Here is a 279,187-nt window from a genome sequence, read left to right as displayed (position 1 = left end):
AAATGGGGACAGCAATGTCTTAGTCCGTTTGAGCTGCTATAACAAAATAACACACATTGGGAAGCTTATAAACAACAGAAATTTATTTCTCAAAGTTCTGGAGGCTGGAAGTCTGAGATCAGGTGCCAGCATGGCCGGGCGAGGGCCCTCTTCCAGGTCACAGGCCTCGTTGTATCCTCACATGGCAGGAGGCACCTTTATAAGTGCACTCATCTGGCCTGGGAGCACGAATCCCGCTTCTAAGGGCTCCACCCTCGCGACCTAATCACTTCCCAAAGGCCCCACCCCGTGATACCATCACCTTCGGGGGGTTAGGATTTCAGCATGCGAATTTGGGGAGGGCACAGACACTCAGAGCAGAGCGGTCATAGTACCTGTTTCACAGGGCCGTGTGAAGAACAGCTGGCGGGTATAGGTAAAGCTCTTGATCAGGATCTGGCACGTGGTCTGCTCTGTCTGAGGGGTAACCTTTATCATCTGCCCTCTATGTGGGGTAAGCTCCTTTCACTGCAAAAAAAATGAATGAACCCAGACATATGTATTCCTTTTTTCCCCACGTCTTCGCTGTCTCCTTCCTCATTACCCTATCTCCATCACCACCCCAAGAAACATATCTTTACTTAGCAGAACCACTTTCCTCACTCCCAAGGGAAAGAAGGGAATTTTTTTGCTATTCCTGGAAAGAACCCACATTTGACACTGGATTTCTGCCCAGATTTTCTAAGTACACCTCTGGTTACATTGCCGGAGGGTGTCGGAGTGAACCGTCAAGCCCAGCTCTGTCTGACGGCTGGTTACCTGGATGAGAAATCCTAGAGGCCTGTTCTGCAGTGAGCTTCGTGGGCATGTCGGGTCCCTGCAGTATCTTCTTTGTGCTCCAGGTGGCAGGTGCCACACCTGAAAGGCAGGTAAGGCAGCTGCGGCACTGGTTCTGCTGCTGGCCACAGAATCACCTGGGAGATTTCTAACAGCACAGATGCCCAGGCCCTGCCCTGAGATCCTGACGGCCTGGGTTTGGTGTGGGGCCCAGGCATCCGCGTTTTTAACAAGCTCTTCAGGTAATTATGGTTCAGCTTGTTGCAGGGGCCTGCATTTGGAAACCACTCTTTTAGAGTATTCCAGAGAACAGCAGGTGCACACAAGCACGCAGTGTGTAACTGTGCGGCACAGATCCCCTCCCTGGGCTCCTGGAACTCAGAAAGGGAGAGATTTCACAGCACGTCATAGTCAACAGTGACCTTCCGGCTCACTGATGAAGCACTCGCATAAGGAGACGGAGGCCAGGAGGACTAGGCCGCGGTCAGAGCCTTGCCCTGCGCAGCTCCCCGTGGTCACAATGCCGTCACTTCCCCACCAGCCCACGGCTCTGAGAATACTTTCCTGGAAGCCACAGGAAGGACCCTCCTCCCTGAGTCAGTGCCTTTAGCTGCTGTTGGAATAACTCCAAGGCCCAAATAATCCAAAACTGTGTGGAACATGTTTTTGCCTGAATCAGGATTCACACCCTGGCAGCCTGGCTCCAGAGACCATGTCCTTAACTGCACTGCGATGCTGCCCCCGTGCCACCGCCCAGTCTCCTGTGCCTTCCCGCTCCGTGCCACCCTCTGCTCCTGCTCTTGGCTTCTCACTGCCCTCTGGCAAATCAAAACTTCTCTGGGCCTCAGTTTCCTCCTCTGGGAGACAGGGATCATGATTGCGTGAGAAAATGTAGACACTGCTGTGTGTAATTGTAGAAAAGGATTGGAGCTTATCTTTCCTCTCTACCCTCTCTGACTTTCAACACTTTTAAGCTGGACTCCATTTCCACAGAGGCCGAGGACTCGGAAAATCTGTAGCCTAAACCCCTGACAACCGGGCCTGGAAGCCGAGTTACTGTGAGAGGGGGCTTGGGTCTCGGTGTCCTCGCTTCCACAGCCCTGTCCTTTCCCCCAGATCACAAGCACTTGGCCCTGCAGCCCTCCACAGAGGCTCTTACTGTTATTACTTTAAATATTCCTGACCACCCGCTGGTCACCCCGACCCCTCTCCCTGTTTTCCTTCCATTCACATTTAGCGGGTACCTGTTTTATTTGGGGCCCTGTGTTAGGGTGCTGTCAGAGAACCTTATCCATAAATAAGTGTTTGATGGGGGTTTACTTATTTACATCTAATCACATATTTAGCCATAAGCACTTGCTTTGTGCAAAATTCTTTTCAGGGAAGCTGTGAGAGATCCAAGAGAAGCAGGCAAGGCTGTGATCCCCAGTGCCCTCGGGCAGGTGGCAGAGTTTTGGAGGGAGAGAGTGCACACACACGTGGACACAGACACATACAGACACTCGCAGATACACTCCCCACCCCCCTCCTCCCCCAAGGATGCTAAGCACCAGCAGAAGGCGGAGGGCTGTGAGCACTGCTGAGCGCAGGACGGTGGCAGGAGAACAGTTGGGTTTGGGGTTGGAGGCTGAGAAATCAGACCTTGGCTTCTGTTCCCCTCTCCACCCACCCTGAGGTGCTGCTCTCTCAGCCTGACCCCTGACTCTCTTTCTCTTTTAACCCCTCATGTGCCAAGTTCCTCAGGCCTCCATCTCGGACCCTCTCCTCTCCTCACTCTGCGTGGGCCTCATGAGGTATCATCTGTTTCCCTACTTTGATGGCTTCTAACTGCATCTCCAGAGGGAAGTGCCTCTACGAATTTTAGACCCTCGCATCCAGCTGCCTCCTGAGCATCTCTAACCAGATGGCTCGAATGCCACTTGCCCCAGACCACTCATTTCCCTGCCTCCTGGCTTTCCCTCTTTGAACTCAGTTGCTCGGTCAGAACCCTGGAAGTCGCTCTCGACTCCTCCGTCTCCCTTGCTCCTGCAACATCCCAGTAATCACAACATTCTTCGAATCAGAGAATCTTAGAGCTCCAACTGTCCCTGTCACAGATTCTTTTCTCTCCAACCCATCATTTTTGCTTCGGGGATGATCCAGACTTGCCTGGATTGTTATAACACCTTTTACCCAACTGGTCTGCCAATCTTTGGTCCTGCCCACTGTGCATTCCTCCACACTAGATCCAGAGGAAACTCCTTAAACAAAACAACCAAATAAAACCCCTCCATCACTCACAGCCCCGAATGCCCCCTCTGACCACAGGGTAAGCTTCGTGCTCCTGACAGTGGCCTCTGTCACCTGTGTCATGAGTTCAGTTGTGGCCCCTGAAGAGCTGTTTTGAGATCCTGACCCCTGGTGCCTCAGAATGCCAGCTTACTTTGGAACGGGCTTGTTAGAATGTAATTAGATAAGTTAAGATGAGGTCATCCTGGAGGAGGACGGGCTCTTAATCCAACGTGACAGGTGTCCTTATAAAAAGGAGAAATTTGGACACAGACAAGACATGGAGGGCGGACAGCCGTGTGAAGACCGAGGCAGAGATGGGCGTTATGCTGCCATGGGCCAAGGGACACCTGGGCCTGATGCCAGACGCTGGAGAAGCCCAGGAAGGACCCTCCCCTGGAGGCTTTGGAGGGAGCCTGGCCCCGCCCACACCTCGATTTTGGATTTCCAGCCTCCAGATTTGTAAGACCACCAATTGCTCTTGTCTTAATCACCCAGCCTGTGGTACTTTGTTATGGCGGCTCTAGCAGACTAGTACTAGCTCCATGATCCGAATACCGTCTACCAGACATCAACTCTCTAGCCACATCTGCGGTCACGCGCCTCCATCCACCTGACTACCCCAGCCACACTGGATTGTTGACAGCTCTCTAAACGCACCAGCCCCGTGCACATCTTCGCTCATGCTGGTCCTTCTGCATGAAGGCTCTTCCTCTTCCCCAGCCAGCCACCGCTTCTCCTCCATGGCCCTTCCCTCTGCTCCTGCAGCACCTCACAACCACTCTCGGGTTCTCATTTGGTCCCAGGCTCCCTGGGAGCAGGGACTCAGATTCTCCCTTTTCTTTCTCCCCAGTGCCTCGCACTGCGTCTGCCGCAGCCTAAGGCTACAAGAATTTGTTTGAGTATGGTCACATGTTCTCCCAGAGTTTATGAGGTTGGTGGGCAGCGGGATTCAAAACACTCCTTCCTCGCTCCTCGCTGGGCTGCCAGAGCGCGTGCTGCCCTGATTTCACCCGCCCCTAAGAGCTACTCAACCACAGGGCATGAATTCCAAGAAGCCTCCTGGAAACTTCTGCAGCCTGCTCCCCACACTGTCACCGGGGCTCTCCAGCAGGCCTGAGGGAGGGGGCCCCATGGTCCTTTGAGGCCAACACCTAATCGCTGTCCCTCTTCAAATGAAAAATGGGGAAAACACCAGCTAACTGTTGTTTAGTGACCCCAACCCCCACCTCTTTAAAATAAACACTCTTTTCAATTAGGAAGATTTGTCACTGGGGACAGTAATTCCGTGTCCTACCAAAACAAACACAGTTGTAATTAGTTTTATCCAGGAAGAAAATTAACTCTGTTTATCTTAGCATAATTAATCATTGACCCTTTCTGTCCGGGCAGCTTGGGGGAGGGTGCGGGAGTACGGGTTATGATCTACAGCAAAGGGGCATCCCGGGACCCATCTATCTCTCCTCTCGGTTACACAGCTGTCCGCATGAGTTATTTGAAATAATATTCCCGGCCAAGAGTTATGGAGCTGCCTCCAAGCTAGACTTGGAGGAACACTAAATAAGGCTATGATTTTATGGTTTCAGTCTGCTGAGAAGTTTAGACGAGTACGTATCAGATGGGCATGAAGGCACGCCGTGGACCCCAGGGTTCGCTTGGCTTCTGTTGTGCCTTTCACCGTGACCCCATGGGCTCTGGGGCTGGGCAAGGAGCTGCGGGCAAAGGAGCTCGTTCTTGATCACGAAGCAGAGGCTGTCGCTGCAGGGAGAAGGGCATACGCTTTGGGGTTAGACGGATATGCTTTCTGGTCCTGACTCTGACATCCTCTAGCTGCATGACCTTGGGCAAAACACCTTATCTTTTCGAACTGCAGTCACCTTCTAAGTAAAAAAAAAAAAAAAGAGTATGGGGGGATCAGAGTTAGTCATTGGTATGCTCAGGGATTTCGTGAGGTTTAGAAGTAAGGTCTGCCAAGCCCCCAGCACAGTGCCTGGTACCAAGGAGTCATTCAATAAACACTGGTACGTTTTTCTATTTTTGCATGAGCTGACCAAGGGCCCAGAGATGGAGGAACACACTGAAGGTCTTTTTTCGCTGTTTTAATAGTTCCTACAACTCACGGAGACCCTACTGTGTGCTGGGCTCTGCATTATGCCCTGGAAATAGACAGAAGGCTCAGTCATGACCCCTGTCCTCGAGGAGCTCCCAGCCCACTGGGGAGAGAGAGAGACATACCCAGGCTTTCTCAATGTGTCACAGCAAATGCTAAGCCAGAGACAATGAGTGAGGTCCCCGTGGTAGAGGTGCAAACAGAGACTGGAGGGAATCTGAGTTCACACGCTCTGGACCATCCCGCTGGTGTATCATACCTCACTTAATCTTCATGATAACTCTAAAAATAGGCACAAAGATGAAGGGAACCAGGGACGGGGTAATTGAGGCTCACAGATGTTGAGTCATTAGACCCCAAACTGCAAAGCCAGAAAGTGGTGCAGCTGGGCTGTGAGCCGGGCTTGTCTGACGTGGAAGCCTGCGCTTTGTCAGTTTCACCTCGGGGCTCCTGGCTGCGTTTTAATGGCTGGTGTCCTGCCCCAAGACTTCCAGTCTGGGGCATTAAAGCAGTGTGTTCCTCAGGGCTGGCATTAGGAGGCCCCACAGCTAAAATTGCAGCTTCTTGGGCCCTACCTCAGTCTCTTCCAAATCAAAATCTCTTGCCAGGGGATCATTGTAAACAATTATCTAAGGTGGTTCTTACGCTCTCACCATCTGTCAGAGTCATAAACATCTACTTTCTGCTCATGATGTTGAGATGGCTTCTCCAAGACAAGTGCTTGGGGTGGGGAAGCTTGTCCTCTAGATGAGGGGACAAGAGACTGCGACACCAAGGAGCTCCCTGTCCTGAGATGAGAGAGACGGAGAGAGAAGGTGAGAAGAGCCAAGAGCCCTTGAGAGGGGCTCAGTGAGCTCACACTGGGATGAGGGTCTCCAGCTGCCAGAGGCCGAGAGATGGATGGGCACCTGCTTTAAGCACGAGGCTTCTCCCTCACACAGGACTGTAATGGGGCTCCCAGAGCAGTGAAGAGCTGTAGGAGTCATTTCTTTCCTTCCTTTCTTTCTTTCTTTCTTTTTTTTTTTTTTGCTGAGGAAGATTAGCTCTGAGCTAACATTTGTGTCAATCTTCCTCTATTTTTTTTGTATGTGGGATGCCGCCAGAGCACAGCTTGATGAGTGGTGCACAGGTCTGTGCCTGGGATCCGAACCCACAAACCCTGGGCCACCAAAGCAGAGTGCACAAACCCAACAACCAAACTACGAGGCCAGCCCCTGCAGGAGTCATTTCTTGAGGCAGGAGAGAGCTCCAGGCTGGGAGGCGGCACCTTCTGCCCCTCGCAGACAGGACCAAGGCAGCCTTTATTGATCCACGTGTTGGGGAGGCTTCTGACTTCCCCAAAACTAGCAGGGAGCTGGAACATGGAAGAGTCCCTTTTCGGTGCTGCAAAGGACTCCAGGGAAGAGAGCAACCACAGGTTCTGAGGGCACTGAGGCAGGCTTTTCGGGGCCCTGTAAGGATGGACACCCAGGCAGCAGGGGACCTCACGCATCGCCACAAATAGCATAGGCTGACCAGGCAAACAGAATTGTATGCTGCGTCCCACTCTGCCAGTGACAAGCCTTGCAAACTTGGAAAACTTCCTCCCCTTCCCAGTGCCTCAGTTTCCCCATCTGTAGAATGAGGATGACAATAGCTATTTCGTCAGACTTTTGTCAGCATTAAATGACTACATTATACGCATTATCTTGTTTAATCTTCGTAACAACCTTTGATTGTAATCATTCTCAAATTTACACCTGAGTGAGAGTTGGGGGGTCCAAGTGACTTGCCTGAGGTTACACAGGCTTTTAGTGGCACAGTCAAGATTTAAACCCAGTTCTGTCTGATTCTAGAACCTTTGCTCTTGCCATGTTCCATAATGCCTCTTTTCTAAGAGTGAATGAATGAATGAATGAATGAGTTCCCTTACCTGTAGTCATCCAGCCTCTGAGGTTTTCTGACAGTCCTAATTGTCTCCTCTTGAAGCCAGGTCTAACTCCTCTCCTGACTTCCTACTGTAGCACACAAACCTGCTGGCCCGGGTGGCAGACGCCGCTTCCGTCCTCGGGACCTCCAGCTGCTGACAGTGCTGGAGGCGGCGTGGCACCATGGTTTCGAGCACAGACCCTGGGCTCAGGCTCTCCCAGGTGACAACTCTGTTGAGGAAACCCTTGGACCGAAGGACTCTCAGTGAGGCAGACGCCAGGACCCCAGGCTTCTTGGGGCACAGGTGGGCCAAGAAGCAGCTTGCAGCCTCCTGGAGAACTGCCTTATGCTGTCCCCAAGAGGCTGCAGCCAAGAGATAAGGGGCCACATCCCTGGAGCCCGGGATGGAGTCTGAGTTTTGTGGGAAAGGAAGGGAGGATGTCTCACAGAAATGTTTTCACTGTTTAAAATCTTCCAGTTAGAACTTTATACGCAGGATTTAATCAGCGGGAAATCCAGAAGGGACTCATTTTCTCGTTGCTGCTCTAAGGCGCTGCTTGGACTGGCTCCCCAAGGCTCTTTGCAGCACAGCAAATGTGAACGTACTGGGTACCAGGCACTGTGCTGGGGATACAGGGATGAAAAAGGGACAGTCCCCATGCTTAAGAGATTTTCAGCTCTCCGCAGCTAGGTGGTAAGGCAGTGTGTGTGTGTGTGTGCGTGCGTGCGTGTGCTTATGTGCATGTGTGTGGGTGTGCATGCATGTGTGCGTGTGTGTGTGTGTTGGGAGGGACGGGGGAAGAAGAGGAAAGACTGGTGCATCCACACGAACAGTGCGTTCTCATTTACAGCCCTGGGGGAACTGGTCCCTTCACCACTGGTCAGGACCAACTCTTAGTGCCGGCCTGAGAGGGCCCGGGGAGTCTTCATCTGGGAATTGGTTGATATTTGCCCAGAAAAGAATCTAAGAGTTGAAGTCATTCGATAAGCGGCTTTTGAGATTGAGACAGCTGAGCCCTGTGGGTGCTGGTGGACAGATAGACACCAGTCTTTGCGCTGGGGAGAGGGCTGGGGAAGAGGTGGAGGGGAAGGGACAGGGAGGAAGGGGCTCTGGGACCAGTCTGGCTTCATGTCCAAGTCCCCGACTATAGACTTTAGCCTTCGGGAGTGCAGTCTCTGCAGCATTCATCTGAGAACAGCCTGAGAACCGGAGGCAGCTGCAGGTGAACAGAGAGGAGAAGGCTGGCCAGCTGCCCCCAGGTTTTTGCAGGCTCAGCCGGCAGTGACAAGGCCACAGGATTGAAGGCACCTGAGAGTCCCTTTGCCCTCAGCCCTGGTCAGAACACACTGAGCCAGCCATCTTCAGGTGCGGGGAGCACAAATTGGGGGAGATTTTACGAGGATGGGGAGGGATTTGTTGGTTAAAGTCTGAAGGAGAGAAGACTCTGGGGGCCGTGTCCTTGACTGCGAGTCTCTGACGGGCCCACGGCAGCAGCACCGGTGGAGAGCCAAGCTTTAACCTAAACCAGGGACGGCTGTCCCGACAATGGGCTGCCGGGTGAGGCAGGGAGTCCCAACCCTGGGAGTGTGCAGTGGAGTCTGGAGGCCGAGGACTGTGTGCCAATGGGGCCGGACAGTTGGCGGGGAGGAGGGAGGCAGAGCAGTGAGGCCACAGGTCCCCGACTGAGGAGCTCTCCAATGGAAGGATGGGTGACAGTCGGGGCCATCGAGGCGTTGTTCATCCCATGATTGGAGAAAGTAAAGTTTACAGCTTAGTTTATAGGACAGTCCTTCAGGGGAGGCTACGAAACGAGTTCCTACTCACAGGGAGGTGTGGACACTCCGGCTCAGGCTTTCCCTGCATGGTCTGGCTTTTCGGTAAAAAGGAGAAGGATGGTGTCTTAGTCCATTCGGGCTGCTATAACAAAATAATGCAGAGTAGGTAGCATGTAAACCACAGACGTTTATTTCTCACATTTCCAGAGCTGGCTGTCCAAGATCAAGGCCCCAGCAGATTCGGTGTCTGGTGATGAGTTGCCTCCTGGTTCATCAATAGGCTTTCTCGCTGTGTCTTCACATGGTGGACAGGGGCCAGCTCTCTGGCATCTCTTTCATAAGGGCACTAATGCCATTCCTAAGGGCACCGCCCTCATGACCTCATTGCCTCCCAAAGGCCCTCTCTCCTGACATCATCACATTGGAGGCTCAGATCTCAGCATATGAATTATGGGGGGACAGGAACATTCAGTCTAAAGCAGATGAGGATGAAAGAAAGAGGGGAGAGAGGCGGGGAAGGGACGTCAGAAGATGGCATCTGCTACTTGTCAGGCACTTCCTCTGTCCCAGGCTCATTCACATGTGTGGTCACATTCAGTCCTCACAGAACCGTCAGCGGTGGTTACAGATGATGGTCTGAGCTGCGTGATCCTCCTGGGAGGCCCCAGGCGCTCCTGGCTGTAAAGCCTGCTCTCTTCTGGGCAGCCCGCTGCCTTCTTCAGGGTGGGTGGCACAGCACCTCACGCCAGAAAGGTCATCAGAGGTGGTTTCTTGAAGCCGTCACCCCCTCCCCAGAGGGCCTGCCTCCTGCCATCTGCTGGATTAGGCCAACCCGTGGGTCTAGACAAACAAGACTGGGGGCCTTGGCTCCCTCTCGTGGTTGGATTAGTCAGGAGATGCTGGCACAGGAGGCAATGCCTTTTCGGTCGCTAGGAAGCTCACTGTAACGGAAAAGGTTTGGCCACCCTAAAGGGGTAGGAGCGTATCCCAGCAACGGAGCTCTCCAGGTCACAGGAGGTGCTCTGTACAAATCTGATGAACCGTTGAATGCAACAGAGACCTGGAGGCAGAGGTGGGCCATCGGGGGAGGAGGGAGCGCAGAGGTGCTGGGGCGTGGCAGCCGGACGGGAAGACTGCCAACTGAGGCAGAGCACGGGCTCCCAGCCACCCCCAGGGGTCCTGCACAGGTCACCCTCCACTGCCGGGCGGCAGAGCCTCTGCCCGCGTCATCATAGGCCTGATTTACATCAGTGGTGTTCATTCTAGGCTGCGCTTATTAATCACCTGGGAAGTTTTAAAATATCCTGATAAGTGGGCCCCATCCCTTGAGATTATGACTTAATAGGTGTGAGGTGGGGCCTGTGCAGGGCTGTTTTTACGTCTCCCCAGGTGATTGCACTAGGCCGCCAAGGCTGGGAAGGGCTGAGCTATTCTCTGAACCCCTCAAGCTCCCATTGCCTGTGATTCCGGGCTTGTTTTTGCGGAATTTCACTAAATTTAATTTGTATCCTGTGGTAGTAGATGATGTTACTTCACCATTAGGACAATGGGCTGATATTTGTCACCAATAAACCTAAAGATAGATCTGGATGTTTGCATCCATAAGGTAATCCCAACAGCAGGCAATGGAATATGATTTATTCCCCATGTCTCTAATGTAATTAAGTGTGCATTATAAAGAAAGCTGCACTATTGAGACGCAAATTAGTAATGACAGTTTACCTTCAAATTGCCATTTTGTGGAGGTTACCATTGTGTGGTTCCAAGCACTTAAAAGTGCATTATTCATGCAGCAAACACAGGAAGTCCACCGGGAGGGAAAGTGCAACGCACTCAAGAGATGATTCGAGGCCTCTGGACTTTGTCACATGCACAAGAACTATGACTTCATTCCCTCCCCTGTGCGCTCTCCCCATATTCTGCACTGAACTGTGCGAAGAATATCACACTGGCGAAAAGGAAAAGGAAAATGCTCTGCGGCGTGGGCAGCCACTCTTTAGATGCGCCCCTCGGAGCAAGCTGCTCTCGTCAGAAACGTCCAAAGGGCAAGCATTATTTTGAGGCATTTCTCGAAAGTCTCCCTGTTGGGGAAGACCACATCCCCAAAGGGAGGAGGGGGGAAGAATATCTGAGAATTCTGAGTGTGTCTGTGTCTGGTGGCCTGGCCCCTCTGAGCTGCTGTGTCTCCCTCCATCCTGACAGGGCTGTGGCCTTGCCTGAGAGCGAGCATTCACAGGGAGGTCGCTCACGGGGCCCAGATGAGGCTCCTGCCAGATGACACACGGCCTCTGGCTTGGATTAGCAAGAAACCACGTGGAACAATCGTATCAGTAATAAGAACCACCATTGATTGAGTGCTACCGTATTCCAGATGCAATGCTTGAATGACCCCCTGCACCAGTCTGAGGCGTGAAAAACGGTTACAAGCTTTTACTTCTCATTGAATTGTTCAAGGCCTACCTGCCTATAGCATCTGCCTTTCTGGACTTCCAAGAACATGGTACAGTACGCAGGGTGTGGGGATGCTTCCGTGTGTGCTCGGTCTAGCAAAGAGCTTCTCAGACGGAGAGAACTGGCTTCCATCCCTCTTCTTCCTGGAGATTCCTCAACTGGGTGCAAATTTAGCCCCTTCTCCTAAGTAGTCAGATTTGGGGAGGTTTTGCACAGGACAATCTCTGTAAGCCTCACAGAATCCTGTCACACCTGTTCCACATCTGAGTACGTACTTTGTGGTCTTCGGTGTGCAACAACTAAGAGGAGCAACTAAAATGTTCAGGGAAAAATCAGAGATCCACTTCAAGGTGATAAAACTTACAATGTTTGTCAGAGAGAAGCCACTAGCCACGTGGCTTGATGAAAAAAGTGTTAAGCTCTGTCTCACTTGGCAGTCTATCATACGTGCGCGTAATTTAATCCTCACAACAGTTTTCCAAGGAAGGTGAGTTAATCTCGTAGTTAGAATTTTTATTATTATCAGAATGATAGTAAAAGCTAATATTGTCTTAGCACTTCTTGGTTTCAGGAATTGTGCTATGATGTCTATAAATAGTAAATGATTGCTAGTCCTCACCATAAGACCATGAGGTAGGTATTATCATTTCATTTAACAAACTAGGAAATCAAGTCTCTGAGAAGTCATTTGCCCACGGTTCAGTAGTTTGCACGTTCTGTAAGTCACAGAGCTAGGATTCAAGCTGTAGATATACAAGAGTATATCTCGCTGACTCCCAAACCCGTGATTTGACCTGCCTGCAGATGTTCACCCGCCCTGGAGATAGTGGGATGCATTCTTCCAGAGGATCCTGTCCTAAGGAGGACAGGGAACATGGTTCAGAGATGTTGCACACAGTGCTCCCGCCGGGTGAGGGGCAAAGGGGGCTGCACAATGTCCCTTCCAGCCCGGGGGCTGACTTGTTTTGAATCAGCAGACAGTCCCATTGCCAAACACAGCCTTGTGCAAAGAATATGTTAAAAAATCTTGGTTGAAGATAGAAAGTGCCCTGACTTGAGACTGACTGAATGATAAAGACAATCTACTAGGCACTGTCAGGGAAGGGGAGCTTACTGTGGTCTGCAGTGGTCAGGGAAAGTGGAGGCAGATTTTGACCCAAGATGTGAAAAACCTTGCTTAGCCTCCTCATTGACGATCATAACAGCCATCAGGCTGTGATGACTAGGGGTCTCTGGGAGCAAATTTCTGTGACCCCTTTTGTATAGGCAGCCTTTAAAAAGTCTGAAGTAGTAATTTTACCCCTAGATGGCACTCACGTACTTTTATACTTTTACAGCTTAGCTTTCAAATGAACTCAGACAATGGTTCTGTCCAAAGTCTGTCCAACTCTGTGTCCAGCAGTGTGTTTCTCTAGGCCAGGGTGTCCACTTATGGTTAATAAAGTACCAGAAGATAAACACGTTTTCATCTTATTCATTCTTAATTCATTCATGTATACTTCCTCTCAGCCCAAGAAGCATTTGAGGCTGCACAGTCTGGCTCCTGTATTATACAGATGCCCTTGCGACAGTCCTTCTGATGCCAGAGCGACTCCCATCCTCTCTGGATCCTCAGAGAGTCAGGCCTCAGACTACAAGTCTATGAAGGGACAAGATCCTGGCATCGCTCTGCCCTGGGGTAAAGTACCTGTTTTGTCTCAAGTGACAGGCAGAGGAAATTTGTCTTCTTCAATTCCACATTTATAACTCTTAGTTTTTTCTCACCTGTTCTGCTCTTCTGAAACACAGATAGATAGACAGGATGAAGGTCAGGCAGGATCAAGATCACAATAATAAGCATTGTGTTTGGAGAGGCCACAAGAAAGAGTGAATCTGAAATGTACCAAAGAGATGCAACAAACAATAAGCTAGGAATATAGGAAGCGGAGGTGAGGCGAGGGCTAGTGAAAGAGATCCTGTCAGCCTCAATTTTCTAGCCATGGAGAAGCTGTGGGAACGGGGCTCAGCCTGGGTTTGTTGCATTTTGCGCTGGAGCTGAAGCATCTCTCCTGCACCCACCCTGCCCAGTATCTCATGACTATGCCTTTACTCAATAAATATCTGAGCACCTCTCATGTTACAAGACTTGGTAGAGGCACTGAGGATATAGCTACAAACAAGACACAAAATTCTTGCCCTTGAGCTTACATTTTAGTAGGGGAAATAGATAATAAACAATGGTGAGATCAGATGATGGTAAATGCTATGAGGAGGAAAAAATAGGGAGCCCTGACAGAGAGTGATTAGAGGTGGGGTCTGTTTAGATAAGGTGGTCAGAGTAGACTTTTCTGGGGTGACGCTGGAGCTGAAACCTGAACATTGAGAAGGAACCAGCTCTGTATTGGTGTTCCTAATTCCATGGAAGCTGCAGCTAAATGCAGTATACCTCCCTCGTAAAATCCTAGACAGGCTTGAGACCCCACGCACAATGAAGAACGGGAAAGAAAAGTTATACCTCTTAGTAATTGCAAACAAAAGACCATAAAGCACAGGCTGAGATGTGGAATAGGTGTGACGGGATTCTTTGAGGCTTTACTAAGATCGTCCTGTACAAAACCTCCCGAAATCTCGCTACTTAGAAAAAGGGCCTAAATTTGCACAGTTGAGGAATCTCCAGGAAGAAAAGGAATTAAAGCCAGTCTCTTCCCTTCTGAGAATCAACAAGATTAGAATCTGTGACAATTTCTCAGGCTTTCCTTACACTGAAAGTTTTGAGACATCCTGGTGAGATAGTTTGTAAAATGTCTCTCAGTTGTGATTTGTCTAATGTTTTTCTCATCACTACATTGGGGTTGTGGGTTTTGGGAGGAAGACTATAGGGGTAAAGTGTCATTCTCATAGCATCATATCAAGGGTACATATTAACGATAATAGCTCATCGTTGTTGATGTTGACCTTGATCTGTATGACCTTATGAACTCATGGATATTTACTTTATACTTTTGGGTTATGGTGCAACATGATTTTATTTCTTTTTTCTTTTGTTGCTCAAATTGATTCAGCATGAAATGCTATAAATTTCCTTCTAGGCACTGTTTTTACTGCATCCCACAAGTTTTGATAAGTTGGATTTTCATTTTTATTTAGTTAAAACTAGTTTTAAATTTCTCTTGAGGCTTTTTCTTTGCCCACGTAATTTAGTAGTGACTCATTTAATCTCTCCATATACTGGAGTTTTCAGCTATATTTCTTCTATTGACTTGTAGTTTATTTTCCCTGTAGTCTGAAAACATATGTTGATCTCTAGTCTTTTAAACTTTTTCAAGTGTGTTTTATGGAGCAGAATATGTTCGATCGTTGTGAAGTTTCCACGTGAGCTTTTGAACAATGTGAAGTCTGCTGATGTTAGATAAAGTATCTAGAAATGTCAATTAGATCAAATTGTTGGTGCTGTTCAGGTCAGTTATAGCTTACTGATTTTCTGCTTGCATAATCTGTCAGTTACCAAATGATGAGTGTTGAAGTTTCCAACTGCTATAGTGGATTTGTCTATTTCTCCTTGCAATTCTATCAGTTTTTGTCTCACATATTTTGATATGCTGTTGTTAGGTTTGTATGCATTAAGGATTGTTAGTCTTCTTGCAGTATTGGTCCCTTTATCATTATGTAAGGCCCCTATTTATCCCTGATAATCCTCCTTGTTTTGCATTCTGTAATTAATATTACTATCTCAACTTTCTTTTGATTAGTGTTTGCATGGTATAGCTCCATATACTATTATTTCCCAATGCAATGTTACTATTAATATTTGGAACAATTAACCATTAAATCAATTAAGAGTAAGAAAAAGAAAATATTTATTTTATCTTCATTTATTATTTCTCCACACTCCTCTTTGTGTAGATCTAAGTTTCTGACCAATTTCATTTTCTTTCTCCCTGAAGAAATTCTTTTAACATTTTTTTTGCAAGGCAGATCTACCGTCTGTCTGCTCGAATTTGTAACATATGTACAGGTAAATGTATAACAACAACAGCACGAAGGCTGATATGGGGAAAGGACAATTTACTGCTTCAAGTTTCTTAAACTATCCATGAAATGGCATAATACCACTTGAAGTAGACTGCGATATATATATGTATACTATAAATGTTAAAGCAACTCCTAAAATAATAGTTATAGCTAATAAGCCAACTGAGTAGACAGAATAAAATAACAAAAACATCCAACGGATCAAAAGAAGACAGAAAACAAAGGATAATGGGAAAAGAACAAATGGTCTAAAAAAAGGCTTACTCAGAGAAAGAGAGTAGAGCGGTGGTTACCAGGGTTGGTGGGGGTGGGGAGACACTGGTCGAAGGGTACAAACTTCCAGTTACAAGATTAACAAGTTTGGGATCTAATGTACAACATGGTGATAATAGCTAATAATACTGTATCATATTCTGGAATGTTGCTAAGAAAGTAGATCTTAAATGTTCTCCTGACAAAAAAGAAATTGTAACTATGTGATCAGATGGAGGTGGTAGCTAACGCTATGGTGGTAATTGTTTTGTATTTAAAAGTGTATCAGATTAACACCTTGTCCGCTGTAAACTTACACAATGTTATGTGTCAACTATGTCTCAATAAAGCTGGAAAAAATCCTCAAGAAAAACAAAATGTATTTGAGGGATTGATGAAATAGTAATAGCAGAAAGTTAATCATTATTGAAGATTGGTTATAGTAACACAGGAGTTTATTTTATTATTCCATTTCTGTGTGTATTTGTAAGTTTTCATAATAAAAGAATTATACACTTAAAAAGAAAAGAAAAAGAACAAATAGGATGAGTAAAAACAAATAGCAAGATAGTAGATTTAGACTCAATCACATCAATAATCACATTAAATGTACATAGTCTATGCACCTCAGTTAAAAGGCAGAGATTGTCAGGTTGTATAAAAAAGCAATTATATGCTGCCTACAAGAAACCAACTTTAAATAAAAAGACACAATTAGATCAAAGTAATAGGATGGGGAAAGATACACCATGTGATTGCTAATCAGTGGAAAGCTAGAATGGCTATATTAATATCAGACAAAATAGATTTCAGAACAAAGAGTATTACCTGGGATAAATGGAGTCATTTCATAATTGTACAAGGAACATTCAGCTAGGAGACATAAGAATTTTAAATATGTATGTACCTGATAACAGAGTTTTAAAATACATGAAGCACATACTGATATAACTAAAAGGAGAAATAGGCAAATTCATATATCTAGAGATTCCAAAACTCTCTCTGTCAATAATTGATTGATAAGTAGTCAGAAAATCAGTAGAAGACTTCAACAACGCTCTGAATCAACCTGACCTGGTTCACATTTATAGAAAACTCCACCCAATAACAGTAGCAGCCATGTGGATGAGTTCCAGTCGTGTCTACAGATCTCAATCTTTTCACTAGCAGCCACTTCTGAGAAACTCCAGCCTGCCCGTGTCCTCTGGCAACGGCAGTCCACTTCCACTGAGCAGTTCTGGTGCATCCACCCTCCTGCAACCCTAGGAAACTTCTACAGAGCACCTCCAGCCTTCCCACATCCTTGTCAGAACGGGGCCACTTCTACAGACCGGAACTGGCACACCTCCTCTGTCGAGTTTGTGTGTCACTGACAGAGTGCATGTCTCGTGGTAGCCACGCCCTCATCACAGAGGTGTGGATCTCCATCCCAGGGCAGGACACTCTCTTCTCTTCAGTTGCTTTATCTTACATTCTTCCTTAGCCTAGAACTTAGGTGCTGCACTTTTGTACCTACTACTTCGGACCCCCATAAAATTAATTGAGCAATTAGCCATATGCTACTGTTCTAGGCAACAATAGTTTGTGTGAAAATTTCCCCGTTGAACACCTGGGGTGGTTTCAGCCTCCTGACTTGGCCTTGACTGATATGCCCTACAATGTTAGGGGTGGCAGTGTACTCAGCTAAAATACTGCAGTCTACAGCATCCCCTGCAGAAAAGGGGCGATTGATGAGATGTTGGGTGCGCCCGGAGGGAAGCTCTTTGAAGAAGCCTGGCTGTCAAGTGCCCTTTAACCTTCCCTTTACCTCATTCTTTGTGCTGGGAAAGAGAGCACAATGGCTTGAGCTCTAGAAGTCATCATGTGACCATGAGGTTCCCTTGAGGATGAAAGCCAAATGCTTCCCAGATGACAAAGCCGAAAGAATAGAAGGTCTTCAACCCTGATGGTTTAATGGAGTCACCACGTGACCTGTCTCTCTCTCAACTTCACGTCATGTAAGAAAAAATAAAGGCCTTATATCTGAGAAATACTTGGATTCTGGGAATATATTATGGGAGAGTCTAGTTTCTAAAACTTTACCATTATAAAGATTATAGTTAACATCCCACCACATAACATTTTTTTTCTTTTTAAATTAATACATTTTATTTCTTAGAGTTGTTTTAGGTCAACAGAAAAATTGCACAGAAAGTATAAAGAGCTCCCATGTAAACCCCTGCTCCCATGGAGTTTCCCCTATTATTAACATCTTACATTAGCCACAGCATAACTTTTTGTCCTCAAACCTGATTCATATTCTAAGGAAATTAGGGGGCATAGAGTTTAGACATCTGAAGGATCGGATGTACATTCTTCTGTGAATTGTCGATGTACTTTTTTTTGCTATTCGTTTTTTTTTCTATTCAGACGTGCACTTTTGTTATTGATTTGTAAGGGCTCTTACATATTTCAGTATTAATTAACTTTCGCTGCATAGCAAATTACCACAGTCTTAGCAGCTTAAAATACTAGACATACATTTATTATTTTACAGGTTCTGTGGATTAGGAATCTGGCCATGGCTTATGTGGGTCCTCGGTTTCAGTCTCTCACGAGGCTGTAATCAAGGTGTCAGTCAAGGTGGGGACTCACCTGAAGTTTCACTGGGGAAGAATCTGCTTCCAAACTCACTTACATGAGTGTTGGGAGGATTCAGCTCCTTTTGGGCTGTTGGACTGTTGGCCACTCTTGGAGAACTAAAAATGGAACACCCTCAGCAGCTCAGAGTGTTCTTTATCCATCAGTGGCGGTGGTCTGCTCTGCTGGTGACAGAACTGTTGTGGACCTTTTCAGTGGATTGTGGGGCTTTAAGGCCACCATCAGTCCCCACTCTGTGTTGCCCACCATCTAAGGGCCTCATATCAGCTTCTGGCAAGAGGAGACCAGCCCAGGAGGTCCAGCCCCTTTACCTGGCCTGCCACTACGAAAGCTAAGGCACAAACATCACTGGGACCACCCAAAACCTGTCCACTGCACACCAGTTGGGAAGCTCTGCCATAAAGACTGTCACCCCATGAACAGAGCTCTCCAAAGTCTACACTCTCGTCGCCCATTGGGGAAAGTGGAGTTCCTCTGATGTATAAACCTGATTTGAAGGGCTCTATTTTTGAGATATTGTATTGTACTTTTTATTGGGTTTCCTGATTTCATGAGGATAATAAAAATTTCCAGCTTATTGCAAAGTAGCTCTGTACATATTTTTATCTCCAGAAAGGCAAATTAACTTAAAAGTTACAAAGATTGGCAGATGACTTCTTAACAGAAACTACAGAATCCATAAGGCAATGCATTGCTCTCTATAAAAGGCTGAACAACACACACACACACACACACGTGTACCAACCTAGAATTCTATGCCCAATAAAAGTATTCTTCAGGGGCCAGCCCAGTGGCGCAGCGGTTAAGTTCGCATGTTCCGCTTCTCGGCGGCCAGGGGTTCGCTGGTTTGGATCCCAGGTGTGGACACGGCACCGCTTGGCACGCCATGCTGTGGTAGGCGTCCCATGTATAAAGTAGAGGAAGATGGGTACAGATGTTAGCTCAGGGCCAGCCTTCCTCAGCAAAAAAGAGGAGGACGGGCAGTAGTTAGCTCAGGGCTAATCTTCCTCAAAAAAAAAAAAAAATCTTCAGCAAATAAGATGAAATAAAACACATTTAGAAAAGAAAAGCTGAGGAAATTTGTAGTCAGCAGATCTGCATGAGGAACAACACTGAAGGGATTTCTTGAGGGATTTCTTCAGGCAGAAGGAGAATGATCCCAGTTGGAGACAGGACAAGGCAGGAAAAAATGAAGAACACAAAACAGGGTAAATAGATGGGTAAATGATATTCACTACTCAACAACTGAAATGTATTATGGAGGAGAATATATGTGTATAGCTAATATGGATGAAAACAAAAATGCAAAGGTGGGAAGAGGTAAAGGTTCATTAAAGGTTCTAAAGCAGTACTGGGAAATGGTAAAAGCACGATTTTGTATTAAATTGTAATAAATCAAGGATGAATGATATAGTCTCTAGCATAACATCAAATAGCAATAGAAAGTAAAACTAAGAATTTAATAGCAGGAAAGTAAAATTAAAACGTTTATTTAATCCAAAAGAAGTCAGGAAAGAAGAAAAAAGGAACATTAACGAATTAACAAAAGAACTGCAAGTAAAATAATAAAAAGATGATTAATTAAAATGAAGGTAAAAGTCCATAAAACAGATGGACCAAATAGAAAATAAAGAGTAAGATGATGCATAACAACTCAACTATATTAATAACTATGTTAAAAAAAAAATAAGTGGGCTAAATACTCCAAATAATAGAATAATATCGTCAGACAAGTTGAAAATGCTGCTGACAGGAGGCACATTTTCAACTTAAGAATACAAGACGTCAGAGGTGACATCAGCATCATGGTGGAGTGAGCTCTTCCCTTAGACTCTCCCCACTAAAACACGATGAAAAGGACACTCATAAACCAACAGAGGACACTCACACAACACAATAGACATCTGAGAGACCCACGCAGCCATACGTCTGAAGGTGGGGGCGCTGGACCCCCAGGAGGAAGTAGAAGGAGGTAAGGAGATCTCCTCTCCCTCCCTCAATGGCAGAAACCCTAGGGTGCGGGGCTGCACACAGCTCTGTGAGGACAAGAGAGAGGGGCAGCTCTCCACTGAACCACTATGCCACTGGGCTGAAGCCTATGGAGATTTCTTAAAAAATTAAAAATAGAAATACCATACAACCCAGCTATCCCACTACTGGGTATTTATCCAAGGAACTTGAATTCAAAGAGATTTATGCACCGCTATGTTCATTGCAGCATTACTCACAATAGCTAAGATGTGGAAGCAACCCAAGTGCCCCTCAAGGATGAATGGATAAAGAAGGTGTGGTATATACAGACAATGGAATACTATGGCCATAAAAAAAGACAAAATCATCCCATTTTCAACAACATGGATGGACCTTGAGGTATTCTGTTAAACAAAATAAGCCAGACAGAGAAAGACAAACACTGCATGATTTTGCTCATATGTGGAAGATAAACTAACATATGGACAAAGAGAACCGATTAGTGGTTACCAGAGGGGAAGGGGGCTGGAGGGTGGGCATAAGGAATAATGGTGACTGGCAAACGATAACGCACAACTGAAATTTTACAATGTTATAAAGTATTTTGACCTCAATAATAATAATAAAAAATACAAAATGGGTTGAAAGTAATAGAATGGATAAAGATAGCCTGTGCGAAAGGTAACCAAAAGAAAGCTAATGTAGCTGTTCTAGTATCAGACAAAATAGATCCTAAGGGAAAAGGCATTAGCAGAGATAAAGAGAAACATTTCATAATGATATGTAATGATAAAGGTGTCTGTCTAGCACAAAGATATCAAATTCATAATACATATAGGCATATACACTAATCTTGTACCCCTCGCTCCTATTTCACCATCCTTGTATGTATCAAGGGTGTAAAACAAGGTCCAACGATATGTGCTTCTGTCTGAGTGCCTGCAGTGGACTCAATGTTTGTGTCCCTCCCTAAATGCACCTGTCAAAGTCTTTCCCCTCAGTGTGATGGTATTAGGAAGTGGGACCTTTGGGAGGTAATTAGGTCATGAGAGTGGAGCCCTCACAAATGGGATGAGTGCCCTTTCAAAGGGACACCAGAGAGCTCTCTCACCCTCTTTCCATCATGTGAAGATACAATGAGAAGATGGCCGTCTGCAGCCTGGAAGAGAGCTCTCACCAGAACCCAAGCATGCTGGCACCCTCATCTCAGACATTCAGCCTCCAGAACTGTGAGAAATAAATTCCTATTGTCTAGAAGCCACCCACTCTCTGGTACTTTGCATTGACTAAGAGAGTGCGTACCCTTATTCTCTCTATAACCCTTATTCTTCTAGCATGAGGCCTTTGTCAAGTTTTCATAATTTCTTTTGGGGTCCATGGTTTAGCATCTGCATCCCTACCCTTGTTTCTGGGCCCTCTGGAGCCTGACTTTCTTTCTGATTTTATCTATGTCCTAAGAAGGCTCTTAGGCTTATCTGTCACTGTGACCTAAGCCATGGTGTGAACATATACCTCATAGACTTTTTGGACAGGAGGTTGGCCTGATATTCAGTCCTCTCTTTCCAGAAACGTCCCATGACCAGCACTGCATATTTTGGAGAATAGGCTCTGCCTAGCTGAGCTTGCATGATTCGCCTTGTCTGTGCCCATGTTGCTGCCTTGCCCAGGGATTGGTCCTCGTTATGAATTTCTAGTTTTCTTGCATATGACCTAGCCAAACTCAGATCAAGTTTTTGCCTAAGTTGTAAATATCATTTTCAGGAACGAATAATTAAGTAGAAAATATTTTTCTCTTTCGCTGGTGGTAAGAGATTTTACCATCTCATCTTAGAGTGCATACTACTTTTATCGGAAACTATGCCTTGCTAAACTATCTTGAAGTAGTCAAAGACTGACAAGCTGGGGCTTCAGCTAGTGCAAAGACTTCTGACAAATGTTAGAAAATGGTGTATAATAGACAATGTGAAAGTGTTTTCCCCCGTGTGGGACACAGTCAGAAGTGAAAAGGGGAAGAAGAGAAGGGAGTCTATTTATAATAGTATAACATTGTATCTTAAATGTGTAACACGTCCATGAACTTCAAGTCATTGGTAAAGCAAAGAACATTACAAATTCTTGGGATATTCCATTTCTTGTGGAAATTATTACAGCCACTGAGGTCTGCTTTTGGGTTGATGTGGAAGCTAAAGGGGACAGAATTCTTAGATAGAGGGGCTAGAGACACAGATGACATGGATATTTTGATTCTATGGAAGTTTGAAGAGGTTTTTGGACTTCCCCCAAATTTTGAACTAGTTAGGGTTCGAGGACACTTTACTTTAAGACACTGGAGAAGAGGAGACACCCAAATGAGAGCTGGACCACACATCCATTCAGTCAATTCATGTCCCACTGCATCATGTCCAGCTCTTATTTCTGAAGCTGCTGGATATATGCTCCCAGATACCAGCTGGTGACCTCCCAGGAGCCCCCAAGCTGGTAGGAGTCCCCAGTCTCGGGTTAGAGGGGGAGACTCCCACTCATAGCCTCATTTTGTCCTCACCAACAAACAAAGCCCCCATGACTACTGCCGCTCAACCTTCTGGTTCATGGTTGGGATTTAATTTCAAAGGCCATGCTCTTTCTCCCCACCTGCTGTCTCTTGAGGCAGGGCCTCCATCGGTAGCCTTATCCCTGTGGGAAACCATCAAGACCTGAGGGGGGATGGCAGACACTTGCTAATGCTTCAGAGGGGTTGCAGTCTGTTCGCCCTGCTGCTTCGCCTGGGGTGACCTACAATCGTAGAAGTTCCACACATTCAGAGATGACTTGTGAAGCCTTACTGTGTCCCCTCACATATCATTGCTCTTCTCTGGGACTTAGTTTCCCCAAATTTAGAATGAATAGAGGGGTTTGTTGATTGGTTCTACGATGCTGGGAACAAGATCAAGTCATTACAAGGAAAGATTGACAATGCCATCTACCTTTCACAGTATCTCTGTTCTATTTTTAAAATTCTCTGCTTGGTATCTTGAGTTCTAGTCCTTGCCGTGGCCCTGCCTGGAACCCTCTTTCCTTTGGAATGGGGTCTCTGCCTGGCTCTCATTGATGCTGGTGGAGACAGCACTTCTGATCCAGGACAATCGCCTCTGTCAGTTGTCTTAGAGGTCGGCCTCTGGCTGCTTACACTGCACATTATCAGCTCCCAGATTTCCAAGTCTCTGTGACCTAAGACCTGGTGGCCTTTAGGAGACTTGCTCCTGGGTTCTGCCCTCTTGACACCAAAACTACTGCCCATGATCTGCTACCATGTCTTCTGGGGACCAAGCAGGTCCAAGTGGCCTGTCTGAGCTCTCTGTCTAGAAGTCCTCCCTTTGTTCTATGCTTTCTCTATTCAAGGACAGGGCTTTCCATCAAATTATGGCTTCTCCTGTTTCCATTGGGATTCCTCTGTTCTTTTCCTATGAATTCAGGCTTCAATGGATGTCCTTCACTTTGTAAAAAAAGTATGACAGAATCTTGCAGATAGAACCTGGCTTGCTGCTGATTACTAGACCACAGACATTTTGGTTGATTCTGGGAAGAAAAGACGAATCTCTGCAATGGAGGGGCTCCCTGGAATTTTATATTGTATAAAGGATTATCGTTGTCTGTTTAGTGACTTACTATGTCTCCATTGCCTTTCTGTTTCAAAGCCCTTTCACATAGCCTGTTTTGAGGATCATCTGATTGTAAGATAGGCTGGTGAGCAATTTTATTTTTAAAAATATTAATAAGTAAATGAGGGTTTAGAAAATGTAAGAAACTTTCTTAAAATGATGCAAAACTATATCTGCTTGAGAGAAGTAAAATTGTTTAATCTGGATGAGAAGTGCTACGAAGGCAGACTTCCTTCCATTTTGGCCATCCCCCATCCCTCCTGCCCTCCGTTGCCTATCGGGACCAACTAGAGCCACACAGCAGCCCCATCCAAAGAAAACAAGATTCCAGGCAGGGCCAGGGCAGGGATGTGAACTGAAGGAATCAAGCAAGCAGCGTATCTAAAGAATGGAGAGGCAGTACAAGGAAAGGTAGATGCTGTTGTCAACCGTTCCTTTTATTTTCCATTTGGTCACCAGCATATAACCCAGGAATGACCTGGATTCTCTCCTAGGCTCTCCATTTCTATCCTCTCTTCAGCCCAAGCTCCTACCCGGCACTGGAGTTTCTGCCATGCTCCTAAAAACTCTCTACCTGCAACCCCATTTTATATGATATTTCAGCTAGAAAAGGTTTACTTAAGGTAGCACACAATCCCACATAAACTATATCTGCATTATATGGCTTGTGGAGACTGGGACTCTTGCTCTTCCTCATTATTAGTTGTCTGCAGTATCGTTGGTTTCCAAGAGGGAAGGAAATGTGTGGGGGAGCGCGTGAGAAGTAATGAGTCTCTCACTCTTTCCTCCCTTCTCTCCTTGAGTATTTGGAAATGTTTCCTTTTCTGGCTCTCAGAGGAACAGGAATTCCATTGGGGTAATGGAGTGGGCAAAGGAGAAACGGGACTGAAAGTTCTATTTCTCCAGCATGCCCTAGATCCAGCTGTTTTGACATATATTTAATATCTTATAAGATATAATTACAAGAGGAAGAGCTTGCCATTTTAAGAAACCTTTTGAAAAGTGAATGATCTGTCCCTCCATGTTTGTGAAGAATTACCATGTTTGACTGTTATAAAGACTGTGATAATCGAGTTCTTCTGGCTGATTGGTGAACGGGACCACCGTCCTTAAGTTTCCCTTGTCCCAGATAAATGCAAGGGGGATGTCAAAGTCATATTCATAGTCCTTCATATTCACTCTTAACTAACTCAGCACTGACTTTGTCCAGCCACATGGTAGTTTGGTTTCACAAACATGAGCCCTAGTTCCATTTAATACGTACAATAACACTTTGAGAACAGAATGAATGTTCTCTTTTATAAAACCTTGCTGCGGGGCATGCAGCCCAGTTAGCAAACAGCAGCCTGGAGTGTAACCTGGGTCAGCGTGGCTCAGTCTGTTACTCCACGTTAACTTCTCGAGGTGCTCAGGGCGGTTGTCCCACGGACCGTGAGGGCATCAGAACTTGGAGTTCCCTCTAATAGGGGGTCCTGGGAGTCACTAAGAGAAGAATCCAGGATGTGGTTCAGATAGGCAAGTCGAGCAGGCAGTTACCGTAATGGAGCAGGCCGGCAGGGTTCAGGATCCAGAAGCTCAGGGAATCAGCTATAATAGCCCCAAAGAGCAGCTTGGGCAGGCGGGTTTTGTTATTGCTCCTTTTTGTTTTCTTTGGTTTGTATGAGCTTCTGCACCTAACACTATTGTCAGCAGTCCTCGCAGGAAGGGCTTAGAAATGCGCTTCATCGTGATGCTGCAGGAAGCGCTCTTGGGTGCAAAGCTGGGGTGGGTCAAGGCAAGGGGCAGTGCTGGAGAGTCATTCCTCAGGAATGGAAAGGAGGGACCATGACAGAAGCAGCAGCCACACACGGGATACAGGAAGGTACACAGACGACACGCAGACCAAATTCCAGCCGGAGATAGCCCCAATAAACCAGTTCCAGGCAAGGCTTGTGGAGCCAGCTGAGTTCTGACCTGGGAGGGTGGACTGGGTGAGCCTCAGAGGCCTAAAGTAGGGAGGTAGGGAGGTCTGATAGGTTTGACACGCCCACTCGGGTATCTGAAAGGCATCTCAAATTTAATAATACAGATATCAGCAGTGCGGGCTGGCGGATTGAGAAAAGGAGAGGATAGCTGGTAGATTTCACTCTAGCAGCACAGAGAGACTCGAATCTTCCTCATGTCCACTTACAGAGCTGGGGGCTTCCTGACCATGGGGAAGGACTGACACTGGCGAGTCGGGGAGGGGATGGATCGCTCCCTGCTCCTAAGTGAGGGAAAACCTTCACCAAGAGATCAGAACGGTGCCCAACAACACTCCATTTCAGCAGAGAGAGAGTCTCGGGCTGCTAACCTGCTCAGACCTCTGACAGCGCCGAGAGCTCCCCTGCTCGGGCCTGCCCTTCGAGAACTCTCAGTCCCACCACGCTTCTTGTCTTTGTCATTATAGGCCACTTTAAAATTCAAACTCTTACAATCTCCTCTGCTCTTGGATCTTTTCATGCCTTTCTTTCCCTCTTCTTTCTATCTGTTGATGCGGGACACTAATTCTATCCCAGATCTTCCCCTTTTTTATATAATTCTCTTCTTTCTTCCTCCCTCTGATGGTTAATTTTATATGTCAACTTGGGTAGGTCACAGTTCCCAGTTTTTGGTCAAACACCAATCTACATGTTGCTGGAAAGATATTTTTTAGATTTGATTAAGCTTTAAATCTGTACACTTTGAGTAAAGCAGATTACCCTCCGTAACGTGGGTGGGCCTCATCTAATCAGTGAAGGCCTGAAGAGAAAAGACTAAAGTTCCCCGAGGAAGAAGGAATTCTGCTTTTGGACTCGTGACTGCAACATTAACTCCTCCCTAGGTCTCCATACTCCTCGTCTGTCCTACAAACCTCACACTTGCCACCCCCCACAAACACATGAGGTAAAATCAATCTCTCTCTCTATATATACACATCCTATTGGTCTTGTTTCTCTGGAGAACATGGACTAACACACTCTTTTAAAGAAAACTTGACTCAGCTCCATGGAAACCACTTTCCATCGCATGGGTGTCACCAATTGCTACTGCTTTCTCTCTCCCACAGTAGACCACAGAGCCAGGAGGCAGTGTCAGCATTTTGCAAGCTCCCATATACTTCTTCAGAATCATATTCTTTTCTTATTTGATAAAAACCAATCCTTCTTTGTAATTGATGCTGTCCAACCAAGATAGTACCATTTATGTTTTCTACTTTTGTCACCCGCCAACCTTCATATCACTTCCACTCATTCATTCAAGATAACAATGTTTGGCTCCAGCCTATGCATTTGAGACAGCAGTATCTATCTTGAAGGATAGTGGTTGGAACTGGAGACAATGTATGTAAAATACTTAACACTGTGAGACCCATAGTAGGCTTCAGTACAGGTCCTTGTGTGACCCCAGGAGGCTTCAATGACCATCAAACCAGCCATCCAACACCCTGGTTTCAAGGTTCTTTGACCCTCACTCTAAGAACTTTCCCCTGAACTCCTCTTGGACTACTCCTGCCACAGCAAGGTCCTGTACCTTGTTAGTTTAAGAGAGAAGTATATTCCTTAAAACTCCGCACCCACTTACCACAAACTTGTTTTACACATTACAGCAAGAAAAAGGACTTACCGGGCCAGCCCAGTGGCGTAGTGGTTAGGTTCACACGTTCCACTCCGGTGACCTGGGGTTTGCCAGTTCGGATCCCAGGTGCGGACATGGCACCACTTGGCAAGCCAGGCTGTGGTAGACGTCCCACACATAAAGTAGAGGAAGATGGGCACAGATGTTAACTCAGCTCAGGGCCAGTCTTCCTCAGCAAAAAGAGGAGGATTGGCTGCAGATATTAGCTCAGGGCTAATCTTCCTCAAAAAAAAAAAAAAAAAAGGAAAAAGACTTACCTAAGAAAACCATTCCTGTGATTTTCATGAGAAGAAAATTTCCCTGAACTCTGCTGGCCTCTTGCCTACCACCTTGCTTCTCCCAGCAAAAGGGGAGAAGGTGTTATGGTTGGTTGGTGACAGCATTAGTCCACATCTTTCTCAATTTGCTTGGAGATAATTTATCAAAAGTCAATTATAGCAAGGATTCAATCTCTTTCCTAAACTCAGACCTGCATAAAACCCTAGACAGTACACTTTTTTTTAAAAAACAGTTTCCATTCAGGTGGTCCCAGGGTGATATGGCTGGGGGAGGATGGGCGGGCATGGAGTACTAACAGGCCCATTTGGTCCGTACCAATTTTATCGGTGATAAAAAGTTGTCATTTGCTAGCCTTCTTAGACCAGAAACTGCCCTACCTATCTAAAATCTTAAAGTACAAAATATCAATTTCTGACATCCCTTTACACCCTCAGGCTTCCTCACATGTTTTCCCACTATAACCGCCCTTTTATGCCATGAAGACCTAACCCGATACTCTTTCTTTGCTTTGTCATGGTGACAACCAACGCTGAGCTGCTCTCAGGCCCAGGGCTCTGGCTAAGAGGAGCGGGGCCTGCCCGTGGCTGTTGTCAGAGCCTGATGGGCTTCACGCATTAGAAACCCCTAACAGGTCACTGTGGAGAGACTGGGAGGTCCCTAATGGACACAAGCAAGACATTGGTCCAAGCTCCAAAAGGAGAGATGTGCGTTTGGGTGTGACCATGTTACAAACTGAGAGGCTCCGAAGCGTGATCACCGGAGTCCCTGCTGGGCGAGCAGAGAGCCCACCGTCCGCTGTTGAGAAGTGGCAGCCTCGCTGTGGAGGCTGTGACACCTGCTCTCTGCTGACCCCTTGGCCATAACTGCCAGAGGCCAGATTGAAGTCCTTTCTCTGAGGAACTCCTTCTCTTTACCCAAACTGTGAGGGTTGTTTTAATTTCTTAAGGATTTCATGAAACAATCATAACGGATGAAACAAACTTCCAATTCCAGAAGAAAGAGAGTCATCACAGATAAACAAAGTAAAATGCCAAACTGAATTTTGTAAGACGATATTTGAGAGGAGAGTTCCTTCAATGAGGAGGCTGGCTGATACTCTGGCATACTGCTGCTGCCATTTCTGTTGCTGGTGGCAACATGCCTTGGCCTGACTTGAGTCTGCTCATTTGAATCACCCACTGGAGGGAGCTGCCTGACGGCGCACGTCTGCCTGCTCTGGTCTCACCACAGAGCAGCAACAGTTACCAGCGTGGTGTTTCTGGGAACACGAAGGCAGCAAGGACTTGCTAAAATTTTGGATGGATGCAGTCATATACAGGGGAGTAGTTAATCCTCCTCTGCCATCAAGCAGTGGCCATTCTCAGGTTCCATTCTGCAATTTTTTTTTTAACAAAATCTCTTTTTCCTGACTGTATTGGCTCCTGCTCTGCTCCACAAAGGGAAGTTTGCTACTGGCCCATTTTGGGAAAGCTTGCAAAGATAAACCCTTTGAATTCCACCATGAGTTCAGAGGCAAATAGAGGCTCAGAAAAGAGGATGCAGAAAATAAGGTTGCCTCATCTTCTGTCAGGCTGGTGATAGACACCAATAGAAGCAGGGGACGCAGGGGAAGGGGGTCCGGGTTCAGGGCAAGAACAAGGGATGCTCATTCCTCTTCAGACAGTGACTCGTTCGATTTGTCTGGTGTTCACTGTCATTTAAACTGGTCTCCCTCAGACCTAAGGTGCTGCCATCTTTAAAAGCCCAGGTGTCAGCATACCTCAGCGTGATGATTTAGAGGCAGGCCATTACAGATAGGATGCCTATCCTTTTTCTGATTCGTTGATTTCTGGTCTTGTCTTTATTATTTCATTTCCTCTGCTTTCTTAGAGTTTGATTTGCTTCTATTTTTCTAGCTTCTTAAGATGGAAGCTTGGTCATCAATTTAACTCTTTTATTGTTGTTTCACGTAGGCATTTAAAGCTACAATTTTCTCTCTAAACTCTGCTTCAGCTGCACCCCACATATTTTGATGCGCTATGTTTTTAAATTTTCATTCAGTTAATAATATTTTCTAATCTTCTTCTGAATTCTTCTTTGACGCATGGGCTATTTGGTAATGTGTTGTTTAAATTTCAATCATTTGTCTACTTTCTAGATTAAAACTACTGATTTCTATTTTAATTCCCTTGTGGCAAGAGAATGAATTCTCCAGGGTTTCAGTTCTTTGGACCTGCTTGTGGCTCGTTTTATGGTCTGGTGTATGATCTGTCTTGGTGAGTGTTCCGAGTGTACTTGAAAATAATGTGTATTTTCAGTCTCTAAGTATAAGCTTTTATAAATACAGTGTTACATTTTTAATAGGATTTTAAAAATCTTCTTTATCCTTACTGATAAAGCTCACTCTTTATTTATTTAATTGGAAGAGTCAGGTTACTCCTCCAACCAGTTGCTGTAAGTGAAACATTAAAATGTGCAATTCCAGTTGTGGATTTATCTATTTCCCTTTTTAGTTTGGTCAGTTTTTGCTTCATATCTTTTGAATCTCTTTAGTTAGGAGCATACACATTTACGATTGCTATCTCTCTCTCTCTCTCTTTTTTTTTTGCTGTGGAAGATTTGCCCTGACCTAACATCCATTGCCGATCTTCCTCTCTTCTTTTTTTTCTGTGTGAACTACTGCCACAGCATGGTCACTGACAGATAAGTGGTGTAGGTCCACACCCAGGAACAAAACCTGGGCTGCCAAAGCAGAGCGTGCTGAACTTAACCACTAGGCTACTAGGGCTGGCCTTATAATTGCTATCTTTCCTTCCTGAGTTGCATTTTCATCACTATGAAATGTTCCTCTTTATCTCCGCTAATATTGTTTGATCTGAAATCTATATTGTTTGATATTAATATAGAAGGATATTAATATGCTTGCTGTTCACATGGCATATCTTTCTTCAAGCTTTTCTTTTATCCTTTCCGTGTCTTCATATGTAATGTATCTCATTTCTATCCAGTTTGACAATTTCTGTCTTTCGTATCTTCCTGTCATACCTTGTTTTATGCTAGATGAGTATCCTTTAGCAGTCTACTATTTTCTTATTAGCTGTGTATTTACTTTTAATGGTTGCCTTCGGTTTAAAATATGCATCTTTAACTTGTCAGAGTCTGCTTTAAAATAATATTACACCATGTATACTGTATTATGTAAGAAACCTCTATGCTTCCGTTCTCTTCTCACCCTATTCTTTGCACCGCTGTTGCTATTTCTTTCCATCAGTATGTTCTCAGCTGTACGCAGTCTCATCTTTCATTAAACAGTCAATTTCATTGTAAGAAAGAAAATTAAGAGAGAAGAAAAATATCTTTTAAATTTACCCACATATTTCCTATTTCTAGAACTTTTCTCCTTTGGTAGATTGGGATTTACACCTAATATAATAGTCCTTCATCCTGAGAACTTCACTTTACATTTCTGATGCTGTAGAAATGCAAAGAATTCTCTCTGCTTTTATTTTTCTGAAGACATCTGCATTTCTCCTTGATTTTTGACTTACGTTTTTTACTTGATATAGATTTTAAGGCTGGATTTTTTCTCTTGCAGCCTGTTAAAGACATCATCCCGTGTTCTTCTGTCTTGTCTTTCCACTGAGAAGTCAGTAGTCATTCTTATTTTTTGTCCCCTGTGTATAACATGTCTCATTTCTCTGGCTACTTTTATCAGTAGTTTTTAGCAATTTAATCATGATATGCCTCAGAGTGGTTTCCTTTGGTTTCCTCCTGCTTCCGGAGCTGTCGACTATCTTATTTTTCATTGTTGAAATGACTGTTACCTGGATTGCCCGCAGCCTTCTCACAAATGAACTGTGAGAAACGTTCTCTTACATGTCTCTGTGGGCACCTGTGAAATAGTTTCTTTGAGGTATATTTCCAAATATGTCCTTAATATGTCACAAATATGTGAATCCTTAATTTAATACCAAATTAAGAGATTCCAGAATAGATGGGCTTATTTTCACTCCTTCCTCGGTGGATGTTAGCTCCCACCGTCCCAACCCTCGTCAGCACTCGATACTATCCAACTTCTTCATGTTGCTCATCTGATGAGTGAGAAATCGCCTTTCCTTTTTCTTATATTTGTGTTTATCTGACTATTAACAGGAGTATGAATTTTTTCACACAGGTTTAGATATTCAGTCTACCCTTTGATGGATTTCTTAAGTACACAATTTCACAACTTATTTGTTAGGTTTTCTGTCTTTTTCCTCCTTGATTTATAGGCATTTTCTATGGCTCTAGGTATTAATCCTTTAGTATCATTAGGCTTTGAAAATATCTTCCAAGCATATCAGATATCTACCAACTTTGTCTGTAATGCTCCAGTTTAGCATAGATATTGAATTTAAAGTTGTCAAATTAATTTTTTCTATACAGTTTGTACTTTTGGGCTTTATTAAGAAATCATTTTCATCTCAATGTCACAAAGACATTATACTGAGTTTTTATTTATATATTTTTTTCCATGGAGTGAACCAAATTTCCTCAGGAACCCATCCTGTGCCATCAGAGATATGATTTCACCTGTTTTAGATGCAGGTGTGGCAGGGAAGAAAAGGCAGATTCAGAAGAAATTCTGAAGATAATTGAAGGAAGAAAATGTTTATTCAAGAGTGACTGGAATTAAGTGAACAGCCAAGATCCTCAAGATCTGGTTACTGTGGGAAGTTGTCACTCCTCAGCATTAATAAGGAAGGTTAAAAGAGTGCTGCCAGAGCCGGGGAGATCCACAGCAGTGGGTGATGAGCCATGAGTAGGCGCTGTAGTTGTAGGGGGATGAGCCCATTGACAGAAGTGTGGCCCAAAGCAGGAAGGGAGCAAGGAAAGAGACACTTTGAACTCTTTCTCTTCCCATCCTTCAGTCTCCCACTTGTGCCTCCCACAGGCCAGAAGGAAGGGACGTCAAGTGACTGACGTGGTGGAGGTCGCTCTGCAAGCTACAGAATACGGAAAAGAAGGATGAGAATGGATCTGAGAGGAGACATGGCAAAAGACCTACTTATACCACATATATCAAATACCACACTTATTTTTTTGACTCTCTATACTGTTCCATTTGGATTTGTCTTTTCTCGCACCAATACCACTCTATGTTTTTTCCTTTTACTATGGCTTAGTTATGTTAATATCTTACATAGTGAATTTAAAAACTTTTCTCTCTGTTGTTTTATAATTATCTTAGCTATTAGTAAACATTAATTCTTTCATATAATTTTGAAATTAAACTACTCTATTGCTCCTAATATTCTGTTAGCGTTGTTTTAGAATTTTATTGAATCTCTAAGTTAATATGAAGATAATTTATATCTTTAGAATATTTACCTTTTCTCCTCCATGAACATGATATAGTTATTGGTATAGTTATTCAGGTATATAAAATTATTTTTTAAACTCAGAAGAGATCTCATGCTTTATTTATCTTAAGCTGGTGAAAAGAAGCACTATTTTTAAAAATTTATTTGTGTTTGTCATTTTCTTATGGCTTTCTATGTAAACTATCATATCATCCACAGGTATTCATTTTTCTCCTTCCTTTCTAATACTTATGCCACACTGACACTTTTATTTTCTTATTATATTGGATAAAACCTTTAACTATTTAGACTTAAAGAGAAAGATTCCAAAGATTTTTATGTTTATGAAGATTTCTAGAGATGGCCTTGATCAAGATAAGAAAGATCCTTGCTATCTCCATTTTCAAAGATTATAATCAGATTGTTATATTATATATATTATAACCATAATATTCCCTGATATAATATTCTTAAAACACTTTATTGTAATTTCTCCATCATAAAAAATTTAAATCATCCAAATCATGTCATACCTAATAAACAACATTGTTTCAGGCTTTATTTTCAAGGAGAGGCAAGTCAAGTTGAAACTTGTCCTTGCTTGAGAATTGTTGTGGAATCCTGATGATAAAAATGAGTTTGAACAAACAGTCCTACACACCGGGTGTGGTTGCCACCTTTGGATTTCTCTAGTGAGGAGATGTACACTGCAGGCTGAAAAACTAAGCTGTTGCATGCAGGCATTCATTGGGGGTCTTACAGAAAGTCCTGCTGGTTGCTACATGACTATAGCACATCTGATACTGGTTTCTGTGATGGCAGGAAGCCAGCCGACCATGCCCAGACCTACAAGACATCCTTATGATGCTCCTTCCGAAGAGCCTGCTGTCCTTCCTAGACCCATCCTCTATTTTCTGGGATCAAGTCAATGGGAAATTTAAGATTCTTTTATCTGGTCCATCTCTTTCATTGCTCGTTTGCTTGGCCACATGCTCTGCATAGAGTGCTATCCATTGTTCTTGACCTTAGGTTCTTTTTATTCTGTCTCTGTTTTGTTGCTTAACTTTTTGGGTTTTGCTCCTTTTTCACTTCTTTCCTTGCACAGCAGTTAGCTGTAGAGGTTAGGAAAAGTAATATGTACTGTGGGTCTCTATTACTTCAAAGGGTAGACTTCTTTCAACTTTCATTAGAAGGGAACTAATAAATGGAAATAATTATGTATCCACCGTGTACCAGCAAATACGTGCCACTCATTACTTTGAATACATGATAATAATAAAGAACATTGCCTCTGTTCCAGGTATCCCAAAAACACAGAGTAAGCTAATTGTTGCATTTCTAATTAGAGTAGAAGCCAAGACTGCATCCTAAGTAACTAAAATATTTCTCTGAGAATTTCAACAAAACTTTAATGAGTTGATTCTTATATATATATATATATATATATATATATAACAAGTTTCATGACTTTATAAATCATGGTTATAAATCTCCCACATATATAAGATATGCTTTCAGTGTTCTAAACACATGTATGTGTATTTGGGGGGAATATATCAGAAATATCTGGAAGGAACCTAGATCACTAACAATTTGGAGAAGCGGAAGTACCAGCCTTGAAAGGCATGCTTTCTGTCTTCTTTCATCTTGTTTAAGGAAAGTTTAAAGCTAAAGATAAATGTTGAGTAGAAATAAATATTACTTACATTTACATTATAAAAGATGGCAATAAAATGAACAACTATGTAACTCCAACCCATTTAGGAAAAAAAGACATATGATTTTCATCATTAAACAAGATGAAAGAAGACCCAAGTTCGGTTTCCAGGCCTGGACGGGCTGCTTCATGGAGCTAAGGACCAGGCGCCTTCTCCTTCACTTGCTTCAGCCTGTGGCTTCCACTTCAGGGTCCACGGTGTATCTGAGGAATAGCATCGGGATGCCACGCAGGCGGGCTGTTAGGAGGCAGAGAAGAGGGTGTGTTTCCTGCTTTTAGGGATTCAAGAAGGCTATTTCCTTCCCACTGACCAGAAACCAGTCTTACAGCTCGCCTGGCTGCAAGAATCGGAAAAGTGTGGTGTTTGTTTGGGTTGTCCAACTTCCTCCAAAAACACTGGATGTTCTTTATACAGGAAGAAAGACAGAATTATCTCTGCTAAGAGATAATTAGCAACCCATATAATGAGTAATTCAAGTATTTTAGATGTAGATATGTCGTGAGTTCTAGGTGTTGCAAATGTCTTCCTTCATATCGAACTTGTCATTTTACTTTCTTCATAATGTCATTAGGTAAACACACTATTAAATCTATTAGAGGTGAATTTAACATTTTCCATTGCCATTTTATTTTATTCATAGTTTAAGAAATTTGCCCATATCCCAATTCCATAAAAATTATATTAGTATAAAATAATCTCACGTTTTTATAGCTTTGCCTTTCAGATTCATGTCTTTGCTCCGTATGGGACACATTTGTCAATGGTGAGAAGTCGAGAGTCTAAGTCTCTGCTTTTCCTCTGCAGTTGCCTCAGCACCATTCATATTCACGGAAGAGTAATTCTTTTCTTAATTGACTTGTAATGTTAGTTCTGTGTGGGTCAGGCTTCCATATGTGTTTGGGTCTATTATTGGGAACTCCGCTTTGTTGATTTATCTATTTGTCTATGTCTACGCTAATACCACAACTTTTTAAACTACAATCGTTTCATAACAGGTCTCGATATCATTTAATTCAGGTTTTCTCACATTTTGTTCTTTCAGAAGGATCTTGGCTTTTTGCCCCATCACTGTTCTATGTATGATTTAGAGTCATCCTTTTAAGGTTCATAGTACAAAACTAAACAAAACAAAAACAGAAGAATTCAGAATTCTGACTAAAAGTGCCTTGAATCTACAGAATATTTTAGATAGATTTGATGTCTTTATGATATTGAGTTCTCTAATCCATAAACACTCATCTCTCTGGGATCTAAAATAATGATGTAATATCTTCCAATAGTGTGATAATTTTTTACTTTTATTTATTTATTTTGGTGAGGAAGATTCACCCTGAGCTAACTAACATCCATTGCCAACCTTCCACTTTTTGCTTGAGGAAGGTTAGCCCTGAGCTAAGATCCATGCCAATCCTCCTCTATTTTGTATGTGGGATGCCTCCACAGCATGGCTGATGAGTGGAGTAGATCTGCACCCGGGATCCGAACCCGTGAACCTGGGCTGCCAAAGCAGAGTACACGGAACTTTAACCACTTGGCCGTGGGACTGGCCCCTGAGTGCCATAATTTTTTAAACAAAAATTTTGCATTTTTGTTACTTTTATTCCTGAGGACTTTATATGTTTGTTGCTATTATTAATAAATATATATGCTATATCTCTGTTGCTGGCAGAAATGCAAGTGACTTTTTAATAAGGGAAGAAACAAAATAAGTATTATTCAGAAAAATATAATTTTCTATGTAAAAAACTCAAAGGAACATACAGCTAAATTATAAATGACAAGAGATTTTAACAAATTGATTAATAAAACATCAATTAGTAACATTATGTTTGTGAAATTGTTGGATGTTGACATTATTTTGGGTTATATGTGTGAGCTTATTGTTAAGGATGTTTGTATTGTTCCCAGTTTACTTATTACCAATAATGTCATCATGAAGTTTATTGTACAGGTCTCTTGTGCAATGTGCATCTATTTCTGTTGATCATATACCCAGAAGTAGGATTACTAGATCATGGCTGTGTTTATTTTCACCTCTAGTAGAAGATGATAAAGTGCTTTCAAATATCATCCTACCTGTTGCATCTTCAGCAGCCGTCAACGTGAAGAATGCCCTGTATACCACATTACACCGCACCCTCGTCAAAACTTGGTACTGTCAGCCTTTTTCATGGTACCCATGGTAGGGGTGGTGATATTGCATTGTGGTTTCAGTATGCATTTTCTCGATTCTTACTGAGGGTCTGCAACTTATCTTTACTGCTATTTGGGCATTTTCTATGCTGTGGCTGTTCATGTCCCTGGCCTATTTTTGTTTTTGCTTATCTGCCTTAAAAATAATTTGTATAATTAAAATTTAAAAGCATGGGGCAGGCTCAATGGCCTAGTGGTTAAGTTCAGTGCACTCTGCTTCAGCGGCCCAGGTTTAGCTTCCGGGTGCGGGCCTATACCATGGTCGTGCTGTGGTGTCGACCCCCATGCAGAATAGAGGAAGATTGGCACAGATGCTAGCTCAGGGAGAACCTTCCACAAACAAACAAACAAACAAAAATTTTGTGTATATTCAGGATATAAGTCCTTCATCAGTTGAACTTTTGCAAATATCTATCCCCGCTCTGAGGTATTGCTTTAATCTATCACATTCTTTCCAATCCCACTTCCTTTTTATTTATTTATTTTTTAATTTGTTTAATTTGTTTATTGAGGTAACATTGGTTTATAATACTGCATCGGTTTCAAGTGTACAACATTATAATTCGACATCTGTTTATACTACAGCATGCTCACCCAGAAAAGCATACTTTCTATCTGTCACTGTATAATTGATCCCCTTAACCTTTCACCCTCCCCCTACCCACTCCCCCTCTGGTAACCACCCATCTGTTGTCTGCTTCTATGAGTTGGTTTTTGTTTTTTGTTTGTTTGTTTTGTTTTCTTTTGTTATCTTCCACATATGAGTAAAATCACACAATTTTTGTCTTTCCATTTGACTTATTTCACTTAGCATAATACAGTCAAGGTCCATCCATGTTGTCACAAATGGCAAGACTTCATTTTTTATGGCTGAGTAGTATTCCATTGTGTATATATATATGTACGTATATATATGTATTCCTTTGTGTGTGTATACACATACACATATATATATGTATATCTTTATCCATTCACCTGTTGATGAGCACTTAGATTGTTTTCATATCTTGGCTATTGTAAATAATGTTGCAGTGAACATACAGGTGCATATATCTTTTTGAATTAGTGTTTCCATATTCTTCAGATAAATACCAAGAAGTGGAATAGCTGGATCATATGGTAGTTCTATTCTTAATTTTTTGAGGAATCTCCATACTGTTTTCCATAGTAGCCGCACAAATTTACATTCCCACCAATGCACTTTCTTTTAAATGGGTTGATTACACCACTGCAAGAAACATGTAACCTGCAGCTTTTCTCTCCTTGAGTACATTATTTTCTATTCCTGTATCATAACACACAAATCTCACCATAGAATCATAGAATCACAGAATCACATTATCTCTATTTTGCATGTAAGCACTCCATTTTCTAGTAAGTAAAATCTAACTTTTAATTTATTGACACATTTGAGGTCCTTTGTGAACTAAACTTTGCTTAGCTGTTGAGTATATGAAACCAATCACATATCCCTCCACCCCGCACGCTGACACACCTCCATATCTCAGCAGTGTCTTTTTCTCTGTCTACGATCCCTAGAGAAACAGCCTATGCCCAAACTTATTAAAAACAGTGTATCAGAGGAGGGAGTTGCAATTATAGGCAGCAAAACTGAGGGGGAAATTAAAAATGAAGCAAGAAGGGAGAGCCATTTATCCGCCTGCTTCTTCCTATTTCCTGTATCTGATTGATCTAAGTTTATCCTACAGGCATTTAAAACCCCTCTACATGTGAAATATTTTACCCAGGCTCTTGGGCAGCTCCCGGGGAGTCTAGCCCCCACTTCCATAATGTGGCATTTCTTTTGAATGTGGAGGTTGTGGGTGGAGCCAGAAGTTCCATGGATCCAGGAGACAGACCCTGCCCATAACACTGGGGTTATGAATGTTTTCTGAAAGCTGGACCATCCCCTACAGAAGGCCCACAGGTGTTCCCATCAGGAAATGAGGCAGTGTCAGAGGCGGCAGCCAGGCCTCTCCACTGGGTGAGTGGCCTAGGCCAAGGGACAGAGGGGGCCAAGTGAGTGTGGATGTGCATAGCTGGGTTCTGTACACCTTTTACGCCCTTGTCTACCACAGCTGCCCTTCAGAAGAGAAGTCTGATGAAGGCAATGAGCCACAGCAAAAGCACAGGAAGGAAAGAGAAGAGACCATCTCAGTGCCTCTGAGACCCGTGGTTTGATGAAGTTGTTTGGTTGCACATCAAAGGGAATTCTCTCAAAAGGCAGGATTTCAAAATTCTCTATTTTTTTTCTGTGTTACCATGATTCTTGCTGCCTGATCCCACAATTGTTATTTCATTTTCCAGATGTGCAGGACCCTGCATCTTCCTGTGTATCTGGATACTCTGTGGCCAATCTTCTCCCATAGATGGTGGTACTCACCTCAGGAGGGCTACCTATTTCTTTTTCATAGTGCGTCATGTCTATAAAGAAAGACAATGGAGGTAAATGATGCTGAAAGAAATGAGGCCGCTTTCTCACTGCTGTTCTTCAGATTCCACCCTTTCTGTTCCAGTTTTGACAATAGAAATGAGTGTTAAAGCAAGTTGTGATTAAGAAATGTTATTTCAGTTACTGCATCTTTCTCAGTCCCAGCTCTATGCCGTGGTGCCGCAAGGATGTGCCAGGGAGAAAAGACAGATGAACATCTAACATCTCCCCTTGGGGAGCTCAAATTCCCCCTGGAAAGTCATAATGAATATATCCCTTATACTTAAGAACAAACTATGATCATTTGTGCATTGATATGAATTATAAGTTTAGTAGGACCTCAGATAAAGGAGAAGTTGATCTGAGCTGGGGCTGTCCACAAATTTTTCTTAGAGTAGTTGGCCCTAAGTCTGATAACTCAGATTCCTTATGATGAGAAAGATATACATTGTCGGCAGAGACAGGAATGAATCTGGCCTAGTTCAAGGGAGTAAAAACTAATGGTATGTGTGATAGTTACCTCTAGCTTCATAATAAATTATCCCCACAATGAGTGATTTAAAACAATCATTTTATTATAGCTCACAGCATTGTGGTTCAGGAATTATGGGCAGTGCTCAGCTGGGTGATTCTTCTGCTCCATGTGACATAGACCATGTCACTTGTCACCTGGTATATTCAGCTGGTGGGTGAATGTGATGGTGCCAAGGGCCCAGGGAGGCTTCACACACATGACTGGCACTTTGGTGGAGCAGGCTGGGATCAGTTTGGATTGCCAAAAGGCATGTCAACATGTGGCTTTCTGCCATGGTGGTCTCAGGTAGTCAGACTTTGTATGTGATAGCTTGGGGCTTCCAGAAAGATGGGTACAAAAAAAAGGGAAAAGAGAATGAGAGCTCCTCACTTCTTACAGCAGGCCCAGAATCAATTGCAACTTGTCTTCTGCCATATTTTACTGAGCAAAGCAATCTCAGAACACACAGTTTCAAGAGGAGGGAACATAGACCCTTTCTCTTCATGGAAGGAGCATCAAAAAATTTGCGGTCATCTTATAAGCACATGAAAAGATGTTCAAGATTGCTAATCATCAGGGAAATGCAAATCAAAACTATACTAAGATACCACCTTACATCTTTTAAAATGGCTATAATCACTATGACTGAAAATAACAAATGTTGGAGGGGTTGTGGAGAGAAGGGAACCCTCATACACTGCTGGTGGGAATGCAAATTGGTGCAGCCACTATGGAAAACAGTATGGAGATTCCTCAAAAAACTAAAAATAGAACTACCCTATGACCCAGCTATCCCACTATTGGGTATCTACCAAAACAACTTGAAATCAACAATCCGAAGTGACATATGTACCCCTGTGTTCGTTGCAGCACTATTCGCAATAGCCAAGGCATGGAAACAATCCAAGTGCCCATAGACTGAGGATTGGATAAAGACGATGTGGCATATATATATACACAACGGAATACTACTCAACCGTAAAAAGACAAAATCATCCCATTTGCAACAACATGGATAGACCTGGAGGGTATTATGCTAAGCAAAATAGGCCAGGCTGAGAAAGACAAACACCATATCATTTCACTCATATGTGGAATACAAATAAACACATGGACAAAGAAAATGGTTCAATGGTTACCAGGGGAAGGGGAGTGGAGGGTGGGCACAGGGGGTAAAGGGGAGCAATTATATGGTGACGGACAGGAAATAATGTACAACTGAAATTTTCCAATGGTGTAAACTATTACGAACTCAATAAAAAAATAAATAATTAAAAAAAAAATTTGTGGCCATCTTTAACCCACCAAAACCAGATACAGAAGAAGGCAGCTGGGGTATATGACAAGTAAAGGCTGTTGATAGCAATAGTGACCCACATCCCACCTCTCGCCGATGAGACCATCCTCCATTCCTTTGTTAAACATTGTGGCGGTGACTACTAGGTTCAGGCAGTGTTTTATGCACTGGGAATAATAAAGAGAGTTTTAAAAAGAGAATAGCACAGAGACTCTGTTGTTGTCTGCCTTACATACTTGTGGGCCATGAGAGAAAATAATGACAGGATTTAAAAATAGCAGATAGTGATATGTGCTATGAAAATATGTTTAGATATGGTTGGGGGAAACGTCGAATGGGTGGGCTAGAAAAGATTTCTCTCAGGGGTTGGCATTTCAGCCAGGACGTGAGCGATAAGAAGGAGGCCATGCTGGGAGGGCCTGAGGGAAGAACCTGTGGTCGGAGTGAAGATGTCTCTGAGAGCAAAGTTCAAAGTCAGAAAGGACTCAGCATCAGAGTCCAGAAAGGAGGCCGACATGTCCGGAGCGGAGGATCCTGATGAAGCATTCTTCTGTGGCCTTCAGACTAGACCCTTGGTGTCCCACTTCTTCCGCAGAGCAATTCACTGAGAGCAGCTCCAGGAGCCACGGGGTGATCCCAGTAGGTGGCCAGGCTGGCTCAGCTGCCAGCTCTCCCCACCATGGAGTGCAGAGCACGTGGAGGTGGGCTGGTTTCAGGATAACTACTCTCAACTGGTTTACCTGTATGAGGATAGGCCAGAACTCTCCGGAAAAAGCACTCGCAACTCCGTATGAATCGCAGTGTCCCTGAAGGAAGTCCTGGGAGAGGGCAAAATGACCCTCGGAATCCACAGGATCAATGTTTTTGATGGTGGGCAGTACCACAGTTTCTTTAAAGATGGTGACACCTACAAACAGGCCGTCACGGATCTGAGAGTGGCAGTAAGGACAGAGGAGAGTGATCTGGAGGTTTCCTTAGTTATGCTACTGTGGAGCCACAACCCTGAGTTCATGAATGCTGGGCCATGAGGAAGAGATCTCAGGGCATTTTAAAAAATGTGTTAACTTTTAAATATAATGAATTTTAATATAATTTATAGAAAAATACAGAGAATAATATAATAGCCCAGATACTGGGTTAACAGTTTGTCATATTTTCTTCAGATCAAGTTAAAATCACCTTTGTGCTTCTCAGTACTGCCTTTCAATTTCCTCGTTTCCAAGATTTAACCATTAAACTCATATTATGTCTCTTCTGGTTTACATACAGGCATTCATAAAAACAGAAAGTATTTTTTGTGTGTTTTAAAATTTAACATAATAGTGTCATGATACATAGCCTTTTGACCTGATTATACTCTGAGTATTTTATTTTTTGATATCAATCCATGTATTCAAATAGATACAGTTCCTTCTTTTTAACTGCAGTATAGTATTCCACCACATAAATACGTGACTACTGAGTCTTGCATTCCCATATCAGTGGGCATATTAAGGTGGCAGACAAGTTTCTGATCTTGTGTTAAACTTAATTTTTAACACAGGAAAAATTTTGTGCGTGTTACTTGTATTTATTGACTATTCCCAGTGACTGTAAGGTGTTTCTGCCATCTACCCAGCCCCTATCTCTGAATGGGTCTTTTTACAAGTTTTTAATTTGATTTTCTTGTGTGTCACCATGTTCTAATTATCTATGTAATAAATATTATCTATAATATATATACACTATATCTATATACTGTAATATACCTATGCCTAAGATGATACTGCCTTATTTAAGCTACTACAGCCACGTGCCTTGATAAGTGAAAGGGCATATCTTCCAATCTGGCTATCCTTCTTCAAGACTGCCTTGGCCCTTTTCTGTAGGAATTGTAATTACAAAATTAAACCCTCTTTGGAATTAGGATTGAAATTGAATTGAATTTATAGACTAGAGAGATTTTTCACATTTCTTTATTGAATCATTATATCAATGAACATTTACTCATGGATTTATTTTATTTCAATTTTTTTTCAGTTAAATTTGATATGTTTACCCATAAAGATCTTGCCCATCTTTTGGTGAATTTCATTAGTCAATTTTTTGGATTACGAATGAGATGTTATTGTTACAAATTTTAATAATTATGACTGTGATGTGAGAATGTTACTGATTTATTTTTTGGGATTTACTTTTTGTTTTCTTTAAATGTTATTTACTTTTTGAGTAAAAACCCCCTGAAGATTCAAAATTTAATAATTTAAAGGCTTCACGATGAAAAGTCTCCCTTACACTCCCATCCCATGGCCACGAAATTCGCTTCTCACAGGCGCTAACGTGACTGGTTTCTTCTGGATCACTTCCCGAGATATTTTACATCTTTATACATAAACATATATGTATATGAATATGCAAACATACAATTATGCAAGTATATATCTTTATATTAATATTTGTATATATCCATATCTTCTTTTTAAATAAATGCTAATATACTATATAGCAGCCCTGGTGGGCCAGTGGTTAAGATTCGGCGCTCTCACAGCCATGGCCCGGGTTTGTTTCCCGACGAGGTTACCATGTCACCTGCCTGCCGTACTGTGGCAGCTTACGTTGCTGTGATGCTGAAAGCTATGCCACCAGTATTTCAAATACCAGTAGGGTCATCCATGGTGGACAGGTTTCACTGGAGCTTCGAGATTAAGACAGACTAGGAAGAAGGACCTGGCCACCCACTGCTACAAAGAATCGGCCATGAAAACCCTGTGAAGAGCAGAGGAGCGTTGCCTGATACAGCGCCGGAAGGTGAGAAGACGGTCAGGGTTCCGCTCCGCTGCACACAGTGTCACTAGGAGTTGGAATCGACTGGATGGCATTAACAACAAAAACACTATATGTGTTGTTTTGCAACTTGCTTTTTCTTACTTAATAACATGAACTAAAGGAAATTTCATATCAGTATATGAATTCTTTTTCTATTTCTTCTATGGTTGTAAAGTTTTCCATTGTGTGGATGACCCAGAAATTATTTTACCTCTATCCTGTTAAAGAATATGTAGTTTGCTTTCAAGTTTTTGGTGTGCAAATAATGCTCCAATTAATAATTTAAGTAAATTACTACATGTATAATTTCACACGAGCAAGTATGCATCTATGTATGAAAATCTTAGCATCAGTTTGTCAGATCACACACACACACACACACACATTCATATCCTTTGGGCTTTTAATTAGACTTCGTTGAATTCATAAGACAATTTGTAGAGAACTGACGTCTCTTTCTGCACCTGGTGCAGGTTATCCTCTGGGACCCTAATCCACAGCATCAGTTTCTATGGTGAGGTTTCTGCCTTGGCAGCTGCTGAACCCCTTTAATTAAGAGCTCCCTTCACCTCTACAAGCCTCTGAGCTGCTCATTATTTTCGAATCATCCCTAGGAAACCAGCTAAGTCTCCAGGGAGAAAGGTCGAGAACTGGCTTATACCCACCTGGGTGTGGGGTGAGGTTAATGCAGCAGGATCTTCACCCGTTTGAGCCTCTGGGTTCCAAGGCTTTCTCTTTTACTCCCAGAAGTTCTCTAAAAGAAACAGGGTCATTAGCAGCCCTCCCTGGCAAGCGAACGCCCAGGGACAGAAATCGCTAACCTCTCCCTGAATTCCAGTCCTTTCCCCATCCAGGTCCTGTCATTGCTCTTTATCTTGTCAGACCTTTGAGCCTTTTGTGTTTCATCCACCTTTGGATTGTCTTCAGCAGGAAGATTGGTTCAAATCACCTTGTCATCATTACTGGCTGCCCAAACTCTAAACACATCATTTCTATTTTTAAAAATTGTATGTATTTATTATTTTTACACTTACCTACTCCCCAAAAGAACTTGATTCAGTTTGTATGCTCAAAAAGTGATGATGCCAATTTCAAAATAGCCAGTGTAGAGACGGGGATACCCAGTGGACAGGAATTATTTTTGTTTCATTTCTCAAGAAGCATCATTACTACAAAAAAAAAGAAGAGGACATTCCCTGAGGGACAGCGTCAGTGTCCACCAGAGGGTCTTTGGTGTGGTCTCAGATCAATGTTAGCCCTACTGTTGGAGTGCAGAGGAAGGTAACTGTTTAACCAGACCCAGTTCACGAAGGCTTAGAGTCAGGGGATTACAAAATAGCCTTTCTCCTCACAGTCATGGAAGAATAATTAGGAGGCTGATATAATGAATCCCGGAAAAACCCCACCTTAGGTGCTTAGGTCCTTTCGCGGTCCAAAGGTGACTCCTTAGTCAACTCACAGTTTGAGTCCTCTGTGTCACCTCGTGGGAGTCTTACTCCTGGTCTCCCTTTCAAGCCTACATTTCTATTCTGAGGCATTCGGGTCTCCTGGACCGGCCAACCGAGTCAGTGTTGTTGAAGCTAAAGTGTCATTGTAGAACCTTGGATCCCATGCCCTCTTCTTGTTGATTTTTTATTTGAATTGAAGCCTTCCATAAAATGAAAAAGCAAACTCAGTCTCAGGGATAGCCAAGAAGGGGAGATGCCTTGACAATGGAGCTGCTATTTTTATGTGTTTTTTGTTGATGTTCCCGGAATCCATGTGTACCTTAAGTTCCAATGGTTTGGTGCTAATCTACTGGGTTGGTCTGCTAGACTGCAAGCCTTTTTTAATTTAATTGTATTAACATATTTATTTTGTGCTCTGCATCTGAAAAGTACAATGTATGGAGGTATTGCCTGTATGAGTCTGTGGTTTGTTTTTTTCTTTGTCTGTCTGTCTGTCTCCAAGCTTACCTTCTTCATTCCCTGGGAACCAATGTTTGCCTCTTTGCACAATATCTCATACACCCCACTCTCCAGGTCACCAGTGACTGGTAGTAACGACAGGACAAAGGCTGGCATTGCACTGTCCCAATTTTCTGAACTGTGAGGAGTTCCATGCTTTATCGTCACTCAGAAATTCATTACTTTTTAAAAGAAGATATTTTGATCAGGATATTAGATGTTCTCTCCTGGGAGAATTTTTTCTGTCATATTAGTCCCAACCTATAAGGAACTTAAACAATGAATGTCAGAAGACTTTCTCAGTTTTATTTCTGGAATTTCAGAGCACTTGCCTTTTCTTTAAACTTCCTAAAATTTCACCAGGGGCACTTCTGATCCAGGCCCACAGCCATTGGCTTCCCCAAGTCCCACATATATTGTGGTGCCTGGGGCCCTGTGCTGTAATTTCCTTCATCTCACAGATTTGTCCCCCAGAATGTAAGCAAAGAAGTAGAAAGTTATTCCTCCATCTGATCCTGTTGTATCTTTGGCCCAGTGACTCCCTATTTCCACCAAGATAGCCCTATCCTTTCAGAGCCATCATTCCTTATTTCCCATCACTTGGGCCATTTTCTGGAATTTCAGTAATAATAATTCTGTCCTTTTCTACAGGCAGCCATGGATCTTTAGACTTCTCACTTAAATTGTTCAAAATATTTTACCTTGATAACAAGAAAAAAATATACGAACCGATAAACAAATTCTTGGTGCTCCTGAATCTCCTTTCAACTCTCCTTTTGCTCTTCCTATGAAATGAACCTGAACACACACTCCTTCTGCCCCATTAGAGGTAGGAAGTGGGGCCTTAATTCCAGGGAACTGAAAACAGAAGGCAGAGAAGGTACCAGGTAGTTTTGAGAATGACTTAAATACTTGACAGGAACTTCAGCCCATGCAAGATCAGTGACAGAAGTGACAGGTTATGACATTAGATACTTTAGATTTCCTAAGAGAAAGGAGTTGTCATACATTCCAGGCTGTTCTGACGGAGGAAGAGACAGACTGGGGGACTTTGGGAGATTATTGACTCTATAGATACATATACACAATTCACAAGACAAGCTGTCTTTGGCAAGCTATCATGAAAGTGAGACTTATCTATGATTCAGGAAGCTTAGGGCTGAAAAAGAACACAGAATTCAACTTGCCCAGCCTTCTCCCCGGTTCAGGAAGATGTCTATAACTTTGAATGAGTAGATATCATGTACCAGCAGATGTGATAAACAATTTATAGTAAGCATCTTACTAACTTATCCAAACAATCCTCTGAGGTAGGTTCTATTTATTATCATCATTATTTATTTATTTTATAAGATTTATTGTTATTATTTTATTGAGGTCATAATGGTTTATAACATTGTGAAGCTTCAGGTGTACATTACTATTTATCAGTATTCTTTATAGACTGAATCGTGCTCACCATCAATAGTCTAATTTTTATCCATCAGCATAGATATGTGTCCCTTTACCCCTTTCACCCACCCCTGGCCCCCAACCCCCTTCCCCTGTTCTCTTTGTCCATGTGTTTGTTTATATTCCACATATGAGTGAAATCATGTGGTGTTTGTCTTTCTCTGTCTGGTTTATTTTGCTTAAACTAATACCTTAAAAGTCCATCCATGTTGTTGCGAATGGGACAATTTTGTCTTTTTTATGGCTGAGTAGTGTTCCATTGTGTATATACCACATCTTCTTTATCTAGTCATCAGTTAGTGGGCACTTGGGTTGCTTCACATCTTGGAAATTGTGAATAATGCTACAATGAACATAAAGGTGTGTAAGTCTCTTTGAAATGTTGGTTTCAAGTTCTTTGAATAAATACCCAGTAGTGGGAAAGCTGGATCATATGGTATTTCTATTTTCAATTTTTTGAGAAATTTCCATACTGTTTTCCACAGTGGCTGCACCAGTTTGCGTTCCCACCAGCAGTGTATGAGGGTTCCCTTTTCTCCACAACCTCTCCAACATTTGTTGTTTATTGTCTTGGTAATTATAGCCATTCTAACAGGTGTAAGGTGATACCTCACTGCAGTTTTGATTTGCATTTCCCTAATGATTACTGATATTGAACATCTTTTCATGTGCCTGTTGGCCATCTGTATATCTTCTTTGGAAAAATGTTCATATCCTGCCCATTTTTTGGTCAGGTGGTTTGTTTTTTGGTTGTTGAGTTGTATGAGTTCTTTATATATTGTCAGATATATGATTTGCAAGTATTTTCTCCCAATTGGTGGGTTCTTTTCATTTTGTTCCTGGTTTCCAATGCCTTGCAGAAGTTCTTTAGTCTATTGGAGTCCCACTTGTTTATTTTTTCTTTTGTTTCCCATGCCTGAGTAGACATGGTACTAGAAAAGATACTGCTAAACCCAATAATGTAAGAGAGTGCACTGCCCATATTTTCTTCTAGGGTTTTGATGATTTCAGATCTTACATTCAAGTCGTTAATCCATTTTGAGTTAAGTGTATGGTGCAAGATAATGGTCTACTTTCATTCTTTTGCATGCGGCTGTCCAGTTTTCCTAACACCATTTATTGAAGAGACTTTCCTTTCTCCATTGTATGTTCTTGGCTCCTTTGTCAAAGATCAACGGTCCAGAGATGTGTGGTTTTATTTCTAGGCTTCCAATTCTGTTCCATTGATCTGTGTGTCTGTTGTTGTGCCAGTACCATGCTGTCTTGGTCACTATAGCTTTGTAGGATACTTTCAAGTTAGGGAGTGTGATGCCTCCAGCTTTGTTCTTTTTTCTCAGGCTTGTCTTCACTATTCCAGGTCTTTTGTTGTTCCATATAAATTTTAGGATTCGTTGTTCTATTTCCATGAAGAATGTCATTGGGATTCTGATTGGGATTGCGTTGAATCTGTAGATAGCTTTAGGTGGTATGAACATTTTAACTATGTTTATTCTTCTAATCCATGTGCATAGAATATCATTCCATTTCCTTAGGCCATCATTGTTTTCTTTCAATAATGTTTTATAGTTTTCATTGTATCAGTCTTTCACCTCCTTGGTTAAATTTATTCCCAGATATTTTAATCTTTTTGTTGCAATTGTAAATGAGATTGTATTCTTGAGTTCTGTTTCTGCTAGTTGGCTATTAGAATACAGAAATGTAACTGGTTTTTGTAATTTGATTTTATACTCTACAACTTTGCTGTAGTTGTTGATTATTTCTAATAGTTTTCTGACGAATTCTTTAGGGTTTTCTACATATAGAATCATGTTGGGGGCGACTCCGTGGCTGAGTGGTTAAGTTCACGTGCTCCACTTCGGCGGCCCAGGGTTTTGCAGGTTCAGATCTTGGGCATGGACAGCACCTCTCATTAGGCCATGTTGAGGCAGCGTCCCACATACCACAACTAGAAGGACCCACAACATATACAACTATATACTGGGGGCATTTGGGGATAAAAAGTAGAGGAAAAAAAGAGGATTGGCAACGGTTGTTAGCTCAGGTGCCAGTCTTAAAAAAAAAAAAAAAAAGAATCATGTCATCTGAAAAGAGAGAAAGTTCTACTTCTCCTTTCCAATTTGGATCCCTTTTGTTTCTTTTTCCTGCCTAATTGCTCTGGCCAAAACCTCCAGTACTGTGTTCAATAAGAGTGGTGAGACTGGGCACCCTTGTCTTCTTCCTGTTCTCAGAGGGGCAGCTGTCAGTTTTCTCCAATTTGAGTATGATGTTGGCTGTGGGTTTGTCATATATGGCCTTTATTATGTTGAGGTACTTTCCTTCTCTACTCATTTTATTGAGAATTTTTATCATAAATTGATGTTAGATCTTGTAAAAATCTTTCTCTGCATCTATTGAGATGATGTAATTTTTATTTCTCATTTTGTTAATGTGGTATATCACATTAATTAATTTGCGGATGTTGAACCATCCTGCATCCCTGGTATAAATCCCACTTGATCATGGTGTATGATTCCTTTAGTGTATTGCTGTATACCGTTGCCAATATTTTGTTGAGGATTTTTGCACCTATGTTTATCAGTGACATTGGCCTTTAATTTTCCTTCTTTGTGTTGTCTTTGCATGGCTTTGGGATTGGGGTGATGTTGGTCTCACAGTGTAAGTTAGGAAGTGATCCATCATCTTAAATTTTTGGGAAAAGTTTGAGAAGAATAGGTTTTAAATCTTCTTTGAACGTGTGGTAGAATTCTCCAGAGAAGCCATCTGGTCCTGAACTTTTGTGTTTTGGGAGTTTTTTGATTACTGTTTCAATCTCTTTTCTTGTGATTGGTCTATTCAGATGCTCTGTTTCTTCTTGATTCAGTTTTGAGAGGTTGTATGAGTCTAAGAATTTATCCATTTCTTCTAGGTTATCCAATTTGTTGGCATATAGTTTTTCATGGCATTCTCTTATAGTCCTTTGTATTTCTGTGGTATCCATTGTAATTTCTCCTTTTTCATTTCTAATTTTATTTATTTGAGCCTTCTCTCTTTTTTTCTTAGTGAGTCTAGCTAAGGGTTTGTCAATTTTGTTTATCTGCTCAAAGAACCAGCTCTTAGTTTCATTGAGTCTCTCTACTGTTTCTTGGGTTTCTATTTCATGTATTTCTGCTCTAATTTTTATTATTTTCCACCTTCTGTTGACTTTGGGCTTTGTTCTTTATTTTTCTAGTTCTATTAGGTGTAATATAAGATTACTTATTTGAGATTTTTCTTGTTTTCTGAGGTAGGCCTGTATGGCTATGGACTTCCCTCTTCGAACAGCTTTTGTTGCATCCCATAAGATTTGGTATAATGTATTTTCATTTTCATTTGTCTCCAGATTTTTTTGATTTCTTCATTGATCCAATGGTTGTTCAGTAGCTTGTTGTTTAGTCTCCACATATTTGTGACTTTCCCAACTTTTTTCTTATAGTTGATTTCTAGTTTCACAGCATTACGGTTGGAAAAGATACTTGATATGATTTCAGTCTTCTTAAATTCACTGAGGCTTGCCTTGTTTCCCAACATATGGTCTATCTTTCAGAATGTTCCATGCACACTTGAGAAGAGTGTGTATTCTGCTGTTTTGGGATGGAATGGTCTATATATACATATTAAGTCCATCTGGTCTAGTTTTTCATTTAATTCCACCATTTCTTTGTTGACTTTCTGTCTGGATGATCTATCCATTGATGTAAGTGGCGTGTTGAGGTCTGCTACTATACTGTGTTGCTGTTAACCTCTCACTTTAGGTCTGTTATTAGTTGCTTTATGTACTTTGGTGCTCATGTGTTAGGTACACATATATTCATAAATGTTATGTTCTCTTGGTGGAATGTCCTTTTTATCATTATATACTGCCCCTCTTTGTCTTTTTTATCTTGAAGTCTGCTTTGTCTGATATAAGAATGGCAACACCTGCTTTCTTTTGTTTTCCGTTTGCTTGGGGTATTCTCTTCCATCCCTTCACTCTGAGCCTGGATAGAGTATTCTTGGCTGAAAGTTTTTGTCTTTCAGTATTTTGAATATATCATTCCATTCTCTCCTAGCCTGTAAACTTTCTGCTGAGAAGTCCACCAAAAGCCTGATAGGAGTTCCTTTGTAGATTATTCTCTTCTGCCTTGCTGTCCTTAATATTTTTTCTTTGTCGTTTACTTTTGCCAGTTTTACTAATATATGCCTTGGAGAAGGTTTTTTTGCATTGATGTAGTTAGGAGTTATACTAACTTCATTTACTTGTAATTTCAGTTTCTTCCCCAGGTTTGAGAAGTTGTCAGCTATTATTTCTTTGGACCAGCTGTCTGCTCCTTTCTCCCTCTCTTCTCTCTCTGCAATACCTATAATCCTTATGTTGCTTTTCCTAATTGAGTCAGATATTTCTCAGAGAATTTCTTCATTTTTTTTTTAGTCTTAGTTCTCTCTCCTACTCCACCAGAACATTTCTAAATTTCTGTCCTCTAAATTACAAATTTTGTCCTCCATAACGTAAGCTCTGTTTTTTAAGTATTCTAGATTGCTTTTTATCTCATTCATTGTGTTCTTCATATCCAGAATTTGTTTGTTTGTTTTTTTTTAGAGTTTCAGTCTCTTTTTTGAAGAACTTTTGCTCATTAATTTTATTCCTGAGTTCATTGAACTATCTTTCTGGGTTTTCTTATAACTCATTGAGTTTCTTTATGATAACTGTTTTGAATTCTCTGTGACTTAGATTGTAAATTTCTGTAACTTCAGCATTGGTTTCTGTCTTGCCATTTCCTTTTGGATCAGGAGTGTCAATATATTTCTTCATGGTTTTTGATGAAGTGGATCTTTGCTGGTGCATAGGGGTAGTATCTTGTCCCAGATTCCACTTACCATCACTGGGGGTGGCCAGGAGCTGTGTTATCTGAACTCGCTGTATCCACTGGAAGTTGTGCCCATCTGCTGGAAGCCATACTGACAGAGCTCATCTGTGACTGCCACTGCTGCCTGATGGATCATACAGACAGGCAAAGGTGCTCATCTGTTGCCCTGGCCGACCAGCCAAGCCAGTGTGCCAGGCAGGAGAGGAGGGGATGGGTGCTCTCCTTTGTACACACAAACCTGCTCTACACTCACTGATGCCCCGCCTGGGCTGCTGGGATTGGTGGGGGCGCCTACATGGTGGCTGAGCCAACTTGCTGTGGAGCATTCCTGTGGGATGGTATACAACCCCAAAAGTGAAAGCATTCTTGTGGAGATCTGCCTGTTCCTCCACATCCTCCCAGAGTCACACGCCAGCTGCTGCATGAAGTCTCGTGCCCTAGACTATTGCAAGCAGCAAGGGAGAGGAGAGGCACTCACCTCCTTCCACAGCTTCCTGGGGATCCACCTTAAGATGTATGGCTGTGTGGATCTCTCAGACATCCTATTGTGCTGTGTGGGCATCCTCTGTTGGCTAAAGAAAGTCCTTTTGGTTGTATCTTAGTTGGGGAGAGACCAAGGGAACTGCTCACTACTCCATGATGCTGACATCACTCCCTATTATCATCGTTCTTTAGATGAAGATATTAAGGATCAGAGTTTTTAGGTGAATTGTTCAAGCTTGAACAACTTAACAAATGTAAAGCCAAGATTGGAACCTAGATGTTTCAAATGCCACTTTGCTCCAACCATCATGCCCTTCTTCATGTTGTGTGGCATCAACACCATGCTTGCATATGTAGGGGAGAAAGATAATTCCTATACACTCTAGGTCCTTCTCGCTGGTCTAAGAATTAAATTGACATGAGACAGAATAACAGGAGAAAATCAAACAAAGTTTAATAACATGTATACATGGGAGAAATCCAGGAAAACTGAGTAACTTGCCAGAATGGCTGAAGCCAACACCATAAATACCACCTTCATCTAAAGACAAAGGAGGATGTTCAGGGTAGTGGTTTGGGACTTCAAAGGGCAGGAAGTAAATTTACATGGAGGTGGAAATATGAAAGTTTGAGAAACAAGTGTTTGCTGGGCTATCTTTAGACAATATGACCTGAGAGACAGAACTTTGATAAAAACGAGCTTGCTGGTGCCTTTCTGTCTATCACACCTACTTTACATTATAATATAGTTATTTTATGCTATTAGCTCCTTTCTGGGGCAGGCCTTCTGTCTTAAATTCTTTTAGGCAGTTGGGGGAAGATCAAAGTTTCTTTCAGAGTCTTTGTTCTTAAAAATAATCAAGCCAGGACATCAGCAACATGGTGGAGTGAGCAGTTTTCTTTGTCTCTCCCTCTTCTAACTACAACTAGTTGGACATTCATTGATCAATGGAGGATACTCACACAGCACCTCAGGACACCTGAGAGACCCACACTGCTATATATCAGAAGGTGGATGGACTACCCCTGGGGAGGAGGTGGAGATAAGTGAGAACTCTATGACCTCCAGACAGCCTAGTACCTGCAAGCGACTCTCTCCTGGCTGACACACTCATAGCATCATCACGGCACCAAAGATGGGCATGCACATTGGTGGCACAACTGTGGAAACAGGTGACTACAGCCCTAAACCCCTGTGATTGCTCGTTGGTCCAGTGGGAAAATCCATGGTCCCACAGTGGCCACAGGGAGAGTCTCTGGTCGGCACTAGTGGAGAGGCCCCAACCACCAAACACTAAGGCTGGATGACCTTTGAGCAGAAGTGGCACAGCTGGGTGAGCTAACAACTTGCTGCATAGATGCCCATAGTTCTGCTGTAGCCCAGAGTGGACAAGTGAGATCCTGCAGGACCAGATAGTGGCAGAGCTGCAAGTCTAGGTGAACCAGCTTCTGGCTGCTATGAAAGCTCATAACACCACTGCAGACCCTAAGGAGGGAGCATGTCTAGGTGGGTCTGTGAGAGCAGGCACCAGGAACCTGAAGCCCCTTTGTGATTGTTCCCACAGCTGACAGGACACCCCACAGGGCCACTGTGAACCCGAGGAGGGGCCTAGTCTAGGTCAGGAACAGCTGACAGGGATGCTGGTCAGTGAAGATTACATAGCTGCTGCTCCCTTCCCACCAGTAGAAACAAGTGGAAGTAGTAACTGAACTCTATCTCTAAGCAGAAGCACAAATCCATGCCATCAAGCAGTATGAAAAAATATATTAAATCTCCAGAACAGAAGGAAAATGACACATACCCAGCAAACAATCTATAATCTAAATGACAACGAATTCAAAATAGCTATCATTTAAAAACTCAATGAGTTAAAAGAGAATACAGATAGACAACTCAATAAATTCAGGAGCTACGTCACAAAAGAGCTTGATACTATAAAGAAGGACCAATCAGAAATGTTGGAGATGAAAAACACAATGGAGGAGATTAAGAAAATTCTGGACTCTGAACAGTAGGGCTGATAATATGGAGGACAGAATTAGCAATTTAGAGGATAGGAATATAGCCTCAGATAGAGGAGGAGAGAGAACTAAGACTAAAAAGAAATGAAGAAACTCTCCAAGAAATATCCAATTCAATTAGGAAATGCAACATAAGGATTATAGGTATTCCAGAAGGAAAAGAGAAGGAGAAGAGGGCAGAAAGCCTGTTCAAAGAAGTAATGGCTTAGAACTTCCCAAACCTGGGAAGACAGATGGAACTCCATGTGACAGAAGCTAATAGATCTCCAAACTTTATCAATGTAAAAAGACCAACCCCAAGGCGTATAGTAGTGAAGCTTGCTGACAAATGACAAAGACAATGACAAAGAGAAAATACTAAGGGCAGCAAGGCAGAAGAAAATAAGCTACAAAGGAACCCTTATCAGGCTGTCAGCAGATTTCTCAGCAGATACCTGACAGGCTAGAAGAGAGTGGAATGATGTATTCAAAGCCCTGAAGGACAAAAACTTGCAGCCAAGAATACTCTATCCAGCGAAAATATCCTTCAAATATGATGGAGAAATAAAAACTTTCCCGGATAAACAAAAGTTAAAGGAGTTTATCACCACAAGACTCCCCTTACAAGAAATGCTCAGGGGGACCCTCATGCCTGAAAAAAAGAAGGAAAGGGGTTACAAAAGCCTGAGCAAAAGAGTTAAGTAGAAAGACAAAATCAGAAAATTGCAGCTCTCCATCAGAACAGGTTAGCAAATGCTTAAGTATAACATTAAAGACAAAAGGAAGGGAAGCACCAAGAATAAATATAATCTTTTCCAATATAAATCCCTTTAATTCTTTTTCTTTTGCCTGATTGCTCTGGCTAGGACTTCCAATACTATGTTAAATAAGAGGAGTGACAGTGGGCATCCTAGTCTGGTTCCTGTTCTTAGAGGAATAGCTTTCAGTTTTTCTCCATTGAGAATGGTATTTGCTGGGGAGTTTTTCATACATGGCCTTTATTATGTTGAGATATTTTCCTTCTATACACATTTTATTTAGAGTTTTTATCATAAATGGATGCTGTATCTTGTCAAATGCTTTCTCTGTATCTATTTAGATGATCGTGTGATTTTTATTCTTCAGTTTGTTAATGTTGTTTATCACCTTGCTCAAACTAAATAGCTTCTGCACAGCAAAGGAAACCATCAACAAAATGAAAAGACAACCTAACAATTGGGAGAAGATATTTGCAAACCATATATCAGATAAAGGGTTAATATCCAAAATATACAAAGAACTCATACAGCTCAACAACAAAAAACCAACAACCCAATTAAAAAATGGGCAAAAGATATGAACAGAGATTTCTCCAAAGAAGATATATGGATGGCCAACAGGCATATGAAAAGATGCTCAACATCATTAGCTATCAGGGAAATGCAAATCAAAATTACAATGAGGTATCACCTCGCTCCAGTCAGAATGGCTATAATTAACAAGACAGGAAACAACAAATGTTGGAGAGGATGTGGAGAGAAGGGAACCCTCGTACACTGCTGGTGGGAATGCAAACTGGCACAACCACTGTGGAAAGCAGTATGGAGTATCCTCAGAAAATTAAGAATAGATCTGCCATATGAGCCAGCTACCCCACTGCTGGCTATTTATCCAAAGAACTTGAAAATGCAAAAGCATAAAGATACATACACTCCTATGTTCATTGCAGCATTATACACAATAGCCAAGACTTGGAAGCAAGCTAGGTCCCCATCAAGGGATGAATAGATAAAGAAGATGTGATATATATACACAATGCAATACTACTCAGCCATAACAAATGATGAAATCCGGCCATTTATGACAACATGGATGGTCCTTGAGGGTATTATGCTGAATGAAATAAGTCAGAGGGAGAAAGTAAAATACCACATGATCTCACTCATAAGTAGAAGATAAAAAGAACAACAAACAAACACATAGCAATGGAGATTGGATTGGTGGTTATCACGGGGGGAGGGAGGAGGGCAAAAGGGTGATTAGGCTCACACGTGAGGTGATGGACTATAATTAGTTTTTGGGTGGTGACCATGATGTAATCTATACAGAATTCGAAATATATTATGATGTGCATCTGAAAGCTATATATTGTTATAATCCAATATTACTGCAATTAAAAAAGTTTGTAAAAAAATAAAAAGAAGAAAGCCAATATAGAAAACTACCTACCTGAATTGGTAGTCCAAAATTCAGAGGATGAGAAACAAAGGAAATGCAGGAGAACTGGAAAACGAATGATAAAATGGCAGCATTAGACCCCTACATTTCAATAATCACTCTAAAGGTAAACGGATTGAACTCTCCCATCAAAAGACACAGAGTGGCAGGACGGATTAAAGAACAAGACCCAACAATATGCTGCCTACAGGAAACACACCTCAGCCACAAAGACTAACACAGACTCACAGTGAAGGGATGGAAGACAATACTCCAACTAATAGTGAACATAAGAAAGCAGATGTCACCATACTTACCTCAGACAAAGTAGACTTCAAGGCAAAACAGGTAAAGAGAGACAAAGAGGGGCAGTTTATAATGATAAAAGAGACACTCCACCAAGACATAACACTTATAAATATATATGCACCCAACACAAGAGCACCAAAGTATGTAAAGCAACTATTAACAAAACTAAATGGAGATATCAACAATAATACAATAATAGTAGGCAATCTTAACACCCCACTAACAACAATGGATAGATCGTCTAGACAGAAAGCCAACAAGGAAATTTTAGAATTAAATGAAAAAGTAGACCAGGTGAACTTAATAGATATATATAGAACACTCCATCCAAAATAGCAAGTTACACATTCTTCTCAAGTGTGCATGGAACATTCTCAAGAATAAACTATATGTTGGGAAACAGAGCAAGCCTCAACAAATTCAAGAGGGTTGAAAAAATATCAAGCATCTATTCTGATCATAATGCTATGAAGCTAGAAATCAACTACAAGAAAAAAGGTGGGAATGGGGCAAAAATGTGGAGATTAAACAACATGCTACTGAACAAACAATGGATCATTGAAGAAATTAAAGGAGAAATCAAATATTATCTGGAGACAAATGAAAATGAAAACACACCATACCAACTCATTTGGGATGCAGCAAAAGTGGTCCTAAGAGGGAAATTCATCACAATACAGGCTCACCTCAACAAACAAGAAAAATCGCAGATAGGCAGTCTCAAACTACACCTAACAGAATTAGAAAAAGAAGAACAAACAAAGCTCAAAGTCAGTAGAAGGAGGTAAATAATAAAAATTAGAGCAGAAATAAATGAAATTGAAACAAAAGAGACAGTAGAAAGGATCAATGAAACAAAGAGCTGGTTCTTTGAGAAAATAAACAAAATGGACAAACCCTTATCCAGGCTCACTAAGAAAAAAAGAGAGAAGACTCAATTAAATAAAATTAGAAATGAAAGAGGAGAAATCACAATGGATACCACAGAAATACAAAAGATTATAAGAGAATACCATGAAAAACTATATGCCAACAAATTGGACAACCTAGAAGAAATAGATAAATTCTTAGACTCTTACAACCTCCCAAAATTGAATCAGGAAGAAATAGAGAATCTGAATAGACCAATCACAAGTAAAGAAATTGAAACAGTAACCAAAAACCTCCCCCAAAATAAAAGTCCAACACCAGACGGCTTCTCTGAAGAATTCTACCAAACATTCAAAGAAGATTTAATACCTATCCTTCTCAAACTATTCCAGAAAACTGAGGAAGATGGAGTACTCCCTAACACATTCTATGACGCCAACATCACCCTGATCCCCAAACCAGACAAGCACAACACAAAGAAGGAAAACTACAGGCCAATATCACTGATGAACATAGATGCAAAAATCCTCAACAAAATTCTGGCAAACTGAATACAGCAATACATTAAAAAGATCATACACCATGATCAAGTGGGATTTATGCCAGGGACACAGGGATGGTTCAACATCTGCAAGTCAATCAACTTGATACACAACATTAACAAAATGAAAAGAAAACTATATGATCATCTCAATAGATGCAGAGAAAGCATTTGACAAGATCCAACATCCATTTATGATAAAAAAACTCTCAATAAAATGGGTATAGAAGGAGAGTACCTCAACATAATAAAGGCCATATATGACAAACCCACAGCCAACACCACACTCAATGGGCAAAAATTGAAAGCCATCCCTCTGAGAACAAGACCAAGATAAGGGGCTCCACTCTCACCACTCGTATTCAACATATTACTGGAGGTTTTGGCCAGAGCAATTAGGCAGGAAAAAGAAATAAAAGGAATCCAAATAGGCAATGAAGAAGTGAAACTCTCACTGTTTGCAGACAACATGATCTTATATATAGAAACCCCCAAAGAATCCATTAGAAACTACTAGAAATAATCAACAACTATAGCAAAGTTGCAGGGTATAAAATCAACTTACATAAATCAGTAGCATTTCTATATTCTAATAACAGACTAACAGAAAGAGAACTCAAGAACACAATCCTATTCACAATTCCAACAAAAAGAATAAAACATCTTGTGGTAAATTTAACAAGGAAGTGAAAGACCTATACAATCAAAACTACAAGACTTTCCTGAAAGAAATTGATGACCACATAAAGAGATGGAAAGACATTCCATGCACTTGGATTGGAAGAATAAACATAGTTAAAATGTCCATAGTACCTAAAGCAATCTACAGATTCAATGCAATCCCAGTCAGAATCCCAATGACATTCTTCACGGAAATAGAACAAAGAATCCTAAAATTCATATGGGGCAACAAAAGACCCCAAATCGTTAAAGCAATCCTGAGAAACAAGAACAAAGCTGGAGCCATCACAATCCCTGACTTCAAAATATACTACAAAGCTACAGTAATCAAAACAGCCTCGTTCTGGTACAAAAACAGGCACACAGATCAATGGAACAGAATTGAAAGCCCAGAAATAAAACCACACATCTATGGACAGCTAATCTTCAACAAAGGAGCTGAGAACATACAATGGAGAAAAGAAAGTCTGTTCAACAAATAGTTTTGGGAAGACTGGACAGCAAATGCAAAAGAATGAAAGTAGACCATTCTCTCATGTCATTCACAAAAATAAACTCAAAATGGATCAAAAACCTAAAGGTAAGACCTGAAACTATAAGGCTTCTAGAAGAAAATGTAGGCAGTAGACTCTGACATCAGTCTTAAAAGGATCTTTTCGGACACCATATCTTCTCAGATAAGGGAAACAATAGAAAGAATAAACAAATGGGACATCATCAGGCTAAAGAGCTTCTTCAAGGCAAGGGAAAACAGGATTGAAACAAAAAAAACAACCCACCAACTAGGAAAAAATATTTGCAAATCATATATCCAACAAAGGGTTAATCTCCATAATATATAAAGAACACACACATCTCAACAACAAAAAAATCAAACAACCCAATCAAAGAATAGGCAGGAGACATGAACAGACATTTCTCCAAAGAAGATATATGGATGGCCAATAGGCACATGAAAAGGTGCTCATCATCACTGATCATCAGGGAAATGCAAATCAAAGCTACACTAAGATATCACCTTATACCTGTTAGAATGGCTAAAATAACCAAAATGAAAAGTGACAAATTTTGGAGAGGTTGTGGAGAAAAAGGAACCCTCATACACTGCTGGTGGGAATGCAAACTGGTGCAGCCACTATGGAAAACGGTATGGAGATTCCTCAAAAAATTAAAAAGAGAAATACCATATGACCCAGCCATCCCACTACTGGGTATCTATCCAAAGAACTTGAAATCAGCAATTCCAAAACAACCTTGCACCCCAATGTTCATTGCAGCATTATTTACAATAGCCAAGACATGGAAGCAACCTAAGTGCCCAACAACAGATGAATGGATAAAGAAGATGTGGTATATATATACAATGGAATACTACTCAGCTGTAAAAATGGATAAAATCGTCCCATTCACAACAACATGGATGGTCCTGGAGGGTATTATGTTAAGTGAAATGAGCCCGATAGAGAAAGACAATCTCTGTATGACTCCACTCATCTGTGGAAGTTAAATATGTAGACAAACAGAACAGGTTAGTGGTTACCAGGGGAAGGGGGGGTCGGGGGTGGGCACAAAGGGTGAAGTGGTGCATCTACAACACAAATGACAGACAATAATGTACAACTGAAATTTCACAAGGTTGTAAACTATCATAATCTCAATAAAAAGTTTTAAAAAATAATAATCAAGCCAAAGGGACACATTTTAGGGTGGCCAGATCAGATCACCCACACGTACGTACAGTGATGAGGAGGTCACTAACTCATTAGACAGCTTGAATGATTTATTTATTTATTCAACAAATATATATTGAGCATCTCCTAGATACTAGGTATGTCCTGCATATTGACAATAAACGAAGGAGGAAGAACCCTCTTTGCCCTTGCGGAGCTCACTTCTAGTGTAGAGTGAGAAAATTCTTCCTTTTGGAACTTTGCTGTTCTGAAGTTTTGCTGGTATTTGTGATTTAACAAACAAACACACAAACAAGAACCAAAAAAAACTAAAATTAAAAAAAGCCCATAATTCTTTCAGGATCTTCTCGACCCTAAGCCAGGTATTCCTAGTCATTCGTTCCTGGCATGATATGTCTCAGGATTACCCCACAATCTCATCATTTTCCTCTAGAAATGTTATGAATCAGTAAGTGAATCTTTTTTATTTGACTTGATATGGGAAGTCATGGTTTAATAAGAAGAGTTGTCCAGTCTTTAACGATCTTTCTCACACTGTGCTGAGCTCCCGCGAACATAAGTGTGCAAGAAAGACTGAAGGGCTGGAAAGCAGGGATGCTTTAGAGAAGAGCCTTATGCCTTAAGGGCCTCACATCTGTGAAGTTCTTGACTTCCAAGGCATTTTTGTCCTCCTAGCTAACTCAGTTTCCCAAAACTACCCCTTTGTTGGTCCTATAACCTTTAGACCTTTGCAAAGCATTCACAAGGTTATGATGACCAGAGCTCTATTATTCCTAGATCTTATTTCCAGGCTGACTGGTTACATGCTGCACAGCGTGGAGAGAAGTAGAAGAAATCGTTCTTCTTAACGCTGCTCTATCCTCAGCCTAAACGACCGTCAGCCCTAGCCTCAGTCTTGACTTGGCTCTGTCTTCATCCACGACCTTGCCTTTCATGCCTGAGCCCTGACACAGGTTGAACAGATCTGAATAGACATGGCAATGGGAGCTTAAAAGAGTTTCCTGTATCCTGCATGTTTGTTGTTATTTCAGTGTATCCCCAAAGCCCTGCCTTCCTAATTCTCTTTCCCTTTGACTCTTCTTCAGCTCCACAGAATAGAGGGCACGTTCTCTCTGAAATTGTGTGTGTGTTTGCATTCCTTGATGCATGCTGGCGTCTTTCCTGTCTACTCGAAATTCAGGAATGAAGGTAAACGGGGCTAGAAAATGGGGTCTCAGGTCATCCTTTCTCTACCTGGTGCCCTCTTTACTAGGAGGTATTTAGATAAGCTGGGTGACCTCTGTAGCAGCAACAGAAGGAGTCAGGGTTTGGGTGCCATCTCAGGGGCTTCAGATTGCGTTCCCTGAACTGTTTCAGGCCCAGAGCGCTAGGCTGTACTGATGGCTGTGTTTCTCCCACCACTCATGGCCATAGTTACTTGTGCACCAAGGAAAAAGAGATATTCCTTCAGGTCTCACAGCCATTTCATCCCAAATTACCAAGTCCGACGCTCATTTACAAAACACAATGAATGATGTCCCCTATAGGTTAGCTCCAAGCCACGATTCATAAACATTTTGGGGATACAGATCTTCTTTGAAAAATTAATGAAAAAATCCAAATGCAAAATTTTACTGATTTCATTTCTTATTCAGTTTCAAGACTACTGAAAGCTGTCATTTAACCCTCTTGACTATGCATTTAGAAGTGCAATGATACTGTATCATATACCATATTATGATAGTGTCCGAGAACTGAGCAATACATTTCACTAGCTGGCAGTCACTGGGAAGAATTTACATAGGACAATGACTATGAACGTTGGCAAAAGGATCACTTTGTTATTTACTAGGACTTTTTCAAGTCTATTATATATTTCTGAATTGCCTCCAACCAAAGCCCATTACATCTATTTGCACCTCAAATCTTAACAAACAAATGAGCCCAAAGGACAGAGCCATCAGGGTCAACTAGAAAGTAGCAAGAATGTGTAAGAAAGTGTAAGATAGAATCCTGTTTCCCACAGTATGGGAGGGCTGAATACCCTCAACCACTCTCTGACTACAATACACGTGCTGCAATATCTATCTGTCTATCTGTCTATCTATCCATCTATCATCTATCTGTCTATATATCATCTATTATCTGTCTATATATATGCTATCTATCTATCTATCTATCAATCATCTACCTGTCTATATATCATCTATTATCTGTCTGTTATCTGTCTATCTATCTGTCCATCTATATCTATCTGCCAACCATTATTTTCAAGTTATTTTTGAGCTATTGAGAAGCATTGCTAAAGAAAATTCTTCAGATAGAAGGGAAATAACAACAGAAGGAAAGGTAGACATTAGAAATTAAGGAGGAGTAAGAGAAATGGTAAATATCTGGGTAAAATCTATTAGAATATTCTTTTTCTCTTGAGTTCTTTAAAAACTCCAGTTGACTATCTCTCCATGTGGCCTCACCACTTGGCCCAGGACACAGGTACGGTCACAGGAAGTATAGAGCAAAGTGGATGTCTTTGGCTATCCAGGCTGCTATTACAAAGTGCCACAGATTGGATAGCTTATAAACAACAGAAATTTATTTCTCACAGTTTGGAGGCTAGAAAGTCCAAGATCAAAGTACCAAGACAGTTGCATGCTGGCGAAGGCTCTCTTCCTGGTTCCTAGCTGGTGGCTTCCTGCTGTGTCCTCACGTGGTGGAGAGAGCCAGAGAGCTTTGCGTGATCTCCTTTACAAAAGAACTGATCCCACGTATGAGGGCTCCAACCTCACGGCCTCATCACTTCCCAAAGGCTGCACTTCCTGACACCATCGAGTCAGGCGTTAGGATTCCAACACATGGATTTGGGAGGGACACATTCAGACCACAGCAGTGAGGGTAAGTGAAAAAGCTTTAAAATATGTTGGATGGTGGAAAGCCAAAATCATAGTATTGCCTAATCAGATTTTTAATGTATGTAGATGTAATATACAAGACAATTACGACATAAATAGGGACAGTAAAGGGCCTAGTGCAGTGGTGAAATAGCGAATCTAAACAGATCGTAGAAAGTTGGGTATGTATATTTTAATCCCCAGTGCAATCACTAAAGCCAACCAAACAAAAGCTATACAAAAATGACAGAGTAAAACACAAAAGATAAGTTAAAATGTAATAATAAAAAGTTGCAAAGAACTCCAAAAATGCAGGAAAGGAGAAACAGAAGAATAAGAAATAGGGAAATTATAGAAAATAAATAATAAAATGGTTGACAAATCCAAACACATCAATAATTACATTAAATGTAAATGATCTAGTTTTGTCAATTTTTCCTTTACATGTTGGAGGCGATGTTAAAGTACATACACAGTTAAAATTGATAAGCCTCACTGATGAAGGAAACCGTCATGACAGGGTAGCTGGTATTTGTTCAACAATAGTGTAGCTGCACCAGTAATCTACAAGATTGGTGTTTGCATTGCGTATCTTTTTCTAACCTTTCATTTAATCTTATAAAATCTTTCATATTTAAACTTTTCTGCATGCTTATGCTTTTATGTTCCTCTTGCAAAAAGCATATAATTGGATTGTAGTTTTTTAATCTATTCTGTCTGATAATAATTGTTATTTAAATGGATCATATATCCCTTTTACTTATTGATGTTTCAAATCTCTAACACTATTTTGTGCTTATTTGACCTTTCCCATTCTGTTGACATATTTCCATTCTTGCCTTCATTTTCCTTTTATTATATATTTTTAATAATTCCATTCTTATAATTTTAATCACTCCATCTGTTTTCACCTATAATCGACATATATTTTATACAGTATTTCTATTCTCTGAGTGGTTCCCTTCGAAATTACAGCGTCTGTACTTAACTTCTCAAGTTGAAGGTGAATTAATATCTTAAACCCTCTCAGAAGATTGGAAAACCCTTGGCATAGTTTAATAATGTTTAGCCGCATTGAGTTACATTCTATAGTTGTTGTGGATTTTAATTCTATGTTATTGAAGCCTCATAAGAGGTTATTATAATTATTGCTTTCTATAGCATTATTTATTTATATTTATCCATATATTTACAACTTTTTTGATCTTTATTCTTTCTTGCATGTGAGACTACAAATACAGTCACATTCTGTCTGGTGGCCTTTACTTCAACTTTATTTCATGGCTATAGAATTATAGTTTGGAAGTTGTTTTCTTCTGGTTGCTGAATACGTCATTGCACTGTTGCTATTCTATTGAGAGATCTGCCGTCAGTCTGATGACAGCTCTTGAATGTGAACTGGTTTTCTCTCTGACTAATCAAAAGAGATTTCATTTGCTTCTCTGTGTGTGTGGTGTATGTGTGCATGTGTATGGTGTGTGTGCATGTGTGTGTTTCTTGGTGTGGAATTCTTTTTATTTTTCATAATAGGGATTTTTTGCACTCCCTGATTTTCTAGATTAGTCTCTTTTGCCAAGTCTCAAAAATTCTCAACCATGTTGTTTCAAATACTTTCTTTTCTCCGTTCTTTAACTTCTCTTCTTTTACAATTTTAAATAAGTATTGATCAGAACTTTCTACTCCATCTTACATGTCTCTTATCTTATCTTCTTTATTTTCCACTTTTTCTCTCCATGTTCTTGTCTTCCCATTTATTATCCAGTTTACTAATTATCTCCTGAAATATGACTTACCTGCTGTGGAACACATCCTTTGAATTCTAATTTCAGGAGCTATGTTTCAATATTATCAGTTCTATTTATCACTTTTTCAAATGCACCATGTCTCATGTTACTTTTTATCATTTTCTGCAGATATTTCTTAGCCGGTCTCTTTCCATTTTTGAAATATAATGTGTATAGGTGTTTTATAAGATTCTGTCTCATAGTCGAAATATCTAAAATTGTTTTGCATTTGTTTCTGATTTCTGCTGAATGTTTTCTTTGTAGCTCTAATTTATTTAACAGATATTTAATAAGGGCCTACTTTGTACCAGGCACATTTCCAAATACTGAGGATTTGACAATGAACAAAAATGAAAAGACCCTGACCTTCTGGAGCTGATATTTTGGTGACAATGTTTTGCATTAATGGAAGGAAAACTAATGTCTCTAGCTTCTCTATTGGTCCTTCTAAGTTCTCACCACTAAGACAGCCCTTTAAAGATTTCAATTTAGTAATCATGGCTTCTTCTTTATCATCATTTGTCCATTTGTCACTTAAATGGTTTGACTTTGAGCTCCTTCAGTATTATGGTCATATCCAGTGCACACTGCAGATTAAAATCCTGTCTTCTACCACTGGGCTGCGATTACAAACAATTTGGTTTTATCCAACTGCTCAGAGGCCCCGTGTATCATCTCTATGACATTTCTAGAACACTGTGCCTCTGCAGCTCATAATCAGGGGTATGAAAGCAAGTGAGAGTGCGCTCTCAGCAACCTGTGGATAAGCCAGTAGAGACGATGCCTCAAGTGTGCATTCAGCACTCAGCCCAAATTGCATGCACCCGTGGCTCATCCAAACTGCCAAGTCTTATCCCGTCGTAGTCCCGGAGTTGCTGTCCCAAACTAGGCCCAGAAAAAACAAGTAAATGAGGGCTGGAAGGTGGATTTTCCTTTGTCAATTCTCCCTCTTCTCCTTGTTAAGTGGGCCTACACATCTGTTTTCTTTATTTGTGCATCTTTTCCAGTCTCTGTCTCAGAAGACCTGTCCCCATTGTGTAGCACTTGGATGTGGGACATATGTGTGATCCTGGGTGTACTGACGACATTTTTCACCGTACTCATTTCTATTCTACTTCAGTCCCTGAAAGGTAAGTGGGGAGGCAAAGGTGGGAGCTCTGAGGACGCTGTCTCCTGCTCCTCCACCTGAATCCCGTGAGTGTCTAGCCCGCGCTCTGTCTGACTTCTATTATGGGGTCAAGGAAGCTCTAGAAAAAAATGGTAGCTTGGTTTATCGTCATGTTTCCTTCTACCTCAGCAAGCAGAACAGGGGCATTTTAGGATTTACCTCGTGCCTTGCTAGGTGCTTATTCCACTAAGTTCCAAACTCCTCCTTGACTGATAAAGGAACACGTAAGTGTGAGAATGGGGGTTTGACCACTGAAAGGCTCAGTAGCACCAGAGAAAGACCTCGGCCCAACCACACGTTGCCATGGCCAGTTAATTGCTGTTGACCAGTAGATCCATAGGGAAGTTTCTCTTTGACATCTCCATGGAACTCTTCCTTCAACTCAAACTCATGACATGGTAATGAAAGTTCCTGTACAGGGAGGGGTGGCACACCATCCTAATTGTGAGCAGTTCCTGTGTAAGAGTTACACCTAAGTATTGCATTAGAGTCAGAGCAACCAATGAGGATTTATTTTATGCCCTTCTGGATGCCATGGCTCCAAACTCTAACGAGTTACTCAATCACTGTACTCGTCTGGGACAAATAAATAAGTGTAGTCCCTCTAAGCATCTAAGCTTGTGAATAAAATTTCAAGGGGCCGGCCTTGTGGCCTAGTGGTTAAGTTTGGCATACTCCACTTTGGCGACCTGGATTCAGTTCCCAGGCACGGACCTACACCACTCATTGGTGGCCATGCTGTGGCAGTGATCCACATACAAAACAGAGGAAGACTGGCAACAGGTGTTAGCTCAGGACAAATCTTCCTCAGGAAAAAAGTAAATAAATAAAGAATAACCCGCTTACTGAAACTTCTCTCATTTTGCGCAAAGTTTGATATTTAAATCTAGAGGTCTTTCTCTCCAACCATGTCATAGATACCTAACTTTTAGTCTCTTTTATAAGCATTTCTTCCAATTATAGATATTGGGAATAGAAAGAGGTAGAGATATTTGGGCAGAGTTACAGAATCCAAACCCTTGAATCTTGTTATTTACCATCCACTTGTTACACCAGCACACCCAAGGGAAATAACGAACCCAGACATGGCTGGGGAAATTGCCATTCCTTAGTACTGAGAAAATTCTCCCAAAGAGTTAAACCTCAGTAAGTGGAGGTCCTTCCTGCTGCTATTTAAATGTGAGTTAGCCTGAGGACATGAACTAAAATGGCACCAGGTAACTCCGCTCCACAAGTCCACCAAAGGCTCACCTGCTGACTTATTGCTCCCATGTTGAAGGGAGCCTAGTGCACCCAGGAGAAAATCAGCACAGGGCCAGAAAGGTGGGACAAGAGTGTGTTTGCCCCATAGCGGTTTGCATTCGGGCTCTGCTTCCTGCCAGAGATGCTAATGGAGGCACAGGAGGGCCGGGGTAGCATCCCATCCAGACAGCGAGCAATCTGCATGTGAGAGTCTCAGCCAGCACAAAGAAAGAGCTGCAGTGACAGCGTGAGGGCCAGCGCAGGACTGCGCTCACTCCCATACAGGCTCAGCACATCTCCTTCTTGCCGCTGCTCATGGGTTTCCCTTCTGTCTCAAAGAGGATCAGGTAAATTCCAAACTGGCCCTAATTTGATGGTATCCAAAATACTCATATGCCCTAAGCCTGTGAATCAGAGGCTTCCTTTCCTGAGAAAGGCCAAGTGTGTGTCTTGTCCAGCTTGTTTCTACATGAGTCAAGCATCGGGCTTCCTTTCCCTGGACGGAAACTGCCCAAGGCCAGGTCATAGCTGTGATGTCCGAGTTAACGTGCTGCATCCAAACCATACCATTTAACTTCTTCCTTGGCAAATATCTTCCAAATATGCCAACGTGGAATTAAAACTATGTCTGTCTTGGGGGAGGTTCCGCCCCTTTTTCTAGATGGCACACTACAAGTTTGCAGCCGGCAGCTCGCAAGTTTTGTGGCTTGCATGAGACTTACACTGATATCTTTGCTCGTCTCTTATGTATGTCTCCTTCCACTCAAAGCTTCTTGAATACACTTGTAATTTACACACAAATAATTTCTTTTTTTTGTTGTTTTGTTTGTTTGTTTTTTAAAGATTGGCACCTGAGCTAACAACCGTTGCCAATCTTCTTTTCTTTTTTTCCTGATTTTTTTCTCCCCAAATCCCCCCAGCACATAGTTATATATATTTTAGTTGTGGGTCCTTCTAGTTGTGGGATGAGGGACGCCGCCTCAACATGGCCTATTGAGCGGTGCCATGTCCGCACCCAGGATCCGAACCCTAGGCCGCCGAAACGGAGCACGCAAACTTAACCACTCAGCCACGGGGCCGGCCCCAGCACACAAATAATTTCGATAGTGGCTTCTACTCTATAATTTAACTGCACAAAACATTACAATAAAGAGATTGCTTTCTTTCTTCAATTTTGCTCTGCCTAAAAAATGTAGATTCGGATGCTGAGCTTCATTGTCCTGTCCATGTCAGTGAGGCCCAGCCTGGCCTCTGAGGCACGCGCCTCTCCCTTATCCTGAGTTTGATCAGGCTTAAATCCATATACCTTCAGTGACGCCCACGGCTTCCTTAACAGGACTTTTCTCCCGACAATGATGGACATCTGACCTCTCATCTGAAACACAGGGCACTTGAGGACAGTAGACCCAGTGATATAAAACTCTGTAATTAGGCCTGCTTGTAATGATAGTGTTTGTGAATTCATCTTTGCTCCTACCCCTTCCCCTCCTCCACGGTGAGCTCCTCAGAAGACAGCCTGACTAATTCATCTTTAAAAGCCCAGATTCAAAAACGGGCTGGGAGGGAGAGTGCTCAGTTATCGCCAAAGAAACTGAAGTTTTCTAGAATTCTGTACTGTCTAATCCAGAAGCTGCTACCCATATGTAGTTACTTATATTTAAATTAATTAAAATTAAATTAAAAATTTTGTTCCTCAATCGCACCAGCCACATTCCAAGAGCTCATAGCCACATGTGGTTAATGGCTACCATTTTGGACAGCATAGGTATGGGATATTTCCATCATCGCAGAAAGTTCTATTGAACCACGCTGGTCCAAATGCTAAATATGGAGACATACTGTCCAACGACAGCCCAGATTTTCAGCTACTCAAGAAATCCCCACCCAATGCTAAACGCTGCAGGCAGATGGGGTCACACACAAAATAGTGTCTAGGAGCGCCACCAACTGCAGAAGATACTAAAACCTTCTCTATTGCTCCACCTTGTGTCCAACTCTTGCTATTGCACAAAGTAAGCAGTTGGTAGGGATAAATGCCTACATCAAGAAACAAGAATAATCTCAAATAAACATCTAACTTTATACCTCAAATAACTAGAAAAAGAAGAACAAATTAAGCCTGAAGTTATCAGAAGGAAAGGAATAACAAATATTAGAACAGAAATGAATGAAATAGAGACTAGAAAGACAATAGGAAAGATAAGCAAAAGTTAGTGAGGATTTTTGTGTGTGTGAGAGGAAGATTGGCCCTAAGCTAACATCTGTTGCCAATCTTTCTCTTTTTGCTCAAGGAAGATTGTCACTAAGCCAACATCTGTACCAATCTTCCTCCCTTTTATGTGGGACGCCTCCACAGCATGGCTTGATGAGTGCCAGATCTGTGCCTGGGATTCAAGCCCCTGAACCTCAGGCTGCCAAAGTGGAACGTGTGAAACCTAAGCACTATGCCACCCGGCTCGCTCCTAAAAGTTGATTTTTTGAAAAGATAAACAAAATAGGCAAAACTTTAGCTAGTATAACTAAAAAGAGAGAGAGAAAATGCAAATAAAATCAGAAATGAAAGAAGAGATGTTACAACTGATATCATAGAAATACAAAGGATCATAAGAGATTACTATGAATGATTATACTCTAACAAACTAGATCACCCAGAAGAAATGGATAAATTTCCAGAAACATACAACCTACCAAGTCTGAATCAAGAAGGAACAGAATTCTACCAAATATTTAAAGCAGAATTAATACCAATTCTTCTCAAACTCCTCGAAAAAAATGAAGAGGATAGAACACTTCTCAACTCACTTTGTGAGGCCTGCATTATCCTGACACTGAAGCCAGACAAGGCCACTACAAGGAAAGAAAATTACAGGCCATTATCCCTGATGAACATAGATGCAAAAATCCTCAACAAAATACTCGCAACCTGAATTCGACAGCACATTAAAAGGACCAACCACTATGATCAAGTCGGATTTATCTCTGGGATGCAAGGATGGTTCAGCATCTGCAAATCAGTAAATGTGATACACCATGTTAACAAAAAGAAGGATAAAAATCATATGACCATCTCAGATGCACAAAAAACATTTGACAAAATTCAGCATCCTTTCGCGATAAAAACTCTCAACAAGTTTAACTATAGATGAAAGGTATCTCAGCATCCTTTCATCATAAAAATTCTCAACAAGTTAGATATGAATGGAATGTACCTCAACAAATTAGGTAGAGATGGAATGTATCTCAGTATAATAAAGGCCTTGAACTTAGCCCACAGCTAATATCATACTCAATGGTGAAAGCTTTTCCTCTAAGATCAGGAACAAGACAAAGATGCCCACTCTCACTACTTGTAATTGACATATGACCAGAAGTCCTAGCCAGAGCAATTAGACAAGAAAAAGAAATAAAAGACACCCAATCAGAAAGGAACAAGTAAAATTGTCTGTTTGCAGATGACAAGATCTTATGTAAAGAAAGCCCTAAAGATGCCAGTAAAACTGTAAACAAATTCATGAAAGTTTCAGGATACAAAATCAACATATGAAAATCAGTTGCACTTCTATACACTAAAAAAAACTGTCTGAAAAAGAAATTAAGAAAACAATCTCAAAAAGAATTAAATACTTAGGAATAAATTTAACCAAGGAGGTGAAAGATGTGTACACTGAACATTGATGAAAGAAATTGAAGAAGACACAAATAGATGAGAGGATATGCAACGTTCATGGACTGGAGGAGTTAATAGTATAAAATGTCCATACTACCCACAATGATCTATAGAGTCAATGTAATTGCTATCAAAATGGCATTTTTCACAGAAATAGAACACACAATCCTAAAATTCATAGGGAACTGCAAAAGACCCCAGATAGCCAAATCAATCGAGCAAGAAAAGCAAAGCTGGATGCATCACGCTCCATGACTTCAAACTATATTACAAAGCTATAGTAATCAAAACAGTGTGGTACTGACATAAAAACACACAGATAGAGGGGCCGGCCCAGTGGTGTAATGGTTAAGTTCGTGCACTCCACTTTGGTGGCCCCAGATTCATGGGTTTGGATCCTGAGCACAGACCTACACACCACTCATCAAGCCATGTTGTGGCGGCATCCCACATACAAAATAGAGGAAGACTGGCACAGATGTTAGCTCAGGGCCAATCTTCCTCACCAATAATAATAATAATAATAATAAAGACTTAAAAGTAAGATCTGAAACCCAAAAATTCCAGAAGAAAACATAGGAGAAAATCTCCTTGACATTGGTCTTGGCAATGATTTTTTGAATCTGACACCAAAAGCACAGGCAACAAAAGCAAAAAACAATCAGACTAAATTTTCCACACTAAACTAAAGTTTAGTTTGCACACAAACTAAAATTTCCACACAGCCAATGAAACAATCAACAAAATGAAAAGGCTATATACGGAATGGGAGAAAATATTTGCAAACTACATCCATCAAGGGCTAATATCCAAAATGTATAAGAAACACTTACAACGCAACAGTGCAAAAAACCAAACAACTCAATTGAAAAATGCGCAAAGGACCTTAAAAGACGTTTTTCCAAGAAAGACAACACGTACATGAAAACATGCTTAGCATCACTAATCAGGGAAATGTAAATTGAAACCACAGTGAGATAGCACCTCACATCTGGTAGAATGGCTATCATTGAAAAGACAAGAGCTAACAAGTGCTGGTGAGGACGTGGAGAAAAGGGAACCCTTGTGCACTGTTGGTGGGAATGTAAACTGGTATAGCCACTATGGAAAACAGTAGAGAGGTTCCTCAAAAACTTAAAAATAGAACCACCACATGATCCAGCTATCCTACTGTGGGGTTATATCCAAAAGAAACAAAATCAGCATCTCAAAGAGACATATGCACTCCCACCTTCACTGCAGCATATTCACAACAGCCAAGGCATGGAAACAACCTGAGTGTCCATCACTGGAGGAATGGACAAAGAAAATGTGGTATATCTATATCTACAAGGGAATATTATTCAGCCTTAAAAAAAGAAGGAAGTCCTGCCATTTGAAACAAGGATGAACTTGAAGGGCATTATACTTAGTGTAATAAGCCAGATAGAGAAAGGCAAGTACTGTATGTTGTCATTTATATGTGGAACCAACAAAAACCAGAAGTTAAATGCATAGAAACAGAGAGTAGAATGGTGGTTGCCATGAACTTGGGGACTGAAGAAAGGGGAGATGTTGGTCAAGGGTACCAACTTTCAGTTATAAGATGAATGAGTTCTGGGGGTCTAATGTACAGTATGGTGACTATAGTTTATAATACTGTATTGTATACTTGAAATTTGCCAAGAGAGCAAATCTTAAGCATCCTCACCCCAAAAAGGGGAGGGGTAACTATGTGAGGAGATAGATGTGTTAATTAACTTGATTGTGGGAATCATTTCACAGTGTATACATACACGAAATCATCACATTGTACACTTTATGTATATTACAATTTTATTTGTCCATTAGACCTCAATAAAGCTGGGGAAAAGTAAGACAAATTCTTGCAGGTCCACAGAATCTGCAGAGGAGGGAGCATTGTGGGCTTACACAGAGCAATTTCTTAAATGCATGGACTTTCTGAATTACTTCCTCTCCAAGCCAAGGGCACGCCCAAGTAATGTGCCCAAGGTCACACAAAGAAAGATGAGGAACGGGGAATGAAAGCCAAGTGTGACTGACCCCGAATGCCCAGCTCTCTTCTCTGGCTCCAATTCTAGCTGAAACTTCCCTTGTGGGAAGGGATCTGATCTCCACCTTCTTCTGAACCAAGAAAGGCGTAGCCCAGGGCGAGGAGGTGAGCAAATTCCTGAAGCTAGTGAATCGGGAAGGTTTGTCACAAACAGCACCTGTTTTGTCCAACAGCCACTTGGGAAATGCTAATGAGCTATAGTAGACAGATGGACTGAGAGTCTCGGAGATTCAGAAATATGTGGTTTCCGAGAGTATAGAAATTCAGGAAAAGAGATCTACTTAGTGATTTAGAATTTCAGGGATTGATAGAATTTCCTAGCATCTCAAGGAGTTTCAGAATATTTCAGTGATAGTTACAGGGTTCCAGAGAAAGTTTCCAAAAGAGAGATGCAGAAAGCTGTAGATATTTGCATATTTTCAGAGAGATATTGGGAGAGTTATAAAGAGAATTTGAAAAACTTCAGAGCAAGATTAAGAGTAGAGAAAACGGAGTCAGAGGTTTTTCTGACACTGCCTCCTACCTGCCAGGAATGTCTCAGAGATTCACAATCTTGCTGCAAAATGAAAAGCCCAGTGAGTCTCTCTTCCATCCATAGACAGCGTGTGAGGGAGTTTAGTTTTGAATACAACATGAAATGGGGTGAGTGGGCGTGAAGAAGGGATGGTCAACTAGTGGTCTCTCTGCCCAGGACAGTGGGATGGAAGAGGCTAAAATTTGTCCTATTCCCCCCCCCCCCCGGTGGCCATCTCTTGTACTGCACATTCTGAAAAGGGCCACATTTCCGCGGCCTCAGACCCACAGAGGTCCAAATCACCTGCTCTCCAAACCAAGGCCTTACAAGAGAATTCACAGGTGACTCGCTCCCTTCTCTGAATTCCTGTGTCCCTTTCAGTAGTTATAGTTGTGTGCATCATCCTGCATCTGACAGTTACCACCATCTGAGCACTTCCGGTGGAGGACCCGGTCAAGAGCGAAGTGTTTATGTTCTCTCCTTTTATGTTCACAACAAGCATGCCAGGTACCCTAAGACATCAAGACTAAAGAAGATGAGGTCACTTGCCTAAGCTCACACAGTCAATAAGCTGATGTGCTGTCGTTCAAACCTGTATCTGTCTGACTTCAAACCCTTTATTCTTTTCTCTGTTCCTTACTCTAATCTCTTCAGCTAAATGTAAGCAACCCAGTTTCCACTTTATTTTCCCCAGTTGTGGGCCAAGCACAGGCCTGGATACACAATAGAAGCTTGGTGAATGCTGATGATTAAAAACTAGTTGATGATTGATTGATTATTTATTGATCGTTAGTGATCAGTGCCCGACTGGAGTCAGTGACTGGCTTGAAAGCCATCTGAGGACGTGCTAGATGGCTTTCCTTAAACCTAATAGGCTTGCTGGGGCCAATGAGATATAACTCCTCTAGGCTATAAAGGCAATTTTTTGCCCATCACATTTGCCACATCAGGATGCAGGGGAGCTGGGAGCCCTACAGAAGTGCGTGAACGTGCACAGGTGGTTCTTGCATGGGAGGGAGGAGGAGGTGGGTGCCAGAGCCTAACCAGAGCTTCAGAGTCTTGGTTTCATGCAATGAGTCTAACAGAGCAAGCACAAGCCTGACAAGAGGCGAATCTCTCCGTCTTTCCAGTTGATGGGACGTGATTCTGACGGCTCCTCACAGACAATCCGGCTTCCAGCCACAGGGCCTGGGCCTGCCTGCCTGGGAGGCAGTGGGCACCAGCTGGAAGCCGCAGCCATGGGAGTGGGGGAGGACCCCCAGAGCCTGGTGAGGGAGCAGGTCTGGCCTGACGTCGGCTGTGCTCGAGGCTTGCTCTGCCACTCACTGGCTTTCTGACCTTGGACAGTGACCGGAACTCTCTGAGTCTCAGTCTTCTCATATGAAAAATGGGATCATAACTTGCCTTCCATGAGAAGAGAATAACACTTCCTGATTTCAAAGCCTATAATCTTAGCCATGCTACACCACATCAAATATAAACAGTCATGTCCTTCGTCTAAGGTTCAAACCAGCCTCAACTCTCCAACCCCATCTCCTGTTCCAGAGGGGAAGGGTTTGGAAGGAACCTGACGTGGTATGTCTCGCACCTTGAAGTGTCAGTCACCCGTCAGCCCCTGTGCTTACAGCTCTCCCATCGCTGATCACACTGTATTCCAAGAGTTTGTTGAAGGACCGGCCCCTCCCCGAGCAGACCATGGGGTCCTTGAGAGGGCCTGGATCTGGTTTCTCTCTGGGTCCCCATGGCCTGCTGCGCACCCTGCAGGTGTCCACTGGGAGCTGCCTGGGGGAATTGCGAGGAAGGAGCCCGACCTCCACCATTCCCGAGGAGGCCCGGCCGGGCTGAGGAGGAGGGGGCACTGCCCTGGGCTGGCGCCTGCGCTCCAGCTCAGTCGGGCCAGGGATTCACTCTGTGGCCTCGGGACTGACTTCTTGGAGCCTCAGTTCCTTCACCTGTAAAGTGGGAACAATGCGTCTTGTTCCTAAGCACCTTCTATTTGGTTGGTTTGGAGTTTTGGTAAAATCCAAAAATCTTTTCAGAGTAAAGAAATTTAACTGGCAGACCACCCAGGCCTCACTCTGGAGTGTCTGCTTTCGACACGAAGGACCAGGTTGTCTAAGTCCCGGCTTTTATTGGTTCATGTGAAATAATATCGTATTCACTTCTTTGTATATTACTTACAAATTAGAAAATGAAAAATATGCAAGTAACATTGTGTGAAATAAAACAAAAATCATTCTGAATGTATAACTTTGTAGCCTGGGGTATACATTTTTAATCTGGGCTAGTGGGTGAAGATAATGAGAATGGTGTGCCTTTTAGACTATAATAGACTATACCGTGTGGTATGGCTGGGACTCCTAGTATCACCCAGTATCCACTCTCTCTTCTCTCTTTACGAGTAAAACTAATTCGGATTTTTGACAGGGCACCAAGCCACCCAAAATAATGACAGCATTTCCCATCCTTCCTTGCAGCTCAGTGTGACCACGTGACCAAGTTCTGGGCAACAGGATATTAGTGGAAGTGTTGTGTGCAATGTACACTGGAATATAGAGGCAATGGCTGGAGTTTGAGCAGCTATTTTAGGCAACGAGATGGAAGATGATGGAGTGGCAAGATAAAAAGAGTTGATATCTCTTAAAAAATTGTGAATTACCTTACCAATCCTGTTTTGTCCATCTCCAGACTTTTACCTGAAAAGACAAATCTTTCTTGTTTAAGCTACTTTTAACTTGGGTATATTATAGCCAAACTTAATCCCAGCTGATATATATGACTCTGCTAATGACAATTTGCTTGGTTTTGAGTTTCACAGTTTATGAAGAGCTTTCAGGGTAAAGAAGGAAACTAATGCAATATGCATTCATTCATTTATTTTATAAAAATGTAACAAGGATCAGGGCCAGCCTCATGGCTGAGTGGTTAAGTTCGTGCACTCCACTTCGGTGGCCCAGGATTTCACTGCTTCAGATCCTGAGCACGGACCTAGCACCGCTCTTCAAGCCATGCTGAGGCAGCGTCTCACACAGCAGAACTAGACGGAGCTACAACTAGAATATACAACTTTGTAGTGGGGGGCTTTGGGGAGAAGAAGAAGAAGAATCAAAAAAGAAGATTGGCAACAGATGTTAGCTCAGGTGCCAATCCTTAAAAAAAAAAATGTAACAAGGCTCTACTGTGTTCCAGAACCTGTGCCATATGCCAGGACAGAAATGAATCTGATAAAGCCCCTGCCTTCCAGAAGTCCACCACTAGGAGTGGAAACAAGCAACTATAACACAATTGACAGGAGTTATAATGGGGAGAAACTGTGGGGTGCCGTATAACCCAGAATCTAGGAAAGGACATGACGTGGGGTGGGACGGGATGGTGGACAGGAGTGTGAGCCCGGGTCCCCAGGCTGCCCTGCAGCTCCTCGGCCGATCTCTTGTGAGAGGCAGCAGAGAACTGCTTATGCTCTTCCCAGGGAGGGCCCGATGCTCGTTGGAGGCTCTCCAGAGCCTTGTTCCGGGAGCTGCAGGCTCTGCTTTCTGAGGGGACGTGACAAGGTGTGGTGGCGTTAACTCAGGCCTGAAGCCGCCTCTCCAACCCCATTTGGGGCCTTTCGGGGCTCAGGAATTTGTCAGGACCAAGGGTGCCTCTATTTGGCTTGACTGTTCCGGAGTGAACACCGGCACAGAGCCACACAAAGCCATCTCACCCACATAGACACCACCACCGGCAGCCACAGCGCGTGGTGACAGAGCCTTCCCTGTCCAGGCTCTGCACTTTACATATGTTCACTTTGTTCCCCAGGATGGCCCTGCGAGGCGAGCTTTGTTACCCTCACTGCACATACAAGGAAACGGGCGGAGAGGGGAAAGTGAGCCGCCCGACCTCGCACAGCTGGGGAGCGCCAGGGCCGGCTCGGTCCCGCTCCGACTTTAAGGCCTGTGGACTTTGAACCCTCACTCCTCTTCTGCTTTTCCATCACAGTTCCAGCTGGACCCCACTTCCTCCACGACTCTTAGCGGATCTGGTGGATAATTTAGTAGACAGCACTTCAGCGGTCCAAGGTCATTAGAACCAATTGCAGGCATCTCACTTCACAGATGAGGGAACGGGGACCCTCAGTGGCATGGAGACACATGCATCCGTGTGTCAGGATCACAAATGTGCTGGCGGCAGGGCATAGCTCTGCCGGCTCCTAAGCAGACCTGTTTTTTCCCTGCCTCTGTCACCTGCTGCCGCAGATCTCAGCTGCTTGCTCTTGGATTGAGCTCTGGGTCCTCATGAAATGACGTCTACAGAGAAGACTCTGATGCCAGGCGTGCACAGTTCTCCCATTGTGCTTTCACTGAGTCCTCGGAGAGTCCCCTGAGCACAGGGTCATGGGTCACAAGGACCCATCAGAGCAGCTGCCACCCTTGTTGGGGACACAGCTGAGTGCAGCCTGGTGTGGTCAGCACTGTGATGGGGAGCACGGGGCCTGTGAGAATACAGCGGAAGGAGCTCTACAGTCTAGGCTTCGGCAGATGAGCAGCCAGAGGAGAGGAGGGAAGGGAAGAAAGGATCTGTCCGTCAGAGGACCCCCAGCAGCAGCGGGAAGAGCAAGCGTGGTGTGGCAGGGCCTTAACACTCGTAGTCTTGCCTGCCCAGTAGGAACCCTCTCCGCAGCCTCCTGAGGCTCACTGTCTAGTCCTTTGTGCTCCAGACCTTGGCATTCTAGAGTCTATCCCTCTGCTGCGGTCACTCTCCCCTTTCAAAATGCCCCCCAGACCATCTTCCCTAAGTCACCAGACCCTTGGGACCTATATGAAGCTCTGCCATAGACCCTCTGAAACTCTTCTTTCCCAGCTTGAGGTGAAGGTGAAAGAACGCCCCTCCTCCTCGACTGAGGGGGCAGAAGGGAGGGGTCCACAGTCACCCCAGAGACTATTTCCACAGCAATAGCCACTCCCCCAGCTGCCCCTCCACAGGCTGCAGGTGGATGACCAGGGCTGGTGGCACACAATTCCTCCAAGAAGCTGTCGCAGAGACAGGACCAGACATCCAAGAGATTTCCTACAGGATCAAAGGGAGGAAGCAGGAATTACGGACAGAAAAGGGGGGAGGATGAGCCGGAAGAGGCTCAGATTCTAGGGCAGTTCTAAGAAAGTTTTGGCAGGTCTGTGAAGAGTCCTCCAGCCAAAAATGCCCATTAGGTGAGCCACACCCTCCGCAGGAGGATGCACGCAGGAAAGGGCTCAGTCCCTGCCCAGAGCAGCTGGGACAAGTGCGACTTCAGGGTGAGTGCAACGTTCAGTCCCGAGGGGGCAGCTGGGCAGCAGGCACGCTGAGTGGGGCCACTGCCAAGGCCGCCAAGCGTGGCTCCCTCGGCGTGCAGAGTGCTGGGCACCAGTTAGATTGTTCTCACCCTTGGGACCTCAGCCAAAACTGAGACAGAAAGAGTGCCACTTCAACATCTTGTTACATATACATTACTCATTTAATTTTCCCATCTCTTTAAGAGGTATGTGTTAAACACTTCATTTTCCAGATTCAAAATCTTAGGCTTAGTGGGTTCCATAATTCTCCTATCCCAGTGTAGCTGGTGGGCAACAGAAGCAGGACTCAAAGTCTGGCTCCTTGTTACGGCTCTGCTCCTTTGTGGATGCTGCCATCCCGGGACCAGCCGCGGGGCCATCAGACTGACGCTGAAATCCCACTGGGGGCTCAGGTCACAGCGATGACTTCCGGCTTCACTGCACTTGGCAGTTTATAAAACATTTTTACATCTGCTGTTTTATCCCCCCCCCCCCCACCAACCACCTGTGAGATAGTTACCGTCTCCATTTTGTAGAAGAGAAAAAGGGGACTGAGAATGTGACATGCTCGCCCCGTCCACCTGCTCCCGGGAAGAGCAGCCTCAGTGAGCCTGGGCTTATTGCCCTCCAAATCCTGTATATTCATCTCTGCTCCACAGTCTTTCCTAGACAAGCTGCTGGTCATGTGTGTGCACACATGTGTGGGTGTGCGCATGTGCCAGTCACACTTATGCATGAGCTGTGGCCTGATGCCAAGACCTTCTACTAGGCTCCAAACAACGACGAAGTTTCAAGTGTCAGCCCAGCCCTTCCTCCCGTCCTGAGAAACCTGTTTTCCCAGGCGCGTGGGCACAAGGGCTGCCACAGCAGCGAACTCCGCGCTGGGGTCTTCCCATCTGACCCTGGGGGCCTGGAGAACCCTGAGCCAGAATGACAGCTCTATGCCCCGGACAACATCTGGCAGCACGGGCAGGCGCTGTCCCTCAGAATCCAAGCCCAGTGGGCTGGAGTGGGGTTTCAGAGCCTCCCACCTGCCTCCACCCTGGGAAGGAGCCAGGTCTCAGGCACAGCCCTGAGCTGAGCTGTCAGAGGCCCGGCCTGTGCCACACAGACGGCAAGCTGCTGCCCGAAGCCTGAGGCTGAGACCCTGGGCCCAGGAGGTTTTGTCTGGGTTGTGCAGGGAGGGGTCAGCCGGCTCTGGCAGGGGTGAGTGTTCAGTGACTGGAGTGTGTGACTCTTTTCTTCTTCTTTGCTCTCTTTCTCCACTCCTGGGTCTCTGTTACCATCTCTCTCAGTCTTACCCGCCTATATAGGTATCCTTTCCTCTTGGAATTAAGCATCCAGCCTGTCCCCATGGGGCCTCCGTCCTACCCACTGTGTGGTCTGGATCTGGGAGCACTCCAGATGCCTTGGCCTTTTGGTGGCCGGGTAGGGAGGGCCTGTGAAGAAGAGAGTGCCTCCCCCACCTGCCCAGACAATGTGGTTTTCTCCTCCAGGAGAGCTCCTCCTGCAGGACCAGGCCCTGTTACCTCTCTCCCCCGTGCAGAGAACACGGCCACATGGCCAGGGGCACCACTACGTTGTATTCTTGGGGAATGGTGCCCCCCCTGGAGTTGCACAATGGGACAGCCCTGACCCATCGTGCCCTGGAAGAGGAGCTCCCAGCAGAAAGGCTGGCCAGGAGTGGTTTCTCAGGAAGGACTTGTGAGCAGCCAGGGTGAGCTGAGCAGAGGAGCAAGGAACCTGCCTGGCTTCTCCCTGGGGCTGGGAGGGCGAGAAGGAGACAGAGGAACACACCGGCTGCGGGCAGCGTGAGACGGGATTTCCTTCCACGGGGACAATTCCAACTCCACAGCGTGGACTCCTAGACTCCAGGGCCCAAGGGCTGTTCTGTGTCCTCAGCGCTCCATGTCCCAGGCTCAAGATGTCACCGTTAGTGTTTCCTTCCCTGGCTGAAGGCTTCCCTCCATCCCTACCCTGGTTACAATGTCAGTCCCTTTGGGACCGGAACAAACCTGAGGCTACTTCTCACTCTGGCTCTGCAACGGGATGAGCGCTTGCAGGTACTGGGAGCTGAGGGGAAGGACCACCAAGGGGTCGGGGCACTTGACATTGAGGGTCTGGACCCTGGCACCATGTTCCGGGCAGGGACCCCAGTGTGGAGGAAGCCGCAAAGGTCTGCAGGACCCTCTCCTCCCCATCCTTCCAGCTAGGTGCCTGTCTCGGCCTGAACTGCTGTGCTGGCTTCCTCAGTCTCACCCAGCCCCAGGCCGGTCCCAAGAGGGGTTTTCTAAAATGCCAGTTTCTCCGCCCACTTCTCACGCTCCCTCCCCCATGCTCCCTCCAGACTCTAGGCTCCAGCTGGCCCCCACCCTGCCCTCCGCCCCCACAAGCCATTCCCTGAATGCATTCCACCTGCTTACACGCCTCTCTGTTCCTCCTGTTCCCTCTGCCTGGAGTACCTGTCTGCCTCTGCCCCTGCCCACCCCCTCACTCCAACGCAGTCTATTAAAAACGTTCTCACGTCTAGTCCACACACACACAAAACATCCATACATTCTTTGCCCAACCCCAGGGTGCAGGCCAGCCCCAAGCCAGCAGCTCCCATCCACTCCCACGGCTGAGCAGAGAGTCAGCCACGGGCTCCCACCGTCTACACACTTCAGGCCGAGGCAGACCCCTCCCCATGACCCCAACTGAGGGGGACGCTTACCAAGCCTTCCAGGTTCCCCTGTCAAAGCCCCTCTACCCAAAACTACCTGGGGGAGGGGGCAGGAAGCTCCACGCCCTCTCCCCTTCCTGCTGGGAAAACACAACAGGGATTTGTCCAAAGAAACACTCACAAAATCCTTTTATATCCACCTCCTAGAGCCCTTAGAATCAGCAATCCAGCTCTTAGTATTTCCTTTGCAGATCTGCCCCTCATTTTCCAATTTTTATGCATATGGTATCTTGATACCTCAATAGAAACTTCCATTTTATTGGCCTATTACACTTCTGTATTTTTTTAAGACTGACTCGAACCACCTCCCTTCCTCAGAAACCCTGCCCAAGCTCCCCAGCTGGACTTTGTTGCTCCTTCCACTGAACTCCTCGCTGAAGGAGAGGGGTGGATGGATGTTGACCTGCTTTGTGCAGGAGGCGCCCGTGCTGGGTGGCCATGTGTCCTCCCGCTGGGCTGGGAGCCATTGTCCACATGCTGGTGTCTCAGGGCCTCGCAGAGCCAGGGGCACCAGCGGTGCTCGCCTCCTGAGAGAGTGAAAACACGGCTACAGCCTCAGTCTCGGGGGATCTCTGAGAAGATTTCCTGGATAAATGAGGCCTCATCCTTGAATGCCAAACACCTGCCCAAAACGTGCCACCATTTTGAATGACACTCTTCCTGCCAGGATTTTGTAATCCATGCCTTCTCCAGAGAAAATCTGCCATGGTCACACTGCAATCTTCCCTCAGTGACTCCATCATCAAAACGCATTTGAATCCTCAGCTGCTGTCCAAGGATGAGCTTGGAGGGAGTGGATGAACCCTGTTTTATAGGTCTGTTCACCCCAATTTGGGCTGTCCTTTGTGTCGTCCTTTCTGCTTTTCTGGATTTAACGACGTCTCGCGTGCCACTGGCATCAGCAGCCATGCCTCCCCGTGCCCTGCACAGCCCTGCCCGCCTCCGGCAGCCTCGCTCCCACTGCTCAGTTGTTGTCTCTAATTTGTTGGGAGCTGGAGCACAAATACTAAAGCAGAAATAGACAGGATCTGAGTAGGGGGCTCAGGGCTCCCTGAGACGTCAGTGGGCACAGGCTTTACCATATCTGTTCTGGCTGTTTCAAAGCCTCTTTTGCTCCCTTCCTGGCCCTCTCTGTGCTCTGGATTGCTAACTTGCCTGGTTGGCTAACAGATGGGTATCAGACGCAGGGAGGAGTGGCTGAGGTGAGCCCAAACCTGCTGGCTTAGGGTTAGGCAAGCTGCAGGGGTTGGCTCAGCCTGGGCAGTTGTGAGGATGGGGTGGGTCAGGGCCTGTGGGCTCTGCAGGTGGGGGCAGGAGGAAGTGCAAGGCCAGGTTGTCTCCCACTACACTCAGCCTCCCTTCTCTGGAAGAGTGGTTGGGCCAGGGCCCTTGCCGTGGTACCCACTGCGGCCTGAGCTCAGACCTTTCCCTCTCTCCTAGCCTCACTGCCGCACCTCCACGCAGCTCCCCCAGGAGAATGAGGGGCCTGTCATCTCAGGCGCCTGGTCCTTCCCATTTTCCTGATGTTGCCGATGCCAGTCTCACTTCCCTTGCCCCTCTTGGTGACCTGAGAAGCTCTCACTCACCTTTAAATATGAGTGGGAAGGGCCCTTCCTCTGTGAGGACAGTGGGCTACATCTCTGCCCTTCCAGCCTCTAACGCTAATGGGCACTGACCCAGCTGGGGGCTACCCTGGCCTTCCTCCTAGCACCATGCCCCCTCCTCAGGCTCAGCACAGCCTGTGCCTGATGTTCTGGGCCAGGGTACCAGGGGGCCAGAGGAGAGGAGGCCCAGGGCCAAATTTCACTTCCCTTTCCCCAAAAGGGGAGGGAAGAGGGCCTGGCTCCCACACCCAGGCCTGGGATCCTCATAGGATGCTGGGGACGGGGCAGTGAGCAGGGCCCGCTTGCCTGCTGCTCCAGCCTGGGCCCCGGCCTGTGAGTGCAGTGGGATGGAGAGCAGATACTCGCAAGACTGAAATGTCCCAGCTTCAGCCACTTCAGAAGGACGGTGAGAGTGGACGCGTCTGTAGGCCTGGCGTTTGGGCCCCTTGGCCGGATGGTGGTCAGTGTCTGTTTCTCTGTGTTGACCCCAAGAGCATACAGTCACTCATAGTTTGCAGAGGGTCCCAGGAGCACATCCCGACTCATCCCAACCTCAGTGACATGGTGTGGGGGCCAGACACAGGCCACAGCAATGAGGGCACCCAGGCTCAGAGTCACTTAGCATCCCGCCCACGGTCACTCTGCAGTTCAGTGAGACGAGCAGCTGGGACTAGAAAGCAGGCTGCCTGGTCCTGGGGCAGATGCTCTTGCCTGGACCCAGGGCACTCTGCATCCTTTACAGGAGCGTCCATTTGTCACAGCACAGAGCAGAAGCGTGTAGCCAGAGGATGTGAATTCTGGCCCTGCTCTGTGGCTTGGAGAAAACCATGCCTCCTCCCAGGTCTCGGTTTCCTATGCTGTAAAAAAGGGGAATGAGCCCTGGGTGAACTGGAGGTAGGAGCATGTGACGTGGCGGATGCTTTGCAAGGGTAGTGGGAGACTCTCCCCGCGCTGCCCCACCCCCCAGTCTCCCTCCCACTAGGAGTAAGGAAATCGCAGGGACCTGACTCTAAGGGACCTGGACTCCAGGCCCAGCTCCACCTTTACTTCCTGTGTTGCCCATACCTTCCTGGCCTCAGTTTCCCCTCTGCACAAGCAAGAGCTTGAACACTTTGACTTCTGAAGCCCCTCCCAGCTCCAGGACTCTAAGATGCTGCTCCTCTCCTCCTCCTCCTCCTCTTCTTGCTCCTCTCCAGATGAGGCTGTGTGTGCCTTTGCATTTGTGTGCATGTGTATATGTGTGTGCATGCGTGTATGTGTTTGCGTGTGTGTGAGTGTGCGTGTGTGTGTGTAGTGGACCAGGCGAAGGGAGTGAGTCCTGCAGAGGATGGGGGTGGCAGTTGGGGGGATACGGGGACCGGGACTTTCCGTGCCTGTGGGGCTCGAGCTTTCTCAGCAGCTAATGGCACTCGGGCTGTTTAATCATTAAAGGAAGGGAACGGAGCCAGGAGCACCTCAAAGTCCAGCCTGGTGGCGACTGACTAACAGACGAGCACAGAGCCAGCAGCAATGGGACCGGGAGCTTCGGGAAATGGGGTCAGGACGGAGACAGCGCTGGGTTCTGGAGTCAGCCTTCACGCCTACGACATCGGGGTCCTGGTTGTCTACTTTGTCTTTGTCATCGCTGTGGGGCTCTGGGTGAGTATGCTCAGAGGTGAGGGCCTGGCAGGGGCGGCAGAGGCAGGCTTTCACCTCTGGGGGTCACTGGTCTGGTCGGGGAGCTGGAGGAGGGATGGGCAGGAGGAAGGTGCATCAGGGAAACACAAGGGCTGAGGTGGAAGGGAATTTTCCTCTGCAACCCCTCCTCTCATAGCTGGGCAGACCGAGGCCCAGAGAGGGATGCAACTTGCCTGCTATCACACAGTGAGCTAGAGGCAGGCCGGGCCTGAGCCCCTTTCTCATCTCCTGACTCCCTGTCTTCAAGCATCAGCTGCCTTCAGCCCCACCCAGCACTGGCTGCCCTCTTCCCCATGCCAAAAGCCCAGCTCTGCAGAAGCTTGACTCCTGGCTACCCCACCCTCCACCAGGGAGTGTCTGGGCAAGGCGCTGTGCTTTCTGAAGGATCTGGGCTCGTGTGCTCCCAGGGAGGGAGCCAGGTGGATCCTTCGTTCTCTGTCATTCCCCAGGCCTTGGCACTGTGGAAGGGGTGGGGCTTTGAGGTCAGGGAGCCCTGAGTTCAGATCTCGACTCCAGCAGTGAGGTCCGCATGGCCCCAGGAACATACGAAGCCTCTCGAGCCTCAGTTTTCTCACCTGGACAATGAGAACAGGAAGGACTACGCTGTAGAGTGGTCATGACATTTGGCAACAGGATGCACTTTGCATCTGGCTTAGTGCCTGGCACACAGCCGGCAGCAATAAACGGCCACTGTTGTCACTGCGGCACTTGAGGAACGCCAGTGCCTCTAGACTCCACTATGAAGCAAGCAGTGATGTGAGCCCAGCTAGTCGGGAACCCTCTCTGGGCCTCAGTTTCCTCATCTGTAAAGTGGAGTGAACAGTCCCTGCCTCCCAGGGCTGGTGTGAGCAAGAAACTGGCAGATGATCACTGGCTCCCGGAGGCGGGGGCCATGAAGAGCCCAACTCCTCCCGCGACTTGGACAACTTGCTCCCCATCTCTGGGCCTCAGTTTCCTCATCTGTAACACGAATTCTTTCTGCTCATCTGGTGTCCCCGAGGACCAGAGGCAACACCAGAGAGTCAAAACAAAGGCTTAACAAGCACCTGGCCCCACACATGCTGATCCCCGCACACACTGATCCCCACGCACACTGATCTCCACACAATGACCCCTGCACACTGATCCACGCACACACTGACCCCCACACACTGATCCCCATGCACACTGATCCCCACGCATGCTGATCCACACACACACTGATTCCCACATACCCTGATCCAGGCACACTCTGATCCCTTCACACACTGATCCCCACACACACTGATCTCTCCCTGTGACTAATTAACTACTTTCTCTTGGGGAAGAGAAGCATCTTTAAATCTCCCTTCTCCTTCTCTCCTTCAGGCATTTCTCCTGTCTCCAGACCCAGCCAGAGACCTGTTGCTTCAAGTTTCTGCTCCCTGCCCAGGCCCTGCCCTCGCCCTGAGTCCCCAGAGAAAGTGCTCTCACTCTCCACTCTCCTTTCGCCCTCAGAGCAAGTCCCCACACAGGCTGCTGACCACTATTGGTGCGGGATAGGGGCTTGTTCCGGGCTCCTGGAGGGCCCAAGTGGTGTCAGGCCCAGGGCAGGAGAAACCCCAAAACCTCTGCCCAGGGCCCAGGGCCCCAAGTCCCACCCTCAGAGCTGCCGCACTTTCTGTCCTCCAGCCTCCAGGGTGGGAGTCCCACTGGGCAGAGGGGACTCACTGCTGTCACCTGAGTCTGAGGTACCAATTCATTTCCTGAAACAGTGTGGATGGAGGGAGGGATGAGGGGACAAACGACAATCATCTCATACGCTTGCACAGCACTGGGCCATGCACAGTGGCTTCTCACCATTGTGAGCTCCTTTCCTCTGAACACCAGCCCTGGGAGACGAGCAGGGAAGTGCAGAGAGGAGCTGACGCCCCCAGAGACACATAGCTTAAAGATGGTGAAACCGTCTGCCTCAGTTCAGGCCCTCTGCATCCCGCAGCGCCTGTGCCGAGGGGCAGGGAACCTGGGGTGGAGGGCAGAGGTTAGGGGATGCTCAGGAAATCCTCACCTCTGGTCACTTCTTTTCCAGTCGTCCTACCGTGCGAGCCGAGGGACCATTGGCGGCTATTTCCTGGCAGGGAGATCCATGAGCTGGTGGCCAGTGAGTTGACCGTCCTCCTTCCCCGCCTCTCAGCATCCAAGTCCCGTCTCATCTCCTGCATGGACCAAGGCAACAGCCCCCGGGGGGTTTCCTGGCTCTGGGCCCCTTCTCTCCAGTCCAAATGCACCCATGACCTGAGAGATCTTGTGAACACACGCACGCCTTGGGCAAGCATCCACTGGGCACCTCCTAAGTGTGGGCACCAGGGTGGACACCGGACCTACCGAGAAAATTTAGGATGTTCCTGTCCTGGAGAAGATCAGAGTTGAGCTGGGCAGACGGACTCATAAACAACATGATCCCTGCTGAGCTGGAGGGCAGCACGGGGGCTTGTGGGCATTTGTGGGAAGCCCCTGAGATCCAGATGGTGGAAGTGGGATCAGCAAAGATTTTCCTGGGAAAGTGACACATCAGCTTAGTCCTGAAGAGCAGTCACATGTGGGTGATCACAGAGGTGAAGTCCCCAACAACCTCAGCCCCGATCCTGAGGCCTTGGTGGCCATCGCACCACCCTACACATTCCTCCTGGTCCTCAAAACCAACTTCCCCTTCCTGAAACAGGATGGAGGGACGTAAGCCCTGCCTCAAAAACTAACAGTGGAGTTGTCGGCTCCTGCGGTAGCTGCTGCTGTACACACGCTTGGGCAGGCACAACTCACACACATGGCCCGTGCATGCATGCACTCACACACTTGCACACACACCACCAACCACCTTCACACGCCATCTTACTTCTCACCGCCTTCCCTGCCTGCCCCTGGTGACAGACTCACTAGTGGAGGAAACCCAGGGGCCCCCAGAGCTCCCTGGAAGGCTTGGGTTTCTGGGACAGGACGAGATGGGGACAGGGAGCTCTTGTGCTCTCAGCATGATAGATTCCTCAGGGATGTGGGGGGCTGAGGGCCTGGCAGCTCACAGGGACAGTGACAGGGTCACTGGTGCTGCCAGCCACCCTCTCAACAAAGAAAGCAAGCCCCCTGGAATCTGTTCTGCTGAGCTGGTGGCCCCCTCCCTAAATCACAGCCCTGGAGACAAGTCAGCAGGAGGGACAAGAAGCAGGACAGAGCACATCTCCTCGGGTCCATTCAGGAGAGTGACTTAGGCAGGCCTGGCTGCTCCTTCAGTCCAGTGGAGAGCAGTGGTCTGTCTCTGCAGGTGTGAGGAAAAGCCGAGGCCTCATTTCGGGAGGAGGGTGCCCCAAAGATGGGTGGGTGTGGAGCCGTGCATCCCGTGGGAAGGAGGGTTTGGTGTCTCTCCCGAGGTGGACAGGGCTGTGAGCTGAGCTCTTCCCTGAGAGCAGGCATCCCCGGAGGCCAGGAGCAGACCCAGCTCTGGGTAGGGGAGCTCCGTCGCATCTGCCATACTGGAGCTGGTGTGTCTGGGTGTCTGCGACGAAGTCCAATAACTTTGTGCCCTTCCCTACTCGGCCAGTCCTGAGACGTGCCTCCTTCCCCTCCCTGGGCCCTGCCCAAGGAGAGTGTGTGGCTGGGAAGGCAGAGCAGAAGGAACGGCAGTGTTCCAGGTCCAGAGAAGCCTGCATGACCCTGTGATGAGCTGGGAGCCTGGGCTGGTGCGGCTGAGGCACTCTACGCTCCGGGGAGCCTAGGGGAGCCTTCTCCTTCCTCTGCTTCCTCTCTGCTCTGACTAGGTGGTCCAGTCCAGCCCAGAAGCATCCCCAAGACCACCTGAGGGAGTATGTGTGTGCAGGCATAAGTGGGGTTAGGGGACGGCGGGGGCCAAAGGCCTCAGTGACGAGCATGTCAGGCTGGCGTCATCTCTGTGCCTTCAGGATGCGTGGCCGCCTCTTCTCTGACCGTCTCAGTACTTTGTTTCTCCTTGCTTTCCGTTGCCCGGCTCCTCCAGAACAGGAAGTGGGAGCAGGTGAGCCCCACATATTCTAGGCGGAGAATCTGAGGCTTTGAGAGAGGAAGTGATTTTATGAAAGTGACACAGGGAGAAAGACTGGAGCATAGCTCTTCACCTCCGACCCCCAGCCCTTTCCCCAAGGTCTCGCCTCCCCCCAGGCTCCAGAGCCCCTCTCTTGGCCCCCCTCCCCTCCCAATTAAGGATCCCATCTAATAGTAAAGGATAACACTAGCGAGTGCTTATTAGGTGCACGGCAGCAATCATGGAGTGTCTCCTGGAGCCAGCCAGCCAGGCTGCAAATCCCCATTCTGTCATCATTAGCTCTGGAATTTGGGCAAGTCATTCATCTGTGCTTCAGTTCCCTCCTCAGTAAAACAGGCATGGTACTAGGACCCAGCTCCCAGGGTTGTGGTGAGGACTAAGTGAGTTAGTATATTTGGGACAGTCCCTGGGCTCTGGCAATGCTGGGTAAGTATTAACGGCCATGATTGTCGTCCTTGTAGCTACTATTGCTCCTATTGCCTTGGAGTAGTTGGCTGGCCTCCTGGAGAAAAATTAACTCAACTCAGATGGAGGCTGCCCAGCCTGTGCTCCGCCCTGGGCTCCTCCCTCTGCCTGGCCTGCCAGGGAGCCTGCAGGAACCGGGGTGGCAGAGGGCCTCCCCCAGTCCCTCTTGTGCGGACCTCCCCACCTCCCCTTCAGCTTCCTTCTCTCCAGAGGCCTGTATATCGAAGGCCCAGTGCAGAACTTTATCCTCCCTACATGAGCCTTACTTCCCGCGGCTTCCCTTCTTTCCCACTTTGCCACTCACTCACTGGGTGGCCCTGAGCCAGCGACTTCATGTCTTCTAACATTAATTCCTTCTTCTGTAAACTGGAAAGATTAATACCCTCCCTCCAAATATTTGTGGAGATTCAGTGTATTGTTGCGTATAAAATGCCTAGCAAGTACCTGGCGTACAGTAGGTACCCAATAAGTGTCAGTTCTGCCCCTTCTCCTCTTTGCTCCCCCCACTTCCTCTCCTCCCTCTGATCTCAAATTCCCTGAGTTGGTCCTGTTCTCTCTGCCTCCTTCCGGGCTCCTGAAGCTCATGGTCCTGCCTCCAGACTGATTCAGATGAAAACTGACCCCTGACACTTGACCCCACTTGTGCCTTGCAGATTGGAGCCTCTCTGATGTCCAGCAACGTGGGCAGCGGCTTGTTCATCGGCCTGGCTGGGACAGGGGCTGCCGGAGGCCTTGCTGTGGGTGGCTTCGAGTGGAACGTAAGGAAGCTGGCCTGGAGGCTTCTCAGGGATAACGGGGGTCTCAATCCACCCCACCCCACCCCATTCCTGGCTTTAGTGCTAAAAGGAACCTCAGAGGTGCTTTGGGGAGGCTGCATGGTGAATTGAGAAACCATTTGACAGATGAGGAAACCAAGGCCTGGAGGAGGCAGAGGGACTCATCAGAGGTCGTGCAGGACCGAGATCAGATTCCCTCATCCCTTATCTCCCCGTTCAGGGCTCTCCTCTGCACAGTGCCACCCCTGGGTAGGGGACCACACCTCCGTTGCATCTAGGACAGGGATACCTTCTTTTCCCCACTCTCGCAGGCAACCTGGCTGCTTCTGGCCCTCGGCTGGATCTTCGTCCCTGTGTACATCGCAGCCGGTGTGGTCACAATGCCGCAGTACCTGAAGAAGCGATTTGGGGGCCAGAGGATCCAGGTGTACATGTCTGTCTTGTCTCTCATCCTCTACATCTTCACTAAGATTTCAGTGAGTACCCACTTTAGTGTGGCCATCCTGTCTCTCAGAAAATGCTGAGTATAGGGCATGGCTTTTTGCTGGATCAGAGATGGATGGATAGATGGATGGCTAGATGGATGGATGGATGGATAGATGGATGGATGGACAGATGGATAGATGGATAGATAGACAGACAGAAGGAAGGATAGGAGAAAGGAAGGATGAATCCACAAACTTCATCACCTGCTTCCCCTCAGCAGTCGGGTAATCAGAGATGAATAATAAATGTTTGCTGAGTAAGTCACGGTCCCTCCATTCCAAGAACTCATAATCTAGAGTGCATTCATTCATTTATCTTTCTATTTATTGATTCTTCATTCAGCACTGTGCATTAATTGCCTAGAATGTTACAGTTAGAAAGGTCTTTATTCTTCCTCTACTGACCTAAACTCAGAAAACAAATGTAGGTCAAATGATTTGCACACGTCCACATGGAGGGCTAGCTCTGGGACTGGCACTAGAGCTTGTGTCCAGTGGCCCAGTCCAGGTCTCCTGCCACTTTGCCACGTTGTAGCCCCTTTAATGGGTTCATAAAACAATTGTGGAATGGTATCAACAAGCATGCTCTGAAGGGACCTCAATCATTCAGTTGTCAGGTCTAGGGTGGGAAAAAACTGTACAACCTCTTTCCACCAGTGCTTGAAAACAAGCCTAACTCAGCTTAGGCAAAGGATGCACCCTAAGTTTTCCAATAATCCCCAACACGTGGAGTATCCAGAACCCGTGGTTCTTTGTGCTGGGGCTCCTGCCCCATCAGGTCAGCCATGGGCCCGTCTGGCCGCTGAGTGGCCCTCTGCTCTGTCAGGGAGCACTGAGGGGCCCTCTGGCTCCTACTCTCCTCCCAAATGGCCTCTTCTCTGACCCCAGCTCTCTGTTCGCTTCCTCAGTTTTCCCCTTCATTCTTTTACCTCTCCCTCATGGCCCCAGACTACCCTGTCAATGGACCAGATGACATTGTCTCAGCTTCAAAGTTCGATATGGTCCTCATCTGCTTTAAAATCTCCATGGCTCCTCCGTGTCTGCGAGCCCATCCTCCTCAGCATGACACTTAAGGCTCATCCTCATCATGTGTTGAGGGCTGACAGTACCCAGTGTTGCTGAGCAGGAAGCTGACATACCCTGGTGGCCACATGGAGGGGCTTGGGTGACCTGGACTTCTGGGTCCTGGCTCTTTGCAGACTGACATCTTCTCTGGAGCCATCTTCATCCAGATGGCCTTGGGTTGGAACCTTTACCTCTCCACGGTGATCCTGCTGGTGGTGACGGCCGTCTACACCATCACAGGTAGGGCCGAGGGAAGGTCACGTCAGGGCGCAGGTGTCTGGAACAGAGACTGAGAAAGAGGGAGAGGTGGAGAGGGAAGCGTCTGACTGGGAGAGACACAGAGGGAAGGACTGGGGGAGAGAGATGTCCAGAGAGAGGACAGAGAGAAATGGAACCTGAGAGAGCGAGGAAGAAACAGGAAGGGAGAGAGAGGCAGACAGAGACGTAGGATCAGAGGAAAATGCTGCAAGCCACAGTGTAACAGAGAAAAGAGGAGGCAGAAAGGGCAGAGCCAGGAGGAAAGTGCCAGCCAGAGAGAGACAGGGAAGGAGAGACACTCAGAGATACTGACCAAGACCAACGGAAACAGGGAGCAGGGTGGCGATTAGTGGACTATCACCTGGACTAGAGTCGCTGTGGGCCGCTCCAGACAAAAGCCACAAAACCGCCTTCTCCTGTCTCCTCCAGAGCTCCTCGCACAGGCCTGGGCCCCTGGGACACTGGCTCAGGCCAGACTTCCTCATGGCCACGTCGGCCTGGAAAGATGGGGGATTTCAACGGACGCTGGGTGGGGAGAGAGGGAATACTCCTGCTGCAGCTAACAGCACAGCAAAGGAAGAGACTTGGGGTATTTATTACAGAACGACAGCAAAGAGCTGTGGCATGACAGTCAGAGGCTGTCAGGGATGGAAAGAGCTAGACCTGAGCGCCTGTGACAGTGACCAGCATCCACCCTGCTGGGTGGAACAGAGCGGAGCATGCAGTGTGGGCAAAGGCAGGGGCCAGAGTCCGCCTACCAAGGGGGCCCCGTGTCTTCTCTGGTCTCCCTGGTGGCACAGCACAGGGCGGGCACCCAAGGAGGAAGGCCCTGTTGGTGCTGACTACTGAGCCCTCTCCTTGGGTCCCCAGGAGGCCTCACGGCCGTGATCTACACAGACGCTCTACAGACGGTGATCATGGTGGGGGGAGCCCTGGTCCTCATGTTTCTGGGTAAGGAAGCAACGTGAATACCCGCCACCCTCAGCCCTAAATTCCTTGCTGATCTGTCTTTGGCTGTCACCACCATGGTTTGATCAGAACTTTCCAGAGCACAGAGCCATGTCCCCCCTCCAGGTTGGGGCTCCCAAAGAGCAGGATTCTCTCTCCTCCAAATCAGGGGTCTTGAGCCTGAGCCTCACATCCCTCCCTCATTCCGAAGTCCCATACCTGTTCCAAGCCGAGGGGCCCCACACAGGACTAGGAAGTGGGGGCAGGGGGGATGCGTCATGTGACAGGCCCAGCGGGGTCTCAGGGCTGTTTGACTCACTGTGGCCTCTTCCCACAGGCTTTCAGGAGGTGGGCTGGTACCCAGGCCTGGAGCAGCGGTACATGCAGGCCATCCCTAATGCCACAGTCCCCAACACCACCTGTCACCTCCCCCGGCCCGATGCCTTCCACATGCTCCGGGACCCTGTGAGCGGGGACATCCCTTGGCCAGGCCTCATTTTCGGGCTCACGGTGCTGGCCACCTGGTGCTGGTGCACGGACCAGGTGAGGCCCCAGCTAGGCTTAGCCCACCCCATGTGAACTGGGGTGGCTCCGTGAGAGAAAACTGGGCATCTGGATGCACAGAGGGTTGGGACTTGTTCTGGGACCGTCGTAGGGGCACAGTCAGTGACCATGTCAGGGCTCACCTGTGGCTGAGCTGAGCCTGGCCTGGCCTAGTGGCACACCTCCACTGCTGCCTTTTCAGGTCATTGTGCAGAGGTCTCTCTCCGCCAAGAGTCTGTCCCATGCCAAGGGAGGCTCCGTGCTGGGGGGCTACCTGAAGATCCTGCCCATGTTCTTCATCATCATGCCCGGCATGATCAGCCGGGCCCTGTACCCAGGTAAGGCTCGCCTCCCTCCCGGGTGATGTTGGACTAGAGCGGGGTCGCACACTGTTTGTACTAAGAACACATAGTGAGTATGTTAGGCTTTGTGGGCTCTAACTGCTGTCGCTTCTTCTGCAGATGAAGTGGGCTGTGTGGACCCTGATGTCTGCCAAAGAGTCTGCGGGGTCCCAGTGGGATGTTCCAACATCGCCTACCCCAAGCTGGTCATGGGTCTCATGCCCGTTGGTGAGTCGCACCTCCCCCACACCATGCTTCATTCCTGCCTCCCAGCCTCCTCCAATCCTCACTGCCCAGGAGGGATTGCATTAAGGATGGACATGGACAGGAAGAGGAAATAAAAACATCCACCTCCGAATATCCCCTCCCCCAATACACACATACACATGCACACTTCACAAGTGTCTGCAAGGCACTTCCCTGTGCCCTGGCTTTTGAGACGCAGGGATAAAAGGCAGGCCCCTGCTCTCAGGCTCCATGTAGTCTCCAGGGTACCCAGGTAGAGGGCACAACACAATGTGACCAGAGTGGGGACACATGGGGCTGAGAGAGCCCTAGGGAAGCCACTGGCCCACTTTGGTGAAATGTTGGGTAACACTTCCCAGAGGAGAGGAAATGGAGCTGAGTCCCGAGGAGAATCTTAGACAGACAAAGGCAGAGGGCGTGGGAAGTGTCATTCCAGGGAGGAGGGGCTGCATGTGCAAAGGCCCAGCACTGAGAGGGACCGTGAAGTCTGCCCTGTAAGTAGCCCGTGCGGGCTCATGTGCAGGGGAATGAAGACATGCTCCATGGAGAGGAGGCTGTGGCCACACCTCGTTGTGGGCATAGCCTTTACTCAGGGCAAGGGGGTTCAGGCCAGTGTGCACGATGGGATTTGTGCTTTAACAGGACCACTCTGCAGGGAAGTTCCGCTTCGGGGGAGGCAGGGAGATGATTAACGAGGGGCTCGTGGTGGTCCACATGAGAGGTGAGGATGGCTTGGAGCAGGTCAGTGGCTTTAGAGAGGGACAGAAGGGTTTAAAAGATATTGGTGAGGTCAACTTGGCAGGACTTGATGACTGATTGCATCTGAGGGACCAGAAAGACAGAGGAATCCAAAGAGGGCTCCCAGGTCTTGGGTTTGTGGTGACATTGAGATCGGAGATATAGGAGGAAGGGAGGTCTATGGAGGGAAGTGGATGGGTTAACTCATTCCCTCCCTCCAGCAGAACAAGAAATGAATCAAAGAAACAGGGGAGACAGCAGGAGGCCCAGCTACAACAGAGCAGCCAGAGGGGCTGCTGGAGGGAGGAGGGCGGGAGGGCAGCAGAGGACGGGGTCTGGGGTAACTCGGAGGTGTCTGGTTGGAGACTAGAAAGATGTTATTAACAGAAAGAAGAAACAGAGAGCCCGGAGGAAGATGCTGGCCAGGTTTGCGACCCCTTGAGTCTCCCAGGGAGACATCCAGGAGGGGTGGAATATTTGGATCTGCGGGAAAGAGGACCGAGGTGGGCAGGGAGTCGTCTCCCCAGGGGGAGCAGTCTGTTTCAAGACACTTGGTGGTTAGAGTCACAGACTTCAGATATTAGTGGGGTCCCTCCCTTGTGACAGGGAAAAAATAGGCCCAGAAAGGAGGGAACTAGGTCAAAGATGACGTAGCTAGTTACTTGCAGAACAAGGAAACAAATCCAGGGCTTCTGCCTCCAAGGCCAAGGCTTCGGCCTGGCACGCCAGTGTCGACAAAAAGGTACAAAACCCACTGGAAACATTCAATTATTAACCATCACCCTCCTACCCACCAGGGACTCACTAACCAGTATCTACAAACTTTGAAATGCAGACTGAGACATCAAAGCTGCAGAGAACCTTAAAGATCACCTTGGCTCACACCCCTGAACGGTGTAGATGGGGAAACTGAGGCTCGGGGAGGGCAGATGACTCACCCAAGGCCACAGAGCAAGGCAGAGGCAGAGAGTGGCCAGAACTGGGCCTCTGGTTCTCCTGGATTCCTTATCCATGTGGGATGGGAACCCCATCCAATGCCTTCCCCATCGCCTCCTCTCCCCTCCACTCCTGACTCTGCTGAACGCTGCAGCCTCCATGGTTGCTGGTAGAGCCGGCATTACTGGGTCAGCTGACCCCGCAAACTTGTGTCTCCCCAGGTCTGCGGGGCCTGATGGTCGCTGTGATCATGGCCGCCCTCATGAGCTCACTCACCTCTGTCTTCAACAGCAGCAGCACCCTGTTCACCATCGACGTGTGGCAGCGCTTCCGCAGGAAGGCAACAGAGCAGGAGCTGATGGTGGTGGGCAGGTGTGCTCCCCATCCTTCCAGAGCACCCCGCCTTGTAGGCAGAGCCCCTCTCCCCTCTCCTCCTTCCCTGCATCTGGGCCCTTGACCGGCAGTCAGAGCACCTGGTTTTACTGCCACTTATTTCATCCGTCGGTGGAGTTTGGGTGCCATCTCCTGGCCATCTGCATTATTGCATCCAACACATCCAAGAATATGTTTCATCCACTTGTTTACACACCTGCAAAATCATATAGAACGTGCACTTTGAGGACTTGGCCCTGAGCCAGGATCAGTGGAGGGGAGTCAGAAGGAGAAGGTAGAGTCCCTGCTCTGAGCTAAATGCCAGTGTAAATGCCAGAGAGAGGAGCAGAGCTGGAGGAGCCTGGAGAACGAAGCTCTGGAGGCTGGAGCCGTCCAGAAGGGGGCTGTCGTGCACAAGGTCTGCATGCAAAAGAGAAGGCAAGGCATCCCAAGCAGAGGCCAGAGGCTGTTTCCTGAGGTGGGTGGTGGGGTGAAAGGGATGGTTCCTTCCTGAAGAGCAGGTGGGCCGCGTGACTCAAAGGCATCCAAGTCAAAACTCCTGGTTTCTTGGATTCTGGCATTCTGACATTCTGGGATTTTAAGAGTCTGAATTTCTGGAATCTGAGCATTTGAGATTCTGGCTTTCTAACATTCTCTGGTTCAGTGCCCATGCATTCCCCTCCCTCTCCCTTCCTGGTTTCTGAGCATCACCTCTGCCCCGCCCCACACCTGCCACCTCAGGCACTCCTCTTGTTCCCTGTGCCCTCCTGCAGAGTGTTTGTGGTGTTCCTGGTCATCATCAGCATCCTCTGGATCCCCATCATCCAGAGCTCCAACAGCGGGCAGCTCTTCGACTACATCCAGTCTGTCACCAGTTACCTGGCCCCGCCCATCACCGCCCTCTTCCTGCTGGCCATCTTCTGCAAGAGGGTCACAGAGCCTGTGAGTACAGCAGCATACCCATCTCTCCCAGGACACCAGAGGGGCAGGGGTGCGGGTCTGTCTGTGACCTGGTCTCTCTCTGTGACCTTGGGCACACCTACTGCCCCCTCTAGCTTCCATCTCCCCATCCATAGCGTCGGGTCTAGATTCAGTCATTGACTCAACAAACATTTATCAGTCCTATTATGGAGGCTCCAGGGATGCAGTGGTTTACAACATTCGTGTAGGCCTGCCATCACTGGGCCAGCAGGGAGGAAAGAAGATTAAGGGAGCAATAATACTACAGGATAATGGCTGCCATGAGAGTAAAGAGTGGGGGTACCGAGCCCATGGGATGCCCAGGAGTGGGTCAGGGAAATCTTCCTGGATGAAGTGAAGGATTAAAGGAAAAGGGAAGAGTGTTCCAGACATGGGGAGCAGTGTGTGTGAAAGCTCAAGACAGACTGGAGGATCTCAAGGGTCTGCTCTGTCTCTGACTCTAAGGCTCTCTATGTAGGAAGAATGACAGCAATGACGATGATGGAGCAAAGTGTGAACTTACACAGGCGTCCGCACAGGCCTCATTCATGGAACTGCTGAGACCTGACAGAGCCTGGGAGGAGCTAGAGGTCCGGGGATGGTGACCTTGGTTACTCCCCAGGGCAGCCTAGGAAAGACAGCCCACACCTGCTGGCCGTGCCTCGGGGAGGTAAGGGAGGTCAGGGGTGTGACTCCACCAGAGCCACATGAGAGCTCAAGGTCGCCACAAAGGAGATCACAGGAACCCTCCCCCAGTGGAGTACCTGCCCAGATGTCTACTGATGTCTCCTGTTCACATCTCCCTGCTGATGACCATGGCGTACAGCAGGCCTCAGTTAATTCTGGATGCCTCTGCTCATTCCAGAATTTTTGAAATTGGGGTCAACATTTCATTTTTGAAAATACAAGTCATCTGACTCTTACATATGAGGCACAGGTATAGGTTAGGGTCAAACAATGCTATAAAGAGGATATGGGAGGTGTCAGAACTTTCTTTTGTTAAAAAAAAAGGGCAAAAGATATGAAAACATAGAAGCAACAAAAGAGAGATATCAATTCTGATTTCCAATTTATCATGACAGGAAATTGGGAAGGGGATCTTGGTATTCCCTGTTTATTACAAAAGCATGTTACATTCTAGTCAAATATTAGGACTCACTAATTTCTCTTAACTGCACATGAGAAAACTCCGGGCCAGGGAGGTCGAGTCAGTGCTTCAGCCGTTCTGGAATGGAGCCAGGGTCCAAATCCCAGTCTGTCTGAGTCTGGAGCCTGTGCTCCTTCCACTACCCTCTCTGTCTGCCTTTAGGTTGAGACAAAGCCCCAGCATTTGCGGGGAACCCACCAAGGTGGACTTGCAAACATTGTAACAGACCAGGGCTTCCTTCCCGGGGTCTCCCCCCTGGATCTCAGCCCTGCCCACCTCTGCTCTCTCCGCAGGGGGCCTTCTGGGGCCTGCTGTTTGGCCTGGCAGTGGGGCTTCTGCGCATGATCCTGGAGTTCGTGTACCCAGCCCCAGCCTGCGGGGAGGTGGACCGCAGGCCGGCCGTGCTGAAGGACTTGCACTACCTGTACTTTGCGATCCTCCTCTGCGGGCTCACTGCCGTCGTCATCGTCACCGTCAGCCTCTGCACAGCCCCCATCCCTGAGGAAAAGGCAAGTGGATGCTCGTCCTGAGGCCCCTCAAGATGCTCCCCCAGCCCCGTGCCTGGAATTCCACCACCGAGTTTTGCTCCATGGGGTCATGGTTCCCTGTTGCCATACAGAAGTCCCGGGGAGGAGAAGCTTTTTGGGTTATTAATTCCCAAGTGAAAAGGAATCATTCAATTGGAAAATGACTCAGCGAGCACCCACTCCATGCCAGGCACTATGCTGGGGTTACAAAGACGAATGGTCCCTGCCAGCGACTGTCCACACTGGAGAGGGGCCGAGTGGGGGGAGGACACAGACACCAATGCAAAGAGTTACTCTATGGGGAGAGAGAGTGCAGAAGGACCAAGCTCAAAGGAAGGGGCTGGATACAGAAGGCGAGGCAGTCAGTCACCCCTGGGGGCCGGGGAGGGTTCCCTGACAAGGTCACTTTGAGTTGGACCTTGAAGAATGAGTAGGGATTTGTTGACTGGTCAAGCAGCATGTAAATGAGAAAAGAGAGTCTGCCGGAGTAAGAGGTCAATCGGAGGTCCTCGCTCTGCCATGCTGACGGATTCGCCTGCCCTCGGCACCGAGGCCCAGCCTTTGAAATCTTCTTTCTTTAGAGCAGCAGGGCAGTGGCTCAGGCTGCCATAAGAAAGGACCACAGCCCGTGTGGCTTAAACAGCAGAAATGTACCTACTCACAGTTCTGGAGGCTGGCAGTCTGAGACCAGGCTGTTGGCAGGGTGATTTCCTCTGAGGCCTCTCCATGGCTTGAAGCTGAAATCTTCTACGTCTTTATCTTCACGTGGTCTTCCCCCACACCTGTCTGTGTCCGAATCTCCTCTTCTTATGACACCAGTCATCTTAGGTTAGAGCCACTCGAATGACCTCACTTAACTTAGCTACCCCTCCAAAGACCCCATCTCCAAGGTCAGTCACACACTGAAGTACTGGGGGAATTTGAGGGGAACACAAGTCAGCCCATAACAGAGCCAGTGCCAGAAGCTGGCCCCTGAAACACTGGGTGGAAATCATTAACAGCACCCCTTACCTGTACGGTGCTTTAGAGTTGTCAAAACAACTTTATCCCCTTGGTGTCGCGAATTCCTACAAACAAGCAGGACAGTCACAGATGAGCCAAGGGAAGCCGACTTCTCCAGTGGGTGACTCCAGAAACGACCTCCTCCCACTGCTTGAATCTTCAGCTTCCTCTCCACTGTCTGCTGTCTCATTCCCACACTGAAGTGTTTCCCCGTTAAAAATCCTCTCCCTGGGTCCTGTTCTCTAGTTCAGCTGCCTCTTTCCCTGCCCCTCAACAGCAGACTGGTCTGCGCTTCTCAGCTCTTGTCTACATCTCAACGCTCTGCGGTCTGGCTGCTGTCCCCACCTTCCTACTGAAATCGCTCTCACCAAGATCCCCAATAACCTTGTCACTAAAAATGAATGCTCACTTGCCCATCTTTATTTTAAGTGCATTCTGAGGAGAACCAGACCCCACTGACCACTTCCTGCATTCTGAAGACCTCTCTTCTCTTCACTTCCATGATGTGTTTCCCTCTGGCATTTTTTTTCCTACCCTTCTGATCATTCTTCTGCCTTCTTCTTGGGCTTTTCTTCCTGATCCTTAAAGATCATTGTTCCTCAGGGACCTACCTATGGCCTACAAGCCTTCTCACCCCAGAGTCCCTGAGCTGTCTTATCCACGCCCATGAATTCAAACACCCTCTGCATAAAGACACTCAACTTTCTATCTGCAGCCAAAACCCCTCTCCCAAGATTCAAACTCAAAACCCAGCTGCCTCCTGGTGACATAAAGAGACACTGATAAGGACACACATTGGAATTATAAAGTTTATTGAGTGATATTTACAAGCACAGCAGCAGGCCAGGCTCTCATAATCCCGTAGAGGGAAACAGCCGGAAGCCCAGTGGAAAGTGTCCCAGGAGAGGGGCCCTCACCCCACACTCTGTATGTATTTGTAGGAAGTTAGGGGCAAGCCAGGGGCACCTGGCTCAAGACGTAACAAACTGCTGCCTGGCCAGAAAAAGAGCTTTGCTGGAAAGGAGGCAGTCCAGACTCGGGCAGCGATGGTTGGGTGCAACTGACATCAGCCAGAGAACGTGCCGTGTTCTTCTCTGCTGAGTTTCCAAAAAGGTGGAAGAGCGAAGGCCACCTGGGCTGTGCAGGGGACACAAGGTTCGTTCCTCCTCGCCTGGACGTCTCCACTCAGAGGTCCTACAGACTCGTCAAGCTCATCATCATATTTGCGTGTGTGCATGAGCCGCCCCTGCCGTTCGCTGTCACTTCCACTATCACCCAAACCCACTCCTCCTGCCCACCCTGTCTCTGCGAGGGGCACCACTGCCCACTCGAAGTTCACAGCAGGAACCTGAGAGCAGGTTAGCTGCTTCCCTCTCCCTCACCAGGCTCATTCAGTCACCTCGGCCTGTAGATCTCACTCCTTAACATTCCTTAAGACGCTCCTGCCTATCCCCTCAGGCCCTCTTGATTTCTTGCTGCGTTTTTGTAACAGCCTTCAGGCTGGAACCCATCAGTTCACTCCTGAGAGACCTTTCTAAATCCCAGAATTTATCTTCTATTCCCTTTGCCTAAAGTCTGCAGTGACTCTCCACTGCCTACTAGTTTTTTTGAGTAGCTACTCCTCAGTGACCTTGGAAGCCTTTTGTCACTGGGCGCCTGCCTCCCTGTCTGGCTTTGAGCTCCTGGGCTCAGGGGTGGTGCCTGCCTGGACTTGGTGTGTTCTCAGCACCGGCTACAAGCCCGGCGTGGAGCGAGTGCTCAGCAACTGCAGGTTTTCGAAGGAAGGGGCAGTCAGGCTGAGTCAGGCCCCTGACTCCCAGCCCTGCGCTCCTCACTGCTCTGGCGGCCTCCCATGAAGTGGGCCCCCTTGTTACAGCAGGACTTCCCTCCGAAGGTAACTGAGTCCAGCAGTGTTCTCTTTCCCTCCAGCTCGCTCGCCTGACATGGTGGACACGGAACTGCCCCCACTCTGGGCTGGAGAAGGAGTCCCATGAGGGCACACCAGAGGCATCAGAGGTGCCATCCGGGGAGTGCCCTGCAGCAGGCGGAGGGGCAGAGGACTCCAGCCAGGACTGCGAGCAGCCTGGAGGTAGGCTGAGGGCACGCTGGGGGTGCAGCATAGGGGAGCAGTGGGGACAGACATCGTGTCACAGTCCCCAAAGACCTCATTAGGGGGTCACTGGGGATGCCAAAAAATATGTTCCCTCCTCCTTTCCCATATGTCTATTAAACTATTTGAGAAGTAAGACAAATGAGTAAGGTAGATGGGAGCCAATATATTGCCCTCGTTCCTGATAAAATGTAGTGGAAAGATTTGTTTTCTATCATGAGGAGGTGCACTTCCTAATACCAAACCCCAGCAGCAGACAGAGGCATCTATCACAGGGACCCTGTGAGCACTGCACTGCCAAGAAGGAGGGGGAAGGGACCGAGCCAAGCTGCCCTCTATCATCCCCAAATCTACCAACAGGGAAATCCCTTCACCTCCCCTGGGCTCAGTGAAGCGAAGGGCAGAGAATCAAATGGTGTTACACTAATTGAGTTCCGTCTCATGGAAGGAAACATCAGGCATGGCAAAGAAACAGCCCCCCTCACCACCACTTTATTTATTTATTTAACATTTTTCCCCATTAGCCTGAACAGTTCTGGCTACAGTCACACAGAAGCATGGCTATCCCTCATGGGATGAGAGTAGCCATGCGTCCACACGGTTCTGCCTATCTTCATGAAGTTCCTCCAGACCAATCATCATTCCTATGGGGATCCTGCTTGGCTGCTGATGGGCCATATAAATTTTGCCTCTTGGAGGTTCTTAAAAGTGTTAGAACAGGACATTAATTAAATTCACTCCAAGGCCACACAGTATCTAAAGTTGAAAACTGGTATAAGGTATAATGTGGCTGTTTCAGATGTAACGCAGCTATAACCTTGTAGTATGATTACATAACAACGTTAAGATATTCTGATATAAGGACAACATCATCGAGATTTCCCAAAGTATTAAATTCCCAAGGAAAAATTAAAGTCAGAAAGTTAAGTCAGTTTTCAAGTTAAGCCCCCAAATCAATTCTCTTGCCCTTGTGAGTAGAACTGTAATGAAACATAAGTCCGAAAGTTACTGCCTGCCTCTGGTAGAGGGAGCCCCAGAGCCCAGGGAGAGCTGGGGTGCCTTGGGCAGCTGCCCTCTCCCCCTGGATTGGGCAGAGCTCCAGCAAGCATCAAAAAGTGTCTTAGTTCCATTCACAGCCTCTGATGTGACAAACCGTCAATAATGACAGCAAGTTAAGAGCATAGATAAGGTTATCAAAGCACCACTTGCTAGACCCGCACGGCTGGCCGCACTGTGCCCCTTGGCTCCCACGCCCTTGCCAGGTTCCAGGGGCCCCATGCTCCCCCTGAGGCCTGAGAAGCCTCCCACCTTTCCTGAGGCCCTTCACCTTTGCTAAGGCCCTGACTCTAGAGAAACACCCACTTGCCTACAGTTAGTGACATCATCAGCTCCAGAAGCCCACCAATATCTAAGACTCAAAGCTTCCTGCCCAAGCTGCAGCAGGTAAAAGCCAGTGGTCACTCTAAAAAGCTATCCGTAATGGAGAAGGTAATCCTTTACGAACTTCCAAGGTGGAAACCCAGGTAGGGTCCTGTCAGAAAGCACCACCAAAGCCCAAAGTCGCCCTCCCTCGTCTAATCAGCTGTCCCCATTAGTTGAGATGTATTTTGTTTTGCAGCAATTCTTTGTCTCTTTTTCAAACTTTGTGGTCCAGGCACCAGACATTGGAGTCTCAAAACTGCTTCTACCACCATCCTCCCAAGACTAGGTCCTGGCCTCTATGAGCCTCATGGCGTGGTAGAAGCAGTCTGAGAGCATGGCTCTCTGTAGATGAGATAGCGACCAAGAGAGAGGAAAGAGGAAGGGATGAAGAAGAGGAAGGGATGAAGAGGAGGAGGGATGAAGAGGAGGAGGGATGAAGAGGAGGAGGGATGAAGAGGAGGAGGGATGAAGAGGAGGAGGGATGAAGAGGAGGAAGGGATGAAGAGGAGGAGGGATGAAGAGGAGGAGGGATGAAGAGGAGGAGGGATGAAGAGGAGGAGGGATGAAGAGGAGGAAGGGATGAAGAGGAGGAGGGATGAAGAGGAGGAGGGATGAAGAGGAGGAGGGATGAAGAGGAGGAGGGATGAAGAGGAGGAGGGATGAAGAGGAGGAAGGGATGAAGAGGAGGAGGGATGAAGAGGAGGAAGGGATGAAGAGGAGGAGGGATGAAGAGGAGGAGGGATGAAGAGGAGGAAGGGATGAAGAGGAGGAAGGGATGAAGAGGAGGAGGGATGAAGAGGAGGAAGGGATGAAGAGGAGGAGGGATGAAGAGGAGGAAGGGATGAAGAGGAGGAGGATGAGAGGGGATGAAGAGGAGGAAGGGATGAAGAACAGGAAGGGATGAAGAGGAGGAAGGGATGAAGAGCAGGAAGGGATGAAGAGGAGAGGGATGAAGAGGAGGAGGGACGAGGAGGAGGGACGAAGAGGAGGAGGGATGAAGAGGAGGAGGGATGAAGAGGAGGAGGGATGAAGAGGAGGAAGGGATGAAGAGGAGGAAGGGATGAAGAGGAGGAGGGATGAAGAGGAGGAGGGATGAAGAGGAGGAAGGGATGAAGAGGAGGAAGGGATGAAGAGGAGGAAGGGATGAAGAGGAAGGGATGAAGCTATGAGGGCAGCGCCCAGAGGAAAGGAGAGAGGGCACAGCTCGTGCTCTCTCACAGTGGAACCCCAGGACCAGGCAGACTGACATGGTCACTGACAGCCCTCCCTGGCTTAACCCCATGCCAGGGGGCAGAGCCTGTCCCTGGAGAAGCAGGGCAATGCTTGCTCCCTGTGGGTGGCTTGCTCCCAAGAGGGACAAAGGAAGCACTGAGTCAGCCAAGAAGTTTAATGAGAGAAGTCCTTCCCCAACCACCAGGAGTGAGAGAGCAGGGAGGCAAATGCTAGGGTGTGCCACAGCCCCCTCCCTGCTAATGGAAACATTGGGAATGGGGAAGAAGCATCCATCCCTGGAAGGGCCACAGGCAGAGGAAGCTCATCTGTGTTGTCCCCAGGTTAGAAAGCAAAGTGGCAGTATAATTCGAAGTCCCCTCCAAAAAAGTAAAAAAAATTGAAGGGCAACAGAATGGATCAGAAAGAAGTGTATTCATCCCAGGTTGTAGATGGATTTAAATTCACTGAGTCCTTGCTCACCAATAACTATTTAAGTGAATCAGAAGAGAGTACTGGGACCAACGTGTAAAATGATGGAGTCTGGTCTACAGTCAAAATGCTGAATTTCTACCATTGCTCTTCGTGCAGCTCTGTGGCTATGCAACCTTACCCAAGTCCCTTCTTTTCTGTGAGCCTCTGTCCTCCTCTGTCCAATGAGAGACCATGACTAGATGGTAACCTGGGGTCTTCACGTCTCTGACACTCTGTAGTCACATTGGACTTACCAAGTTCCAAAGCCAAAAAGATAAGAATGAATTTCCAGAGTGTCTATTCAACCTCAATGAAAGGTTTTTTATATACATTTTGCTTTAAGATGCTGTCTGCTAATCCAAAAAAAATACTTTAAAAATATCTGTTTTCTTTATTACTTCTTTAAAACTTAGTTTTTAATGAATAGTGCTGACCTTAGCGCCTCTCTCGGCGCCGGGGAGCCCGTGTCTGCACTGGCAGTCTGCCGCACATCTAGAACGTTATGCTCACCAGGACCTCTGCCTGCTGCTCCAGCACTGGTAACTCTTAAAAGTGCTGTCAAAATCTATGCTCTCATTTGATGCTCAAAACGCTCTGGAGAAGAACAGGGCATATGCCATTGACCTATTTGGGGGAGAAAGAACCTGCAGCTCAGAGGAGTTGAGAGACTGATGGCACATGGCCTCAGTCTGGTGATGGCAGCGCTGGCCCAGGAACAGGTCCCTGGCTTCGGGCCGGGTGCCCTTCCCGTGGCGGTGCAGCCTCTGTCTCCTTCAACTGCTCCCTCCTTCCTTGGTAAGTTAACTCTCCCCTCCGTCCTCACACGGGGCGTGTGCTCTGAAGTGGGCTGAACCGTTATCCTCACTCCTGAACATGCCACCTCCCCTGCAGCTTTGAGGTGCTTCTGCTCGGTGGCTGTTTGGATGCTGTGGCCAGGGTCAGAGCCCAGTCTAGAGCCCTGACTCAGGACCCAGTCTGGGGCGGGCAGAAAGGGCTAAGGGGATGACTCCGCCCCACCCCCTCTTTCTGTGGCCTCATCTCTTTCTTCCATTTCTCACCACTCTCTCCCTCCCCTGCTCTCTCGTCACTCTCTTTTCTCCAACCTTGCCTTGCTTCTTCTTTCCTTCCTCAGATCCCCGCAGGTCCTGGGGAAAGCTGCTCTGGGGCTGGTTCTGTGGGCTCTCCGGGGCCCCAGAGCAAGCCCGGAGCCCAGCGGAGACGGCCGCGCAGGAGCAGAAGCTGACCAGCACCGAGGAGGAGCCGCTCTGGAGAAGCGTCTGCAACGTCAACGCCATCCTCCTGCTGGCCATCAATGTCTTCCTCTGGGGCTACTTTGCATGAGTCCACAGATCTGGCTTCAGCTGACACACGTCCAACACACCCCGGGCTCAGCCACAGCGGCAGGCTTTCCTCTCACCTTGCTGTCCAAACTAGAGACTACAGAGGCTGAAGCTGCAAGAGCCCCTGCAGAGCATCTAATCCAGGCTCCACCCTGGACAACTGGAGAAGTGGAGGCCCAGAGAGAGCACTGGCTCTACTCAGGGCCACACAGCAGGACTCGCACTGGGTCTCCTGACGCCAGCTCTCTTTCCATTACATTGCCTTACATTCCTACCTCAAAAACACTCCTTCTACCCTCTTGGTATGTCTACTCAAAAACTTTTACTACTTGTGTGTTTTGAGGTTACAAAAGTGGAGGATACAAGGAAAGTTGTGGCAAGAATGTTGCAAAGGTCCACATGTACCTTGGCTCACCCCATCCCTGCCTTTCCGCTTCTCCTTCCTCCCTCTCTAGTTCCCAGTCCTTGGCCCCCTATTCCCAGCAGGGCTCCACCCAGGGGGGGCCTTATACTTCCACAGGCAGCTCCACAATCGTGGCTGTCAGACCCAAAGGAGGGAGGGACCCGGGTGGCATGCAAACATGGTGACAGGTGGTGTTTGGGACAGGGAGTTCTGGGCTGAGAGACTCTCCTTGGTGCTACTCAAATTCTGCCTTTTCCACTCTCATATGTGAATGTGTACCGTCTCCGTGGCCTTGAGGAACTTAGAGTCCAGCTGGAGAGACGGCACTTGTTGAAAACAAGAGGACTCGAGTTAGGCTGCTCTGTGCGGAAGGGTAAGCCCTGCAGAGGGGCAGCACGGAGAGCCTCGGAGCCACTGCACTGGGCTGTGCCCTTTGCCCGCCAGGCATCCTCCCACCCTGGAAAACACCATGGCCCTGCTTAGGTGTCCTTCCTCCAGGAAGCTGCCTGATGCCACCACTGGGCCAAGGTCCCACACCCTCTGGACCTGCTTCTGTGGCAGCACTGATCCCTGTACTGTGATCTTTGTCTCCCCAACTAGATTGAGTCCTCCAAGGGGCAAGGACCAAGGACCATGCCCCTTGTGACTTTGTACCCATAAAGTAACAGGTGTTCAATAAATGTTAAATTAGTACTTCTCCAAGGTCCCAGTAGACTTTGCACTGTGGCTGGCGGGTAGCGACCTGGGGAACCAGCTGGTGGGGAGGAACCTCCAGCTGGAGTTTATACCCTGAGTCTCAGACGTCTGGAATGAAACCACAGCCCTGTCCCATTGCCAAGGACACAGGTGAAAATGTCTCTGCTTTCTTCCATGTCCCCATCTGTCTAGGCTGCCCCTGCTCTCATTGGATCCCCTTTAATGCTGCCTTCCATCATCACTTTATACTAATCACTCAGCAAAACCAAATACAAATAAAATTCTAGTTCCTTGAGGTTTCAATACAGCTCATCCTATGAACACCCCGTTGCTGCTGCCTCCAAATTTCTGTGTCCCCTGCCCTTTTGACCTCATCTGAGTCACCCCACGTGGCTAAGCTCTCCTCACTGCTCCCCACTGACCCTTCCTGGGAACTCAGCTTTCTCCCCTGATTGTCCCCAAAACCATTCACATAAGGCATTTGTGTATAACCAATTATACTGCAGGTTTAGGGAGGGGAAGATTTTTAAACCACAGAAGCACAGTTTAAAATGAAATCATTGAACATCCCTATTTTCAAAAGTTCCTTGGCAGCCTGTTCTGAGTTTCCTACCAGTCTCCCGCCTCCTGCTGCCGCCCCTCCCAAGGTGGATTTTCTCAGGGCTCTGGGTCCTCCATTCCGCTTCCTGCTCCCTCCTCAGTTTCCACCTCCCTTTATTAGGCTGGATCTCCTCTGCCTCCAGACCTACCTGCTCTAACCCAAAGACTCATGAGCATGCTGTTAAACACAGCAGGACTGCTGAAGGGCGGCCACTCTCCTTCCCTCCCCTTTTTGCCTGTTTAGTTCCTCCCTGTTCCTCACATCTCAGCATGAAAGTCACATACATCCTAAGGGAAGCCACATTGTCCCAGTGATGACCTTACCCCGGCCACCTGCATCCCAGATCAGGTAAACCCCATCACCCAACAAGTAAGCTCATGCTCCCCTGACTTTACCTGCAAAGAAAGTGTCAGAGTAACATATCCATCACGTAATTACTTCACTAATATTCATCTTGTCCCCTAGATTGTAAGCTCCCCCAGTAAAGTCCCCATCACCTACAGAGGTACCTGGAGCACGGGGGATGCTAAAAAAATGTGTTGTATGAATGAGTGAAAATGAGTTAATGAACAAGAGAGCATCGTTAGCAGAGGAGGGAGGAGGAAATCAAATATTCCAAACACAGAGACGGGGAAAACCACGGCATAATCAGGAAGCAAGAAGTAGTTTAAAATGTCTGGGTTGACAAGGCCACTGCTTGTCTATATGGCTTCTTTGTGCAAGTGAGGAAAAGGTGCCCTTCCTTCTGGTAGCTGTGACTCCCACAGGGCTCACAGGGACAGCCAGAGCTCAGGCTGCATTTCCGCCCTCACATGCCCCCTTGACCAAGTGCATCTCTGCAGGCGCTACCTGCACAACCATGGAGCGGGAGCCCTGCCGAGGTGGGAGGTGAGTGGTGGGGAGGTACACTGGGGTTCGCTCAGGGAGGAGGGTCCATGCTCAGCCTGGGACCTCATCAGCTCTTCCCAGGATTACTGCACCGGCTCTTGACTGTTAGCTCTGTTCTCAGTCTCTCCTCTTCCTATCACCCTATGCACTACAGCAAGAGTGATCTTTGTACAACATAAACCTTGTGTCACCTACGTGTTTAAAACTCTCTAGAGACAACGTTTCCTAGCCTGGGATGAGGCCCTACAAAAACTGCTAGAAATATCTCCAGGGTTCAGTCCTTGCCCCCTTCTCTATCCCAGCCAAAGAGAGGCTGTTCTGTGCAGCGGTTAAGAGCAGGGACTAAGGCCTGACCTTCTGGAACCAAATCCCAGCTCTGCCATTTGCTCACTACATGATATCAGGCAAGTTGCTTAACCTCCCTCTCCATTTCCTTTCTACAAAATAGAGCCGTAATTGCAGCTACTTCAGAGTTGTTCAGAGGACTAAGAGTTAATTAACATAAAGTATTTAAAACAGTGCCTGGCACACAGAGTCATGATTAAACTCAATAAACACTAGCTATTGTGACCACTGTTAGTAGCAGGAGAGATGGGCCCACAGAGGCACGACACCACATAGCCTGCTGTCAGAGCAAGGGGGTGGGCGAATTAATTTTTCCTGAGGAATTGGGAAAAGACATAACAAGTTCTTCATATTTGAGCTGTTTGGAGGATGAATAGGAGTTTTCTAGAAGTCATGCAAGGTAGAGGGACGTGTGCGCGAAGGTGGGAGGGTGCAAAAGTGCATGCTGGGTTCCCATAAAAATAGGGATCATAGTTACTCATTCGCAAATACCAACCTGACACATTTAGTTTCCCTCATAAATCATGTTTTGTTTCAGCCTCTCACCTCTGAGGCAGAGCCGGGAGGTTTATTTGACCAGGGACAGGCGAGAAGGAGCATTTGACCACTGTCACAGAGGCTGTCAGTGCCCCACCCACGTCCCCTAGGCACTCACCAGGCCTGTTTGCTGGGTGACTCTGCTGAGGGCTTTCTCTGGCTGCACAAAATACTCAGCCCTGCATAGAACAAGCTGGAAGTGCTGGGGAATTGAGGGCTGGGAGCAGCCCTCAGCCAACGGCAAGCAAGAGTCGGCGGCGGATGAGCACTACCAGTTCCTTGCCCCTCAAGGGGCTTGTTCTAAACCATCTCCAGAGGTTCTTGGGGACTGAGTCCCAGCTGCCCAGAGTTAACCTGCTCGTTAACTCATCCCACACAGCTGCCTTCCTGGCCAGCCCTGCCCCTTTTCCCCCTCTCCCGCTGGCGATTCCTGGGATCACTCCCAAACAAATTACCTGCACCTGGTTTCGTGTCCTCCTTCTGGGGAAACCAAACAGAGAGAGTCGTTTAAGACTGGAACATCCTCAAGTCCTGGCTTAGTTTTGCTACCACTTACTTCGTGACTCCCCCCGCCCCGCCCGGACCCCATACCTGTTCCGTCATCCTGACTAAGGGCCATGCAAAGATCTGAACTGGTTTAGATCACGTCTAGGGAGACTTCCCAAGTGCTGACATCATGTGCTTCTGACCCAGTTCCACCTTGTCTCCCTGGGGCAGGGAGCGGGTGGCCGGGCGGTGGAGAAGGGTTCACAGGGAAAGCGAGTCACTGGCCAGCACACTTGAGTGGAAACAGCGCAAAGGGAAAAACTGAGAACTAGTTTTCAGAGAATTGAGATGGGTTTGCCACGAGCAATAATAACGTTTAGAAGTAGCTTTGGACTGTGAAAGGACGACGTTTAAAAACAAATAGCGCTCTTAAAAATATCTTGAAGAAACGTTTCTGAAAGCGATTTGCAATTGAGCTTGGACCAGAAAAGTGCTCAGTTTAATATGTGAGACTTGTGACTCTGTCCCTGGGTGTGAGAGCTCACATCAGTTAGAAGGGGGTGGAAACTGCTGGAAACTCAGGCAAAAACAGTGTCAGTTTTCCATTAACCTAGAACTCACGTCTCTCTAGACTTCCAGCCTTAAGTAAGATTACTGTAATTTCTTCTTCTCTCCAGGGTGAAAAGTTGGGAGACCTTTAAAGGTTATATATAAACATAAATCCGAGAGACTTAAATTGAGGCAGTTACGGCTTACTTTCATATTTCAAAATCAAATCTCAGCTGTAGACCAGACAGAGTAGAAATGTCAGTTCTTTTACTGTGATCTTGCATAAAATATATAACTTTCACTTAAAGTGGAAAGAAAACCCCACCATTACACCTAAGTAGAATACAAAAGCCTTGGTGCATCTCTCAGTAAGGTTTGCATGTAGATTTTAGAATTATGTTCAGAACGGGAAGGAACCTCAGGAGTCAGTCAGTTCCTTTCCTCCTCAGTCCAGGTCAGAATTTCTCTGAACAGCCTGCCTGACAGGTCAGGTTAGCCAGCCTCTGCTTGCACACCTCCAGTGAGAGGGAACTCATTTCCCCCGAGAGAGAGCTTCATTGGATGACATTGACAATTAGAAAGTTTTTCTTTAGTCACCTAAATTCTGCATCCTTGCATTTCCAACCACTCATACAAACAAACCAAACAATGTGAAAATAACTCAGATGAATCATTTACTCTAAAATCACATCCATACCACTTGGGATTTATTCTTAAAAGAATAATTCACAAAACTGGGAAGTCCCTGTAGAAGTGCAAATTTATCCAGGATGAGAAGAACATGAAGACTCACAGGACTGATAGCTTTAGAAACCCTCACCTCATTTTATAAGGCGCACTCCCACGTCCACCGTCTCATTTAGTTCCCGTTACCACTCCAGGATGGTGCATTATTTATAAATGAAGAAACAAACTCAGGAGAGGGGAAGTGATGTCCCCACGGCCTGTCACTCTGTAGCTGAGTTGGCCCTTGAACCCAGAAATCCAGCTCTACCTTCAGGCCTCTCCCCACCACGCTACTGGCATCCGTAGGCAGAATACACACGCAGATTCTTTGGGAATGCTACTCGTCTCCAGGTACATGGAATAAATGTGCAAAAAATCTACAGTCCAAGAAGAGGTCAATCTAATAAAAAAGACAGGCAAGTAAGCAAGTTAGCGCAGTATATTTCAATAAGGACTGAAATTGGAGGTAGGGACAAAATACTTTGGGAAAACGCAGAAAGGAGCAACAAATTGCCTGGTAGAGTTGGGGAGGGCTTCACAGACACGGCATTTAGCTTGGATTTTGAAGGGTGAGTAGAGATTTCGATGTGGAAAAATGGAATGAATTATATTCCAGGCAGAAGCAGCAACACAAAGCGAGACAAGCAGGTAAAAGGGCACAGTGTGTGTGGGGTAGAGTGAGATTCTCGGTGTGGCTGAAGCCGGCGGCGTGTCAGGGTAGAAAGCAGATGTGCTTGGAGAAGCAGGCAGAGGCCATCTTAAGGACATGGAAGGTCACTATGAATTGGGCGCCATGATGTAGCCAGTGGGATAGCGTTGGGGAGGGTGAGCAAGGGCAACACATATATCCAAGGAGCATCTTATTGTTTGCTTTAGAAACATCATTATGGCCACAGAAAGAGAATAAATTAAAAGGTCAGAGGCTGCTAAGGGATGGTACTTTATGAGATCGTTGTAGTACCAGTGGAAAGAAATAAGGAAGAGTCCATCAACAGATGAATGGATAAACCAAACGTGGTGTATACACACACTGGATTACTATTCAGCTGTAAAAAGGTATGAAATTTTGATGTATGCTACAACATGGATGGACTTTGAAAACATTATGCTTAGTGAAGTAAGCCAGACTTAGAAGGACAAATGTTGTAACGATTCCATTTATATGAGGTACCTAGAATAGGCAAATTCACAGGGACACTAGGTAGAGTAGAGATTACCAGCGGGTGTGGGGAGGGGGGAAGGAGGAGATATTGTTTAATGGGTACAGTTTATGTTGGGGATGATGAAAAAATTTGGGGTATAGATAGTGGTGATGGGTACACAGAATTGTGAACACATATAATGCCACTGAATTGTACATTTTCAAATGGTTGAAATTATAAATATTGATATATATTTTTTATCACAATAAAAAATAAGAACTGGTGGATGGATATATGCTAAAGCAAATGTAGTAAAATGATGAGCTCACATTTGAGCACACTGATGTTGAGGCACCTGTAAGATATGCCACTAGAATTGCCAAGTAATTATTTGTATCCATGGGTCTGAAGCCTGGTGAAGAGATCAGGGCTGCAAAACTTCCTTATAATTTCAGCTTGGGAGAAATACAACCTACTTCGTGGAACAAGTAGAACTGTGTTTTTGCGTTGGGGATGGTAGTGCTGCCCAGTGGTGTAGGTAATTTTTGGATAGTGAGTTACTTGAGACTTTATTTTGTGGGGGAAACTGGGAAAGGGAGAGGAGGAGTCTGTTTGTCCAGTAAGGCTCTGGGAAGTGATGTGGATCACGTATGTTACAATAGAACTTGGAGGTGGAGGTGAGGACAGGACTTGTTGCCCCAGCTGCTGGCAGTTCCGTGGGGAGGCGGCCTTCCACTGTCAGCCCATCAGAGACTTCCTCAGCTGCACAGCATCCCTGCCTGAGGTCCTACCCTTCCGAGGGCAGTCCATAGCCAATGACTCATAAGTCCAAAGGCACAACCATTTTAGCCTAACGTGAGACCACTCTGATGGGTCCAGACCCCCCTGTGGGGTTGGCCAAGACTGCTATCAGATCTACATTGCAGCGCAACTTGTCCCTCTGCCCACTCTCGAGTCCTGCCTTTCACTGGTGTGGACCCAGGGCACTCCCTGATCAACATCCTGCACACTAGACTCCAGTCTCAGTGTCTGAATCCAACCTGAGACAGCGGTGTAAACGGCTAACCAAGCTCCTTTGACTTCACCTAGTCATAGCAATCACTATAATCCCAAACCATGCTGGCTAGATCTCCACAGACAGCCCCCAACCTCTGCATTCTCCACATGCCCTGGTGAGTAGCTAATGGCTATTTTCTGTTTTACAAGACAGAGTGTTAACAGGCTTCAATTAATCCAGTTGGACAAGTAACAAAAAGACTCTCATGTGTTCAGCAAATAATTCCATTCCAGCTGCCCCAAAGACCCCCACAGCAAAAGTCATTAAACTTGGGTGTTTTATTTTCTCTCTCCTGTGACCCTGAAGTGTTTGCTGACATTTGAAGTCTGGTCATAATCATTGTCCCCTAGCCACGTTTCTGAATCTTCAGGCAAATTCACAGCTGTCCCATTTTCTGAGTCAGATGTTCTAATCAACTAATCCATTCTAAACAGCCTTGCTTCTGGACATAAACAGGGAAGAAAAAATGAACCTCTTTAAACTTCAGGGTCACAAAATTGTGCTAGAAAAAGTTCCAAATGGAAACACTCGGATGGTCAAAGAAGACAGGTTTTATTAGTAAAAATAAATATATTTGAGACTTCTATGCATTGGCACGAATCCAATGAACCAAGATTGAGAACAAAAAAACTGGTCATTTAAAACCTTTAGGGGCCGGCCCCGTGGCCGAGTGGTTAAGTTTGCTGCTCTGTTTGGGTGGCCCAGGGTTTCACTGGTTCAGATCCTGGGCGCAGACATGGCACCACTCATCAAGCCATGCTGAGGCGGCATCCCACATGCCACAACAAGAAGGACCCACAACTGAAAATACACAACTATGTACCAGGGGGCTTTGGGAAGAAAAAGGAAAAAATAAAATCTTTTAGAAAAAAAAACCTTTTAGACGAATTTAATTTTTTGTTGTTTTGTTTTTGTCTTTGTACATTTCCTTTACAACAAATCTTGGAAGCCCAGTAAATTAAGCAAAGTACATCTTGCATTCTCCTCAAATTAATCTCAGGGACACACAGAATTCTTAACAAGAATAGAGCTGTATAAACCTTTATAAATAAAAGGGATTTCAAACGGATTCATTTTTTTTTTTTTGAGAAAGATTAGCCCTGAGCTAACATCTGCTGCCAATCCTCCTCTTTTCGCTGAGGAAGACTGGCCCTGAGCTAATATCCGTGCCCATCTTCCTCTACTTTATATGTGGGATGCCTACCATGGCATGGTTTGCCAAGTGGTGCCATGTCCCCACCCAGGATCCGAACCGGCGAACCCTGGGCCGCCGAAGTGGAACATGCGCACTTAACCACTGCGCCACCAAGCCAGCCCCTGATTCATTCTTTAAAATTGTAGCTGCCCAGTCAACAGTAGCTATTGTTGATTGGGCCCTGACTACGTGCCAGCCACTGTGCTAAGTGTCTTATATGTATTGTCCTGCTTTATCCTCCCAACTCACCTGAGATAGGTAGGCCTCTGTGTACAGCGTGAATGATGTTTCCTACAGTTGTGCACCATGGTAGCCCCAGGGATAAGTGTTACTTTCTTTTTCAGATAAGGAAATGGAGGTGTAGAATGATTCCACACCTTGCCACCAACTCACACAGCTGGCGCTTGATGGCAACAGGACTCAAGCTAGGCCGCTTTGACTAAGCCAGGGCTCTTACGATGCTACATTGTACCTCCTCCCCTGCTAGAAGATACAAAAACTAATTGTGGCAGGATAGATAGTGTCATAATCTCTGTAACCATGACTTTCCCTGCCTTTGTTCTTGCTGTTCCCCTTGCCTACTCTGTCCTTCTGCCTGCCGAAATTCCATGCATCCTTCAAGGCCCAGCTCAAAGGTCTGTAAGATTTCCCCTGGGCCCTTCCCTATCCTCCCACTGCCCTGCGTACCCTGTGCCTGGCTATTTTCTGTTTTTCCAAGAGAGAATAGTAACAGCATTCAAAAACGTTTAATGGACGCAGCCCTAGTATTCCTCACATGGAGCTGAGGACGCGCATTTCTCTCACTCCTTAGACAGGAAAGGGGCATTTTCTCCAGCCCCTTTACGCACCACCCCACCTTTCTCTCTTTAACTCTTCCTTCAGCCTCTAGAGTTCAGGACCATATTTGTTCATACTTATATTTCCATGTTGAAGCGTAGCCCACCTGTTTGTGCCTTTCTCCTTAGGACTCCACGTCCTCAAGAGCAGGGATGGAGTTTCATTCACCTCTGTATCCCCTTCCCTTGGCGCCCAGCACTGTGTCCAGCACATAAGTTCTCAACAAACTTCAAAGAAATCCTTCTGTGACCTACTAAAGCGGTCTGCCGGGCGTGCATTCCCATGTCTCAGCTCAGGGAGAGAAAAGCTCTCATCAACTGTATAAATCTAGGGATACAATTCAGAATGTATTTATGGAAATTAAGGTCAAGTGTTGCTGAAGGAATAAAAAATTTATTAGTCCATTTCAAAATAGCTGCACAGAATATACAGAGCCCTGTATTTCAGCTGTTTCATTTGTGTTGTGATTGAAGAAAGGGTTCCATTTCATAGAGGAAACACCATGAGCTTAAATAAAATGTACCAAACGTCTGGGATAATGATAAATCTTGCATTATAGGTCATGCAAGACTATAGTTAGAGACATGCATTCTAATCAATCTGAGGCTGGGAGCTGTATGATATAGTATGTTATCATATAAAGGAATCTCAGTGTAGTTTAAATGCATTTATGCCTCTCTCATGTTAAAATTTATATGAAATTAGAACATTAGGCCAAAGTAATTTTATCCTTAAATGTTTAACTCACTTTGGAGAGAGAGAGAGACTGTTCACACTTTGGACACAGCAAGTTCATCCATCTAGATGGAAGAAGCAGCACACAAAAAATCCTCCTAATAGTCAAAGATGATGACATAATATCAATGCTTAAAAGGTCCCTGACAGGACGTTTTTATTTTTGTTTTATATAATCATATCAAATTGATAACCTGGTCCCCAAGCCTACTCTATTTCATAAACAGAAAATTTGAAAAGGAAAAAGTGGGGCCAGCCTGTAGCTGAGTGGTTAAGTTCACGCGCTCCACTTTGGCAGCCCAGGGTTTCACCAGTTCAGATCCTGGGCACAGACATGGCACCGCTTGTCAAGCCAAGCTGAGGTGGCGTCCCACATAGCACAACCAGAGGCACTCACGACTAGAATATATAACTATGTAATGGGCGGGTTTGGGGAGAAGAAGAAGAAAAAGATTGGTAACAGATGTTAGCTCAGGGCCAATCTTAAAAAAAAAGGAAGCAGAAATTCTGAAATAATGAAATGTGCCAATTGTCAGCAAGGGAAGGACAAACAGCAAAGCAGCATAAATGCTGAAAACAAAACAAAACAGAGCCACAGGAGCGTGGAGGCCGTCACGGCAACACAAACAGCCCTGCTCCACCTCCACAGCCCTGCACGTCTGTTGGCCAGTAGAAGGCTGACCTTCATCTTGATGCCAGAAGCATCAGGAACGCATTAAAATACATTCAGCACCTGTTTTAAGGAGGTTAGGAAACACGTGATAAATTGAGAAGATGTTCCAGTCAATAGCTAAAAGAAAAAATACTTTAAAGTATAACAGAACTATTTTAAAAATTCAGATATTCAGAACTCATTCAGGGTTCAAATAGTGAGGGTTTTACTATTTGGGGAATTTATGTTAGGAAGAATGTAAAGCTTATTACAATTAATAATTTCTTTAAAGGCAAAGCACACTTTCTAATGCCATCAGATCTAACGCCTTTTCCAATTCAGATTCAAATTAAACATCACTACTTTTTAAATTAGTTCGTCTCTGACTATACCTAAATCAAAGTATAACACAGGTTATCCCAAGAACCACTTAGGTGTGTGGACAATCCTGCAGAGAGACTTCCAGATGACAGCATGATGGTGTTGCTGAAAACAAAAGGAATAATCTGACTTTTATGCCTCCTTTTCCCCCCAATCTTCACATTTGGTTTAATAATCAATACCAAAGAATTGCAATTTATATAATGTGTGCTATTGCCAACTGGCACCAATACTATCTTAAGTGTAATTATTCATATCTGGCAAGACCTGAGGTCTCACAGGACACATTTTCCCTTCATATCTTATAAACATTAGGAACTTAAGAGAGGCTACATTGTTTGTAATCATGTATAACCTAACATGCCAGAGAATCATTCAATGATTCCAGTTTGCTATTTTACCTTCTGACAAGTTCTATACAAGAGAAAGAAATAAAACTAACTTGCATTACATTCAAGATGTTGCCTATACAAATGCCAGGAAGGGAAGCAAAATGAACAGCCGGAGCATATGGCAGTGAGCTGACGGCATAAAGAAACTCGCTCGGCACGAGCAACAAGGAGCATCTTGAAATGTACAAGACATATGTGTTTTAGAAAGAAGACTGAAGAGTTTCAAAATAAAAACAGGACAAAGTGAACCATGAGTGCTGAATAAAGTTTTAATTAAAAATGGGTTTTTAGCCTGTAATGTGATATACAATATGCTTCACAGATGGATTTTATATTTAAGCCTTATCCAAACCAAAAAGTAAGTGAGACAAATAAAGCTTCTGAAAATGGCACAGAGGCTAAAATGTATGTAAACAATAGAGAGTTCTGGTACAAACAAATAAAGAAGGAAAAGCAACCCTCTGTCATCCATTTTCTGCTTGTACATTGCAAAAGGAGATCATATAACCTACCTTTGGTGCAAGCATATTGCTTCTCAGTTTAAATATAGTAGACACATACAATCAGGAAACAACTTGAATATCCAACCACAGAGGCATGGTTAAATTGCGTCATAGTATGTCAATGTAACAGTAGATAACCATGCACCATTTCAGAAAAATGAAACATGTATGTATTGACATTAAAGTAATAAGACACAAAATGTGTAGAAAACTAACAACTTTGTAGAAATAGAATATCACAATAAAATACATAAAAACTACCAACTTATCCTTACTTTCATATGAATACTTCTGGAAAACTTCCAATTTTTATACGTTGTTGCTTTCTAAAATCAGAAAATAGTCTTAAAAAGTCCAGTTAAAGCTGAAATTTTTACCTGGAAAAACTGATATAAAATAATAATGATTCTAACTTTGTCAGAAAATGTTTTCATATTAATCTTTGATGTCTGAGTTGTGGCCCTTATCTATATAGCTGCATTCTTGGCCCAAGGCAAGAAGCAATTATTCCTAAGTTCTCTGGCTATAAGCAAAGAAAGAATGAAACACAGGCATAGAGCAAATGAAGATGTGACAATTATGCTCTTCATGTATACAGGGCCAATGGCTGTACTTTTCAATTTTTTTCCTTGAAAAAAAGGTCTAAACCAAACATAAAAGGTTATCTAAAGCTCTTTCCAACGCATTTAAACAGCATGGGTTTAAGCTGGAAAATCGCTGGCAGTGACTGTAGTGTTTGAAAGTATCTTAATGCCAGGAAATACTCTTCTATTACAAAGTATTTATTTTTTAAAGTTCAGCTGAGGTTTAAGTTTTATGTGTAATCTCTAAGATGGATCAAAAGTAAACTCAGGAACAGCCTTTCCTACTAGGTTTTCTGAAGGTTCCCTTTCGTTGAGAAGCCACGTTTATTTACTGTCATACTCCCTTGTGCTCCCCTACTTGAAACTCTAGCTCCAGGCAAGAGGTCAACTTGCTGCCCCCAAATACGCTTTGCTGACCCTATTTCCACACCTTTATGCCACTGCTCAATTTTTTTCCACTTAAAGTACTTTTCTCCTTCCCTACCTATTCCAATCCAACCCATCCTCAGACTGAGCTCATGTCCCCTCTCAGGACTCATGAAGCCTTTTCAGATAGATGACTTTAGTTCTCTCCATCCTTTGAACTCTTATTACTCATCGACTCTTCAGCAATTATGGATTCCTTTGTGATATTTCTTACTGTGTTCTTTTCAAGTATTTATGTCATCTGCTAAACTAGATTGAAAGTTCAGGAAGAACATTTAAGAAGTATTTTTTTTATGTTTGACAAGCATTCGACGCTCAAGGGCTCAGTAAACATGCTGAAAGGTGAAAAATGGCTGGAGAAACACAGACTACAAAACCCTTACCCTTGGTCTTAACATGAGCTTTGGGATGTCAGATATATTTGCTTAATGATACTGTGAGAATGAGACGGCATTATCTGAACACCTAAAGATGTTTTTGGTATGAGGACACGGTTCAAATTCTACAGTTGGGCATACGGAGAGGGGTCTTGATGTGATTTCAACATACATTTCGTCCTCATCTTGGGCCCCGGTTTGACCGTATGCTCTGTACTCTGACCATACGAAACTTGAGCAGTTCCCTGAACATGCTGTTCTTCTTTCATGTCCACACAAGCTCCGACGCCCTGCCTCTCTTCTGAAAAATCATCCATTAAGATCAAGATGAAAGGCTGCTTCCTCTGTGACGTCTTCCTCCACTCATCAAGCAAGTGGTTGCTTCCTCTTTCACGCTCCTAAAGCACCCACCCAGACATCTCCTTCACACATTTACTTATATTGTCTACATCCACGGCACATTAATATTTTACAACACACTATCATAATGTGTTTCTGAGAAGTGAGAATATATCTTCTTATTTATTTTATGTTTGCCCAATGCCACTCACAATATCTAGTTCATAGTAGGTACTCAATGTTTGCTTTATGAATACATAAATGAATGAATGACCTTGCTATTTAGATAAAGGGAGAAAAAACCCTGGTATTTAAAGGTTAGTCATGGATAACCCAAATGTATACAATTCCCATGGAAATTAGGAGCCAGCCATTATTCTTCTTGGAGCTCAAGGCATTTTGTGCCTAAAGTAAAAAACCATTCAGATTATGAAGAGGTTAACAAAATGAAAACGAAAAAAGAAGGAGAAATTTAAATCAGCAAAAAGAGTCCTCCATGCTCCTCACTACAGAGGAAGCTGTGAACAGGTGCTGGGCCCACGGTTCTCCAGCCTGGGCAAGCACCGCAGTCACCTAGAGACTCTCTTGGAAACACAGCCAGCTTTACTGCGTCAGGAAGTTAGGAGGAGGAAACTGTTTTAACACGCTTCCTGAGTGATTTGGATCAGGCAGGATTCGGAACCACCGAACCAGAACATAACCAGAAGCTCTACCAGGCTTTAGACCTGGATGCTATATAGTCATGCACATTCCAGTAACGAGATGACTATTAGGTATGTCTCAGATATTCTACTTCTGAATCCTATACCTAAGGAAAAGTTATCTCCAAATTACGGCAATTTCCAATTATTTGTAGTAATTAGATCACTGAATTCTTTAAACCCCACAGAACTCATTACTAAACCTTTCTAGTATAGCTGGTAAGCTACAAGTTGACTAGTTTAATTTCCCTCACTGTTCAAGGGAATGGAGGTGTGTTGATAAGTAGGTGAACTGGCCAACAGGTAGGACAGAGTAGGGAGCAGAAAAAGCAAACGTTTGGAGCTGTTCACAAATATATATAAAAAAATCTGAATAATGGAAAACTAGCCTCCTCCAAATACAGAAGTGAATCAATCACTGAGAATCAAGTATCATGTCTTAAAATCCAATATTAAATCTAATCCCTAAGAAAAATCAAACAATAGTAGGAAAAGTTGTATAGCATATTTATGAGAAAATACTAACATCTGGGTTTAAATCTTAGTTCAGCCATTTACACTCCCACTGTGTGACCTGCAAGACACTTTGCCCAAATTTGAGTTTTCTCATTTTTAAAAATGTAGATTATAATCCCTGCCCTAACTAATTCATAAACGTGTTATAGAGAGATATGATAAAACAACTTACGTAAAAATGCTTGAAAATGGTAATGAGCTACAAAAAATACAAGCTATTATTTAACATAACAGTTCAGTGGAAACAGTCTTTCCAAGGCTTTAAATATTTGGTAGATAAAAATTCACTGAAGTCAAATGTTCTTTTCCTTCCATTTTCCCCAACATAAACATTTGAAAATACTTCCTAATTCAAAAGCTGGCGTCTTTTCTCTCATTTGGCAAAAACAATTCCCCCATTGGGTTTCCAGTGGAACTGAAATGAGTTTGACTGTTTTTGTTTAAGATTATCAACAAAAACCTCTCCAAATTATGCAGTTTCTATGCCAAAACACATTCTTTATGCAGCACAGTTGTAGGAATATATCATATGTGAACAACTGCTGGGCCACAAAGGAGAATGAGAATCAGGATAGCATACTTTTTCTATCCTTTAGGAAAATGCAAAATATTTTTAACACATTCTTGTTGAGCAGAGTGGTAGATGCCTTTTCAATGTAACTTCTTATTTAACAATAGAATATTATTAAAAATGGGGTGAAAGGGGAGATAAAATGTTTCAGAAAACATACAGGTCTCAGACAAGTCCAATAGATAATTAGTCAGCTATGTAATAAATAATAAACATCATTTATAGAGCTTTCACCATGTGTGAGGCATTGTTTTGAGCACTTTATATTTGTTAACTAATTTAATCTTCAGAATGACCCCCTGTGATTGGTGGTAATGTCTTCATTTTACAGATGAGAAAACTGAGGCACAAAGGCACCACCGCCTTGTCTAACATCGCACAGCGATTAAGCGGTTGAAGACGGAGTTGACTCAGCAGTGTGATGCTAGAGGCCACATATTTAACCACTGGGCTTTTTTTCTGGACAGTGAGTAATTCATATGCAGTAAGACGCAATAGCTAAAATAGAATACTCATTAGCCAGCAATTTCAAAAAATATATTTTAAAATTTATTCATATATTTTTACTTATATTATTTATATCTTAGGTTGAGATCTCTAAAGGAAATTTTTGTAATTAAAACATTTTTAATTTAAAACTTCTAAAGAATTACCTGGTAAACCTGAGATAAGCCTACTTGTAAAAAGCTATGTATGTATGTGTGTGCATGTGTGTATGTAGATACATGAGTGTGTATACACAGATGCGCTCACGCACGCACACACATATATACACACATACATATACCTCTGTGACTACTGTCGAACAGTATAATCTTCTGAAAAATGCGGTTGTCCAATCACATTCGTTACAAATTCTTAAAAGCTACAGAGATGTTCACCTGCTGAGATGGTCTAGCGTTACTTCTATTGATTTAGGGTGATTTAATCTAACTTCTACCTCTAATATTCCTCCAAGTCAAAAGAATATAGTTAATCTGTAAAACATAACTGTGCTAAATCCAAAGCAAACAAAAGACAAAATAAACTTCCTAGGATCGAAACTGGCTTTACAGGACATACTCACAAACTAAATTTATTTTTATTTCAAAAATACTTTAACAAGTGAGGGAAGTCACACATAAAGTTTAAGTGGACAATATTCTCAGAGACTTACGTCATATGTTTAGTTTCACTTGTGAGCTCTACATAAACCTCCACCAAAGTGCACAGGTACACAAGGAAGACAGGATTCTAACAACAGAAATAATGACGCTAAGGCAGCTGTCTATGCCTGGGTGGATTTATGCACAAAACAATGAAACTGATGACAGGGAAATTATTTCTGTATCACATGTATACACAAAATTATTTATTTTCAGTAACCTCTGTATGTATTTTAAGCATCTACTATTTGTCAGGTACAACGCCAGTCACTTTGCATCATTTACCTAACATATTCTTCATTGTAACCATCCTAGGTAGTACCACTCCCATTTAATGAATAATAAAATTAAAGGTCAGTATCTCCAGATAGCACCACAGTACAGAATTCAAACCCAGGCTTATGTGGCTCTTTCCACAATACTGCACAACCTACAGAAATCAAATAATTAGTAAATTTAAGAGCCATACCAAATAATCTGGATAACTTGGTCTCATGTCTTAAAATAATTTTGAAATTTTAAAATATTTATTCATAGAGCTCATATCGCATTTTTCCCCTAATCAGAGCCTTAAGATCTTCCAGAATATTACCTCTATATTGACTTGGAATTTTAGTGATTATAGTTACCCTTACTGAGCACTGTGCATTGTCTGTGATGCTCCGCAGGCATCAACTGTTTAAATGATCACAACCACCCTATGAAAATATCTTCCTTTTTACAAAGGAGAAAACAAGTTCAGAAAGGTTAAGTAACACAGAGGTGACAAATTCAGAGAAAGAAATCTGACGTCTATTCAACTCTAGAACCAACAGTACTGCTATTATGCCAGAGGAAATATTTTTCAGATTGCAAATTCCTTTTCCCAGATCATTTCCAAAAAACAATATGACAGTGCCTAACATATGTGAAACAATGTCCACAATTATTTTCTATTTAATCCTAGTATTTCTCTGAGGAATGGAGGGCAATGTTTATTAATATCCAATTCCACAGGTAGAAAAAAATGAGGTTCAGAAAAGTTGTGAAGGAAGTGCTTTTTCTACTATACAATGTTGCTGTCAATCTCCTGAAAGTAGAACTTTCTGAAAACCTATATATACTTAAATCTTTCTTCAGCACTTTGTTTGCATATATCACTAATTTTACTAAAAAACAAACACACAAACAGAAACTCCCGTGAAGAATGAGTTTCATTGATAAAAGGAAGCCTCTAACAGGATCCACTTATTTTTGATTCTATTACATATGTTCAAAGACATTAAAGGTTTTCTCTCACCTTATTTCTGAACTATATCATAAACTCAGAAAGTTAAACTTCTTTAAATTTTTTCTGCAACAGAAATGTAGTGATGCTTGTGACAGTATTTGACTTAAAGTCTATTTTGTTTTATATTAATATATTATTATTATCCCAATAGTATTTTTTACAGAAATAGAAAAAAAAATCATAAAAGTCATATGCAACCACAAAAGACCCAGAATAGCTAACGTGATCTTAAGAAAGAAGAAGAAAGCTGGAGCCATCACACTTCCTGATTTCAAGCTGAATCACAAAGCCACGGTAATTAACGCAGTATCGTACTGGCATAAAGATGGACATATGGCAATGGAACAGAATAGCCCAGAAATAAAGCAACACACATATGGTCAACTGATCTTTGACAAGGGTGTCAAGAAGATACAATGGGGAAAGGATAGTCTCTTTAACAAATGGTGTTGGGAAAACTGGATATCCACGTGCAGAAAAATGAAATTGGACCCCTAACTCACACCATACGCAAAAATCAACTCAAAGTAGATTAAGACCTGGAACTGTAAAACTCCTAATAGAAAACATAGGGGAAAAGCTTCTCGATGTTGGTCTTGGCAATGATTTCTTGGATATAACACCAAAAGCACAGGCAACAAAAGCAAAAATAGACAAGTGGAAGCACATTAAATTAAAAAGCTTCTGCGTAGCAAAGGAAATCACCAACAGAATGAAAAGGCAACAGAATGAAGAGGCATGGAGAAAATATTTGTAAGTTGTGGATCTGATAATATCTCTTTTATTTGTTAATAACAAAGTTTCAGTTATATAAGATGACTAAGTCCTACAGAACTACTGTACAGCAGGGTACCTATAGTTACCAAACGAAACAAGGGACACAAGGAAACTCTGGGAGTGTTGGGTTATGTCTATGACCTTGACTGTGGTGACCGTTTCACAGGTGTCTGCATATGCCCAAACTCATCAACTTGCACATATTCAATATGTGCAGTTCTTTGTGTATCAATGATACCTTAATAAGGCCGTTTAAAGAAATGGAGTGATGCTTGAATGTGCGGTTGGGTAACAATGCTCCACAGAAAGCACATCATCAGTCGTTTATCTGGAACTACCCCATGATCAACACTGATCACCATGAACTCTCGCGTCAGTTAACATAAATCTGCAGTGATATTCCTTTCATACACTTCCACCGACTTCTCCCTTAGTTCACGAGATGATCTCTTTAATCATTGTTAGTGTTTGGATGTTGGAGATTTGCCCTAGGTTTTACCGCATTAATGTTCAATTTACAGTGCAATCCACTGAGGTTTTCTCTGAAGAGATCACAGCTCCACCATTAAAAACTTATGAACTGTTACAAGCTGAGTTTTTTAGCCACTTATCTATTTGAGAGGCAGAGTTGGGGTTAGATTCAAATCCAAGCTTTACTCTTTACTGGCTGTGTCTATCACTGGCCAACCACAGTGGCTTGATCCTTAGTTACCTAGTTTGTAACACTGAGGTTACTTATGCCTGCCCAAGCTCACAGAGCTGCTGTGAGGCTCAAATAAGATAACGTAGGTAAATTGTCAAGTATAGATGGTAGTCCTTAAGAAATATTATTTTAATTCCCTTGTTTTAAGAACTTTAAAAATGACACTAAGGTGGGGATGGAAAGTAAAAAAACCAAAAAACAACTTCCCCCCCAAAAACCTGCAAACATTCACATGCTGTACAAATGAGAGCAGAATCCATTCTCTCCCATCAGGTTCATTTAGGTGAATTATCACAGCTTGAATGCAACGTACTAAGATTTAAGAAATTAGTAAAAAAGAAGAAAAAGACTATTTCATTGGGACAGTTTTGCTTAAATATTTACATACTAATTCCCAATTATTCAGGAGAGCCATAGTGTCTAGATTGAGTAGGTTGGTTACATGTGAAAGCTAGAAGATAGAGAATTATTCAGTCCTTCAGTTAAAAATGTACTGCTTTGTGAGTGACAAAAGATAAGACATTGGGAAAGAAAATATTTAAGCTTACCTTGGGAACTAAGAAATTTGCATTTCATAGAAGGGATTTACACTGCATTGGAATACAAGACGCTAGAAACAACTGCAGGCAATTGCTTCCTGGTCCATTGCCTAACTCTGCACTTATCGCCCAGTGCAGGAGCAGTTTAGGAGCTGGCCCTGGTCACCTGACGCTGTGTATCTTAGTTGGTCAGCCAAGTAACAGACAAACAAAAAGGCAGGCCATCATATTATATGACTTTTTTCTTAATTTAAAAGTACTCTTGAAAAATAGATTTCACTACAAAAACGCTAACCCTCTCAACTGAGGAACCATTTCTTTCTTCTTGAGGACCACTGTACAACGAAGATTTTTCTCTCATCTTTTCCACTTTATCTCTTTGGTCTACAGGTATAGATAGACTAGGCTGATAGCAACAGTCTTGTTAGGTCTTCTTATTTTTTACATCCAGATAGAGTTAGGCTTTGCACTGTTTTTAGAGGCCCTTCATGTATTTTTCTGTCATGTAGTCACTTAACAAACGTTGTACACCTACTGCCTGCCATGGATGCAGAAGTGAACAAGATCCTAGATCAGCAGAAAAAGACACATAGGCAAGTAATTGTTAATTCAGTTTGTTAAGGGCTGTGATAAAGATGTGCCCAGATTGTGATGCTAGGGATACACAGATGAAGAAATACACCCGTGCTCAAAGATCCTACACAGAACATAGAGTAAAACTGAGGGACTCCATAGATTATACCATCATTGTTTACTTGTGTGACCCTCCACCAATGGTCAAAGTAAAGTCCTTGAGTTCAGACCCTGGTTTATCTCACTAACTCACGTTCAGTACTTTTGTGGAGGTGATCTATAGAAGTACAGCAAAATGCACTTTCTTCAATATCTTATAGATATACCTTTTTTCCCTCAAAAGCAGAGTTATTTTTGGTAAAGACAGTAAGAGCTTCTTAACTAACTTCATCAACCTTTAGAGAGTAAGGGAGCTGTGGCAGTTTGTTGGCTCATATCTGTTCTGTGTTGGGTTATTTCGCTCCTACTCTACAAACCTACTAAGTGATTTTCTAAGGCTCATGCTATCCAGGCCTATAGAACATCAGCTAATTTCGATTATCATCCCTCTCTGGAGCATGTGACGTCTCTAAGAAGAAGTAATTGGGACTGCCTTTTGTCCTTCCAGCATTTCTATCAACTACTATAGCACTTCTGTCACTGTGATCAGTAAATGTCAATCCCCCCAAGACTGGGGTCAGGAACTGTGTTTGTCGATCTCTGGGTGACCAGTCAGTACGTTGCAGATTGCCTGGAACAGACCACCCTTTCAATAATATTTGTTAAATGGATGAATAGTCACAAGTTCTGGTTGTCTAAGGAATTCTATATAGTTAAATTCAAAGTATATCACTCAGAGATAAATAATACCCTCTTAACAACTCAATAACAAAAATTTGGGTTTTCCTTTACCTCTTCATTTTGTCCATGAATTTCTAGCTAGTCAGAAAATCTGGGATTGGGAGAAGATACTTCTTAATTCCTAGAAGGGCAGCCCTCACACTAACTTGCTACCCCCAGGGTCCCAACAATAAGCAAAGCGTGCAGGTGCCTGGGGTCTGCTCCTCTCAGGATGCCTATTATGGCCACATGCAAACTAGGGCAAGAACAACAGAGAGTTTTCATTTATTGTTATCGGACTTCATTATTTTTATCTGACTTCACAAATCCATTTTCTATTCTTGAGTTCTTCCAAGTTCTAGATTTTTAACATTATTGTACACTTCCTTCGACCTCACCTCCACCCTCATAAAACCTGCTCAATATTTAGTTTATTCCATCTTGATTTCCTATTCTCGAAAGTTCTTCAACGTCCAGCTCAAAGGTCACCTTTCCTAATGCTGCTCCAGGCCTGTCATTCTCTTTGTGGTTCTCGTACTGCACTCATCAATATCCTCCGAAGCGTTTGCAACCCCGCCCACCATCTGCAGCTAAAGCGCTTGAAGTTTCCTGAACAATCACGCTCTCTCATTTTCATGCTTTTGCAAGTTCTGTGGCCCTATCACCATTCTTACATTCTCATATCATACAAGTTACCAAACCACTGCAAATGTTGAAATACACTGGTAATTTGTCTCTCTCAATAGACTCTTCACGCTTGTGGGAAGATACATTTTTACATTTTATAGCCTCTACATCTCACACAGTGCTCAGCAAGCACGTGATGAATGGGCGGATGAATGCTGGAGGGTGTAACTGGCCTAAGATCTTAAGGTAAGATAAAAATAAACACAAGCATGTCGCTTTGGAAAACAGTTTGGCAGTTTCTCAAAATGCTAAACATACAGTTTCCACCTGATCCAGCAATTCCACTGCTGGGGGTATACTAAAGAGAAATGAAAACATGTTCTCACAAAAACTTGTACACAAATGTTCATACCAGCATTTTTCATAATATCTCAAAAGTGAAGACAATGAAAATGACTATCAACTGAATGAATGAACAAAATGTGGTATATCCATACAATGGATTATTATTTAGTAACAAAAAGAAATGGAAGTACTGATACCTGTTACAACAGGCATGAACCCTGAAAATATGCTAAGGGAAAGAAGCCAGACACAAAAGGTCACATAATGTACGATTGTGTTTATATGAAATGTCCAGAATAGGCATAGAAACAGAAAGCAGATCAGTAGTTGCCAGGGGCTGGGCGAGAGAGGGGAGTGGAAGTGATCGCTAACGGGTATGGGATTTCTCTCAGGAGTGATGAAATAATTTATAATTAGCTGGTGGTTATAATAGCATAACAGTCAATATATTAAAAACCACTCAATTGTATACTTTCAAAGGGTGAATTTTATAGTATGTGAATTATAGCTCATAGAGCTATTATTAGAAAATGAACACAATAATGAGAATTCTCTATTTGTCCCAGATTTTTAATCACAGGTTTAATCTTTGAAGTCACAACACGACTCTGCTGCCTACAACTTCCTGATCTTCCACATTAATCAATTATACAATTATAGAAATGTTGGAACATTAAAGGATCATTCTAACTTAACCCCTTCATCACCTTACAGGTAAGAAAACCGAGCTCCAAGGATAAATGACTTAAACAAGTTTTAATTAGTAGTGGAACCAGGAGAACTCACTCTTGGTTCAAAGGTTCATCTTTTTTCTTAGTTGAATTGACATTTTCCTTCCTAAAATTCCCAGGTTTTTCTATTTAAAGGAAAAAAAACATTAAAAGGAAGAAGTAAGGCTTATTTATCTTTCAGATTAAGTCCAATAACTATTACTAGATTGTGGAAACATAGAAAAAATGCTAAGAGAATAAATAGCTGCATCTTTCAGCTTCTATCAGTGAGAAAAGACAATTATTAGTACTTAAAGGCTTTACTCTTTAAGATAATACAACAGAACAATTCACAGTAATCGTTAGGGATAGCAACAAAGACTATTCCTTCCCCTAGGCAATGGAGATAATCAGACACTTAGCAAGGATGCAGCATATCTGAAAATTTGCAGCTTATCCTTCAGAAAGATGTGAGAGTTAATGCACAGGAAAATGCCTTTCAGAATTTCACCTTCTGAAGTTCCGCTTTGAGACTGACTTTTGCGGCCTCTGTCACAGCCAATGGCAGACACAGGTGCAGTGAGAACTTAGTCACTCAGGAGATTTTCTCTGATAGCAAAGCATTTTCTTTGAAGTTCATATTTGTCCTTTTTACCAAGCAGCATTTTTAAACGGAGGAAATTTTCATTTGTTTACACACACACACACACACACACACACACACACAAATCATACTAAGTTTCACTGTTGTTAGGGACACTGAATCAATTCCGACTCCTAGGCGCCCCGGTGTAGAACACAGCGGAACCCTGCCCGGTCTTTTTGCTCCATCCGCTCACCTTCCAGCTCTATATCAGACAATGCTCCGCTGCTATTCATAGGGTTTTCATGGCCAATTTTTCGGAAGTGGGCGGCTAGGTCTTTCTTCTGAGTCTGTCTTAGTCTGGAAGCTTCTCCAAAACCTGTCCACTGTGGGTGACCCTGCTGGTATTTGAAATACTGGAGGCATAGCTTTCAAAATCACAGCAACACGCAGCCACCACAGGATGACAAACAACTGATGGTTAGTGTGGTTCCCTGACTGGGAAACGAACCCCAGCCGTGGTGGTGAGAGCACCAAATCAACCACTAGACCAACAGAGCTGGCTAAGTTTCAATGAGGATATAAGGTTTTTTTTAAAAAAAGCATTATTCAATGTTGACTTTCAAAAACTTATTGTACAAAACATCATATAACCTACAGCCAGACGGTACCTCAGTGATTGTGTGGTCCAGCATGTCCCCAGCTGGGGTCCACATGCACCTGAGGATGGCATCTGAAAAGGAGTGTGCAGAGCTGAGGAGGGCAGAATGGAAGGGAAAGAATGGCCATAACAACAGAAATGGTTACGTGCTCAATTTAGTTTAGGAAATTCTAGATTAACTCAATATTTAATAGGTACCAACTATGTGCCAGGCTGTCTACCAGGTGCTAGGCAAGACAGGTTCATGCCCGGCTTTCTTCGAGCCTCTAACACACTAACGTTACCATGACCATGATGACCACAGGTTCTCGTTTCTGGGACGGTCACAGTTTCTCACTGTCGTTTCTGCATTAATAGCCCTCCCTTTATCCCTGTCATCCTACCTATGACTCTCTAAATTGTGGGGGACAGGGGGGTGAATACAGTCCACAGATTTTCCCAAACTTATACGACCAATGAAACACTTGCGTCTACCTTCCTTCAACCATCTCCTAGGTCAGAGGTCCACAGAACACAGTTCAGGAAATGCTCATCTACTCCATTCTCTTCAGCTCACAGCCGAGGAGACTAAGGACCAGAGAAGTAAGGTGACTCTGCTAGAAAACGGCAGAGATGGAACTACAGCCTGGGCCTCCTGCCTTCGTCTCTGTTGGGCTTTCTGATCCATCATGTTGCCATTCTACATCACTCTAAAATCAATTATTAGATAACAAGCATTATATATTTTCTCCTAATACAAAAATAAGTCAGCCAATTTTACATCTTTATTTCAATTTAAGTGAAGTTCAAGTCCATTTTTTTTTTTTCTTTCTAAATCCTAACTGTAGAATTAACCAAAGACGGAGTCAGTGAGAACACTGCTTGTCGTCAACTCTTCCAGCGTGGACGCCCAGTTCACCTCCTTCCTCCTCTCTGCTTCCCCTCCGCTCACTCTCTGATAAGTACAAGGTAACTGATTGCTTCATGTCTCCAATGTGTCCCTGGCCTCACAGGTGTATGTTTGGGGGCGAGGGAGGAGCTAATTTTATCAACCAACAGACTCTCCAGCGCCTACAACAAAGAATTCTGCTGTAATATTTTACTCCCCTTCATGGTTCCAAGTGTCCTTTAGAGTAAAGATACTACTCTCTTGGGCCATTTGGTATCTATGACAACTCTAAAGAGATTATATTACAATATAATTCCCTTATTCTTTACATGCTCATTTACAAAGGCTATTTTCTGATTCTGGTTGCACCAAAAGACACGGCCCTAAAATATAATCACACAAAGAATGCTATCTTTAAAAAGTAGTTACTCGTTGGGGCTGGCCCAGTGGTGCAGTGGTTAAGTTTGTGCACTCTGCTTCAGCGCTCCAGGGTTCGCAGGTTTGGATCCCAGGTGCAGACCAACTCCCCTCAGGAGCCGTGGTGTGGAGGCATCCCACATAAAATAGACAAAGATTGGCACAGATGTTAGCTCAGCAACAATCTTCCCCAAGCAAAAAGAAGAAGACTGGCAACAGATGTTAAGCAAAAATCAGTTACTCACATTTTGGTCATACATGCCTACTGCTATCTCTAGCTAACTGTTACACATTTTAGGTAACTTAGGTAGTTCTTTTAGAGAAGAGAGAGTGAATGATTATACAAACGTTAAAAAGAAAGCTATTTATAATGAGCTAAGAAATATAAATAGCCCTTTCTAAGGGAGAAAAGAGTAGAAAATACTAGTTAAAACAAGGTTTAAACTCTTGGGAAATTCATTTCTGTACAGTACATCTTTTTGCTCATTACCAAGAAAGGGGAGCTAACATAAATTAAATCTTACTCAGACAAGGTAGCCAGTCAAGTACATGAAAAGAAAATTCCAAGGTGACTAAGGCAGAAGACTATTTCTGGAGAGAACCTGTCCTGGACCTGAGATGGACATGACAATGTCCTTCTCACGTCGGACTCGGCGGCGTAACTGTTTGCAGAGCTCTGACTTTGGGAACACAGTACTCTCTTCTGTGATCAAAAAGGCTTGCCTGTGATAATTTACCATCTGAAGGAATGAACTTTTTCAAGTCTAACCACAGTACTCAGTTAGAACCCCCTGGTCTTTACAAAAAAAGGAATACAGCTATTGATCACATCAAACGTTTTCATTGAGAAGTTGACACGGGTACTCATACAGTGTATTGTGTATCATGGATGGTCTCAGAAGCTTTCCTGTGTATGAGAAACAGAACTACAGGCCTTTTTGTATAAGTTCCTGTAGATCTTGTCCATGCTGTTCTCAAAGATGGGTCGGTGGGATTTCCCTTTATAAGAGGCTGCCCTGTTGGACCAGTATTCACCATCATCCAAATGGAGAGTGCCACGTGGCCGCTGAAATGAGCTAGAAGAAGGAAATAAACGATTAAAACAATAGTGAAACTAAACAAGAGGTAGCACTATATAAATCAAATATTTACTGAGTACTTTGTGGGTATGTGATACTCTGGGCTATGAGAAATAAAAGACAATAAGGCCTGTGCCTTCAAAGAGTGACACTATTTTCATGAAACAATTATAAAACAATAAAATGAAAACTGTGTATGAGAGTTAAAAAGAAGTCATAGAAGAGAGATAGGTGCAGCATGGTAAAAGCACAGCCAGATAGCATGGTATGGCCTGCAGGAGAGTGCTGGCCTTAACGGCAGACGGACCTGGAACTGAATTCCAGCTCAATCCTCTGTAAGCTGTAGGACCGTGAGTAATTTATTTAATTGTCCAGAATCGCAGCTTCCTGTACTATGTTTTTGTAGTATTGTTTTAAAAATCAAAGAGAATATATGTAAAGTACAGAGTAACATGCTTACCTTGCACAGAGAAGTTATTAAATATGAGGCACTGAACTACTAGGCACTTTATACATATTTATGAAAAATACTTACAACCCTCTGAAGTAGTTAATTGTGGAAATTGAGGCTCAGTGAAGTCAAGTGACTTGCCTAAGACTCTTCAGCTAGTAAGTGGCAGAATAGAAAGAGATACCATGTCTGCGGCTCTAAGACCCTTTCTACTATGCTATGCTGCTGTTGTCCTCAAGGAGGATAAACAAGGCACAAGAGTCTGTATTTGAAGTGAGAAGGGTCCATTGTAATTTTGAGGGTTTTTAAGGAAAAAACCGAGAGAACAGATAGGAAGCCATGAATTAGACCAGGACTAGGCTAGTTGTAATGGGAATAGAGAAGAAAAGACACCTCTTTCTGAAAGCTTGATAGTACTTTTCTAAACATACCAAAATTACAATTTTATTATCATAAAGATTGAGTTCTGGGCTTAACATACCATTTGCTAGAAAGAAAATGTTGACTTTTTCAAAGACTGAGTTCACTGTATTTTTTTAAAATAAACAATTGACCTACTTGAATAAATGAAGTACTCGTTCTAGATAAGACCTCTCAGGCATGTTACAGATTATGAATTTTGTGCCATATAAAACTGTATATCCTGGCTAGCAAATGCCACAGATATTTTCTTCATATATTTGGAATCTCACTTCATACAATTTCTTCCTTGACTTATCAGTCCCGTGAAGTTACCTCTATTGTCAATTGTGAAACAGGAACTCTTAGAGCTGGTATCTGTAAGAAGAATTTGCTATTTGGCTTGAAGTCAATCTACCACTTGAACACAATAAAATTTGACCATGAGAAAGGCAGGGAGTGGCTACGTTATTCTTAGAGCTTCATACAGTATCAGTGAGAATGTAAAGTAATGGGAACATTTATACACTCGCTTTGGAAAACACTTTGGCATGACTCAGTAAGGCTGAATATGCAACTTTAACCCAATAATTCCACTCCTAGGTACCCCACTGGAATTCTTGCACATGAGTACCAGAAGACATGGATGAACATGTTAATAATAACCACTCTTTGTAATAGAGCTAAGAATTGGGAGCAAACTAAATATCCATCAACATTAGAACAAATAAATCAAACTGTAGTATATGTATATAATGGCATAGTATACAGCAGGGAAAATTAATGATTTGTAGCTACATGTATCAACATGGATGAAACTGAAAAATCAATTGAGTGGAGAAAAGCAAGCTTCAAACAATATACAGTTATAATTACATTTATATAAAGAGTAAAACAAGAAAAATTAAATATTTATCGTTAAGAATAGATATATGTGTGGTATACTATAAAAAAAGAGAAAGATTAACAGAAAAGTGACAATAGCAGTCATTTCTATGGAAAGGGATGCAATTGGTTAGGGGCATAAGGTGGCTTTATAGATATGAGTTGTGCTCTAAGTATGTCTTAAGCTGGATGGTGAGTAAATGGGTATTCATTTATATTATTATTATTATTATTATTATTTAGGATAAACAAACCTTATTATTATTATTATTTAGGATAAACAAACCTTAAATATATTCCTCTGTTACAGCTGACATATGTCACAAAAAGTTTGAAAAACTTCGCTTCCAATGTACCATGACAATAGGTTTCTCCACTTCCTGATGGCTTTGCTAAAATGGGATTCTACCTCTACTTTCTAGCAATATTTACTGGATCCTGCCAAACTTTCTTCATACTTGGTACCACCTCTTTCACAATGGAAAATTTTGAAAATGATGCAGTCTTGGATAACAAAGGTATTTTAAAACATGATTATCATTACTTCTGTCTTGTCCATTCAGCATCAAGTTAATTAAAACAATTTCTAGTAATGTCAGTATAATCTTTAACATTTTTCAAAAGGCCTTGGCCAAGGCTCAATACTATTGCTTTGATATAGTCACCACATTTCTTTCATTAGCTTTGCTCAAGAAGTAGTCTAGCCAACTGAATACAATTTCTTTCATACAATTTTCACCAAGCCTAACTCCTGTCACTTAAAACAGTTTTTGACAATGTGAGTTAAGTGACGGGGAAATCACATACACAAATTCATTAAATAGAAACATTTCTGCATGTACTTCCTACCTCTGCAAACACGTCTACCAGCCTAGTCCCCACATTTGCCTCTCCTCCCCCACACTACATTAGGAGACCCATAGGTTGTATTTTGTTTGGTTGTTTTCTGTTTATTTGTTGTTTTGCAGTAACTATGCACTAATTAACATTTCAAAAAACACAGATCTGTTCCTGTCTCTCTGTTGTCCTCATCATCAAATTTACTGTGTACTGATGGCCAGACAATAATGTCCTTTTCTAAACTCTATATTTGCCAGGCTGGTTCTACTACAATAAACCTACTAAACGCGAGCTTGACTTTCTAACACACACCACCACCCAACCCTCAGAAAGGTAAGTAGTGGTAGGGCTGCTAACCTTAATACTCACTGTGAAGGTTTTTCCAAGATCATCGTAAACCAAATTCCTAATCCCTATCATAAATTATCATATTTAATGTTATCAGGCATAGATTTGCTACTGCTTTGGTTCCAGTAGACAATACCTTCTTTTTTCATGTCTCAAAGCTGCCTTAAAATACCACCTCAGTGGCCTGCAGTGAATAAATAAAATTCAGAAAGCTTTTTAGGAGCAACTGTGAACCTGATAAGGTTCTGTAAAGATCAGTTAAAGTGGCCAAAATAGACATTCTAGTGCTTTTAGGTATTGCAAAATTTGGCAGGGAGTTTATTTCTATTTAAAATTGCAAAATTTTTCAATTTAGTAAACAGCATTATGGTTCTCTGGAGAGAATTTGGGAATTGGTTCAGCCTTGAAGTCTGAATCACAAAACAGAGATGTGAACACAGAACAGGTCCTGATATGGTCCATGGACAGATGCTAGCAAAGAGTATCAGAATCCTAAAAACAACATTTGCTTCCAGACATGGAAGCATTGGCTTTCTAATTAATGAAATAGAAACATATTGAGTCAATTCCGATTTTCCATTACTGGGTATATTAAGTTTAGAATGTGTAAGTGACACTAAAAAGTCTTGTTATAGTAACAAGCTTTTAAAGACTACACTTCTCTATTTCACCCTGTCTCCAACACGCATCCATTCAAAGCATTTAGTAAGTTCCTACTACACTCTACAAAATACTGCATCAGGGCTGTGTACCACAAAATGGTTATCTTAAAAGTGGGGATAATATTGTTATTTTATTAAATGCAGTTCACTAGTTTTTAGCAACTTACTCTTGCTGCTTGAATAGGGAGACTTCTATACAATTATGACAATGCTATTAAGAAAAAAAGACAAAAAAGGAGAGAGACCAGGATAATATCTGAGAATTGGACAGTTTCAAATCCTAAGTGTTGATAAGGTATAAATTATAAATTTATTTTTTAAAGCCTAGCCTATATGCAGAGAAGAGAAGGTCTTATGCAGCTTAGTATGAACTAGGACACAAAGGGCATGATCAGTTTTTTGCTTAGCAAAGGGTGAACTCAGTTGAAACCCTGATGGGTGTTTTCTATATCAGTATCAAATGAAGACCAAGCACATACTACTCTATATATAGTCTTCAGATAAAATATCTATAAGGAGATAGACAAGGAAAAGAAGATCAGAAGGTAAGATGAATATGCTACCCAAAGAATATTAATTCCAAGAAATAATTGAAAGGTCATGAAAATACAAAAATTGGCTTTGCCATTTGCACTCAAAGAACCAGAGTTGAAAGTGACTTTAAAAGATGATGATGCATATTCTATAATTTAAACTTGTCATCTAAGAGTCAATATAATCAAAGATGTTTTATAATACAAGAGATGAATTCCTTCCCATAATACTCAATAAAGGTTCCTTTCAAGCAAAACTTTGATTCACCAAACACAGAGAACGGTATTAAGGTTGTGGTGTATGCTCTGCAGACATTGGATGGATGGACAGATGGATGGATGGATAGCAGGAAAGGAAAGCATTCAAAGTCTTGGAGTTCGGAATAGATGATACGGGGAGGTTATATCATGGTTTACTAAATCTGAAAGTATTTTGTATCTTTAAGTTTCCATATAAAGATAAAATGCCATAAAATGTCACTAATGACATCAAAATTTACCGATAAATTCTGACAGTAGGTCTCAAACTGTAATACACATCAGAGTCATCTAGAGGGCTTATTACAACTCAGATTATCAAGTCTCACCTCCGGAGTTATTGATTCAGTAAGTCTGAGGTGGGGCTAAGAATTTGGACTTCTAACAAGTCCCAGAGTGATGCTGAGGCTGCCGGTCTAGGAACTACACTTTAGAAAGCTCTGAATTAAAGGCTTAGTTTTCTACATAAAGAAAAAAAAAAACAGGGAAAAAATTGCACGTTGTCATTTATCTTCTTTTATTATTACCAGAAACTATGCAGCAAACGTTAAAAGAAGTCTATTCAAATGAATTTACTGAAGACTAGTTCTTTTGTTTACTTATAGGTCACTTATTTCCTTTCCCTGAGTGAGAATGTGTAGAAAAGAGCCCTTGACAAGAAATAAGGTATAACAGCTTTCCTCATTAATTCCACTGTTGATCCCTTAACTAGAAATGTTATTAAATATCACAATCATAAAATGAGTTTACTTAAGTAATGTCTTAGAGTTTCACCAATGAAACTGATCGTTATTAATAAAGAACTCAATTTCAATATTTAAACTATTTTTTTAAATTGAGCTCCTGATACATGTCAGAGACCTTAATGGGCAATAAAAAACAAAGTAAAACATCTATGACTTCAAGGGGCTCATACTTACAAGAAGACAAGACAGATGTACAATAAAATAGTTATTGTAAGATAAATATTGCTAATTGAAATTACACATATGAGAGGGAGTGGCAGCATAAAGGAGAAAATGCCTAACAGTCTGTTGAGGTTGTGAAAGGTATTTCAGAAGAGGGAATAACTTGAGCTTAGTCCTACAGAATGAGTAGGCCTTCACTAGATAAGCGAGAAGACAGGGATTATTCTAGGCACCTTATTGTAGCAGAACCAAGGCATGAAACCGTCTGGAATATCATGAAATACCAGCTATGTCTGAAAAGGCAACAATGAAGTAAGATTTAACTGTTAAGAGCCAAGTAGAGAATTTTACCCTGGACAGAATAAGGAGCCCACAATGGGAAGACACAGAAGGGATTTCTACCAAGAGTGGGAGATTGAATTAGGATCACTCTAAAGTCTCCTTAACCACAAATATTATTTTTAGTATATATCTTGGTAAAGGGGACAAGTGGTCTTTATTTAAAAACACAAAAATAGTATTTTAAACTGATATTTTAAGTCATCCCTCTGGTTTCACTAATTCAGTTTGAACTTAACATAATTATTGTGGGGACCTGGAATTGGCCACCCCAAGATATGTCTCTTTGGCATCAGGATTATTTGAGGCTGATTGCTTTTGATAAACTGGGACAGGGAAGGAGGCTCTGAGGAATGGAACTTGCCCTTCCTTAGGACACGTTTACATTTGTAAGGCAAATCTCTATCTGTAAAATGTGCCTCCCTCTCTGTACCAGGAAGAAAAAAGGAGATGACCTTCTCTCTCAAAACTCTTAATCAATACCAAAGGCAAGGACTTAAATCTGCATTTTATTGTGCTTCTCTGGTAACCTCCTGTAGCTGACTTCCCTCCCCCTCCCAACTTTGGCATTTCTTTAAGGATTAAGCATCTTTCCTTAGGCTAGGAACTGATTGCTGCACTCACCTGTGACCGCCCAGCTCCAGACAATCAACTAGCCTCCTGCTACGCCCACCAAGATAGCCGACCACTACCTGCTGTGTCCATCAAGCACTGTGCCGACAGGGCAATCTTGTGACTATTGTGGGAGGGACATTTCAATCACATGTGAAACACCCTGTTTGGGGGTATATAACCAGTACGTGCACCCCACTTCTTCGGTGCCCTTTCTTCCTTTGGGAAGAAAGGCCCCGGGCCATGGTTCCTCATAAAGCTTTGTTTAATTTTCTCTTGCTATTCTGTCTCATGTGAATTTAATTTGTTCTCCAGCCAGATGAACCCCCATTTGGGGAGAGGAAATGTCTTCCTCCCCTACATTATCATCTCCATAGAGAACATCCCATTGGTTTTCACTGTGCTTTTCTGAATCCCCTACCAGACACCCAGTAAAAAGAAACAGACGTAAAACTGACCTAATGTGGAGTATAGCCAGAATACTTCAGAGCATTTTCATGTTTTACCCAGTTAAATAAAATAATAAACAGTTTTTATTCCTAAAGTCAGTTATCACTAAAGCTTAAACAATCACAGCTGATAAATGTAATGTACATCTAGATCATAAGATGAAGTACTGAGTCTTGGGCATAATTTTTGCTGAGAAAAACATGAAGAAATAATTTCTACCTCTTTCTTAATATTCTCTACTTGATGAGTCACTGTCATTATACTTCCCTTTAATTCTGTAAACATGGTTTCCTTTAGTCGTTGAACATAGCTGCTAAACCCAATATCTGGGCCTCCTCAGAGACAGTTTCTAGTAACTCATTTTTTTATGTGCATGGGTCACACTTTCCTGTTTCTTTGCATGTTTCATAATTTTTTGTCGAAAATGACATTTAAGATAAAAATTGCAGCAACTCTGGATTCTGACCTCCTTAACAGAGTTGTTGTTTTTGATTATTTGTTTAGTGACTTCCCTGGACTGATGCTGTGGAGTCTGTTTCCCTTGCACCGTGTAGTTGTGGTATCTCTTGTTCTTCTTCCTTTTTTTGAATTATTGCTTCTATTTTTAAGCCTAGCCTCCTGGGTGCTGCCCTGGGTCAGTACAGCTTTGTGGCCAGCAAACAGTTGGTCTGAGTCAATAAGCCTATAAGGCTTCCACGTTTTGCCAATGGATCTGTGTGTGGCTTGGGGAATATACTCGAAGTTCATCCAGTTTTTTTTATTTTTTTATTTTTTTTTATTTTTTTTTCCTTTTTCTCCCCAAAGCCCCCCGGTACATAGTTGTATATTCTTCGTTGTGGGTCCTTCTAGTTGTGGCACGTGGGACACTGCCTCAGCGTGGTTTGATGAGCAGTGCCATGTCTGCGCCCAGGATTCGAACCAACGAAACACTGGGCCGCTTGCAGCGGAGCGCGTGAACTTAACCGCTCGGCCATGGGGCCAGCCCCAAAGTTCATCTAGTTTATAAGTCTGCCCTGGATTCTACTTTCTGCCATCACAAGGCCTCACATTCAGCCGTGGACTAGCGGCCCCCTAAGACTCTCTCCAGTTGTTCCTGAACATATTTTCAGCTCTATGCATACACATAACATTCTAGACTATCAGGGATAAGTAGAACTTTATCAAGGCCAACTTTGGCTATACTGTCTCTGTATTTTCGTTGTCTGCCCCAACAAGCAGTTATACCTCAAGCCTTCCCTTAGCGTTTGCCAGTGGGATCATTATTGTTTCCATTAATCCCCCTGCACATGGAATTTCCCACGCTCTGCTTCATATAAAGTCAGTCCCCTCTGGCAGCAGAGCTGCCAGTTTTTCAGCATGACTGCCCCAGTAGAACTTTTGTGCCAAGGATCTGGGGGATGGAGGATGCGGTTGGGAGCTCTAGGCAAAATGCCACAGACTCCTACTGCTCTTATTGAGGTTCAGTAGATTTTCTTGATAAACGCTTCTCAATTTGTTATATGCCTTGGGTCATTTTCCAGAGTCCTTAAATTGTTGTTTTTGACATTTCTGTCTAGTTTTGTTGCTGCTTTTGAGGGAGAGGATTTGCTGAGCTCCTCACTCAGCCATTCCAGAAGTCTATGAAGACTTCCTCTTGACCCCTGTGTCAATAGGCATCCGCAGAGGGGTGATATTAAGTCAAGAGCCCAAGCTCTCTCTTGACTTCTGCTGATGGAAGCCTTAAAGCAAGGAAGTGGGTGATTACTTTGAGTGTGAGTTCTCTCACCTCTGGGATGGAAAGTAGAATGGGAGTGACTTCTTTGCCTAGTACATAATAAGACTTGGGGATAAAACTAAAATAGCATCCTGATCATTTCAGTAGCTTCTGGAGCTAATATCAAAGGGGCTCTTATGAAAGGTCTTGAAGGACTGACCACTCTGTCCTACTTGGTCCAAGTATTTACATAAGAGAAGTGGCAAGGATTATAAAGTAATCTCAAAATGTGTAAGCAGAACTTTCCTGATACTCTGCTTAACTCTCTCACTTGAGAGGTATCAAAACAAAAGCTTAGCCATTAACATTACTCGATGAACTGGAAAAAGAACCAATACTGAGATTCACAGCAAACTTTAAACAGAGACCAATGCTTTTCATAAACACTACCTGCATTAGAATCATCCATGATAATTCTTAAAAGGTAGATTTCTAGGTCTCACCCTTTTATGTAAGAAAGCAGAATCTATGGGGGTAGAAATCTATATTTTTAAGAAGCAACCAAGTAATTATCATGCATAAAAAGTTTGAAAATCAGACCCTTTCCTTTATCAGCCCTACTCACGTCTCACTCAAATCAGAATTAATTATATGGATTAAGAACCCAAAATTGGGATGCTAATCCATATAGTAGCAATCTAGGGAACAGAGCTTTAAAGTAAGAACTATAAAGGGTAAAAATCCTTCTTCCTCAAGGTGTGCACTTTCTTGGACCTTTCTTTTCCTGTTTGGATTGTTTCTGCTTCAAACTCACCTATAATATACTACTTACCTTGATGAGAGGCCCAGGTTGCCTCTTGGTTGGAAAGCAGTAACTTTGGGAAGGGAGTTCACACTTACACCCTGTGTAAGGGGCAAAAGGACAAGTCCTCGCATGTTCGTAGAATGTCTAGTCTAGCTTACCAGGGTAAAGATCAGAGATTTCAGTCCAAAACCCCAGTTAGCAATAAAACATAGTCTATTATCTGGAGCTTTTTTCTTATACTTGTTTCTCAGGAAACTCAGGAAGGTGGAAGCATTATGGCAATCAGTGGTATAGCATCAAAGAATTTAGAGAAACTTTAGTTATACAAACTCATAATTTACATTCAGTTTTTAATACCATATTTTGTGGCAATTGACACAGAGCTTTCAAAAGTCTTCATGAGATTTGCTAGTATAATCTTGTAAAAATTTTATTATTACTAAATTTCTGAAATTTTACACTAAAAGAACAGAATTTCTCTTGTGTTATTAAAAAATGTTTATTCATGGTCTAAAATTACAGAAATTGTTGTTTAGATGAGAATAAATACATCTTGAAGTAAGCCCTGGATATGTGGATTTGTAGGGTAGGCATTACCTACCATTAAGTAGGATGAAAGGCCTCACCATTAGTTGACTATATTTCTTTTCATTGATAAGTTTCAGTAATGTAAACATGAAAATATTTTAATAGGATTTTATATAGTTAAAAATAATTATAAAGAAATAATTATTAGTCTGAGTTTAAATTTCCCACAAATCCAGCAGATTAAAAAGTAGGTTATCTTTATACCAACTAGGAGAAAGATCTCTATACACTGAATTAATCAAGCTCTTACCTGTACTCTGGGTCACTGTCATAGGCAGAGTCTCTGTATAAAAGACCTCGCTTCAGTTCTAGTTCGTCTTCTTTCTCTGGGTCTCTCTCATCCTGCAAAATTTAAAGATTTCCATTAATTGAATTTATAATTAAAATGATGCCTATGTTTCTTTGGGAAATGCTCTCCCTCTCCTCCATTATAAGAAATTGAATTAAATGCTTGGATTTCTTAGGAAATAGAAAGGTAAGTGAGGATTTATTATTCTGTTCAATAAAACTAATATAGTCTTATAATATTTTTGCTAATACTGCTTATCAAAGACTAGACACCCAGTAGATATTTCCTGCCTGTATCAACGAATGAACAGAAATGAACACTGTGTCACAGTATGTAGTAAGATGTATAGTAATGTCATACACACTATTTGTGAACTCCTAAAATATTGTACCTGCACTCTGAAGAATAAGTATTTGGGAAAACTATGTAGATGTAAGCATTCTCACATGTACCTATGACTTAGAAAGGAAATGACTGAGACTTATCACTCACAAGCCAAAACACAATAACAAGCCACAAGAGGCAAAAATGAAAGGCACAGTAGCTGGAATCAAAGTACATGGCTGCTCCTCCTTCTATGGGCAACCTGTCCTTAACTTCTAACAGACACATTCAAGGGCATAGGAAGTAGGATTCCAAAGACACAGCTTTGTAAACTATATCGTTCACAGTAATTACGTTCTCATGTATGGTAATTTTTATAGCATTTAGTATCATATATCTTTCTCAACTACTAGTCAGTGCCCTTGTTACTTTGTCAAACAAGAACAGAAATAAAGAGAACTAATAAAAGGAACTAGTAAGCTCAAGTAGATTGCTGTAAGGATTAGTATTAATAAGGGGTTTGTTCACTTTATATAAGAAATTAGCTGAACAAAAAATTATGAAGAAAAATGATTTAAAAAATTTGCTGATAGCATGAGACTTGGAAGAGAGCAGAGCATTCAGTCAAAAAATGTAAGCAACTGATAGTTAAGCAAATTTAAAAATCACAGAAAATGTGAATATTTATAATTATTATAGCTTCTAGGTGAACTGAAGTCTCTTACCATTATGAAGTAACGCTGTTTATTTCTATAAATGCTTTTTCCCTTAACTTTTTTTGTTTACTATTAATATAGCTACTATAGCTTTCTTTTAGTTATTGCTTGGATGGTATATATTTGTCCTTTTATTTTCAAACTTTCCTTAAGTTTATATCTTTTCCTTAAATAGCATACAGCACGATGTTGCTTATTTTTGTCCAGTCTGATAAGTCAGTGAAGTGGGGCATTTACTACATTAACATCTCAGAAAAGGTAACTGCCTGTAACGAGTGCAAAAGACTCTACAAAAGAAAGTGTAAGAAATAAAAAATGTAATATGTTTTCAATCTTCAGAATTATGTTACAAGAAGAACTGAATGAAAGAGATGGAAATAATGACTTTTAAAATTCTATCTATATTTTACATCTATATTTTATATATTTTAAATTATATCTATATTTTTAAGCGATATAAGACATAAACATAAATCAACATTCCTTGTTTGATTTTGTCAATACAGTTGAAAAAAATTAATTTTTGACCAGGAGTAATAAAAAAATGTTGACTAAATTTTAAAAGTTTATATAAGAAAAAATATATAAAAGTACCTTTACGAAAATCTGAACCTCAATTATTCACTAAGTAAAATCCCTATTTTGACTGGCGTCCTTCTATCCTAGACTCTGAGGACAGTAGATGACTAAGACATGGTTCCTGCACCCATGTGGAACAAGGTTTGTTTGTTCTATGAAGCTTTATGGGTAGAATGGATCAAAGGGTGGAATTATTAGGAAACATAGTAAAGGACAAAGTTAGGAGGAACTGTCTAATTAACGGAGCATTCTAAAAACAAAATGGCTGTCTTAAGAGGGAGTAAGATCACAATCACTAAAACTATTCATGCAGAGCATGGATACCCATCCAGGTCAAGGATGTCATGGAGGGGAATTCTGCCCTGAGACAAAAAAAAAGGACTAGATGACCTTCATGGTTACTCCTTTCAAATTTTAAGAGTATATTTTGTGACATTTTGTATATATTCAAAACATATATCTCTAATAAGAGTCCTTGTATAGTCTTTCTTTTTTAAGGTCAAGTTATATAAGCAAAGCAAGAAACATCACACCTTATTATAAGCTATTAACTATGGGTAAAGCAAGCATTTGAAGAGATGTATCATTCTCGTTAGTGCCAGAAAATACATTCCTGGGGCACGGAGAAGAGAGTCCCCTCTTATTCCTCACCAACATTCCCATTTGCCCACATGTAAATACAGAAAAAGATGGATGACACCAACATTTGTTGAGATCCTTCAAGATATCTAGGGCTGAGTTAGGTACCTTGTAAGCCCTCAACCTTATGAAAAAGGTACTGAAAAATTAATAATTTGTCCAAAGACACAAGTTATTAAATGGAAGAGCTAGACTTTAAACCCAGATCTAACCTGATTTACATTATACTGCCTCCTAGAATGCAAATAAGCTGGACTATGAAACCAAACACTCCATCCCAAGCCATTGTATTATTCTCCTCCATGCAAATTAGGCTCAAACTCTTTCGGCTGATATCTAGTTATTTTTTTTTAGTGAGGGTATTCTGAAATAATATAGCCTGGAAGAAACTTTCAGGATTTCCATGAAGAAATGTCTTTCTTTCAGCAAAAGTCATTAAGAAAATGAAACATTATTAAAAGCAGCTCTGGGTTCTCCTTCCCTAAAACTGGCAGTAAGCTGGATGTTCTCTCGAGATTCCCTTCATCAGTGATCACTACTTTACACATGTAACTGACATCACACTTAGAATATGCCTGGGACAAAGAAACAAAAGGTATCCACTCATGCTTGCTAATTGGAAATCTTAGGACAAAAGTGGTTAAATAGTCTAAGACAAAGCCAGAACTAAAATGCAGTGATCTCACTAATTATGTCATATTTAAGGAAAACATGCATCTGTCATTCTCAAATGAAATTCTCATGTATAGTTAAAATAACTGTTTAAGATGTGTTTCATTGCTATCAAATTCAAAACATTATTTATAATCAGTTGTGTACAAGAACAAGAATTCAAATAGAATTTGATCACTAGTTCTAATTTGCATTATTACCCTGGACAAATCACTTAAACCTAATGGCTTTAATTTCCTAACTCATAACCTAGAGAAAATTTAGGTAGAGTTGCTCAAAGTTACAAAGATAAGAAGTTGCAGAGCTGGCCTTGAACTCAGGTTTTTCTAATTCTATAACCTGGTTTATATTACACATACAAGAAAGTCTAGGGGGCCAGCCCCATGGCCGAGTGGTTAGGTTCGTGCACTCCACTTCGGCGGCCTAGGGTTTCACTGGTTTGGATCCTGGGCGTGGACACGGCATGGTTCATCAAGCCATGCTGAGGCGGTGTCCTGCATAGCACAACCAGAAAGACCTATAACTAGAATATACAACTATGTACTGGGGGGCTTTGGGGAGAAGAAGAAGAAAAAAAAGAAGATTGGCAACAGATGCCAATCTTCAAAAAGAAAAAACAAAAACAAAATAACACCAAGAAAAAACATCAAGTTAAAAAACAAAAAAGAAAGTCTAAAGGGAAGAACACTGAAATGGTAATTTTGACAAATTGTTGGAGGTGTAGTGTGAAAAAGCAAGTGTGATGGTTAATTTTATGTGTCAACTTGGCTCAGCCATGGTGCCCAGATATATGGCTAAACATTCTGGATGTTTCTGTGAGGCTTTTATGGATGAGATTAACATTTAAATTGATAGATTTTGAGTAAAGCAGTTCTCCCTCCTCAATGTGGGTGGGCCTCATCCAGTCCGTTGAAGGCCTTAGCCTTAACAGAACAAAGACTGACCTTTCCCAAGGAAGAAGGAATTCTGCCAGCAGACTGCTTTTGGATTAGAACTGTAAGTCTTCCCTGAGTATCTAGCCTGCTAGCCTAGCCTATCAGAGTTTGGACTCATCCAGCCTCCACAATGGGGTGAACTTTAAAATTTCTCTCTCTCTCTCCACACACATACACACATATATCCTGTTGCTCCTGTGCTTCTGTTTCTCTGGAGAACCCTGACTAATACAGCACGAGCATGAGAAATTCCTGCAGCATATTAGCTGGAGACTTCAGCACTTCACTTTAACGACAGAAAGAACAATCAGACGGAAGATCAACAAGGAAGCAGAAGACTTGAACAACACGGTAAACCAAGTAGACCTAACAGACATCTATACAACACTCTACCAGACGACAGCAGACAATACATTCTTCTAAAGTACACAAGGAACATTCTCCAGGAGAGACCACATGTTAGACCATAAAATGAGTCTCAATAAATTTAAAAGGAATGAAATCACACAAAGTATGCTATCTGGCCACAATGAAATAAAATTAGCAAATTAAACCCATTATTCAAAACTTTCTCACAAAGATGGGATTATTTAGAAGATTTAAGAGATAAATAATCTTACACAAACTCTTCCACAGAATCTTGGGGATATTTCCCAACTCTTTTTTATGAGGCCAGCCAACACTTGAAGGGGACACTACAAGAAAGGGAACTTACAGACCAATCACTGTCATTAACTTAGGTGCAAAAATCCTAGGTAAAATATTGGCAAATTGAAACCAGTGATATATAAATATTTTAAATTATGACCAAAAGTTTTGTTCCAAGCATGCAAGCAGGGTTTCACACTTGAAAATCAGGTAAGTAATTCATATTAAAATAAGGAGAAAGTGCATATAATCACCTCAACAGATGCAATGTGATAAAACATACATTTATAATAAAAAATTTTTAAAAACTTAAATAAGGAAAAGAAGGAACTTCTGTAATCTGACAAAAAATACCCACAAAACACCTACAGTAAGCATCATACTTAACGTTGCATTATAAAAAGCTTTCCTCTTTGGATGGTGAACAAGACAGGAATGCCCTCTATCATCGCTTCTGTTTCATATTGTTTTGGAATCCCTAGTGTAATAAGCCATGAAAAAGAAATAAAATAAAGATTAAAGAGGGAGAAATAAAAATATCATTTTCAGGTTATATTATTATATACATAAATATCCCAAAACTACCATCTATTAACATTAATATGTGAACATAAGGAAGTCAGTGGATACAAGGTCACAGTACAAAAGTCGATTATAGTCATCACGCCAAGAACAAATAGAAGATAGAATTTTAGAAGGTAGAATTTATAATAGCATAACAATATCAAACATTTAGGGATAAATCTAGTGAAAGATGTGTGAGACTCCTAAAATTAAAACTATGATATAATTGTGAGAAATTAAAGATCTAGATTCTAAAAAACATAATTTTTGTAGATTAAAAGACTCAATATTGATAAGATGTTAGTTTTCCCCTCATCAAAACACAGATTCAAAGTAATCCTGATCAAAATCCTAGCAGTTTTTTTAAAACTGACAAGCTGATTCTGGAATGCAGATGGAAATTCAAAGAATCAAGAACAGCCACAGCAATCTGCAAGCACAAACAAAGCTGAAAGACTTATGTCATCAGACTTCAAGAGTTACTATAAACCTACAGCAATTGAGAAAGCATGGTATTAGTACAAAATTAGACAAACCAATGAAACAGAAGCTAATCCAGAAATAGACTTACATATATACAGTCCCAATGGAATAAAACAGAATCCAGGACTATCTCCATGTAAGTGCAGTCAGGAAAAGAATGGTCATTTGAAAAAAGATGCTGGATCATAACCATATGGGGAAAAAATAAACTGTGACCCAAATCTCACATTATATACACAAATCAAATCCACATGCATGGTAGATCTAATGTGAAAGGCAACCTAATAAAAGATTTTCAAAATAGAAGAATATCTTCAGAACCCCTGTTAGCTAAAAGTTTCCTTCACGTGGTAAAGAAAGCACTAACCAAAGCACTAACCAAAGGGAGAGGACAACTGGACTACACTAAATTAAGAACTTCTATTCACAAAAGGGTATTTACTAAGAAAATAAACATGCAAGTCACAGATTGGAATATATTCATAATACAAAACTTGCTCCTCAGAAAACGTCCAGGAATGACAATGAAAGATCTTAGGAGACATATGGCAGACAGAGAAGTCTAACATGTGCTTTCTGAGAAGCACTACAGATGCCAAACCAGATAAATACAAAGAAAATCACACCTTAAGTATATGATATTAAACTGCTGAAAATATACCACACAGAAAAAACTCATAAAAATTGTTAGAGAGGGGCTGGCCCAGTGGGGTAGTGGTTAAGTTCACACACTCCACTTTAGTGGCCCGGGGTTCACAGGTTCAGATTCCAGGTACAGACCTACACATTGCTCATCAAGCCAAGCTGTGGTGGCAGCATCCCACATACAAAATAGAGGAAGACTGGCACAGACGTTAGCTCAGGGCCAATCATCCTCATCAAAAAAAAAAAAAGTCAGAGAAGGAAATTCTATGAAGATATTAGTGGCAGAGTGTAGCAGGCAGAATAATCTTTCCTAAAGATGTCCATGCCTTAATTCCCAGAACTAGTGAATATGCTACCTTACATAGCAGTAGAGAATTTTGCAGATTTGATTAAGGTTAAGGATCTTGAGAAGGGGAGATTACCTTGGATTATTTTGGCAGGCCCAATCTAACCAAATGAGTTCTTAAAGACAGGGAAACCTTTCCTAGCTGTGGTCAGACAGAGTGAGATGAGACTAAGAATAAGGGTCAGGGAGACGGCAATGCTGCTGGCTTTGGACATGGAGGAAAGCAGTCTCAAGCCAAAGTGGGTGGTCATCAGATGCTGGAAAAGGCAGGGAAATGGTCCCTCCCCTGGAAACTCTAAAAAGAAAACAGCCCTGCTGAGACCTTGATTTTAGCCCAATGAGATCCATATCAGACTTCAGGTCTATAAAAATTTAAGATAATCAATTTAAGCCACTAGGTTTGTGGTAGTTTGTGATGGAGACAATAAAAAACAAATACACGGAAGTGCAAGTCCGCTCATAAAAACATACAGAAATTGTTTTTAGTTTAGATGGAATAATTCATGGCAGACCAATGCTCCGGCTGAAAACTAGAAAAGCCAGAAAAAATAATTGATATTTTTTAAACTATTAGAAAAGTGCAGAAACAATGAAAACTAGAGATACTAAAATTTCAGAGGCAATAACCTTTTAGAGGTGGACTGATGACCTGCACCTCCATTTTTCCTCAAAGCATTTGCACATGCTGAGCATGGGCTAGAGGCTGAGAACCAAGGCTTGAGATTAGGACAAGCGTCATTGCTGTGATAGAGAGAAACCAACGAAGCTTTTGATGACTATATGAGAGTGGAGTGATGAAAATGGAGTTTTATGAAGCCTTAGATACACAGCCAATTTATCAGTCATGACATTTATTGACTTATGAAACTGCATGGGACTAGAGGGTATAAAACTAACCCAAAACATCTGAAAATAGAGCGGATATTCCTACAGTCTCATGGTGCTTAAGAGATAAAGATCTACCAGGGCAACAGGTCCTGAAAACACAAAAAGCAAAACTTCTGGAGGCAGTGCTCACACTTAAGGACCTGTAAGTACTTTTAAACTGGAGACACTTGACAATCTGGGACCAGCTAGGCTAAAAAATTTGGTCTTGGCTCAGGCAAAGACTATTTCTGAGGACTGAGCATCAGCAGAATTTTTTGTGAATCATACCAGACTAGAGTTGTAAAACTGAAGACTAGAAGAGCCTCAAACACATAAAAGGTCCTTGTCAAGATATATGCCAAATTCTGAAGTTATGCCAGGTTGGGGACAACAAACTAATCCAAAAACGACGCAAAATAAAGGAACCATGCCATACAACCAGATGGTACTTAAAAGACAAATATCCATCAGGAAGAAAGACTTTGATAACACAGAAGGTGAGAGCTGAAAGCCCTGAAAAGTAGTGAACAGACACTTGACCAATTGCAACCACACTTCCCTGAGGGTGCCTGACTTCTGAGAGCATCTGGAACTGGCCTTAGAGATGGTGCCGGTGGACAGAGAAACCAGCAGACATCTTGGTGACTATGCAGAACTGGTGTCACAAAAACAGAGACTAGAAGGGACTCAAATACATGAATAATTTCTGAAGCTTCCTGGTGTGGAAAGTAAGGAACTAAGCCTAAAATCTCTGACAAGCAGGACAGAAGTTGCCTTAGTTTCTTGATACTGAGAAGATAAAGACCTAAAAGGCTCTACCCTGAAAACACTAGAGGCTAGTGCCCAAAAAAGAGGGCTGAACTGAGATTTAGTTAAAGTTTAATTAGGGTAAACTGAGATTTATCAAAACATCAATACAGCCTCAACCCAGTTTGGTCACTTTTGACTCAAAGTTATCAGCCCCTGATGCTACCTGTCTAGTAGAGGAAATAATCACCTGGAAAAATCTAAAGTTCTTTTTAACATAATATCTAGAATTAATTACAAAATAAGTGGTAAACAAAGAGTCAGGACAATATGACTGGTAAGCAAGAGTAACAAGACAAAGGAAGCAGATCACAAATGTAATCTAGGTATTGGAGTTAAGAGACAAGTACTTTAAAGTAACTATGATCAATATGTTTAAGAAAGATGAAAAGTTACACAAAACAGACATAAGGATAGAGGATTTCCAAAAGATATGCATCTATAAAAATGAATCAAAGAGAAATTTTACATTTAAAAATTAAATGGTTGAAATAAAAAACTTAATAGATGGGTTTAATAGCACACTGGAAACAGTAGAAGCCAAATCAATGAACTAGAAGATAGGTTCATAGGAAATGTTCACAATAAAAGAGAAAACATAATGATAAATACAGAAAGAAATGCAAGAAACTTATGGGAGACAATCAAAAGGTATAACAGATGCAACTGGACACCCAAAAAGTAAGGAATAAAGAATCAGTCACACAGCATATTTGAAGAGATACTGGGCTAGAATTTTTCAAAATAATTTAAGTCATGAATTTACAGATTCAACAACCTCTGAGCATCCTGAGCAGAGTTAATACATAAAACCAAAACTTTGAAAGACAAAGATAAGAGTAAATATTAAAAGAAGGCAGAGGTAGAGGACATTACCTTCAAAGGAGCAAGGGTAAAACTGATCACAGACTTCTCAAGGAAATGATGGAAGCTATAAGATAATGAAGTAACCTTTTTCTTTTTGAGGAAGATTAGCCCTGAGCTAACATCCGCCACCAATCCTCCTCTTTTTGCTGAGGAAGAGTGGCCCTGAACTAACATCTGTGCCCATCTTCCTCTATTTTATATGTGGGATGCCTGTCACAGCATGGCTTGACAAGTGTTGCACGGGTCCGCACCTGGGATCTGAAATGGTGAACCCTGGGCCACCAAAGTGGAACACACGAACTTAACTGCTACGACACTGGGCCAGCCCTGAAATAACATTTTTAAAGCACAGGAAGAAAACCATCTGCCAACATGGAAATCTATACCCAGTGAGAAAAAGTCCTTCAAAGATTTAGTAGATATGTAAATAAATAATAAATAATATGTAAATAAAAATGAGAAAAATTTCCAACAGCAAGCCTGCACCAAAAAACACTAAAGGAAATTCTTTAGGCAAATGGGAAATGATCCAAAATGAAAACAGAATCCAAAAATAAAGAGCACTCAAAAAGATGAGTATACAGGCAAATACAAATATTACTATACAAAACAATATATAGACAAATATAAGTGAATATTACTATATGAATCAATATTATCAGTGTATTGTGGAATCTAAAATACATGTAGAATTAAAATGTATGGCAACAGTAATTTTAAAGGGGAAAGTGGTGTAAATGGGGTGTAAGTGTTCTAAAATTCTACCATTATCAGAAAACTAGTAAAAGAAAAAGATTAATACGTATTAGACTGTAATAAAGGATACATATATGTTATAGGGCAGCTATTAAAAGAATAATAAGCAAATATATACCCTGCAAGTTAAAAGAGGAAAAAAAAATGGAATAAAAATATCTTATTGTCAAAGCAGGCAAGAAGGAGATAAAAAAACCGAACACAAACAGATCTGTCAGATGGAAAAATAGTAAGAAGATGGTATAAACCCAACAATATCAGTAATTAAACGATTACACTAAATAAAGCAAGGGAAAGAGTGAATAATACAAAATCCAACTATATACCACACATACCTTAATACAAGGACATAGAAAGGGTGAACGTACAAGGATAAAGAATACCAATCAACATTAACCAAAAGAAAGCTGGTACGGCCATAACAATGTCAGAAAAATTATATTTGAAGGCAAGAAGCTTTCTTAGAAATAAAGACATTTCACAATGATAAATAGGTCAATCAACCAGAATAAAAACGTAATCTAAACCTGTATTCACCCAATAACATAGTTTCAAAATATGCAAAGTAAAACCATAAAACGTTATCAATTGATACCCTCTGGAATAACTACAATAAAAAAAAAAACAGAAAATATAATGTGTCAGCAAGGGTGTGGAGAAATAAGAACTCTCAATACACCGATGCTGGAACACTTGGAAAAACTCTTTGGCAGTATCTTCTACAGAAGAATACACACATTCCTTATGCCCCAGCAACTCCAGTTTAGGTATATATGCAACAGGGATACATACGTATGTTCATCAGAGAACATATACAGTAATGTTGATAACAGCACTATTAGTATCAGCCCCAAATAAAAAGCAAAATAAGCTGATAAATTATGGTACTCTTATTGTAATACTATAAAGCAGGGTTTGGCAAATGATTCTTGTGAAGGGCCAGATAGTATGTAAGCTCAGCTTTGCAAGTGACAATAGATTTTCACATATTGAGGTACATGGGGTAACTATTCGGGTTCAAAACTGACTCAGCTTGAACTAAAGAAGCCTAACTTACAGCCTATCAGACAAACATTGTACGTCTGCTTTAACCATTGAAGTAAAGAAGGCACTATCTTAAGATAAGAAAGCATACTTCCCTTCTCACGCCCTATTAGGAACACCCTATGGTAACCCTGCCCCAAATTAGTCCATTTTCCAACATTAGGGTCCTGTTGATCTGCTAATTTACAACTGAACACCTCTTTGAAACTTTGATGAATATGTATCATGGGCATGTTTAATGTATTTTCTTTGTTCCAAAAAGGTATAAGACTGTCCTGAAAACCATGCTTCTCTGGAATGCTTTCTTTCTTTCTGGAAAAGGACTTCCTGGATGGGTAATAATCCTCAGTTTGGGTTCAACTAAAACTCACCTTATCTCTCATCTACAGAAGGGCTGTTCATTATTTTGTGTCAACACAGGTTACATGGTCTCTGTTGCAATTACTCATCTCTGCTCTTGTAGCTTGAGAACAAACATAGCTAACCTACAAACAAATAAATGAGCCTACCCATGTACCAATAAAAAATTATTTAAAACTTAAAAGTCTAGAATTTGCCTGTGGCCATAGTTTGCTGACTCTTGCTATATAGCAATAAAAATGAAGCACATGGATGTCAAAAACATAATGAACAGCCAAAGAGACCAGATACAAAATAATAAATATTGTATGATTCCATTTATGAAATGTTCAAAAAACATACAAAACTAATTTATATGTTGTTAGATATTAGAATAGTGGGGAGTAGAGTGACGGAAAAGGCACCAGAGACACTTCTGGGATGTGGATAATATGTCTCAACCCAGATGCTGTCCACACATGGGTTCACTTTGTGAATTCACTGTGCTGTACAACTGAGGATTTAAGTGTGTTATACCGAAAGGAAGCTTTTTTTTAAAGTACCTATAATAGCAGTACTAAAAAAGCCACAGAAAACACTTGCAAGAAAATTAAGCGACAAGATATTCCCATGAACTCAAAAACAGGAGGAGTTAGGAATAAACCACCAGTAGCTACAACAGACAGTTGGTAACAGCATCTCTGGAAGAGAAATCAGAGGAAAGCATTAAGGTATCTGATAAACTGAATAACCTCAAAATAACAAGAAGATTCACTCAAAACCTCAGTGGGCCAACTCAAGAACAGCAACTGAAATTGGAAGAGGCTGTCCCACATGCATAGTGATGAGTACAAACAGTATGCAGTAAATTCTGAAGGAGCTAAAGCAGTCTGGGACCCATTAAGTATCAAAACATGCCTCCCAAAATAAAACTTTACACTGAGTAAAAACATTTGGGAGAAGAATCCAAATTGAGCAGGGAAATAAAATCAAGGAAGGAAAAATTCTATATAAAAGTTGAGAAGAGAAAGAAAGCCAGGAAATCTCAGAAACTAAGCTGCCATATTTCAGAACAAGTGACAAAAACAGAAAAAAAGAGCTCTCAACCTACAAATTTAGAAAAATGAATCTAAATCACATATCCCTTCTCAAAGTTTGGGAAAAAAGAATTTCACAAAAAAATAATCATCATAAATGGATTAAATTTCATAAAAAGTTTTAAGAGAAAGAAAGACCAAATAAGGAACCCTCAAAGAAAGCACGCCAGAAAAGATGTGCTCACAAAACAGACTGAAAACGTATTAAGTTATTTACGTCCTCACGACCTGACAATTGACTTCCCAAGAGTAAGTGATCTTACAAGAGAACAAGATGGAAGCTTCAACAGCTTTTAAGATCTAGCCTTGGAAGTCACACCCTGTAATTTCCGCAATAGTGTATTGTTTACGCAGATCAGCCCTACTCGTGTATGGAGGGAGGAAACCACACAGGGGTGAGAATACTAGTAGGCAAGAATCACTGGCAGCCATCTAAGAGGTCCACTATACCCTAGGAATAAAAGAAAAAAGGTGAAAGTCTTGAAAAATGATATGATTAAGAAATCAGAAAAATTTTTTTAAATGAGACGATAATCAGAAAAATCAAAAATTAAAGAAAAATAATTTGAGAAAAGAAACATAGAAGGAATGTAAAAGTGCATGAACAATCACAGGAGATAATGTCATAAGAGAAAATGATAAATCTGATTTTAAGAGAAATGAGGACATGAAAACAATTTGAGAGACAGAAAAATACATTATCACGTGCAAATAAGATCCAACATACATATAACAGGAGTTCCTAAAAAAGAAAAAAGAAAAGAAATCAAAGACAAGGGGAACAGAATACTAAAAGTTACAATTCAAGAAAATGTTCACAAAAAAATTGAAAACATAATGAAAGGCACACATGGTACGTGGAAAAAAATAATCCAGAATAATTAACACCAGAATGCATTCTCGTATTGTTATTGAACTTTAAAGATGAAGAAAAAAACACACACATTTGAATTTCCAGGCTAAATGACCAAGTCACTTACAAGGGAAAGAAAACTGTACTTTAAGCAGATTTTGACAGTGACACTCTGTGTCAGAGACAATCAAGTAACATTCAAAATAAAGAAAATGTAAGCCAAGAATTTTTATATGCAGCCAAACTAACTTTCTGGCATAAAGGCTACAGACAAAATGTCATTGTCATGCAACTGAGGAAATATTCATCCGTGAGCCTTTCCTTAGGTCTACTAGGGAGAGAGCTTCAGACACCAAAACGACCGGAGAAGACACTGATACAAAATGGTGAACATTGAGTGTTTACATGCAGAACTAACTCTAAACAAAGGACATAAAAGAGAGAGTATAGTATATAATGGTATATTCCCTGAAAATGTAGATGAGCACAATTGTGAAAAAGTGGAAGAGGAAAAAATGTGGAAGGCATATGTAAAAAAATTTTTAACTGTTCAGTAATCATACTTTGGTGATAGTTGGCTATTTTTGTCCTGAGAGTATTTTGTTGACAAAGGAAATGAAGACTTGGGTTACATTCCAACTTTATCATCTCTGGTGCCCCTTGAGAATTGAGACTCTTGATGTGGGAAAAAGAAGATATACAAAAGCTATAAGTAGTTAGGATAAAAACCCTGTGATCCTAATTTTGAATTGAATACATAAGGTATTTTATGGGTTTTTCTGTTTTTGTTTTTGGTGAGGAGGATTGGCCCTGAGCTAACATCTACTGCCAATCTCCCTCTTTTTTTCTCCTCCTCAAAGCCCCAGTACATAGTCGTATATTCTAGTTGTAAGTCATTCTAGTTCTTTTTTTTTTTTTGAGGAAGATTAACCCTGAGCTAACTGCTGCCAATCCTCCTCTTTTTGCTGAGTAAGACTGGCCCTGAGCTAACATCCATGCCCATCTTTCTCTACTTTATATGTGGGATGCCTACCACAGTATGGCTTGCCAAGCGGTGCCATGGTCGTACCTGGGATCTGAACCGGTGAACCCTGGGCCACTGAAGCATAACGTGTGAACTTAACCACTGCGCTACCAGGCCACCCTACCTAGTTCTTGTACGTGGGATGCTGCCACAGCATGGCTTGATGAGTGGTGCTAGGTCCGTGCCCAGGATCTGAACTGGCAAACCCCAGGCTGTTGAAGTGGAGTGTGCAAACTCAACCACTCGGCCACAGGGTCAGCCTCCTTATGTTTTAAAATACAACTTTGCTAGTTCTGTCCATTGAAAAGACCTAAAAAAACAATGACCAACCCTGTAGCATGAGCATCACTAGTACACAGATTTTGTTCTGAAAACATAACTTCCCAGCAAAACAAACCAGAATTTCTTAGAGAAAAGGCTGGTTTCAAATTTGGGTGAGGGAATGTGCAAGATAAGCCTAGAAGTGTTAAAGCCCATCAGGCTTACATCAAAGACGTGGAAGCCAATGTGAGGAGTTTCCCATCGGGCAAAGTGGGGCTCAGCTAAGCACCAATAAGGATAATAGCTGAAATACATCAAAACACACGAAATATGTTCACATCCACGAGTCCACAATGATTTAAAAATAAATTAATTAAAAAACCAATTGGTCACCTTTGTAGGATGTTAAAGGACAAAAACCTTTATTACAAAAACTGGAAAAGAAAGTAAAGGAATCATTTATTTTGTTTTTCAACTATGGATGGTGCCATTGAGTAACCAAACAGACGAAGCAAAGTTTCTCTTTTTAGAAGTATTCCAGCAAATAAATGGAGAATGGATGAAACAGTTGGAATAGTACCAGTTTTGCAACTCCTATTTAATGCATCTTGGAATTGGAATTGCTACCATGAGAGGGAGAAAGAGAGAGAGATTGAGAATATGAATGAATGAATCAGGCATTATTGCCTGCTGATGAAAGACACAGCATAACTCTTGAAAATAAAAACTGAATCTGATTAAACCTCTAGACTCCACTACCAATTTAAAGGAAAGACTGCAGACAAAGGAACATGCTTAACTACCCCACAGGAATGGCATCAGCAAAACCCTGTGGGAAACTCAGCAGGACAAATGACCCAATGCTTCCAATAAACAAAATATGCAAGACAAAAATATAGTGGCAGAGTAAAAGAGAGATGGAGAATTAGCCTACAGACCAACAGAAACTTAAAAGGTAAATAAAATCGTTTAAAAAAGAAAAAAATGCTCACTTGGCGGATAATATCATAACGAAAAGTAAGGAAATAATTTCTGTAACAATCAGGATACTGGACTGCTCTTATGGACGAGAGAGGATTACATGGAGGGCTACTGGGATGACTGGCGAGAGTCTATCTTCTGATGGGGTGGTGGCTAAAAGAATGCTCAGAAAAAATCATCCAGCAACATATATTTCATGCAGTTTTCTGTATTTGAGTTACATTTGTCAGGTTTAAAAGCTTAAAAATTAAAAATGACATGTTCAAAATAGTAACAATAAGACTGACAGACAACTTTCTACCAAAACGATACAATGATAGCTTAAAATTGCTGAAAGGAAATAAGTGCCAACTTCTAATTCCACAACCAGAAGAAATATCTTCCAAAATTGAGGTAAAATAAAGAAATTTTCAGACAAAAGAAAAAACAAAACAAATCAACAAACCTGGGAGAATTCATCTGTAGTAAGATCCACACTAGAGAAAACACTAGAGTATTATGACCCCCAAACTAAATAGTCTTGGAGGAAGCTTGGTGCTGCAGTGTGGAATGAAGAGACACAAACAGCAAATACGGCTACATCTAAATGAGTATCACCTACATAAAACACAAGGATGTGGGGCCAGCCCTGTGGCCTAGTGGTTAAGTTTGGCACACTCCACTATGGCAGCCTGGGTTTGGTTCCTGGGCAGGACCTACATCACTTGTCGGTGGCCATGCTTTGGTAGTGACCCACATACAAAACAGAGGAAGACTGGCACAGATGTTAGCTCAGGGTGAATCTTCCTCAAGCAAAAAGAGGAAGATTGGCAACAGCTTTTAGTTCAGGGCAAATTTTCCTCAGCAAAAAAAAAAAAAAAGAGAGCGAGAGAGATGTAATATCATGCGTAATAAAAACACAAGATAACAATAGTATGTTAAGTCAGGAAAGGAATAATAAAATTAACACGTTAATTTATGTTAAACTTTAATAAGAACACTTGTTCTAATCTTTAATGTAACCACCAAAAGAATAGAAAAAGAAAGTACCACAAGTTAATATGGTAGAAAAATTAAATAATAATATATACTCAATCCAAAAGAAGGCAAAATAGAAGGCAATACAGAATACAGAACAGGCAGGATAAATAATAGCAAATAGGAGATTTATACCCAAATATATCAGTAGGTACATTAAATACAAACAGACTAAATACTACAATTAAAACATGATGATTTCTACATTGTGTAAAAATGTCAATATATGCTATTAAAAAATTTCCCCTTAAATATAAACAGAAAGGTTGAAATGGTAAGGATGAAAGAAGATAATCCTTACAAACCACTAACCAAATAAAGCTATTTTAGCTACAGTAACATCAAATAAAGAAGACCTAGAGAAACATTATTACTAGAAGTAAAGGTGTTTAAATAATACAATTCACATTTATATGCATCTAATCATGTGGCTCCAAAATATATAAAGCAAAATTGTTAGGACAAGGGAATTAGGCAAATTATAACGGGGAATTTTAAAAAATTGTTCTTTCTGTATCTGATAGAACTAGCAGAGAAGAAAAAGCAGTAAGGATAAAGAAAAACTGAACCATACTAACAAACCTGGCCTAGTTGTCAAGCACATACACTCAACAACAACAGACATCACATCACTTGGAACCAAAAATGACCATCTAGTATGCATAAACAAAGTCTCAACAAATTTCAGAAGACTGAAAAATCAAATGTTCTCAAACCACAGTAGAATGAAGCAAAAAATAAAGAAAAGAAAAAAATAGAATCCCCCACTTAAAGAATGTTTGGAAATCTGGCAATACACTTTTAAATAACCCAAGGGTAAAAGAAAAAATTACACTGGAAATTAGAAATGTATTTTTGTGTGTGTGTGAGGACGATTGGCCCTGAGCTAACATCTGTGCCAGTCTTCCTCCATTTTATGTGGGACACCGCCATAGCATGGCTTGACGAGCAGTGCTAGGTCCACACCCGGAATCCGAACCTGCGAACCTCAGCCCGCTGAAGTGGAACACACAAACTTAACCACTACGCTGCCGGCCCCTAGAAAATATTTTGAACCAAATGGTAGTGAAAATACGACACTAAAACTTATGGGATCCAGCTAATACATTGCTTAGAAGGAAATCTGTAACCTTACATTCACATTATAATAGGAGAAAGCCTAAACATGAATGATGTGAATAGTCACTGAAAGTTCATAAGAGAAAGAACAGCAAATTAATTCCAAAGGAAGGAAATAATATAGAGCAAAAACTAATAATGTAGGAAAAAATATACAACAGAGCCAATAAACCAAAAGTTGGTTTTTCAGGGGGGAGAAAAAGTAGTAAATCTCATAAATCCCTGACTGCAGTAAGTCAGTAAGACTGATTTCTCAGTTGCTTATAATAATCTCCATTTTATTTCCACCACAGATAAGTGATTAAAAAAAAAGAGCACCAAACATTTATTAAATGCTTTCTACATGCCAGTGTCATTCTAAGTATGTTGCATATACCAACTCTATTAATACAAGAAACCTATGAGGAAACTGTAGCACAGAGAAGTAACTCCCCTAACGGACTGGTTCCAGACAGAGCCTTCACAAAACAGCACAGAGTCCAGTGCTGGCACATAGTAACTATTCAATAAATGTTAGCTAAATTTATTAATCGACTTCAAATACTAAAATCTAAATTGTAATATTCCCGGAAAATCACGTATCTTTCGATTTATTCTTTCATTATACTGTCTTGGCAAAACTCAGCCCAAATTCTTACTCTTCCCTTAAGCCAATTTCTTAATGCTATCAAATCCATTTCCTTAAAGAAAAATTGATCATACACTTAGACATCTCAGTAGCTATTTTCCAAAGGAGAGGTTGCCAATTAGCAGTATACGTGCTTTGCTTGGCCCACAAAATGTTTTATGTCTCTAATTTAAATTAAAGGCAACACATTTATATAAAAATCAGTACTTTTAAAAATAATTGGAAGATCTGGCAACAGTACCTGAAGTCCCTGATGGCCGCACTTCACCAGAGCTGAGAGCGCTGTGTCCTCCGGAGAGGCGACAGCCCGTCTACTGCTCACAGCACTTGATGCTCAAGTGCACCTGACTTCACGACTCCTGGACCCCGGGATGAAGTCTAACTTCTCATCCTGTTTCTCCATGATCTGGCCCAACGAGAACCGTCTGTTTTAACTGGATTATTCTTCAGAATTTCCAGAATGAGTTTTATCTAAAATTATGAACTTCTAGACAGGATAGTCTGATAGGATCAAGTCCTATTCTCTTATTTCAACCAAAAGGCACCAGAACCTGAGGTTTAGATGTGATAGCAAAAGGACTAGGGTCTTTGTTGAAGTGATCTTTCACTTTTTCAAATAAATATGTAAATCAAAATGTTGATTTTTTTCAACTGGGTTTTATTTTATTTTTTTTATTTTCAACAAGAATCTTTCCTGATCACCGACTTCCATTAGCTCGTTTGAGATGGGTTTTCATTTGTTGATCGTCAAACTTCTGACAGAGTATGTTTTACTCTCCTCTGTACTAGTCGAAGATTTAAAGATTCATAAAGGACTTCTTCACTGTCCCAGAAGAGGTTGAGATTTAAATAAATAAATTCTTTGTGAAATAAAAAAACCTTTTTTAGACTTTTAAAAGTTCTCTGTCAAGTAATAAAAAACCATACCTGAGGTTTATATTTAAGATGGTATGCCTTTGTCTATGGATATCCTTCAAGTGGGACCGACACAAACTTCGGTCTGACCTGTGCTGGTTCACAATGTCAGTAAACAGCTCACAATGTCCACCTCTGGTGTGTCACTGTTTATTTCTGTTTTTGAACATGTACTGTGTCCTTAGATCTCATGCTTGCATGTTTTTATGTGTTTATGCTTTCTTATTATTGGGATGATGTGTATCAGACTCTACTTTGTGTGTTTTTCTCTATAGAACTTAGTGGTTAAGAGATCAAAGACTATTAATCTGGATTCAGATCTTGGCTCCAATCATCTTAAGTAGCTATAGGACCTTATACAAGTCATTTAACTTTTCTGAGCCTCAGTTCCTCATCTTTAAAATAGTACTTCTTAATAGTACTTACTTTGTAAGATTACTGTGAGGATAAAATGGAATAATACATGCATAGTGCCTGGCCTGTAGTGAACATTTAATAAAGTTATTATTTCCATGTAATCAATATCAGTTTTTCTCTGGAAGAACAATGGCATTTCCTATTTATGCTGTTTTATACTTTATCATATGCTGGGCCACACTGTTTTTTTAATGTTCCATATTCACTTTTGGTTTATTAAATACTCACTGGATTATATAAGTTCCTTATGGGCAGGAAATTTGATTTCACGGAAACATCCCCAGTGCTTTGCATAACCCCAAGGAGAGAGTATGCAGATATTTGACGAAAAATGTTCAAAATATACTATATGAATGAACATAAGCCAAAAAATATGACTAATTTCAAGAGCTTGTGTTCAGTCTGTTCTTAATGTAAACCAATTCAAGATATTGAGATTAACGCCCAGTATAAGCCAACACAAGCAACTTACTGCCTTCCATTCAAGACAGTCAGGCCAGGGACAAATATAAATCAAGACAAAAGAAGCGATGTGACGGTCCTCCACTTCTGAGTAGGAAGGAGCATTTTGTGTGTGTTTGTATAGCTACACACACATAATATGTATATATATGTTTATACACGTATACATGTGTATACGCCCATATATGTATATGTATATTGTTTTTGTTTAAAGGCAATAGAAAGTTGCTTAAACAATAGTACCAGTGTTGCCAAGATTCCTGAGAGGAGGGGTAAGCTAACAGTCTGCAGCTGTTTTTTTCCTGAGGGGCATTTGTGGATTCTAAGAACAGAACAAAATGTTGAGAATCTATGCTTTGTCACAGGTCCACTGTTGGAGGACAAAGAGAGCAGCAGGGTTTTGGCAGTCTTACCAAGCTAGATGGACAAAGTCAAAAATCTGAGAGGCCAAAATCCAATGAGACAAGATGGGTGCAAAACCGAGCTGTCTCCTCAAGATACTTGCAGAATGTCTGAAACTGTGCAGGGAGAAGGGACAAAAAGCTAAGCAAAAAGCCTCTGAAAAGCTGAAAGATTTTCTGCTGTCTCACTTGAGAGGATAAGAATTAGGGGGCCTGTAACTACATCGACTCTCAGTTAAAAGCCCTAAGGGCTGAAGTTAAGCACTCAATGGTTTAACTTTATTTTTGAGTATTTAGAGTCAGAGAAGCTGTACAGATAAAGAGTTTCTATATACAGGAACTTCACCCTCCACTCAGGTTCTCTTAATGTTAACATCTTATATAACCACGGTACATTTTCCAAAACTAAGAAATTTAACATTGGTACAATACTTTTATCTAAACTGCAGACTTTATTTGGATTTCACCAGTTTTTCCAATACTACTTCTGTTCTAGGATCCAATACAGGATATATCAAATTTCATTTAGTCCTCATTCCTCCTTAGTCTCCTCTGATTTGACAAGTTCCTGTCCTTCCTGTTTCTTGTGACCTTGACAGTTTGGAAGAGTACTGGGCAGGTATTTTGTAGAAAGTCTCTCAATTTGGTTTTGTCTGATGTATTCTCATGTTCAGACTAAGGTTATAGGTTTGGGGAACAACATCACAGAGAAGTGACCTTCACATCCCCTGATATCAAGGGTTATACGACATCAACATGAGCGTCCCTAGTGATGTCAACCTTGATCTCTGGAAGGTAGTCTCTGCCAAATTCCTTCATCTAAGTTACTTTTTCGCCTTTCCACGCTCTATTCATTAGACGCAAATCACCAAATCCAGCCCACACTCAAAAGGAGAGGAATTAAGCTCTACCTCCTGGCGGGGCAATATCCACAATTATTATTTAGAATTCTTCTGTAAGAAAGGTTTGTCCCTTGTCACCTTTAATCATTCATTGTTTCACTCATATCTGTATGGATTCACGGATATTTATTTTATTATTTGGGTTATAATCCAATACTAATCGTATTTATTTTGCTGCTCAAATTATTCCAGAAATGGCCATTGGGGGTTCATTTAGGTTGGCTCCTGTGTCCTTTGGATACGCCCCTATTCCCCTCACCCCCATTTATGGACAATTCCTCACCCTCCTCACTATAAGATGTTCCATGCTAACCTTGTGTTTTCCCTGCCCCACCCCTAGAACCAGCCATTGCTCCAAGAGCCCTCGTAACTTTTATTGAACATAGGTATTTAGAAATATGTAATGCGTATTAGATCTGGGATCTGGGAGCTGGGTGTGCTTATTGCTATTGGGTTTTGCTCCTTGAGGTCCTTTTGGAGGACAAAGATAGGAAATGTGTGCAAACTAACTCATGTATACACATATCTATATTTCTGAATCAATCTATCTGTACATATATTAAAATAAACATGAATTAAAATTATATTAGACTGTAATCCAACATCACAGGGTTTATTCTAGACTTTATCCACCTTGCAACTTCTTTTTCTAACAATGAGAAACTGGCTGTCTTTATCCATAATTTATTTACTTATTTGTCCAGCTCTTATATACACATTTAGTATTTTCAGAATTGCTAATCCATATCCTTGTATGAAACACATTTCTCTGCTACAGCAGGGGTTGGCAAACTACAGCTCCCAGGGTAATTCTGGCCCCTTGCCTGTTTTATATGGCCTGATAGTTAAGAGCAATTTTTACATTTTTAAATGACTAGGGGGAAAAAGACGAAGAATATTTCATGAAAATTCACGTGAAAACTACATGGAATTCATGCGCACATGGGTAAAGTTCGATTGGAGCACAATGCTCATTTGTGCACATATTGTCTATGACTACTTTTGTGCTATATCAGCAGAGCTGAGTAATTGTGACAGGCACCCTATGGCACAAAAAAACAAAAATATTTACTATCTGCCTCTTTCCAGGAAAAAAGTTTGCTAATCCCTGAACAAGAGAACAGTGATTATGTAGTTCTTTTTGTCTTTACCCTCACAGTATCCAACCAAAATACCATATTCTAAAGTTATCTACATAAGCTAATTTAAAGATATGTCTTACATTTTTAATACTGCTAGATTCATTTATTATAATCTGCATTAAGTACTTAGAAGACCCAACATCATCTTGATATTTTTTCTTTTAATTTTCATATAGTAAAGCTAACTCTCCCTGAAGTACATTTCTAGGAGTTTAGACAAATGCATAAAGTCATATATCAACCACTCCAGTATCCCAATCAGCTCCATCACGCTAAAAATTCCCCTGTGAGGCTGTTCTCTTTGTAGTCAACTGCTTCTGCATCCCCTAAGCTTTGCTATTTTAACAATGTCCTATAAATAAAATCATACAATAGGTAGCTTTGGGGATCTGGCTTCTTTCGTTTAGCAAACTGAATTTAAGATTCATCACGTTGAGGCATGAATTAATAGCTCATTCTTATTGCTGAATTACATTCCACTAAATGTCTGTACCATAGTTTGTTCACCCTTAACCACTGAAAAGCATCTTGGTTGCTTCCAGTTTTTGATGATGATGAATAAAGTGTCTATAAATATTCGTGTACAGGTCTTTGTGTGAACATGTGTTTTCAGTTCACTTGGGTAAATACCTAAGAGTAGGATTGCTGAGTTGTATGATAAGTGTATGTTTAACCGTATACAAAACTGTCAAACTGTCTTCAAAAGTGGCTGTACCATTGGGTACTCCCACCAGCACTGAATGAGAATTCTTGTTGCTCCATATTCTTGACACCATTTGCAACTTAATTTTTTTGGGGGGAGGGGTATTTTTGTTTAACAATTCTAATAGGTGGTTAGTGGTATCTCACTGTGGTTTTAATTTGCATTTCTGTAATGACTACTGAGCATCTTGTCATACATTTATTGGGTGAAATCTCTGTTCAGATCTTTTTGCCCATTTGTAATTGGGTTATTTATTTTCTATTGTTTAGATTGGAAGGTTTTTTTTTCAGTTCTGGATATAAGTCCTTATCATATACGTGATTTGCAAATATTTTCATCCAGACTGTGGCTTGTCTTTTTATTCTCTTAATAGTGTCTTTCACAGAGCAAAAGTTTTTAATTTAATGAAGTTTAATTTATCAATTTTTTTCTTTTATGGATTGTGTGTTTGGTGTCACATATAAAGTTATTTCTAATTATAAATGAAATGGATTTTATACTATGTTTTAGGTCTATGATCTATTTTGAATTATGTGCCAAGGAGGGTTTTGTTTTGTTTTGTTTTATCTAGAACCATGTGTTGAAAGATAAAAAATAAACATCAAGATATATATCAGATACAGTCCAAAGGTCTTAAATAAGTGTAATTGAAAGTTCCAGAGAGAAAGCAAAGAGATATTGGGGCAGAAGCAATGTTTAAAGACAGAATCACTACGGGTTTTCCAAAACTGATGAAAGATATCAACCTAAAAATTTAAGAAGCTCAGCAAACTTAACATAGAATTAATTTAAAAAACCCCTACATTTAGGTATATTATATTATAGTAATATTACTAAAGACAAAATTGAAGAGCAAATCTTACATGCAACAGAGGAGGGAAACCCCACATTACTTCAAAGGAATAACATTTGACTTTTCAACAGACACAAAAGTCAGAAGACAATGGAATGGCTTCTTTAAAATGCCAAAGGAAATAATCAGTAACCTAGAGTTTTATATCTGGTAAAACCATCCTACATAAAAGCAAAACTAAGATGTTTTCAAACAAACAAAATCAGAATTCAAAGCGAGGAGAATGACATAAAAAGTATTAAAGAGAGTTTTTCAGGCAGAAGGAAAATGACTATAGAATCCAGATGGGAACATAAAATTGCAGGAAAGAATGAAGAATAATAGAAAGTACAAACATGTGATTAAAATGAATAAACATTACTATACAAACAAAATTAATTCTTGTTTCATATTTGTAGAATTAAAATGCATGATAATAGATATGCAAAAAAGGCAGGTTAAAAAGAGATAAATGTTTTTAGGTCCCAATATTATTAGGGAGGTCAACAAAGAAATAATTTGCCATGTATGCATGTCAAAATCTCTGGGGAAATCAACAACAGAATAGTAAAAAAATGAATAACAAATTAATAAAAAGGAAATGGATTATAAAAAATACCTATTAATCCAAACAAAAGCTGCATCAATCTACATAAAAATTCTAGATTATCATTCTTGGAAAAAACCTCATGTGCTACTCAAAAGATATACACTTTAGGTATAATGATAAGAAACAAAGGACAGAAAAATATACACCATGTATACACTAGCCAAAAGAAAGCCATTATAACTATATATACTAATATCAGACAAAACATACTGTAAAACAAAGAATATTACTAGAGATAGAGACATTTCAAAATAAAAGGTTTATATCATAGTCTGCAATCTGTATCCAAACAAGGATATAGCTTCAAAACATATAAAGTTAACAGAACTAGGAAGAAATAGACATGTCCACAATCTTTCTTGAAATTTGATACCTACCACCACTATACAGAGAAAAATAATTCCAACTAGATCATATATTTAAATATGACAGAAAAGAAAAAGCCTTTAGAAGAAAACATAGGAAAAACTCTTGAAGAAGACAAAAATTCTAAAACTGCTAATCAAAAAAGTAAAAATGATAAATTAGATTTATTACACTTAACAACAACTTGAAGAACAAAAGACCCTGAATAGACAAAGCCATCCTGAGAACAAAGAACGAAGCTGGAGGCATCACACGCCCTGACTTCAAAATATCCTACAAAGCCATAGCAACCAAAACAGCAAGGTACTGGCACAAAAACGGACACACAGATCAATGGAACAGAATTGAGGGCTCAGAAATAAACCCTCACATCTGTGGACAACTAATTTTTGACAAAGGAGCCAAGAACATACAATGGAGAAAGGAAAGCCTCTTCAATAAATGCTGTTGGGAAAACTGGACAGCCACATGCAAAAGAATGAAAGTAGACCATTATCTTATACCATATACAAAAATTAACAAAAAATGGATTAAAGACTTGAATGTAAGACCTGAAATCATAAAACTCGTAGAAGAAAACATATGCAGTATGCTTTTTGACATTGGTCTTAGCAGTATCTTTCTGAATACCATGTTTCCTCAGGCAAGGGAAACAAAAAATAAACAAATGGGACCAAAGCAAGCTAAAAAGCTTCTGTACAGCAAAGGAAACCATCAACAAAACAAAAAGACAACCCACCACTGGGAGAAAATATTTGCAAATCATATATCCAACAAAGGGTTAAATTCCAAAATACATAAAGAATTCATACAACTCAACAACAAAAAAACAAACTACTCTACCAAAAAATGGGTAGACAAGGCCTGCCCGGTGGCATGGCAGTTAAGTTCACATGCTCCACTTTGGTAACCTGGGGTTTATAGGTTTGGATCTGGAGTTTGGACTCGCACCACTTATCAAACCATGCTGTGGCAAGCATCCCACATACAAAATAGAGGAAGATGGGGACAGACGTTAGCTCAGGCCAATCTTCCTCAGCAAAGAGAGGAGGATTGGCAGTGGATGTTAGCTCAGGGCTTATCTTCCTCAAAAAAAAAGAAAAGTGCAGAGGATATTAACAGATCTTTTTCCAAAGAAGATACACAGATGGCCAACAGGCACATAAAAAGATGTTCAACATCACTAATTATTAGGGAAATGCAAATCAAAATTACAAGGAGATATCACCTCATGCCCATCAGAAGGGCAAGAAATTAAAAAAGCAAGAAATAACAAGAGTTGGAGAGGATGTGGAGAAAAGGAAACCCTCATACACTGCTGGTGGGAATGTAAACTGGTGCAACCACTATGCAATATAGTATGGAGATTCCTCCAAAAATTAAAAATAGAAATACCATATGATCCAGCTATTCCACTTCTGGGTATTTATCGAAAGAACATGAAAACACTAATTTAAAAAGATACATGCACCTCTATGTTCACAGCAGCATTATTCACAATAGCCAAGACTTGGAAGCAAACTAAGTGCCCATCAACAGATGATTGGATAAAAAAGATGTGGTGTGTATATATATATACACACACACATAGTCATATATAAAAGCCATAAAGAGATGAAATCTTGCCATTTGCAACAACATGGATGGACCTTGAGCGTATTATGCTAAGCAAAATAAGCCAGATTGAGAAAGACAAACACCATATGATTTCACTCATAGATGGAAGATAAACAAACAAACACAGATACAGAGAACAGATTGGTGGTTACCAGAAGGGAAGGGGGTGAGGGTTGAGTGAAAGGAATAAAGGGGAACATGTGTACAGTGACTGACGGCAACACCTGAAATATATAACGTTATAAACCAACGTAACCTTAATAAAAAAATCTTAAAAATAAAAAAAGAACTTTTCATTAAAAGATACCATTAAGAGAATGAATTTATCCAAAGAGCCTGAAGTCAGCAATCCCAAAAGTCCTGTGCACCCCAATGTTTATTGCAGCACTGTTTATAATAGCCAAGACGTGGAAGCAACCTAAGTGCCCATCAACAGACGAATGGATAAAGAAGATGTGGTACATATATACAATGGAATACTACTCAGCTGCAAAACAGAACAAAATCATTCCATTTGCAATAACATGGATGGACCTTGAGAGAATTATGTTAAGTGAAATAAGCCAGCGAGAGAAAGATAATCTGTGTATGACTCCACTCATATGAGGAATTTAAAACTATGGACCAAGAACAGTTTAGTGGATACCAGGGGAAAGGTGGGGTGGGGGGTGGGCACAAAGGGTGAAGTGGTGCACCTACAACATGACTGATAAACATTAACGTACAATTGAAATTTCACAAGATTGTAACCTATCAATAACTCAATAAAAAAAAAAAGATACCATTAAGAGAATGAAAAGGCAAGGCACAGAGTGGGAAGAGAAAATTGCAAAACATATATCTGACTAAGAACTCATATCAAGAATCTATATGGAACTCCTAACAAATCAAAAAAGAAAGGGAGAAAATGCAGTACAAAAATGGGCAAATGACTTGAATGCTCACAAAAGAAGATATTCAAATAGCCAATAAACATATTTACTAAAGCTCAGGAAACTAAATTAAAACCATTATGTGATAAACTACTTTTTACCTATCAAAATGCCAAAATGAAAATATATACAAGCACACACACACACAACCTATCAACCAGTAGTGAGGATGTGGAACAAGTAGAACTCACACACGCTGGTAGTGGGAGTGTAACCTGTTAAAAATCACTTGGAAAATTCTTTGGCAGTGTCTACCAAAACTGAATGGACACACACTCTATGACTGAGCAATTCCAGTGGTAGCTACATACCCAGATACAATTTATACAATGTTACCCAAGGACAGCACAAGCTGCTGATAGCAGCTCTATAAAGGCCCAAACCAGAAACAACCCACATGTCCATCAACAGAGGAATGAATAAATCATCGGCGTATTTTCACACAATGAAATACCATACAGCACAAGAGTGAAGAACCATATAACAAGATGTCTGTATTACAAAAATGTCTGAAATGCAAAAATAAAGTGAAACAGGTAAAAAAAAAAAAAAGGAATAGACACTGTAGAATGTCATTTATAAGACGATCAACACACACAATCCTAATCTTGCTATGAGAAGTTAGGATAATGTTTACCCTTAGAGGGCGGAAAAAGGAGAGACCAATGCAGAGCTGATAATGTTTTGTTTCTTGATCTGGTAGATAATTTACATGAATCTGTTGATTTTATTATAAATCATGAAGCTATTACTTATGATATGTGCATTTCTATATGTATATTCTGCTTTAGAAACAAGTTTAATTTAAAAACAGTATGTATATAGAAACTTAAAATGGTACAAACTGATGCCCATGTCACATAATCCAGTTATAATCCCCAGGACCAAGTTTAGTGCCCAACATGACTCATGATAAATAATTGTTTTTAAACTAACTACTAACACAAGATATCAAACACAAAGAGAATATCCTGTAATTATTTCCGAGCTGTCATTCATGTATATGTTTATTTGCCTTATATAAAAAAATATGCTCATGTTGATGTTCTCTAATATTAAACCTGATAAACCTGACCTGCTCCTTTCCTTTTTAAAATATTTAATTAACATAAAAATCAGCTGGGAAGCTGCTTCAAAATACATATTTCTCAACCCCTCTCTCATTTTACCATTTAGAATCAAATCCTATTTGCAGAAAATAGAATTGCTTTATACTGGGCCACAAAACAAGAGTTCCCATATTTCGAAGGCTGTGAAAAAATTATCATAAAGTCATTACTTACTGACTCTTTCTGAGATAATTATCACTAACATTGTGTATAGTTCAGAAGATCTGTGGCAAGCATTTTGCATAATGACTCAGATCGGGCAGGAAGTTAGATATGTTGCCTTTAGCAAAACCATTGACTTCCATCAAATGAAGGTTGTATCTTTTCCTTCCCAGCGATTAAATATTGCAAGCTTTAAGCATCTTGGGTGGTTTTCCATCCCAATTATAAAAAGCCTTCAAGAGAAAGTTTTAGAAACTAACATATAAATGTCTTTGATGAGCCTGATGTGATTTCAAGACATTTTTTACCCGGTCATGGATCTCATCGCAGTTTGAAGGTGAACACCAATCAGAATGGAATCTGTAGGCATAAAAAACAAAGATGACTTGTAGCCAGAGGGAGAGAAAAATAAATCTTTCCAAATGCCAGACAGAAAGTCATTTTTTCCTTATTCCTATGTGACAACATATAAAGATTATAATAACATATTTTCTTCCTCTGACCAAGGACGAGCGGCAGGTCCGGAATCAGGCGCCGCTTCTCAGCTGCAGAATTAAGTCCTGATGATAAGGAAACAGTCGTAATAACAGAGTTTGACGTGCTTTGGGGAGAGCAAACATATATATCTGACCGTTTTAATTTCCACACATAATTCTTTAGAGCTTTATCTCTAAATAAAGATGTAGATTTTCATACCAGAACAGTAATTTCATGCATAGCACCTTTAAAATTAGTTCTTCTTTTCCAGTAATTTAATCATACTCTCAAACTATGTGGAAGAAATTCCTTTCTGCATACAGAAAAATAAAACTAATTTTATCTAACAAACTGTTTATACTACACGAAAATATTATTTAGAATCCAACAACATTCTTATTCCTTCAGAACACAGGGGAACAGAAAAATGGAATGATCCTGTCCCAGCACAGATGATGGCACTTGTCTAGTCCCAGCTAAGAGAAAGTGTATTAAGTGTAATAAGTGTATTTAAAAAAATATACAAATATTGAAAAATAGGAAAGAAAAATATGACTTAAGAGTCTGAGTGTTGGAATTAAAGACGTCAAAGAAGAAATAAACCTACCATTCCTCTTCCTTAGGCCCTTCCCAAACTCAAAACTGTATAATTAGGCTACTCTATTTGCTTTATACAAGTAATAATGAAAATTTCCAGATCCATCTGATTATAATGCATCTATATGAAGTGTTCGTGAAAATTCCTTCATAAAGGAATGAGTACTAAAATCCTAATAGGTTGCTTAAAAGTTTGCCTTTTTATCTCCCAGTTTGTTCTTACAAAGTTACAATATTATGCTTACAGAAAGTATTAACTATTAACAGGATAAATGATTTACATAATCTGTTTTAAAGAATGCAATTAATAATGGATGATCAACTATATCTAAATTTTAATCTCCTGCATTGGCAAAAAGAAGAGTTATTGCATCTATGCAAATATACTGGCAGACTTTGTTATTTGCTACATACGTAACACATCTTGAAAATCTGAGATCCAAATAGGCAGCTTCATGGGGATCTCTTCAATAATACTACACAAAGATCCACTAGTCTGTGCTGTGGTCTAAGAAATGACTGCCAAGCCCTCGAATTCCATTTATAAAAATCGAAACCTTAAGCATGATTAAAAACATATCAGCTCCTTTTTAATGAGATTTGCAGTATTTCTTAGTGTGATTTTAGTAATAACTCTGCAGGCTAATAGAAATTATGTCATAATATTAATTTTTATACTTTGAGGAGAAAACTGCTTCTGAAATCTAACACATAATCAAAATTGAAACCATTTTATGGTGTACTGACTCTACTGGAGGTATGTTTTAAATGAGCTTAAAGCAAAAAGCACCTTCACTATAAAAAGAAATTCATTTGCTTAGAGTCACTGATAAAGTTTTCAAAAGTCTGTTTATTCATATACATGATTAAGGAGTCAGCATTTTACAGCAATCTTAGAGGAAAATATTTAATTTTAATGAATATTTACCCAGATAAACTATACCTGTATGTTCTCTCATACTCCCAATTTTGCCTGGGATTTACAATCTACATTTTCATCGGTTTAAATTGTTTATGGATTCCAATAGATTATATAAACACCCTGTAAGCATATTCCTCAGTGACGTAAAAAGCCAGATCAGAGAATGTCTTATACTTAAGGATGCGGTACTGAGTGTACTAAAAAGAACAAAATATTTTTGTTCCTAGCAATACATCTTAAAGACATTTTATTTTCCTTTATAGATGAAATTGAGATCTTTTTTAGAAAATACACTCAAAGTAGAGGTGTTCTATCTTAGTGAAAGTAAAAAAGTTTATTTACCCTAGAGAGTACTCCAATGAAACTTTATTTAGATAATTCAAAACTAAAATGCCATTATATTCTTTTAGTTTAAAAAATATCTCTACCTTCCTCAACTCATAGGTAAAATAGATAATGTTTAATATTTAGAATCACTCATTTCCTTCTAGCAAAGAACTTAGCCACATCTACCATCCAGCATCAAAATAACCGTGTAAATGCCACTATCTACTCTAAGCCATCCCCTTTATGAAAAAGGGACAGGTGACTTAGCTATCCTCAATGAAGAATTTTTGAAGATAGGCTCAATGAAGAATTTATTAACCTGCAAAGGGACAAGCCTCAAAAGCTGGGACAAAATTATACACAAGGGAAAAATAACACAAGACTAAAACTGATATTGTACTATAGTGGTAGACAAGTGGAGAGTTCTGCAAAATATGCGAAAAGGTAAAAAAATGAAACAACACTTATAAAAACATATTCAAGGAGATACAGGTAAAAAAATTCTTGAAAACCTACCAATATGGCATAGAACCTAATCAACAAAACCACAAGTCCTTAATTCTAAAAGCAGGTAAAAAGAGGGCAGCACCAACTATGTGTCTGAACATGTGAGCAGACAGGGAGATCAGAGAAAGTCCCCTGATACTGAGATGCAAGACCAGACTTCAGCAGAAAAGCTTCTCAAGAGCTTCTCCTGAACTTTTGAAGCCTAAAGATGCATAGATATATATCTCCCTCTATAAATATATCTTTTTATCTATCCATCCATCTATCTGAACTTGGGGATCCCAATAGGCATGATTCTAATCAACTTGAAGCAACATTCATCAAAACTCCCTATCTCAGCATTAGGGCCTCCAGCATACCTCCATCTAGGCATCTGGAATGCTTAGAGCTGATGAGGAAACAGACAAACCTATCTGGCACAAGAGGGATGTTTTAATACAGCCGCCAAATTGACACACCCTTATTTGAACCATCAGTTTTGAGATGAACTTTTGAGAGACTCTCCACAGTTAATTTACACTTTGTCAAGCATGATGGCCCTAATATTCCGTAGGAATTTAGTGTGCTACTTCAGCTTTCTGATACCACCAGTAGAGAGAGGTTTTATTTCCATGTTGTTGATGGTATATCTCTTAGGTTTTCAAACTTCTATAACATGTTTTTAAAACCCAGGGTTGTTATTTTGTGTCTTTTTTTAAATTTATGACAACTTTTATTTTCTATGTTACTAACCACTTGTGAGAGAAGTAAGGAATGTCCAACTTGGATTCAACAACAACAAAAACAGATGAACAGGAATTATATCTTTCATATTCAAATTATAACAAGTATCTAACTTTGGTTGCCAAAGTATTTTTAGAGGGAGAGCTGGAATCTATACATGATTAAGATTCTCTTGGGGAGTTGAGGGGAGGCTATGTGAGCAAACTAGATACCATTCACCAACAATAACAGCAGCATCATTATCACTAAAAGGAAAATATAACTTATGCTTGTTCTTTTCTTTGCTGAGGAAGATTCTCCTTGAGCTGACATTTGTTGCCAGTCTTCCTCTATTTTTCGTATGTGAGCCACTGCCACAGTATGGCTGCTGATGAGTGGTGTAGGTCTGTGCCCGGGAACCAAACCCAGGCCACTGAAGTGGAGTGTGCCAAAACTCAACCACTAGGCCACCGGGGCTGGTCCTAACCTATGCTATTATTCTACAGAAGCCATGCCTATAATAGTAAATCTCTATGGATCTACTAAAAACAATCACATATATCACATATTCTATTTTTCACTTTTATGAACAACAGTATTCAATTAGGGTTAAAGTGACCCTATTCAACAAACTCACTAATAGTTAATAAACTCACTTCAAGAGAACTAGGCTGGGAGGAGTATCTAACACTGTGGAGCAATGCAATATGTTCTAAACAAAAACAAGTAAGCCTCTTAAAATCAAATTATCCTTTTGCAAATAATCACTTCACATACATATTTGCTGCTTTTTCTTTTCTAATGATTATTATTCAAAAATATTAGCACAGACATGAGACTAAGCATTACCTTTCCCTGAGAGAAGCTCGGTTTAGCACAGGGCTTGGAGAATGCTTGGGCATTGTTGAGGGTGCTGAATGAACTAGTAAGGTCCTCGCCGAATGCTGGGGCTTGCCACACGACCTCGAGCTCAAATACTCATCACATCTTTCCAGAGAGTCATCGAAGTCTCTCCCATGGGAGGTCCTGATAACCTGTTTAAAAAATTACATATGGATAAACATAATATATACATTAAGACTATACACCCCCACACATACCCCTTTGGAAAAGTAAAGAAACCAAGTATGATACCACAGCTATATTTGAAAATAAATTTCAGAACGTAGCAGTCATTATTACCACTCCATGATTAACCATTAAATACATCTGGATTGTTCCTTCCACATGTCTAAAATTCATAAAATTTTTATCAATTCTAAAGCCGTTTGAGTAGGGGTGGGGTAAAGGTAGGGGTGTACATGTAAAACAAAGGACAAATACACATAAACTAACGATAGCCTAGTTTAACTATGAGGACAAACAAAATGGAATTCTAGCCCTAATATTCATTCATTGCTTCATTTGTTCTGGGGACAAATAAATAAATCAGGATAGACAAATTAATAAATTTCTTCCCTTGTGGAACTTACATTCTAGTAAAATTTACATTTTAGTAAGGAAAGAGAGGTTTAAAAACACACACACACCCCAAGATAAACAGGTAAAATATATAGTATGTCAAAGAATGATAAATACCATGGGGAGAAAACAAGGCAGGAAAAGAGAAGAGAAGTGCTTCTAGGTAGGGTGGGAAGGGTATATAGGGAGGAGCTGTAATTTGAAATGGGATAGTCCATGGGGACCTCACAGGGAAGAGAATGTCTTAGTAAAGAAAGACCTAAGGAGTAAAGGCCTGAAGACCTTAGTAAAGACCACATGACCTAAGTCATGGGACATCTGTGGGAAGAGCATTCTAGAAAGAAAAAAGAATAAACACAAAGATCCTGTGGGGTGGGTGGAGGGCATGCCTTATATATCAGAAATAGCAAGAAAGCCAGTAGGGCTGGACTGAATAGTAGGAGATAAGGTCAAAAAGGTAGATTTTAAGGATTTAGGCTTCTATTTTTAATAGAGAAAAATACGCTCTTTTCTTTCTTTCTTTCTTTCTTTTTTTTTTTAATAAGATCTCCTTTGCCACTATGTTAAGAACAGTCTATAGAAGGGCCAAGGGCAGAGGCAAGGAAATCAGCTGGAAACTATTACAACAAAATATGGAAAAGAATGCTGGCTTAGATCTGAGTGATAGCAAAGAAGGTGAAAAGTGATCAGATTCAGATGGTGCTTCAAAGATAGAGCCAAGAGAATTTGTTGATGAATTGGCTGTCAAAGATAACACCAAAGTGCTTCGGCCTAACCAACTGGAAGAGCTGCGTTGGCGTGATTTAGTTATATTCTTCCAACTGGAGGGCAGAAGAGGAAGACACAAGGAATCTGGTTTTAAACATGTTGAGTTTCACATATCTATTAATCGTCTAACATATTAGAGTGGAGTTCAGGGAAGAGTCTAGGATAAACATATAAATTGGTAATTATGAGAGTCTAAATGGTATTTAAAGATATGGCACCAGGTATCACCAAAGAAAGTGAGAGTAAAATGAAAGAAGAAACGTCTGAAGACTGAGCTCTGGGAATACCCCATTATTTAGAGGCTGGGAAACAAACTGAGGAGTGGCCAGGGAAGGAGGGGAAGAAACAGGAGAATGTGTCATTCTAGAAGCCAACTAAACAACGTATTTCAAGGGAGGGGAGTAATGAACTGGGTCAAATATTGCAGATAGGTCAAGTTAGAAAAGACTGAGAATGGGCTTTGGATTTCAGCAATAGGGAGGTCATCAGTAATATCAACAAGAGTGGCTCTGATGCAGCGATGGGAGTGATAATCTGGAGTTGAGTTCAACAGAGAATGAGAGGAAGGAATTACATTCATTTAACAAATGTTTAACTTCCAGTCACTGTGTTAAGTGTTAGGACTACAGCAGTGAAGACAACGAAGTCCCTGCCTTTGTGAACTGGTCCAGCAGTCCTGTTTACTAAATATTTGACCTTTAAGAAGGTCAATTTGACCTTTAAGAAAGCTACCTAATCTTTCTCAGACTCATTTCCCTCCTATGTAAAGTAGGGTTGGTAATAGCTACGTCATAGAGCTTCTATCATTTATTTAAAGTATCTTGCAGAATTTCTAGGTGTACAAATGAGTTATACAATAAATATAAGTCATTTGTTATTAAAATATCAGTCCAACACAGCTTTTTGCTTCAACACTATTACAATTTTCACTGCTTTCCAGAATTACAGCAACATATGGTGAGTCACCAGTCAGCTGAGAGAATCAAGCTTTCATCCCAGAAACAAGTAGCGTGTCATTCAAATGACTCAGTTACAGTCCCAAATAACTGACCAAGAAATACGTGACATAGATTGAAAAAATTAAAAATTTCTCTATTATTAGCTGTTCACAGACACAAAGTAAAAACACAGTGAATGTCAAAAATAAGATCAAAGAGGTCCATGATCAACAAATATAAGAGTACATAGTAGAAGACTGATAGGACAGAAAAAAAGTGCCATAATGCTGTTTCTAGAATTCTATTTGAATATAAGCCACTTGGCTTATAGTTGAGAGATGAGTTTCTCTTCATTAATTTCATTGCCAATTGAGTCATGTTAGCTAGTAGATCATCTCATTTTTTGAATACTAAAATTTCACCCCAAACTAGTCAGCAATGCTTTAAATAAGCCTCTTCCAGGTAACAATAACTGACTTTTTCTCTATTTATCGAATATTCATTGAGAATCTCTTGAAGAAATAATACGTTAGCTAATACTCAGATCTAGAGAAGTACAGGGATTTGAACTCACAATCCAGATAAGACAGGGCACAAACACAAAGATAACTGACAATGAGATACATTAAGTGTCAAATATGTCCTAATGACAGTAACTGCAGAAGGAAATTCAAAGACTTCTAATGGTCGATTGGCGGAGGCCCTAGGGAGGAGGTGAGACGGGAGTCAAGGCTAGAAGTAGAGATCAGGGGGAGAAAGGGCATTCAGAACTGGGAAAAGGGCACCAGGAAAGATAATGACTACACTCACTTGGCTATCTCTATAGGAAAGTAACAGGAGAGAATATTTTAGAGGTGGAGAGGGGCACATGGTAGAGAACCTTAAATGCTGTAACTCAACACTATCCAACATTTATTAAGCATCTTTTATGTATAAAGTACTGAATAAGGTAGGAGACAGCAATCAAAGATAAATATAACTGGGGACTTTAAAGAAATTAAAATCCGGAATGGGAGATGCGAAAAAACAAGTAATGATAAAACACTGAGGAAGGAAATTAGAACTAACTAGGTATACGGTAAATAATTATGCACTGGAAACACAGTTGGGATGCATTCTTTCCATGGAATTAGAGCAAATACTTGTTCAGGAAAGTTTTAAATCTAAATGGGGGACTGGGAGGTATAATGAGGGGTGGGTCTTTGGTAAGAATTCACTTCAAACTTTCAACCTCAAGACTTAGTTTAAGAAACATTTCCACGGCTCTTGTGAGTTTTCCATAGGTTACTTAGCCACTTTCAAACTCCAAATTGAATATTATCTCCTTGGCTCATGACAGAAGAGTTTTATCTCTTGGATGACTCCTCCAGAACACTGGCTTAGGGTCCAAAGACCTGAGTTAAATCCCTGTTTGTCACGTGACCCTGAGTAAGTGACTTACTCTCTCTAAGCTTCAGTTTCCTTATCTACACACTAAGGAAATAATCTTACAGATTTGCTACAAAAAATAAATGAGATAAAATTAGCAAAAACACAAAGCAGAGGGTTTGGATTATGAAAGACAATAATATTTATTTCCTCTATTTACAGAAATCTTCATATTTCAGCATGGTTTTTTTGTTTACATTTATGGAAATAGTTCTTTAAATGGCTTTTCTAAGATCTCAGAAATGTAACAATTATAACATTGCAAATGTTGAAATGTATCAAGATAAAAAATCTAATATTTTTAAGCCAATCTGAAACTGTTACAGGTAGAAAAGAAAATTTCATACATTAATTGTAATTATATAAATGTAATTATGTAAATGACATATTTTTCAAATATGTGATATAATAGTTTGGTTATACCATACTTAGGAAATAAGATTCCTGAAAAGTTGCTTACACAAGTTAAATCATAATAATGGCCATAAAACTTTTATATTTACAGGAAATTCTAGGTCAAATTAATGGAAGAGAGAATTAACCACGAAGTATAATAGGAACCAGGAAATTCACTTCTCCAACAAATATATGTTGGAAACCTGCCTAATTAATGCTTTGTACTACACATCATGCTCTAAAATTTCTCCTTTCTCATGGGGCATAAAGTTTAAGAAATAAATACAAATAATTCTAATGGAATTAGCTGGCAAGTAGTAGAGAATAAGGATTGTAGGAAAGAAGTGCAATATAGGTACAACTTTCAGGATGGGTTCAAAAGGGAAAGAAGCAGATGTTGGCAACTGAGATCAGTTTCTCAATTTTGCTGAGAACCTTCCTTTTGAATCCTATTTCAAGCAAATGATCAGTTCCTATATTATCCATTTTAAAAATCTATATGCTCAACTATCTGGTTTGGTTTAAGGAAGATGTACTTTCTTTACACTGGAGAAGAATTTAGAAGAAAATTCCAAAATAATGCCATGAAAATGATAAGTAATTCCTAAATGCATCAATCCTTACGGGGGGGAAATTCCCTCCCTTCCTAGACCACTCTTCTATGCATTTATGTCAATAACTTGTTTAATCCTCACAGCAACCTTATGAGGTAAGTATTTTCATTATCTATACTTTACAAGAGAGGAAACTGAAGCAAAGCCAAACAGCTATTAACTGGGAGGGGTCCCAGACCAGTGACATATGAGATCCATGGCAGAGACAAATGGAAAAGTCCCACAGCCCAAGCCTCACTGGATGCCTATAAAGTCCCACAGAAGATGGGCTCACAATCCGATCTACTAACAAGCCAATACACAGAGCTCAGGAGCAAACTGACAAACTGTTCCCAAGAAGGAAAGAAAACATCCCCCAACTAATTTTATGATGTGAATCATAACAACGCTACCAAACCATTCAAGGAAAGCAGATGAAAGGTAATTACAGACCACCCTCTAGTGACTTACTAGTGACTATATATGGAAAAAATCTGAAATAAAATATTAACACATTAAATTCAGTAATGTTTAAAAAAAAAGAATACAACATAACCAAGTTGGGTTTACTCAAAGAATACAAGGGTGGGTTATCACTAGAAAATCTATTAATTCACTATAAAAAATCATTATCAATTCAATAGATGCTGAAAAAACACATTCAATGATATTCAACATCCACCCATAATTAAAAAATAGATATTCTTTCCAAACAAGGAATTTCAAAGGGAACTTCCTTAACTTGCTGAGATATCTAACAAAAACCTACTGCAAACAACATTCTTAGGTGTAAAACCTTAGACATGATCCTATCAAACACAGTATCAAGATAAGAATGCACACCGTTTAAGTCTATGCTGCAGCATATTAGGCTATGCTGCAGTAGCAAATTACGGTTGAAAATCAGTGGATTAACATAATAAATGTTCATTTTTACTTGTGCTTTATGGTAATACAGGTTAGCAAGAGAAATTACACTTCACAAAATTACCCAAGGACCCGTGCTGATGACACATGCAGAACAGCTTATAGCTGGACCACAGAATATAAGGCCTCATTGTCACAGTAATGAGAGAGAGTTCAGCTCAGTCCTACGCCTCGTCCTGGAAGTGATCCACATAATTTCCACTCACAGCCGACTGGCTAGCCCATAGGCTCCACACACCTGGAAGAGGGCTTGAAAACACGGGAGAGGACTCAAATAGCCAATAACAATAAATGTCTCTGCCACATCCACTATCAACCACCACCTCTATTCAACATCGTATTGCAGATTCTAGTAAGTCAAGACAAAGAAATAATCTGAAAGGCAGAAATAAAATTCACTATTTATAGATGATATGTTTTCCTCTACAAAAAAATTCAAGAACATCTAAGACAAGAATGTTATACAAAAATTACTTTCAAACATCAGTAAAACATAAAAAATCTAATTTTATATAAAAGACTATTTACAATGGGAACCAAAACTATAAGTTTTCTAGGGATAAATCTAACAAACAATGTGTAACACATTAATGAAAAAGCATGTATAACTTTAGTAAGACGTGGGAACCGAGACCACATGCATTCACACAGCTTAACAGAATAAAGCACTGAGGCTCATCTACCTCAACACGATTTTACCTGAGTTCTAAGAAATTCTTGCCAGGAAAATAATGCTATAAACCATGTAATAACTTCACTATTTGCTTCAGGAACTTCCCATAAATCATCTACCTGAACAACAGTCTGCTCAATCATCAATCAGCTTCCTTCTTGAAACAATAGATTCTTAATCTGGGCAAACAGTTCCTTCCCCAGGACAACAGATCATTCAATGGGACAAATCAACGGGACAAATCCCTTCCTTATCCAATAACTGTTTGCTTATCAAGGTTTGCTTTAAGACCCAACCTTTGTGTCCATTAATCCTAAACTTTTCGGCTGGGGGGGGGGGGGGGCGGTGCTGAGGAAGATTGGCCCTAAGCCAACATCTGTTGCCAATCTTCCTCTTTTTGCTTGAGGAAGACTGTCACTAAGCTAACATCTGTGCCAATCTTCCTCTGTTTTACGTGGGATCCCGCCACAGTGTGGCTTAATGAGCAGTGCCAGGTTCATGTCCGGGATGTGAACCCGCAAACCCAAGGCCACCAAGGCAGAATGCACAAACCCAACCACTATGCCACCGGGCTGGCCCCCTAAACTTTTATATCACAAACTTTGCCAATTAGATTCCCTCATAAAAGCCCTATCATAAAACACTGGAGTCCAGACCCCAAAACCCTTTACTAAATATCTCTCCTTAACCTTCCCCTTTCAGAGACACTACTGAGACTTTAAAGTTGGTGCCCTCCCTTACTGCACTATGTCATAAACTCAGCTTTGCTTGGTATCAACAGGTTATTCAGTTATTGTGGTAGTCTTTGGTGAGTTGTCAGTTAATAATCCTGGAAATTCAGTAAGATCCCAAGAGACTCCCCTTACTGTCACAGCTAAGACCCTCAACTAAGAAGTAGTGCATTCCTCTGAGACTTCTTGAGCCTCTTTCCTTGGGGGGGGTCTCTCTGACTACAATGGTGAGGTGAGTGAATCTTGGTGTTGAGTCTGGGCTCTAATTTCCTTTTGTTAAAGCTCCCAAATGCTGAGTTATTTTGCCTTGCAGGGATGCAGAACCCTTTTAGTAATCTTTTCCTTATCTGATCATATTTGAAAAATTGTATTCCAGGTAGAAATGTGTCTTATTACTAACAACACTAGTACGTCTCTGTCTGTCTTTGTCACTTTTTGTTGTGAGTCTATAAGAAGACGTTCCTAGGGAAGTGAATGGGCATAAGCTACTAAATCCATCCTCGAGCCAGGCCCGAGGACTGACAGGCTCAGGTGTCCTCATCATACCAGAATCCTTACAGTAAAAACTTTGCTCTGGGTCACTTGTCAAAATATCATGAAAACTTTCCTTAATTTTTTCTTATTTTCTCCATGGGAGAAAACGCCTCTGGGAGAAACTGCTTCTAAACCTTCTGTCTTCCCAGAATTGCAGATCTGTCAGGTCTCCAATTTAAGACACAAACCACTAGGCTGGGCCCCAAGACACAAGGCATACAAGCCACACACTGACCAACATACCACCAGACTCTTCTGTGTGTGTTTCAGCTTAGGTCCATGTCTCCTTTAAGTTGGATTCAAGCTTCTTACACGTATTCACACTATAATTTTAAATCACACATTTATTATGCTGAACAGCATTAATTTCACTAAGGATATTTGAGAATTACAGGGGCCACTTTGGAGAATTTTTTATACGAACAAAACCGTTTGTCTGAAAGATGTCATAGAATGAAATGGAGCAAAATCCCACACATTCAATGGTTTTCATTTCTTAACTGGCATGACAAAATTTCAAAAAAACAAATTCAGATTCCAAAAATTGCTTCCTAAAGAGATTTGCTGGGAAACAAACAAACAAACAAAAACCTCCCGCAGGAAAAAAAAATCCCTGGCCAAGGCAAATTAAAAAAATGTGAAAATTTCAAGCTACGGCTCTTTCAGGTACCCCCACATCCTAACTTGAAAGAAACAGCCTTTATCCCAGGCTTCCTCACGCCCTGTCCTGAGCTCCTCCCTTACCTCAGATCCCTATCCTCCCTTCTGTCTGCTTTCCTTCCCATCTGACCTGCCACAAACAAAGGCTAATAACTTCTTAAAATTAAATCTCCTTCAGAATACAAGTGCCATATGGTTGATTTTTAAGCTCTGGTCTGTTTCTCAGCTGAAAGCCACTGTCAGACTCGCCAAAGTCTAAACAAGATAAACAGAAATTTGCTGCCGAATTCAGAATTCTGTGAACTCCAAACCAGCCTTTACACATTTTCCTATCTCAATAAACGGTGTCATCAAACACCGAGTTGTGAAAATGAGGAATCTAAGAGTCATTCTTAACATTGCATGGCTCAGCTCCTTTCAATGCTCCCTGCTTTCAAAGTTTTCCTGGCTATTTTTGCCTAGTTCCTGGAATTAAAAAAAAAAACCTTAGAGATATTCTTATTGAGATCTTATTAATTTTCAAATTAAGTAGAACATCTCTATGATATTGAGTCTTTCTCTACGAGAACATAGTATATCTTTTCCATTTGTTAAGTCCGCTTTTCTATCAGCATTAATCCTGTCTAATATCCCCACTGCTATACACCTCCGCTCCCACCACGCAGAGGAAGCTACCACCGTTTCTCACACTGACCACTAACTTGTCTGCTAGTATCCAGTCTTTTCCCAAGCCAATCCATTTTCCATACTGCACGCAAGAATGATATATTCAAAGTACAAATCCAACCATGTGACTTTGCTGTTTAAAACAATTTCATTTGCTTCCCATTGTACTTAAGATAATCGCCAAAATTTCTAACACAGCTTAAAAGATTTGACTCCTATCCACTACACCAGCCTCAGTTTATACCATGTCTTTCACTTCTAGTAAGACTGGTTTTTTAGTTGCCTAGCCACTGAACCTTTATAAATGCTATTTCCCCTTTTCTCCTGCATATGTTCTTCCCTCCTTTTCATGTAGTGAATTCCTATTTATCTTCCGAGCTCCAGAGCAATCACTAATCCTCAAGATGCTTTTTCCATCCTCCTTCACCAGATCAAATCCTCTTAGCATAAAATGTCCAAGCTAGTGTACACGTCCCTCATGACATTTATCACAGTTCCAAGTATATATTGATTTTGTGATTTTGTTGATATCTGTCTCCCTCATTATGGTGAATATCCATGAGGGCAGAGATAATTTCTAGTTTTGCTAAATTTTTATTTCCAAATAATAGGGTTTCAGTCACATCTTTCTTAAAGGGGAAGAGAGAAATTGGGAGGGGAGAGAGACAAGACATTCTAGCTGTGGCAGGAATGGCCAGCTTTCCACTACAATTCATCTTTCCCTCCTCCAAAGTAGAATTATTGTTGAGAAGAAATCCTTGCATCTAGGTGTAGCCACGTGATTAGTTCTTGGCAATAGAGTGTAGGCAAGAATGCTATGTGTCAATTCAGGCCAAGGTTTTTAAGAAAAAGATATGCCTTCTTCACCTTCTTCTTCATTTTCCACCATGTGAAGAGGACAACAAAGCTCCAGGGCAAGCCAAAGTCATAAGATGGGTCACTGCACGGAGAAAATAGCATGCAGAGCAAAAGCACCCTCACTCCAACTATTATGTGAATAAAAACTAAATTTCTATTATATTAACCTTCTGAAGTCTGGAGGTTTATTTCCATAGCAAATAGCATTACCCCAACCAATTCAGAAATCGGTAGCTTACTGTACTGGCTTTAACATAAATCTAAATATGCACTGTCTTATCAGTCGGGTGCAGGAAGCAAGGGAATAGATATTTGAGGATGGAAAATTTAAGATCCATGTAATGCAGTGGCAAAATATTTAATAAAACTGTGGCCTGCAATAGCTTGGAGGATAGACCACATAACTTTCAAGCTTATATCTCTAGGAATATTGCTGGAAAGGACAAGAGTAGCAGTGTATGTTGGCTTTTACTTGTATTTAGCAAGAGATTTCAAGAAAGTGATGAGTTCAGGAAAGAATGGACTGATTGGAGAGTAGAAGTGATAGATTCTAGTAATTGAGGAGTTCTCAGGTCAGGAAAAGTGAAAGCCAACTCCTTGTGGACCCTGAAATGTACAAGGTTAAGACAGGAAAAGGCTTTGAGCAACAACAAAAACCCATTAAGACTTTTTCTTTTCTTTCTTTTTTTTTTTCCCTGCTGAGGAAGATTCGCCCTGAACAAATATCTGTTGCCCTCCCCTTCCTTCTAGATATGGCCATGTGACTAGCTCTTGTAATGGAATATAAGAAGGGAGTTGTTTGCTTCCAGGCTTCTAAGAAGCAGGTGTGCCTTCACAGGTGCACCGGACTATTACAAAAATAATTTCTATTGTGTTATGACACTGAAATACCAGAGTTTGTAAGAACACCTAGCACTACCATAATAAATTGGGTGAGTTAAAATACAGAGCTAGAAATATAAACATGACTTGGATAAGAAGGATAGTGATGACATAATGGGAACAGAGTGTGTGAGTTCAGGAGCAACAGAAGAAGCTAAATTATAGGCCCCAGAGAAATCTAAACAGAAAACTCTGAACTTGATGTGATGTTCACTCATGCATTCAAACAATATGTAAGTCTCCATCAGATACCATATGCCTTGCTAGCCAGTGAGGATAGAATGAGCAAGACATAACGCTTAGCTTCATGAGTCTAGAAAGACATATTAAGTCCCTATTCTGGTAAATCAAAAGGCACCCAGTGTAATAAGGCAATGCTAGGTATGTGAGGATGTTGAAAGTGATGTAAGGCTTCTAGCAATCAACCATATATTCCACATGCATTCACAATTTTGCCTAAAGCCATGTCTGCTTCTCAATTCCACTAAGATGGTTTCCTATCTCTTTTAAAGAGGTATTAGAACTCTTCAGTTTTGAAAGTTCTCATAAAATTCATTTTTCCGAAATATTCTAGGAGTAATGGATAAAGAAGTGGAAGCAATGTCCATTTGAGTGTCTAGCAGCAAAAGGAAGGAGAAAGAGAGGATGATAAATATAGAGGGCAGCAGACTGAGGGGTATGTTCTTTTCGTTTTTCTTTTTTTTTTTTGAGGAAGATTAGCCCTGAGCTAACATCTGCTGCCAATCCTCCTCTTTTTGCTGAGGAAGACTGGCCCTGAGCTAACATCTGTGCCTATCTTCCTCTACTTTATATGTGGGACGCCTACCACAGCATGGCTTTTGCCAAGCGGTGCCATGTCCACACCCGGGATCCAAACCAGCGAACCCCAGGCCTCTGAGAAGTGAAACATGTGAACTTAACTGCTGCGCCCCCAGGCCGGCCCCGGTATGTTCTTTTTCAGAGAGCTTTGCAGAAACTGTTTTCTGTCATTTAGATGAGAATAAAAATTCCTGTTCAGTTTATAAGGCTGCAGATAATTCAGTGATATAATCAATATAAAAAAGCTTTAAAATAGGAATCCATTATACAAATAAAAGTTGATTTTATTATGTTTGTGGCCAAAAGAGATAGAGTCAATAAAGAAATCAGAAGTGCCAGAGAAGGTGTTAACCTTATTTAGAAGGCAAAATAGAAGGGAAAAAAAGTGAAGATTAACAGGAAGATTGAAGTAGAAATGAAGACAACTCAGAACAATTCCATCCAACAGTTGACCCACATTTTCCTCAACAGGTAAAATGTGAAGTCATATAGAGAAAACAAGAAGATACTTCTTAGTCCAAACTGGACTGTGTAAGAGAATTAACAAGAGAACAAAACGATGAAGCTGCATCGCAGGTCAAATGAAAGCCAGAAAGGGCACGTTTGTACAGGCCAGGTAAAATGGGCTCCATGCTCCTTTCCAGAAGCACTCTATCGTATCTACGTATCCGTGTACTAACTCGCATCCTGACTACACACGGCATCAGGGATTTTTCAACCCTTAGTCCCCAAGCCTCTGCTATGTACTGAATTGGATACCCTCAAAATTCCTATGTTGAACCCCTAACCTCCAACCTAACAATATTCGGAGTAAGGAATTAAGGTTAAATGATTATATGGGTGAGCCCCTAATCTGATGGGATTAGTGTTCTTATACAAAAAGATGCCACAGAGCTCACTCAATCTCTCTCTGCCACGTGAGGATGGAGTGAGAAGGCAGCTGTCTGTAAGCCAGGAAAAGAGTTCTCACCCGAACCGGATAAGGTGTCACCCTGATCTTGGACTTCCCAGCCTCCAGAACTGAGAAAACAAATTCCCATGGTTTAAACCATGCAGCCTATCGTATTTGTTACGGTAGCCCAAGCTGATTAAGACAGGCTTCATTTTAAAAACAAGTATTTTGTATTGTCCTCTTCTATATCATGAAATAAAATGTATTGAAAATGTAATCTACATATTTACATATTTTTGAAACAAAAATCAATGTATTATTCCAACTGTAGTATACAGAGAAATAAAAGGAACATGACTTATAAAATGTACTTCAATATGAAAATGCTCAAATACAACTACTCTAGAAAACATAATGGATGCTTGCACTCGCTTGCACAAATAAGCCTTTGTGAGCTCACGAAGTATCTGTGAGCTTACAAGTAAGTGAGCTTGCACTCACCTATATAAAACTTCTACAAATAAGTTTGGAGTTTAAAAATGTAAGAAGATCATAACCATTCCGTACAACAAAATCAGGACAATAAAAGAGCAGTCACAGGCTTCATCATGGTGTAATGTCACACCGTATATTTTTAACACAACAAAGCATAATCTCTGTACTATACCCCTACTCCTTTAATATACGTGGTATCTTAAAACACCAAAAAATGCTGTGTTTTATGTAGAGTTAGGCTGGTTCTAATAATTATGAACATGCTTTTCACCTCCACAATGGTCGGTGAGGCAGCTGAAAGCCATGTGGGACAGGAGAAGTCCTCACTGTTCAGAACGGTCCCACCCTCTGTAGAACACCCAGCATCCCTGCTCATTAAATGCCAAGAGCACTTCCCCTAAGTGACTATAATAACAAAACATCCCTGTAAACGTCTCAACTGCCACTATGAGAATGGTATGATCCTCACTGAGAACAATGTATTAAATGAATGCCTATTATACACAAGACATATGGAACTACACATATGGGAGAGAAGAAGCCAAGGATTCTGGATGGAGTAATGGTAGAACAGAAAAGAGGTGCCAGCCCAGTGGCGCAGTGGTTAAGTACGCACGTTCCACTTCAGCGGCCTGGGGTTTGCAGGTTCGGATCCTGGGTGCAGACATGGCACCGCTTGGCAAGCCATGCTGTGGCAGGCATCCCACATATAAAATAGAGGAAGATGGGCAGGGATGTTAGCTCAGGGCCAGCCTTCCTCAGCAAAAAGAGGAGGAATGGTAGTAGTTAGCTCAGCGCTAATCTTCCTCAAAAAAAAAAAAAAAAAAAAACAGAAAAGAAATGAGACTAGAAGAACATAAGTAATTATAGAACAGCTGATTATAATGCATCCAGGGTGAAGAGAGTTGAGTTTGGTCAAAAGAACAAATAATGATCAAGCAACTAGAAATCTTAAAGAGAGAAGCAGCAGATAAAATAGGTATAGAGAAGTAGAAAAAATAGAAAGTAAGGATGTTAAGTAGCCATTATTCCTCAATATATATCATCCACTCAAGCCAGACCAGTAGTTTCTCTTTTCTCCCAGGACATTGTACTTATTCCAAACTCCAAGACTTTTTCATATTGCTTTCCTTCTGAAGACACTCCTCTCTCTTCTCTTGCCTACGCAAAATATATTTCTCAAAAGAACTCAGGCAAAGTCCCACTTTTCTAGAAAATTTTTTGCAAGCATTCCTAGCTTCATAACTCTTTCCTTGCAGAAATCCTATAGAGTTCCACCACTGGAATATTTATTAACCAGCTACTATATGCCTATAAGGAAACAATCTTTTTTCTTTCCATAGAAAATACAGCAGTGTTCAATACTGCATATGTATTTCTATGAAAATCTATCTCCTCATTACAAAAATAATCCTGTAAGCTCATTTACCATCTATTGCCTTACAAGGGTAGCAGGAATAATCAATTTCTACTCTAACCCTAAAAGTGAAGACTCCAGAGGTGAGGCTGAGGGAACTTAAAGACAGACAGAAGTGCAGTCCTTTAAACAATTCATTTAGAAGAGAGCGTTCCAAATACACACCTGTCTTTAAATGGACCAGCCAACGTAGAGCTGGACTATTGTTAGCTTTGGATAAAAATTAGCGTCTTATAAACTTTATCCCTTTCTCTTCATTCTGTACTTTTATATTTTTGGTTTACTTGCTTTCTCATAATAATCCACTCATACAATACACATATTTTAGGAATCCACACTATGTGTCAGACAATCTGCTAGGTACTAGCAATTACCAACAAGCAAGATCAATAAGATCCTTGCCATCCTGGGACTTACAGGTTAGTAAAACAGGAAGACTTTCAATAAAGATGAAAATAAATACATCATTATAAACTGTGACGTATGACTTGAAGGAAATGTACAAAGACAGGCTTGTTCCTTAGGTAGGACAACTAAGGTGGCTTCCCTTGGCCCCATGCAAGACACTGAACATTATGTTTTTGATGTGTGTATGTGTGCGCAGGTATGCAGGTGTGTGTGCATGCATGCGTGTCTGTGCAAGAGCATATATATTACACACATCAGTGTGCAAGTATGTGTGCGTGTGTGTTTGAGTAAATTCCACATAACAGGTGAGTCAGTACCAGGTGAAGTATGCCAGGCTCATACTCCTCCAGGGACAGCCTTAAACACAAGCACAACTCTACACAAACACTATACAAGGAACAGTTCTGTCCTCGTAAGCGCTATATTCATAGTCTATACTAATGGTTCTCAAATGCCAATCCTCCCATAGACGGCAAGACAGCTGCATAAGAATCACCTCGAAAGTTGTTAAAAATAAAAATTTCCAGTCCCTGTTCTCAAGTATTTCAATTTAGCAGACCTGGAATGAATTTTTATGAAGTTCCACCTGGTTGATTCTGACACTATGGGAGATTTGAGCCTTAGTCACATGGTGCCTTGACTCGTTACTTAACTATTCCATATTTCGTTTATCACACTCAAAGCAAGGCACAGCACTATGCTCTTCAGTGCCAGTAAGCACGAAATAGACTGTTTTCAAGTAAAGAAACAAACGTATTATAAGGAAAGTTGTGCTCTTTGTTTTGTTTTCCCAAATATAAAACACTTCTTATTAAGAAGCTTTCACTTAGGGACAGAAAATACAAAGTCTGAGGCACTGCTTCTCAAAATGTAGGACAGGAACTGCTGTGGCACATAATTTAATACGTTACCCAAAATGACTTTAGATGATACACAAGAGGATTTTGCATGGCACATGGATACACACTGCACAACACTGAATCACAAAGAAAAAAATGTATTTTCTTTTCAATTCTCTTTCATTCAGAAATCCTCAGTTAGCTATCGGTATGTCTCTTACATCTATCGTTGCTTATCTCATTTTAAGAAATAGAGAACATGCCTCAGAGCCTTTGGAAAACAACGGTTACCTAGCCAGAATTTAGTAACATTGTTTTGTTTTCACCATATTTTTTAAGGCTATCATCCATTTAAAGCATATGATATTGATTTTTCAATTACACTGGTGAGATAAATAAAAAGATGGTGAATTTAAAGAAAATAGCGTAAGTTGAATGAAAATATTGCATAAATTATGAGGATGCTCTATGAATGACTAAAATTTAGAAATATTACTGTGTGAGGTATTACTAAAAGTAACAAGCAATTTCTCTATTTGTCTCTCCCTCTTACATACACACATATATACATAGACTAACACATTCAATAAATAATTAATCCAGATGAACAATCAAAAGCCACAAAACAGTTGTAGGAAGACATTCAATGAAGTCTATTCTACCACTTGACAACACAGCCAAAATAATAACATAGCATAATATGACAATTATTGTCTGTGCATTTTCTTGACTAAATGAATGTGAGAATCTCTGATTATACATATAAGAAACATACTTATGCTTTTTTCTGAAAGCCAGGACAATTATCCTTCTGTAATTTATTCTACATACCTTATAATCCTTGGGTCGGTAGCAGCCAAGATGAGAGTGATCTGAAAAAGTATGTAAAAAAGAATTAAACCCAACATATTTCATAGCAAAAGAAGAAAATTTGGTTACATCTTTGATTTCTGCTACTGTCACTCTGCTTCTATGATTCTAATTCATACAGCAGTTTTCAGAAATATCTTAAAATCCGTCAACAATGTTACATAAGCAAAGATGACAAGTTAAAATCTGTATCAGGCCTTCAGTAACTGATTTCACAAGCACTACTTTCATTAGAGTAGGACATATCTGAATATAGACCAGATTAATTTTTAATTGATAAACTAATTTGTCTAAATGAAATGGATAATTTTAGTTGATAAATTAGTTTATGATGAAATGTAATTTCAATATATAGATTTGATAGATATTGTCAAACTACATGTATTCCTACTATTCTTGAAATCGATGCTAGAATCAAGCGAGTATAATGAAAACAGGATGAGCTTTAGATGGTGGTAGTATACTATAGTGTACAGACCTTGTTGATGAATAGATCTGTACGACAGTCCAGGCTCCAGTATTTCATGTATGACCCCTTGGGCACATTACCTAACCTTTCTGAGTCTCAGATTCCTCAACTATAATATTGTTTGAAAGGTTACATTAGATATTACACGTAAGGCAACAAAATAAATGTTAACTATTATTACCAACACCATCATCAACATCATTACTATTGAATTCTAAGTCAAACAAGCCTAGGTTCAATTTCTGATTCCACTACTTTCCAGATATATTAATTTGGTCAAGTTATATAATTAATCTGTGTTTCATTCCTCATAAAAGTATGAAGACAATGCTCACTTTACCTCAGAGAGTCATAGTTATGATTAAATTATACAACTTATGAAAGTCCCTAGCACAGCATCTATGACATAGTGGGTTATAAAACTATTCTAAATCTCTCCCTAAGATAAGGTCCCTAAGATAAGGACCACTACATGGTAGATGCAGATTTTGAGTTTTACTCATTACTTAAAGGAGTCAACTTTCAAGAATCAACTTTTAAGTATTATAATCTCTGTTACATTGATAGTCAGAACCATTTGCAATTCTACTTCCTTACTCATACATTATGATCAAAAGCATTCCAATATTCTGTATTTTACCTTCCCAAACCACTTTGTCCAGGAAAAAAAACATGGCTATATGGATAGAGACCTAGGATAGCCTATATTCAGTCAATTAATTATCTTTGTTTTACTGCACAGATGTCGTTTGCTTTCCAAGTGTCCTGAATCATTATAGAGAATAGCTGAAACATTAACATCTTTCACACAAGGCCAACTTCACCATTTAATTAAGTAAGATTTAACTTACTTCGAGTGCTTTTTAAAATTCAAAATGAAAATAAACCCCAGCTCAACTCCTCCTCTGTCAAGTCTACTGTACAGCATGGCCACAAGTAGCAGAAGAAATAAAAGAATTCTAAGAACATACTAAGCTGAATTTTCCAAACTTGCTAACTTTGAAAAGTAAGGTAATGATTTCTGGACATGGTATATATTCTTTCTGACAGCTAATATAATATTAAAAGTATCAATATATTAAAACACTAGTATATCTTCTGCTTTCCACAAACCATTTATAAACTTACCCTAATTCAGATAGATTTATAATTTTCTTTCATTTTTACAAATTAAGCTTCCCAGTGTTCACATTTAATCACTCTTACCAACAATTAGGCACTAACTATATTGTAAATGCAGGAGACAAAGGAGATAAAAGTCATGGCCCATGGTTGTGAAATGCTTATAATTTATTTCGGTTAAGTTATACAAAGTTGACTAACAGCAGCATAAAAGAACAGGCTAAAAGAGAATGGTCCAGACAATTAACACTATTAAAAAGTCATATCAGAGATCAATCTCTCAAGGTTGAAGGCAATCAGGAGACACTTCCTAAAGAAAGGGAAAGTTGACCTGGGCCTTAATGAATGGGTCACACTTAAAAGCATGAAGAAAAAGAAAGAGCTAATTCAGAGAGTACGTGCGTGTGCATGCGTGCGTGTGTGTGTGTGTGTGTGTGTGTGTGATCTTAAACAACTTGCTTCTTTAAACCTCATGTTTTGTCACCTGTAAAATGGTGGTAAATAATAGTATCTAAAATTCTTGAGGTTACCATGAGTAATTAACCAATGAAATATAAGTACTTAGAATAGCAGTTAGCAGAAAATGTACACTTGATAAATTTTAGCTATTATTTGATTCTCCAATGACCTCATGAAATATGGACTGCATGTTTGTGTCCCCCTAAAATTCATATGTTGAAGACCTAACCCTCAAAGTGATGGTACTTGGAAATGGGACCTTTGGGTGGTAACTAGGGTTAGATGAGGTCAGGAGGGTGGGGCCCTCATGATGGAAAGAGTGCCCTTATAATAAGAGACGCAGAGTTTGCACTCATACACATGCACGTGCTCACACGTGTTCTCTCACAATCTCTTTCTCAATGCACACACACGGAAGAGGTCATGTGAGCATACGGTGAGATGACAGCTGCCTATAAGCAAAGAAAACAGATCTCAGAAGGCAACCTACCTTGCTAGCACCTTGATCTTGTGCTTACCAGCCTCCAGAACTGTGAGAAAAAAAAACACCTGTTGTTTAAGCCCCCATTCTACGTTATTTTGTGATGGCAGCCTGAGCAGACTAATATAACACCTAAGACTGGCTATTATTTCTACGTTACATTTCAGGAGGTTGACTTTCTATACAGCTAACAAGTAACGGAGCTGAAGTCTTCGATTAGTTCAGTGGTACTTCCACTAATATAAGGATAGTAGAAGATTTCCTTATCCCAAGAACAAAAGCACACAGGAGAATAAAAGTGTCTTTAGTTTCAAAAACGACATCACATTTGGATTTGTTAACCAAATGGATGTGATATATAATCCGATTAATCAAATACCAAGTAGTGAGTAACAGTACTGGTCAAAAACAAAATGAGGCAATCAGTCATCAAAACATTTCCTTAGCACCCATCTAGTATAGAAATTAAGACCCACTTTGTACTACAGTCACCATTCACAGTGGGAGTAGTCTGATAACTTAGAGCCTCTGCATCCATCCTCTCTCCATAGCTGACCCTCACCCAACATGGTCAGATATGACTCAGTCCTAAAGGACCAATCCTGACTTTAAGCAAGGACTTAAGAAGCTTTCACCTAAACCTCAGCACTTCTGCATCAACTCATTCTTTCTGTCAAAGTAGTTCTTGAGCCCCATTCTGACAATTATAGCCAGTACATGTTCCCTATGAGTCAATCCCTATCTTGGCAACCTTCATAGCACCCTATTGTTAAGGGTATTCATCTTTCCTTTTCACAACTTCAAGGAATTGAAGCCCATTCCAGTAGTTAGTGCTACTACTATTGCAAAACTTCCATGATGCTGAATGTGTGTACCTATTTGAACCTTCAAAGAGCATCTTCCCTTAAAGTTCTTTATCAGCACTTACTCTACTGGTACCCCAATGCCCACATAACATTCTAAGGTGGGCCCCTGCTCTCCCGCGAATCTTCATGGAGTGTGCAGCCAATGCGTCTGACATATATCAGTCCCTACAACTAGAAGCAAAGCTAGGATGTCCAGCTTTATAAAACAAAACCAGGGTTTAATATCTTTCAGGGGATCCAACCTTCTAAAAAGGAAAGGCACATAACAGAGTGTTTCCTATCTCTTGTTCACTTATGATATATTCACCTGAAACCGTTTAGTCCAACCTCTAATATTTTTATCTTTCTTATTTCTATGGCAGTCAAAGTTTTGGTAGCAAGTGTCTCACACTTTTCCCCTCACTTTTCTTCTTCTGTGAAGTTTAGCACACAGCAAGTTCCCTGCTTACCAGTCAGTGACTAGAAGAGTGATGATCTTCAAAAAGGATACACAAATGGCTAATCAGCATGTGAAAAAACACTCAATGCCCTAGTCAAATGCAAATTAAAACCACAATGAGCTGGGACTGCATACCCACTAGAATGGTTACAATAAAAAGTGGCAATAACAAGTGATGTCAAGGATGAAGGGAAACTGGAAACCTCATACACCGCTGGCAGGAATGTCAAATGGTGCAGCCACATTGTAGCACAGTTGGCAATTTCATAAAAAGTTAAATAAATTTACCAAATGAATCAGCAATTCCATTCCTAGGTATCTATCCAAGAGAAATGAAAACATACATCCCTGCAAAGACTTCAATGCAAACGTTCATAGTAGCATTATTCATAATAGCTAAAAAGTGGAAACCATCCAGGGGATCAGGGTGGGAATGCAGATTTACTGCAAACGGGTATAAGGAAACTCTTTGGGACGATGGAAACATTCTAAAAGTGGATTGTCGTGATTTCACAACTGTGCAAATTTATTAAAATCATTTAATTATACACTTAAAACAGGTGAATTTCACGCTATATAAATTATACCTCAAGCTGTGAAAAATGTTTAAGATTAGAGAAATAAAGAAACTAAAAAAGAAGTTCCTAAAACAAAAACTATTCAGCTGCCTGCTGCTCTAAGAGACAAGGAGGCATACATTCAAATAAAAGCTGAAACAAATATTTTGCTAATAAGTATATACATGATGACTACATACTATTGTATTCAGAAAACATCAGAATATTACCATTTGTTGCATTCTACTCAAGATATGACCTATTAGGATTTGGAATGTTATTTCCAATTTATTTTACTTTACAAACAATAACCTTCAAACAGAGGGATTAGTGGAAGCTCATAGAAGATTACAATCTTACGTAAAAATGAAATGATAATTTGCAAGAAAATGTTCAAGGAGAATTTCCATTAAAGATAGTCACAAGTGAAAATTCACTCTACTGAAGAGACTCTACCATAAATTTCCATAGGTATTTAAGTAGCTGATGAGACCCCAAAATGTAACCATAGGCCCACTAGAGCCAGTTCGAATTGACACCATCTCTTATCAACAGAGTGATTAAGCGTTGTTTTTCAGAAAATCTGCCAAGTCACATAGCCAGAGCATGCACAGAAGAGGAAACCTTGACCTGAAATGACCGTGGAACCAAAGATTCTCCTTCCCACGGAACTAAAGGACCAGGACATGACCAGAAGTTGAAAGTTGGACTCTCATCAGAGGCAAGGGAGTCCATCACCCAGGAAGATCCGGTGTTAAAATCCCTTCCTCACCATACCATAAATGGTTAAAATCTTACTATGAATGCCCACCAACCAAAACCCACCCTGCCAGGGTTTCCATGTGCCAGATTCTTCTCCCTAATCTTTTAAATTTCACCCCAAATCCCGAATTGGGGAGAGAGATCTGAGAACATATGCCTCCTGTCTCCCTGCAGATTGATCTAGCAACAAAGCTGGTTTTTTTCTCCAAAGCTGATGCCATAATAATTGGCTTTTTTTATGTGCATTGGGTAGGAGAACCCCAATTTTGAGCAGTAACAAAACATAACTGCTCAACTCAAAAGAACAGGGGCATTAAAATTAGAGAAATGAGAAGGAAAAACTCTGTATAGTAGAAAGGCAAGTAATAAACGTATAATAATGGAATTAAAAAAATCACTATTTAGCAAACATCATGGCAATAAATTGTTTCAGGCAAGAATCATCAATGTATGCTAAAAGGGTCAAAGTTGAGGAGTAACAGGATATTACATAGTCTGAAAGTATCTCCCCAGAATTACAAAGGGAAGAATTAGCACCTCTGTGATGAAGAAACCTAGCAGACACCATCTTAATCAAGTGAGCAAATTAACATCACCAGTAACAAAGCAACATCACGTACCTCCTGACATGATGTACCTGAGAGTAACACATCTCCTCTGTTGTATTCTGGGGAAAAACGAATAATCTAAAGCTAATCATGAGAGAAAATCAAACAAACTCAAATTGAGGGACATTCTACAATTTAACTGGACATTCTACAAAATAACTTCAAAATTATCAATGTTATTAAACACAAAGACAGACTAAGGAACTGACCAATATTAAAGAAAACTAAAGAGACATGGCAACTGAAGGCTATGCATGATGTGGGATTTCTTTTGCTATAAAGATATTGTTAAAACAAGTGGCAAAATCTCATTCAGCTTTATAGATTAGTTAATATTATTATATCATTGTTAATTTCCTGCTTTTAATAACTATATCACATAAGATAATATCTGTATTAGTCTTCTCAGGCTGCCATTACAAAGTACCATGGACTAGGTGACAAACTACAGACATTTATTTCTCACAGTTTTGGAGGTGGGAAGTCCAAGATACAGGTGCCGACACAGTCAGGTTCTGGTGAGAGCTCATTCTGTTTTCGTTAATCTATGCCAAGTTAAAGGCCTGATGGTAGCCATGGCAACTAAAGCAATGAAGAGAGAGGACTTGCAGCTTACCGCTGTGCATCCTGGACCATCCATCTCTTTCACAGTCTCTGCCAGAAGGTCCAAATAAACCATCAGCCCTGGGACTTGGGGGATCAACCTAGAAGAAGGAGGATTTCAATGTAGAAAAAAGCTTAAATGTTCTTTCAGTCTCACAGCACCAGAAAATCAAGTATACAGACCTCCCATCATCAGGTTACCATGATAGTGCCTATATGGCACATTCCAAAACCAGAGCTTAGTTGAGAATTTTGCCATTCATTTTTAAATAAAATAGAAATTAAAATCCAGAAATTTTTAATTATATATTTGAGTCTACTTTAAATGAACAGATTTACACTTGAAATGTCCATTACTCCATTGCTTAGTTTGCTTTCCATTACAAAGTTAAAAAAAAGAGAGAGAGAAATCTGGCCAGCCCGGTGGCCAAGTGGTTAAGTTTGCGCGATCCGCTTCGGTGGCCCAGGATTTCACCAGTACTGATCCTGGACGCGGACGTGGGTGGCACCACTCCTCAGGCCATGCTGAGCACAACCAGAAGGACCCACAACTAGAACACACAACTATGTACTGGGGGGCTTTGATGGGAAGAATAATAATAATAAAAAAAAGATTGGCAACAGATGTCAGCTCCAGTGCCAATCTTTAAAAAAGAAAAAGAGAAATCTTACTTTGCCACATTCAAAAGGCAAGTTTAGCCATTTGCTACTTATCTCCTTAGCGCATAATTTAGAATTCAAACAGTGTCTTCACTTGCCTGTGTTCAGAGCCCAGCACACTGAGAGCTTTAGAGCTGATAGACAGTAACAGTCAACCACATTTTCTAACCAAAAATTAAAAAGTCAGAGTGATATAAATCTGTGTAAAAAGACAATTGTGTTCAAAATTAAAGACGTCATGCCTAAAAGGACAACATCAAAGAGAGTGAAAGGGAACCCAAGGAATAGAAGAAAATATTTGCAAATCATTATCTAATAAGGCATCAATATCTAGACTAAATAAACTTCTACAACTCAAAAAAATCTAAAAATGGGCAAAGAACTTAAATAGGTATTTCTCCAAAAGATATACAAATGACCAATAAGCACATGAAAAAATGTTCAACATCACTAATCATTAGGAAAATGCAAATCAAAATCATAGTGAGATGCTACTTCATACCCATTAGGATGGCTATTAACAAAAAGAAGAAAATAATATGTGTTGGCCAGGATGTGGAGAAACTGAAAGCCCTGTGCTCTGGTGGTGGGAATTCAAAATGGTATAGGTATTATGGAAAATAGTATGGTGGTTCCTCAAAAAATTCAAAATAGGATTATCATATGATCCAGCAATTCCACTTCAGATATTTTTACACCATGTTCACAGCAGTATTATTCACAACAGTCAAAAAGTAGAAGCAACAAGTGTCCATCAACAGATGCACAGAGAAACAAAATGCAGTATATATCTATAAAAGAATATTATTCAGCTGTAAAAAGGAAGGAAATTCTGAATGTAAGACCTGACACCAGGAAATTTCTAGAAGAAAACCTAGGCAGTACGCTGTTTGACATCGGTCTTAGCAGCATTTTTTCAAATACCATGTCGGACTGGGCAAGGGGAACAATAGAAAAAATAAACAATTGGGACTACATCAAACTAAAAAGCTTCTGCACAGCAAAGGAAACCATCAACAAAATGAAAAGACACCCTAATAACTGGGAGAGGATATTTGCTAACCATATATCAGATAATGGGTTAATATCCAAAATATACAAAGAACTCATACATCTCAACAACAAAAAAACCAACAACCTAATTACAAAATGGGCAAAAGGTCTGAACAGAGATTTCTCCAAAGAAAATATATGGATGGCCAACAGGCACATGAAAAGATGTTCAACATCTTTAACTATTGGGGAAATGCAAATCAAAACTACAATGAGATATCACCTCACTCCGGTCAGAATGGCTATAATTAACAAGTCAGGAAACAAGTGTTGGAGAGGATGTGGAGAGAAGGGAACCCTCATACACTACTGGTGGGACTACAAACTGGTGCAGCCACTACTGAAAACAGTATGGAGTTTCCTCAGAAAAGTAAGGATAGATCTACCATATGATCCAGTTATCCCACTGCTGGGTATGTATCCGAAGAACTTGAAAACACAAATGCGTAGAATACCTGCAATCCTATGTTCATCACAGCATTATTCACGATAGCCAAGACTTGCAAGCAACCCAGGTGCTCATTAAGGGACGAATGGATAAAGAAGATGTGGGATATATACACAATGGTCTACTACTCAGCCATAAGAAATGATGAAATCCGGCCATTTGTGATAACATGGATGGACCTTGAGGGTATTATGCTAAGTGAGATAAGCCAGAGGGAGAAAGTCAAACACCGTATGATCTCACTCATAAGTAGAAGGTAACAACAACAACAAACAAACACATAGAGACAGAGACTGGACTGGTGGTTCCCCGAGGGGAAGCGGGTAAGGAGAAAGGTGAAAGGGGTGATTAGGCACATGTGTATGGTATGGACTGTAATTAGTCTTTGGGTGAGAACATGATGTAATCTATACAGAATTTGAAATATATTACAATGTACACCTGAAAATTACATAATGTTATAATTCAATGTTTACTGCAATAAAAAAGAAAAAACAAAAAAAAGAATATTATTCAGCTGTAAAAATGAAGGAAATTCTGACACATGCTATAACGTAGATGAACCTTGATGACATTATGCTAAGTGAAATAAGCCAGTCACAAATGAACAAATATTGTATAATTCTACTTAGATGAAGTACCCAAAGTAGTCAAATCCACAGAGACAGAAAGCAAAATGGTAGGTGCCAGGGGCTGAAGGGAAAGAAGAATGGGAAGTTATTGTTGTGGGTACTGGGTTTTAGTTTAGCAAGATGAAAATGTTCTGGAGATAGATGGTGGTCATGATTACACAACAATGTGAATGTACTTAATGCCACTGAACTGTACACAAAAAACTAATTAAAATGGTAAATTTTATATTGTGTATATTTTACAATTTTTTAAATTAAAATTTAAAAAAAAGGAGAGTGAAACGACAAGCCACAGAATGAGAAAAAAATATTTGCAAATCATACCCGATAAAGATCTAGAACCCAAAATATGTAAAGAAAACTTACAACTGAACAAGGAAAAGACACACAACCCAATTAAAAATGGGCAAAAATTTGAATAGACATTTCTCCAAAGAAGATACACAAATGGCCAACAAGCATAGGAAAAGATGCTCAACATCATTAGTCATCAGGGAAATGAAATCAAAACCATAATGAGATCCCACTCCACACCCCCAGGACAGCTATAGTAAAAAGAAAACAAAACAGAAAATAACAACTGTTAGTGAGAACGTACATAAATTAGAAACCTCATACATTGCTGGCGTGAATGTAAAATGGGGCAATCACTGTGGAAAACAGGTCGACAATTCCTCAACCATAGGGCCCAGCAACTCCACTCCTAAATATTCAAGCAATGAGGAATTAAAACAGTATTTAAACAAAAACTTGTATACAAATGTCACAGAAGTACCAGTCACATAACTAAGAGGCATAAATAACCCAAATTCCATCAACAGATGCATAGATAAACAAAATGTGGTATAAATTCATACAATGGATTATTCAGCCATAAAAAGAATCAAGTACTGATACATGCTATGACATGGATGAAACTCGAAAACATTGTGCTAAATGAAAAAAGCCAGACACAAAAGGCCAAATATTGTAGGATTCCATTTATATGAAACGGCAAAACAGGAAAATCCATAGAGAGAGAAAGCATGTTAGTGGCTGCCAGGGTCTAGGGAAAGGGAGGCATGGGAAGCAGATGCTTAAAGAGGACAGGGTTTCCACACAGGACGACAAGAACAGCTCTGGAACTAGATAGTGGTGACAGCTGCACAACAATACGAATGTACTTAATGCCACTGAATTATACACTTTAAAATGGCTGAAATGGTAAATTTTACATTATGCATATTTTACCACAATAGAAAAAAAAAGATCCTATTCCGCATGAATGAAAAAGAAAAGAATGCTGGTTAACTCCTCTAGGATGGTTGTGCCAGTTTGTTTGGGAACATGCTAGTTGATTTCATGAAACTGCTCCTTATTCTTTAAGATTACTCTTTATCCAATCTATGTAAAACTGGTATGTCTTCCCTAAAAGTGTTAACTTTTTGCGTATGCATGTATTAAATTAAAATTTTTTGGTTACTTATGTGTTTTTAAAATCACGAACGGCTATGGGGAAAAACGGACATCTCTATGTTTACAAATAAAACTGGAAAAATCTAGTTTCCTGTAAAATAAGGTAAACAATTTTCTAACTAGAGGTTTAGAGTAAGCATTTCTTTCTGTTCACTGGAAAGCTGACAGGGAAATCATTTAAATAAAAATGTCAAGGTTTATACCAAGCAGTATTAGAATTATTCTATTTTGAACACTGGTGTGAAAAAGAATAATAGAAATAAACATTTTAAGAGTACTTATTTCCCCAAACAATTTTTATGTGGCTAACGCCCTAAATATTCCTGGTTATCATTGTACAGAGGCATTTTAAATAAAATGCTACTAGTCATTCAGATTCAAATTTACTATGTCCTTTCTTTTCAATTTAATTTGCAATTGTGGGCAGACATAAAATTCAAGGCATTCTGAAACTGCCATCAAACAAGCAAGTAAACATTATCTGGATATTGTTCAAAAAATGTAACCAAAACTATAAACAAACTCTATAGAAATAAGAAAAACGTCATCACAGTAATCTCAATAAACTATTATCATTTAAAAGTACCATTACGTTATAAATTTTCTTTTTACAATAAAAAAAAGTCTATTACTTTAGGATAAAGAACAAAGGATTCGGGCCAGCCTGGTGGCATAGTGGTTAAGTTCTTGCACTCTGCTTCGTCGGTCTGGGGTTCACCAGTTACGATCCCCAGCACGGACCTACACACCACTTATCAAGCTATGCTGTGGTAGGCGTCCCACATATAAAATAGAGGAAGATGGGCACAGATGTTAGCTCAGGGCTAATCTTCCTCAGCAAAAAGAGGAGGATTGATGATAGATGTTAGCTCGGGGCCAATCTTTCTCAAAAAAAAAAAAAAAAGAGAGAGAATAAATGATTCATAGTCAAAATATAAAGATGGAATGAAATGTTGCTTAAGGAACATCTAAATTTTTTTTAAAGGATGTCACAAAGAAAATATGAATTTTCGGTTGGTCTATGTTCAAAAAGCTATTGGGCCATCAAAGGAGCATATTTACATGTTTACATTTGTATTTACATTTTAGAATTTGGAAAAAAAGAATTAGAGACAGTAAAGTTAGAAATAGTTTTATAGATATTCCAAAAAGTTGTTTTGCTTCTACAGGCACTTAAATCTTAAAGTTTATTACTATTATGTATATTCATTAGTAATTTCCATTAATTTGCAAGCTTTTCTTAAAGAAATGCTTTTAAGGTAAAAATTCTTTACAAAAATTCAATAAACCATGAAGATTCTGGGAAAATCATTTATTAAATATTCTGATTATAGACCCTTAAAATTAGCCAAAGTCTATTCAACTATCACATGAACACAAGCTGTAAAGTTAAACCATATCAAAAGCAGGCTTCCATGTGGAAAGATTAGAACTACACTATCCTTAAGTTAACTCTCTCCACTTTCAAAGGCCTTCCCATCCTCATGAAATAACGATTGGTTTCAAAGATCCATCATGTAAGGTTTACCCAAGGGACATAATTTCAAAGGAAACTTACTTTTCATTATAATTTTTTAAAAGGCTGGATGGTGGGTGGGTGGGGATTACTTCCTTTTCTAAGGAAAACTTAGTTCACTTTTAAAACTCTATTTCTGCCATTTTAGTACAAATGTCAATTACACCTAATTTCAATTTGTAGAGTTATTACACTGTCCACTGTTTAAGGAAGGAAGGAAACGGGCACTCAGAGGATTTAACACAGCATTCATAATAGACCTTGATTTCTGTCAGGTTTAAAGACTGACAAAAGAATATTCTTTTATTCTAAGTTAATTTTCCATTTTAGATTGCTAGGCTAACAGACTGTTCAGGGAAGAAAATTATTAATATAAACTAGAAGCTGAAAGAAGTTTCAGAATAATCTTTTAGCGGAAGAACAGATTAGATCAATTTCAGTTGGAAATGTTTAAGAGAACACATACATGTCTAATCACAAATGGAGGTTTATCTGTTTCTTTTTTGAATTCATAGGGTCCCAGATTTAAATGGGCTAGCCGCTGCCTGGTGTCTTCAGATAGCTCACACATGCGTCTTTTTGTGTAGGGAGATGGAGAGTGTGATTTTGAAGAAATTGTAGGCTGTTCGTAGTTTTTTGCATTTACGCAATACTTATTTCTCTCAGGTGACTTGGACTTTTTCTTTTGTGATCTAGATGTTCTGCTTGGCAGTCTGCCGTGTGATTTTTCAACTGGAGCCGGATGGTAAATAAATTTATCCTAGACAGAAAAAATAAAAATTAACTTGGATAGAAGATATACATACATAAACTACAAGGAGAAAAAAACCTGAAAAAGTAATTTAAGGCACACATCATCTACCAAAGTCAACTAAATCAGTCTTTCCTACCTGTGCAGATCCTGGGGGAGGTCAAATCCACATTCTCCTAGATAACTCTGTCTAGTAATTTTTAAAGTATACTGTATCAAACAAACTTCCTCCTTAAGTCTAACAAGTATTTTATGAAAATGAAAGCCCAATATTTAATCATTTGAAAAATCTAAGAAACAAAGTCAGAAAACGTATTTTTTCAGTTTACTAAAAAATTAATGTAAACATTAGTTTATCATTTATAATTAAGTATCCAAACAATTGGCTATAAAATTTAAGAGATTTTGTTTGGTAACATTATAAATACACATGTCTAATTAGTTTATTATGAAATTTGTACGGAGAAAACTGTTAAAATAAGTTTAATTCACACTGCTATGATCATATTCATATGTACAATGTGAAAATCTGAATAACAACTTTATACATATTTTCATGAAATGTATTATTTGGATTACACAAGGTGATTAGGATCGTAAGATCTCTTCCAAACTATGACTTTACAATTCAATGACAGATAACCATACCATCTGAATTCTGGATCCATACTTTTACAAAACTAAAAACATATAAAAGACATTATAAACTTTAATGGCTAGTACTCTACCTTCTACTAAAATTGGTGAGCAGTCTAAAATTTTAAAAACCAAATGTGATATGGCTAAATTCTTTTGCATTATTAGGATAACATGTCCTCCTTTAAATATCCTCCTAACTTTAATCACTTTAAAAAACCACTAATCCTAGCCCCTTTCTAATTTCTCATCTCCCTTCCATACTTGCTAAGGGTATCTATTCTAAGCAAATAAAATATAGATGTGAAACAGAAGGGAGAAGAGTCAAATATTTTTCAAAAGTAGATAAATAAACAGGAAAGAAAACATATTTTCTTTTCTTTTCTTCTTTTAAAGATTGGTATCTGAGCTAACAACTGTTGCCAATCTTTTTTTTTCCCACTTTTTCTCCCCAAATCCCCCCAGTACATAGTTGTATATTTCAGTTGTGGGTCCTTCTAGTTGTGGCATGTGGGACGCTGCCTCAGCATGGCCTGATGAGTGGTGCCACGTCCATGCCCAGGATCCAAACCGGTGAAACCCTGGGCCGCTGAAGCGAACTTATCCACTCAGCCATGGAGCCAGCCCCGAAAACATATTTTCCAATTGGAAAAATAAGTCATGAGTTTCATACAAACCCGCAGCATCAGATTATTTCATTGTCTTTCTTTCCTCTACAACTCTTGATGTGCTGCTGAACCTTCTCCCACCTTGTTCAACAACTTCAACAAGTAATTCAGAATTTTTCTGCCTTATCCCATTTCATCCATCTCTATGACATCACACTGACTCACAGAAGCAAGAATGTTAGCACATGAAAGGCCCTTTGAGGTTTAATAAAATGTTCAAGCAATGAATCTTTCCAAGACCTTGGACTTAAATTTTCTAGTTCTCAGCTCTAATTATCTTCTTCGACTTCATCTTAGATTTCATCATTCTACAGATCCACTGTATCTCAGCCTCTGAAAATCCCAAAACTTCTCTTCCCCAACCTACTTCTTTTATTCTCACTGAACTTGTTACTTGCCCTCCTCACCTCCTCAGCCCCTGGACCTCTTTCCCCCAGACCTTCATACATTTTTAGTGTCTCTTACCACCAGACCCAGATGAACCCATTATGATCCATTTCGGCAATTTCATCCATTTCAGTAAAGTTCCTTCTTACCCACCTCTGATTATACCAAACCTAAAGTAACTAACCTCATCATCTTGTTTCTTCATTACAATTTTTGAATGCTGAATACTACCAGAGGAAGTCATAAACGGTGGAGTATCTACTACAGATACATGTTGTCTAACTCTACTCAATCCTAACGCATCCTATTAATAACCCATAAAACGTAAAACAGCAGCTGCTTTATACTGTTTATAAAATCGTTCTTTCCTTTGACCAACAGGACAATAGCACATGTGACACAAGGAGAGACCTGAAAAGTGCTTGGGGTCTTTTAGTTCCGAAAACCTTCCTGCCACCACGTGAATGAGCCGAAATTAACCTACTAGATGATGGGAGTCTTGTGGCCATTGCCCCAGCTGAAATCAAGCCAACTACCGGAAATGTAAAGTCCCTCCCAGACCAAACAGTCAGCCAACTGCCAGACATGGGAGTGAAGCCACACTAGATCACTCAGCCCCAGGCGAGCCAGACCAGACCAGACCAGAGAACACACATCCCATTCACACAACTGTGAGAAACACTGTTTTAAGCCACTAAATTAGTGTGCTAGTGCACTGTTTACACAGCAAAAGCTACCTGATATAACAGATTAACAAATATATTAATAAAGCTATGAATATTTAGCTATTTAATAATAAACTATTTGCAGTAGGTTAAAAGAATAAGTAGAAAACTAGTTTTATTCCAGAAAAATCACAATAATATGCTTAATTTTTTCAGTCCATTCAACTGGTGGCAAAACATCTAATTTGAAAATAATGTGCCAAAAGGGATAAAGATCATGGTAAGTACTTGTACACCTAAATGATCTTATAAAGTTTATTTTACTCACTCTTCTCTTAAAAACCAAAAGAGTTTGTCTTATTCTTACATTTGAACTTGAAAATGCTGTTTTATAGACATTAAAGTTTTAATTGTAACTAATAACCCCTTTTAAAAAAGTAGATTTATCATGTTCTCAAATAAGACCAATTAACAGCCAGAATTTTAATCTAAAAGTGTATATTCTGTTGTGCCTACCAGCTGATGCTTTCTATCTTATATTGCAAATACCGGCTTCTGATCTCCCCCAATTATCTTAATTTAAAAAAAATAACCTTAGTAACAGTCACAAAATTCATTAATTATATGTTATGTGCCAGGCACATATTCTCCAATTTAATCTTTAAAGTAGTCTTATGAGGAACTTGAACACAAATCTGTCTGATTCTAAAGCATATTTTCTCAAACACCATCCGACACCACAGCCCATTCTCTTACATCTCTGTTCAAGAAAGAACGAACGACAAACATTGAAATAGCAATTTGAAATAAACAAGACAGTCTTCCCAAAAGTTTATAGAGAAAAACATTAGTTCATAAGTCCAATGAAAGTACGAATGGGGGTGACAGTTTCACATTTAGAAGGTCCTCTTTCACTAAGTTGTACGCTTTGAATGTGTGTGCTTTCTGTGTGTATGCTATACTCCAGACAAAAAAGACTTTTCTATCCACCCACTAGAAAAGCATACCCCAATGCAGCGAGAAAATTTTGTCTGAGCCCAATTAAAACACTTCTAACAATTTACCAATGGGTACAGTACACATCTCAAGAACAAGTCAGTAACAGCTCTGCATTCAGCAAGCATAGGGTGCTAGATCTCTGCCAGCTGTTTCAGCTTGCATTTAAAACATAAATAACTACAGCCAAACTCTGACGTACTAAGTATCTTGCTAAACAAAATAAAAAGGATCTCCTTGATAATTTTATAACTATATTTTACCTTTCTTAGCTTAAGTCACAGTTATCATCCTCAACAAATTTACTCTAAAACTGATAAAAGTAAATGAACATTCCACTCTTTCCATCAAAGGTCCAGTCCTGCCCTGTTGGGCCCACTGGGCTTTATATATTACTGGCTCTTCATCTCAGGCTGGTCATTGTTACCTGGTCATAATGCAACCACATGTGAGTGATGCCTAGACATTATTAGACAACCTGCGGACAAGGGAGCAAGGCCATCTCAGAAACTCAGTAAGAAGCTAGACCAGAAGGAAATATCAGACCTAGATATCTCAGTTTACTAAATGAAGTTTTTACAAATACAGAAGGTACTTAGACGGCAGTATCCAAGCTTCCCTTGACTGATAGCACCAGTACAGCCACCAAAGTGAGCAACAGTCCCTTAAAGAACTAGAGACACTCAAGAAACTATACTCACTAAACACCAATACCCCAGCCAGAGAACCTGTGGTCACAGTTGCTAAAAAACCACCCTTTGAACTTTTGATGGTAACCTGTAACTGCTGTAAGGAAGCCCCCATTCTTGTTCTCTGTGGGGCTTCCTGATCCTAACGTTCTTCTGACAGCCTGATTCCCCTGCAGTGAAAAAAAAAGCCCATGATGTTAAACAAACAAGCAAACAAACAAACATCATGGCACCTTCTATCATGTGTATCAAACTTTTCCCTCTTACAGTTAAGATGTAACCAAACTGCTAGATACCTATGATAATTGTTTTACTTTAAAAATTGACCAGAAAAAAATGAAAAGAGCTCCAGAAAAAATAAAAGAATAATGGTTGCCAAACGCCCATAAAGATGAATAAACCAGGAAACACTTTAAATAAATGATTTCACCTGAGTGCGGCACTTCCTTGAACTTATCAGACATTCAGTAATCACTGAGGTTGTAGAAAACTCCAGCTTTGGAGCAATTCCCTGAGGGAAAGAAAGAGGACGTTATTAGACATTTCAATTTAAAGAAAGATAATTGTTAGTGATGAAAATACGACCTAACGTAAAACCACTCGTCAAGGTCCAGCTGCTTCACTTGCTAGTTTGAACTTTTTATTAACGACAAAGACAACACAGTCATGCTGAATGCCAGCAAGAAACTTTCCTTGCTGCCGCTGATTCATTTGCGAGTGATCATACTACTTTTACAGAAAAATCAATATACTTTTTTCATTTTCAAGCCTTTCCCTGCCAAATTATTCTAAAATTTTAAAACTATTATATAATATTAAAGTCATAAGTACATGAAAATATTTAATGGATTTCAGCTCTTTTTACTTTTACAAATTAAGACATATTTAACTACATAATCAAGAAATTCTTTGGACAATCTCCTCACGTTAAGGAAAAAAAATCACAGCTGCTAGGTACGCAGTTCTCGAAAAGAGAAGAGAGAGAAGTCTCTACCAATTCCTCCAACATCTTTTTCCAAAATGTAGCTTATATTCAGATCTATGAACAAACCTGGCTTCTATTTCTCACAACATTCCAATCATCAGCTGGGACATTGTTTTTAAATAAATGGAGACAGGGCCAGCCCTGGTGGCCTAGTGCTTAAGTTCAGCACGTTCCACTTTGGCAGCCCAGGTTCAGTTCCCAGGCATGGACCTAAGCCACTCTGTTAGTGGCCATGTTGTGCTGACAGCCCACACACTAAAAAACAGAGGAAGATTGACATGGATGTTAGCTCAGGGTGAATCTTCCTCAGCAAAAGAAAAGAAAAGAAAAAAAAGTAGAGACAAAGGACAAAATTCAAAGGAATAGTCACAAAGCACATGAGAAAATATTTGGAAGCACATAAATTATGCATTCACCAAAACATTAAAAGATATTGTCTGCGTCCACTGCAGCTTCACTCTAATATAGTAGAAGTCAGACATCTGTCCTCTACAAATCCAGCCTTTGATCTACTGACTTTAGAGTTTCAAACCTCACGTGTTACAGAAAAGGTAAATCTGAGTTGCCTAATAATTAACTGAACAATTGTTTTTCAGCAAACATATCTTTTATCAATGATGTCCACTATGCCTAGTTGTTAGTTAGCTACTGCTGCACAGCATATTACTTAGCAGTTTCAGACATAAGTAAACACTTATTATCTCACGTAGTTTCTGTGAGTCAGGAACCTGGCAGAGGCCGAACCAGGTGGTTTTCGCTCGAAATCTCTCACCAGATTACAGTTAAGATGCTGTCTGGGCTTCAGCCATCTGAAGGCTTGCCTGGGGCTGGAGGACCTGCTTCCTGCCCGGGCTCATTCGCACAGCTGTTGGCTGGAGACCAAAGTTCTTTTCTAGCTTTTAGCAAGAGGACTCCGCTTCTCATCACACAGACCTCTCCACAGGACTCCTTGAGTGTCCTCATGACATGGCAGCTATTTCTCCCAAAGCAAGTGATCCCAAATAAAGCGAGGAGGAAGCCACAATCACTTAACGACTCAGGGTCAGAGTCCAACACCGTCACTTCTCTCACATTCTACTCATTCGAGTCCCTAAAAACAGCCCGCACTCAAGGACAAAGGAGTCGGGCTACCTTTTCAGCAGAGGAATATTAAAAATTTTGTGGGCATATTTTAAAACCACCACAGTCCACCCACTGAACAAAAGTTATTTACACTTTTCCCATGTGTAAACTAAACATTATGCTCCACAAAAAACAAAAGAAAAAAGTGTCGTCCTTTTACAACTTCAGCTTGAAATCCAGGACGTTGGCATCTAAGTCAAATCCTTACTCAGTCTCATCAGTTGCGGTTCTTTAAGTGCAGTTTCTAGAATACTCACAATTAGAAGACCCATGAACTAAAGAGACAGGTCATGTACCCCACACATACCCAAAGTACACACGTGCAGCAGGCACAGGATAATCACTATAGACATTTCTGTTAGAAAAGGGAGACAACAAGAGGCAAACAGGAATCACTGGTCCACAGCAATTCCAAAATCCAGCCAGGAAAATGTTAGAAGTTCCTCAATTAGTTTAGTCCTATTCCTGCTCAGAAATAACTATCCATTGTTCTTGGCTCACTCTCTGCTCCCACTTCCATCCTGCGAATTATCGTTCCTTTGCAATGAGAGGTAGACTATGTTTGGAGGTGCACAGGGTTCCGAGCTTGGGTCCTGTCAACAGAATTTTGGGGATCCAAAGGCCTTTTCATTTTGTAAAAGCTTGGTCTCCATTTCAGACCAAGCTGGTGATGTTTCTGCCAATATAATGCTCTTAAAAAATATTTTTGGGGGCCAGCCCAGTGGTGCAGCAGTTAAGTTTGTGTGCTCTACGTCAGTGGCCTGGGGTTTGAGGGTCCAGATCCCAGGTGCAGATCTACACCCACATACCAAGCCATGCTGTGGCGGCGTCCCACAAACAAAGTGGAGGAAGATGGGCATGGATGGGCACAGCTCAGGGATAGTCTTCCTCAGCAAAAAGAGGAGGATTGGCAGCAGATGTTAGCTCAGCACTAACCTTTCTCAAAAAAAAAAAAGCACTTTTGGTCCTAATGTGAACTCCTTATTGCAACTGATTCCATTAGACAAAAGCCACACCTTTCTCAATATTGGGCTTCTGCTGAGACTGGTGAGGGAGAATGCCCTCAAGCATCTTTGGGGGGAAAAAAACACAACAAACTATGTTTGATTAAATTATTTCCTGAGGTAACATCTTGGATCCTTCTCAGATTTTAATGAAGGATTTTACAGTCACACCCTTGATTTCACCATCAGACCACAATTTCCTGAAAGTGTCTGGAATGATTTCTTCTCAGATGTAATTTCTTAATTTTAGCTTTACTTGCTATTGGGAAAGGCTAGGAATCTTTGGAAACACTAAGTTCCAACTCCTTTTGTTTAACAGCCTTTCCTTTTGCTTCTCTGTCTTCTCTCATATTTTGCTGTAAGCAGCAAGAAGGAACCAGGCAGCCCCTCTAACACTCTGTCTGAAAGGCTCTGCAGACAGATTCCCCGTTTCCTTAGGTGTTCTCTACATCCCACATTACTGAAGGTCACTGCGCTGCTAAACCTTCTTCACTACATAACAAAGATGCCCCTTCCCTCTAGCTTCCAATAGCATTTACCTCCCTTTCCTGCAAACACTCATCTGACAGTTTCTCCAAGGCTCCTCAAGTTTTCACACACACTCTAGCAATGCTGCTCCAGCTTCTGCCCTCTCCGCAGAGCTGCCTGAGTGTCCTCACACGGAGCAGTTGGCTTACCCCAGAGTGAGGGAGACACGAGTGAGAGCAAGGAGGAAGCCACCACGCATTTAATGACCTGGTCTCAAAAGTCTAATACTGTCACTTCACCACATTATATCTGTTAGGGTCACTAAGTTTAGTCCATGGAATTAGCTCTGCCTTTGGAAGAGAGAAGTATCAAGTCCTTTGTGGACAGAGTTTATAACTACCATAGCCTGATGGCAAATTATCACTTTACCCCTCCCCATATTATTGCTGGTCACAGAGAAAATACTCAGTGTTTTATCCATTATTTTTACTAAGCTTTCAAAACCTATATGTATCAGTTGGAGTTCTCCGCGGAAATACAACTAATACGATACATAGAGAGAGAGAGATTTAGTTAAAGGAATTGGTTCACACAATAATAAGAGTACCAAGTCCAAAATCCACAGGGCAGGCTGGAAGGCTAGAAATTCAGGCAGAAGCTGATACTGCAGTCTTGAGTGTGAAATTTGTAAGCAAGCCAGCAGCCTGGAAACTCAAGCAAGATTTCTCAACTGTTAGTTCCTCTATGAATTTAAGTACCCACTCCATGCAAAGTACTGTTCTAAGAGTTAAATTCAAAGATGAGAAAGTCACAGATTCCGTTCTTATAGAGTTCACTGTCTAAAGGAGATATTATCATCATCACCACCACCACAATCATGATCTCCACAGCCATCGTCATATCACTAACATCTACTGGGTGTTCCCCACATGCCAGGTACTGCTATAACCATTTACAAGTTTTCATTAATCCCCAACAGCCCTATGACATCTCCATGTTACAGCACTTTGTTCCAATTTACTCAGGTAGTCTGTGATAGTGCCAGGATTTAATCCCAGATGTGATTTAAATCCTTGCCACAGTGATGAGGACAACCTGAGACTCAGACAAATGTCTACGCAGAATCACAAGAATTCTGAGGAAGACAAACCACTGACTGGAGTGTTTTGTCCATTCACATTTAAATATAATAATTGATATGATTGGATTTATATCTGCCACTTTGCTGTTCAGTTTATATATGTGCCATGTCTTTTATTCTTCTGTTCTTTCTAGGGATCTCACCTGTGCATGCATAGCTTAGTGGTCTCCAATGGACCTGTAAGTGTTCCATTACACTCCGTGGATTATCTGTGTTTGGGCTGGGGAATGCACTCAAAGAGACAGCCAGGTCTCTAGTATCTCTTGGCTTTCACTTTTTGCTGGGCTCTCACTGTCTCCCCTGCACATGCACAGTTTCACAGTCAGCCAGGAAGGGGTAGGGAGATCATCTCAGCCCTTTCATTGCTCCCTTACTTCCAAGATCTCCCTGTCAACCTTCTGGCAGTTATGCTGCACACTCTAATTGGAACTGCAATCGGCCTAGCCAAGCTGTGGGGTTTCCTCACCCACTCCCATCTGAACCCGCCACGTTTAGCTAGCAAAGCCACACTATTTGTCCCTGTGATTCTGACATCAATTCCAACATGTGGGTTTTCCAACACCACGAGCAATTTTCCGCGACAGGAGCTAGGTGTCCTACAATTTAACTCAGTTCTAACACTATGTACCTGGTGATAGCATCAGATCCCACAGGTTAAGGGCTCAGTTTCACAAGACTGTCCCCTCTCCACTTCAGATACCAACTACAAGTCCAGGTTGTCACCTGCACTTCTGACCAATCAGCTATGAATCTGAGGTTCTCACAACCACCAACTTGGGTTCAATTAATTGACTAGAGTGGCTCATAGAATTCAGGAAAACAGTTTATTCACTGTTTACCAGTTTATTATAAAAGAATATGATAAAGGATACAGATGGAAGAAATTTATAGGACAAAGTACGTCGGAAGGGGCACGAAGCTCCCATGCCCTCTCTGGGCATGCCACTGTCCCAGCACCCACCTCTATGAGTTCACCAATCTGGAAACTCTCTGAACCCAGTCCTTCTGGGCTTTTATGGAGGCTTCCTTACATAGGCATGGTTGATTAATCATTGGCCACTGGTGACTGAACTCAGTCTCCAGCCCCTCTAGCCTTCCCAGAGGTCAGGGTGAGGCTGAAACTTTCCAACTCCCTAATCACAAGGCTGGTTACCCTGGCAACCAGCCCCCACCCTTAGGTTACCTGGGGACTTTTTCTAAAAGTCTCGTTAATATAACAAAAGACATCTTTATTGCCCCCATCACTTAGGAAATTCCAAGGGTTTTAGGAGCTCTGTGCCAGAACGGGGATGAAGACCAAATATATTTTTCTTATTATAAATCACAATATCACAGTCCCACTGCCCAAAATTGATTCTGACTCCTCTGGGAGCAAAGCTGCTTTTTCTGCCCAGCCCCAGGCTTGGTGAAGACACAATTCTCACTGGCCACACAGAGTAAGGGAGCTGTTCCAGGCAAGAAAGCCACATACTCCTGCCATTTTTACCCAAAACTTTAGCAGTTATTCAAGCATAAATACTCTTAATTTGTCTTGTCTTTTTTTTTTTTCAATAGGGTTTTTCTCTAAGTTGGTTTTTGTTTGTTTTAAGGTATACTTTTCAGTGAGGAAGACTGGCCCTGAGCTAACGTCTGTTGCCAATCTTCCTCTCTTTTTTTTTTTCCTCCCCAAAGTCCCAACACATAGTTGTACATCCTAGTTGTAAGTCATTCTAGCTCTTCTATGTGGGATGCCACCACAGCACAGCTTAGTGAGCAGTGAGTAGGTCCATGCCCAGGATCCGAGCCAGCAAAGCCTAGGCTGTCAAAGCGAGTGAGCAAACTTAACCACTGGGCCACGGGGCTGGCCCCCAGTTTGTCTTGTCTTGATTGTCTTAATTGCCAGTCAGTTTCCAGTGTCCTGATACTGTCGTTTGTGACAATCTTACCCAGTTTTATCCTTGTTTTGTGCACTGAGAGGAAATATCAATCTCTTTATACCATCATTACCAGAAGTCCCACCTTTATACACATATATTTTGCCTTAGTAATCCAACATCTGAATATATATAAAAGTAACTCAAATTAAATGAAGAAAGATACCTGTTAATAGTCCATACTCTTATGTTTATATTGCCAATTTGGTATAATACAGCATTTTAAATTACTTTTAAAAGACTATAATTTTAAAATCAGGTATTTTTTTCAGGGCAGGTTTCTAGACAGTTGCTGAAACACACTTTGAAGAAGACTCTGATAGTATAGAAGGTGTCTGACAGACACTGAAAATATCCCAAAGGAGGGACACATTCACAGATTGGCTAGTTAGTCAGCTTTTAGACTTTCAGCGAGCTGAAGCTGCTCTCTCCTAGGGCAGAGCGCATCATAAACCTAGACCTACAGGAGAAATTACTTAAGTCACCATATTGACTCATAGATCTCCCCAGTTTCCTTACTCAGACTACTCTAATATTTTATAAAGTTAGTAAAACAGAAGTTTGTCCAAATTATTTCCACCTAGACAATTTTTGCTTTTCTCTTCTTTGCAACAGCAGAGGCTTCTCTTAGTTTCTCTAAGTGGAAAACATTTTCAGGGATAAAAATATTTTGAAATCATCCACGGAAAGTTGAAGGAATTTGGAGGAAGATAGGAGAGCCAGCCGTCGCAACGCAGCTTTCACTTTTAGATGTATGAATATATATTTCCATCACAGGAACATAAATAATTAATCTATCCAAACTCCTACTAATGGACATTTCAATTATTTGCATTTTTCACTATTATGAACAATGCTACAAATGAACATTCCTAAGAGGGCTCTTAGTATACAGAGAGAACACAGCTCCAAGATACACACTTAGAAAGTAACAGGCTATGAGAATCCTTGCCTTTACTAGATAATTCTGAACTGTGATGTTCCAATTTACATGGCATGTAACAGTTTCCATTTTTTCAAACTTTTGATATTGTCAGATTTATTAAATTTATGGAATCATCTGGTTGTTTTAATTTGGATTTCGTTACATGCTAATGAGACTGAGCACCTCTTCAAATGTTTATTGATCATTCTTTTGAGAGAAAAATAAAGGGATGAGAAGAGAGAAACAGATAGGCACAGTGAGGAGGGGGAGAGGTGGGAGAAGAAGAGAAGAGAAACCTGAAGTATACAAGGCCAAATAACATTTGCTAATTTTGGATGAAAGATGCATGAGTTTTGTTAAATTATTTTCATTTAGATTTGAGTATGTATAAGATAACATCATAACTTCATAAAACAATTATACTTTGAACCAAATTAAACTTTGAATTAGTTCACATTTCAAATCTGAGGGCTATGTGGTGGTTTTTGACAATAATCCCATATCACAAATTGATTCAGAAAACAGTAAAAAGCACTTACTCGAAGGCCAGAAATCCTCCTCATGGTAACCTGGCGGTTTGAATCATGGTGTCCAGAAATTTGGTTTGGACCCGGGAACATGAAATCTCGTGTATTTTCTTCATATGTAGACAGTGTTTCACCCACTACAAGAAAGATATATTATGATTCAAATTATAACAAAATATTCTATTTAGAAACAAAACCATCAACTACAATATATATAATGCCTGATGCCTTACTGAAATAAGTGCTTCAGGATCATGTTTTTTTCCTACGAAAGGAAAACTAAAATAAGGTTATGTTAAATGGATTAACACATTTCCTTATTCAGAAATGCAGTACAGATTACTAATTCTCCCTCTCCCTTTTGTAGATTTAGTGAGTACCTATGAGTTCCTAGGGCAAAAAAATGTCCTTGTAAACATATCAAGTTGGTATGACATTTACACATCTAAAACTTAATTACCATCTCCACAAATTTTTTCTATTTTCCATTCTTGTCTACCTGCCATTATAAGATATTAGGTTACATGTTGAAAAATACATAGGCATTTTCTAGAATTTGTGGCTACCTGAATTAGGGATGTACGTTAATATTCAAAATTTTTCAGATTATTAGTTTTGAATAAAACATAGCTCTCCATTTTTCACATAAAATAATTATTTGATTGAGATAGATTTCTTCTATAATCATAGAAATCAGTAACAGAAATAAAACTATCCTCTATATTTTAACTCGCTCTATCTCAGAGATGTGATAGGTTTACTAAATAGGTAAAGTTTTAGTCCCCTCCTCTCCCAATAACAGTCAACACATAAAAACAAAGATAATTAACTACTTTATCAACAGAGGCATACAGAGTGAGATAAATCACAAAAACTTAAAAGTCAATTTTTATGAATGTCATAAAATATGCTAGATAATATCATGTTATTTTCCAATTTCAATTATTACTATTTATTTAACTTTAGAACAATGTGTTCAAATGCTATTTATGTCAATCTTTCTGAATATATAATTTTGGTCTATTGATATTTTACACATAGTGGACCAACACTAGAAACTCAATGTTGTTCTTAATTTGGAAAGAAGGGGAAAAAGTGATAGTTTTAAAAAGAATTTCACTGAAATGGGTTCACACACCAATTACCTTATCAAAATATAATACAGTACCTGGTGGAACTAGTTGGATCAACTCAAACAAGGCTGTATCATCTGAAAGTTTAAAAAAGATTTCCTTAAATAAATAAAATTAATAAATAAAAATTTTTTAGTTTAGCACAGAAGTATCTAAAAGCCAAACAATTACTAGGTAGACTACATATGCTTATATCTTAGCACATTTACTGTGTATATACATATTTTTAGGTTGATACGTCTCTTACAGTTTTACTAATCTATAGTAGGGATTAACCCTTCAATTTCTTTGGGTGTTTTTTCCTAATGTTTTTTAAGATTTTATTTTTTAGAGCAGTTTTAGGTTTACAACAAAACTGACAGGGAGGTACAGAGATTTCCCTGCCTCCACATAGGCATAGCCTCCTCAATTATCAATATCACTCACAGGACTGGTGCTTTTTTACCAAGGATGAACCTACACTGACATATCGTGATCACCCGAAGTCACATATAGTTTACCCTAGGGTTCATTCTTGGTGATGCACATTCTGTGGGTTTGGACAAATGTATAATGACACGCATCCATCACTATAACATCATACGTAGTATTTTCACTGCCCTGGAAAGTGTCTGTGCTCTGCCTCTTCATCTCTCTCCTCCCCTTCACCTCCCCCTCCGCTCCTATAACCACTCATCTTTCTATTATCTCCATAGTTTTGCCTTTTCCAGAAGGTCATATTTGGAACCATATGTTATGTAGCCTTTTGAGATTGGCTTCTTTCACTTAGTAATATGGACTTAAGATTGGTGAAATGATCACCACAATAACATCCATTACCATACACAATTACAAAATTTTTTTTTCTGGTGATGAAAACTTTTAAGATTTACTCTCTTAGCAACTTTAAAATATACAATACAATACTATTAACTATAGTCACCATGCTGAACATTACATCCCCATGACTTATTTGTTTTATAGCTGGAAGTTTGTACTTTTTAACCCCTTCCACTTATTTCACCCACTCCAACCCCCTCTGCCTCTGGCAACCATCAGTCTGTTCTCTGCATCCATGAGCTTGGTTTTGTGTTTGTTTGTTTGTTTGTTTATGATTTCACATATACAGAAGATCAAACAGTATTTGTCTGACTTATTTCACTTAGCATAATGCCCTCAAGGTCCATCCATGTGATCGCAAATGACAAAATTTCCTTCTTTTTATGGCTGAATAATATTCCATTGTATATATATACTATACTTTCTTTATTCATTCATCCATCAATGGCTTAGGCTGCTTCCATATCTTGGCTATTGTAAAGAATGCTGCAATGAACATGGGCGTGCATATATCTTTTCAAGTTAGTGTTTTCATTTTCTTCAGATAAATGCCCAGAAGTGGAATTGCTGGATCATATGGTAGTTCTATTTTTAATTTTTTGAGAAACCTCCATACTGTTTTCCATAATATCTGAACCAATTTATATTCCCACCAACAGTGCACAAGGGTTCCCTTTACTCCACATCTTCACCAACACTTGTTATTTCTTCTTTTTGATAACAGTCATTCTAACAGGTGTGAGGTGATATCTCATTAAGGTTTTGATTTGCATTTCCCTGATGATTAGTGATGTTGAGCACCTTTTCATGTTACCTGTTGGCCATATGTATGTCTTCTTTGGAAAGAAGTCTATTCATATCTCCTGTCCATTTTTTAAGTGGATTGTTTGTTTTATTGCTATTGAATTGTATGAATTATTTATATATTTTGGACATTAACCCCTTATCAGATATATGGTTTACAAATATTTTCTCCCATTCTGTAGTTTGTTTTGGTTGATGATTTCCTTTGCTTTGAGGAATGGATATTTATTAAGAATCTCCTATATGTCAGCCTTGATGTGATATCTGACATAATGAAACAAATAATGTAAAATAAGATATAGAAACTTTTGAAGGCTATAACCAACACAAAGAGAACACAACTGTCTTGTCTGCTTTGTTTGTGAGGAAGATTGGCCCTAAGCTAACATCTGTTGCCAATCCTCCTCTTTTTGCTTGAGGAAGCTTGTCACTGAGCCAACATCCTCGTGTCAATCTTCCTCTCTATTTTATGTGGGATGCCACCATAACATGGCTTGACAACAGGTGCTAGATCCGCACCTGGGATCCAAATCTGCCAACCCTGGGCCGCTGAAGAAGAGTGCACAAACTTAACCACCATCCCACCAGGCTGACCCCAGAACACACCTTTTTTAAGCAGCCAGGTTATATTTATATTTGATCCCTATCATAGATACTCAGGGGAAAAAAATCAATAAATTCCAAGAAGCAGTAGTATTATAGGCCACACACTGTGATTACAATGTAAATTAATAATGTATTTTTTAAATATTCAGACAAATCACAAATAAATATTTGAAATAGACCAAAAAGACATTAGACTCAATATGAAGGTTCAGTAAAATGACTGGATACATGATCAATATATTTTATTTGTCACTTTATTGTATATCAACCACAAAAAAAAAAAAAAGAAAAGAAAATTGAAGGACCTTATTCCCAAAAGCCACAAAGCATATAGTAGTTAGAAATACAAATAAGAAATATACGTCAAATATACACCACCCCCAAAACCTTAGCAATAGATTAAAAGAAAACGTGTTTAAATAAATCTATATGCATCACAGATCTGGACGAGAAGAATGAATAATGTAAAAACGCCAATTCTCCCCAAATCTAATTACAATGAAAACTCAGAGACTTATCATAGACCTTGAAAAATGATTCTAAGTTCATCTAGAAAAATAAACATGTAGAAATATGATTGTGCATATATCAAATGAAAAGAATATAGATTACAGAGAGATGTAATAATTAACTATGCAATATCAGCCCAATAATAGATACTGAGAACAATAAAACAGACATAATCTGGGAAAGGAGAAGGATGGGAGAGTACAGAGAGACAGGATGAGAGCAGAAAAGATATTAATGGGGAACAGATTTCTGCTTTGGATAATGGCAGTTTACACAAGCAGACCCATCAACCCACTAAGAGAACTAATAACATCTGGTCAAACTATTTTTTAAAATCTGCTTAAAGGCACAGAGAAGCTAATAAGGCAGTGAAGCATTACAGGGCCAAGATCTGGGAGAAGAAGGGAAAGCTAGGGAGATGAGCCAGACATTGGAGCTGCTTTCTCCCTAAGGGCATCTGCTAATTTCAGAAAAGGCAAATGAAAGACTGAAACTTAGCTGAGATTTTGACAGTCTCACAGACCTAGAAGCAAAATATGACTGCAGGGTCTATTAAGAAGCGGGGGGGCCTTCATAAATTCTCCACGCTGTGGATAGGGCACCTAAAAGACAACATCGTAGTGATAAGGATGAACCGGAAATAACCTGGTGTCAGGAGGAGGAGGAAGAGAAGCAGGAGTTGTCATCCTCACTGGAATGGAAACAGCAGGTACAGGTGACAGCAGGAGCAGTGTATGAAAACAGATTAAGAGACTTTACTACCACTCCTTTCTCCATAAACCTCTAAAAACAGCGGTAGCCTAGCTTACAGCCTCTGGGAGAAAGATATGAATGATTTTTCCACTGAACATGACCCGCTGAAGCAAAGAGACATAAAAAGATAGTGACATAATAAGTTTTCCAATAAAATGCCTCAGAGAAATCACCCTACGATTGACAATCTCCATCCAGGAGCAACCCCCAACAAACTTAGTAATCAGTAGTGCCAGGCACCTGTGCCACATAACTTCCAAAAGCATTTTAGTTTCTACCATTAAATATGAACAGATGGCCAACAATTAGACGATATCCTTTAAAATGAAGGACAGAAGCAAAAACACGAAACAGAAAAACAAAAGCAGAGGCAGCAGAGTTTTCAAGTCTCCCCAAATTCTCCCATAAAAACAGACACAGCAATTACAAAGCAAACTCAAAACCTACAGTGGACAACATCCATGACAAATTAAAGTGACAAGATATCCCCACAAACCCCCAAAATAAAGCAGATGGTGACAAACCACTAACAGCCACAAAAACCTGCAAGGTATCAGCATCTAATGCAGGAGGAAGCAGAAGGAAGTAAGGAGGTATCTAAAAGAACTGGGAAGAGAACCCCAAAAGAGCCAACAGGTGCTCGCTGGGAAGCACAGTGAGGCAATTTGAAAAAAGCAGCTGCGAATGGGAGGGAGCTTGCCCATTCCAGTAACAGGGGAGTTCAAAAGATATACAGTAAGGTTCGAGAAAGGTAGAGTGATCTCTACCACAGACACTGACCCCCCGGGTTCCCAATCAGGATAGAGCCAAAGAAACTTCAGTAGGAGAAACTACTGTACACAATAGAATACAAATTAAACAGGATTAAAAAAATAGAAGGAAAAGAAAACCCAGGGGAAAAAAAGGACTAACAAAAGTTGAACAGAACAGAGGCAGAAAAATGCCAGAAAGCAAGCCATCATACTTTGAACACTACATAAAGGAGGTCAGCGAAGCTAAAGTTATCCTGAATCACACTTCCTTCTGAAAGTTCAGGAAAAAACTAAATTCAATTACGAATGAGCAAAGAAAAGCATCAAGGCCAAATATATATCAAGTTCTTATTTAAAAAATTAATAATGAGCAAAAGAAAAAAATTCGTACAATAAAAACAGCCAAAAAGATACATTCACAAAATAAATCAAAACTAAAGTTTACTATTAGAAAATGAAGAAAGTAATACAAGATACTGAAGAACTACATAAATCAAAATTAGAAAAACACGGAAGTGAGATGGTATAACTCAGGAAAGAAGCAGAAATAGAAGAGGAAGTCATTTTAGAAATGAAGACTAAAATAAAATAAACAGAAAAGCAAATAAACATAACAGATAATACCTTAAAAGAAATAGAACGAAAAATGGATTTTTTAATCAATAAAAAATGAAAAAAGATTTTAAAATATGGGAGAAAATAACAAATATTAAACAGGCGAAAAGACCCTGCTTACCACGATAGTAGTCCCTGTTGAAGAAAACTAGGGCAAAGGAAGAAAATAAATACTAAATGGAAACTCCGCCAAAAGGAAAAAAGATTAGAAACTACAAATGAAAGAGAACACATTGTACCTACAAATACCAAGCTATAAAAAACAACTTCAGGACATATTCTAGTAAAATTACCAAACTTTAAAGATAAATAAAAAATATCTTAGGCATCTAGGCAGAAAAAACAAACAAAAATGACTTACAAGTGAAAGAACATTAAACTTTGAGAAAATGATTAAAAATCTAAAATAAACTATAAAACTAAGCAAAGGAGAGAAAATAATTATTAATTCAAGTGAAAACAAAAAGTCTTGTAGGAAAAGTAACATAGTATGTATACGACACGGTTCAGCTATAAATACCTCTTACATAGTCATAACAATATAAACCACAATTGTGATAGAATTGTATTGGGGAGAGAAAGTCAGAAAATGGGCATATATATGTTTTAAGGGCAAGCAGAGAATGTACAAAAAGTATTTGAATCTTCATTTTCCACAGGGGAAAGAAGACATACTGTCTAAAATTGAAAAATGAAAATGTTTCAAGTGCAATATAAGCATGTTAAAGATATGGAAAAAAAAAACAATTTAAGAGAAAGAAAAAGCAGTCCCTAGGGGAGTGAGAAATGATGGAGGAGAGGGATGCCACAGGATGGCGGTCTTTGGAGTAAACTTTGTAGACTACATATAACTCTGATAAGAAGAAAAGAACATAATTCTATAACCAATTAAAAATAATGTAATTTTGACATAAGCAAAAACCACATTTAAAAATGTAAGACATTAATATTTACATATATGCATAGATATGTGTGTGTGTGTGTGTCTGTCTGTATGTATATATCTGGTCTGAGAGCAAGTATCACAGAATAACAAAATTAACTTCTACTGAAAAACACTATTTCCTAGTTTCTGTGAACAATCTTCTATTCCTTTACATTTAAAAAATACATTTTGACAAAAATACTTCAGGAAGAAAGACCTTAAATTATTAAAGAAAAAGCTTTATAAAGAACAAATGCTGCTAGAAACCAAGTAGTGAGTTAATGTAAATTCCACCTGCCGGAACCTACGGTATTATTAGCCTCCTTTTACACCTGCCCTTTAGCGTATAACTAAATAATGACGATTTTCCTCCTTCTTCTGTAAAAATTCTCCTTTTCACATGTACTTTTACTGTGAGTTACAAAGCATAAGCACTACAGTACTCCAGAATCCTGGTGACATACAGCAAATCAAAAGCCACAGTGAGTACCCTAAGGGAGACTGCCAGAGTGCTGTCAACCCTCTGCACCAGCTAGAACAGCTGGTAATTTCCATATTTCCGTTCATAATTTCCTCTAAACGCCCGTTTACCTGCCCGAACGACAAAGTGAGCTGGTCAGAACGCCTTTGCCATTGTGGACGTAAAACACACCCCGAGTCCTGGGAGCTGTCCTGAGGATGGAGGCGGGGGACTCTCAGTCACAGAGTCTCAGACTTGGGAGGACGTACACTCAGCCTTCAAAGCTCCTCCTAAGAGCTTTTTAAATACCTCAGACACCAGGGAGGCACTAAGTCCCAGAAGCTGGGAAGCAGGGGATCTAATGAAAACGCTACTTTTCCCTACAGGCAAGAGAAAGCAATAGGGACACCTAGTAATCTACCGCAACATAAAGTCACGTCTTCTCTTTCTCCAAATGTGGAAGGGAATGAAGCCAGAGCAGCTATTATACTATAAATTTTCAAATACAAAATAAACTTCCTAATCAAAGGATTATAACGCTAGAAGTAGGTATCTCTAAATAGGACAGTTCCAGCAATCATAAAAGTCATAACAAGAGGCAGCTATATGAGGTGTTCATGATATTTTAACCCCCTGGATGTCAAAAACCTAGTGTGTGCAGGTAGTGCCAGATGCACGAGAGACACAGCAGTGAACACACAGGGAAGTCTCTGCTTTTATGAAACACAGTTTAATGAGAGAGAAAATAAAAAGTAAGCAATATATTAGTGCTAAGAAGAAAAACAGGAGTATCATTTTTTCCTATTTGCTCTGAGCAGGACCCTTTTTACACCTGTTGTCTTGGTGGAAATATTAAAAGCATACTCTTTTACTCTCAAAATATCCCATCGTAGAACTTTAGAACTCTAAGGAAAATGGGATAGAGATTGAGATATTGACCAAAAAGGTGTGCTATTTTAGATACATGGTGAGGAAAGTTCTCTTATTTTGATGATAAATCTGAGCAGTAAGTGGAAAAAAGTGAGGGAGCAAGCAATACGCGTATCTATAGAAGAGCTTCTCAGTATATTTGTGGAAGTATACTGTGAGAAAGAGGGGAAGGAAGGAGGGGTAGAGAGAGGGAGAGAGACTGCAGAAGAGAATCTGTCAACCTTCATGGAGAAAGGATGGAAATCTACAGTTTCAATAGAGAAATCTATGAAGTAGAAAACTTCATTCTCTTTCTTGCCTAAAAATCGCTCCCAGGGTATAGTTTAGCCATAACTAATTTTATTCTGGTCGATTCCAGGATTAAAACTGTTCCCCTAAAGAGAATGCCTTTTCTATGAATTTAAAATTGCCCTATTATAGCTTTAAATATCATTGGCATTCGATATCATTTCATATGTCATATATATATATTTCCCCAGAACCTTAGGTGATTCTGGGCCTCTAGAGTTTCCTTCAGAGGTGCAGATATGATATGAAATGGAACTGGTAAGTTCCCCACTAATAATAGTAATAATAATAACACACCATCAATAATAATAAACAAGGGACATTTTAAGTGCTTACTGTGTACCAAGGACTGTTCCAGGTACCTCGTCTGAGGTTACTCAAGGATCTGACCATTCATCAGACTGTCCACTTAAGGGGTCCTCAGATTTCCTTGAGCATTTGGACCATGCTCAATTTGCTATTTAGATAACATATTCTTGATGAATGAATTTTAGATTTTAGACAGACAAGCACGAAATCGTTTCGTATGTTACACAATGGGAAATGGTATATGTGACTTACAATGCCATAGTAGAATAGGTCAGTGAAAATTCTGGAAGAGTGTACATTGGTTCAGTGTTTCCTTACTTGAAATGCTTCTCTTTTTTTCCATTGACATAAAGCCGGCTTTACTTCTTTGGACTCAATTTTATATTCTATCTCAAGGAGCTGTTTCTACCATTTCCACCATCACCCTGTTTAAATTCAAAGTCTCGGTGCTATGGAGGCTCACCGCAGGGACATCTGTGAGCTGTCTCCACAGCCTGCCCCTCCCCTGCCCTCCCATTACAGATCTGCGAGGTTCAAAAGCTGACCCACGCACTACCTGACCTAAAGGCAGAACATGTGTGAGCTGAGCCAAGAGCATATGACCTCACCCACCCAACTGTGATTAGAATGAATCAAGACTTGATGAAAATTATGAAACACAGACCTCTTATTCTTAAAAACATGGTAGGAAGGTGTGAGGCCTGAAACTTCCACAATTTTGCTACTGTGAATTTTACTACCAGAAATGAGGTTAAGATCCAGGAAGATAAAACAACTATAAATGTACAAACAATTAAAATAGAGCCTCAAAATAAATATGTCAATCTGGGTCCAATTAGGAGAGAGAACCCACACAGGGAAAGTTTAATATAAAGAACTATAGACTATAATGGGAGTTAAAGTAATGCAGCATTGTCCAGGAAGATGTAAAGAGAACTTAAAAATACAGGCACAGCAGACAGAAGGAGCAGCTATTACTCCAGGGCTCAGACAGTGCACCTGAGGAAGAGCTCTCCGAAGCTCTCCTCCTCAGTGCTGAGATCCAGAACTTGTCAGAGAGGGTACAGCCTTGGCTCACTGAAAGAGAGAAAAGTTGCTCTAGTGCCATGCCGGTAGAACTTACTGGAAACGTGCCTAGGTAATTTGTCAGAAATCATCCCTCTAGGGTGCCAGGAAAGCTATGCACAGGGAGGTGTTTCACCAGAGGCACTTTACCGCAAAAGCACCTGAAGGGGGACGGCTAAAGGAAGCTGCTATTGGCCACCACGTACTGCAGTACCTGGGCACCAGAGCAGCTGTAAGGGCGGCAGAAGTCTGGTGCTGGAAAAGGCAGGTGCAATGCAGGAGGCTGCCAAGCAAGCACAGCAGCAAAAGCACCTGGAAGCAAAACCCTTTCCCTCTGCCGTGTTACTCCAGGGCCCTCTCCTGCGCAGAGCTTCAGTGCCAGCCGGAAAGAAAAGAAATATTTAAAGGGCCCAGATCAATTACCACAGAGCAGACCAGAAGACTGAATTTGGAACTGAGGAGCAATAAATCAACAAACAGCACATTACATGAAGCAAAAACTGATATAAATGTAAGGAAAAACAGAAAATTCAATAATTATAGCTGGACATTCAAATGCCCTTCTTTCTGTAACTGATAAAACAAACAGACCTTCTCTCCCCGCCAGAAATAAAATCAGCAAGGAGTAAGAAGACTCGGACATTATCAACCAAGTTGACCTAAATGACTGAAATAGACTGATACAGAATAAGTCAACCAACAACAGCATAACACACCATTCTTTCCAAGTGCACTTGGAATATTCTCAAGGATAAGCCTTAGGATAGGCCATAAATAAGTCTCAATAAATTTAAAAGGATTGAAATCTTATAAAGTATATTCTCTCACCACAACAGAGTTAAATTAGGAACCAACATTAAGAAAAAAATATAAGAAGTCCCAAAATATTTGGAAACTAAAGAACATATATCAAAAGAACCCAAAGAGCAAGGAAGAAATCACACAAAAATGTTAGACAATACCTTGAAATTAATGGAAACAAAAAATAAACATCAAAATTCAAGAAATACAGCAAAATACAGCAAAAATGTGTAGAGAGAAATTTATAGCTTTAAATGCTTAGATTAGAAAAACAGAAATATCTAAAATTAATCATCTAAGTTTCCATCTCAAGCAGTTATAAAAGGAAGAGTAAATCATGCATAAGTAGCTAGAAGAAAGGAATAATAAAGATCAAAATGAAAATCAATGAAATGGAAAAGAGAAAAATAACAGAAAAATCACTGAAATAAAAAACTGGTTCTTCAAAAATATCAACAAAATTGATAAACTTTTTGGCTAAACCATCCAAGAAAAAGAGAGGGAAAACACAAATTATCAAAGTCAGTAATGAAAGAAGGGACATCACTACTAATCCTGTAAAAATCACAAGGATCATGAGGGAAAAGTATGAACAACTTTAAACAAACAAAGTAGACATCTTAGATGAAATGGACAAGTTCCTAGAAAAATACATACACAAGAGTTAACTTAGGAAGAAACAGATATATAATAAGAATTTGATATAGTAATTTAAAACCTTCCCGCACAAACACAAAAAGTCCAGATGCCTTCACTGGTGAATTCTAACAAATATTTAAAGATGACATAATATCAATCCTATACAAACAGGTTCAGGGTTCAACATAAATATATAAAAACAATTTTATTTCTATAGAATAGCAAAAATGAACTTAAAAAAGTAAGAAAATTCTATTCATAATAGTATCAAAAAGAATAAAATACTTGGGATTAAATTTAACAAAAGAAATACATTGACCTATATAATGAAAACTCCAAAACTTTGCTCAAAGAAATTAAAGATAACCGAAAAAAGAAAAAAATGGAATGACACATGTTCATAGGTCAAAGATTTGATAGTTTATGAAGGTAGTTCTGCCAAAATATATCTCCAGATAAATTATTTATTTTTTACAGACATTTGGATGGACATTTGGATTGTTTCTAGTTTTTGGGTATTATGAACAATTTTGCTGAATATATGGATATAGGGTGGGTTGTATGCTAAATATATGTTTAACTTTTTAAGGAAAATGTCAACCTGTTTTCCAAAATTATTGTACCACTTTACATTCCCACTAGCAATGTATGATGGTTTCAGTTTTTCTACATCATCCCCAAGACTTGATATTTTCAGTCTTTTAGAATATAGGCATTTTGGTGGGTGTGTAGCACAATCTCACTGTATTTTTTTTTCTCCCCAAAACCCCAGTACTTAGTTGTATATCCTAGTTGTGAATCATTCTAATTCTCCTATGTGGGATGCCACCACAGCATGGCCTGATGAGCGGTGTGTAGGGCCACGCCCAGGATCTGAACCAGCAACCCTGGGGTGCCAAAGCAGAGCACTTGAACTTAACCACTTGGCCATGGGACCGGCCCCAATCTCACCGTATTTTCAATTTGCATTTCAATAATGACTAATGATGTTGAGCATCTTTTCATGTGCTTATTAGCTATTCATATATCTTTTCTTATAAAATGCTTATTCAAATCTTTTGCCCATTTTTGAATTGCATTGTCTTCATGAGTTGTAAGGTTTTTTCTTTTTTAAAAATATTCTAAATATAAGTCCTTTATCATATAAATGATTTGTGAATAATTTCTCCTACTCTGTGGCTTGTCTTTTCATTCTCTTAATGCTTTCCTCTGAAGAACAAAAGTTATTAAGCCCAATTTTTCTCTTATGGATCACATTTTTGGTGTCATATCTATGAAATCTTTTTTAACCCAAGGTCACAAAAACTTTCTCATAACTTTTCTTCTAGAAATTTTATAGTTTTATCCCTTACATTTACGCCTATGGTTCATTTTGAGTTAATTTTTGTGCATGCTGACAGGTAAAGGTCTAGTTCTTTCTTTCCTTCTATTCTTTTTTTTTTTTTTGGTAGATTTTTTGGTAGATCCAGTTGTCCCAGCATCACCTGCTGAAAAGACTACCCTTTCCCCTATTGAATTGGCTTTGCATCTTTATTGAAAACTAATGGACTAAAAATGTGAAGGGTTACTTCTGGACTCTCTAGTCTATTCCATTCATCCAAATGGCTATCCTTATGTCAATACCAGTCTTGATTACTGTAGCTTTAGAGTAAGTTTTAAAATCGAGTTCAGTCTTTCAACTTTGTTTTTTGACTATCTCTAGGTTCTTGCATTCCATATAAATTTTAGAGTCAGTTTGTTGATTTCTACATAAAAGCTGGCTAGGATTTGATAGGAAGAGTGTTGAAGAAGAATAGTGTTGATAGAAGGAACATTAAATCTAGAGATAAATTTGGGGAGCACTGCCTTCATAAACTATCAAATCTCCGATCTAGAACACGCCATGTTGTTCCTTTTTTTTTAGATGATTTTTAATTTCTTTCAGCAATTTTTTGCAGTTTTTGGAAGGGGAAAAAAGTTCCATAAAATGGAATATTCATCAATAAAAAGGAATTAACTACTAATACATAGAGCAACACGGATAAACCTCAAAAATATTATTCTAAGTGAAAGAGGCCAAAAGACTACATATTATATCAATCCATTTATATAGAGAGACAGAAAATAGATCAGTGGTTGCTGGGAACTGGAAGTGGGCATAGGTTCACAACTGTATAAATTTTCTAGAAATCATTTAATAGCAGTTACCATGGGTGAACTTTGTGATACGTAAAGTATACCTCACTAAAGCTGTTAAAGTAAGAGAAAGAGAGAAGAATGACCTTGCCTTTCCTATGAGAACTGTATTGCAGGGTAAGCAAACTGCTGATAAGGAAACTTTCTTTTATAAAAGAGTTCCAGCTAATAAATACAGAAAGAATGACAATATTAGAAAAATCACATTTTGTAACCCTTAATGAAAAGATGGACCTCAATGGATGCTAAAGCTATTAAATGAAAGGCTGACGAGAAACTTTACAATGAAAGAATCAGGCTGATGCTGCCTGAAGCCAAACAATCAACCTTAACATCACTAAATTTATGACAATCAGACATTATATACCACTTGATATGATGCAATAATAAGTACACAGCACCAACTGTGAAGGATTCTTGCCAAAAAATAAGCCTGAATCTAATTAAACTTCTAGGTCTAATTAGCATTTTACATAATATAAGCGGTAAACAAGATAAACAACACTTTAAAGAAGCAATCAGCCAATCCAAACCGTAGGACACTCTAAAGGACCTGGTTTGTCTAACATGCACAGCATTAAAAAAACAAAAGTGACAGACACTATTACAGAAAAAAGAAACTTAAGAGCTAACTAGTCGTGTACAACATGTGACTCACACCTTGATTGGATCCTGACTTAGCAAACTAACTGTAAAAAAAATATTTTGGTGACAAGTGGGGAAATCTGCATAATGATTGTGTATTTGATGTTATTAAGGAATTATTATTAATTTTGTTAGATGTGATACCAGCAAGGTGGTTCTCTATATACTTTTTTTTTTAAAAAGTCTTTATCAGTTAGAGGTCATGCCAGAGTATTTGTGGTGAAATGATGTATGTACAGAACTTGCTTTTAAATATTCCAACAATTTTTTAAGTGGCAGGGTGAACATGTAATGGTAATATGTGGAAAATTGCTGAAGCTGGGTAATAGGCATATGGGACTTCATCATTCCATCCTCTCTATTTTTAGAATGTTTTTAACTTTTCATATTAATAAGGTTAGGGGACAGAAAAAGATTGCAAAACTGAGAGGGGGAAAACAAAGTAAAAGTAGAAGGGGCCCAAAGCTCACAAGAGAGGGCAGGGATGAAGACTGCTGTGGACATCACCCGGAGATAGGTAAGACATGAAGCCAAGTCTTTGCAGAGTATCATATAAGGAAAGAAGGGAAAAGAGATCAGAGAGGTGAAGCCAGTGAAATGCCAATATTTAAAGACAGGGCAGAGAAAGACGAATTTGAAAAGGATACCAAAAACGGGAATGTCAGTGGTGTGGGAAGAGACCGAAGAGAAAAACGGAATCAGGGACATCAAGACAAGAAAGTTTCTAAATAACAATAACCATTAAGTACTCTTCTTATGCCCTCAAATTTCAAATCAAATAAAACAAAATTGTGTTTTTTGAACAGGAGAATTTCAGAATGATGAGAGAAATAATTATCTTCATATTTGCTAAGCTACACAATTCCCCACACACTGAACAAAATGTTGAGGAAATATTAAAGTCATACACTCACTAGCACCAAATTGCCACCTAGCTAGGCTGCCATAGCGGAAGACAGAATACCAAGTGCCAGAAAGGTCATAAAAAATAAATAAGATACTGACACTGGCCATAAAGAGTTCTCTGGAGAAGACACACTAAACTGGAAGCTCCCTCAGCGTAAGACAACGAGCAGCCCTATTCCTCCTGTGTGCCCAGATTCCAGCATGGTGCCAGGTGCCGTGTTTCTACACTGCTAGTGTCCCAACAGGGTGCGGAGGGGAAGGCGTAGAGGAAATGGCTGACACTGATGATGCCCAATGTTGCTGGCCTTCTGAGCCACAGTTATATATTAGACCAATATGGTGATCCTGGATCCCTTTCTATTAACAAGGATAAATAACAGAGCTCTTCCTTTCAGAACCAAAGCTTGCATAACTTACTCCCAAATGTATTCCTTTGCATTGCTGCTCTCACAAACAGTCGTCCCTTTTGATAGTTGATTCCTAATACTTTCAAGAATTTGTTGTTATCCAGAACCTTGAAAATCTCTTTCAAATAATTTTAAAATATTTCAAATATTTTATTTTTAAATATTAAATATTTCAAATAAGTATGTCAAATAATTAACATATTGAATGTAATGCAAAATGCAAAAGCATACATATTTTAAGTTACCATTACTTCAATCATCTATTATTTACGCTCTTGATTTTCAATACACTAAGGTTAAAGACTTTTTTGCGTGTGTGTGAGGAAGATTGGCCCTGAGCTAATGTCTGTTGCCAATCTTCCCCTTTTTGCTTGAGGAAGACTGTTGCTGAGCTGACATCCATGCCAACCTTCCTCCATTTTTTGCATGAGGGATGCCACCACAACACGGCTGAAAGAGTGGTGTATATATAGGTCCACACCCAGGATCCGAACCCACAAATCCTGGACCACCAAAGCAGAACACACGGACCTAACCACTACACCACTGGGCCAACCCCTAAAGACATATTTTTGTTTGTGGAGCAAAGTCCCACCTAATAAGAATCTCTATCCTTACATCATAAATACTCTGTATCATCTTAATCAGTAAAAAGTTCAGATAAATCTTTTGTTTTCCATAGACCAAACACAGAAAAAGGAAAATTTTCCAGCATCTCTGCAGCACATGTATTTTTTATTATTTCCAGGTATACTTCGAAATTCTAAAAAGTGCAAAAAAAAGTCTCAGGTCTGGATTTTAAAAATTCTATTATTAGACCCTTTTAAACTTTTATCTAAGCCTAAGATTAAAAAGTATAATTCTAAAATGTCTTAGAATTGGGAAATAAAAATTAGAAACTCACATTCAAGCTGTGCAACCACATCTCCAGGGTCTACTGCTTCAGGGAACACCTACAGCGAGAGAACAGAGAGGCAAGCAGGAAGAAGGGGAAGTGAAAGAAAGATACATATAAAACAGTCTTTGTTTCTTTACTCTCGTTCCCAAAATATTCCTTTCCCAACCAAGAAACTTTTGACATTACTGAGAACTGTCACTTCCTCTCTGCTTCCCACGATCACTATGGAAGATTTTACAAACAAACAAACGCTACAGCCGGCTCTGCCTCCCTCTCCAACTTCGTCTGCTAGCACTCTTCCCTTTGTTTGTTACCATGGTCTTACTGGCCTTCTTGGTGTTCCTCCAACTCATCAAGCTTATTCCCAACAAGAAGCCTTTCTATTTGCCATTCCTCTGCTCAGTATGCTTTTCTCCCAGACCTTCAAATAACTGATACTGTCTCATAATTCAGGCTCAGTTTAGATGTTATTGCATTTCTGACCATCCTTTAAAACAGACAATCCTCCTAATCCCTCAGTCCCTTTCTGTCCCCTTACCCTCCGTTTATTCCCTTCATGACACTTATCACTATCTAAATTATATCATTTCTCTGTTTACTTGATTATTGTCTGTTTCTCCTATTACAGTGAAAGCTCCAAGAGGGGAGGATTCTCGTCTTGTTTACCAAGTGCCCAGAACAGCACACAAAACAGAGCAGGAACTGGGTAACTACTTGTGGAGGAAAGGAAGAAGGAAGGAGGAAGAAAAGGAGGAATGGAAGGACGGGGGGAGAGAGAGAGGGAGGGAGAAGACGAAAAGAAAAGGAGGAAATAAAAAAAGTGAGAAATATGATTGGTAATAATTAACCAAAAGCAGCAGTTTTAGAGGAAAAAAGAAAAGAGACCAAAAGAAGTACCACAAGACAGCCATAAGTAAACTATGACCTATTCTCACCTATTAATATCTCCTCTCTCTTTGTTATGAAAAATGCTTTTTAGAATTCAAGGTGCTATATTTTACATAAAACCTGCTAACACAATTTTAGACATAAACTGATCTATCACTAAAAAACGCAATTGATTCATTGTATTATATAACGCATATTTATTTTCAAGCTTCCAAATTTAAGTTACAAAGCTCCTTTTGAATTAAGTCAAAGTATGCAGTCAGCAATAATAGTTTGTGTTCTGGGCTTTTACTCAAAATTTGGAACTGCTTTGATTTTTTGCTTGTTAATATGTGATCTGCTATTTGAACTCACCTTTTCAAACACCATTCTGGCATTGAAGACCAGTGGAAAGGTGGCTGGGACACATTGTGTCTTTTTGTATTGGCCAAACACACAGATGCTAAGATAGATGTCCTCCTTGTCTTTCAGTAGCACTCCTGGACAAGTTACCTGAAAGAAATTACAGAGATGATGTAACTGCTTTATGTATGCCCTCAACTATCCCAATAAAATCACTCATAAAACATTACATAAAGAAGCTAGTCTGCTAAGCTAATAAAAATACGCACAAATAAAAAGAGAGAGAGAGATTCCCCTGTTTACAGAGTTAAATGAAATGCCTTTATAACTTCCACCTGTCTGAGAAATCTATGATTTTCCGTTTGGTGACTTGTGCTGTATTCAAAGCTCCACATTCTGGCTCTCGGGACAGACACTAATAGATTTAAACAGTCAGCCTTAGGCACCCACTTTATGCTGAATGCTGACATAAAGCTATTCAGCATCATTTAATCACAAAGGATTAAACTCAGCAGAAATAAAGCACTATACTAGAGGACAAAAAAATAAAGAAAAGAAAAGAAAAAGCACAAATCTGACCTGTACTACCCTAAACAGCAGCGCACACACACCCTCATGAAAAGCAATATGACAAAGTTTCAAAGCCAGTGAATTATAAGTTTCTAGCCCAATGAAATATTTTTAAATATGAAATTGCACTTAACTATCCTCATGACAGATAGAAAGTATAGACATAAAATGTGGGGTTTTAAAAGAATACACAGCACTGTCTCTGCAGTCCCTGCCATGTTCATTGTCAGTCATCAGCCATACCGTTAATAGGATATTAAAGGTTCTCTAAGATTTGAATCCAACCTACCCACATAGCAATATCACTCAACACTCCCTAATAATACAACCAAAGTATATTTTTTATTGTCCTCTGAACACACACATTACTTTCCTGTCTCACAGTCTTCCATTATCTGGATTTCTACTCCTTACTACTCCACTCCATCTCCTCTCCATTTACTCTGCCACTTCCCAAGGCTTACATCAACTGCCATCTCCTACAAGAACCTTCTCCTGATTCACCAGCTATTTCTATTCAATTCAATCCAGTTTAAACATTTATTATGACTTTACTACACCGAAGGTCCTCAAATTAACGATGGTTCGATATAAAGATTTTCGAACTTTACAATGGTGTGAAATCGATACACATTCAGTAGAAACATACTTAGAAGTTTGAATTTTGATCTTTTCCCAGGCTAGCGATATGCAGTAAGATGCTCTCTCCTAACGCAGGGCAGTGGCAGGGAGCCACAGCTCCCAGTCAGTCTCGCCATCATGAGAGTAAACAAGTACACTTACAACCATTCCATACTCATAGGACCATTCTGTTTTTCACTTTCAGTACAGTATTCAATAAATTACAGGGGATATTCAACACTTTATTATAAAACAGGCTTTGTTTTAGATGATTTTGCCCCACTGTAGGCTAACGTAAGTGTTCTGAGCAAGTTTAAGGTAGGCAGGGCTAAGCTATGATGTCTAGTAGGTTAGGTATATTAAATACATTTTCAACTTAAGATATTTTCAGCTTAGGATGGGTTTATTGAGATGTAAACCCATCATAAGTTGAGGAAGATCTGTATTCAAGTAGTATGTTTTAGATTCTCATAGCATTTTGTAGTCCTCATAAGGGCCTAATTACTGTCTCCACGTATTTTAATTAAGTGGGTACATCTTACATCTTCCGATTATAAATTCCCTGATGATAGAAACTTTATTTTCCTCATCAATGTATCCAAAAACACAGACTTTCAGTATTAAGAAGAAGCTTAGAGGTTATCTAGTACAGTTTCAGACTTTTTATAAACGAAAACAACAGAGCCCCAAGAAGGTGTAGGTGACTTACTTACTTAAAGTCACACAGTAAATGCGTTAATACAATACATTCAAAGTGCTTAAACAGTGCCTGACAGAGCATTCAACCAACGCTAGCTATAGTTAGACTGAAAACCATTACCATCTGCCATCATAACATAAACTACTGCAATGAATAAACGACTAAGGCATCACATCCCTTTGCACATAGCAGTTAAGATTACTTTCTAAGTCAGCTATTTTGACTCCATCTACTTTTACCTCTTACTCTATTTCCCACTTTTGTCCTAATATATTTATTCCCTATTGATTATTAAAATCCATTAAAATCAAGATCCTCAGCAAATTTCATTCTATCCATCAGCTTCTTTTCCTAATGTGCCTCATTAAAATCAGACCTGTTAGAGACTGTCTAAATCTGTATTATTCACTGCGGTACCTCCTAGCCACTTATGCCTATAGTTGTGACTAGTCCAAACTGAAATGGACTGTTAAGTGTAAAATACAAGATTTGGGGGATTTTGAAGGCTTGTTCAAAAAAATTTTGAACACTCATTACAAAAAACAATATAGAATATATCTCACTAACAACTTTTATATTAATTACATGTTAAAAGGATAATACTTTGAATATATGGATTTAAATAAAACTATTGTTAAAATTAATTTTATCCACTTCTTTTTTTTTTTTTAAAGATTTTATTTTTTTTCCTTTTTCTCCCCAAAGCCCCCCGGTACATAGTTGTATATTCTCCGTTGTGGGTCCTTCTAGTGGCATGTGGGATACTGCCTCAGCATGGTTTGATGAGCAGTGCCATGTCCGTGCCCAGGATTCAAACCAACAAAACACTGGGCCGCCTGCAGTGGAGTGCACGAACTTAACCACTCGGCCACGGGGCCTGCCCCTATCCACTTCTTTTAACTGTTTAATGTAGCTGTAGAAAATTTAAAATTACATCTTTGGCTCTAATTTGTGGCTCATATTATATTTCTGTTGGACAGCACAATCCTAATTGTTTTCACTGGAGACTGAGTCTCTTTCCAATTTGTAAGATATGCAAGAAGCCATGACTTTTTTTTCTCATCCATAATTCTACAAATTCTGCCATCCTTTAATGAAATACTCAGTAAATTTCCAAAAAAAAAAGCAGGAAAAGGGGGTTAAAAAAATCAGATGGAACAAATAGAAAATAAATAGCAAAGTGATTGACAACCCAACCATGTGGATAATTATATAAATGTAAATATTCTGAGCATTCTAATTGAAATGCAGAAATTGTCAGGTTGGATAAAAAAGCAGGACATGATACAGTGTCTGCAAAAAAAAAAGAAAACCACTCTAAAGGTAAAGAAACGTATAGAAAAAGCACTTTCAGAATGGTGGAGCAAATACCTCCAAAAGTGAGCCCCTCTATAAAAGCAATGAGAACACTACCAAAAACTATCAAAATCAACTTTTTATAGTTCTAGAAATTGACCAGAGGCTTGCAACAATCTGAGGAGCATTTATTCAAGAAAAATAACTGACTTTTGATAAAAACAGTAATACAGTAGTGTTTTAACATACTCTATTCCAAATCCCCTCTACTTAGGTGTTCTGTACCCTTGAAAATCAAACCTTACAATCAAGGTAGCCATAAGAACCAGCAGCCTCACAGCCAGTGGAGGACAACAGGGTTAGAGTTCTGTCCCCAAAGCTCCATCCCCAGGGAACTGCCATTATCTGACCTGTCTGAAAGTGACCTGCAAACCCCACTCACAGAACTTCTCTTTATTTGGCCTGAATCAGAGCTTACTCACTGCAAACAGCCTTTCCCCCAAGGTGTTTGTCAAAAACAATCAGCAGCAATTGTTTAACATCACAGATGCCTGAGGCAGTGATCACAATTAAGGCAAAAAATAAGCTGATCAAAAAATTTAAAAGGCAAATCACATGTGTGTGTGGTGGAGGTGTGTGTTGCAGGGGGTGTCTTTGACAAGCAATGTTACATTATTGGCAATTTAGAAAGTCATGCGCATGTGCAGGGCTGTGTGCACGCCTAGAAATAACCCAAGGAAGCCCTAATCTCTCATCTCTGGCTGACCCTGAGGCTTTGGGAAAGTTGGAAGTGAAGGCTAAGACAGAGATGTAAATTGTCTGCAGGGCATAGAAAGCATGCCCCAACATGCACATACACATCCTCAGCAAAGGCTCAGAGACTTATTGGTTCAAGATATTTAAGAAAATATAAGTCCAGTCATTAGTGAGCCATGAAGCTCACTGAGCAGACACTTCAGTGGCCATACACAACAAAGAATACAGACTTTTCAGAATACAGACTTTATTTAACTCAGGAAATAACTTAAAAAACACAACAGCAAACAATAAACTCTGGGAAACAGAAGTCTGAATAACAGAGTTCCACATTATATTATTTAAAATGTCTAGTTTTCAACAAAAATTATGATATGCGAAGAAACAAGAGTATGGCCCATACACAGGGAGAAAAGCCATCAACATAAACTGTCCCTGAGGAAGACCAGAAGTTGAGCTTACTAAACAAAGGCTTTAAATCATCAATTATAAATATGGACAAAGGACCAAAGGAAATGTTGTCTAAAGATCTAAAGGAAAGTATAGCAATATGGTAATGATGTCTCATCAAATAGAGAATATCAATAAATAGAGAGAAATCATATTTAAAAAGGGAACCAAATAGAAATTCTCGAGTTGAAAAGTACAAAACAGAAATGAAAATTTCACAAGAGGAGCTCAAGAGCAGATATGAGCTGGTAGAAGAAAAAATAAGTAAACCTGAAAATACGTCATTTTGAGATTATCAAGTCTGAGGAACAGAGAGAAAAAAGAATAAAGAAAAATGAACAGTCTCAGAGACCTGTGGGACACCATCAAGCACAAAACACAGATATAATGGGAGCCCCAGAAGGAGAGAAGAAATGGCCAGAAAAAATATTTGAAGAAATAAAGGATGAAAACTTCCATAATTTAAAAAAAAGCAATTTACACACCTGACAAGCTCAAAAAACTCCAAACCACACACATCATAATCAAATTTTCAAAAGACAAAGATGAAGAAAGAATCCTGAAAGCTGCAAAGAGAAGTGATTCAGCAGGCACCAGAAATCTTCAACAGGATTAACAGCTGATTTCTCATCAGAAACATGAGGCTAGAAGGAAGTGTGATGACTTACTCAAAGTGCTGAAAGACGACTTTCTTTCAAACAAGAATTCAATACCCAGAAAAATTTTTCTTCAAAAAGGAAGGGAAACAAAAACATTCTCAGATAAACAGAAAAAGATAATTCATCACGGCAGAACTTCCCTACAAGAAATACTAAAGAGAATCCTACAGTTGAAATGAAAGGACACTAGACAGTAACTCATATCCACAAGAAAAAAATAAAGGGAACCACACAGGTAAATATAAAGACAGTATACATGTTTTTTCTCTCATTTCTCCATTCTTATTTAAAATAAAATTACATAAGCAACAATTTTCAAACTGTGTTGACAGACTTATATGTATAAAGACGTAATTTGTACAACAATAAAATCATTAAGAGGAGGAGAGGGAACGGAACTAAACAGAAGCAAAGTTTTGTGTACTATTCAAATTAAATGGGTATTAATCCATACTAGACTGTTATAAATTAAGAAGTTAATTGTGAACCCCAGGACAACCACTAAAATAATAACTCAAAAAATATAGCAACAGAAACAACGGAATTAAAATGGTACACGAGAAAATAGCTAACCCAAAGGAAGGTACTAATGCAGAAACAGAGAAACAAAAAAAGACATAAGCCATACAGAAGACAAATAGCAAGATGACAGACGTAAATCCAACCTCATCTGTGATTACATTAAAGGTTAATTGACTAAACACTCCAATCAAAAGGTACAGCTTGGCAGAATTGATTAAAAACTATAATCCAACTATATGTTGTCTACAAGAGACACACTTTAGATTGAAAGTCACAAATGGGTTGATAGAAAAAGAAGAGAAAAAATTTACTATGCAAGCAGCAACCAAAAAAGAGCTGCAGTGGTTATACTAATATCAGACAAAATGGACATTAAAACAAAAAGCGGTACTAAAAATAAAGGACATTTTATAATGACATAACTAAACATATATATGACACATATTTCAAGCAGACATAACAATTACAAATATACATGCACTTAACAGAGTCCCAAAATACATGAAGCAAAAAAAGACAGGCACCTCTCCAAAGAAGACAAACAAGTGGCCAATAAGGACATGAAAATATGTTCAACACCATTAGTCATCATGGAAATATAAATCAAAACCACACTGAGATAGCTCTTCACACCCACTAGGACGGCCAAAATAAAAAAGATGGACAAAGACAAGTGTTGGGGAGGACACCAAAAAGTTGAAACCCTCATACATTGCTAAAGGAAATGTGAAATGGCACAGCCACTGTGGAAAAAATTAAACAGTTACCAGCAAATCCTAGGTGTGTCCCCGAGAGCACTGAAAGCATATGTCAATACAAAAAAATGTGTAGAAGAGTATAGCAGCATTATTCATAATAGCCAAAAAGTGGACACAACCGTAATGCCCATCAACTCATGACTGGATAAGCAAAATGTGGTATATCCACACAGTAGAATATTATTTGGCCATAAAAAGGAATAGAGTACTGATAATACATGCTACAACATGGATGAACCTTTAAACACTATGCAAAGTAAAAGAAGCCAGACACAAATGGCCACGTACTGTATGTTCCATTTATAGAAATGGCCAGAATAGGAAAACCCACAGACCTAGAAATTAGACTAATGGTAGCCAGGGGCTGGGAGGAGAGGGAGAATGGGGAATGATAGCTAATAGTACGGGATTTCCTTATAGGGTGATGAAAATGTTCTGGAATTACTGGCGATTGTTGTACAACTTTATGAACATACTAAAATTTACTGAATTGTACATTTTAAGAGTGGACTTTATAATATGTAAACTATATCTCAATTTTTAAAAAATTAAAGATTCAAGATAAAAGCAACATGACAGAAAAAGACATACCATGCATTTAATAACCATCAGAAAGCTGGGATGGCTATCTCAATATGACATAAAGTAGACTTCAGAAAGAGAAAGACTACCAAGGTTAAAGTGGAACACTTCATATTGATTAAAAATTTGATTTACCAAGAAGATATAACAAAATTAAATGTGTAACCACCTAATAATACAGTGTCAAAGCAAACGAAGCAGAAAATTATATAACTGAATTTCAACACTTTCCTCTCGGTATCTAATAAAATAAGGAGTCAAAAAATCCTTAAAGGTATAGGAAACGTGAACATTCAAGTAATTTGACCTAATTGACATTTACATAAAACTCCATCCAACAACAGAAGAATAAACATTTTCTTCCAAGTGCTTATGAAAACATTCATCAAGATAGATGATATTGTGAGCCATAAAACAAGTCTCAATAAACATAAAAGGACTGAAATTGTGCAAAGTATATTCTCTAGTCACATGAAATTAAACTAGAAATCAATAAAAGGAAAATATCTAGAAAAAAATACAAACATTTGGAAATTAAACAACATATTTCTAAATCATTCATGAGAATCAGAAAAGAAATTACAAGACAAATTAGAAAATACTTTCAACTGCATGCAAATGAAAAGACAACATAACAAAATTTGTTAGATATAATTAAGTCACTTCTAAAAGATATACTATAGCATTAAATTTTAGAAATTCCCTTCAATTCTTTTACTGTAGAAAAGGCATTTGACAAAATTTAAGACCATTCACAATAAAAGCTCTCAGCAAACTAGGGACTAAAGGAAATTTCCTCAACTGGTAAAGAATGTCTACGAAAAAGACTGGACCAGATATCACACATAGTTAATGTTGAAAGACTGAATGCTTTTGCTGCAATATCAGCAGAAAGGTAAAGATGTCCACACTCAACACGTCTATTCGACAACGTGCTATAGGTTCTACCGATATGAAAGGACAAGAAAAAGAAATTTAAAAATAAAAAATAAAAAGAACTTAGATTGAGGAGGAAGAATCTATTTTCAGACAACATAATTGTGATCTACAATCTACAAATATACTACTAGAAATAATAAGGAAGTTTAGCACAGGATATAAGTTCAATACACAAAAGTCAATTCCATTTCTCCATACAAGCAATAATGCTTATAAAATAAATTTTTTAAAAATATCATTTACAATAGCATTAAAAACTTAGGTATGCACTACTTAGGCATAAATTTAACAAACTATGTGCAAGACATGTATACTGAAAACTACAAACATCACTGAAAGAAACTGAAGACCTGAACAGGTGGAAAAGTATACCAGGTTCACAGACTGAAAGACTCAATTGTTAAGATATTAATTCTCCCAAAATTGGTCTATAATTTCAGGGCAATCCCAAGCACTAGGAAAACCAACAGAATGGACATCAGGAGATCACTTCAAATGAAAATTAATTTGCACAATCTGAAAACAATTTTAAAATAAGTATTTAGGATCTTTCATCTACAAAGGGAAAAGATTCCATTAAAGAAAACTATGAAATTAAAACCGATAAAAATGAAAATATTTGGCAGATTTAAAAAGAGACTAAGTGAGATTCTTGGAATATGTAGTCAATGAAGTTAAAAATCTCAATAGAAAAGATAAAAAATTAACTTAATAACTAAATAAGAACATAAAACTGAAGAATTCTCCTAGAACAAGAAGATATAAAAATAAATATCACACCAAAAAAGCACTTAAGAAACATGAGGAATAGATAAAAGTTCCAATATCCGTCTAATAGTACTGTCAGAACAACAGTGAGAACAGTAGAAAACAATATTCAAAGATATAATAGGTAAGAATTTTCCAGAACTGAAGAAACCCATAAATTCTTAGATGAAAATCACACACCCAGTGCAAAACAAAATAAACTGAAATGAATCCACAGTTCTAAACATCACAGAGTACTGGAAAACATCAAGGACAAAGTGAAAACACATCATCATAGTGAAGATTTTAATATATCTCCATTACAACTTGGTGGATCATACAAACAAAAAAAAATTAATATGGAATTGAAGATATTCAGAGAAAATAAACTTGATCTGATAATGGCAGATAGAGCCCTACATCCAACAAATGAAGTGATATATTATTTTCAAGTAAATGGAGAACATCCACAACTGGATAACTGTTCAGATGCAAAGGAAATCTCAACAGAAATAATCGATATCATGCAGACCTTGTTCAATACTCCAATGTGATTAAATTAAAATAGCACCATAAAAGACAGTATGTATACATATGTGTAGGTATGTATGTGTGTCGGGGGTGGAAGGGGAGGAGTATTTACACACATACACATCCTTGAAATTAAAGCAAACTCCTAAATAGCTCATAAGCTAAAGTAGAAATCACAAAAAAAATTATAAAATATTTAGAGCTATATTATCGATCCTTTTAGGACACCAGTTAAGCAGCACTTGAAAGTAAATCACGACAGATATTAAAACTGGAAAAACATTGAGAAATGCAGAAGAATGATAACACAAAATTCAGAATAGTGATTAGCCAAAAGGAAAAAGGGAGGAGAGGTTCTTTTAGAGAGGGAGATACAGGAGACGTCACCTTTATCTATAATGTTTTACTTCCTAAACTGGTGGGTGGCTACATGGGTGTTCATTATGTTACTCTTTATAACTTTTTGTATGTCTGAAGTATTTCAAAATAAATGTTTTAAGAATAAAAAATCTAAAATTAATGCAATAAGTATTTGACTCATAAAGCTAAAATCTACAAACACAAATGAAAGATCCTAAATGAAAAATTAGCCAATCAAATTGAGCAAAATAGAGTAAAAATAATCATCCTGACTAAAAAGACTTTACCATAGGAAGAGAAAGAGTGCTACATCACAAAATGTGTCCTTTTCATAGACTATGGGAACAATATTATATAATAATCTTATTATATTGAGAAAAAGCATTCGATATAATTCAATCTCAGGATATTTTTTAAATTAGGAATAGAAGAGAACTTTCTTAACTCAATAAATGAAAATCTTACAGCCAATCTTATACTACATTGAACTATATGAAATTGCCTTTTTTTTCCCAAAGTGAAAAAATGGTCCCATGTCCGCAATTTCATAAGATTCAATCTAATACTTACTGGTGAAACTTCAAAAGCATAACTTAAAATAAAAAGACAAGTATATCTAGTACTATTCCTATTATTTAACATTATACTCGAGATTCTAGTCAAGGACATAAGTAAGATAAAGGAAAGAAAAGAAAAAAGATTGTATAAAAGAAGTCAAAACTGTCTTTATTTGCAAACAACGTGATTTTCCACACAGAAAATCCAAGTAGCTATTAGAACTAATCTGAGATTTCAGCAACGTTGCTGAATACAAAATGTGCAACAAAGACACATACAAAAATATTCATAGCAGCACAATTGGTAATATTCCATCCAAAACTGGAAAAAATGAAAATGTCTATCATCAATAGAATGGATACAGAAGAAATGAATAGATAGTTCTCCAAAGAAGACATACAGATGGACCAACAGGGACATGAAAAGGTGCTCAACATCACCATTCATCAGGAAATGCAAACCAAAACCACAATGAGACATCACTTCACACCAGTTAGAATGGCTATTATCAAAAAGACAAAAGATAAGTTTGGTGAGGGCATGGAGAAAAGGAAACCCTAATGCCCTGTTGATGGGAATGCAAACTGGGTACAGCTACTAGGGAAAACAGTATGGAGGTTCCTCAACAAATTAAATTATGATCCAGCAATCCCACTTCTGGGTATACACTCAAAGGAATTGAAATCAGGATCTCATAGAGATATCTGCACTCTCATGTTCACTGCAGTGCTACTCACAATAGCCAAGATATGGGAACAACCTAAATGTCCATCAAGAGATGAACGGATAAAGAAGATGTGGTATATATACAACGTGATATTATTCAGCCATGAGAAAAAGGAAATCCTCCCATTTGTGACAATTTGGATGGCCCTTGAGAGCATTATGCTAAGTGAAATAAGTCAGACAGAGAAAGTCAACTGCTGTATGATATCACTTATATGTGGGATCTAAAAAGAACAAACTCAGAGAAACACAGCGGAGTGGTGGTTACCAAGGGCTGGGGGTAGGGAATGGGGAGACACGGGTCAAAGGGTACAAACCCCCCAGTTATAAGATTAACAAGTTTGGGTATCTAATGTACAACATGGTGATTATAGCTAATAATACTGTTTTATACACTTGAATGTTGCTAAGGGAGTAGATCTTTAATGGTAACTACGTGACAGGATGGAGGTGGTAACTAATATTACGGTGGTAATCATTTTACAATTTATAAATGTATCAAATCAACATGTTGTACACTTATACAATGTTAGGTGTCAATCATATCTCAATAAAGCTGGGAGAAAAACACAATAAAATGGATAAAGAACTATTGCCTCACAAAACAACAGAAATACATTCTCGCAAGGAAGTTAGATGTAAAAAAGTTCATTCTGGAGAGAGATTTCGAAAGTTCAAATTAGGCTATGAAGTCAAGAGAGTGCTTACCCTGGGGCGGGGAGGCGGGGCAGGTGGAGTGGCTGGGAGGGATGGACCGCAAGGGAGCAATCTGGGGGGCTGATACTATTCTAATTATTGATCTCAGTGGCGGCGACTACACACTTGGGATTTTTGCACTTTCTGAATATAGGCTAAAGTTCCGTAAAAAGATAACTTAAGAAATCAAAAGCATTCTTTCTTTTCCAGTGATAAAAAAAAAACACGCATTTATTAAGGATAGTAAAAACAGGGGCCGGCCCAGTGGCAAGGTGGTGAAGCACGCATGTTCCGCTTTGGTGGCCCGGGGTTCGCCGGTTCAGATCCGAGTGCGGACATGGCACCACTTGACAAGCCATGCTGTGGCAGGCATCCCACATATAAAGTAGAGGAAGATGAGCACAGATGTTAGCTCAGGGCCAGCCTTCCTCAGCAAAAAGAGAAGGATTGGCGGAAGAGGTTAGCTCAGGGCTAATCCTCCGCAAAAAAAAAAAAAAAAGATAGCAGAAACAAGTAAAAAAAATAACTTCAACTAGAAGATCTTTGAAATTTACATTACATATGATGAATAGGTTAGCATCCAAAATATATTCAACAACAAGAAAAAAAAGAACTCTTACATTCCTAAAGGACAAAGGATATAAACTGGCTATTCGCAGAAGAGGACACCTCTAGGACTGGAGACTGGAGCTATGCAGCCACAACCCAAGGAGTGCCCAGAGCCACCAGAAGCTGAAAGAAGAAGGAAGCCTTTCGCCCCCAACCTCCCCAGCCCCCTGAGGGCATATTGCTCTCACCATAGCTTTGTTTTGCACTTCTGGCCTCGAGAAATGACAGAATAAATTTCTGTTGTTTTAAGACACCAAGTCTGTGAAATATTGATATGGTAGCCCTGGAAACTAAGACAATTCCCTAAGACTCAGTAGCTCTATTTCTAACTCTATTCCCTAGAGCACTGGGTCTCAATTCTATAAGACCCAAAACCCTACTTTTACAAGAAATAGTTTGCAATTTATCTATACACATAACTAAAAAATAAACCAATGCCCTAACTGAAAAAAAATACAGAAATAATTTATAATAAAACATATATTTCTATACGTGAATGCTGAGGCAGGACTAAGCTAGAAGATTTCATATTTGCACCTATACACAAAATCTCCGTGAAATGGACAGCTTCAAAAGCAGAATGATAGGTGTCACATATTGGCAACTCAAACACAAGCAGTGCTGCCATTGCTGCAACAATTTTCCAAAAAAGTAAACTCTTAGCAGAGTTCCAAACAAAACAAAGTACATTCTTTCCTCAATTTACATAGTAATTGTATCCCTGGAAAATTCACTGTATTTTAAAACCTTTAAAAAAAAGAAAAAGACTTGTGTTTATAAATAAAAGTGAGTTACGTTCTTAATCTCTAATAATTATACACAGGTTTTCAACTACATATGTTATGTAGAATTCTAGGTATTCAAGTCATGCAGAATATCAGATAATTAACACCAATAGGACCCCCCAAACACTCTGGTGAGCAAAGCTAGCCCAACAAATTTCTAAAATTCTCTCCAGGGCACAGAACTTGCACCTGAGAACAACTGACACATAGACACCAGGAGATGTGTACAAAAATACTCATTGCAAGATTGTCTGTAATATTAAAAAGGGATGGGGGGCAGCCCCATGGCTGAGTGGTTAAGTTCACATGCTCCACTTCAGTGGCCCAGGGTTCGCCAGTGTGGATCCTGGGTGGAGACCTATGCACTGCTCATCAACTCATGCTGTGGCAGCATCCCACATAGAAGAAGTAGAATGACCTACAACTAGGATATACAACTATGTCCTGGGGCTTTGGGGAGAGGAAAAAAAAGGAAGATTGGCAACAGATGTTAGCTCAGGGCCAATCTTCCTCATCAAAAAAAAAAAAAAAGAAATCTTCCTGGGAAACTATCCTTGGGTGGGTTAATAGTCACTAAAAAAAAAAAAAAACCATTGGTATTTAAAAGTCCATCAATAAGGGAAAAAAAATTAAATCACTGTCATATAAATACACAGCATTATACAGGAATTAAGGATATGAACTAGATCTGCCAGAATCAACACTGACAAATTTCAACAGCGAAGTAGAAAAACTAGTTTGCAGGATACATAAAGTATGATATATTTGTGTAAAGTTTTAAAACAAACAAAATGATAGAATAGGTTGTACACAGACATACACAAGTATATAGTAAAGTAGAAAACCTGAATGAACAGAATACACTACAACTTCAGGATATTGATTACCTTATTCCTAAGAAGGGAAGGAGGAAAATTGGGGTGAGGAAGAAGTACAAACTATAAGAGGCCTTAACTATATCCGTAACATTTCATTTCTTAAAAACAAAAATCTGCAGCAAACACGTAAAATGTGGCTTTTGTTAAACTGAGGGGTCATGGCATTCAATTTTTTTTTCTGTAAGTTTCAAGTATTTTATAGTTAAAGTTTTAAAAAGTCTATATTCCAGAGAAATTTACCACCAACCATATTTGAACCATAGTGCAAGTGTGAGTGAGACACCATTGCACAGAAACCTGGATAAGGACCACAAAGGTTCAGATGAGCAGTGACTGAAAACGACCAAGATCTGTTCGCCCCAGTGCTCTCAACAATTTGAGCGAGGTAACGTGAGTGAGTAGAAAGAAGAAAAACTGGGAAATATGTATATAAACTACCCCCAGACTGACACCGTTCAGGTAAAGCAAACAGCCGGTTTCATTGCCCAGGCATTGCGCCTTACTTTTCTATCTCCCATCTCTTCCTTCTCTTTTCCCAAATAATCTCATGAAAATTGAACTACTGAATAATGAAAAGAAAAGAGAGAGAAGCAGCAAAAATCTTTCAAGTGTTGAAAATATTAAAAGTGTAAGTGATGGGAAACATAATTCTTTTGCCGCTCTTTAAAAACAAGTTACTTAGCACATCATATCATTCTCCGAAGATTCCCTGAGAAAAGTTACACTTTCTTCCCAGCAATATATTTTCTCTCAAGTCATATGGCTCTGTTGAGCAACACAAAATGTGTTATATACCAAAATCTTTCATGTTTACTATGCTCTTGTTCTCATATTAACACACTATTAAACATATGAGATTGTCGCTAATACAAGACTGCAGCAAAAAATACACATGGAGGGGGAGAAGGGAGAGGAGAATGGAGTGCCACACTTTCAACAGGCATGTAAAAATAAAACATCTCATTTCCAGTTTATAAGAATTGGGAACAAATTAAATGTCACCACAAAGGGAAAAAATTCAGACAATAACACAACATGGTATATTCTATATCTGAGCCTAGTCTCTTCAAAAGATAATGTGCATAAAAGACTTTTTACAGGGGCTGGCCCCGTGGCCGAGTGGTTAAGTTCGCGCACTCCGCTGCAGGCGGCCCAGTGTTTCGTTAGTTCGAATCCTGGGTGCGGACATGGCACTGCTCATCAGACCACGCTGAGGCAGCGTCCCACATGCCACAACTAGAAGAACCCACAACGAAGAATACACAACTATGTACTGGGGGGCTTTGGGGAGAAAAAGGAAAAAATAAAATCCTTAAAAAAAAAAAGACTTTTTACAGGAACGAAAGTTCATAGCAGCTTTATCCATGACAATCACAACCTGGTAACATCCAAGTAACCATCAATAAGGAGAACAGATAAATATGCTGTGGTATACAAATACAGTAGACTACTACTCCACAATACAAGGGAACAAACTACTGATACACACACATGGAGGAAGCTCAAAATCATGCTGAGCAAAAAAAGCCAGACACAAGATATCGCATACTGCATGGTCCCATTTGATATGAAGTTCAAGTCCTGGCAAAGGAATCTACAGTGATAGAAATCAGTAGAGTAGTTCCCTCAGCATGGGGCTTGACAAGGACACAAGGGAACTTCCTGGGGTGATGGAAGTGTTTTAAATTCTTGATCTGAGTAATGATTATATGAGTGTATGAATTCATCTAAATCCACTGGGGGTAAAAAAAAGAGGAGACATCGTCAGAATGAAAAATTAGAACTGCTTCGTATTAAAACGGACTAAAAAGACCCAACAACCAAATGCAAATGTAAACCCTGATCGGATACAGGTGTGAAAAAGTTAACTATACAAGTCCTTTTGGGGACAACTGGGTAAACTTGCGTATGGACTTGATACTAGGAAACTCTAATTATGCTAAGTGTGATAATGGTATTGAGGTTATGAAGAACAACATCCTTATTTTTAGAAGATGTATTTAGGGGCGGAGTATCATACTATCAACAATTTACTTTAAAATTTTCAGCAAAAAATATTTTATACATTTACATATGTACAGATAAATTGAATTAACGTACATAGGCCATGGGATAGCCATTCATTGTACTATTCTTCCAACTATTTCCTATGTTTGAAAAATGTCAATCAAAAGTTGAGGGAAAAAGAATATGCCAACTTTTCTAGATATAGAGTGATCTCCAGGATAGACTAAGTGAAGAAAAACAGCAAAGTACAAAATAGTTTCTATAATGTCAGCTACTGTGTAAGAAAGGAAGGAAAGGAAAGAAAATACATGTGAGGGGAGGGTAGTGTGTGTGGATCTATGTGGTTATATTACAAAACGAAATATTGGAAGAATAAATCAGAAACCAATAAAAACGGTCACCTACAGCAGATGAGTATAGGCGGGAAATAGGTTTGAGGTGACAGGGCTGGAAGTGAGATTTCTATAAGTACATTATTTTAGATAGTTTTGACTTTTATACCATGTAAATATAAAAAATTAAACTAAATGGAAAAGACAATGTGGAACATATTTATGGTCACATAATTCCTCTATTCAATCAAAGCCAAATTAATCTAGCTTGTTAAACTTGTGTGGTTATTAATGGTCTTTTTCGCTCCTTCAGAGCCATCAGCGCCATTTAACAGGGCTTTTGCTGGTCAGAAAACTTAGTGTCTTGTTGCAGATCTGCCCCTTCATAGCTGTGCAACTAGAAAATCACTAGCCGTGGTAAGCCTTGGTGATTTTCTCACCTGTAAAAAGGAATTAAATCCAATGATAACTAAGAGTTTTTAGAACTGTAAAATTCTGTGACAAACGTTTGTTGAAAAAAATTAAATAGGAATGTTTCCACATGCATAACCTCTTAAGCCTCAATAAACCACCAAGCTCCATTTACAGTCATTCACTTTCTGCTGTGCAACTAATACCGAGGAGAAGGAGCAGTGAAATAAAATTTATTTCTCCGACTCCTTCAGGCAGTAGTCAATTACAACAAAGCCCTTCCCCTAGGAAGGTCTGCATTGGCAAAGGCAGGCAGGAGGGACCAGCCAGTCCCGGCTGCACTCACCAGGCTGCAAAGCCCATTGGTCAGCAGAGGAGGAAGCGGCAGGCAGTCGTGAAGTCTGTCGAGAGGCTGCACGCCGCAGGAGTTTTACTAACTGCCAGGGCCCAGCGGTTTAGAAAGGTTCATGTATTCTTTTGCTAAACAAATCTTACTTTACAAAAAAGCTGCCAAACTTTGGAGCTGTGGGAGGAAAACATCTGAAAGTAGGGCTATAGAGAAACATCTCTGCAGCCTTAAAGACAAACTGAGCGTGCCAGGAACTTTCTGCTCCTCCACCCCTCGCTCACACGCTGCCCTACCCAGCCTTCCCTTCTTTAAGATCTAACGAAAGAGCTAAAACGGCTTGTGACTTTCCCAGGAGGGTTCATGGACTGTGCTGCAGCGGCCTCCCGTTACTGGAAGGAAGGACAGCCAGGAAAGGGGGGTGAGGGAGAGGGGAGGTGGGACGGGATGCTGCAAGGGTGGGCTCCGTGGAGAGAAGCCTCGCCAGCAGGGCGTGCAGGAAGGAAGTGAGGAGGTTTCTCGCTGCAGCACCCGGGGGAGAGGTGGTGGATATGTCAGTAACCCCGCCTCCCTCCAGCCCCAGTTTTGCTGGGAGGTCAAAGAGAAGACTGAGATGAAAGAAGACTTAAGTGGAAGGAGAGAAAAGGAACTGAAGGAGGAATTTTGGTTCCAAACTGCTTGTAGGTCTAAAATAGGGGCACAGAAGTTGTCCTAGGGGATTTCCTCTAGAGGCGGGCTCTCTAGAGGAAGGGGAAGGAGTCGGAAACCCTTGGAAGGGTCTTCTGAGATTACTAAGCGGGATGGAGTTCTCTCCGAGCGTGGAGAGGTCCAAGCCCTTCCTTGGAGGAAGGCCGTGGGGGCTCTCTGCCTCAGCTGGACTTGCACAGCGGGGTGGGGGAAGGATGTTCTCAGCAAGTGTGGAGAGCGACTGGGTGGGGCTGCAGGTCCTCTCTAGAAAGTTCAGAGAACTAAGTTGTGCCTTCCTTGGAGCGCCGGGAAGGATACAGGATCCCTCTCAGCGCCGAGAGGGTTTGGGGATTGGAGGGCCTGAAACCATTTCTGAGGGGCTGGCCCTGGGGGGGATGGCAAGGTGCTTGGACACATCCCGGTTGCTGGGTGTGGGATTCCACATTGACGACGGAGAGTAAAGGCCCCTTCACTGATCAGAAGCTTGGGAATTTGTCTGAAAGTGTCGGCCTGCAGTGATGAGGAAGGAAGAGTCCCCACTGAAGACTGGGGAGACGCGGCCAGGAATCCTCTCGCTACGAGAACAGGGGCCGAAGAGGACTGTCAAAAGACCCCCACACGCACACAACTCCTTGGAGAGTCGGGGCGGGGGAGGAGGGGCTTTCCGACGCGGTTCGGAAACGACGTGAAGGACCGGGCCCTGGAAGCGGGGACGAAGGAGGAGAGCGGCGGCGGGGTCAGACCTCCGCGCGCTGGGGGGGAGGGCGCCCCGGACCGGGACGCGGGGAAGACCCAGGGGACGCGGGGTCACTGCTCCCGAGGCTGACTCGGAGGGTGAGGGGGGTCTGGAGGTGACTTGAGGTTCTCGGACGCGAACGGAGGAGGCGTCCTGAGTGAATCCCGGGGGCTCCCTGACCCCGGCGGCGGGGCTGGGGCGCGACCGGTACTCACAGAGCGGATCTCCAGCGCCAGGGCGCATTGCAGCGCCTTCACCTTCGGCATCTGCGCGGGAGGTCGGCGGGGAGGGACCCCGGCCGCGGGCCCGAGTGAGGCGAGGAGACGCGGGGCGGGGCGGGGTCGGGGAGGAGACGAGGTGGCGGCGGCGGTGGCAGCTGTGGCCCCCAGGCCGGGGCCCGCGGTCCAGCCTGGGTCCCGCCCGAGCAGCAGCTGTGCGCGGGGCGCGGACCCGTTGTCATGGCAGCCAGGAGGGGCGGGGCCGGAAGAGAGGCCGGGCGGGGACGCGCGGGAGCCGCGGCGCGAGGGCGAGCGGCTGGGGGCGGGGCTCGGCGCACGCTGGGCGGGGCGGGGCCGCGCGAGGAGGCGGGGCTTCAGAAGGGGCGGGGCGGGTCGTCTGTGACATCAAACTGTTGGCCCAAAGGAGACAATAGCTGTTTGTGTAATGGGACAGTGCACTGGTCAGGGAGTTGGACTCAGGAACCCTGAGTTCCAACGTGGCGATGGCACCTTGGGCGAGTGGCGTTCCTCTCCGGCCTCAGTTTCCCCAACTGTGAAAGAAGAATAATTGTTATTAGTTCTCTTGTTTGGATTTCACGATACAGTTTACAAAGCCAGTATGAAGAAACTGAGGATTAGAGAGGAGACTTGCCCAAGTCAAAGTTTGAACCAGGATTGGAAGTCAGGAGCTCTCAAGGAAAACATCACTTGCGTCCCTGAGAAGAGGTCTTGAATCAGATCGTCACGTTCTTCTTCCTAGTCCCCAATTCTGTGATCCTCTCTTTGTTAGTGTGGCCCCCTCTCCCTTCAGGGTTTCCTGTCTGATTCACCTGTGTATGCATCTCAATGTATGTGGCTTAAAGTGAACCGTCAATGAAGGACCAACATTAAAACCAGTTGCACAGGGCCTAGGCTGTAGGTCATCAAAGATGAAAACAATCTAAGAGATTGCTCAATTAAAAATCATTTTAATTGTGAAACAACTTATACAGACAGAAGTGTATAAAACATAGTCATCCTTAGCAATAACAATAAAGTGAATACCGGTCTAATAACACCCAAGTTAAGAAACAGAACATTACTAGCACCTTAGAAATGCCCCAACATTGCCTTGCCTTCCTTGCCTTGCCCTGGGACCACAACCCTGACTTTTGTTACAATAATGCCCTTGCTTTTCTAAATATTTCATTATTCATGTATGCATTTCTAAAGAAAATATTGTTTGATTTTTTGCCAGTTATTGATGTCATGTAAATGAAATTAATATAATATGTATTCTCCGGTGACTTGCTTCTCTCACTTACTGTTATGTTGTGGGATTCACCCAATGTTATGCCGTGTAACTGAAGTTTTTTCCATTGTTGGACAGTACTCTAGTACATGAATATATATTGATTTATTTATGCTTTCTATTATTGATGGTCATTTGTACTGTTTCTATTGTTAGCTATGATTAACATTGTTGTTAGGGACACTCTGGTACATGCTGACTAGTGCACATGTGCTAGAGTAGGAGTGGTTTGACTGGTATTAGTTTTTGCACTAATAGGGCTTTAGCAGGTAATACCACACCATACTACAAAGAAGTGGTACTAATTTATGTTCCTGCCAGGAGTGTTTAAGAGTTCTTATTTTTCTACATCCTCACCAACATTTGGTATTGTTTAGATTTTTAATTTTTGTATATTTGGGTGTGTGTAGTCGAGTGTCACATTGTGGATTTATTTTGCATCTCATTATTCTTGAGGTTGAGCAACTTTTCATGATTTTATTAATCTTTCCACTTTCTCTTTGTGAACTGCCTAGTAATTTTCTTGCCCATTTTTCTATTAGATTGTTTCTCTCTCCCCCCTCACTGATTTATAGGAGTTCTTATATATTCTAGATACTAATCTTTGTCTATTATATGTGTTGCAAATATCTGCCCCAGTTTGTGCTTGAGTCTTTTAATTTTCCATGTGGTGTGTGAGGAACAGAAGAGAAATTGTCATGGAGTATAAATATTCTTAGTTTGACCAAATAATTCCAAGTTGCTGTCCAGAATGCCACATGAGTCTGCACTCTCACCACCAGTGTTTGAGGGTTACTATGCCCCCAGGCTTGGCATTATCGAGCTTTCTTGTTTTCCCCAGTATAACAGATATAAAGTACCATCTCACTATTAAATTTCTCAGATTACTGATGCGTCTGAGCATATCTTTATATGTTTATAAGATTTTCTGTTTTCTTTACTATAAACTGTCTGCTCATATCGCTTGCCACTTTTCTATTGAAGTTTTTTGTCTTTCTTACAGGAGTTCTTATATATGCTGGTAATTAATCTCGTCAGTTTTAGACATGCAAATATCTTCTCTCTTTTTCATCTGTTTGTAAACTTTGTCCAGGGTCTACTTCAGTTCATAGAAATACCCAACTTTGATTTAGTCCATCATTTTTACTTTATCTTTTATGTTTATGTTTCTGACATTTTAAGAAGTCTCCCCCATTCTTAGGTGACAGAAATAATTCCTGTATTTATCCTGTCCACTTCATATGTTTACCTTTCCCATTTTGTTGTTTAATCCATCAAGACTCAATCTTTGTCCATGATGTTGGATAGGAATCCAAGCTCCAGTTGTTGTTTTTCCTCTAGAGGGTGAGCTGGATTTCCCAACAGTACCTACTAAACATTCTATACTTGTCCTCCTTGATTTGTGGCACCAGCTGTACCGTGTATTAACTACCTCAAGTTCCGTCTTCAAGCTTTCAACTCTGTTCCAGTGTTCTATTTGTCTCTTCTTGCAGAAGTATCACACTGCTTTATTACTATGAGTTCTTAATATCCTGTTTGGCAAGTCTCCCTCTCTCTTTTTCGTTATGAGGTTGATTTAGCTATTTGTGATCCTTTATTGCCTCTTTCTATTTTAGAGTAAGTTTATCAAGTTCCTCAAACAGTCCAACTGGAATTTTTATTGTAAAACATTACATTTATAGACTAATTTGGGGAATTGACATCTTTGGAATAGTACATCATCCCATCCAAGAACATAAACTGTTTCTCCATTTATCAGATCATTTTCTATGTCCTTTACTAGGGTTTTCAAGTTTCTGCATAAAGGTCCTACCTGATTCCTACATAGTATTTAGTTATAGTTTTTTGTTTACACTGTTGAGAGGAGTTTCCTATTTTTCACTAGATTTACTAGTTTATTATTGTGACTAGTGAGAAAAAAATTACTTTTATAGGTTAGTCTAGCAAATCTGTTAAACTCTTTCTGATTGAATAGTTCATCTGTTTTTTCCATTCTTATTATTGCTGTTTTTCTCATAGAAGTGATAAGCACTGTATTGGATTTCTGTTGCTCCCATAACAAATTACCACACACTCAGAGGCTAAAATAATAGAAATTTATGATCTTACATTCTGTAGGTAAGAAGTCCAACACAGGCCTTACTGGGCTAAAATCAAGGGGTCAGCTGGGTTCCTTTCTGGAAACTCTAGTAGAGAATCTGTCTCCTGGCCGTTTACAGCTTCGAGAGGCCACCAGCATTCCTTACCTCATGGTCTCCTTCCTCCCTCTTCAAAGCCAGCAATGGCGAGTCAAATCTTCGTCACGTTGCATCACTCTGACGTACCCTTCTACCTCTTTCTCCCACTTTTAAAGATGTTTGTGATTACATTGAGCCTTCTTAGATAATCTCTTTTTCTTAAGGTTGGCTGATTAACACCTGTAATTCCATCTGCAACCTTAATTCTGTCTTTGCCATGTGAGATAGCGTAGTCACAGATTCCAGGCATCAGGATATGGACATCTTTGAGGGATCATTATTCTGCCTACCACAAGCACCAAAAAGAATAACAATTGTAGTGCATCGAAACACATCAGATGTGTTAAAAATCCATGAGTTGGTAACGTTACTCAAAGGGGGAAAAAAGCATTAGTCAACTGTGGATGATTTAAGAACCAACTCACTCTGAAAACTGATAAATAAAAAGAAAGAATCAACCATTCATCCTGAATTTCTTGTTTGGACTATACCTCAGGATGACCAAAGAGTTGATGAGTTTTCTTTATAGAAAACCCCCAGCTATGATTGGACAGAAACGAAGAATTCAAATATTCATGGCTGCTAAAACCATTAGTGAAAAGCTGATGAGGAATTTCATAATGGGTAGGTCAATCAGACAAGATTTTGTAATCTTAACATTACAAAAAGAGAGACAAGCAGACGCTATGTCCCTTCTGAGGTGATACAGTTAGGAGTACACAACACCACCTTTCAAGCCCAAAAATCAAACTTGAATCTGACCAAGCATCCAAACATATCACCAACGTACAGGAAATACAATATTCAAAGCAACTAACTTGTTAAACAAAACCATAGGGATGCAGGCAGCAAAATAAAGACAATATTGTTTCTTCAACAAATATGCTGCAAAGGAAAAAAATAGGAGAGACTGTATTTAAAAAAAAGACTAAAAAGACATATCCTAATGTAGAATATTTATGAGACAATAGGGGAAATTTGAACGCTGACTGGACATATGGTAATCTTTGATAAATTTTTAGGAGTGATAGTGGTACTGGGGTCCTGTTCTTTAAAAAAAGACCTCTTGGGGCTGGCCCCGTGGCGCAGCGGTTGAGTTCACACATTCCGCTTCTCTGGCCCAGGGTTAGCCAGTTCGGATCCCGGGTCTGGATGTGGCACCGCTTGGCAAAAGCCATGCTGTGGTAGGCGTCCCACATATAAAGTAGAGGAAGATGGGCATGGATGTTAGCTCAGGGCCAGTCTTCCTTAGGAAAAGAGGAGGATTGGCGGCAGATGTTAGCTCAGGGCTAATCTTCCTCAAAAGAAAGAAAGACCTCTTATCTTTTAAAAAGTCATATGCACTGAAGTATTTATGGATGAAATATGATGTCTGGGATTTGCTTCAACAACTCCAATGGTAGTGGGAGGTGGGAGGTGGTAGTGATGGAAAGTGGGTGAGAGTATGAATGAAACAAATTAGCCATGTAATTGTTGATGACAAGTATGCTAGAACTCATTATACTATTTTTCTACTTTTGTATATGTTTAGTTCCACATTAATTCATACAAAAATAAATAGGTGTTGAACAGTGTCAAATGCTTTTTCTGTACTGAGTATTGAGATAATCATATGAGCTTTCAACTTTAGCCTATTTATGAAATGAATTATATTGATAGATTTCTCTGATATTTTACCTTCCTTGTAGTCCCCTACTAGGCTGTTTTGTGAATATGCTTTGGTATTTTGTTAGCTAACATTTTATTTATGTTTTCGCATTTTTGTTCATGAGCAAATTGGACCTATAATTTTCAATATTGTTTCTTTTGGTTTTGGAATCTAGATTACTCTAGCTTTATAAAATAAGAGTGACTGTTTGCTTGCTCCTGTCCACAGTTCTTTGATGTTCTCTTCACTTTTCTTCAATCTTTTTTTCTCAGATTCTTGAGCACATAATTTCTATTCGTCTGTCTTCAAGGTGACTGACTCTTTCTTCTGCCGTCCCCAATCTGCTGTTAAGCCCATCCAGTGAATTCTTCATTTCAGTGAATGTAATATTCAGTTCTAAAATTTCCATTTGGTCTTTTTTTAGTTTCTACTTGTCTGCTGTCATTCTCTGTTTGCTCAACACCAGGACCATATTTTCCATTACTCTTTGACCATATTTTCCTTTAATTCTTTGAACATGTTTACAATAGCTGCTTAAAAGTCTTTTTATGCTATATCCACCATCTATGCCACATAAGTTCTATTTCTCCTAACTGAATGTTTTCATGAGTATGGATCAAATTTTTCTGTTTCTTTGTATGTCTAGTGATTTATTTTTTCCTGAATACTGGATGTTTTGCATAACACATTGTAAAACTTTGGTTTCTCCTATCTTTCTCTGAAGAGTGTTGGTTCTTGTTTTAGCAGCCATTGTGATTACTGGCTGATTACCTTAAACTTGTGCTGACTTAGCAATACACTTTGTTAGTGCGGATAGGTGGGAAGCCCAAGACGTTTTTAAAGCCCCTGTAACTTGATAGCACTCAACTTCCAAATTGTTTCTCCTATGGGCTTTGTCACACTTGGTTATAGACTTTGTTAAAGCAAGTCTAGTGTAGGCCTTACCATGAGGAATGGTCCTTTCTGCTACAGTGCAGCCTTTCTCATGTATCAGCTGGATTCCAGGAGTATTAACCAAGTGTTAAAAAAAGATCTCTCCACAATAGAAGGTTCAGAACTCCAGTGTCCCCAGCACTGTTTGATCTCAAGTATCTCTGTTCTGCTCCCAACCCTGTAGCAGCTGCTAATTGGCAAGTCTCAAGCGGTCTCACCCTGTAAATGTAAAACTCATCCCTCAGCCTTGAACTTTTAGGGAGACCCCACGCAGGTGTCTGGGCTCTCTCTGCACAGCTCCTGTCTTAGCCAGTTTTGGCTGCTGTAACAGAACACCGTAGACTGGGTGGCTTATAAGCATCAGAAATTTATTTCTCACAGTTGTGGAGGCTGGCAGTCAAGATCATGGTGCAGCACGGCTGGGTATTGCAGATGGCTGTTTTCTCATTGTAGCCTCACTTGATGGAGCAGATGAGAGAGCTCTCTGGGGTCTCTTTCATAAGAGCACTAATCCCGTTTGTGAGGGCTCCACCCTCAGAACCTAATCATCTCTCGAAGGCCCCACCCACAAACACCATCACACTGGGGGTTAGACTTTCACTGTATGAGTTTGGGGGGGACACGAACCTTCAGTCTATAGCAACTAGTTTGAAGGTGTTCCCTGTGTTATAGCCTTCGAGTTGCAGCCTCATACAAAAATTCAGCTGCCAATTTCTAAGCCCAAGGCACAGAATTTTTGGTGAACGTTCTAATAGGCCTGAATAGCAGCATTGTGAATAGCACCACTATAATTAATGGTATCTCAGGAAGATTTCTAATCACAGGTAGCACATAAAGCAGAAATAGGACTGCTTCTGCCCTTCCCCTCCTTTTATCCTCTAAGAAATTTTATGGGAATCCCACAACTAGAAGGACGTGCAACTAGGATATACAACTGTGTACAGGGGGGGTTTGGGGAGATAAAGAAGAAGAAAAAAAAAAAAGATTGGCAACAGTTGTTAGCCCAGGTGCCAATCTTTAAGAAAAAAAAAAAGAAATTTTATGGGAAATCAGTCTAATAAAAGATGTAAGCTCTTAATCTTTCCCAGAAATCCTACTTCATTTGATGAATACTTTGAGGGAATAGAGCGTTTTTTTTTCTTTTATACAGTCTCCTTTGCATTTATGAAGCGAGGAGACTCCCCGACCAAACGGTCAGAAGGTCAGAAGCGTGTTTAAAGACCTCTGTTGTCTTTCATTCGTGTGCAATCTCCGTAAGGGAAATGATTTCCAACAAAGTCAGTGTCTTCATTACTTACAGGACTATTAACAATAATTATAGCCGTAGTAACCATTCAGTGACAGTACATCATATATTAGGCATTATACAAGGTACTTTATATACATAATTATATATCTCACACATCTCTCCAAGGTAAATATTTATATTCCCATTTAACCAATGAGGAAACGAGCTCAAAGTAAATTAACTTGTCCGTGCTCACACAGAAGGTATTTGGACCTAAGTCCGCCCTGCTCCCAAGGCAGCCTTCTTTACACCATAAAATTCTGCCTCCTATTATTTATTATTTTAATTTGTCAATAACAAACATACCAATTAGTTTGATACAATACAACCAGATAATCATGATGACAATAGTAATTGTTATATTAACAGAATAGATGTTATATATAATATATCATTATGACCTTGCATTTTGACTAGAAAGTTGTGTTTCTGAATGCATGTTTTTGTCACTTATTCTCAGAATGATTCTGTCTATTTTAAATGAGAACAATTTCTAAACCTGTAACGCTAGACTGTGGGTTTGTTTATCACTGAGAATGGTATGGAAGGTTTAAGAGAAACAAGACCCTTAAAATTTCTGATATAGCTTGGAGTGAAAAGATAAAGCAGGAGTCATCCTGTAATAAGAATTTTCTTATACAGAACAGTATGAATTGTACCCCTGGGAAAAATGTGTTTGGCCTTGAAATGCATTATGCAACTAGAATAATACATAGCCCCCAAAATGTTTTGTTTTACTAATCGTGTCTCCCTGTGTAAGATATGCTAGTTTGGTCAATGATAATTAGATGGCCACTCCTCTGACTGAGTGTTAGAAAGTAATAAGCCAATGAGGGATCACTTCTAATTTCTCATATAAGAGCCTTAAGGAAAATGGACATGCAGTAGGCCAGCTTGCTTTTGAAAAACAAGAGGTGGGATGGGAAGACACACTATAAAGTTCTGAGCCCTCATTACAATTGAGTCTGCTGGAATTGGACGTTACTTCCAGCCTGGCAGATGGCCTCCTGAGACTCGACCCTACCGTCTCCATTTCAGGAAAGATAATGATGACCTGGGCAGCTGCACCAAAGGGCTGGTAGCAATGCATCGACTGAAGCCTCCTCCACTTTGGGGAAGAATTTCTGAATGAGGAAGGGTCCTCTGATGTTGTTGGAGCTAGGGGGGAAGAGGGGAATTCTAATGTAGGTACCAGTTATTTTTCTCCACAACTACTAAGCTGTGAGCACCTGGGACACGGAGTACTTGTGGTAAACTGAATAATGGCTTCCTAAGGATGTCTACGTCTTAATCCCTGGAACCTATGAATGTTACTTTTTGTGGCAAAAGGGACTTTGTAGATGTGGTCAAGTTAATGATCTGGAGATGAAGGATTATCCTGGTTTATCCAGGTGGGCCTGATGTAATCATAAGGGAACCAGGAGGGGTCGGAGTCAGAAAGAGGGCAATGTGATAACGGAGGCAGAGGGAGAAAAGGTGACTTGGTGTGGAGCCATGAGCTAAGGAATGAGGGCAGCCTTTAGAAAGCGGAAAAGGCAAGGAGTGGATTCTCTCTGAGAGACTCCAGGGCAACCAGCCTGTTGCCATCTTGGTTTTAGTCCCATAACACTCATGTCAGACTTCTGACCTCCAGAACTATTGAGTAACAAGTCTGTGTTGTCTTAAGCCCCTAAGTTTGCGGGAATTTGTTACAGTGGCAACAGGAAACAAATACAGTATTTGATTTGATCAAAACTGCAGGAAGGTTAGAAGTTAAACAGGCTGACTGTAAATTTCTTAACCTAGTCCAGAATTAATTTTGCAGCAGAAATTACAAATTTAAACGTCATGACAGAAATAGCGACCTCAAGAGGACTTTTTAGGTCATGCTCTTAAGAAATGGTATTTCCTTTATCGTTGGGGTTGGTTTCTTAGCACGTTGATAAGCATTCCTTTTCAGTCCTTCCCAGGCCACCTGCAAGTTTCAAAAAAATTAAATTCTAATACCAGCCTCTAAAAATAAATAAAACCTATTAATTGACAGTGTGGCCCAAAATCCTAAGGCCATACTGGCACCAGTGACTGCCCTCCCACTGCTTGCCACCCTGGGTATTCCACTCTGGCTATTCTTCCTCAAATGGATGTGGCTGCCAATGCCTTTGGGTGTCTTCGCTTCCCCCTATTCCTACAGGGAAGAAGAGTGGAGATGAGTTGGGTCTCTCCTCATTTTCTGAACAAGATATGTAGCCTGACCTCTACACTGAAGTCTCCCTTTTAACATTGCTCTCTCTCAGCTTCTATCCATCAGAACAAAGTTGTCTTCTCATCATTCCCTCAAAGTTCTGGGGATTTTTTTTAAAATAAATAAAGTAAGCATATTTTCTTTAATTGGTTTAACCAACTCTTCCTTAGAGAAATAATGGTGGACAACACCTAAAATTAAATATACACCTGGTCTCATCTTAGACCAGTTAAATCCACACCTTTGGGAGTGAGGTCTAGGCGTGTATAGTTTAAAAATTTCTCCAAGTGATTATAATCAGGATTGAGAACCACCAGTCTAAGCTAGTCATGAACAGCCTATCCTTGCCCAAATTTTATCACCAGTATTATGGACTGAATTGTGTCCCCTAAGATTCATATGTTGAAGTGTTAACCCTTAGTACCTCAAAATGTTTGGAGAGGGGGAGTTTAAAGAGGTTATTAAGATTAAATGAGGTTATTGGCCCTAATGCAATGGTGTCCTTATAAGAAGAGGAGATTAGGACATAGACACACACAGAGGAAAGACCAGGGGAAGACACAGACAGAAGATGGTTATCTACAAGGTGAGGAGAGAGGTCCTCAGAAGAAACCAAACTTACAAACACCTTGATCCTGGACTTCAAGCCTCCAGAACTGTCAGAAAATAAATTTCTGCTGTTTAAGCCTCTCAGTCGGTGGTACTTTGTTATGGCAGCCCTAGCAACCTATTACAGCCAGTAAAAAAAATGATCTCAATCTAGTGTACATTTTCATCCTGAGGACTCTCATTTTCTGAACGCTGAACATTAGCATGGGCTGTACTCCTCTTTTTTCAAGGGGATAAAAAATCATAATAGCTTTCATCACAAGAAAGTACCAAATACTCAGGTAAATGGCTTTTACTTGCAAATAACAGAAAACTCAATTATTGTTGGCTTAACAAATAAAGATATCTAATTCTCTCATATACCAAGAAGTCTGGAGGAAGTCAGCAGTGGGAGGCTGTAGAAGCTCAGCTGGTTTGAAAGCCCAGGCCCTTTCTATTTTTCCATTTCACTGTCATTAGCACTTTTTTTTCGTGCTGGTTTTCCATATTCATACTGGGAAAAAGAAGAAAGGGCAGCACCAACAAAGTAGAAAGTCATGCCTGTCCCTTTTTATAAGGAAATAAAGGTTTTTCCAGAGGCCTCCCCACAGACCTCCGTTTGCTAGGCCACATGGCCTCTGCAGCTGCAGAGGGGCTGGAAGTGGAATTCTCACAGACAGGGAAAGGATGCTCATGACTGAGAACCCGCGGGTCTCAATCCCGACTAGACTCACCTGCAGAAATTTAAAAAATATAGACACCTGCGCTTCATTCCCAAAGGTTCTGATTTTATGTATGTATTTATTTATTTATTACAAAATATATATATTTACATATATAAATTAAATTTAAATATATATATTTTTTAACTCTATAGATGATTCCACTGTATAACCAAGTTGAGAACCACTGGTGTAGACCAATTATGGTTCATTCCTTGGTACCACCTGGAATAAAATTGAGACTCAGATAACAAGAAGACAGGAAGAATAGCAGGATAGGGATTAACATCTTGTGGCAGACACAGCTAGAAATTATTTGTTCATGAAACGGGCAAGATGCAGCTGGATTTGGGCATATTTGGATATAAGATTCAAATGATCAATCAATCTTTCTCTGCTCTTTCTTCCTCCTCTACCTCCCTTCCCTTTCATCTCTCTCCCCCTCCACCTTCCTCTCTCTCCATCTATCCTCCAACCCACTCCACTTTTTCTTCCCTTCATCTCCCTCTCCTTCTATCTCTAGCACATCTTCATAACCAGAGTTAGATAATAATAAGCAGGATTATATGAACTATTCCCTACAGAACCAAGCAGATCACCCAGTCATTGGGGTTGAATGTTTCCAATGACAGAAAGCTCACTACCTCCCACAGAGTTACTAGATAAGATATGCAAGTTATGCTGTCCACTAGGGCACCTGTCCAAAGGAGCAAGTGGGCGCTGGGTGCCATTCTGTCAGGCCATGACTTGCTAGAGAAAGAAGCACCTTTTTCTAGTTCACATTAAGGTGCCATGTAGGCTAGCAGGGACACTGGTGTGATGAGGGTCCCTGGTACATGGCTATGACCATTACGAAGTTCTCTATTGCAATGAGACAAAACCTGCCTCCTCAAAGATTCTTTTCAATGATCCATTTAATGGTTTATAGCTGCTTAGAACACATTTGCTCTCTCCTCTCCAGTCCCCATGACGTCTTTTCTCCTACAGGTTTCTCAACTCTGGTTCCTTCAGCCATCCTGCTTCAACATGGCCTGGATTCCCTTCATCTTTCCCCCTCCCTCTTCTGTGGATACACTGTTGAGTGGTCAGTGGCCCTCTTAAGCTGCAGCACCATAGCCTGTACATTGTAACAGGGAGAAACAGCCTGGAGATGGGGTGACTTTACTGCTTTTGAAGGGGAGAAAGAGGATGTGGAAAATAAAAGCCTCCATTCACAGAAATCATCTTGCTGCCCAGCCGTGAAGGAGACAGACATGGGTAGGCACAAGAATGAGCAGCAGAGTTTAGCATCATGGAAGTCAACAGAGGAAAGAATTTCAGGGATGGAGTGATGACCATCGGTGCCCCATGCTGTTATGAGTTTGGTAAGATAAGTACTGAAAGTGCTTAATGGATTTGGAAACTGGTCATCAGCAACCTTCATTAGATGAGTTTCAGCTAATGGATGAATGCCAAATAAGGCAGTAGGGACAGCAAATGCAGAAGAATGGAGAACTCGTAGATGGCAGATATGGGGGATATGGTCCAGAAGGTAGAGGTTGGGGGGTGGGGGGTGGGAGGTGTGTGTGTATGTATACTTAGGGATGGGAGAAGTTTGAGTATGGTTATAGGCTAAGCAAAAAGAGGCAGTAGAGAGTTAGAAACTGAAACCAGGGAGCAGGAAGATGAATACTGGAGCTATGTTCTGGAGGATTTAGGAGAGTCTGGGGCAAAGGGCACAGGTGAAGGGATTGGCCTTGAACAGTTAGATTAATGCATCTTCTTTGAAGCCTAAGGGAAGGAGGAATAATGTGTACATAGGAAAGTGGAAAACTCTTTTGAAATGAAGACACAAAGATTTGGGGAGATTGCTTTTAGTCTCAGTGCCAACATGTCTGTTGGTCTGTTTTTATCCTCCCTTCATTGAAATTTTCTTTCCTCCCTGCCACCCAGCCTTGTGGATACAAGCCAAAGCCTTTGTCCTTGCAGAGCTGCCAGTCTGGACAGAGATGGCTCTGCTCTTCCCCTGCTGATCTGCATGATCAATGGGACCCAGACCAGCACTCCAGGACGCCATAGATTAGAGAGAACCACTTTCCTATAGCCCACGGAGTCCTATTTCCTTTTGCTCTTTCTAGATGTCCTCGATTTCCTAATCATTTTGTCAAAGCTGTATAGGAAAACACAGCTCACTGGGATGGTTGGACGAGGGAAGAGAAAAAGGAGTCAGGGATAGGCCAGGTGGGGGAGAAATAGTTATTTTAAAGCAGGTGGCCTAATTCTTCTTCTGGAAAGAACTATGTGTATTTGGAAAAGATATTTCAAGACCTCTCTACAGGTAAGAACAGGGAAACCCAGAGAACATGAGCAGAACAACCTAGTATGGTCAAAAGGAAGACAGAAGTGCTTTGCACATGAGGTGGAATGAGTTCTGAGGTTTGGGTGTGGGCAGGGGGGATTCTGAAACGCCTCAGAAGCGAGAGGGAGACGTGAGGGATGGAAGCACGTGAGAGCAAGCAGGGTACATGAGCTCCTAAAATTCGTATCTGAATAGAAAAGAAAAATCTGAGTTGGGGGTAGAAAGTGAGGTAAAGGCCCTAAACCTCGTGGTGACCCCCTGGATAGTGGCTGGTTTATGTATCAGGCTGGCCCAGTGGCCTGTGAGGTCCTTGAAGGCAAGGGCCAGATCCTGGCTATTCTATGCCCAGTGGCTATCATTGTGCCTGGGCAGTTCCAGATTTTATGGACTCTGAAGCTTATATAACTTTGGGAGTCCCCTTTAAGGAAAAGAATACAACATTTATTATTGGAAAATTAAGTAAAAAAGTGAAAATTTATCTAAAATGAAGGAATGGATCAAATTAAATTTTTTAAAAATCTGAAGATCCAGAAAAATCACATTTCATTTTTGTTAATTAACTGCCTGATATACAGCTTTAATACTTTTCTTCCTGTATTTCCTGAATTTTTTTCTTTGATCATCTCTTCATATGACAACTTTTGTAAAATCATTTTCTTTTCACAGAACAGAAAAATAATTCGGTCTGTCTTCTAGCACAATTGATCAAAATTGGGTTTTTATTTTCCAGAATTCAGAAAAGTTTATTTAAGGTTCATAACTCCTTATTGGTCATGTTTTGTAACTTTTTCAGACTGTTGTTCTGGAAACCTCTATCAAGTTTCTTGTGTTGGGTGCTATAAGAATTCAGGGCATTTGGCATTGCCTCGTGCAGTCTAATCCTTGTTGCCCGTCTCTTCTGTAGGGCCCTGCACCCTTGGGTCACGACGTTGGGCAAGTCAGTACTGTGGGCAGTAGCGCTACTCCTGAAGCCATCCCTGTGCCGATGACGGCCAGCAATAACTGAAGTTCCACGGGAAGTGACTGTGAATCACAGAAACATAACCCACTAAACCCAAACTTCAATCAGCTTCCCCGTAGCTGGATCCCCAAAAGGCATATGGCCACTTCATTGCCACCATATGTGAAGGCAAGTGAGGTGGAGGGGAAATTGGAGTGGGAAGAGACAAGGTCGTGGAAGACTGCCATTCAAATCGCCCTTACGCAATTTGCAGAAACATATGCTCAGGTGAACACAGTACTGGGGAAGGGGCTCGGACACGTCAGGGGCCCGAAGCCTTTTGACCCTACAATAAATCTGTCCGTCTGACACATGGTGCGCACTGGAATGAATACACGTGAGAGGAAGGCAACAGAGGAAGCAGAGGAGTGAGCAGGAGCCATAAGCCGGTGCCTGACAGAAGGAGCCACCGACACTGCCAGTGGCTGGTGAGGTCCCGTCAGTACCCAGCCTGACCTCTGCCACCCGGGAATCTGCTTCCCTTGGCCACTGGGCCTGCTGACCTCCCAGGGAAGCTGCCTGCGTTCCCCTCTCCTCTTCACCCCGAGCTGTTCTAGCCACACAAAGGGCTGTGTTCTCATCACTAAGGCAGGAAGTTTGCCAGTCACCAGGCCTCCCTGTGCCCCTCTTTGATTTGCAACATCTAAAGGGCATGAAGAGATGCTTTCAGAGGCAGGCTTTTAAATCTGAACTTACCCCAGTGTGAGTCCCAGCTGAAACATCCTTGCTGGCAGTGACCGCTGAGCACAGCTGGGCGGATGGCAGCATTTGCCCTATAAAACACTTGATACTTTGCCAATAAACTGTAAAGAGGAAAAGAAAGCCCTTGTCTAGTTTGAAGTTACAGGGCAGCTTCGGAATGTGCTGACCAAAGCGAAATGTGCCGCTTGCTCCGTCCGATTATAGCGCCCGAGCCCTGCTGATGAGGACGAGTACAGCGGTCGGTAACACAGGCCTCCAACCCGAGCCCCACTCAGCAAAGCCACTGGGATCTCAGGGCCTGCCCAGATACCCCCGTCCCCACTGGGTTTGGGGTGTTAAGGGTGTCTTGGAACCAGTGGAGCCATCCGGCCATGGGTGCCACGGTCACTCTCCACCCCACCTCCTTGTGGCCTTGTTTATCAACTGGTGCTACCGCCTTGGCCAAAGAAGAGAGACCTGAAGTACTGCTGCCAGTACTGTCGTCCTTTAGAGCAGTTTCTGCACTTGCACCCTTGTATCTCTGTTCTCCCTGTAACAAAAGTCCTGGAAGGGCGAGTCTCCCAGCCGGTGACAACACCCCCTCAGCCAGACTTCAGAGGGCCTGGCAACCTGCTGAAAACAGCTACGGTAGCCCCCCAGTGGATGTCTGCATAGCACCAAACCCCATATATACTGCTTTCCCATACATACATATTTGATGTGTGACAGCAAAACTAGCGCAAACTTCTTTTTCCTTCTTCACAATTTCACAGATAGAAGATTCCTTCTTACAGTAGATCTTAGCAACCTCAGCTTACGCTATTTTTCTTTCCTTATTAAGTGGAGAACTTTCACCTTTTCACTTAAAGGAAACACTTTAGAGCTTCTCTGGCATATTCCAATTGCCAGCATCACTACTCTTGCACTTTGGGCTGTTATTAAGTAAAATAAGGGTGACTTGAACACAAGCACTGCGATACCGCGATGGTTGATGATAACTGAAACAGCTACCAAGTGACTAAGGGTGCGTAGCATATACAGGGTGGACACACAGGACAAAGGGATGATTCATGTCCCAGGCTGGAGTGAGTGGGATGGCTTGAGATTTCATCGTCCTACTCAGAATGACACACGATTTAAAACTTACAAATTGTTTATTTCTGGAATTTTCCACTTAATACTTTGGGACCACAGTTAGCCATGGGTAAAGGAAACCTCAGACAGTGAAACTGCAGATAAGGGGAGCTACTGTATTTATAAAACTTACAAAGGTAAATGCCCTGATGTTCAATCCATTCTTGACAAGTGTGGGTCATGTCATCCAGGGCCAAGATGGAAGAGAGCTGAATGGTAGCATCTAGTAACAGGTGCAAAACGTGATTCTTCCCTGCCAACCCACGAACCTGCAAAAGTTCCAGCACGGGAGTCCTAACCCTCCTGCTTCAGGCTGAGTTCCTTGAAAACCTGCAGGTTTTACTTGAGGGCATCCTGTGAGATCCAATTTTCTTGAAGATTCAGGTGCCAGGAATCTGGGCTCAGCCACCAGCTTCAAGCCATACTCACTATTTCTCCCCGGAGGCCCAGGAGGCCTTGTGCAAACAGGATCCTGGAAGCTTTGCTCTCCCAGAGCTGCTGTCTTAGTTTGGGTTCCCTCAGACCCTCAGACAATTGTTTGAGTACAAGTAGTTTCTTGAGACAGTGAGCACAGGAAACTAATCAGAGGATGAAAGAGGCCAGTGAAGAGCATGTTTTCAAACAGTTCACCATCATGGGCAACTGCAGCTGAATTCCACTCGGAGCAGTGTAGAATATACACATTAGCGTCATCCCATCCTAGGGGTGAGGAATCTGAGGCCTTTATCTACCCATTCCCATCAGCCATTGGTTGAGAGTGTTAATTCCAGCCCCACTGGCCTGCCGTGTGGGCGAAGTGGGCTCCAGCAGCTAGAGAAAGCAGAGGATCACAGGTGCTGGCAGTTGAAGTCCAGTCGGTGAGCACAGACCTGGTGCATACGAGCTAACAGGGGCGGGACACAGACATGGGAGGCTGCAGTTCCCAAGGTGGACAAGCGGGACCCGCTCCTGAACCATAAAGAAGGCCACAACCAAGAAAAGTCGTTTGCATGATCTTCAGAGTGTGATGATTGTATGGGAGCCCTGAGTAATCTACCCAGTAAGGAACAGCTGAGAATACAGGAACTGGACCCGTCCTACATCCCTAGGCCATTGGGCATGAAGTGTAAGGCAGGGAGCTGGGACTGAGGACGGAAATCCTGGTTCAAAAGGGAATTGGTGTCGGGAGGAAGGGAAACTGAGGCAGAAATCTGCATCGTTCCAGATAAGTCGTTCCCCAGGAGAACAATATCACCTTCTCGGTGTTTCAGAAATTCAAGGCCTTTTAAAAATGGCTATCGCAACAATTGGGGTTTGCTTGGCACTTTGTGGGACATATTCAGAAATGTCAGGCAGTCTTACACAATGAAGAATTGTCCAGCATCCCCAAATCCTACCTGTTCACATATTCTTATAGCTGAAAAACTTATTTATAAATATCTGTTTTCAGCCTAACTTCATTTCACATGTAAACTCAGTCTTTTTTGCATAATTTTAATACAGAACAGTTTTTCCAGGATTAATGAAACTTTCTTTTAACCAAGAGAAGACTGTACTTTATTTTGTTCAGAATTATACCAAGAGTTGTACAAAAGTTTAGAAACGCACATGGCTCTCAGCTAGTGGTAGTGTTTTAATCACCAGTACAACACACCCGACTGAGTGTGCATTAGCATTTCTTACATTCAGGGAATTTTCTAAAGAGATGAAAGTGTGTGTACTTCACTATATCTTTTTATGCAGTTGAGCCAGAGTATTTACATATGAAAATACATATTATTCTTAGACATTTCTTCTCTTTTATTTCTCCTTTATATTACAGTTAGAATAACATATGTATTTTTAAAAGTTGTGCGTGTAGGCAGGTTGTATTTTCTATGAATTTCATATAGAAAAGAAAGTGTAACAAAACGTTAGTTATAAAAAAGACCATTGGGTCTGGTAGCGCTGAGACTCACTTCTCTAAGCTTCTCAGATAAACACCACGAGGAGCTGGAACAGTTCAGACACCCCCTGCTGGTGAGGACCAGCTGCTGCCATCCTGACAGCCTCCTGCCTCCTGCCGTGTGTCGACCGATTCTGGAGTTTGTCTTCAGATTTTTGGTAACAGCTTTAAAAAGGGGATCAGCAAATCTGGTAACTTCCAGACAAGAGAGGCTAAGGTGTCAGTGAATCCGAAAAGCGTACCCTAAAAAAAAAAGTGGTTGAGAGGGATGGGAGGTTTTTAGCTCGGAAATGTGATTAAGGAGTGAGCGAAGGTGGAATGAGGGACCTAAATCCTATCATTTAGTTTCTAAAAGGCTGACACCGGGCAAACTGGTTCTGAGTGGGAGAGAGGGGAAGGCTAGGACCTGTGGTCACACAACTGGAATGAGTGCTTCCAAAATATTAGGGTGCAAATATGGTCACTTTTTTGGGAATTAAATAATCGAACTCTCCCTTCCCTCATCCCTAAGATGAGATATCTTCTGGAGGTCCAGATTCTCTTTCCTGAGTCTTCCTGTCATTCCTCTAATTGTTTAGAATCAAATCCAAATTGGGGTCTATTTGGCTTTCACAGTCAAATGAAGACAGATCCGCGGCCGCGGTGTCCCGCTCCTGCTGTTGCGCCTTGCTCCCACACGGTGGCACTGTTGAAGACAGCCCCGGAGAGTCCAAAAGATGCTGCAGGCCCGCGGCAGAGTTGACAGTGATGATTGCCGTGGTTCTTTGAGGAAGGATAACCCCAGCCTAATGGAACCCCATACTTCAGCCCTAAAGTTTTCAGTTCTTACTATTTGCTCTTTCACCCTAAATACCCAGCCACATTTCCAGGAACAAGTCAAGCTCCATTTGCACTGTGACTGCGATGTGTGATTCGAGACCCAAACCTCTGTCCCTTCCCCTCCCCTAGTGTATGGGTGTATGGCAGCTTTTCCACTTGAACTCGTAAAATGCAGGGTCTCATTCTCCCTATTTCTCACACCAATTGCCCTCCTTTCCACAGTTCCTAACGTATTTCCATTCCTGCCTATTCTGTGTGGTCAGTTTCCCTTATTACACAGTTATGGTTATATAATAATTACACCCCTGGCAAAACATCTTTAGCAGGCATCGACTATTGATCCTAGGAGGGGGACAGATTTTAAATTACTTTGATAAAGAACTTGCACAGTCTAGAGCTCTATCATGGCTGCTGCAAGAGAAAGTGAGCTCCTCTTCTCCAGAAATACAAACAAGGGGCTATTTGAGCATCCCCCAGACCAATATCCCAACAGGCATGCACGACAGAGATTCCTTCTGTCGTCACGACGGTGGGGCTCAGAGAGGACAAGGCTCTCTTTGTATTAACTGGCAAACCCCCAGTCCCCCAAATGTGCCCACTGTCACAGTTTTCCCTCTTTTGTCGAAACTAATGAGTCACGATTCAAGCAATGTTTTACTGTGACTCTGAAACCATTTTGCTTAATGAGGTACTAAGTCTTTATAATTAGGCCCAGAAGGAAATGAGGACGTGGCCCTTAAGAGCAATAATTATTTCAGTTATTTATGGTAATAAAAAATTGAAAATAGGAATTCTTCCTCAGAATGTGACTATTTATTCTTTTACATATTGCCTAACAGGCAATTACCCTATTAAGGCGGCGTTTTGTTGCTAAAGACATTAATTGAAATGTAAATTAAATGTAAATCAGCTAATTAAATTGATATGTAATGAACTTGTCAGGCGGGCCTCTCTGATCAGACGCATTTCGCTAATAAACAAGCGTTGCAGCCGGCCCAACACACAGCTGGGGCCAAGGGTGTCTGGGCTGTTCCCCGCCAGACGCCGATGAAGAAGGGAGGGTGTACGTTGCCCAGAACCTCGGGAAGAAAGGAGAACAGCTCAGGCGCAACCTCAGGAGCAAGTTTTCCTCAGGATACCTTTTGGGCCTCTTTTTCCTGGTTTCAGATATAATGCTTTCAGATGCAAAAGCTAGAAAATTCAACTCAAACTGGGTCGAGGGAACAGAACATGCAGACGTAGGATGAGTTAGAACTCTAGAGAGTGGCTCCTTCAGGGATGCGGCTCCACGTCTCTCTGATGCTTTCAGCTGTGCGCTCCCCCCTGTGTTGGCTTCATCTTTAGGTTTGTGTCTTCATGGACTTCATACTTATCGCATGCAGGGCGGCAGGCTGTTGTTTCTGCAACCACTGAAGGGAAACATTGAGGCTTGTGCCAATTGAACCAGGGCAGCTTTGCAGCTGGTCTGCGCTGGGACAGCTGTACCAGTTATTAAAATAGTGAAGCACTTCCATGATTCAGCAAGGGAAGTGACCTGTGAAATTCCATTTACTGATTAGCTACACCCCTGAATTTACACTGTGGCAAGCGGGAAGAATTTTTCCTGATTGCTCTAGACTCTAGAGCCGTGGTTCTCAAACTCGAGTGCGCATCAGAATCGCCTGCAGGGCTTGTTAAAACGCAGATTGCTGAGTCCCACTCGCAGAGTTTCTGATTCAGGAGTGGGTGCTGTGACCCACTGTCAAGGTCCCAGATGATGCTGATGCTACAGGACTGAGGACCACACTTTGAGAATCACTGCTCTAGGTCTTTGTCATCCTTGGAGAATTGAGAGCATAGTCATTCCAATCACTTTCTGTGTTGGGTCATCAGATGAGGAACCTGGTTCAGAAAAGCTACTCCAGGCTAGGGGTCAGCAAACTGTGGGCTGCAGACCAAATCCCCCCTCCCACATGTTTTTGTAAATAAAGTTGTTTTGGAACACAGCCTTGTTCCAAAGATTTGCATATGGATTGTCTCTAACTGCTTCCATGCTACACTGGCACAGCTGAGTAATTAGGACAGAGCTCTTATGGCCTGCAAAGCTTAAAATATTTACTAACTGGCTCTCTCAGAAAAAAAGTTTGCTGACCCCTATTCTAGAATAATCAAGGCCCATCTCTGGAGTTGAAAGTGGGGATAAATCTCATCCATTAGCCTGGCTGCTACACAACTGAAGACAAGAGAAATGGATGGAAAGAAAACAAACCATGTCCACCACAGTCCTCATCTATTAAATGGGTATGACAATCCTTGCTGTAAAGCAGATTTATTATTTTGCAATCAGATGATCAAGTTTACACAAGTATTAGAAGAAACAAACAAAAAGGTTGATTTAGCATCAAGGATCTGGGTATGAGGCATAACAAAATTTATCTTTAGGACAGTTTCCTTGGGCTGCCTCCGTGACCCGTTCACCAGCAGACTGAACTCTGAGCTATGTCTGCAAATCTAGAGACGCCTTGAGTTCTGGGGAACCTAAGAACTTCCCCAGGCTTCTCCTACATACTGTGTTCTGGGGAGTGAGACACAGATGGTTCTTTATCAAGACAAGACATATCTGAAAATATTTGTTCATTTAACAAATATTTACTGAACCCCTACTTCAAGTAAAGATTATTCAGCTGTGAACAAAATGGATCAGGAAATGGATTTCCTACAGGGAAGTTCACCACTGTTTGAGCTTTGCTTGTGCCCAAAGGGCTTCTAATCAACCTTTTTAAATCTTTATATATTTATAAAAATATAAAAATGTATAAAATATATAAAATGTAATACAGCTTTTATAAAGAAATAGAATGTTTCCAGCATCTCAGGACCAGCCTCCAACGCCTCCCAGCCCTGTGATGCTTCCATCCAGCTTTCTCCTCTCATAGGGGGAACCACTACCCTGACTTATGAAATTACTCTCTTGCTTTGTTTTATACTTTTACCACCTAAGAATACATGCCTAAATGATTTCATTTAGTTTTCCCTGTTTTGTAGCTCTATATATTTATTACGTATTGTGTACGTTTTTGTGTCATATATTGATTCATCCACATTTTATGAGTAGCAACATTATCATTGATGAATAGCATTTTCATCGTGTGGATGTACCACATTTTAGATATCCATTCTACAGTTGGTGGACATTTGGGAATGTTTCCATTTCGAGGCTGTTGTGAACAATACTGCTACGAGCGTGCTTGTGCTTGCTTCTTGGTGCACTTGGAAGAATTTCTCTAGAGTACCTATCTACCCAGGAGTGCACTGCTGGGTCATAGCATAAGAGTATTCTTAACTGTACTAGATAATGCCAAATTGTTTTTCAAAATCATAACGGTTGACAGTTGACATACTTAACAGTGAAAGAGAGTTCCCATTGTTCCATATCCTTGTCAACACTTGATACTATCAGACTTTTAAATTCTTGCTAATCTTATATGTGGGCTTAGAGTCATATCACGTGGCTTTAATTAGCATTTCCCTGGTTACAACTGAAGTTGAGCAGCGTTTCATGTGAGTTTTGGCCATTCGGATTTCCTTCTTTGTGAAGTGCCTGTTCAAGTCCTTTGACGTTTGTCTACTGAGCTGAGGTGCTGGACATCTTTCACTGGCCCCTCCAGATACCCTCACAACTTCTTCACTCTGCTCTGTGTCCCTGGAGGCTGACCCAGATGGAGTGCAGCAATGGGCTCCCTGATCCTCTGACTTCAGCCAATGGGGAACATTGGAGGGAGGGAGGAGGGAGAGGCTGGGCTGTTTAGTTCCTCAGCTCCCTATCTGCAGAGGTACTAGGGGCTGACTGCATTCTTTGACCCAAGGCCACAGCTCCCGGCAGGCAACTCTCTCCAACAACTTTTTCTGTTTCTGAGTTCTGGGGACTATTACCACTCCTTGTCCTTTCAGACCTAAAAGAGTAATCTGGTGGTGTCCCTATGCTTACTCTCAACTTTGTAAACTGTCTATTTATAAAGCGCTCTACAAGTTAACCAATATGAGTTTGCCTCTGTTTCCCGACGCAGTTGGTTACCATTTTCTAATGAATTTTCAGACATCTTTCATGTTTTGGAAATACTCCTTTGATGGTTATATATGCACAAATACCCTCTCCCACTCAAATCATTTTCCACCTAGCAGCTTTTTTAAAAAACACTTTTTATTATAAAATAAAAAACAGATATAGGAAGCCACATGAAATAAAGGTATAGCTTAATGGATTGTTTTAAGGCAAATACCCTTGTAAATACCATCAAGGTCAAGAAATAGAACTTAGCCAGCTAACTGAAAAGTCCTCCATTCACTCCACCCAATCACAGCCTCCTCCTTCCCCTCTCACAGTAACCTTTATCTTTAATTTCTGTAGTTACGACTTCCTGTGTTTCTTTACAGTTTTATCATTTAGGGTGAATCTCTGAGTAATACAGGTTAATTTTGCCTATTTTTTATGTTTTATAAGTGTCTTAAGTCTAAAATTTCCCTCCTCCTCCAACTTTTTACTTGCAACTTATTTGTGGAAGAACCTAGGTTATTTGGCCTTTGGATGACCTAAGCCTGGATTTTATCTGCTTCCTCATAGCGCAGGTTAATATGTTCCTCTGTCCTCTGTATTTCATGAAAATTAGTAGTTCAATGTAGGGGCTTGATCAAATTCAGGTTAAATTTTTTTTTTGGTCAAAATATAAGTGGTGTTGTATTCTTTCAACAGAAGGCACATAATGTCTAGCTTTCTCTATTTTTGATGTTAGCACATTTTCCACTTCACACAGGAAAGACAAGATAAATTTTTCATTCTTTCCCTCTATTTACCAGTTTTCAAGATAACGAGTTTTGTAAGATAATGAGCTTTCCTATCGTTTTACAAAAGTGAACCAGATTTTTTTTTTTAATGAACTAATAATATGTGTAAACACATTTAGTGTTTTCCAGCCTCTGTAGTTGCTATCCTTACTGAAGCTCAAATTGTTCCTCCTTTCACCATTGGGAGCCCCATAAGTTGACTCCTGAGTCCTTTTGACCGGATCCAGTCGAATTTGATAGGGTTCTTGCTCTCTGGGATGACAAGATGTTCCAGGCTCACCTAGCATGTTTCCTGCCTCAGTCCCAGAATCAACCTTTTCTCTGAGATATGCTGGTTTCTTTTGGTGAGACATGGTATTTCAAGATCACAATACGGGCACCAGTGATGCTCACTGCTCCTGGATCTGTCATTGTTTCTAGAGCTATTGAGTGGAAAAAACCCACACTAGATGTCCTTGTTCAGGTTTTCTGATAGTTTGCTGAGAGGTTTTTATTTTTTGATTTTAACCGTGAATAGAAGTTGAATTTTTATCAGTGCTTTCTCTGCATCCTTTGAGAGGATCACATGGATTTTCTTTTTTTTCCTACTAATATAGTGAATTGTAACTAATTTCAAATGTTAAAAACCAAGACTGCATTCTAGGGATATACCTGACTTGCTCAACATGTCTCATTTTTTTGAGGTAGTGCTGTATTTGATTTGCTAAACTCTTATTAAGGATATTTATGTCTGTATTCATAAGAAATATTGATGTGTAGCTTTATTTCCTTAAATGCTTTTGGATTTTTTTTTTAATCAGTGTAATATTAGCCACATAAAATGAATTGGGAAGTGTTGCCTTTGCTTCTATTTTCTGGAAGAATTGTTGGAGAATTGACATTATTTCTTCCTTAAATATTTGACAGAATTCACCAGTGAAACCATTCTGGCCTGGAGTGGGAGGTTTCTTTTGTGGCA

The 279,187-nt window shown here is 41.1% G+C and overlaps 2 protein-coding genes across 3 annotated transcripts; one reads left to right on the top strand and one right to left on the bottom strand.

Annotated features, from left to right (window-relative positions):
* Window positions 1-80,495: 80,495 nt before the first annotated feature.
* On the top strand, window positions 80,496-108,466 carry SLC5A9 (solute carrier family 5 member 9). The gene is made up of 15 exons (XM_008541730.2): window positions 80,496-80,856; window positions 85,408-85,614; window positions 87,701-87,772; window positions 90,799-90,903; window positions 91,233-91,397; window positions 92,606-92,711; window positions 93,600-93,680; window positions 94,015-94,220; window positions 94,423-94,558; window positions 94,682-94,789; window positions 96,703-96,853; window positions 97,627-97,795; window positions 99,254-99,469; window positions 102,419-102,578; window positions 106,837-108,466. Exons 2-15 carry the CDS (start codon window positions 85,486-85,488, stop codon window positions 107,043-107,045), a joined length of 2,013 nt encoding a protein of 670 aa, XP_008539952.2. The 5' UTR covers window positions 80,496-80,856; window positions 85,408-85,485; the 3' UTR covers window positions 107,046-108,466.
* Window positions 108,467-133,541: 25,075 nt separating this feature from the next.
* On the bottom strand, window positions 133,542-254,927 carry SPATA6 (spermatogenesis associated 6). Of its 2 annotated transcripts, none has more exons than XM_070592592.1 (13): window positions 254,582-254,927; window positions 236,117-236,254; window positions 234,881-234,929; window positions 219,603-219,644; window positions 218,447-218,571; window positions 210,780-210,860; window positions 206,024-206,317; window positions 199,807-199,894; window positions 193,389-193,429; window positions 177,022-177,206; window positions 172,949-173,000; window positions 143,821-143,912; window positions 133,542-133,796 (listed from the first exon to the last, which is right to left on the bottom strand). In XM_070592592.1, the coding sequence occupies exons 1-13, from the start codon at window positions 254,630-254,632 to the stop codon at window positions 133,616-133,618; spliced, it is 1,419 nt and encodes a 472-aa protein (XP_070448693.1). In that variant the 5' UTR covers window positions 254,633-254,927; the 3' UTR covers window positions 133,542-133,615. The 2 variants fall into 2 exon arrangements, with proteins under 2 accessions (XP_070448693.1, XP_070448684.1); XM_070592583.1 differs by having other exon boundaries at window positions 172,901-173,000; window positions 254,582-254,918.
* Between the last annotated feature and the right edge of the window lie 24,260 nt (window positions 254,928-279,187).

The sequence above is a fragment of the Equus przewalskii genome, chromosome 2 (assembly GCF_037783145.1).
Source record: "Equus przewalskii isolate Varuska chromosome 2, EquPr2, whole genome shotgun sequence".
NCBI classification, from domain to species: domain Eukaryota; kingdom Metazoa; phylum Chordata; class Mammalia; order Perissodactyla; family Equidae; genus Equus; species Equus przewalskii.
This window is presented reverse-complemented; position numbering and strand designations above follow the sequence as displayed.

Bases quoted from the DNA above. Each gene is read 5' to 3' on its own strand.
- SLC5A9 (XM_008541730.2), top strand. From the start codon at position 85,486: ATGGGACCGGGAGCTTCGGGAAATGGGGTCAGGACGGAGACAGCGCTG. The intron at 90,904-91,232 runs GTAAGGAAGCTG...CCACTCTCGCAG, and splicing joins TGGGTGGCTTCGAGTGGAAC to GCAACCTGGCTGCTTCTGGC. The intron at 94,790-96,702 runs GTGAGTCGCACC...GTGTCTCCCCAG, and splicing joins CATGGGTCTCATGCCCGTTG to GTCTGCGGGGCCTGATGGTC.
- SPATA6 (XM_070592583.1), bottom strand. From the start codon at position 254,632: ATGCCGAAGGTGAAGGCGCTGCAATGCGCCCTGGCGCTGGAGATCCGC. The intron at 206,318-210,779 runs GTGAAATCATTT...TTTTCTGTCTAG, and splicing joins CAAGGAAGTGCCGCACTCAG to GATAAATTTATTTACCATCC. The intron at 193,430-199,806 runs GTAAGCTGCAAG...ATACTTTTTCAG, and splicing joins ATGGTCCAGGATGCACAGCG to ATCACTCTCATCTTGGCTGC.